Below are 288358 nucleotides of genomic sequence, written 5' to 3'. Positions count from 1 at the left end.
GCCTAGAAGTGGAATTACTGGATTATATGATAGTTCTATTGTTAATATATTGCAGAACCTCTACACTATTTTCCATAGTGATTGCACCAATTTACATTCCAACCAAAAGTGAGCAAGGGTTCCCTTTCCTCCACATCCTTGCCAACACTTGCTATTTCTTGTCTTTTTTATAATAGTCATTCTAACAAGCATGAGGTGATCTCATTTTGTTTTGATGGGCATTTCCCTGATGATTAGTGATGTTGAACATCTTTTTGTGTACCTGTTAGCTATATGAATGTCTTCTTTAGAAAAATACCTGTTCAGTTAATCTGCCCATTTTTTAAAAATCAGGTTGTTTGATTTTTGCTATTGAATTGTAGGAGTTCTTTATGTTTTGGGATATTAAGTCCTTTTCAGATACATGATTTACAGATATGTTCTCAAATTTAGTAGAGTGCCTTTGTTTTGTTGTTGATGATTTCCTTTGCTGTGCAGAAGCTTTTTAGTTGGTAGGCCCACTTGTTGATTTTTGCTTTTGAATTTGCTTTTGCTGTTAAATCCATAAAAAACATCAACAAGACCCATATAAAGGAATGTACTGCCTATGTTTTCTTCTAAGTGTTTTATGGTTTCAGGTCCTACATTCAAATCTTTAATATATTTGGCGTTCATTTTTTAAAAATTTGTTTAATGTTTATTCTTGAGAGAGAGACCCATACAGTGAGAATGGGGGAGGCACAGAATCTGAAGCAGGCTCCAGGCTCCCAGCTGTCAGCACAGAGCCCGATGTGGGGCTTGAACTCACGAACCGTGAGATCATGACCTGAGCCGAAGTCAGATGCTTAACCGACTGAGCCACCTATGGAATGAGATAAGAGTATAGTTTCATTATTTGCATGTGGCTGTGTAGTTTTCCCAACACAATTTATTAAATAGACTGTCCTTTCCCCATTATATATTCTTGCCTCCTTTGTCATAAATTGACCATATATGTGGGGGTTGATTTTATTGGCTCTTTATTCTTTTCCATGGATCTATGTGTCTGTTTTTACATGAATATCCTATTTTGATGGCTAAAATTTTGTAATATAATTTCAAGTCAGGGAGCATGATACCTCCAGCTGTGTTCTTTAAGCCTGCTTTGGCTACTTGGGATCTTAGGTGGTTCCATAAAAATTTTAGGGTTGTGTTCTATTTCTCTGGAAAAATGCCATTGGAATTTTGATAGATGTTGCATTGAACCTGGAGATTGCTTGAATAGTACAAACATTTTAACAATATTCTTCTAATTCATGAGCATGGAATATTTTTCCATTTTATTTGTCTTGTTTCAATGTACAGGTCTTTCACCTCCTTAAATTTATTTGTAGGTATTCTTTTTGATATAACTGTAAATGGAATTGTTTTCTCTTTCTGCTACTTTGTTATTAGTGTACAGATACCCAACAGATTTTTGTATGTTGATTTTGTATTCTGCAACTTTACTGAAGTTGTTTATTCTCCAGTTTTTTTGTGGTTTTTAGAATTTTCTATATATAAAACCATTTAACCCACAGATAGTGACAGTTTGCTTCCTTTCCAGTTTAGATGCCCTTTATTTTTCTTGCTTAATTGCTTTTGCTAGAATTTCCAACACCATGTTGAATAAAAGTGTTGAGAGAAAGCATTCTTGTCTTGTTTCTGATCTTAAAGGAAGAGCTTTCACCTTTTCACTGTTGAGAATGACGTTAGCTATGGGCTTCTTATATATGGCCTTTATTATGGTCAGGCATTTCCTTCTATACCCACTGTGTTGAGAGTTTTTATCATGTGGATGTTGAATTTGTCAAATGCTTTTTTGCATCTATTAAGATAATCATCTAATTTTTATCCTTAATTTTGTTAATGTGGTGTATCAAATAATTGAGTTGCAGGTGTTGAATCACACTTGCATTATTACAATAAGTACCACTTAATCATAGTGTATGATCCTTGTAATGTATTTTCGAAATCAATTTGCTAACATTTTGTTGAGGAATTTTGCATCTATGTTTATCAGGGATATTGGCCTATAATTTTCCTGTGACATCCTTGAGTGTTTTTTGATCAGGGTACAACTGGATTCATAAAAATGAGTTTTGAAACATTCCCTCCTCTTCAATGTTGTTGTTGTTATTGTTGTTTTGTTTTTGTTTTTTGGGGGGAGAGTTTGAGATGAATTGGTAATAATTCTTTTTTTTTTTTTTTTTTTTTTTTTTTTTTTTTTTTTTGAATGTCCGGTAGAATTCACTAGTGATACTGTCTGGTCTTGGACTTTTGTTTGTTTGAATCAGTAATCAAAAATCTTCCATCTCCTTACTACTATTTGGCCTTTTCAGATTTTTCTATTTCTTCCTGATTAAGTCTTCAGAGACTGTATGTGTCTAAAAATTTACCTGTTTCTTCTAGGTTGTCCAGTTTGTTGGCATATAATTCACATATGCTGATTATGATCCTTTGTATTTCTGTGGTATCAGTTGTAACATCTTTCATGTCTGATTGTATTTGAGTCCTTTTTCTTGGTGAGTCTAGCCAAAGATTTCTCAATTTTATTTATCTTTGTATGAACCAGCTTTAAATTTCATTAATGTTTTTTGTTGTCTTTATTTCATTTATTTCCTTTCTGGTCCTTGTTTTCTTTCCTTCTATTTTTGAACTACTCTTTTCTTTTCTAGTTCCTTGAAGTTTAAAGATAGGTCACTTATTTGATAATTTTTTGTTTCTTGAGGTAAGCCTTTATCATTGTGAACTTACCTATTAGAACTGCTTTTGCTGCATCACATAAATTTTGGTGTGTTGTATTTTCATTTGTCTCAAGGTTTTTTTTTTTCCTTTGATTTCCTTATTGATTTATGGGTGTTTGGTAGCATTTTGTTTAACCTCCATGTATATGTGAACTTTCTAGTTTTCTTTCTATTGATTTCTGATTTTATACTATTGTGATTGGAAAAGATGCTTGATATTCCAGTGTTAAATTTATTGAGACTTGTTTTGTGGACTAACATATGGTGTATCCTGGAGGAAGTTCCATGTGTACATGAGAAGAATATATATTCTCCGTTTAAATGAAATTTTCTGTATTTATCTGTTAATCTAGTCTAATATGTCCTTTAAAGCCAATGTTTCCTCATTTATTTTCTGTTGGGGAAAATCTATCCATTGATGTAAGTAGGGTATTAAAGTTCCCTATTATTACTATATTGCTGTCTATTTCTCCCTGTAGATTTGTTAATATTTGATTTATATATTTAGGTGCTCTATATTGGGAACATAAATATTTATAAGTTAAATCCTCTGGTTGGATTAATCCCTTTATTATTATGTAATGCTTTTCTTTATCCTTATTACAGTGTTTGTTTTAAAGTCTGTTTTGTCTGATATCTTACAGCTACCTCAGTTTTCTTTTGGTTTCTATTTTAATGGAAGGTCTTTTTCCTTCCCTTCACTTTTAGTCATGTGTGTCCTTAAATCTGAAGTGAGTCTCTTGTAGGCAGTATATAGATGGGTCTTGTTTTTAATCCATTCAGCCACTGTATGCCTTCTGATAGAAGAATTTAGTCCATTTACATTTAAAGTAATTATTGATACATACTTATTACCATTTTGTTAATTGTTTTTTGGCTGTTTTGTAGTTCATGTCTGTTCATTTCTTGTCCTCTTCCTTTGTAGTTTGATGCCTTTTCTTAGTGATATGCTTAGATTCTTAATAGCTTTTGTGTTTCTCCTATAGGTTTTTACTTTCTGGTTACCTTAAGGCTTGTGTGTAACAATTTATATTTATAACAGTCTAGTTTGAGTTGATAAGTTTGAATGCATTCTAAAACCTTACATATTACTCCCTTCCCCTTCCATTTTTTATGTTTTTGATGATACATTTTACATCTCCTTATCCTCTGTGTCCCTTTTCTGATAACTGTAGCTCTAGTTGTTTTCCTTACTTCTCCCTTTAACCTTCATACTAGCTTTATAATCCATCATCTTTACTAGATATTTACCTCTTCACTGATCTATACTTTAAAGTTTATTTTATTATTTTATTTATTTTATTTTTTATTTTTTTTTAAATTTTTTTCAATATATGAAATTTAATGTCAAATTGGTTTCCATATTTATTTATTTTAAAGAGAGAGAGAAAGATCATGAGCAGAGAAAGGGCATCAAGAGAGGGAGAGAGAGAGTCCTAAGCAGGCTCTGCACATTCATCACAGAGCCTGATGTGGGGCATGAACTCATGAACTGGGAGATTATGACCTAAGCCAAAACCAAGAGTTAGACACTTAACCGACTGAGACACCCAGGTGCCACTCATGTTTTCTTGTTACTAATTAGCACCTTTTCTTTTCAGCTTACAAAAGTCCCTTTAACATTATTATAAGACTGATGTAGTGACAATGATCTCTTTTAGCTTTTGCTTGTTGGAATCTTTTTAACTCTCAATTTTGAATACTAACTTTGCTTGGGTAAAGCATTCTTTGTTGGAAGTTCTTTTCTTTCAGCACTTTGAATATATCCTTCCACTCCCTTCTGGCCCGCAAAGTTTATGCTGAAAAATCTCATAGCACTACTGGTATTCTTGTGTATGTAACAAGTTATTTTTCTCTTGCCCCATTTAAGATTTACTCCTTTTTTTTCTCAACTTTGAACATTTTAGTTACAATGTGTCTTGGCACGAAGCTCTTAGATTTCACTTCTGGAATTCCTGAATTTGGATGTCTATTTTCTTTCCCAGGTTAGGAAACTTTTTAGCCATTATTTCCTCAAATAAATTTCCTGCTTTTCTCCCTCTTCTCCTTCTGGGACCCCCATAATCAAATGTTAGTCTGCTTGGTCTTGTCCCATATGTATATTAAACTGTCTTTATGTTTTTAATTTTTAATTTTTGATGTTCTGATTGCATGAGTTCCACTTCAAGATCACTGAATCTTTTACTGCATCTAGTCTGCTATTAAAATATCTCTAATTTATTTTTCAGTTGAGTTATTGGATTCTTCAGTTCTGGTGACTGTGTTGGGTACTTTATTATATTCTCTCTTTATTGAAGTTCTTACTGTGTTCATTCATTCTTATTCCAAGTTTGGTGAGCATCTTTATGACCAATACTTTGAACTTCCTATTAGGTAAATTACTTACCTCTGTTTCATTAATTTTTTTTAAGGTTTTATCTTGTCCTTTCATTTGGAACATATTTCTGTTTCTTTATGCTGTTTGTCTCTGTTTGTTTCTGTGTATTAGATGAAATAGCCACCTCTTCCAGTTTTAAAGGAGTAGCCTGATGTAAGAGATGAGTTATTCAAGCTTGCCCTAGCTCTTATTGTTCAAGCTTGCCCTAGCTCTTGATTGCACCTTGAACCTCTGTGATTGTCCAAGTAGCTTATTTTATTTTTGATAGCCTCCAGTTGTTGAGGCTGTGCCGTGATCTGTCAGTGTCCCAAAGCAGGGAGTCTCCATCAGCACCAAATTCAACATTGATTGGAAACTAAACCTTCAGGCAACAGTTTTTAAAGTGTGCAAGTATGGGGTACCTGGGTGGCTCAGTCAGTTAAGCATCCAACTTCAGCTCAGGTCATGATCTCATGGCTTATGAGTTTGAGTCCCACATTGGGCTCCATGCTGACCGCTCAGAGCCTGGAGGCTGCTTTGGATTCTGTGTCTCCCTCTCTCTCTCTGCCCCTTCCCCACTCATACTCTGTCTCTCTCAAAAATATGTAAACATCAACTAAATATAAAAGTGTGCAAATATATTCAGTCATGTAGAAATACAATTGGAAACCCCGCTAGCCTCCATACTAGATAATCTGGAGGTGTCCCTTGCGTGCCACTCACAAAAACTGGGGCTGTAAATGAGGGCGTAAGTTCCTTTCTGGGAGTACCAATGAGCTGGAGTGAGGCAGAGGGAGAAAACAAAGATGGTGTCCCCCAGCCCGCATTCCCTGAAAGCATGTGTGGGAAACCTAAAGCCTACCCCTCAGGCCTAAGCTCCAGGACAAGTAAATAGGCCTCTTGCACAGGTAGGCTGGGGGTATGGTTCAGTCTGCTGTCTATACGGTACCCTGGAGGTTGTAGTTTGCCAAAATTTGTTTCTCTCAAAGTTTCATGGTACACAGGAATGCAAGCCCCACCTGGCCACCAGAACTAGGCAGTCAAGGGATGTCGCCTGTGTGGTAACTGAAAAAAACAGGGAACCAGACATAAAACCTGGGGCACCAGATATGGGCGATAGGTCTGAGAGATACTGGTGCACTAGAGCATAGTAGAGGAAGAACACAAAGTGCCCATATTATGAGGTTTCTGGAAATGTTCATAGTCACCTCTTAGATGTGTGTTTAGCAATTTGCCTCTCAAGCTGCAGCTATGATAATAAGCTTATAGACTTTGTTCACAGAAAGACTGATCTCCTGGTTTTATTGCCTCTTTCTGTTCCCTAAGCATAGTAGCTGTTCAAGAACTCTTAATTCATTGGTTACAGTCCTGTGGGACTGGTGAATATAAGCTGTACTGGCCACCTGAGCCAGGTGATATAGTGGTATCCTTGGCAGCAGCTGCAAAAATTAGGGAATCAGACAAGGGTATTAGTTCCCCTCTAGAAGATACTAGCAAGCTGGTTTGAGGGAAAGGGAGAGCACAAAATTGTGTCCACTAGCCTCTTTTCCCTGGGAACACCTCTGTATGGTAGGCCAGACCAGAAACCTGTCCCTTAGGCCAAAGATCTTGGACACACAAAAAGGCCTCTAACTCAAAAAGACTGGGGTATATTTTAGTTGGCAATCCGTGCAGTTCTCTGAGGTTGGTACCCTTCCGTGAACTCTTCAAATTGTTATAGTCCCATGGGACCCAGGAACACATGTCCCCTGGTCTCCAAAGCCCAGCAACCAAAGGGTGTCTACTGGGCTGAAGCTACAAAAACTGGGGCACCAGACACATATAAAAGCTCCCCTCTAGGAGACAATGGCAACATGGAGCATGGCAGGGGGAGAGCATGAAGTATTATTTGCCAAGGGAAAAAAAATATATGGTGGTTGCCAGCTTTAGCAAGGCAGAGGGAGAGCTCAAAGATGGTCCTGATCTTTGGAGAGTAAAGATGGCACCAGCCAAGGGAAAAAACAAATGGCTTTAGCAAGGTAGAAGAAGAGTATAAATTGGTGCCCAATATCATTGGAGCCCAATGGTGAGAGAATATCTCAATAAGCCCCTTCCCCTCCAGCAGACACTTAAAGATTAGCAAATCGTCTTTGATCTCCTTCGAATCTCCTTCTCATAGAGTGTGGGTGCTTTTCAAACAGCTTTTTCTGTGAAGGGCCCTGTGGCAAGTGCATCTGTGTATGAGCTGTTGAAGCACATTTTCTCAGTTTGCTAGAGCTCCTTGGCTCTTAAGGGAGTGAGCCCCATTGTTTTTCAAGGCCAGATGTCTTAGGGGCTTTTGATTCAGCTGCAAGTATTAAAATGTGGGGTGCCCGTGTGAGGTAGGAACCATTTGCTTCTCAGAGAGAAGCTCTGGGTTTGTGAGATTCCCTCCTTGATTGTGGGTTGTTGCACCAGAGGTGGGGTTTATGGCAAGACTGCATCTCAGCCTCTTCTACTTGATTCCATGGGACTCCTTTCTCCTTTTCTGATGTGGAGGATCTGTTCAGCTAGTTTTCAGGTCTCTTGAAAGGGAGATTTTTCAGTGTGTGCATGGGAGGAGGTGAGTTCAGCACATCCCCAAGTCAGGTGGTCTTGGACCACCTCCACTACTTTGTTGTTGTTGTTTGTTGTTGTTGTTGTTGTTGTTGTTTCTTCTTCTTCTTCTTCTTCTTCTTCTTCTTCTTCTTCTTCTTCTTTTGCCTTCTTTTGGATTAGCTGACTATTTAATCCCCTTTTTTTGGCCTTTGAGCTAGAATTCTTTTTTTTTTAATGTTTATTTATTTATTTTGAGAGTCAGCACAGGGAAGGGGCAGAGAGAGAGGAAGAGAGAGAGAATAGCAAGCAGGCTCCATGCTGTCAGCACAGAGCCTAATGTGGGGAACAGTCTCACAAACTGAGAGACCGTGAGCTGAACTAAAATCAAGAGTTGGACACTTTACTGACTGAGCCACCTTGCTCCCCTTAGCTATAATTCATTATATTGTATAAAGAATTCTGTATATTATTATAGTGGTCACTTTAGGATTCATGGTGTACTTTTTTCAATGTCTACTTTTAAGTGATATGTTACGGCACATATACTATAGCAAATTTACAATAGTATAGTTCATCTTTCTCTGTTTGATTTATATGCTGTGATTGTCATAAAATTTATTTTTACATACATTGTAAAGCCCAAAGCACACTGTTACATACCAACTAACATACATGGCAGAAATAGTAGAATTTCAGAATCATGTGCCGCTAGTATAATGCAGTGGAAAGAAAATTACCTTGTTATATGGTGTTCGTGCTGCCAAAAAAATAAATTCCTCGTGTAATCATGAGGAAATAATCCTACAAACCCCGATTGTGGGATATTTTATAAGACAGAGAGTAAAGAGGTGGGGAGAGGAAGGAGAGGAAGGTGACAACGGATAGGTGGAATGAAAAAGCAAATGTGCCAGGATTTTGTGTTGAATCTAAATGAATAGTAGACAAGTGTTAATGTATGACTATTCTTTCAATTTGTATATGCTAATTTTTCTGAAATTAAGGTTGTTTTTTTTTAAGCGGGAGATAGTTCTGATTATATCTCTGCAAGAATGTTCTTAACTGTGAACATTACTCACCATGATGAATCTTGTAGTAGATAAAGGGCTGAGATTGCTTGCTTGAGGGTATAATATTATAATGAAGTGGAATCTGCATAATCCAGCAATTTCATATTTTTTCATTTCAGGTTTCACTAATTGCATGGAAAGCATGTTGATGTATACAGATTTTAATTGGCAACATCCACTGGAGGTCATTATATATACACGTTGTGAATCTCTATTTTCTCATCTGGGTTAACATCTATTTCACAAGACTATTGTGGTAATTAAAAGAAAGTATAAATCATTTAATGAAGTGCTTAACACATAGTAAGTACTTTATCAATAGTAGGTTTCCTTTCCCTTGGATACTTTAGGTCCAGGTTTAGGTTCATGTGGATATACCATCCTCTCTGGGGACTGTAGTATTCATTGATTAACTTGCAGCCTGAATTACCCCTTTACCTACCATGAACTTTTAACTCCCTTCCCTGCCTCCAGTTGGTCACTTATACAGCCTTTGTACATCTATGTGAGTAGCACAGCAGATCAGAATTATTTTCAGTTTATCCATCTTTGTAGTCCTCATGTGCGTAGACGGGTGTCTTTTAGTTAGCAAGAGGTCACTGAATATTTTAGACTAACTGAACTGTGAAATTTGGGGAAGTATCTCATCATCCTACCTTTCCCAACACTAGCAGATATTCTTGGAATACCTGAAAGTGCCATGATTTTTCACTCTATAATGAGTGTCTACAGAAGCCTGGAAAATCTTCTGACCTTAAGCATAGACCGTGAAAAGAAATGAAAGGGAAAGCAAAGAAAAGAAAGTCATTTATCAATATACTTGTCATCTTTTTCTAAGCCTTAATTAAAATTAATCTCTGTTTGGTGCTTTTAGGCTCTTTTTTTTTTTTTTAGTGTTTTCTCTTTGATGAAGAAAAATGTGCTCATGGATGTTCAGATAAAACCTCTCATTTCTTTTCTCCCAATCTGTTTTGGAAAACTTTTCTTCTGTTTTGAAGCCTTGCCACAGTAAACAATTACCACCTCTAATTTAGCACTTGGTATACATAAATTTCACCAAGGAGCTTTGGTGCACTGCCAGGTCAGGCAAAGGTAAATGAACTAAAAAAGAGAGATGGAAAAACAAAAATGTAAACTAACTTTCTGTCACAGAGTTTCACAGAGTAAGAAGACAAGTGCATAGCCCTCTACAAAATAAGTCCCCAACTTCAGGCTCAAGTTCTTTAAGCAGCTTACATTTAAGCAGAAACCAAAATCACACAAAAAGGAAATAAAAATCTAAATATTCTAGTTTTTTTTTTAAGGTTGAATTATCAGCATAGTACCACTTCCAGAAATGACCATAGCATTAGGTTGGAGACACAACTTGAGTAACGACATTCCAACTAATTTTTTCTGTATATTTTAGCTCTAAACAGCTGCAATAAACATTGTAATACCACATCACATTCAAACATGGCTTTATTTTACTGAGCAGAGAAGGAATTCTTCAGCACCTTTAGACCTAGTCTCAACTTCTTAAATACAGAAAAAGAAGCAATGACTAAGGGCTTTTTTTTTTTTTTTTTCTGCCCTTACCGGGACACAGCTGAAAAGTAATATTGATGAAAAATCAATGTATCCCATGTTGCCAGCGTGGGAATAAGAGTGCCAAGGGTATCCTTAACAGAACTGCCAAAGGAAACACTCTATTTAACTTTTTATTCCCATTCTACCAAGATTCAGAGCTTCACCAGGTAAGGTTCAATACCATCATTTTTCAACTTAATGACAACAAACTTGAATAGGAGGAATCTGTGCCTGCTGAGAGCTGGTAGTGAGTTGCTCCTTCCTTCATTGAACCCGCATTATTAATCCTGTCTCCCCACTTTTTCTATGTTGTCTTCCTCTTCAACAAGGAGATTTAGGTATAGGTAGTATAGACAACCAACTTCAAAGTCTGGTTGGCCTGCAGCCTGCTACTTAATATTTCTCAAACTGACTATTACTCGTTTTCTTTTCTCTTCTTTTTCTGGTTAAAATGCAGCTACCTTTGGAAGGAAATAATGGTTTAAGGAATTTAGGTCATTTATTATTAAGTGTGAATATGTTTCAGATGGTTTTCGATAGAAGATAGATGATATTGACAGGCATAAATATCTTTGGAAGTTAGCAATGAGGGAAATAGTATAAGATACAGGGGGGTGGAAAGCTGATGCCAAGATATCACTGAGGAAGTGAGAGGATAAAGAGTTTATGCTCTGATTTTTCCCACCGTTTGCCTCTGTTTTCCTAAAATGGGGTCTGATCCTTTGGTGGTGGTTTCAGTGGTATATGTTCAACGAGGAGTTATTCTCTCCCTTCATAAAAACTACATATATATTTTCATCTCTTTTACTTTCACAAAATAATAGCATTCTAGTTCAACCTGGGACCATACACTTACAGGCAAGGGTTTTTGCGGTATTTACTTTTGTATTCTCAGGGGACACATACTTCAGTGATTTCTGGTAAAGTGAACTAACGAACTTCAGTTAATTGTTATTTGCCAACATCTTTCACTGCTAGTTCCCACTATTCATATTTCCTAGGAAGATCTTTCTTGCATTGCTTGCTGATACCTAGAGCAGACATTTGTTATCTGAACTCATTTGATGGTGGCTGTGTTCTCCCCAGTATGCTCAAATCCATGAATCAGGGCATAATCTCCAGTTCTTTCAGACTGATTTTTTAAAAACTATTCAGAGGCATTCTTTCAAAAAACAATGAAGTCCAGAGAGGGGTCAAGTTAGATATTTTGCCTCCTAAATCATGAAATTAAGCTAAGCTTAATTTGTGAGTGGTTTTCTAATGCCATAGTTGAATGTTTCATGCATAAGTCCCTTTACATATCAAATATTGATATTTTGTACATTAACATCAAGGTGTTTTAGGATTTACCTTGTGAATGTGAATTCCTAATTGATAGGAGTTGTGAGAAGCAGCCAAGAGAAATTTTGGAGGCAAAATTGTTCAATGATTTGTGTGTTTGCCTTCAACTTTGTAGTACAGTTACTAAAATATTTGAGCTACAATAAGATAGCTGAACATTAAAGTCTTCTCAAAGATTTTTAAATTAACCTGACCTCTAGCTAATTTGTCAGATCATGAAATATTATCAGGAAAAAGTGGGCAAAAGGTAGTGGGGGGATTTTTTAATTGCTAAATAATGTTTTAAAGGAGGGTAATTGGGGTGCCTGGGTGGCTCAGTTGGCTAAGGGTCCAACTTAGGCTCAGGTCATGATCTCACAGCTCGTGAGTTCGAGCCCACGTTGGGCAGAACCTGAAGCCTGCTTCAGATTCCATGTCTTCCTCTTTCTACCCCTCCCCGACTCATACTCTGTCTCTCAAAAAATAAGTAAACATTAAAAAAAATTTTTAAATAAAATAAAGGAGGGTAATTCATACATTGATTAAAGAGCTTAATTGTGTAATATTAATGTGAAATCCAGGAATATGGTATCTTATGGACACCATATATAAATTAGAGTGCTCATCTGAATTTCTGTCAAGCATACAAGAGTTATGACAATTGTGATTTAAATAGAAAAGTACTTCCAAGGTATTACTTTCTACCTACTTAGTGGATAATGTTTTGGCAATAAGTACTACTATTCCCAATTTACTCTATCATTATGACTGTATAGCATGGATACTTAAAAATCTACTCAACTACTTGAATAAGACAACAACATAAATATGAACTGCAATAGAAAAGCATCCCATCATCACTAACAATCACACATGCTTAGGTAGCTGTGCCAGTTTGCATGGCAGAATGTTAGCTCTGGGGAAAAGACTGTATAATAGCGTCAGTGAATCCTTTATATTGTCTTATGCTAGCAAAGAAAAGGTGGGTGGGAGTTGTTGGTTATATAAAATCCTGTGGATAAAAGTTGAAAAAATTCAAAGGAGTATGAACAACCTAATCTTAGAGAATAAATAGCTGGAAAATAACCAAGTTATTATATACGATCGTTTACTCATCACACATACACACCCCCACGCACACATACACTCACACACACTATGAATAAGAAAAACTGTCCTACCTTGCAGTGATAGAAAAGTAGTTTTCTCTTTGATAGAAAAGATGTATACATAAAAGAGAGTACTGGATAAGAAAGCATAATTACCAAATAATACTACCAAATGCAACACAAGATTTCATAATGGGTTTGGTTTAAAGGATGGAAAGACAAAGACCAGAAAGAAGTCCTCCAAAAAGCAAGAACTTGAGCTAAGCTCGGATTGTTTTCACAAAAGCAGAGAGAAAAATATAAATAATGAGGTAAGAGGTTCAGAGAAAAGAGAATGGCTGGCATTGATTTAATTGAAAGAACAATGGCTTGGAAAAAATGTTTTATGGAAATATTGTACAAGTCACTCACAATTTGAATTTTGAGTAGGTTAGTATATGGGTAAAATAAAGTTTTGTATATGTATACAAATGGTTTTAGAAAATATTTCAAAATTGTTCACTAACTCAGAGAAAAGGAGGAGCAAGTGGGCACAATTCTAATCCCCCCCCAGTTTTATTAAATATTTGACATACATCACTGTATAAGGTTAAGGTGTACAATATGATGGTCTGATGTACAGATACTGGAAATGACCACCACAATAGTCTAGCTAACATTCATTATCTTGTATAGATAAAATAGAAAAATAATTTCCGCATATCCTAGAGCAGTGATAATTATACTCAATATATTGTATGTTGAATGACTAGTACCTATTTATTTTATAACCAGAAGTTTGTACCTTTTGACCCCCTTCCTTCAATTCCCCTTGCTCTCACCTGTAGCCACAAATCTGATCTTTTTCTATAAATTTGGTGGATTTTTTTTTAGATTCCACATACAAGTATTTATCTTTCTCTGACTTTTACACTTACCATAATGCCTTCAAGTTTCATCAATGTTGTCAAAAATGGTAGAATTTCCCTACTTTTTTTTTATGGCTGAATTATAGTCCATTTTGTGTGTGTGTGTGTGTGTGTGTGTGTGTGTGTGTGTATGCATGTATACACAAACGTACCACAACTTCGTTTTTTTTCAATATATGAAGTTTGTTGTCATATTGGTTTCCATACAACACCCAGTGCTCATCCTAAAAGGTGCCTTCCTCAATACCCATCACTCACCCTCCCCTCCCTCCCACCTCCCATCAACCCTCAGTTTGTTCTCAGTTTTTAAGAGTCTCTTATGCTTTGGCTCTCTTCCACTCTAACCTCTTTTTTTTTTTTTCCTTCCCCTCCCCCATGGGTTTCTGTTCAGTTTCTCAGGATCCACATAAGAGTGAAACCATATGGTATCTGTCTTTCCTTGTATGGCTTATTTACTTAGCATAACACTCTCCAGTTCCATCCATGTTGCTACAAAGGGCCATATTTCATTCTTTCTCATTGCCACATAGTACTCCATTGTGTATATAAACCACAATTTCTTTTTCCATTCATCAGTTCATGGACATTTAGGCTCTTTCCATAATTTAGCTATTGTTGAGAGTTTTGCTATAAACATTGGGGTACAAGTGCCCCTATGCATCAGTACTTCTGTATCCCTTGGATAAATTCCTAGCAGTGCTATTGCTGGGTCATAGGGTAGGTCTATTTTTAATTTTTTGAGGAACCTCCACACTGCTTTCCAGAGTGGCTGTACCAATTTGCATTCCCACCAACAGTGCAAGAGGGTTCTGGTTTCTCCACATCCTCGCCAGCGTCTAGAGTCTCCTGATTTGTTCATTTTGGCCACTCTGAATAGCGTGAGGTGATATCTGAGTGTGGTTTCGATTTGTATTTCCCTGATGAGGAGCGACGTTGAGCATCTTTTCATGTGCCTGTTGGCCATCAGGATGTCTTCTTTAGAGAAGTGTCTATTCATGTTTTCTGCCCATTTCTTCACTGGGTTATTTGTTTTACGGGTGTGGAGTTTGGTGAGCTCTTTATAGATTTTGGATACTAGCCCTTTGTCCGATATGTCGTTTGCAAATATCTTTTCCCATTCCGTTGGTTGCCTTTTAGTTTTGTTGGTTGTTTCCTTTGCTGTGCAGAAGCTTTTTATCTTCATAAGGTCCCAGTAGTTCATTTTTGCTTTTAATACCCTTGCCTTTGGGGATGTGTCAAGTAAGAAATTGCTATGGCTGAGGTCAGAGAGGTCTTTTCCTGCTTTCTCTCCTAGGGTTTTCATGGTATCCTGTCTCACATTCAGGTCCTTTATCCATTTGGAGTTTATTTTTGTGAATGGTGTGAGAAAGTGGTCTAGTTTCAACCTTCTGCATGTTGCTGTCCAGTTCTCCCAGCACCATTTGTTAAAGAGACTGTCTTTTTTCCATTGGATATTCTTTCCTGCTTTGTCAAAGATTAGTTGGCCATACGTTTGTGGGTCTAGTTCTGGGGTTTCCATTCTATTCCATTGGTCTATGTGTCTGTTTTTGTGCCAATACCATGCTGTCTTGACGATGACAGCTTTGTAGTAGAGGCTAAAGTCTGGGATTGTGATGCCTCCTGCTTTGGTCTTCTTCTTCAATATTACTTTGGCTATTCAGGGCCTTTTGTGGTTCCATATGAATTTTAGGATTGCTTGTTCCTGTTTCAGGAAGAATGCTGGTGAATTTTGATTGGGATTGCATTGAATGTGTAGATAGCTTTGGGTAGTATTGACATTTTGACAATATTTATTCTTCCAATCCATGAGCAGGGAATGTCTTTCCATTTCTTTATATCTTCTTCAATTTCCTTCATAAGCTTTCTATAGTTTTCAGCATACAGATCTTTTACATCTTTGGTTAGATTTATTCCTAGGTATTTTATGCTTCTTGATGCAATTGTGAATGGGATCAGTTTCTTTATTTGTCTTTCTGTTGCTTCATTATTAGTGTATAAGAATGCAACTGATTTCTATCCATTGATTTTGTATCCTGTAACTTTGCTAAAATCATGTATCAGTTCTAGCAGACTTCTGGTGGAGTCTTTCGGGTTTTCCATGTATAATATCATGTCATCTGCAAAAAGTGAAAGCTTAACTTCATCTTTGCCAATTTTGATGCCTTTGATTTCCTTTTGTTGTCTGATTGCTGATGCTAGCACTTCCAACACTATGTTAAACAACAGTGGTGAGAGTGGACATCCCTGTCGTGTTCCTGATCTCAGGGAAAAAGCTTAGTTTTTCCCCATTGAGGATGATGTTAGCTGTGGGCTTTTCATAAATGGCTTTTATGATCTTTAAGTATGTTCCTTCTATCCCGACTTTCTCAAGGGTTTTTATTAAGAAAGGGTGCTGGATTTTGTCAAAGGCCTTTTCTGCATCGATTGACAGGATCATATGGTTCTTATCTTTTCTTTTATTAATGTGATGTATCACATTGATTGATTTGCGAATGTTGAACCAGCCCTGCAGCCCAGGAATGAATCCCACTTGATCATGATGAATAATTCTTTTTATATGCTGTTGAATTTGATTTGCTAGTATCTTACTGAGAATTTTTGCATCCATATTCATCAGGGATATTGGCCTGTAGTTCTCTTTTTTTACTGGGTCTCTGTCTGGTTTAGGAATCAAAGTAATACTGGCTTCATAGAATGAGTCTGGAAGTTTTCCTTCCCTTTCTATTTTTTGGAATAGCTTGAGAAGGATAGGTATTATCTCTGCTTTAAACGTCTGGTAGAACTCCCCTGGGAAGCTATCTGGTCCTGGACTCTTATTTGTTGGGAGATTTTTGATGACTGATTCAATTTCTTCACTGGTTATGGGTCTGTTCAAGCATTCTATTTCCTCCTGATTGAGTTTTGGAAGAGTGTGGGTGTTTAGGAATTTGTCCATTTCTTCCAGGTTTTCCAGTTTGTTGGCATATAATTTTTTTTTCAACGTTTATTTATTTTTGGGACAGAGAGAGACAGAGCATGAACGGGGGAGGGGCAGAGAGAGAGGGAGACACAGAATCAGAAACAGGCTCTAGGCTCCGAGCCATCAGCCCAGAGCCTGACGCGGGGCTGGAACTCACGGACCGCGAGATCGTGACCTGGCTGAAGTCGGACGCTTAACCGACTGCGTCACCCAGGCGCCCCTGTTGGCATATAATTTTTCATAGTATTCCCTGATAATTGCTTGTATCTCTGAGGGATTGGTTGTAATAATTCCATTTTCATTCATGATTTTATCTATTTGGGTCACCTCCCTTTTCTTTTTGAGAAGCCTGGCTAGAGGTTTATCAATTTTGTTTATTTTTTCAAAAAAAACAACTCTTGGTTTCGTTGATCTGCTCTACAGTTTTTTTTAGATCCTGTATTGTTTATTTCTGCTCTGATCTTTATTATTTCTCTTCTTTTGCTGAGTTTAGGCTGCCTTTGCTATTCTGCTTCTATTTCCTTTAGGTGTGCTGTTAGATTTTGTATTTGGGATTTTTCTTGTTTCTTGAGATAGGCCTGGATTGCAATGTATTTTCCTCTCAGGACTGCCTTTGCCACATCCCAAAGTGTTTGGATTGTTGTATTTTCATTTTCGTTTGTTTCCATATATTGTTTAATTTCTTCTCTAATTGCCTGGTTGACCCATTCATTCTTTAGTAGGGTGTTCTTTAACCTCCATGCTTTTGGAGGTTTCCAGACTTTTTCCTGTGGTTGATTTCAAGCTTCATAGCGTTGTGGTCCGAAAGTATGCATGGTATTATATCAATTCTTGTATACTTAGGAAGGGCTGTTTTGTGACCCAGTATATGATCTATCTTGGAGAATGTTCCATGTGCACTCGAGAAGAAAGTATATTCTGTTGCTTTGGGATGCAGAGTTCTAAATATATCTGTCAAGTCCATCTGATCCAATGTATCATTCAGGGCCCTTGTTTCTTTATTAACCGTGTGTCTAGATGATCTATCCATTTCTGTAAGGGGAGTTTTAAAGTCCCCTGCAATTACCACATTCTTATCAATAAGGTTGCTTATGTTTGTGAGTAATTGTTTTATATATTTGGGGGCTCCTGTATTCGGTGCATAGACATTTATAATTGTTAGCTCTTCCTGATGGATAGACCCTATGATTATTTTATAATGCCCTTCTTCATCTCTTGTTACAGCCTTTAATTTAAAGTCTAGTTTGTCTGATATAAGTATGGCTACTCCAGCTTTCTTTTGACTTCCAGTGGCATGATAAATAGTTCTCCATCCCCTCACTCTCAATCTGAAGGTGTTCTCCGGTCTAAAATGAATCTCTTGTAGACAACAAATAGATGGGTCTTGTTTTTTATCCATTCTGATACCCTATGTCTTTTGGTTGGCGCATTTAGTCCATTTACATTCAGTGTTATTATAGAAAGATATGGGTTTAGAGTCATTGTGATGTCTGTAGGTTTCATGCTTGTAGTGATGTCTCTGGTACTTTGTCTCACAGGATCCTCCTTAGGATCTCTTGTAGGGCTGGATTAGTGGTGATGAATTCCTTCAGTTTTTGTTTGTTTGGGAAGACCTTTATCTCTCTTTCTATTCTAAATGACAGACGTGCTGGATAAAGGATTCTCGGCTGCATATTTTTTCTGTTCATCACATTGAAGATCTCCTGCCATTCCTTTCTGCCTGCCAAGTTTCAGTAGAGAGATCTGTCATGAGTCTTATCGTCTCCCTTTATATGTAAGAGCACGTTTATCTCTAGCTGCTTTCAGAATTTTCTCTTTATCCTTGTATTTTGCCAGTTTCACTATGATATGTCGTGCAGAAGATCGATTCAAGTTAGGTCTGAAGGGAGTTCTCTGTGCCTCTTGGATTTCAATGCCTTTTTCCTTCCCCAGATCAGGGAAGTTCTTGGCTATTATTTCTTCAAGTACACCTTCGGCACCTTTCCCTCTCTCTTCCTCCTCTGGAATACCAATTATGCATAGATTATTTCTCTTTAGTGCATCACTTAGTTCTCTAATTTTCCGCTCATATTCCTGGATTTTTTTATCTCTCTTTTTCTCAGCTGCTTCTTTTTCCATAATTTTATCTTCTAGTTCACCTATTCTCTCCTCTGCCTCTTCAATCCGAGCCGTGGTTGTCTCCATTTTATTTTGCAGTTCATTGATAGCATTTTTTAGCTTCTCCTGGCTGTTCCTTAGTCCCTGATCTCTGTAGCAAGAGATTCTCTGCTGTGCTTTATACTGTTTTCAAGCCTAGCGATTAATTTTATGACTATTATTCTAAATTCACTTTCTGTTATATTGTTTAAATCATTTTTGATCAGTTCGTTAGCTGTTGTTATTTCCTGGACGTTTTTCTGAGGGGAATTCTTCCCTTTCGTCATTTTGGATAGTCCCTGGAGTGGTGCAGGACTGCGGGGCACTTCCCCTGTGCCGTCTTGAATAACTTGCATTGGTGGGCGGGGCCACAGTCAGACTGGTGTGTGCCATCTCTTTCCCTCTCCTAGGGGCGGGATTCACTGTGGGATGGGGTGGCCCGTCTGGGCTACTTGCACACTGCCAGGCTTGTGGTGCTAGGGATCTGGCGTATTAGCTGGGGTGGATCGGCAAGGTGCACAGGGGCGGGAGGGACAGGCTCAGCTCGCTTTTCCTTAGGTGATCCGATTCGGGAGGGGCCCTGCGGCACCAGGAGGGAGTCAGATCTGCTGGAGGGATGGATCTGCAGAAGCACAGCGTTTGGTGTTTGCATGGTGCAAACAAGTTCTCTGGCAGGAACTGGTTTCCTTTGGGATTTTGGCTGGGGGATGGGCGAGGGAGATGGTGCTGGCAAGCACCTTTGTTCACTGCCAAGCTGAGCTCTGTTGTCTGGGGCTCAACAACTCTCCCTCCCGTTCTCCTCAAGCCCTCCCGTTCTCCTCAAGCCCTCCCGTTCTCCTCAAGCCCTCCCGTTCTCCTCAAGCCCTCCCGTTCTCCTCAAGCCCTCCCGTTCTCCTCAAGCCCTCCCGTTCTCCTCAAGCCCTCCCGTTCTCCTCAAGCCCTCCCGTTCTCCTCAAGCCCTCCCGTTCTCCTCAAGCCCTCCCGTTCTCCTCAAGCCCTCCCGTTCTCCTCAAGCCCTCCCGTTCTCCTCAAGCCCTCCCGTTCTCCTCAAGCCCTCCCGTTCTCCTCAAGCCCTCCCGTTCTCCTCAAGCCCTCCCGTTCTCCTCAAGCCCTCCCGTTCTCCTCAAGCCCTCCCGTTCTCCTCAAGCCCTCCCGTTCTCCTCAAGCCCTCCCGTTCTCCTCAAGCCCTCCCGTTCTCCTCAAGCCCTCCCGTTCTCCAAGCAGAGCTGTTAGCTTCTAACCTTCCATATGTCAAGTCCCACTTGCTGTTGGAACAAACTCCCTCCGGCCCCTCCACTTTTGCAAGCCAGACTCGGGGGCTCTGCTTGGCCGGCGGGCCACCCCTCCGCCCCGGCTCCCTCCCGCCAGTCCGTGGAGCGCGCACCACCTCGCCGCCCTTCCTACCCTCTTCCGTGGGCCTCTCGTCTGCGTTTGGCTCCGGCGACTCCGTTCCACTAATCCTCTGGCGGTTTTCTGGGTTATTTAGGCAGATGTAGGTGGAATCTAAGTGATCAGCAGGACGCGCGGTGAGCCCAGCGTCCTCCTACGCCGCCATCTTTCCAGGATCCGTACCACAACTTCTTTACCCATTTATCCACTGATGGATACATAGTTTGTTTCCATGTCTTGGTAATTGTAAATAATGCCATATCGGTGGTGGTAATACAGTGTCTTTTGAGTTGTTTTCATTTCCTTCGGATATATTCCCCGAAGTGAAATTTCTGGATCATATGCTAGTTCCATTGTTAACTTTTTCAGGAAACTCGCTACTGTTTTCTATAGTACCCACTATACTATACAGTGCACCAGTTGATAACCCTGATGCACTGTTCATGAGGTTCCCTTTCTTCCACATACATGCCAGCATTTGTTATTTCTTGTGTTTTGGATGAGGGCCATTCTAATAGGTATGAGGTGATAATTCATTTTGCTTTTAATTTGAATTTCTCTGAAGACTAGTTATGTTGAGCAATTTTTCTTGTACCTGTGCCCATTCCTATATCTTATTTAGAAAAAAAAAAGATTCACGTCCTTTGCCCCTTTTTAATTGGATTATTGTTGTTGTTGTTGTTGTTATTGAGTTGTATGTGTTCTTTATATACGTTAGATATTAAGCCACTATCAGATATATGGTTTGCAAATATTTTCTCCCACTTTTTGGTTGACTTTTCACTTTGTTGATGGTTTCCTTTGTTGTGCAGAAGCTTTTTAATTTGAGGTTATCGTACTTGTTTATTTCTGATTGTGTTGCTTGTGCTTTAGGTGTGATTTCCACAAAATCATTACCAAGACTCCTGTCAAGCTTTTCCCCTATGTTTTCTTTGAGGAGTTTTATGGATTCAGGTCTTATATATAAGTCTCTAATCCATTTCTATTTAACTTTTGTTAGTGGTGTAAGATAGTCCAGTTTTACTCTTTTGCATGTGAATATCCAATTTCTCTGGAACCATTTATTAAAGAGACTGTTCTCCATTGAATATTCTTGGCTCCCTGGTCAAATACTAAATGTCCATATATACTTTTATATCCTGTATATATTTTGTATCCTGTAACTCTACTGATTTTGTTGATTTAGTTCTAACACTATTTTGGTTGAGTCTTGGATTTGCTACATATTAAATCATGTTATCTGAAAATAGAGAAAAATTTTACTTCTTCCATTCCATTTCTGATGGCTTTTCTTTTTCTTAACCTGATTGCTCTAGCTAGGACTATGTTGAATGGGAATGTCACGAGTGGGCATCCTTGTTATATTCCTGATCTGAAGAGGAAAGTTTTCACCTTTTTACTATTTAGTATGATGTTTGCTGTGGGTTTGTCTTCTGTGGCCTTACTATATTGAGATATGTTCTTTCTATGCCTAAAGTGCTTTTATCTTGAATGGATGTTGATTTTTGTCAAATGCTTTTTCTGTATCTATTGAGATGATCATATGATTCTTTCATTCTGTTAATGTGATATATCCCATTGCTTGACTTGTTTATTTTGAACCATCCTTGCATCTCAGGAATAAATACCACTTGATTTTAGTGAATAATCCTTTTAATGTGTTGCTTAATTCAGTTTGCTGGTATTTCATTGAGAATATTTGCGCTCATATTCATTGGGGAATTTGGCCTATAGTTTTCTTTCTGGTAGTATCTTTACCTGGCTTTTGTTCAGGATAATCCTGGCAGTATAAAATGAGTTTGAGTGTGTTCCCTCCTCTTTGATTTTTTGGGAGAGTTTGAGAAGGTTTGATGTTAATTTCTTTTAAAATACTTCTTTTAAAATTGACCTGTGAAGCCATCTGGTCCTAGGCTTTTCTTTGAGTCAGTAGTAAAAAAATCATCCAATCTCCTTGCTAGTAATCAATCTATTCGGATTTTCTATTTCTTTTTGAGCCAATCTCCATAGATTGTATGTTTCTAATATTCCCACTTATTCTAGGCTGTCCGGTTTGTTGGTGTATAATTCATAGTAGTCTCTTTGATTCTTTGCATTTCTGGTATCATTTGTAAGGCCTCCTTTTTCATTTATAATTTTGTCGATTTGGTCATCTCTATTTTTGCCCTGGGCAGTCTTGCTAAAGGTTTGTCCATTTTGTTTATCCTTTCAGAAAACCAACTCCTAGTTTGATTACTCTTTTCTGTTGTTTTTCTGTTCTTATTTCATTTCTATTTCTGCTCTAACCTTTATTATTTCTGTCCTTCTGCTAACTTTAGGTTTGATTTGCTCCTCTTTCTTCAAGGTGTAGAGTTAGGTTGTTTATGTGGCTGTGGGGTTTGTTTGTTTGTTATTTTGGTTTTTTGTTTGTTTTTGTTGTATTTTGTTCTGTTTTGCTTTTTAATGTAGACATTTATTGCTTTTAACTTTTCTTTTCCCATAAGTTCTGATAAGTTATTTCCTGTTTCATTTGTCTCAGATTTTTTTTTAACTTTAATTTCTTCTTTGATTGATCTGATCCATTGGTTGTTCAGGAAAGTGTCATTTAATTTCCATGTGTCAAGATTTCTGGTCATATCATCATGGTCAAAGAAGATATGTGGTATGATTTCAGTTCTTGAACTTGCCAAGATTTGTTTTGTGGCCTAAAACATGGCCTTCTTAGAAAACGTTCCATATATGTTTAAAAAGAATGTATATTCTTCAGTTAAGCATCTGGCTCTTGATTTCAGCTCAGGTCACGATCTCATGGTTCATGGGTTCAGGCCTCGCATCAGGATCCATGCTGATGATGCAGAGCCTGCCAGGAAGTGTTCCATGTATGTTTAAAAACAATGTATATTCTTCAGTTAAGCATCTTGCTCTTGATTTCAGCTCTGGTTATGATCTCCTGGTTCGTGGGTTCAGGCCTCAAATTGGGCTCCATGCTGGTGATGCAAAGCCTACTTGGGGTTTTCTCTCTTCTCTCCTCTCTCTCTCTCTCTCTCTCTCTCTCTCTCTCTGTGTGTGTGTGTGTGTCTCTCTCTCTCTGTGTCTCTCTCTCTCTCCCCTCAACTGACTGCCTCTCTCAAGATACATAAATGAACTTAAAAACAAAGAATTTATATTCTGTTGCTGGATGGAATGTTTCATATATGTCTGTTAGGTCCATTTGTTCTATAGTTTCTTTATTCTCTGGGTGAATTAACCTTTTGAGAATTGACCCTTTATCATTCTATAATGGCCTTCTTTGTCTGTTTTTATTTTTTATTTTTCCTTTGAGAGAGAGCTAGCTAGCAAACATGAGTAGGGGAGAGGCAGAGAGAGCAGGAGAGAGCGAAATCCGAAGGAGGCTCTGCGCTGAGCCCAATGCAGGGCTCAAATCTACGGAACCATGAGATCATGACCTGAGCCAAAGCCAAGAGTCAGAATCTTAACCAACTGAGCCACCCATCCATCCCTCTTTTTTACCATTTTTAGTTGAAAGCCTACTTTGTCTAATGTAAGTATAACTATTGCTGTTTTTGTGGTTGTTCCTATTTGCATGAAATGTCTTTTTTTTAATCTGTTTACTTTCTATGTGCGTTGTTGAGGCTAAAATGAATCTCTTATAGGCAGTATATTATGGGATATTGTGTTTTTTTTAAATCCATTCAGCCATTCTGTATCTTTTGAGCATTTAATCTGTTTATGTTTAAAGTAATTGTTGTTAGGTAAGGACTTACTGTGGCCATTTTGTTAACTGTTTTCTGGTTGTTTTTCGGATCTATTGTGCTTTGTTTCTTATCCTGCTATCTTTTTCTCCTGTTTTGATGTCTTTTGACGTCAGTATTCCTTGACTTTGTCATGTTCATTTTTGTAATTGGTACAGGTTTTTCCTTGTTGTTACTATGGGGCTTACATAAAGTATCTTAAATTATTAATACCTCTTTAAGCTGATAACAACTTCAATGGAATTCCTAAACGTTCTACTTCTCCTCCTCCTCACATTTCATGTTATTGCTATTAAAGTTTATGTATTTTTAATACTGTGTAACTAATAACAGATTTTTGTAGTTTATTTTTACTCTGTTTATTCTTTAAAACTTTTAAACTGGAGTGGTAGGTGAATTATGAACCATCCCTACCATATTACAGATTCTAACTTTGATAGATGGTAACTTTTTATGTTTACCATTAACAGTGTGGTTTTGTGTGTGTGTGTGCGCTACATTTTAATGTTTTTATGATGTTAATTCGTGTCTTTTTTTTTTTCACTTAAAGAACTCCCTTTAGCATTTCATATAGGACAGGTCTAGTGGCAGTGTACTGCCTCAGCTTTTATTTATTGTTTTGCAAAGTCTTTATCTGTACTTCGTTTCTGAAGAGCAGCTTTGCTAGGTATAGAATTCTGGAATTAATTTTTTTCAGTCCTCTGAATATGTTATCACATTATCTCCCCATGTAAAAAGTTTATTGAGAAATCTGCCTATGTTCTTATGGGACTTCCCTTGTGTGAAACTTCTTTCATCTTGCTGCTTTTAAAATTGTTTGTCTTTGATAATTTATTTACAGTGTGTCATAGTGTAGCCCCATTCAGGCTATTCTCTTGTTGGATAGGACTGCTCGTTTGGTTTCCTACCCAAGTGGGTAGGATGGGCTCTGCAGTTGCCTGGATTTTTTGGTCAGGCCTATTACATTATCAAGTTTTGGGTACCGCAGATGTCCCTTTAACAACATAGATTTGAACTGCACAAACCTACATATATGTGGATTATATAAATACAGAACTGTAAATAGATTTTCTCTGCCTTATGATTTTTCTTAGTAGTTTTTCTCTAATTACTTTATCATAAGAATACAGTATATAATACATATAACATACAAACTATATGTTAGTTTACTTTGTTATCAGTTAGGCTTTCACTCAACAGTGGGCTATTAATAACTAAGTTTTGGGGGAGTCAAAGTTATACACAGATTTTCAACTGCTTGGGAGACTGGCACACCTAACGCCCATATTCAAGGGTAATGATAGATTCTGTAGTAGATCGGGCTGTGAATCTGGTTTCCTGCCCTGGTGGAGCAGCAGGACAGGACCCACGGCCATGCCTGGGGACCCAAATTAAGAGAGTGTGCACTGAATTCCCTGGTTAGGTGAGACTACCAGTTTTGCTGTGCAAATGGGAAAAGTTGTGGGCTATGTTGTCTTTTCAAGTGCCACCGTAAGCAGGGCTGTTGGATGGACTGTGCATCTTGGTATGTGCTTTGGTAAAGCTCCTTGGTCATTGAGGCTAAAGGCTGGATTCAGCAATGACTGGGGCTATGAATTATTTTCTCTGCCTGGGCCCAGTGAGAGAAGGACTTCTAAAGATGGTAAAGCACTTTGTTGTCTTAAACCAACCAATGCCCCAGGTTTCCCACTGAACAGGGCCACTGGCTTTGCACTGTGCATCTCTCAGCTTGAGCATTTATGGCTTATGCAGCTTCCAGCTATTTTCATCAGCCCTTCTGGTCAGATGGGTCTGGGAGGCACTCTCCACAGCAGGTGGGGCTGTCTCAGTGCCCTTGCCCAAGTAGGCTTTCTGGTCACAGTTGTCTGGGAGCCACCGTCAGCCATGGCTATGAATTAATCCCAATGCCCAGGCATACTGGAAGAATACTCCAAACCCAGTACCGACTTTATCCTAAGGGATAACAACTCTGCCTTGATAGTGTTCTTGAACAACCTTTCTAGTTAGATGGAAGAACAGCTTCTAGGTCTTCTTGCCAATACTTGTGGTCTGATAGAGCCAGAACCCTTGTTCTTGGCTATGAATTAATTCCCCTGCCTGGGCCTAGTTGGGGAACCTTTTATGCCTGGTACTGGCTTTGCTCTGATAGTGATAAGTTCTGCCTACCCACCCCTCAGCTTGAATGTTGCTAGGCTACACAGCTTCCATGTGCTTTGACCAGACCCCACTAGCATATAGGGCTGCGCCTCAGCTCCCTGCTTTGGTGTGGGCAAACCAGACTCTAGGGCCATAAAAGCTTGTTTGAGGACCTGATGGCATATCTGTACCCCATTGAATTCCCAGGTCAGAATGTGCTCCCTCCCACCCCACTTTGTTCTTCAGATGAACAAAATTTTGGTTGGGATTACTATTTGGGCACTCTAGGTATGAACTCAACCTGCCAATATCCATGTACTAGTTGTTGCAAGCCCCTTTCTTGCCTTCAGTCACAGTCTGATTCCCAATAGCTGGGCCCCACAGATTCTCCTTTGATCCACATCAGGCGAGACCAGAGTAGGGGCTCCAATAAAGCAACTCACTGTGCTGGAGGGTCTGATTGTCCCCTTTCCAGGCTTTCCTTTCTCATTGGAAGAACCAGAGATGCCCCTGCATGGTAATGCACTGGCCTGGTAATGGTGGGCCATGGTAATGATGGGGGGCGAGGTGGTCAGTATATAGCTACTCCTTTTACCTTTCTAGTGCAGTCTCTCTCGGTCTCTGTGATACAGGAGAGTTCTTTAGCTTCACCCCTATGTTACAGAATTCTCTCAGTTGTGTCTTGTTCATGGATAGTTGTTCTTGGGAAGGAAAGCAAAGTCAGGAACAACTTAAATCACCATCTTGGTGATGTCACTCTAGGTATCTGATTTTAGGAATAGGTGTCCAAGATAAGAAAAGCCCAAGGAAGTACTAAGAGAGTGGACCATGGATTCTTGCTATAGCAATGTTCTCAACAGCTTTATTATAAGTGATTGTATTGTATCACCTGTACTGAGTGACATGACCAGGTGATCTATTAGACTTATCTATGAGATGGAGGAAACTCAACTCCATCTATTTCAGAACCTTTGGGGTTAAGTATCCAGCCCAAGGAAAACACAGACTTCCTTCTGTTACACTCTATCACATAGGATATCTTATTCTAATAATTTAGGTGTTCTGTAAACCCAACTGTGGATCCCTGGAAATCTATACCTAGATTGGTATGAGTGTGTTTTGGAAGGTTTGGGGAAAGGAGTTCAACAAGCTTGAGATTCCAGAGCTGTAGAATATTACATAAAAATGGTATTACAAATTGTGATGAGTGCTATGAGAGTAAAGTATAATAAGATTGTGAAAAAGGAGTATCAGCTTTAGGAGAGGCATGGAAGTTCTTTTGAAGAAGGGGAATGTAAATCAAATCAAGAGTTAAGTAATCAAGAAAAGAGCCCTTTTGGCCTTGAGGCTCGTATGGATGAGAGTTCTGAGGTGGTAAATATCTAAGAAAAGTAGACAAGATGAAGCTGAAGAAATGTAAGTTTCAGATCATAGAGACCTTTATAGAGCAGGATGAAGATAAGAAATATTGTCCCCTCAAAAATGCCATTGAGAAGTTTAATCATTTTGGGTAGTTCTCATTATTTGTGATTCAAAAATATCACGTTGTCTTCTTTGCGGAGAAGAGTTTGGTGATGGGTAGAATTAAAAATGATGAGATGTGGGGCGCCTGGGTGGCTCAGTTTGGTGATGCATCTGACTTCAGCTCGGGTCATGATCTCACAGTTTGTGAGTTTGAGCCCCACATCAGGCTCTGTGCTGTCAGCCCAGAGCCTGGAACTTCTTCAGATTCTGTGTCTCTCAGTCTCTCTGTCCCTTCCCTGGTCACTCTCTGTCTCTCAACAATAAATAAATGTTAAAAAAAATAAAAATAAATAAAAATGATGAGAGGTGAGGAGGAGTTAGGAGACATTGCGTAATTCCAGGTAGGAGATAATGATGACTTTTACTAGAGTGATAAATGAGGGGGAAAAAAAGTAAGAAAGAATGTGGCCTCAATTATCTCCCAGTATCTGGCATGAGACATTGGAGAGATGAAGGTAACACTCAGATATTAGTCAAAACGGTTATTGCTTATCAGTCTCTGAAGAAGATTTGCTCTGTTTCAGCTTTACTTTTAAATTGTATCTCAGCATTCTATACATAGGCATTGAGATGGGTAGTATTTAAGATTTTTCCCGTTTTATGCACACAGATACGAACCCACACCTGAAAATACATATTATATAATTATATGAACAATGATAGCAATTTAAGATTTGGTTTCCTTTTGCCATCCCACATACTTCTTTTTGTACTTCGATCCACCTAAGTGCTAGCCTTAGGAAGATAATTTAGAGTTTTTAAAGGGCATATAATGTCCAAATCCAGTTTATGGTCTTGGAGAAATTACTAAGTTAAGGATCACAACCATCAGTAAGTAAAGCATGCCTTATTAGTAATTCCCATACATTGGGGACTTAGAATAGTATTATTATAAAACGGCATGAATAATTTGTAACCCTGATCTAGTAAGGTTCTTTTTAAGTTTGGCAATATTTAATCCAAAACTTAAGGAAAATTTCCTTATAAACGAGAGTAAATATTTTGGTATTTTTTACATGTTTAACTTGATAATGGTACATTTACAGACATTACCGCTCAAGAAAAGACATTTAATAATAAGAAAGCCAAACAAATTCCCTAACTGTCTTATGACATTGTCTAGTCATGTATTTTCTCCATTTTTTAAATCACTTATGCCAAAAACTAAATAACAAAGCTAACTGTAAAATCATAAGCATCTAATGAACAAAGTTATAACTTCCAGTGGTTCATGTAAGAATAGCACATGGGCTTTACCATTACATGAACTCAAAGACAGTCAAACTCCCTTTCTAAAGCATGACATGGAAATTTTTGAGGACATGTTCTGCCATACATGAGATTATCTAATCATGGAGAGGTCTGTAGGTAGAAGGGAGTAATGTCTCCTGTATAAACTGGAAGTATGATTTAGAGTTAAAAGTTTGTTTTTATTTTAGGGTAATTAAAAGCATCTCTCAATGTATGTTAGGATAGTCCATAACATGCCACAGTAACAAATTTGTCCTGAAAGTGTTCTAAAAAAAAAAACAATAACACTCAACAATTCATATCATTCATACTCCATCATATCCAACATAGTTTGCTGTTGGATGGGAGGCTGAAATCACATGGTCACACAGTGACCCAGGCTGACAGAAACCCTGTAATCTCCGCATGAAGTCTCCATTGGAAAAGCTAGAGGAATGCACCCCAATTTTTAAGTGCTTCAAACTGTGGCAAAGTTCAAGGCCAAGAACACCCTCAGAACAATGGAGATTGTCCTATGAGCAAGTAAAAAAAAAAAAAAAAAAAAAGACTCCTAGCTCTATGAGCTCAGCAAACTAAACTGTATGTCAGGTGTTTCACCAGAGACAATAGGGAAAGAGATACTTACCTGCCTCCTCTGAGGGTCAGAACAAATCTTAGAGTGGCCTGGAAAATTATGCTTGCAAAGAGGCCTGTGTTTAACTGGATCAGGATATGGAACAACTTATGTCCCTGGACATTGTCAAAAACGATACAGCAATTGGGTGGCAATTAGTGATTGGGTATGATACCGAATCAGGCAGATAGCTTAACAAAGATCACGGGAAAGAGAGAAGGGGACATCTGCTAAAAACATGGTCATTTAGAACACCTGTTCACAAGTCTAAAGCTCCACCATCAGATGAACAACTGTGCTGAGGAGAGGAATAGACTTCAGTAAAATGATACAGCCAAGTTACTAAACAAAAAGAAAAGTAGCACGTTGGAGAAATGCAATTTTAAAATGAAATTAATGAAATCTAAAATAGAAAAGCAATAGAGAAAACTTAAAAATTGGTTCAATAAAATTGGCAAATTTTAGTTAGATTGACAAAGCCAAAAAGAGATTAAAATTGTTAAAATAAAAGCAAGAGGAGGGGCACCCAGGTGGCTCAGGCAGTTAAGCATCCAACTCTTGATTTTGGCTCAGGTCAGGATCTCATAGTTCAAGAGATCAAGCCCTGTGTGGGGCTCTGCACTGACAGTGCGGAGCCGGCTTAGGATTGTTTCTCTGTTCTCTCTCCACCTCTATGGCTTGTTTGGTCTCTCTCAAAATAACTAAATAAACATTAAAAAAAAAAACAGGAGCTATTACTATTGAGCTTAAAATATCAAATGATTATAAAAATATATTGACAACTATGTGTTAGTAAATTCAGATAAAGGCATGATGGACAAATTCCTAAAAAGACATAAACTGCAGAAACTGAGTAGAGAAGAAATAAAAAAGCTGAATAAATCATAAAAAGGAAAGAAATTGAATTGGTAATAACTTTTAGAAAGCAACCATGAAGTCCAGCCCAACATGGCTTCACTGGTGACTTCTGAGTATTGAATGAAAAATTAATACCAATTCTTCCAAAACTTCTCCTAAAAAATATGAGAGGAAGGTATGTATTCCCTAGTCAGTTAAGCCTCTTACTCTTGATTTCAGCTCAGGTCATGATCTCATCATTGTGAGATTTTGCCTGCTTAAGAGTCTCATTCTCCTTCTCCCTCTGCCCTTCCCCTGCTAGTTCTAGAAATAAACAAATAAGAGGAACAAAAAAAATTAACAAAATGTTAGTAAGCAAGTTCAGCATCATATAAAAATGACTGTATACCATGATGAGGCAGCATTTTCCCATGTATGCAAGATTGATTTGACATCTGAACTAATGTAATAAACTCTACTAGTATAATGAAGGGCAAAAAACCATGTAATCATCTCAATAGATGAAGGAAAAAAATTGAAAACAAAAAGCAACTTTGCATTATAAAAATATTCAAAACCTGAAAGTTTAAAATTTCAAAGAAAGGAAAATGCCACAATCTGATAAAAGGCTCCTATAAAGAACCTCTAGTTACACCAGACGTATTTGTGAGATTATAGTCACATTGTGACAAGGAACAGGACTAAAATGTCTATTCTCACTATATCTTTTCGTCATTGCACTTGAGATAGCCAGGGCAATTATACAAATAATTCAATTAAAAGCCATTAATACTGGAAAGAGAAAAGTAAATCTATCTCTATTTGTAGATGATTATGTGTATGTATATATATTCCAACTGAATCCACTTAACATCTATTAAATAAAAGGACTATTAATAAAAGAGCACAACAACTTTTCAGTTTACAAGATCAATATCAAATATCAATAGTATTTCAATATATTTATACTGAAAATATTAAAAAAATGAAATTAACAAAATAATTATAATCAAAATATTAAATTGAAGGAAAAAATGCAAGCCTTACACACAGCATTATTGGAAAATTTAAAGAAGACTTTAATGGAAAGACATTCTTCGTTCATGAAATGAAAAACTTAACATTATATTTGTCAATATCGGGCGGTTAGGTGGTTTAGTTGGTTGAATGTCTGACTCTTGATTTCGGCTCAGGTCAGGGTGTTACAGTTCATGTTTGGATCCCCACCCCCTCCCCAGGCTCTGCACTGACAGTGTAGAGCTTGCTTGGGATTCTCTCTCTTTTCCTCTCTCTCTGCCCCTCCCTGCCTCTAAATAAATAAGTAAGTAAATAAGTAAATCAATCAATCTTAAAATCAATCACCTTAAAATCAATCAAGCATCTTAAAATCAATCAATATTAAAATATAAACAAATGAAAAAAATGTTAATACTCCATACATTGATCTATAGCTTCAAAGAAATCTGCCAACATCTCATCAGGTTTATTTGAAGAAATGGGCAAGGTATTTTGGAAATTCATATAGAAATTTATAAAGAGATTAAAACAATAGTCAAAACTATCCTGAAAATGAAGAAAAAGTTGTAGTTTTCACTTCCTTATTTCGAAATTTACTACAGAACTGCAGTGATCAAGATTGTGTGGTACAGGCATAAATATAGGCATATAGATCAATGGAATTGAATTGAGAGTTAAGAAATAAACCCATGCATCTAATGGTAAGTTAATTTTAAGCAGAGTGCCAAGATCATTCGTTGGGAAAATACCTGTCTTTGCAACATGTTGTGTTGGGACATTTGGAAAGCCACATGTAAAGGAACGAAATTGGATCCCATCTCATGTACAAAATTGATGAGTACACAAATATATGAGCTAAGACTACAAAGCTCTTAAAATAAGGATAAGTATTAATGGCTTACATTAAGCAAGGGGTTTTTAGATATGATTTCAAAAGTACAAATGACAAAAGATATGAACATTTTAAATTTTAATGAAGTTTGTATGTTTTATTTCCAAGGATACCATCAAGAGAGTGAAAAGACATTTCACAAAATGAGAGGAAATATTTGCAAATTATATATCTGGTAATAGGCTTATATCTGGAATATATGAATACCTCTTATAATTTGTTAATAAAAATACATGTCAATTGAAAAAGGCAAAGAATTTAAGTGGACATTTCTCTGAAGATCTGCAAGTGGCCAGTAAACACCTGAAAAAATGTTCACCATCGTAAGTCATTGGGGGAATACAAAGCAAAATCACTGAGATACCACCTGATACTAGAATGTCTATAATAAAAAATGCAGATAATAACAAGTGTTGGAGATGTTGAGAAATTGGAATCCTCATGCATTGCTGATAAGAATGTGAAGTGGTGTAGTCTCCTTGGAAAACAGTTTCGCTGTTCCTCTAAAGGTTAACATAAAAGTTACCATATGATCTAGCAGTTCTACTCCTAGATATAGACCTCAGAGAAATGTAAAATACATTGCCACACAAAAACTCTACATATATCTACATATATCTACATATATCTACACAGTGACGTTATTTATAAAAGCCTAAAAGTAGAAATAGCTTATACGTCTTTCTTTGGTTGCCTGGATAAACAAAATGTGAGATATGCACACAATGGAATATTATTCCATTGAACAGTTAAAATATTTTTCAAAAAAGTGTAGTAGTGATTCATGCTAGTACATAGATGAACCTTTGAACTGCGCTAAATGAAACAAGTCAGTCACAAAAGAACACATACTGTATCCATTTCTATGAAATATCCAGCGTATGCCTATCTGCAGAGAAAGAAAGTAGTAGTTGCCTAGGTCTGAAGGGGAGCTGGGGAGAACTGAGGAGTGATTGCTAATGAATGTAGATTTTATTTTGAGAAGGATAAAAATCTTTTAAATTGTGATGGATGTACAACTCTGAATATTAAAAAATTGAATTGTGTACTTTAAATGTGAATTATGTGAACTATAAAGCTATTACAAAATTAAAACTTTTGAGGAAATATGAGGTTGGATAAATCAACTTGGTAAAAACATTTTTTCAGGGGTGCCTGGTTGGCTTAATTAGTAGAGCATATGACTCTTGATCTTGGCATTGTGAGTCTGAGCCCCACATTGGGTGTAGAGATTACTTAAAAAAAATCTTTAAAAAAAACCCCACATTATTTTCTTAAGAAGTTACAACAGAACACTGTAATTAATTTGTGGTGGTTGCATGTTATAAGGAAAAAAGAGCACAGAATTCACAGAAAAGTGAATTTTAAGGTTTTTATCTTATTGAGGTTATGGGAAAACAAAGAAACATAAGATTTGGACATGAATAACAAAGATAATGAGTTTAAGATAATAAGATGTAAGTACTAGAAAAAAGTAAACATGGGAAATAATTAAAAATTTAAAAAATTAAATGGAAGGCAGGATGGTAGAACATAAGAGCAGCACATAGGTTGAAAGTAGAAAAAATAGAAAACAAAGGCAGAAAGAACTTCAAATATGAAATAATTTCAACAAATAAAAATACGTTCTCTTCATGATAAAAATATATAAAATTATAGATTCGAATGAAAAATAATATCCCGGAATATGTTATTTATAAGAGATCTGTATAAAAGGAAGTAATACAAAAATACCGAAAATATAAAAATCAGGTAAATATGGAGCAAAAATTTTAAAAATATCAGACAAAATATAATGTAAGGCATAAAAACAGAACTTCTCGGTAGCATAGTGTAGAATATATAAAACAACAACCAATACACCATAAAAGTGTTCTCCGCATTAGCTAGTATTTCCAGCATAGTGTTGAAAAGTAATAGAGCATACACCCTTTCGTTCTCACCATTAATTATGACATTAGCTGTAGATTTTTTTAAACCAAGTTGAAGAAGTTCACTTCGATTCCTACTTTACTGAATTTTTGTAATGACGGGGTGTTGGATTTTGTCAAGTTCTTTTTTCTGCATCTATTGATCATCATGTAATTTTTCTGCTTGAGCCTCTTGATCTGATGAATTCCAGAAAATGATTTTTGAATGTTGAGCCAGCCTTACCTTTTTATGATATAAACCCCTTAGTTCTGTATAAAGATTTTTATACATATTTAAATTCAATTGGCTAACATTTTATTGAGGTTTTTTTATCTATGTTAATGAGAGATACAGCTGTAGTTTTCTTGTAATATTTTTGTCTGATTTTGGTATTAGGGTTATGCTGCCTCATGGAATGAGTTAGGAAATTTTCTCTCATCTATCCTCTGAAAGAAACTGGCATAAATTCCTCCTTAAGTGTTTGGTAGAAAGCACCAGTGAACCCATCTGGGACTGGCGCTTTTTGTTTTAGGTTACTAATTACTGATTCAATTAGATATAGGCCTATTCAGATGGTCTATTTAGTCTTGTGTGAGTTTGGCAGATTTTGGCTTTGACGGTATTGATTCATTTTATCTACGATATCAAATTTGTGTCATAGTATTATTCATCGTTTTCCTTTATTTTCCTTTTCATGTCCATGAGATCTCTAGTGATGTTCCCTTTTTCATTTCCAATATTAGTAAAATGTATCTTCTCTCACTTTTTTAGTTTGGCTGGAGGCTTACACTTTATTCACCTTTTCAGAGAGTCAGCTTTTTGTTGATTTCTTTGCTCTATTGACTGATTTCCTGTTTTCAATTTCACTGGTTTCTGCTCTACTTGTTACTATTTCTTTTCTTCTGCTTGCTTTAGATTTAATTTATTCTTTTTCTAGTTTTCTAAGGTGTAAACTTAGATGATTGATGTTGCATCTTTCTTTTTTCTAATACATGCATTCAGTGTTATAAATTTCCCTCAGCACTGCTATCAGTGCATTCTATAAATTCTGGTAAGTTATATTTTCATTTTCATTTAGTTCAAAATGTTTTCTAACTTCACTAGAGTTCTTGTTTGACTTATGTGTTATATAGAAGTATGATGTCTAATTCCCCAAGTATTTTGGAATTTTACAGCTATTTTTGTGTTACTGATTTGCAGTTTAATCCACTGTGGTCTAAGAGCCAATGTTTTATGATTTCTATTCTTTTAAAATTGTGAAGGTGTTGGGGCACCTGGGTGGCCCAGTCAGTTGAGCGGCTCAGGTCAGGATCTCGCAGTTTGTGAGTTCCAGCCCTGCGTCGGACTCTGTGTTGACAGCTCAGAGCCTGGATCCTATTTTGGATTCTGTGTCTCCCTCTCTCTGCCCCTTCCCCACTCATGCTCTGTCTCTGTCTCTCAAAAATGAATAAACATTAAAGAAGAAAATTTAAAAAGCAATTGTGAAGGCGTTTTTAATGGTCCCAAATGTAGTTTTACTTGGTAAATATTCCATACAAACTTGAGAAGAACATGTATCTGCTGTTTTTAAAGTAGTCTGTAGATAAGCAATGCCATCAATCAACTGGATATAATGGTTATTGCAACTATGACCTTGATAATTTTCTGCCTACTGGATGTGTTTATTTCTAATTTTTTTAAATGTTTATTTATTTTTGAGAGACACAGAGAGAGAGAGAGTGAGCATGAGTTGGGGAGGGGCATAGAGAGAGGGAGACACAGAATCCTAAGCAGGCTCCAGGCTCTGAGCTGTCAGCACAGAACCCGGTGTGGGGCTAGAACTCACTGACTGTGAGATCATGACCTGAGCTGAATTTGGACACTTAACTAAGCCACCCAATGGCCCCTGGATCTATTTATTTCTGTTAGAGGGGTGTTGATCTCTCCAACTATCATAGTGGATTGATCTATTTCTTGTTGTAGTTCTATCAGTTTATATCTCATTTATTTTGATGCTCTGTTTTAAGTGCATACACGTTAAGATTGTTATGTTTTCTTGGAGAATTGATGCTTTTATCATTATGTAATGGCTCTCTTTGTCCCTAATAACCTTCCCTTGTCTGAAATGTTATGTCTGAAATTAATATAGCTTTTCCTGTTTTCTTTTGATTATTGTTAGCATGGTATATTTATTTCCATCCACTTTTAATCTTATATGTATTTATATTTAATGTGGGTTTCTCTGATCAGCATGTACTTGGGTATTACTTTTGATCTATTCTGACAATTTCTGTCTTTTAATTGGTATAGTCATACAATTAATGTTCAAGGTGATTATTTATACAGTGGAGTAATATCTACTGTGTTGGTTACTGTTTTTGTTGCCATTGTTCTTTTTTCCTATTTTTGTCTTTTAATCTTTTCTGTTTTGCTTTTTGTGGTTTTAATTGATTATTTCATACAATTACATTTTTTCTTTGTTAGTATATCAGTTTTTATTTGTTTGTTTTACTTTTTATAGTGGCTGCCCTAGAATTTTCAACATATGTTTACAACTAATCCAAATCCACTTTCCAATAACACCATATCATTTCACATGTAGCACGATTATTTTATATTGACAAAATAATCCTAATTCTGCCCTCATTTTTTGTATCATCGCTGCCATTCATTTCACAAATAGATAAATGTACACAATCAAATACATTGTTACTTTGAACAAACTGTTGTTAGAGTAATGAAGAATAGGGGTGCCTGAGTGGCTCAGCTGTTAAGCATCTGACTTAAGCCCAGGTCATGATCTCACAGTCTGAATGTTCAAGTCCCACATTGGGTGAGCTTGTGCCCTGCTTTGAGAACAAGCCCCACTTTGGGTGAAATCCATGTGTGTGTGTGTGTGTGTGTGTGTGTGTGTGTGTGTGTGTGTGTGTGTGTGTGTCTCTCTTTGTCTCTCTCTCTGCCCCTTGCTTGCTTGAGCCCTCTTTCTCTCAAAAACAAAATAAATAAGAATAAAATAATAGAAGTTTTTTCTTTTATCTTCACTTACTCCTTGTCTGTTTCTGCTTTCTTTATATAGATCTCAGGTTCTGATGCTTATCATTTTCCTCTCCAAAGAAGTTATTTTAACATTTCTTGCAAGGTAGATACAGTGGTAATGAATTATCAGTTTTTATTGGAGAAAATCCATTTGTCTTTCACTTTTGAAGGTTAATTTTTCAGTGAACAGAATTCTAGATTGGTGTTCCCCCCACCAACACTTTAAATATTGTATTAACTGCTTTCTTGCTTCCATGATCTGAGAAGTTGGATGTAAATCTTCTCTTTCTTTCTCTAGAGGTAATGTGTTCTCTTCCCTTCTCCCCTTCTGCCTTTTCCCTGGATTTTTTGGTTGATCTTTAGTGTGGAAATGATATGCCTAAGTGTGGGATTTTTTTTTTTTTAATCTCTGTGTTTTCTGAACTATGGGATCTATGGTTTAGTGTCTGACATTAATTTGTGGGAATTCTCATTTTTTTCATATATTTTTTTCTATGCTTTGTTTTTCTCCTTCTGAAATTCTCATTATAGGTATATTACAACTTTTGTAGTTGTTTTGTAGTTGCTGGATATTGTGTTCTAGTTTTTTCAGTCTTTTTTTCTTTATTCTTTTTAATTTGGTCAGTTTCTATTGAGATATCCTCAAGTTCAGAGACTCCTCAGCCATTTCCAGTGTACTAATAAGCATATCAAAGGCATTTTTTATTTCCATTATAATGTTTTTGATCTCTAGCATTAATGTTTTGTTCTGAGAATTTCCATCTCTCTGGGGCACCTAGGTGGTTCAGTGGGTTGAGCATCTGACTTCGACTCAGTTCATGATCTCATGGTTCATGAGTTCAAGCCCTGTGTCAGCTTCTGTGCTGACAGCTCAGAACCTGGAGCCTGCTTGGGATTCTGTGTCTCCCTCTCTCTCTACCCCTCCCCTGCTCATGCTCTGTCTCTCTCTGTCTCAAAAAGAAATAAAACATTATAAAAAAATAAAAAAGAATTTCCATCTCTCTGCTTACATTGTCCATCTGTTTTTGCCTGTGTCTACTTTACCTATTAGAGCCTTTAGCACTTTAATCATTGCTGTTTTAAATTTCTAGTGTGATTAATTTCAACATCACGGCCATATCTGAGTCTGGATCTGATACTTGCTCTGTGTGTTCCAACTGTGTTTGCCTTTTAGTATATATTATTGGTTTCTTGATAGCTGGAAATGTACTAAGTACATGGAATTGCTGTAAATAAGTGTTTAGTAATGTAGTCCTGAGGTTTGTGGGGAGAAGTATTTTATCATTTTATCTGTTGGTCTCAGAAGCTCAGCAGTCTTTTAATGAGCTTTTGTCCTTGGACTGTGAACTTAACTCATGCTCTCAGTCCCTCCCAGGAACCTTTCAGTCAGACAGGATAACTAGAGTGGGCTGGGATTGGGTACTTCCCTGCCCCCAGGTCAGTTAGTTTCTGATAAAACTCCCAAAAGTTAGGCTCTGCTGAAATACTTCTAAGGGCAAACCTTGTTAAGAAGAATAGAGTGCTCTGGCCTGTTTTAAAATGGTTCCTTTATCCATCTGCTTGCTGGACATGAGGGGGTTTTTCTCAGATATTCACCATGAGACCCTGGTTGAACTCCTGGATGTAAAACTGACAAAGTTTGAGGACTCCTGAAGACTGGGTCCTCCGGAGTTTTAACTCCCAGACTTGTCCACTCTGAGTCTCCACCAATTCATCAGTATTGCTCAGGTTTTTTTTTAACCCTGGCACTGGTTCTTGAAGAAGTTTGTGCCTGTGGTAAGTCACGATTCTCTGTATTTGCCTCTTGGTGTCCAAAATGGGGGCAACAGTTTGCCCTGTGACCTTATTTCTTTGATGGATCTTAGAGAAATTATTGATTTTTCAGTTTATTTAATTTTGCACTTGTTTGAAATGGAGTGTTGACTACTAGCTTCTTATGTGCCAGACTAGAAACTGGAAGTCAGTTCAAGGGCTTTTAATCTTGGGTGTGTATGTATATATGTATGTATGTATATATAATCCCTTCTAACTGGACTCTCTGGTTTCTGTTACCTAACCCTGTAAATTATTTGATTAAACTAGTGTTTCTCTAAGTCCATGCCACTTCTTATTAGACCTTGGTAAACTACAATGGATATCAGGTGAAATCAGACACATTTATCTTGTGTGTTCGATATCATTGCTCATGGGGTATTATTTTAGCAATCCACTCCTAGCTCAGAGTACTCTCTAGTGTTCATACAATGCCCCCACGTATAAGGTCTTTTTCCTTCTCAATAAAGTGTATCTTATTTTTTACTTGAGTTGTGTTTAATTATTCACTGGAATTTTTCTGTACTTGCTTCAGGGAATAATAGTCTTCTCTTTGTGGCTATTTATTTTCTACCTTTTCTCACTTTTTGTATATGTGTATTTGCATACGTGCGTGATTTAGCTCTATTTCCCCTCCTTTTTTCACACACACACACACACACACACACACACACACACACACATTTTATTGACACTGAAGTTTATGTATGAATGAGTATCTTTATAGCAATAGCTTTTAATCCTTTTTTACAAAAAAATAATTCTTGGATGACCTTTATTAAATTCAGCCAATATTTACTGAAGCTCTATTGTTTGCCTGACACTAAATTATACACTGAAAATACAGTGATGAGGAAATCATAGGCAGTATGTGTCCCAGAAGTTTATAGACTGGTAAGATTTGAAAAACTTCCCTATCTTATAAAATAATCTCTTTATAAGACAGATGTTATATGACTTGTCACTCTGCCCCAAGAGTGCCCCGGCCATAAATTTTATAAAGCATAGTTCTGAGCATCTAATTTTCTTAATTAAAAACTTCCACTCTCTCTCTCTGTGTTTTTGATGATTGAAGAATAAGCTGAGAAAAGTTTCAAGAGCATATTTGTAACTTACCTTTCTAGGTACACCTCACTGGCTGATGAATTTCCAGGCATATCTCATTAGACTATAGGTGCTATTAGTAAAATAATTCTATTGATGAAGTTTTGGGGTGATGGGGAGGTTCGTGGGGTCCGGAGCTGATGCCTAAGAAAGAATCTTGAAGACATCTTTGATACAAAAATGTGATTTTATTAAAGCATGGGGACAGGACCCATGGGCAGGCAGAGCTGCCTAGGGTCTTGATGGGTAACTCATTGTATACACTCAGGTTGGGAGGGAGTCAGGGATAGAGTAAATCTGTAAGGAATTTTGGAAGCAAGGTTTCCAGGACCTTCGGGGGCTAGCTGTTGCTAGGGAAACACCATTTATTACCGTTTAATAAAACCTCAGTCATGAGACCCTTCAGATGTATATCGGGGTTGGTGGGGGGCGGCATCAGCTTGGAGTATGATTGCCAGCATATATCTTGGAGGAGTTGAAATAAAGGAAGTAGACTTACAGGATCCTCGAGGTAGGGTAATGTTAAGGTAAGATTCTCTTTTGCTCCTAACAAAGTGTCATCATCAAGGCAGCTGAGGTCCTAAAGGGAGGTAAACTGCTGGTTTCAAAGACTTGTCAATGGGCTGTAGGCAGTAAGGGAATTTAATTTTTCATTTGTCTTAGTTTTCCGCATTACCATGGCAGTGCTTATACTCCTTTCCTTTGTTCTTGGGTAGCCAGGAGTGTTGGAGGAATATCACACATATTCCGCCGGGGGGGCTTGGGGGTGGTGTGCCTGCCTGTATTTTGCCCTCAGCTTGCCACATACTCCCTCATTACTATCACCCACGCCCCCCCCCTTTTTTTTTTGTGCTACATGGCTGGTGACCAGCTGCTTCCTGTATTTCTCCACATACTCTGATTTCTCCGTAATGTTTCTTCCTCCAATTGGAATACTACCTTCACCAAGTATCAACTTCTATCTGAGATGCCACCTCCTGTATAAACCATGTGTTGATCCCTGTATCAAACCAAAAGTAATACTTCTCTCACCTAAATCCTTATAATTGCCCTGTGTATTGCTATGTACCTTAGTTTCAGGTTCAGAGCTTTGCATTCTGAGGATCCGTAGAATAATTAGTCACAATGAATAGCACAATGATCCACAGCCAATAAATGTAACATTAGGCAGAGATTAGAAAACAAAACCAAAACAAACAAAATACCCCAAACCTTCCATAAATGCATTCCTACATATTTGATAAAAATGTTATTTTCGTGAACCTTTAGCTATTTACAGTTGAAACAGAACAAAAAATTAGTAGTGGTTCTGGGGTAATTTGAGCCTAATTCTGAGGCACATAATGAGGTCAAATTCCCCATGGAATTAATGACAGAACTGCATGAGTAAGAGCTTCAGAATCATTCTTAATTAAAATGACTGATTAGAAAATGCTATTTAGAAGACTCTTTTACAATGGTCCAAAAAAGGGCACTGTTAAAATGTAAACAGGACATTAGAGTTACCCTTGGAAAGGCCAAAATAAAGCTCATCCCTTCCTTCCTTCATCATTAGTAAATTTTAGTTCTCGTAATGGAAGATATCCCCAAGAACACCACCAATCAGTGAGGACAATGGAGAACTATACTATGGAAAGTTCCTGTACTTCCCCTGGAAACTTTCTATCCCTCTTCCCATGATTCATCATTCATGGTTCATCATTCCCATTCTGTGCCACCTTAGTGCCCCTGATTGGCTCCAGTTGATACACTTTTTAAAGGAAATTGTAATGTGTTTACTTACATTCATGTCACCTCCACTAACATGTGAATGGTTTGGTTTCTTTTCATGTCTTTAGTATTTAGCACAAAGTTGATCCTGGTGTTAAATATGTTCTTAAATACCTAGATGAATTAACAGAAGAATAAAGCTAGGTGGTTCAAGAAAGCAAACAGAGGAAGGGATATTTTAGTTGGTACAAGAGGCCTGAAGGTGTTGTGAGGAGAACATTTCATGAAAGAGAACCTTGTTTTTTCAGTGTCTAACAGACAGTTGGCCTACACCTGGCTGACAAAATAGGCACAGAACCTTGGGAAGAGCATCAAAGGACTTGAGTTCTAAATCCAGACCTACCACCATGTTACTGGGCCATCAGCTTAAAACCTTTAGTTTTTCTACCTCTAAATGCCTCTAAAGGTTGTATTTATGTTATAAAGCAAAATAAGATTATATAGATAAAGGGACTTGGTAAAATTACTGTTAGAATGAATTTATAAAGTGCCCTAAGTCACATTGTGTATAGAGTTAGCTGTTGACAAATTGGAGGCCTATGGTTATACACATTGAATTTAATGGCTTATTAGCTAAAAAGTCATTGTAGGTCTTAACTGGTTGGATGACTTATTTCTTCCCTTGGCATCTATTATGCACCTGGCTTTGAGTCATGGTTAAATATGTTTTCTCAAATAATTGAAATTCAGCTGACACTAAACCAAATCTCCATCTCAAGCTGAAGGTATTTTACTAAACACACTAACAAGAAATTTCTTATTTTGAAAATGAGGGAACAAGACCTATTTTGAAGGAGTTACTACATTCTTGAAGGAGGAAAATATTGCCTTATCATTTAATTAAGAGCTCAGAGATTATTTATCCCTAAGCAACTCTTAGCTGAACATCACCACTTAGCTGAAAAGACACTATCTACAAACAAAACAGGCAAACCCTTACTGGTGTAAAGAATTTTGTATGGAAGTTTTGTTTTACTTCGTGTTGTTTTAATTTTTTTTTTAATTTTGAGATGTTTTTAGAATTGCAGAGGAGTTGCAAAAATAGTACAGAGTTCTATCCCCTTCATTCTGACTCTCCGAATGTTAATATCTTATATAACCATAGTACAATTATCATGACTAAGACCTCGACATAGTTACAGTGCCATTAACTAAACCATACAGCTTATTCATATTTCACCCTGTTCCAGGATCTAATCTAAATGCGCATTGCATTTAATTTTCATGTCACCTTAGTCTCTTCCAGTCCTCAGTTTTTTCCCTGTCTTTCACGACCTTGAGAATTTTGAGGAATATTAGATGGTTATTCTGTAGAATATCCCTTGTAGGATTGTGTGCTTTCTCATGACTACATTGGAGTTAATGCATTATTACAAAGAGAACTACAGCGATGATGTACTTTTCTCAGTGTATTGTGTCAAGGGTACATAAGGTCAAATGAGGTAAAAATGGCTTATTTCTGGTGGTGTTAATCCTTAGTAAAAGTAGTGTCTGCCAGTTTCCCTACTGTAAAGTTACTATTTTTCACTTTGCCCTTAATAAATATTTAGAGTAGATTTTTGAGACTATGCAAATATCTTATTCCCCTCACACTTTGTCCACTAATTTCAACATATATCAGTGGTTCATGGCTGCAGCTACTATTGCTATTATGTTATCATGAGAACTTTCTATTTCCCCTGTTGCTTCTACATTTGTTTTTATCATTTGGACTCAAGGATATTTATTTTATGTTTAGGATTATAATCCAATACCATCATTATTTATTTTGTTGCTGAAATTGTTCCAGCTTAAAAGATACTGGGTACTTTGATTTTTGTTCTTTTTAATAAAATTTATTCTTATGAATAGTTTTATCTTTAAAACAAAGATAAGAATAATATATGGAGTCCCATATATCCCCTGCTTCCCCTATTATTAACATCCTAATCAGTATCATATATTTGTGACAATTAATGAATCAGTATTGATACATTATTATTAATCAACACATTTAGTTTATTCAGATTTCTTTAGTTTTTACCTACTGTCCTTTTCCTATCTCAGGATCCTATTAAGGACACCATACTGCAATAATTTGTTGTGTGTCCTAGCTTCCCTTGGATCTGATAGTTTCTGATGCTTTCCTTAGTTTTGATGACCTTGACATTTTTTGAGGAGCATTTGTCAGGTATTTTGTAGGATGTCCTTCTTTGGAATTTTCCTGAGGTGTTTTTCATAATTAGAGTGTAGTTCTGAGATTTGGCAAGAGGTAAAGTACAATTTGCACCACATCATATCAAGAATACATGTCATTAACATGATTTATCACTGTTGATGTTAACTTTGATTACCTGGCTGAGGTTGTGTTTGTCAGATTTCTCCTCTGTAAATCCACTGTTTTTGTTTTTTTAAATCCCTTTCTCTAGTTCAGTTTCTGGAGGGAAGTCACTATACACAGTACACACTTAAGGGGAGGAGAGCTATGCTTCTTGAGGGCAGAATATTTACATAAGTTATTTGGAATTCTGTGTGGGTGATTGTCTATCCTTCCGCAGTTATTTATATAAGTATCTGTGTCATTACAGAATCACAGGTAGTTGTTTTATATTTTGGGCTATATTACAGTACTACCTTACTATGCTCAAATTGGTTTGGCTGTGACCATTGGGAGCTTAGAAAGAAATGAAGCTAAAAGATGGCCCTTTGACATATTCTTTCAATGTGAGTTGTTTGTTTTTATTTTAGAACTTGCTGACTTTCTGGCACAATAAGATACTCTATAGTTAGATATTTCTTGCTCCAGTTCTAGAATCAGCCTTTTCTCCAAGGGGCAGTCCTGGTTCCTTTTAGAATAAATTATGACCTGGGTTATGTGCTTGTTGATGTGTTCATTGCTACTGGGGTTTCATTGCTTTTATTTAGTTATTTTTAAAGTTTTTATTTAAATTCCAGTTAATTAACATACAGTGTAATATTAGCCTCAGGAATTAAGGAATTCCATACAACACCCAGGGCTCATCCCAGCAGGTGCACTCCTTAATCCCATCACCTATTTCACCTACCTCCCTACCAACCTCCCCTCTGGTAGCCATCAGTTTGTTCTCTATAGTTAATAGTCTGTTTCTTGGTTTTCCCTCTTTCTCTTCTTTTCCCCTATGCTTGTTTTGTTTCCTCAATTCCACATATGAGTGAAATCATATGGTGTTTGTCTTTCTCTGACTGAATTATTTTGCTTAGCACAACACTCTGGCTCCATTCATGTCTTACAAATGGCAAGCTTTCATTCTTTTTTATGGCTGAGTAGTAATATTCTACTGTATTCTATTGTACCACATCTTCTTTATCCATTCATCACTTGATGGACACTTGTGCTGTTTCTACAATTTGGCTATTGTAGATAATGCTACTATAAATATCGGGGTGCAGGTATCTCTTTGAATTAGTATTTTTGTATTTTTTTTCAGTAAATAGCTAGTACTGCAATTGCTAGATTATAGGGTAGCAATTTTTTAACTTTTTTTAACTTTTTGAGGAACTTCCATCCTGTTTTCCAGAGTGGCTGTACCACTTTGCATTCCTACCAAGAGTGCAAGGGGCTTCCCTTTTCTCCACATCCTCACCAACACCTGTTGTTTCTTGTGTTGGTTATTTTAGCCATTCAGACAGGTATGATGTGATATCTCATTATAGTTTTGATTTGTATTTACCTGATGATGAGTGATGTTGAGCATCTTTTCATCGGTCTGTTGGCCATCTGGATGACTTGTTTGGAAAAATGTCTGTTCTTGTCTCCTGCCCATTTTTTTCATTGGATATTCATTTTGGGGGTATTGAGTTATATAAGTTCTTTACAGATTTTGGATAGAACACTTGTCAGATATGTCATTTGCAAATATCTTCTTCCATTCTGTAGGTTGCCTTTTAGTTTTGTTGATTGTTCACTGTGCAGAAGCTTCTTATTTTGGTGAAATCCCAATAGTTTATTTTTTCTTATGTTTAGTTTGCCTCAGGCTCAGGAGACATATCTAGAAAGAAGGTGGTATGGCCAATGTCAATGTTACTGATTGTGTTCTCCTCCGGGGTATTAATGTTTTCCTATCTCACAGGTCTTTCATCCATTTTGAATTTCTTTTTGTATATGGTGGAAGAAATTCCACTTTTATTCTTCTGCATATTGCTGTCCAGGTTCCTGACACCATTGTTGAAGAGACTGTCTTTTTCACATTGGATATTCTTTGCTGCTTTGTCAAAGATTAATTGGCCATATAGTTGTAGGCTTATTTCTGGGTTTCTATTCACTTCCATTGATCTATATGTCAGTTTTTGTGCCAGCACCATATTGTTTTGGTTACTACAGCTTTGTAATATAACTTGAAGTATGGAATTGTGATGGCCCTAGCTTTGCTTTTCTTTTTCATGATTGCTTTGGCTATTGGGGTCTTTTGTGGTTCCATACAAATTTTAGGATTGTTTTTTACAAGTTTTATGAAAAATGCTGTTGATATATTGATAGGGATTGCCTTAAATGTGTAGATTGCTTTGGGTAGTATAGACATTTTAATGATATCTGTTCTTCCAATCCATGAGTATGGAATGTCTTTCCATTTTTCTGTGTCATCTTCAATTTCTCTCATCAGTGTTTTATAGTTTCCAGAGTACAGGTCTTTCATCTCTTTGGTTAGGTTTATTCCTAGATATCTTACTGTTTCTGGTATGGTTGTAAATGGGGTTGTTTTCTGAATTTTTATTTCTGCTGCTTCATTATTGGTGTACAGAAATGCAGAAGATTTGCTTTGCATGATTTGGTATCCTGCAGCTTTACTGAACTTGTGTATCAGTTCTAGGAATTATGTGGTAAAGTCTTGGATTTTTTTTAAAATTTTTTTTCCAACGTTTATTTATTTTTGGGACAGAGAGAGACAGAGAATGAACGGGGGAGGGGCAGAGAGAGAGAGGGAGACACAGAATCGGAAACAGGCTCCAGGCTCTGAGCCATCAGCCCAGAGCCTGATGCGGGGCTCGAACTCCCGGTCTGCGAGATGGTGACCTGGCTCAAGTCAGACGCTTAACCGACTGCGCCACCCAGGAGCCCCTTGGATTTTTTATATAGAGTATCATGTCATCTGCAAATAGTGGAGTGTTACTTCTTCTGTGCTGATTTGGATGCCTTTTATTTCTTATTGTTGTCTGATTGCCCTGGTTAGGATTTCCAGTACTATGTTAAATAACAGTGGTAAGAGTGGAAATCCCGGTCTTCTTCCTAACTATAGAGGAAAAGCTGTCAGTTTTTTCCCCACTGAAGATGATAGTAGCTGTGGGTTTTTCATATATAGCCTTCATTATGTTGAAGTATGTTTCCTCTAAACCTATTTTGTTGAGGGAGTTTTCATTGGTTTTAGGACTGAATGGAGCATAAACATGTATCTGTGTAGTAAGCTGTATATATGCACATATCTATAAACATTTCTGTGTGTAGCCATCTGTATCTACTTTAAGCTAAATGGGAATTCGTACTCATGTCTTGAACACTATGACTACATATCATTTTAGCTTCCACCATTTATTTACTTATCTATAATCTCACACTTGTAGGGAGGAATCTGGCTCCCGTCATCCCTCACTCACTTGCTTACCTATTCAATTCCAGAATACGTAAGAGTTGTTAATACCCCACTGGAAACAACTATATCCACAAGAGTAGAGTGCTTATGTATAGTGCTTTTTTGCTTTAATTTACAGACTACTAATTTCCCACAGTAGATAGGTCATCACTATTTCTCCATACCCTTCAACAAGGTTGTTTCATACATTTCTACTGTAGTTAGATTCTTTGTCAGTCTTTATTCCTTCTTGGATCCCTTAAACTTCTATGTATTTTCTTTTTAGTTTGAATATATTAAGGCTTAGTATTAAGCTATAGAGTTCTATGAGCTTTGACAAATGTAAAATGTCATGTATCCATCATCAAAGCATCATATAGAGTTGTTTTACTGCTTGAAAAATTCCCTGTGATTCACCTATTTAATTCTTTATCCCTTTTCCCTCTTCCTGGCAATAGTTGATCTTTATACCAACTTTATAGTTTTGCCTTTCCCAGAATGTCATTAGCTGAAATCATAGAAAATATAGCGCTTTTTTTTTATCAGACTGGCTTTTTAACTTAGCAATATGTATTTAAATTTTCTATCTTTTTGTGTCTTGACAACTCATATTTTTATCACTGAATGATAATCCATTGTATAGAATTATTACAATTTATTATCATTAACCTATCGAAAGACTTTTGGGTAGCTTCCAGTTGTGGTGATTATTTATAAAATGGTGATAAACATTCACATGCACATTTTGTGTTGATGTACATTTTACAATTGGTTGGGTAAATACTTGGAGTGGGGTAGACCTATTCAGTGGTAAGACTATGTTGACTTTGTAAGACAGTGCCAAATTGTCTTCCAAAGTGGTTATACCCACCTCATTTTGCATTCCTGCTAGCAATAAACAGCCCTGTTGCACTGCATTCTCACCAGTGTTTGGTATTCAGGTTTTTGGGATTTTTTAATTTTAGCTTTTCTAGTAGTTCTGCAGCAGAGTCATGTTATTGTTTTATTTGCAATTTACTAATGAAAAATTATGAGACCATCTGTTCACATGCATTTTTTTTCACGTGTTGATTTTCTGTTCAGATCTTTTACCCATTTTTAAACTAGATTATGTTTTATTATTTCATCATAAGAGTGCTTTGTAGGTTTTGGCCACCAGGCTTTTATCAGATATGTGTTTCACAAATACTTTCTTCCAGTCTGGTTTCTTTTAGCAGTGTCTTTCTCAGGATTTCAGTTCTTAGTTTTAATGCAGTCCAACTTACCAATTTTCTGTCCTGTATTGTGCTTTAGGTGTTGTATCTAAAAACTCATTGCCAAACACAAGGTCATTGAGATTTTCTCCAAAGTTCTCCTGGAATTTTATATGTTTTGATTTTTTGGTTATGTCTGTAATTCATCTTGAGTTAATTTGTGTGAAAGATGTAAGGTCTGTGTCTTTTTTTTTAAATGTTTTTTTTTGAAAGAGAGGGAGACAGAGTACGAATGGCGGAGGGGGCGAGAGGGGGAGGGACACAGAATCTGAAGCAGGCTCTAGGCTCTGAGCTGTCAATACAGACCCTGATATGGGCTTGAACTCATGAACCACGAGATCATGACCCTCTGAGCCAAATTCGGAGGCTTAACAGACTGAGCCACCCAGGCACCCCAGGACTGTGTCTTAATTCATATTTTTGAATATGGAGATGCAATTATTCTAGCACCATTTGTTGGAAAAGACTATACTTTCTCCACTGAATTGCCTTTACTCCTTTTCAAAAGACCAGTTAAATATATTTGTGTGTGTTTATTTCTGGGCTATTTTGCTCCATTGATCTCTGTGTCTATATATTTACCAATAGTACATTGTCTTGATTACTCTGGCTTTATAATATTCTTGAAGTCAATTAGTATCAGTCCTCCAACTTTATTTTTCTTCAGTATCACGTTGATTATTCTGAGTCTTCTTACTTTCCATATATACTTTAGAATCAGTTTGTTGACTTCTACAAAAAAAGCTTGCTGGGATTTTGAATGGGATTACATTAAATTTACAGATCAAGTTGGGAACAAGTGACATCTTAAAAATGTTAAGCCTTCCAATTAGTGTACATAGAGTGTCTCTCTATTTATTTAGATCATCTTTGATTTCTTTCTTCAGAGTTTTGCAGTTTTCTGCATGATGATCTAGTACATATTTTGTCAGGTTTACACCTATTTTATTTTTGGTGTTACTGTATACATGGTACTTTGTTTTCAATGTCACATTACGATCGTTGGTTGCTGGCATATAGAAAAGCAGTTGACTTTTGTATATTAATCTTGTGTCCTATAATCTTGCTGTAATTGCTTGTTAGTTCCAAGAATATATTTGTTGATTCTTTGGGCTTTTCTGTATAGACAGTCATATCACCTGTCAACAAAGGCAGTTTTATTTCTTTCTTCCCAATCCATATACCTTCTATTTTCTTATCTTATTGTAGAACTTTCAGCATGGTGCTGAATAGTAGTGTGTTCCCATTACCTTGATCCCAGTTTTAAGGGAAAATGACCTATTTCTCAGCCTTAAGTATAATGTTAGCTCTAGAATTTTTTTTTAAAGGTATTCTTTATCAAGTTGAGGAAGTTATTTTTTAGTTGCTTTGTGGGATATGTTGTTCATCTTGCTTTTAGAAAAAAATAGTGTTGGGTAAAGTATCATTCCATCCCTGGAAATAAACAACTATAGGAAGCTTCTTAGAGGAACACTAGTAGATACTCCATTTTTATGAGAAGAAAAAAGTTTAAAAAATATCTCTTTTTTTATTTTTAAAAAAAATTTCCTTTAATGTTTGTTTATTTTTGAGAGAGAGAGAGTCAGAGCACCAGCAGGGGAGGAGCAGAGAGAGAGGGAGACACAGAATCCGAAACAGGCTCCAGGCTCTGAGCTGTCAGCACAGAGCCCGGCACAGGGATCAAACTCACAAACCGTGAGATCATGACCTGAACTGAAGCCGGACACTCAACTGACTGAGCCACCCAGGTGCCCTGAAAAAATGTATCTCTTAAGTCTTCCCTCACTACCCTCTTTCCTCATAAAGCTCTTCGTGAGATGACAGGCTGACTGGCTGACAGCCCCTCCAGTTTCTGTTAGATCTCAATCACGTCAGTTAGGGACCAGTTTTTCACTTTTCTCCATGAAGTAGCTCCACGAAGGCTGTCTTTTAGCTTCTTTATTCCCTTATGCAAACTCCAAAACCTTTATATAACAGAAAACATAAATCCAGTTACACTTTAGCTTCTTAAATATACCTTTCTTCCTTCCATTTCTCTGGAGACCCCAAAATAGTGAAACTTTGTATAAAAACCTGTTTTTTTTCTATTTTTTAAAAATGTTTTATTTATTTTTGAGAGGGAGACAGAGATAGCACAGAGGAGAGAGAGAGAGAGAGAGGGAGACAGAATCCAAAGAGGCCTCTGCACTGACAGCTGAGAGCCTGATGTGGGGCTCAAACTCACAAACTGTGAGATCATGATCTGAGCCAAGGTTAGACACATAACCAACTAAGCCACCTAGCCTTCTAAAAACCTGGTTTTAAAATCTGTTATAACACTTCCCAGCTACATAACATGGGCTATTTATTCTTTCTGATCTTCAACTTCCTAGGGCATACATATTCTCTTTCTGCCTTATTCTATTTTTACCTATTGCTACTTTTGAATATAAGGGGAAAATTGATATAAAAAAATCTCACACTTAGTAAGTTTTCAATAAATGTTAATTTTCCCCTCTATTTAAAGTAACACTTTAATCTGTCTGAATTCAATCAACAAGAAGTATAATGATGGAAATTTTAGATTATATGACAACTTATTGAGAAAGTCTCATCAGTGATTGACTATTTTTTTCTGATAGATAGGAGTATCTTTTATATAAAAAATATTTTTACTGAAAATAAGGTCATATTGTACAGAATAACTATAATAGAGTTTCAAAAACATATACTAAAGCAATGAGGTCAATGTATGGGACAAAGTAATTTTCGTACAGTGACTGAAGCACAGGAAAACAAAAGGGTCCTCTTTGATGTTAAAAATATGCACTTTATATATTGTGTAAAATATATGTATATGCATAGTATATATGCATATTCAAGCACATTATATATATATATATATATATATATATATATATATAATATATCCATGCATTGGTCTATAAAGTCATCTTAATGAGATTGTCACTGGGTCAGTGACACTAAAATAAAATGTAAAGAAAGGTAAAAAACATAGCTAAAAGAGAATGTGTTGGTCACCTGTGGAAGTGAGGGATTTGAGAATTCAGAGAGGACATTGGCAGAGTCCCTGAAAACTCTGCCCAAGGAGAGGTGTTGAACACAACAGTTTCACCTGTGACTTTTCATTGTGGAGAAGAACAAATCTGACCGAGTTGATCTAGGGACATTAGAGCCATCAATGTCCTAACACCATGTTCTAATCTCATACTGCTGAGACTACCTTCCAATTATAAACTGGCTCCCCAAGGATTCTACCTACAGAGATAAAATGTGCTGAATTGAAGAACTGAATTGGAAAGTTCCTTCAAAGGGGGGAAAAAGATTTTTGCATTCAACGTTTATTCATTAGTATCATGAGTTGTTTAATAATGAATGTGTCCTTAAGAGATGGAGATGGTCTTAGAATGCCAAGAGATAAGGGATTTTTTCTTTTTAAGTTCTTAAAGATTAGGCACTTTTTATGAAAACTCATTGAATTAAAGCTGTTCTTTGAGGTCTCTTGGATTATTTTCTTGAGGAGCTGTCCAGGAGGCAATGCTTTTCAGTTGGAAGGAGTTGATGAACAGTGTGAAACATGTTCAGGGTGTGCTGGCATTAATGGGCAAAGGAGTATGAGAGTTTAGATATACTGAGGTAAAACAGGGAAGAAGGAGTGGAGGAGTGAAGTTTTGAGAGAAAAGGAGGCTGGAAGGGTAAGTTGAGGCTGGAGAATAAATGCCTGTCAAGGAAAGGATTATAGACAACAGAGAAATCTTTCAGATCAGTTTATGCTGAGAAATGGTATGACCAATATTTGTTATCTATTGTTCGATAACAACAGCATTAAAATGTATGGGTTTCAAACAGTAACCAAAAATACCGGGAGATGTGATTTATTAAGATCATCAAAGTGTACCATTATGAGCAGTCTTGTGGTTTGGAAAAAAAAAAAATCTGGTTGTAGGATAGAATATATAGTGGATCTGAGACCTGAGAATAAAAGATCAGTTAAAAAACACATGTGGAGGGGTGCCTGGGTGGCTCAGTCAGTTAAGCATCTGACTTCAGCTCAGGTCATGATCTTGAGGTTTGTGGGTTCGAGCTCTGTGTCAGGCTCTGTGCTGACAACTCAAAGCCTAGAGTCTGCTTCAGATTCTGTATCTCCATCTCTCTGTCTGCCCCTACCCCCCCTCTCCAAAATCAATAAACATAAAAAAAAAAAAACCACATGTGGTACAGGCAGGAATCTACATAAAAATTCTAAACCTGCACTGACAACCATATTCCTCAGAGAATCTTATGAGATGAGGAAAGAAATAATAGGAATATATTTCTTTTGACCTTTAGTAATCAAAAGTCCCCCCTTTTCTAACCCTTAGAAGTATAGGGAATCAGGGTTATAAAGAGAACTAGATAAAACTGAACAATACATCTTACCAAAGGACTCTTAAAATTTTTCCAAAATACTGGTGGTTTCATTTATTGCTTATTTGCCACTTTGCTTCACCCTTGCCACATTTTTTTTCCTCCCTGTAGCCTAACCCACTAAGTTTTCTACCTCACTCCCACTTGAGCCAAGAGAGTACATTCTGACATCAAGTCTGAGAAATTCTTTAAAAGTAGACAGGAGGTATGAAGAATGATTACAATGGTATTTCCTTCAGCAGTTTCACAGCCAGTGTTACCTGTGAACCTTTTTTAGTAATCAATGACTATTCCTGGTGAAAATTAATTTATAGTCTTCTAAAGCTTTATGTGAAAGTTCTGCTAAGTCATGAGTGAGTAGAAAGTGCTCAGGACTGAACAAATTCAAACCCAGCTCTGCTAATAAGTAGCTTAGGAATTTGTGTCTGCTTACCTTCTCTGGCCAAGTAGTAGCTGTCTTCATCTACAGAATAAGTGGGTTGGACTTGATGATGTCTAAAATATCTTCCAGCTCTCTTATCTCTCATAAGTATTGACAGGCCTTGGACATCTAAGTACTATCTTGGCCACATGTTCATTTCATGTATTTTGATTCATTTTCCTTTTAATGTAAGATACTTAGTTTGTTGGTATTAGAATCAACAAAGTCCAGATTTCATAGGCTAATCAGGACAGAAACCAGAAATCAGAAAGAACTGAAAATCTCATAAGAAGCTCAGATTAATGTCAAAGATGCTGTGGTTACCCACAATCAAGGAAGATTTTGCATAAATACAGGAAAGGCCAAGATTTACAGAATTTGGAATCCTTGCCATTATCCCAAATACATTTTCCATAATAAATCTGTTGTATTAACGAATGATAACACTTTACATTTGTGTCATGTACAGTATGTTATAGATGTTACTTGCTTTAGAAGTTTAATTCACTTACGTTTACATATACTAGGAAAAAAATCAGAAGAGGTCTTAATATAGGTGTGGAGAGAACCAAGTTTTGACATGGATGAAACATAAGGTGTGTGATAAACAATATATGTATTCACATGTTCATTTATTCCTTCATTCATCACAAATCTTTGGAATGCTTACTATATGCCAGGCAGTGTGTTAAGTGCTATGAATAGGGAGATGATTCAGTTCCTGCCTTCACAGTAATAACATTTCAGAAAGAAAAACTGCCAAATCATATAACGTGTTATGAGATACCTAGATAAAGAACACCTAATTGGGACCTGGTATGTTGAGAAAGCTTCCTGGAAACATTACATCTCCCCTGAGGCAAACTGGTGTACAATACAGTGTTTCAGGCAGAGAAGAAATCATACAAAAGTCTAAAAGCCAAAGATAGGATAGGGAACTGGATAGATTTCAGCCTAAGCTGAGTATAGCGTAGAATGAGGGGATAGTTATGTAGAATTAGGCTGGAGATAGGAATACCCTGAAGGATATGGTTAGTCATGATAGGGACACTTAATTTCATCCTGAAGGCAATGAGAAGCCATTGGACGTAAATGGACATTGACCGGATTTAGAATATTTGCTGTTGCTGGGGTGTAGATTATAGAATGGAAATCAGATAATATTTGAAAGAGTCAGAGGCAACATTGTTAAAAAGGAAGGACTATAATAAGTTGAGGTGGTTCAATACAGGGTTGTGACAAGTAGTATTCAAAAGAAGTGAAAGAATTTGAGTCCTCAGAGGACCTAGGATTAACAGGATTTGGTGATGGATTTGATGTGGAGAGAAATAAAAAGTTGGCAGGTTGGATGTGCAATTCCTCATCTTAAGCACTTGGGTTGGTGGTAGTTAACATGAGCTATAGTTCTCAGAGAAAGGAGCAAAGTGGGACTGGTAGATGAGAACAGGGTAGTTTTTAGAAGTGTTAAGTCTTCAGAGTTTGTGTGACCCCTGAGAGGAAATATCGTCAGCTGGATGTGGTAGTTTTAGGAATCGGGGAGAGTTTTGAGCTGACAGAATAAAATTAGTAAGTCTCCAACATAAATACAATAATGAGAAGGGCACTGAGTGCTCATTTAGAACATATTATGACGTAGTAGCTATTTAAATACTTTACGCATACTAAGTCTGTAATTCTCACAATAACCCTTTCATGTAGATGCTAATTAATGTCATTCCCATTTTATAGATAAGAAACAAAGGCAAGGAGAGGACAGTAAGTGACAGAGCCAGGACTGAATCCAAACAGCTTGGTCCCAGTGTCAGCAGTCTTAACCACTAAGGTAACTGAAGACGTAGGAAGATTAATTAATATATGACTGAAGGAAAGTATGCAGTGATAATAGAAGCAGCCTCAGGACCCATCTCTCTCTCTCTCTCTCTCTCTCTCTCTCTCTCTCTCTCTCTCTCTCTCCCCACTATTACTAACATTTCAGGGATTTAAAGAAAAAGAACAAATAAATACAAAAGAGATTTTAAAAAGAAAGGGATAGAGGGAAATTCTGTCTGTGTTACACTGCAAAGAAAATATATTCTAAAAGTTATAAGGAGTGGTTAATCCTATCAAATTCTGTTCAGAAGTCAATGAGATCAGTCCTAAAATGCACGCATTGGGCTTGAAACATAATGAACCAAACTGAAAAATCTTAGATGTTATGCTAAAGGGTTTGGCTCTTGTTCTGTAGTCCAGTAATTGAGTTTTGTGCGTCAGGAATGAAGGCCAAACAATAGCTAAGAGATCTACATTGGTTAGTATTTTGGATAAACTCCTGAACTTGGACGGAGAGATGTAGCTCCTCTGAATTTCTCCTGCTGTTTACTTTCATGAGGAGGATTCTACCTTGTATATCTAGTCCCGGAAACGCTATTGTGTTTGCAATGTGAAAAAGCTTTTCATGGTGAGTTTAAAATGACTTAGTTTGGCAGTTAAGACGTTCAGTAAGAAACTAGCAACTCTGGCACACAGTTGGAAATAAAGAGCTTCCCTACACTATGTTGTATAGTTAGAAATAAGCTATTTTTTTCTATTGCTTAGAAATGATACTTTAAGATGTCTGTACTTCTAAAAGCATTGGACGAGGGGTTCCAATTGAAAGTGTTGGGTTTGTGTGTTTGTTTATTTATTTATTTTGAAGAATTACAAAGAAGAGAGGGGAAAAAGACATTGTTTTCTGTCTGCTGCTTTTCAAAAAGCCGTAATTGAGCACAGCTGTGATATGACACAGAACTAAAACAGGAAATGAGTGTTTCGATAATTCTACATTTCCAAAGCACTTCTTAAATGTCTTCGTGAAAATACCAACAACACTACCTTTTTGAGGTTAGCTGTGAAGGGATGAATTTAATTTACCAAACGATTTCAGAAGACCCCATTTTCAAAAAGACTGCGAAAAAGATCCCTTTTCTCTAAGCTGTCAGGATATACCAAACATGATAGTAAAAAGCAAGAGGATATGTGAGTGTATAAAATAGAGGAAAAGGCTGTTGTTCCAAGCGGAATTTTTCTCCCCTGCGTTATGGCTGCCAAGTACAATTTTGCATTTTTTTGATTTAAGAGCAATCGTCTCTAGACCATTTCTTCAGCGGGAATGTGGCCAGTGATGAAGCGCCTGGGCTCTTGGACACAGGTTTTTAAGCACTTTGCAATGATGCAGCTCAGGAAGAGATTTTTGTTTTGTTTTGTTTTTGTTTAGGACTTCGAATGTCAACAAATGTTAACGCTATTAAGCAGCACCATGTCTCACACATCCTCTCCCACCACTACCTCTAGTTGCCGTCAGGATTTATTTGGATTACTGACAGATAACTCCGGCCCAGTGGCCTTGTTGCTGGCAGCATAAGAAAACCCTTGCTCTATATCATTTGACTATAATAGTTTTGGATATCGATGTTTGGGTGAGCTGCAAAGCGTGCTCAAAGTGAGAATATTTGTAATTCCTTTTTTTTTTTTTTCCAAAAAGGTTTCATTGCGGAAAAAAACTAGGACCATTTTCACCTTATGTTTTTTCTTACGAAATTCATCAATCTCTTGGTTAAGTTTGAAAAGCACTTAGGGAGTCTCAAGCACTGTGCTATGTTGGTGACACAAGGATCTCCCCCCATTTGGTAATGGTTTAGTGCAAGAATCTGCCAACTTTTCTGCACATGGCCCAGCTATACGTATTTTAGACTTTGTGGGCCACATATAGTCTTTGCGTCATGTTCTCTCTTATTGTTTTACAATGATTTAAAGTGTAAAAACTATTCTAGGATCCATAAATCATACAAAAACAGATCCCTGGTTTAATGGGTAAATAATATATACAAGATGGTTTTACTTAAAAATGGAAAAACAATACTTTGGGCCATATGAAAGTGCCAATAGTTGACTGTTTTTTTTTTAAGGCAATTTCACATGATTCAACCTATGTGTTACATTTAATCTGTTACATAAGTTCTGCACAGTTGTATTTATTATCAATAAATAAACAAACAAATAAATAAAGTATTATAATGTTAAATATAAATGCTTAGGAAATAAATTAAAGCTACCAGGCAGTATCTAATCAGAAAGGTGAATTCTGGCTTACATTTTTTTAACCACTCCTATTGAGGTATAATTAACATACAACAGTTTGTTAGTTTCAGGCATACAACATAATGATTTTGTATTTGTATAATCTTTGAAATTTTCACCACGGTAAGTCTAGTTAACGTCCATTACCATGCAGAGTTACAATTTTTTTCTTGTGATGAGATCCTGTAAGATCTACTCTACCAACTTTCAAATGTGCAATGCAGTGTTATTAACTATAGTCACTCTGTTGTACATTACTTCCTCAGGACTTATTTATTTTATAACAGGAAGTGTGTACCTTTAGACTCCCCTACCCATTTTCCATACACCCTGCCTCCGGTAGTAACCAATAAGTTCTCTGTATCCAGGAGTTCATTCCCTTTTTTCTTTTCTTCCTCTTTCTTCTTTGGATTTCACATGTAAGTGACGTCATATGATATTTGTCTCTCTTTGTGTGACTTAGTTCACTTACCATTATGCCCTTAAGCTCTATCCATGTTCTTACAAATGGAAAAAATTTCATTCTTTTTGAGAATACCGATGTGTGTACATGTACATATATATTCATTTATCCATTTATCTGTGACTTAAGTTGTTACTATATCTTGGCTATAGTAAATAATGCTGCAATGAACATGGGAGCAAATATATATTTTTAAGTAAGTGTTTTTGTTTTCCTTGGATAAGTATCCAGAAGTAGAATTTCTGGATCATAGAGTAGTTCTTTTTTAATTTTTTGAGAAATCTCCACACTGTTTTCTGTAGTAGCTATACCAATTTACATTACGTACACTCCACAGGGTGCCCTTTTTTCCACATCCTTGTCAACATGTGTTATTTCTTGTATTTTTGATACTAGCTATTCCAATAAGTGAGATGATATCTCATTGTGGTTTTGATTTGCATTGCTCTGATGATTAGTGATGTTGAGCATCTTTTCATGTACCTGTTGGCCATCTCTATTTCTTCTTTGAAAAAATGTCTATTCAGATCCTCTGCCCAATTTATAATCAGATTGTTTTTCTGCTATTGAGTTGTAGAAGTTCCTTATATAGTTTGATATTAATCTCTAATATATAATTTGCAAATATCTTCTTCCATTCAGTAGGTTGCCTTTTCATTTTGTGATGGTATCCTTTGCTGTGCAGAAGCTTTTTAGCTTGGTGTAACCCCGTGTGTTTATTTTTGCTTTTGTTGCCTAATCTGCATTTTGATAAGCAGAGAAGAGAGGGGGAGGGGATGAAGAAAATTCAAGTAGGTAAAATATAATTATGCCAATAAATCCTCACAGTGGGGCTGAAGCACAAGGTAGATATGAAAAATGTACTTAGGTAAAAGTTGGATCAGTATCTGGGACTTTGTACCACTTAGACTATCTTAAAATAGGAATTTAAGGCCTAACTGGAGAAGTGGGACAACTCAATCAATGTTCTAGAAAGCCAATTTTATTCAGGGCCAATTATTCCATATGGCACTGGGTGCAAATTAGTAAAAACATTCCTTCCTTAAGTCCTTTCCTTCCATATATTGCAACAATTGTTTTTAATGTACTTATTTTGTTAGAACCAATAATTGCTGGAAATTTGCCGTAATAAATGTAAAAAATTATAATTTCTGCCATGTAAACAGTGCTTCTGAGTTATGGCATCTTTTGTAAGAGTTGTATACATGGCAGTCATATCTTGGCAATAAGTATAAGGATAATAGTGGTGAGGAGAAAAGAAACACTGAAGTAAACTAGGAAGCTTTTTTAATAATCCAGGTCCAAGAGAGGAGGTGATGAACTACTGGGAAGTGGAAGTGATGGATATTGTAAACACAGAAGCTATATGAGTTATTGAGTGTACAGATTAAAAAGAGGCATGACTCAAAGAATTATAAGACAACTGGCTGAAGAGCTTTGCCTTTGACTGTAAGTGGAAATGCATTGAGGAGTGTGCAGGTTTAGAGAGAATTTGGAGAGTTAAAATGTGGAGATATTAAGTATGAAGTAAGTGTGAAACACACAAACACTTTCTAATAGATGTCTAGCATTCAAGAGAAAGGCCAATTGTGAGAGGAGGAGCTAAGATGGCAGAGGAATAGGAGGATCCTAGGCTTGCCTTGTTCCTTGAACACAGCTAGATAAATACCAAATCATTCTGAATACCCAAGAAATCAATCTGAGAACTGACTGAACACATTGCATAGCTAGAGCAAGAGAGGAGGCCACATTGTAGAAGGTAGGAGGTACTGAGACATGGTTTGAGGAGAAATGGATCAGGAGTGGTATGGAAGGAAGGGGGACTGTCCTGGTTGTAGAGCAGAGACAGAGAGAGAGAGAGAGAGAGGAGTGCATAGGAGATAGCACAAGGAAAACACTTCCCCAAAGCCATTAACAGGGAAAACGAGAGGGGCCGATTTTCATGGGTATTGCAACATATGTAGCTCAAAAAATGGAGTTTTAGAGGTCTGTGGTATGGCTGGTATAGAGCCCTGAAGGTGCTTCAGTGCTCCTTTAGAGTCAGTAGGCAGGTAACACAGGGACAGAGGGTGCAATTTGTGTATCACCAGAGACACACTGGGAGAGATGGGTCCCCTTCCTTGGAGCACATTGAGAAAGGTGGCATTACCTCTCTGGGGACAAAGAATCTGGTGGGTGCCATTTCCCTCCCCCATCCCTCAGCATAGGCATGGCAACAACTGTTGAGGGCAGGTAACCTGGACTCTGGCTGTTTAGTGTGCTTTGCTCCAAACCCCACACTCCTATGATCTGGTGCAGCCACCCTTCTGGGTCAAACCTGCATCAGTCCCACCACAGCAAGACCCTCATCCGGAAGGACCAGTGCAGGTCCCCTCCACACCAGGCCCCTAAAGTTTAGAGTTTTAAAACTCAGTTGGTCTGGTTGGGATATTGCCCAAAGTGCACTGCACTGGTCCAGGCAGGCAATCCACCCGGATACAGACAGCGTGACTACAGTGATCTGAAAAACATCTACAGTACATGAGGGGAAATGCTTTGCTCTTCTGGGAGGGCTTCCATGATAGTAGCAAACATGAGATCCCCTCTCCATGGACAAAGGAGATGGCTAGTGCCATTTGCCTCCCCTGCCTCTTAGCATAAACTAATTTCAATAAACATCAAAGCACCAACACTGGTTGCCTAAATTGCTTACACCAAGCCCTGCCCCCCGTGCTCTGCTGGAAGTGTGCCTGAGAACCAGTGCAACAGGACCCTCCCCCAGAGAACCAGCACAAACCCCTGCACACATCATGTCTACTGACCATAGGGTTCTCAGCAAAGCTTCAGCTCTAGTGGAAATAGCATCAGGTTTCTTTTAACTAGCAGATCAAAGCACACCTAGTTAAAATCTGCCACATTTTGGCCAATGTCCAAGCACTCCCCACTGCAGACAAGGAGAAACTCTGCAGAGAACTGACCTGGATAAAGGATAAAGCAGCTAGAACACAGCAGCAGAGTGTGTATAGCACACACCTATATCCTGAAGTGACATCCTGAAGTGCCAGGCCCTGGTTATTATATTATGTCTTCTCCATAAAGCCATTACTCTCAGGAGTAAGAAACATAGCAGGCTTTCCTAACACAAAGACAGAGACCTAGATGAAATGTCAAGATGGAAGAATTCATCCCAAAAGAAAGAACAAGAAAAGGTCACAGCTAGGGATCTAATAGAAAAATATTTAATATGACTGATGCAGAATTTAAAACAACTATCACGAGGGTACTAGCTGGGCTTGAGTGAAGTATAGAAGACACCAGGGAGTCTCTTACCACAGAGATAAAATGGCTTAAAATTAGGCTGAAATGAAAAATGCAGCAACCACGATTTGAAACCAACTGGATGCAAAGACCACAAGGGCTGAAGAATCAGAGGAACCAATAAATGATACAGAAAATAGAATTATGGAAAATAATGAAGCTGATCAAAAGAGGGAAGGAAAAATCTTGGATTACAAAAGTAGACTTAGGGAACTCAGTGACTCCATGAAATGCACCATTTATATCCTAGAAGTGGCCAAAGAAGTGAGAAGAAGGTGCAGAAGGTTAATTTGAGGAAATTATAGCTGAAAACTTCCCTAATCTGGGTTAGGGAACAGACTTCCAAATCCAGGAAGCACAGAGAATTCCCATCAAAATCAACAAAATCAGGCCAGTGCCAAGACACATCATAGTTATATTTGCAAAATAAAAAATCCTAAGAGCAGCAAGACAAAAGACATCCCTAACTTACAAAGGAAGACAAATAAGGTAAGCAGCAGATCTCTCCTCAGAAGCCTGACAGGCCAGAAGTGAGTAGCATGGCATATTCAATGTGCTAAAGAGAAGAAAATATGCAGCCAAGAATACTCTATCCAGCAAGGATGCCATTCAGAATAGGAGACACAGAGATTCCAAGACAAACAAAAACTAAAGGAACTCATGACCATTAAACTAGTCCTGCAAGAAATAGTAAAGGTGACTCTTTCAGTGGGAAAAACTAAAAAGGAACAGAGAAATTATCCAGAAACAATGACAAAACAAGAAATAACATTGCACTAAATTCATATTTATCAATAATTACTCTGAATGTATATGGACTAAATGCTCCAAAAAAAAAAAAAAAAAAAAAAAAGACTTAGGTGTCAGGATGGATGAAAAAAAAAAAGCCCATCAGTATCCTGCCTACAAGAGATTCATTTTAGACCTAAAGACAGCTTCAGGTTCTGAGAGGATGGAGAACCATTTATTATGCTAATGAACATAAAAACTAGAGTAGCCATACTTAGACAAACTAGAGTTTAAACAAAAGACTGTAACAGGAGATAAAGAAGAGCACTATATCAAAAAAAAAGGAGTCTATCCAACAAGAGGATCTAATAATTGTAAATATTTATGTCCCCAACTTAGAAGAATCCAAATATATGAAACAATAAAAACATACAGGAACCCATTGATAATATACAGTAATAGGGGACTTTAATGCCCCAGTTACATGGATAGATCATCTAAGCAGAAAACCAGTAAGGAAACAATGGCTTTGAATGACACACTGCACCAGATGGGCTTAACAGATACATCCAGAACATTTCATTCTACTGCAGCAGAAAAATATTCTATTCAAGTGCACATGTAACATTGTCCAGAATAGATCACACAGTAGGTCACAAATCAGGTCTCAACAAGTACAAAAAGGTTGAGATCAAGTTATGCATATTTTCAGACCACAATGGTATGACTTGATGTCAACCACAAGAAAAAAATTGGAAAGAACACAAATACATAGATATTTAAAGAACATCCTACAAATGAGTGGGTCAACAAGGAAATTAAAGAAAAAAATTAAAAAGTATATGGAAACAAATGAAAATGAAAACACGATGGTCTAAAACCTTTGGGATATGGCAAAAGTGGTCATAAGAGGGAAGTATATAGCAATACAGGCCTACCTCAAGAAGCAAGAAAAATCTCAAATACATAACCTAACATTACACCTAAAAGAGCTAGAAATAGAGCAAAAGAAACATAAAGCCAACAGAAGGGAAATAATAAAAATTAGAGCACGAATAAATGATAAACAAACAAAAAACCCTAGTAGAACAGATCAATGAAACCATAGCTGGTTCTTTGAAAGAACTAATAAAATTTATAACCCCCTAGCCAAATTATCAAAAAGAAAAAAGACTCAAAGTCAGTAATGAGAATGGAGAAATAACAACCAATACTACAGAAATACAATTATAAGAATATTGTAAAAAATTATATGCCAACAAACTGGGCAATCTGGAAGAAATGGATAAATTTCTAGAAACATATAAACTACCAAAACTGAAATAGGAAGAAACAGAAAAATTGAACAGACTATCAGCAGACATTGAATCGCTAATCAAAAATCTCCCAACAAAAGTCCAGGGCCAGATGGCTTCCCAGGGGAATTCCACCAGGCATTTAAAGAAGATTAATACTGGGGCACCCGGGTGGCTCAGTCAGTTGAGCATCTGACTTCGGCTCAGGTCATGATCTCACAGTCCATGAGTTCGAGCCCCGTGTCGAGCTCTGTGCTGACAGCTCAGACCCTGGAGCCTGTTTCAGATTCTGTGTCTCCCTTTCTCTCTGACCCTCCCCCGTTCAAGCTCTGTCTCTCTCTGTCTCAAAAATAAATAAACGTTAAAAAAATTAAAAAAAAAAGATTAATACCTATTCTTAAACTATTCCAAAAAATAGAAATGGAAAGAAAACTTCCAAACTCATTCTGTGAGGCCAACATTACTTTGGTTCCAAACCCAAAGTCTCCACTGAAAAAGAGAACTATAGGCCAATAACCCTGATGAACATAGATGCAAAAATTTTCAACAACATATTACAAATAGAATCTAGGAGTACATAGAAGAATCATTCACCACCATCAAGTGGGATTTATTTCTGGTTGCAAGGGTGGTTCAATATTCACAAATCGATCAATGTGATACATCACATTAATGAGAGAAGAAGAGCCATATGATCCTCTCAATAGATGCAGAAAAAGTATTTGCCAAAGTAAAGCATCCATTCTTTACTACATATATGAAGGCCATATATGAAAAGCCCATAGCTAATAACGTGCTCAATGGGGAAAAACTGAGAGGTTTTCCTCTGTGGTCAGGAACAAGACTAGGATGTTCCATCTCACCACTGTTATTTATCAGAGTACTTGAAGTCCTAGCCACAGCAATCAAACAACAAAAAGAAATAAAAAACATCCAAATCAACAAGGAAGAAGTCAAAGTTTCACTATTTGCAAATGGCATGAAACTTACATAGAAAACCCAAAAGACTCCACCAAAAATAATCGGTAGAACTGATACATGAAGTGGGTAAAGTTGCGGGACACAGTGTCAACATACAGAGATCTATCGCATTTCTATATGCCAGTAATGAAGCAGCAGAAAGGGAAATCAAAGAATCAATCCCATTTACAATTGCCTTAAGATACCTAGGAATAAACCTAACCAAAAAGATGAGAGACCTGTACTCTGGAAACTGTAAAACACTGATGAAAGAAATTGAAGAGGACACAAAGAAATGGAAAAACATTTCATCCTCTTAGCTTGGAAGAACAAATATTGTTAAAATGTCTATACTACCCAAAGCAATCTACACATTTAGTTCAATCCCTATCAAAATACCACAAGCATTTCCTAAAGCTAGCACAATGAATCCTAAAATTTGTGTGGAAGCACAAAAGACCCCGAATAGATAATGCAGTCTTGAGAGAGAGAAAAGCAGAAGGCATCACAATTCTGTACTTCATGTTATATTACAAAGCTGTAGTGATCAAGACGGTGTGGTACAAAAAGAGACATAGATCAATGGAACATAATGGAAAAACCCAGAAATGGTCCCACAACTAAATGGTCAACTAATCTTTGACAAAACAGGAAACAACATCCAATGGCAAAAAGGCAGTCTCCTCAACAAATGGTGTTGGGAAAACTGGAGAGCAACATGCGAGAGAATGAAAGTGGATCACTTTCTTACATCACACCCACAAATAGATTCAAAATGGATGAAAAGCCTAAATGTGAGACAGGAAACCATAAAAATCCTAGAGGAGAGCACAGGAAGTAACCTCTTTGACATTGTAGCAACTTCTTACTAGCAAGGTCCCCTGAGGCAAGGGATTCAAAAACAAACATAAAATATTCAGACTCCATTAAGACAAAATGCCTCTGCACAGCGAAGGAAGCAATCAACAAAGCTAGAAGACATCTTACAGAATGGGAGAAGAGATTTGCAAATGACATATCTGATAAAGGGTTAGTATCCAAAATCTATAAAAAACTTGTTTATAAAATTGAACACGCAAAAACAACCCAGTTAAAATATGGGCAGAAGACATGAATAAGACATTTTTCCAAAGAGGACATCCAGATGGCTGACAGATGAAAAGAAGCTTACTATCACTGATCATCAGGGAAATACAAATCAGAACTACAATGAGATATCACTTTATACCCGTAAGTATTGCTAAAATTAACATAAGAAACAACAGATGTTCACAAGGATGTGGAGAAAGGGGAACCCTTTTATACTGTTGGTGGGAATGCAAACTGGTCCAGCCACTCTGGAAAACAGCATGGAGGTTCCTCAAAAAGTTAAAAATAGAAATACCCTATGAGCCAATAATTATACTAGTATTTACTCAGAGGATACAAAATTACTGATTTGAAGGGACACATGCACTCTGATGTTTATAGCAGGACTATCAACAATAGCCAAATTGTGGAAAGAGACCAATGCCCATCGACTGATGAATGGATAAAGAAGTGGTACATATATATACAATGGGATATTACCAGACTTAAAAAAAGAATGAAATCTTGCCATTTGCAAGGACATAGATGGAGCTGGGGAGTATTGTGTTAAGTAAAATGAGTCAGAAAAAGACAAATGCCCTATGATTTCACTTATATGTGGAATTTAAGAAACAAAACAGATGAACATGGGGAGAAAAAGAGCAAAGCAAACCCTAAAGCAGTCTCTTAACTATAGACAACCAATTGAAGTTTGCTGGAGGGGAGGTAGATGGGGCATTGGGCTAAATGGGTGATGGGTATTAAAGAGGGCATTTGTTGGGATGAGCACTGGGTATTGTATGGAGGTGATGAATCAATAAATCCTACACATGACACTAACAAAACACTGTATGTTAACTGACTGGAATTTAAATTTTTTTAAATGTTTTTATTTATTTTTGAGACAGAGACAGAGCATGAGCAGGGGAGGGGCAGAGAGAGAGGGAGACACAGAATCCGAAGCAGGCTCCAGGCTCCTCATTGTCAGCACAGAGCCCCACGCAGGGCTCAAACTCACGAGCCATGAGATCGTGACCTGAGCTCAAGTCGGACGCTTAACTGACTGAGCCACCCAGACGCCCTGTTAACTAACTGGAATTTAAATAAAAACTTGAAACTACAAAAAAAAAAAAAAAAAAAAGGCGCCAATGCCATGCATTTGATTTCTTAAAGTGTAAGAACATGAGAAAATCTGAAAGCAAAGTGGAAGGTAGGTAAGAGACAGAATGAGCACAGAACAAAATATATAAAGTCTGAATAATAATTCCAAAGGAAAGCCAGCTGAAGTGATACCACAGATTCCAAAGGGAGATGAAATATTGTAGAAGGTGTAAACATCAAAATAATATCCACCTTTCTGAGAGTAAGCCAAATGGTCAAAAATTAAGAGCTCAGTACCTTTGTAAGAATAGTTTGGACAATGTGGCAGATAGAATTCAGATTTCTGGATACTCAGGAAAGATGAAAAGTAATGATTTCAAGACAGTGAATATCAGATGCTTTTGCCACTATCATTTCAAAAATTCTGACTGCATAGTAAAGGGGAAAACATGAGTCAGTGTGAATGGAAATATGTGGATGTGTGTGTTTGTATTAGTAAGGATTGAAGGGAAACAAAAATAAAGTATTTAATATGCAATAAATAATTACATGCACATATAATATATGAAAGATGAGTGAGAAGGAAAAAAGATAGTGAACTAACCTTAAAGTAACTTTAAAAATCAAAAGAATGTGTGAAGGTACATAGCAGTCCATTGTTAAATAGGCAGCCTGGAAAAGAAGTGTTATGAATTTAGGTATTGTTAGAACTTGCTTCCGTTTCAGCATCTGAGCATCTCTTGATGCCTTACAAACAAGATTACGTTATTCGACACAACTTGGAATATTTGGAAGAGGTTGAATAATGACCTACTGTAATTTGACCATAAGAGAAGGAAAAATATCCGTGCTTCTTTTCAATTAGCTTACCTTGGATCTGAGAATTAAAGACAAACCTGGAAAAAAAAATCTCTCCTAATCTAAAAGCTCTTTTTCTACATAATTCTATAAGTCAGCCAGGTTGTTGAAAATGTAATGTCTTTAAAAAAAATTGTTGGTTCTCCTCTTCCTCCCTCCCTCCCCCCCCCCATGCCTGCATTAACATTGCAGTCATCAAGATCAATTTGGTATGTTTAGATTTTCCAAGGCAGTGGATTTGTTCTGAGTACAAGTGTGTAAGCACATTTGTCTCCATGATTAAAAGGAACCAGTACACCTCTGACACCCAAGAACACAAGCTTTATTTTTCTGAAAAGGATCAATAAGAATAATCTTCTGCATTAAGTGTCACTCCTGGCTACTCCTTATTTGTGCACAGACAGTAGTTTCCCTCTGAATCTCAAAGTGGATTACTACATACATTATTCCCTACAAATACAGCTGAATCATTTAGAGTTCACTTCAGCTCCGATTAGACACAATGATGCAGGAGGAACACATCAGAGACCAGAGAGCATATATCGTATGCTTTAATATATCATATTAAAGGTATTAAATATACCTTTAGAATTAGGGGCGCCTGAGTGGCTTAGTCGGGTAAGCATCTGACTTTGGCTCAGGTTATGATCTTGGGGTTTCTGATTTCAAGCCCTGCGTAGGGCTCTGTGTTGACAGCTCTGAGCATGGAACCTGCTTCGGAATCTGACTTCCTCTCTTTCTGCCCCACCCCACCTTATGCTCTGTCTCTGTGTCTCTTTCTCTCTCTCAAAAAATAAATAAATGTTAAAAAAAATTTTTTTAAGAATTAAATGGTATAATCTCTGACACTAGTGAAATGTTCCTTGGTCTTCCTTGTTTGTAAAGAGCCTGGCAGGAATATAGAAAAGTCAATGTATGCAGTGTGGACGTTCCTTAACTAGACAGGCAGGGTGGGAGAAGTGCTAAGTGTTGTTTTATTTTTGGTGAAGTGATATGAAGGGTTAGAACTACTCTTTGAAATTTCCAAAATCTATCTACTTGATTGAAGTTTAGAGCTGAAATTCACTGGTCTTTAGATTATTGAGTCTCAAGATCATGAACAAGAGACTTAGGAAACTAATTAATGCATAATTATGACATGATCTCAAAAACCATTAAACAGAAAGTAGTGTTAAGAAACTGTAACACGTTCAAGATGTTTGAGGGAACAAAGATGATGGAGTTGTAGATTTCAGGCAAAACAGTGTTTCTTACAACTTTATAATACAGATATTACAACTTTCTTAAGACTTCAAATTTGTCACAAAAGTAAATATTTTGAAACTTTCACTCCCAGCAAATTGGAAGTATTTGGTATGGTGAGAAGGTATCTGCATGTCTGTCTGCCTAGAAGGGATTGAGGCTTCTACTTTTACTCTGGAAGGATTGTGCTGTTGAGGGAAAGTTTGTGAAATCTGAATTGAGTTTACATTCCAGCTCTTACTTTTTCCCCAGAAAGGTTCCTGTTTTCCCCCACATCCTTGCCAACACTTGTTTCTTGTCTTCTGGATTTTATCCATTCTAACAAGTGTGAGGTGATAGCTTATTTTGGTTTTGTTTTGTATTTCCCTGATGATTAGTGACATTGACCATCTTTTCATGTGTTTATTGACTATCTGTATGTCTCCTTTGGAAAATATCTTTTGAGGACCTTTGCCCATTTTTTAATCAAATTATTTGGGATTTTGTTGGGTTGTTTGTTTCACATTGATTTGTATAAATTCTTCATAGATTTTCTTTTTTATTGTTTAAAAAAATTTTTTTAAAATTTATATCCAAGTTGGTTAGCATATAGTGCAACAATGATTTCAGTAGATCCCTTAATGTCCCTTACATATTGAGCCCATCCCCCCCTCCCACAACCCCTCCAGTAACCCTCTATTGGTTCTCCATATTTTTAAGAGTCTCTTATGTTTTGTCCCCCTCCCTGTTTTTATATTATTTTTGTTTCCCTTCCCTTACGTTCATCTGGTTTGTCTCTTAAAGTCCTCATATGAGTGAAGTCATATGATTTTTGTCTTTCTCTAATTTCACTTAGCACAATACCCTCCAGTTCCATCCACATAGTTGCAAATGGCAAGATTTCATTCTTTTTGATTGCCGAGTAATACTCCATTGTATATATATACCACATCTTCTTTATCCATTCATCCATCTATGTACATTTGGGCTCTTTCCATACTTTGGCTATTGTTGATAGTGCTGCTCTACACATTAGGGTACATGTGCCCCTTGGAAACATCATACCTGTATCCCTTGGACAAATACCTAGTAGTGCAATTGCTGGGTTGTAGGATAGTTCTATTTTTAACTTTTTGAGGAAACTGTGTACTATTTTCCAGAGTGGCTGCACCAGTTTGCATTCCCACCAGCAGTGCCAAAGAGATCCTCTTTCTCTGCATCGTCACCAACATCTGTTGTTGCCTGAGTTGTTAATGTTAGCCTTTCTGACAGGCGTGAGGTGGTATTTCATTGTGGTTTTGATTTGTATTTCCCTGATGATGAGTAATGTTGAGCATTTTTTCATGTGTCAGTTAGTCATCTGGATGTCTTCTTTGGAGAAGTGTCTATTCATGTCTTTTGCCCATTTCTTCACTGGATTATTTATTTTTGGGGTGTTGAGTTTGATAAGTTCTTTATAGATTTTGGATACTAACCCTTTATCTGATATATCATTTGCAAATATCTTCTCCCATTCTGCCAGTTGCTTTTTAGTTTTGCTGATTGTTTCTTTCGCTGTGCAGAAGCTTTTTATTTTGAGGAGGTCCCAATAGTTCATTTTTGCTTCTGTTTCCCTTGCCTCCAGAGAGGTGTTGAGTAAGAAGTTGCTGCGGCTGAGATCAAAGAGGTTTTTGCCTGCTTTCTCCTTGAGGATTTTGATGCCTTCCTGTCTTACATTTAGGTCTTTCATCCATTTTGAGTTTATTTTTGTGTACAGTGCAAGAAAGTGGTCCAGGTTCATTTTTCTGCATGTCACTGTCCAGTTTTCCCAGCACCATGTGCTGAAGAGACTGTCTTTACTCCACTAGATATTCTTTTCTGCTTTGTCAAACATTAGTTGGCCATATGTTTGCGGGTCCATTTCTGGGTTCTCTATTCTGTTCCAATGATCTGAGTGTCTGTTTTTGTGCCACTTCATAGGTTTTCAATACTAACCCCTTATTTTCTATACTATCATTTGTGAATATCTTCTCCCATTCAGCAGTTTGTCTTTTAGTATTGTTGATGGTTTCCTTGGGTATGCAAAAGCTGTTTCTTTTAATGTCGTCCCAATAGTTTATTTTTGCTTTTGTTTTTCTTGCCTTAGGAGACATATCTAGAAAAATATTGTTATGGCTAATGTCATAGAAAATATTACCTGTGTTCTGTTCCAGGATTTGTATGGTTTCAGGTCTCACACTTATGTGTGTAATCAATTTTGAATTTATTTTTGTGCATGGTGTTAGAAATTAGTCCCGTTTTATTCTTTTACAAGTATCTGCCCAGTTTTCCCAGCATCATTATTGAAAAGACTGGCTTTTCCACATTGTATATTCTTGTCTAGACCATGTAAATGTGTGTTTATTTGGGGGATCTCTATGCTGTTTTATTGATGTTGCTTTTTTATCCATTCCACCACTCTTTTGATCAGAATATTTATCAGTTACATTTAAAGTAATTTTTAATAGCTATGCACTTATTGCCATTTTTAAAATTTGTTTTCTTGTTTGTAGTTATTTCTTCTATTTTTGCTGTCATTGTGATTGATAAGTATAGTGTTTTGTTTGGCTTTCTTTCTCTTTTTTGTTTGCATCTAATAGAGATTTGGGGTTTGTGGTTACCATGATGTTCATATGTAAAACTCTAAGAAAATAGTAGTCCATATTAATTGGGTGGTAATTTAAGTTCAAACATTCAAAAAGAAGAAGAAAAAACTCTTTTTATTAATACTTTTCCTATTTCCAGTTATAGCAATTTCTTTTCCACTTAAAGCAGTCTCTAACATTTTTGTAAGGCTAGTTTAGTGGTGATAAACTCTATTTTTTGTCTGGGAAACTTTTTAATCTCTCCTTCAAATCTGAATGATAACCTTGTTGGATACAGTATTCTTAGTTGTAGGTTTCTCCTTTTAGTACTTGGAATATATCATGCCACTCGCTTCTGTCCTGCAAAGTTTCTGCTATAAAATTAGATGATAGTCTTGTGGGTTTTCCCTTGTAGGTAACTTTTTGTTTCTCTCTTGCTGCTGTTAAAATTCTCCTTCTTATCTTTAACAGTTGACATTTTGGTTATTATGTGCCATGGTGTGGACCTCCTTGGATTCTTCTTGTTTGGAATTCTCTGTGCTTCCTGGACTTGGATGTCTAATTTCTTCCCCAGATTAGAGAAGTTTTCATTATTATTTCTTCAAATAAGTTGTACATGTGTGTCTCTTTCTCTCCTTCTTCTTCTTCTGGGACCCCTATAATTTGAATGTTTGTTTCTTTAATTTTGTTCAAAAGATCTCTTAACCTGTCCTCATTTTTAAGTTTTTTCTCTTTGTTGTTCAGCTTGTGTGCTTTCCATTATCCTGTCTTCCACATCGCTGATATGTTCTTCTACATCCTCTAATCAATTGTTGATTCCCTCTAGTGTGTGTTTTATTTTGTTGTTGTTGATTTCCTCTAGTATGTCTGATTAGTTCTTTTCTAAAAAAAAAATTATTTATTTGTTTGAGAGAGAGAGAGAGAGAGAGAGAGAGCGAGCGAGCAAGTGTGGGGGAGGGGCAGAGAGAGAGAGAGAGAGAGAGAGAGAGAGAGAGAGAGAGAGAATCCCAAGTATCCCAAGAATCTATGCTGTCAGTGCACAGCTGACATGGGTCTTGAACTCATGACCCTGAGATCATGACCTGAGCCAATATCAAGAGTCAGACTCTTGACTGACTGAGCCACCCAGGTGCCCCTGATTAGTTCTTTTTAACATTTTATATCCTTATTGTAGGTCTCACTGAGTTCCTCCATTCTTTTCTCCAGCCCGTGGAGTATCTTTATGATTATTAGTGTAAATTCTTTATCAGGCATATGGCTTATCTGTTTTATTTAGTTCTTTTTCTAATATTTTTCTGGTTATTTGTTTTGGAGCATATCCTGTCTCCTCCTCCTGTTAAATTTTGTGTTTGTTCCTATGGGGTAGAAAACATAAAGGTTTCTCCTAAAGTTGAAGAAATGGTCTTGTGTATGGTGTCCCTTAGGCAGACTATATGTACTTGGTGATTTGCTGGCAGGCTGGAGCTCTGGCCATATTTACTAGTTACTCTTTTAAGCCATGGCTTTGTACAGAAAGAATAAAGCAAACAATAAGAAAAAAGAAAGGAAGAAAATGAAAAAAATTTAAAAAGAAATAAAAGGAGATAAAAAATTTTTTAAAGAGCACAAGATAGAAAAAAACAAGTCCTAAAAGAAAAAAAGAAGACATATTTTTAAAAGTAAAAAAAAAATATTATTTCAAAAATGCCCAGAAAACTGCATTTTGTTTCTTCTGCTCCAGCACCACAAATAAGGCAGCTGGTGTGGGCTTATGGAGCCTAGGCTTGCTGAAGTCACAAGCTCACCATGAAGCAGACCCTGCCCTCGTCTGGGATTTTATTCTAGAGTGGGAGAGAATGTTCTCACAATTCCTTAGCCCTTTTAAATCATAGTTCTTTTTCTGTGCCCCGGCATAACCAGGATTGGTGTGGGCTTGAGGACCATGGGTTTGCTGAGGTCAAAAGCTTTCTGTGGTAATCTGACCCACTTCCTACAATGGCCAGACCCTGTTTAAGTCTGGACTTTTAAGGTTGAGGTGGAGAGAGGTTTCCCATGGTTCCTTGACCCTGTTAAATTTGGCTTCTTTCTCTGTGACCCAGTATGACTAGGGCTGGTATAGGCTTCTGGATGCTGAGCTCACTGGTGTCAAGCTCACTGAGATGACTAGACCCACCCATTATGGTGTCTGAACCCTGCTCTTGCCTAAGTTTTCAAGGTGGGGTGGGAACATAAACTGACATTTTCCAGTCCCTCTGATCTGGAGAGCTTTCCCACAGCTCATACATTGCTAAACAGAGCTCTGGGGACGTCTCTTGCATATGCTAGTTGCTCTTTTTTAATTTAATTTAATTTAATTTAATTTAATTTAATTACAGTATAGTTAACATAGTGTTGTATTAGTCTTGGTGTAAAATATAGTGATTCAACGATTCTATACATCACCCAGTCCTCATCATGACAAGTGCAGTCCCATCACCTATTTTACCCATTTCCCCACCCACTTCCTTTCTAGTAACTATCAGTTCTCTATAGTTAAGAGTCTGTTTCTTGGTTTGTCTCTCTTTTTATTCTCCTTCACTTTCTTGTTTTGTTTGTTATATTTCACATATGAATGAAGTCATATGGTATTTGTCATTCTCTGACTGACTTACTCACTTAGCATTATACTCTCCAGCTCCATCCATGTAATTGCAAATGGCAAGATTTCATTCTTTTTGATGGATGAGTAATAGTCCATTGTATATCACTTCTTTTTTATCCATTCATCTATCGATGGACACTTGGCTGCTTCCATAATTTGTCTATTATAAATAATGCTGCAGTAAACATAAGGGTGTATGTATCCCTTCTTATTAGCACTTTTTTTTTTTTGGTAAATACCCAGTAGTTTGATCACTGGATCACAGGGTAGTGCTATTTTTAACTTTTTGAGGAAACTCCGTGCTGTTTTTCAGAATGGTTCCACCAGTTTGCATTCCCACTGATAGTGTAAAAGTGTTCCTTTATCCACATCCTTGCCTGTTGTTTCTTGTGGTTTTAATTTTACGCATTCTGACAGGTGTGAGGTGACATATCATTGTAGTTTTGATTTCCATTTCCCTGATGGTGGTTGATGTTGAGCGTCTTTTCATGTGTCTGTTGGCCATCTGTATGTTTTCTTCAAAGAAATGTCTTTTCATTTCTTCTCATTTTTAAACTGGATTATTCATTTTGGGATGTTGAGCTTTATAAGTTCTTTATATATTTTGGATACTAACCCTTCATTGGATATGTCATTTGCAAATATTATTTCCCATTCAGTTGATTGTCTTTTACTTTTGTTAATTGTATACTTTGCTGTGGAAAAGCCTTTTATTTTGATGTAGTCCCAATAATTTATTTTTGCTTATATTTTAGGAAACATATCTAGAGACATGTTGCTGTGGTCATTGTCAGAGAAATCATTCCCTGTGCTCTCTTCTAGGATGTTTATAGTTTTGATTCTCACATTTAGGTCTTTAATCCATTTTGAGTTTATTTTTGTGTATGGTGTAAGAAAGTGGTCCAGTTCCATCCTTTTTCATGTAGCTGACCAGTTTTCCCAACACCATTAGTTGAAGAGACTATCTTTTTCACATTTAATATTCTTTTCTGCTTTGTCAAAGATTAATTGACCATATAATTGTGGGTTCGTTTCTGGATTATCTATTCTATTCCATTGATCTATGTGTCTTTGTGCCAGTACCATACTATTTTAATTGCTACAGCTTTGTAATATAACATGAGGTCTGGAATTATTATACCTCCAGGTTTTCTTTCCTTTTTCTGGTGCGCTTTTGCTACTTGGGGTATTTTGTGGTTCCATTCAAAAATTAGGCTTATTCTAGTTCTGTGAAAAAACACTGGTGGTATTTTGATACAGATTGCATTAGATGTATAGATTGCTTTGGGTAGTATAGACATTTTAACTTTATTTGTTCTTCCAGTCTATGAACATAGAGTATCTTTCCATTTCTTCGTGTCATCTTTAATTTATTTCATCAATATTTTATAGTTTTCAGAGTACAAATCTTTCACCTCTTCAGTTAGGTTTATTCCTAGGTGTCTTGTTATTTTAGGTGCAATTGTAAATGAGGTTGTTTTTGTAATTTTTCTGTTGCTTTATTATTAGTATATAAAAATGCTATAGATTTCTGCACATTGCTTTTGTATCCTGTGACTTTACTGAATTCATTTATCAGTTCTAGTAGTTATTTGGTGGAGTCTTTAGGGTGTTCTACATATAGTATCATTTCATCTGAAAATAGTGAAAGTTTTACTTTTTCCTTACCAGTTTGGTTATTTCTTTTTGTTATCTAGTTGCTGTGGCTAGGACTTCCACTGCTATGTTTAATAAAAGTGGTTAGAATGGACTTTTTTGTCTTATTCTTGACCTTAGGGGAAAAGCTTTTAGTTTTTCCCCATTGAGCAAGATGTTTGCTATGGGTTTTTCATATATTGCCTATATTATGTTGAGGTATGTTCCCTCTAATCCTACTTTGTTGGGGGAGGGGGGATTATCATGAATGGTTCTGCATTGCCAAATTCTTTTTCTGTGGCCATTGAGATGATCATATGATTTTTATCCTTTCTCCTATTGATGTGATGTATCACATTGATCCAACCTTGCATCCTGGGAATAAAACCCACTTTATCATGGTGGATGAAATTTTTAGTGTATTGTTGGATTCTATTTGCAAGTAGTTTGTTGAGAATTTTTGCATCTATGCTCATCAGAGATACGGGTCTGTAGTTTTCTTTGTTTTTGTGTTGTTTTATCTGGTTTTTGGTACCAGAATGAAAGTGGCATCATAGAATGAATTGAGAAGTGTTCCTTCTATTTTTTGGAATAGTTTGAGTAGAGTAGTTATTAAAATGTTCTGCTTTAAATGTTTGGTAGAATTTTCCTGTGAAGCCCTCTGGTCCTGGACTTTTGTTTGTTTGGAGTTTTTTGACTACTGATTCAATCTTCTTGCTGGTAATTATCTGTTCAAGTTTTCTAATGCTTTCTGCTTCAGTTTTGGTAGGTTATATGTTTCTAGGAACTTAACCATTTCTTCTAGGTTGCCAAATCTTTTGGCATATAGTTTTTCATAATATTCTCTCACAGTTGTTTGTATTTCTTTGGTGTTGGTTATTTATCCTCTTTAATTGGTAATTTTGTGTATTCAAGTCCTTCCCCCTCCCAACACACACTGTGTCTCTTTGATGAATTTAGGTAGAAGTTTATAATTTTGTTGATTTTTTTCAAATAACTACCTCCTAGTTTCATTGATCTGCCATGTTGTTTTTTTAGTTTCTGTTTTTGAGCTTCTGTCGCTTTCTTTCATGATTTGCTCATTTTCTTTAGTGATACACTTGAATTCCTTACTCTTTATTTTTTTGCATATCTTTTACTGTTTTGTGATTTGTGGTTACCATTTGGTTTATATATAACTTCTTCTGCATAGAGCAGTCTATATTAAGCTTAATTTTGAACTCAATTTTCATTCTGCTCCCCTCTAAGTTTCAGATATTTGGTATCTCATATATATATATATATATATATTTTTTTTTTTTTTTGAGAGAGAGAGAGAGAGAGAGAGAGAGAGAGAGAGAGAGAGAGAGAGAGAGAGGTGGGGAGAGAGGGAGAAAACCAGCACAGAGTCCGATGTAGGGCTCGAACTCAAACTCATGAACCGTGAGATCATAAGCTGAGCCAAAATCAAGAGTTGGACACTTAAACAACTGAGCCATCCAGGCACCCTGGTATCATATTTTACATTCTTTAATTTTGTGCTTGTCTTGACTGATTTTTACAGATCTTCCTTTTTTTTTTTTTTTTTTTTTTTTGGCCTTCTTAACATTTCTCATAGGGCTTGTTTAGTGGTCATGAATTCTTTTAACTTTGGTTTGTCCAGGAAACTCTTTATTTCTCCTTCTATTCCAAATGATGGTCTTGATGCATCGAGTACTCTTGGCTGCAAATTTTACCCTTACAGCACTTTGACTATATCATTCCCATCCCTTCTGGCCTGCAAAGTTTCTGCTGAAATTCAGCTGACAGCCTTATGGGGTTCTTTTTGTATGCAACTGTCTTTTCTTTTGCAACCTTTAAAATTCTTTTTTTAATTTTTATTTTAAATGTTTTTTTTTTATTTTTGAGAGAGAGAGAGAGAGAGTGCGAGTGGGAAGGGGCGGAGAGAGAGGGGGACACAGAATCTGAAATAGGGTCAAGGCTCTCTGAGCTGTCTGCACAGAGACTGAAACAGGGCTCGCACTCACATGCTGTGAGATCACGACCTGAGCTGAAGTCAGAAGCTCAACTGACTGAGCCACCCAGGTGCCCCTAAAATTATTTTTAATCATTTTATTTTTGTTTTGTTATATTTTTGTTGTCATTTTAAGTACTCTGTGTCGTGTTGCAGACCTCCTTTGGTTGAATTTATTGGAGGGATCTCTGTGCCTTTTCAATCTGGATGTTTTCCTTGCTAGATTTGGGAAATGTTTAGCTATTATTTTATCAAATACATTTTCTGCCCTCCTTTCTTGCTCTTCTCTTCTGAGATCCCTGTAATGCAAATGCTATTATGCTTGATGGTGTCACTGAGTTCCCTGTTTTCATTGTTCAGTATTTATCTCTTACCTGTTCAGCTTGATTACTTTCCATTACTCTATGCTTCAGGTCACGGATATGTTCCTCTGCTACCTGTAGGCTATTCTTTATTTTACCGATTGTATTCTTAATTTCTTTTACTGAGTTAATCATCTCTGATGTTCTTTTTTATCTCTTTGTCAGCGGTCTCACTGCTATCCTCCACCCATTTCTGGAGTCCAGTGAGTATTTTTATGATCATTACTTTAAATTCTCGATCAGGCATCTTACTTAATTCTGTTATACTTAGGATGTATGACAGATTGGGCTGTGATTTGGACCTATTCTTTGATTTTGGATTTATTTCTCTGTCTCTTCATGTTGTCTACCTCTCTGGGTCTGTTTCTCTGTTTTAGGAAAGTCAGCTACATCTTTTGCTCTTGAAAGTAGTGGCTTTATGTAGAAGAGGCCCTGTAGTGCCCTGCAGTGCACTGTTCGCTATTCACCAGTGCTGGACGCTTCATGGGAGTCTCCTATGTGTATTGCTTGCCTAATGCTATTGTGTCTGAGTCGCTTTTCTTTGCAGTCCAGAGGTCTGAACTGACTTTCTACCTGTTGTGGCTATGTTTGCTGTCTGTGATGTTAGTGAGACCTAGGCAGGTCTGCTCTGAGGTGGCATGACGACAGAAGGGCGTGGGGATGGGGTGGCAGTGGTAGCAAAATTCGCACTGAGCCACTAGTCCTAGGCTGGATTCTTTGAAGCACGGTGGCAGCCAGGGGCATGGCAGCCAGGAGCACTCACTGTCTGTGTACAGGGTAGCTGGAAAGGGTATGCTTAGCATTAGCAAAATTTGCACTGAGTCACTAGTCTTAGGCCAGATCCCTGAAAGCATGGTGGTTGCCAGGGGCATGGTGTGTGTGGAAGGGTTGGCTGGATGGGGCATGTGTGCCATTAACAAAATTTGCACTGAGCCCAGGGCCTAGGCCAACAGGTTTGAGTAGGTCAGTCCTCAGGAGAACTTGTGGGTGGGGTACACTGCTAGCAAGTGTCTGCTCAGAGCCACCTCCTGCAGGTGGCTCTATATTTATGCTGGGGAGGGGGCATGGGAGAGGAAAATGGCATCTGCCAGCTCTTTGGTTCTAGAAGTTCTCCAATAGGCTCTGGAATCAGTATAAACAGATTTCCTTCCCCCTTTGCCCCAGGTGTTGTACAAACTATGGCTTCTATGTTGCCCCTCACCCAGTGCTGAGTCAGCTGGCCTTAAACCTCCAGGCTCTAACTGCCCCTGGTTTTACAAAACTCACAGAATCCTTCCCCTCATTTTCAAGGCCAGAAGTTCTGGGGATTTGTTTTCTCTGTGTGGGCTCCCTGGTGCTTCCCCCTCTCAGCACCCACGGCTCCCTCCCTCCTACAGGCAACATCCAACCATCCTTTCTGCCCTTCCTAACTTCTCTGATGTGGCTTCTTCTCTACACTTAAATGTGGAGTTTGTTCTGTCAGTCTTCAGATTGCTGTCTGGTTTATTTACTCAGATGTGAGTGATATATAGTTGTAAACATGCGCTGAGGTGAGATTAGGGTCCTCCTACTTCTGCCATCTTCCAAAATCTTTTGCTAGTTAATCTTTTAAACCATGGCAATTTTTCTGTGCCCAAAGACAGAGGAATCTGTTCCAAGTCCCTCAGTACTATCCTTCTCCACCACCATCCTCAGCATTGGAGGTAGGGGTTCCTTTTATTACCATCTCTCTCTCTCTCTTGCTTTTCTCTTGTTGTTTTCTGTCTTTGGTTGTTCAGTGGCTGTTCAGCCAGCCATAAGTTTTTTTTTCAGGAGCAATTCTTGTATTAATAGGTATAATTTGGTGTGTTCTGTGGAAAAGGTGAGTTCACAGTCTTCCTACATTGCCATCTTGACCCAGAACTGAGAATCAAGTTTTATTCTTTTACAGTGAATATCCAGTTTGCTAGCACCATTTCTAGGAGAGACCATCTTTAATACGTTGAATATTTTTGACTCTCTTGTCAAACATTAGTTGAGTATATACACTAGAGTTTATTTATGAACTCTCAATTCTGTTCCATTGATATATTTGCCTGTTTTTATGATAACACCATACTGATTTAATTACTATAGCTTTATATTATACTTTTTTAATGTTTATTTATTTTTGAGAGAGAGAAAGAGCGTGCATGAGTAGGGGAGAGGCAGAGAGAGACATAGTCACAGAATCTGAAGCAGGCTCCAGTCTTTGAGCTGTCAGCACAGAGCCCAATGCAGGGCTCTAACTCATGAGCTGTGAGATCATAACATGAGCTGAAGTCAGATGCTCAACCAACTGAGCCACCCAGGTACCCTTCTGTAGCCTGATATTATAGTTTGAAATCAACAAGTGTGATGCCTCCAGCTTTGTTCTTTTTTATTAGGATTTCTTTTGCTATTCAGTGTCTTTTGTGGTTCCATATAAATTTTAGAAGTGTTTTTTCTGTTTCTGTGAAAAATGTCATTGGTATCTTGATAGGGATTCCACTGACTCTCTAGATGGCTAGTGGTAGTATGGATATTTTAAGAATATTCTTCCAATCCATGAACATGAAATACCTTTCCATTTATTTGTGTTGTATTTGATTTATTTCATCATTGTCTTACACTTTTTAGAGTAGAGATCTTTCACCTCCTTGTCTAGGTTATTCCTCAGTATTTTATTGTTTTTGATGCCATTATAAATGAGGTCAGTTACTTTATTTCTTTTTCAAAAAATTGGTAGTGTACAGAAACATTACTGATTCTGTATGTTCATTTTGTACCCTGCAATTTTACTAACTTTGATTAGTTCTAAGTTTTCCGTTGAGTCTTTTGGATTTTCTATATATAAAATCATATCATTTGCAAATAGAGACAATTTTACTTCTTCTATTTCAACTCTGTCACCTTTTCTTTCTTTTTCTTGCCTAATTGCTACAACTAGGTCCTCAGGAACTGTGTTGAGTAGCAACAGTGAGAGTGGGCATCCTTCTTTTGTTCCCAACATTGAAGGAAAAGCTTTCAACCTTTTATCATGGAATATGATGATAGCCGTGTGTTTGTCATAGATTACCTTCATTATGTTGAAGTATGTTTCTTCTATGCCTAATTTAAGTGGTTTTTATTATGAATAGATATTAAATCTTGCCAACACCTTTTTCTGTGCCTTTGGGGATGATCAAATTATTTTTCATTTATTTTTATTAATGGAATGTATATCACATTTATTGATTTGCGTATGTTGAACCCTTCTTGCATCCCAGGGATAAATCCCACTAGATAATGGTAAATGATCCTTTGAATCATTTTGAATTTGCTGAGTCATGTTGAATTCACTTTATTAATATCTTGTTGAGAATGTTTATATTTATACTTATTTAGAGATCGAGGCCTATAGTTACTAGTAGTGTCTTCATCTGGCTTTCATATCAGGATAATGCTGGCCTCATAAAATGAGTTTGGGATGGCTCTCCCCTCTCGGATTGATTTTTAAGAGTTTCATAGGGGTGTCTAGGTGGCTCAGTCATTTGAGTGTCTGACTCTTGATTTCGGCTCAGATCATGATCTCATGGTTCATGGGTTTGAGTTCTGCATTGGGCTCTATGCTGACAGTGTGGAGCCTACTTGGGATTCTTTCTCCTCTCTTCTCCTTCCCCCTCCTCCAAATAAATAAATAAACTTAAAAAAAATAAAGAGTTTGAGAATAATTGGTGTTACATCTTTAAATGTTTGGCACAGTTCACCAGTAATTCCATCTTATATTGGGTATTTCTTCATTGGGAGACTTTTTACTACAGATTCCATTTCCTTATGTGTAATAGGTCTGAATCATGAATTATTTCTTCATGATTCATCTTCTGGTTTGTATATTTCCAAGAATTTTTCCATTTCTTCTTGGTTGTCCAGTTTGTTGTTTTATAGTTGCTCATAGTAGCCTCTTATGATTATTTGTATTTCTGTGGTATTATTTTTAATGTCTCCTTTTTCATTTATAATTTTCTTGATTTAGAGAATCTTTTTTTCTCTTCATTAGTACAGCTAATGCTTTGTCAATTTTGTTTGTTTTTTCAGTAAACCAACTCGTATTTATTTCTTTAAATTTACATCCAAGCTCATAGTACAACAATGATTTCAGGAGTATACTCCTTAATGCCCCTTACCCCTTTAGCCCATCCCCCTTCCCACAACCACTCCAGTAACCCTCTGTTTGTTCTCCATTTTTAAGAGTCTCTTATGTTTTGTCTCCTCCCTGTTTTTATATTATTTTTGCTTCCTTTCCCTTGTGTTCATCTTTTTTTATCTTAAAGTCCTCAGTAAACCAACTTTTGGGGTGTTTAATCTTTTCTATTGTTTTCCTGTTCTATATTTCAGTAATTTATGTTCTAATGTTTATTATTTACTTCACTTTGCTAATGTTGGACTCAGTTTCTTCTTTTTCTAATTCCTTAATGTATAGAGTTAGGCTATGCGGGATATTTCTTATTTCTTAATATAGGTGTTTATTACTGTGAATATCTCTTGTAGAACTGCTTTTGCTGTATTCCAAGAGTTTTGGTATATTGTGTTTCTATTTTCATTTGTCTCAAGAAACATATTTCCCCTTTAATTTGTTCTTGATTCATTTGCTATTCAGGAGAATGTTGTTTGATTTCCATGTATTCATGAATTTTCCAGTTTTCTTCTTGTTATTTCTAATTTCATCCATTGTATTCAGAGAATTGTACCTGATATTTTAGTCTTCTTGTTTTTGCTAACTCCTATTTTGTAATCTGACATGTGGTTTATTCTTTAAAAAGTTCCATGTGCATTTTACAAGAATCTGTACTCTGTCATTTGTCAGATAAAATGTTCTATATTTATCTATTAGGTCCACTTGGTCTATAGTGTTGAAATCCAGTCTTTCCTTACTGATTCTCTATTCAGATAGGCTGTCTATTGTTGAGAGCAGCGTAGTAAAGTCCCCAATTCTTACTGTATTATTGCTTGTTTCTCCTTTTAGCTTTGTTCACTTTGCTGTATATATTTAGGTCCTCTGATGTTGGACACATAGATATTTATAATTTTTATATATTCATAAACGATTCTTTGTCATATAATGACTTTGCCTATTTTTACCATTTTTAACCTAAAGTTCCATTTTGTCTGATATAAGTATAGCTAATTCTGCTTTTTGTTGTTGCTATCAATTTCTTGAAATATCTCTTTCCAGTTTTTCACTCTAAGTGTATCTTTAAGGCTTAGTTTTCTGTAGGTGGTATATCATTGGATCTTTTTATTTTATTTATTATATTCATTCACCCATTCTGTATCTTTTGATTAATAATTTAATACATTGATGTTTAAAGTAATTAGTGATAGGATTTATTATTGCCGTTATGTTAGTTAATTGATTTCTGGTTGTTTCCTAGATCCTTTGTTCCTTATTACTTATCTTGCTGCCTTTATGTTTTGATGTCTATCAGTAGGCATTGACTTCATCATCATGTTCGTTTGTGTAATTGCTTAGGTTTTTCCCTTGTGCTATGAAGCTTACATAAATTACCTTACAATTATAATACCCTGTTCTAAAATAATAACAACTTCAATAGAATTTCTAAACTTTATACTTGTATTTCTCCTCCATCTCACATTTCAGGTCTTTGCTGTTACAATTTACATATTTTATGTTGTGTAACTAATAACAGATTTTTTTAGTTATGGTTATTTTTCATATATTTGTTTTAACTTTAAACTAGAGTTGTAAGTGAATTATGCACCACCCCTACCATATTACAGAATTTAAGTTTAACAAAGTATTTAGCATTACCAATGAGTTTTGTGCTACCTTTTTAATGTTTTTATGATGTTAATTACCCCTGTCTTTTTACTTCCACTTAAAGAATTCCCTTTAGCATTTCTTATAAGGCATGTCTAAAGGTAATGAATTCCCTCAGCTCTTGATTTTTTTCAGGAAGTCTTTATCCTGCTCTCATTTCTGAAGGGCAGTTTCACCAAGTATGGAATTCTTAGTTGACAGATTTTTTTTTCTTCAATATTTTAAACATGTCAACCCATTCTGTTCTGGCCTGAAATGTCTCTGGTGACAAATCTGTCAACAGCATTAGGGGTTTTCCTTGCATGTAATTTTTCTCTTTCTGCATTCAAAATTCTTTGTCTTTTGACAATTATGTGTATTTCAGTGCAGCTTTATTCAGGCTCACCCTATTTAGGGTCCTTTGACTTTCATGGACATGGATCTGTATTTCTCTTCCCAGTTTTGGGAAGTTTTCAGGCCTTACTGTTTAAATACTCTTTATGTCACTTTCTCTTTTCTTTCTGGTATTTCCATCATGCAAATATTGCTTCTTCCCATGTGTCATATAAGCTCACAGGCTTTGAGTTTTTAATTTTTTTTTAATCTTCTGACGATTATTTCAAAAGTTTTATGCTCCAGTTTGCTGGTTCTTTCTTCTGTATTATCTAGTTTGCTTTTGAAACTCTAATGAATTCTTCAGTTCATTTACTGTATCTTATAAATCAGGATTTTTTTATGGTTTCTATTTTTTAATGGTTTTTACTTCTTTATTAAATGTTAATTTTTTTTCATGAAATTTTTTTTGAATTTCATTTAATTGTTAGTCTGTGTGTTCTTATTATTCACTAAACTTCCTAAGAGGATTATTCTAAACTCTTTAAATGACAGTTTAGAGATCTCCATTTCTTTAGGGTCAGCTAATATAGCTTTATTAGTTTTCCTTGGAGGTAATATATTTACCTGATTTTTCATTATCTTTGATTTTTTACATTGGTATCTGTGCAGTTGAGTAATCAGTCTCCTCTTCCAGACTTTACAAGTTTACTTTGGCAGAATAGATCTTAATCAGTCAGCTCAGTTAGATTTCTGGATGTGTCTACTATTAATGTCCTTGGTAAGGTAGGCCTATTATTATTGTCTATTTTGGGGGTGGCAACTGTCCCAGTTCTGCAGTCAGAGCTGGGTGGTGTGCCACTGGCTGAGAGAAGTTGGGTAGGAACCCTGGCTTGGTTTCTTATCCATGTCAAGCTGTAGAATGGGCTCCACAGTGGGCTAGATTCTCTGGTCAGGCTTACTAGATAGGTGGTACTGGGTATCAGATTTATTAGTAAATGGTCCCTCAGCTTCCTTGTTCTGGCAGGGCAGCAGGGACGGACCCAGACCCTACTTATTATTTGAGAATCTAACTCAGTCAAGAATGTTCACTTAAGTCCCTTGTCAGGTGAGGCCATCATTTTGCTGGGCAAGTGGGGGAAGCCATGGGTTGTGTTCTCCATTTAAGTACCACTGCTGGGGCGCCTGGGTGGCGCAGTCGGTTAAGCGTCCAATTTCGTCCAGGTCACGATCTCGCGGTCCTTGAGTTCGAGCCCCGTGTCGGGCTCTGGGCTGATGGCTCAGAGCCTGGAGCCTGTTTCCGATTCTGTGTCTCCCTCTCTCTCTGCCCCTCCCCCGTTCATGCTCTGTCTCTCTCTGTCTCAAAAATAAATAAACGTTGAAAAAAAAATTTTTTTAAGTACCCCTGTAAGAAGGGCTGTTGGAGCAGTGCAGATTTCTGTGTGCTATGATTAGACTTTTTGCTCAAATAGGCTAAAGGCTGTATTCAGCAGTGAGTGGGGCTATAAATTAGTTTGCATGCCTGGGCACAGTGGGAGAAGCAGCTCTAAAGGTGAAAAAGCTTTTTATCTTAACTCCAGTCAAACTACACCCCCATTTCCCTGGCTGAACAGAGAGACATTGGCTTTGCACTGCAGACTATCAGCTATCCCTGCTCAAGTTGCTCACTTACACAGCTTCCACGTGTCCTTACCTGAACTTCTGGACCAGAAAGGCCTAGGAGTCACAGCGGATGTGGTTATGTTTCAGCTTACTTGCCTGGTAACCAGACTTTCTACTACATCTTGTTCCTATATTACCAATGACTTTTCAAACCCTGAGGGTATCTGTGGATGTTTGCAAAGGCTAATGGTTTACTTGCTCTGACAATTTCAGAGTATTTACAAAGCACTACTTCTGTCTAGGGCTTCCCCCAGGCTGCCTAAACCCCTTTCTTTCTTGGAGCAAGTTAAAACTATTTGCTCAGTTGCATTCTTCCAAGAAGTGCAAAGGAAGGAGAAAGGAAACAAAAACTCTCCTTAGGTTGCATGACATTTGATCTGGAATGAGGTTTGGCAAGGGTAGGATTTGAAAATAGTCCAGTAAGTTTAGCACCAAAACTTACGTTTGGAGGTCTTTTCTCATCATGTGAAATGTTCAGAATTGGCTATCTTATTGAGATAAAAGGGACAAATCTGAACAAGATCATTTTTTGGATGGAGATGATTCAATTAAGATCCCAATGCAAAACTCTATTTTCCACTTGCTAGAAAGGCAGTGAACCAAGGAAGAAGAAAAAATAATGTATCTAAAATTGTGATTTTTGACCTGTTAGATTTTATCTAATGGATTTTAAGGGGCAAAATTACACATAAACAGAAAACTTTATTTTAGCAAGTGGCTTAAATGATCGCAAGAGCTGTTCTCTGAGGAGAGGTTTCAAAATATTATTAAAAAAAAACAAAATGTGAGAAAAAGTCTTAAATAATGGGACTGCAGTAAGGATTCAGTCTTGGCAATAAACATTGATATTCCCCAACTGACTTAAATTTGATTGTGCCGAATGAGTAATGCTCATGAATTAATGTAAATTATTTATTGAAATTCTTATACCTCCCCTTCAGCAGAACCTTGTCAGAGAAGAATAGATCCCCATAGAACTCTACCCTGAGCTTTCTGTCAGGAACACTTTAAATTACTCACATAATGATGCTTATGCATCTACTAATAGAAGTAGTTCGAGCCTCAAAATGCCCCTTAGTGAATAAATACCATGTGAGCAACTCTCTTTGACTCATTGCCTTCAGTGGACATTTGTCCTGGAAGGCAGGGAGTATAAGTCTTGGGGTGTGAGGTATGTTTCTGATTGTTTAGATTTGAACTAAGTTTCTTATTTATTCTAATTCTTTCTCTTGTTCTTCTCCCTCAACTTAGTTTTGTGTAAAAGGCTAACATCATGATCACCTGATTTTCTCACTGTGTATCATTTATGTTTAAGCAAACTGTGGAGTTTTTTGCAATTTTTTTAATATTTACTATAAGCGTCAACTGGATGGTGCCACTATTTGGTGTGACATAGAGGAATTTATGCATTGCTAGGTTAAGAAAACAAATTAACGAAAACAAAAATATATGTTAGGAGATGACTGATTTTTACCTTCTAAATATAAATGTCTGTATTTTAAATGATGAAAATAAGTTGGAAAATTTAACTTTAAAATATCAATACATATACATTGAAAAACCCAAACAGAAGGACAAAAGGAGCAATGACAAAAAATTTCCAAATATAATAAAGTGATACTTCTAGGAATTCAGTAAATCTTACTTTAGTTGCAAGTAAATTCTTCCTTTTTCAAAGCTCTAGTCCCATTTATCAATTTATTCTCAGGTTTTAAATTGCCAATTTCCACTTCAGTGGCTATATTAAATTTTTGCTAGTAATTTGCTAGAAGAACATCATACTTGTTCATGTACATTCACTTGGTCAGAGTTTTGTCTTATGTCACTTAGTACATTAGTACACTTAGTACTAAAGTGTCTCAATATATCCTGAAATCACCTTATCTTTGAGGTTATTCTGCCTTTTATGGTAGAAGCAGGTGATGGCATTGTGGCTGTTCTAGATTTCTCATTGTTTCCTGTGGACTTTCTCTGAGGCAAAGACTCAGCAACTTTTGTAAGAGTCAAGTTAACCTAAAGCCGGGGTGTCTTTATACTCACAGTGTTCTACATTATGAGCATAGGTTTGTTATTTGAAGAAGTGAGAGCCAAAGATTAAGTATCCTGAGATTTCCCCCTGCCACCTCTTTCTCTCTCTCCTTTCAACTTCTATGAATGCTATAAATAATGAATCTAAAGCAAGAACAATGCTGGGAGCAAGTAGCCACTCGGGATATTATTTAATTCATGTTTTTAGAGATTTAAAACGTCAGGATAACTAATAAATATATTTGAGGTGTTTAATGCATAGCTATATTGTATATATAATATACAACCTTGTATACATGGAGTTTGAGAAACATTTTCAGTATAATCGAAAGAAATTGGATAGACCTTTGAGACAGCTAACAGATGTTAAAATATCAGTTCTACTGTTAAGTAGTTTCGCAAACTTGGAAGATATTTTGCTCCTCTGAGGTTCAATGTCTTTATAGAAAAAGTTTTTAAGAAAATATAAAAATCTTAAAGAGTTATTGTAAATATTATATGAGAGTAACATAAACAGTATTTGGAATATAGTAAATTCTTAGTGAACATTACTCAGTTAAAGCTTCAGAAATGAACTGCTAAAACATTTCCTGAAAAATGCCTTCAAATGCCAAAATATATTTCAAAATACTAGTTTACATGATTTTAGTATGTAAATTTGTATCAGTGGGTCTTCTTTCCCTGGGACTGCCAGTTTGCTCTTGACATCAATGGATAGGTTAAGAGGAATTCAAAGTTTGGATGGAGGAGTTTGATACATTTTTTTTCTTAAAGTAACATTTATTGGGTCATATTGCATCATGATTTCAAATATTTTCAAAAATTACCTGTATTTTTTATACTTCTCATGCCTACGTCAGGAGTGTGTATGATTCCGCCCTAACAGATGAAGAAGCAGAAGGTCCAAGACAACTCAGTTTTAAGAAAAGCTCTGCTCCTCTTCAAGATCTGATATGCCATTTTAAAACTTATGATAATAAGAACAATTGATTTCGCTTCTTCTTCCCAAGTTTAAGAAAAGTGTAGAGTGATGACCTCATAACCTCCAAGTCCTGGCTGACTGTATTCAGGTGAAAACAGACACTCGTGGTAAATGTCCTCTAACCCAGGATCTGCCTTTTCTTGAGGCCTAAGTCTGTATAATTGACTTGATGTGATGCTTCTGGGCAAATAGTGAGGCTCCATGGTTATGTCTGGAGATTGGGGCTTTGCACCACCAAGTTTCAGAGGAGTTTCCTATCTTCTTGACAACATAACTATATGTGGTTAAATGTTAACTAAAAGATACATCACATTTTTAAAATTATTATTCTCCATGAGGTAGACTGGTTTTGATATATACATATTAGCTTCCTGTCTAAATAATTAAATGTATAATTCCCTCACTTCATTGCAAGTGGAACTGGATTGAGGATTGCTAAGTAAAACATGCTGAAATGATAGGACCAGTATCACTCATCATCTCTATGGTTATGTTAGTGAATTTATATGTTGGAAATGTCTGGTTCTCTTTGATCCCTCTCTGTAGGGAGGGTTCTTCAGTTATCAGGATGGAGGAGTCATTAAATCCTCCCTAATCACTTCCATGATGCTGTCTCTTCTCCGGAGAAGCTGAGTGGCAAGCTCTTAGATTGATCTGTCTGACTGCTTTGTAAGCGGCCACCTGGAGGGCTGGTCACAGGCTCATGTAGGAATCCATCTACTGCCAAGTGCAAGAAAAGGGAATCACCTCTAAAGATTCTCAAGTGCTAATGTAGAGGAATAGAGGTGGGAAAGGAAGGTTTATTTTTAATATTAATAGGTGTAAACCTGAAAAGCTACTGTGACCTACTATAATCAAGTAGCCTTCAAGGTGTAAGGAGTTTGGAATGATGTAGTATCTAGTGTTTTGGGGACATTATTTAAAATCTGTCTATAGATATTTCAGGGTCACATGTCCTTTGCTTATCTCATGCATTTGAAAAAAAAAGAATGAATTGCCATAATATCTCTTTGCCCAGTGATTTTTGCTGGACTCTAGTTTCTTAAATATAATAATTGAAAGGTAAGGAAGTTTATGTAACTATGAGGTGTAATACTTTTTAAAGGAACAGAAAGATTTTATATGGAATACTATCAGCGAAAAAAAGGAATAATCACTGTCAGAGACACAGCTACAACATTGATCATAGAGTTGGGGAAGATCACAAGAAACCAGGCTTAATTCCTACCTTGCCTACAGTGTAACTGTGACCACTTGAACAAGTCACTTGACCCGCTAAGACCAGTGCTGTCCAACCTAACTTCCAGCAACAAATTCAAGCTTTAGATGCAGTTTGCTTATGGAAAAATAGGAAAAAAAAATACCTTCTCACAAAAATTTCTTTTATACTTAAATAAGATAATATACATCTTAACATATTTAGAATGAAAATACACTAAACATAAAGGCCAAGCTAGTGGAGATGTTCTTGTAGTGGGGCAAATCTGTAACTATAGGACATAGCATCTTGCCAGTTAATAAAAATTAACATCTATCATTGGTTACCCTTTTCTTCTGGTGGCAGCCCCCTGGATTTTTCATTCATGCTTTTCCGTGAACAAGGAGTGCTATATGATCCAAACCCTGATCATCTACACCTGGAGTTTGAATTTAGGGAAGAAAGGTCCAGAAAGGAACATAGATGGAAGGATCTCATTCCAATGGAGCATTCCAGAAGAAACTATCCGTTTACGCCCACTGCCTGTTTCCCTGGACCATCACTGGTTGCTGTCCTTCCTGAGGCCTCGTGACTCAGTTTTTCCTTTGATTCTTCAAGAGTCCCTAGCTTCTCCATAAATTCCCCTCTTTGATTAGCAGAGTCAGTTTCTGCCAAACACTCTGGGCTAAAAACTGCACTTTTTTTTCAACTTTTTTGTTTTTTAAGTTTATTTATTCTCGAGAGATAGAGAGGAGGAGACACAGAATCTGAAGCAGGCTCCAGGCTCCGAGGTGTCAGCACAGAGCCCGACATGGACTCGAACTCACGAACTTCAAGACCATGACCTGAGCCAAAGCCAGAGGCTTAACCGACTGAGCCACCCAGGTGCCCCGTAAAAACTGCATTTCTAATCCCCACAAACTCTTTTGATTTGGACACATCTCCTGTCCTAATATCTATATCAATACTTTGGACAGATTGTTAAGCTACCTGGGAGATAAACATTCACTCACATTTTGTTTGGTATCTACTAGCAGGTTTTCTGATCTGTTGGTCTATGGTGTCTTGTAAGGTAACCACGTGCTAGCCACATGTAACTATTTACATTTAAATAGAAATTAAAGTTGCTTATTTGCACTAGCCAACTTTCAAGTGCCCAAGAGCTACATATGATCAGTGGCTCCGGTATTGGACAGCACAGAATTAGAATATTTCCATCATCTCAGCAAGTTCTATTGAACAGCAATTGGTCCAAGGCCTTTCCAAAACACTTGTTCAAAAATAGACTAAAGGTTGAGATACTTTCTTTTGAAGGTTGTTGAATAAAGACAAAATGAAGTTTGCAGTACAAAAAAGAATTATTTGAAGAATGGAGATTAAATATGTCTTCCATAAGAATAAAACTAAATTAAAAAATTATGGTGAGGATAATTACAATGCTTTGAGAAAGAGTGCATATAGATGCATATAGAGACTAATAGACATTCAGTATCTTAATTTTTCCTTTGATGATTAAGAGATCCTTTCCCACAGTGCTCTTCCTTTAGGACATTGAGGAATTAAATTATAGTGTTAGTTTCCTAAGTAATTTCAGGGGCTCTCGACTCATTCTCACTCATTTTAGAGCTAAGAGGATTGTCCAGAATACATAGGTCACTTTCTAGGTCACACAGCTCAACTACCTACAGAAACAACATGAGAACAACACACATCTCCTAAAGTCTTAATCTGAATAGTTGTTCTCTGTTGGACAAGGTATATTCAGGACATCTACCTCAAAATCTTTCCTTGAGTATTATCTCAACCAAAGATATTCAAATTAGAGCCTTCTGGGATTCAGCCTTTCCTGCCTCCAATGAAATGGGTAATTGTGTAACTGCCATTTAACATGTATCCGGATTTCTCTAAAGGCCAGAGAAAGGGAAATCAGCCCCCTAGAGTTAATAACTACGACTGACCCTGAACTGTCTGAATCTCCTCCTCTGAAATTTCAAGTCCCTATCCACTTTCCCAAGCATTTGAGGAAATTAAGTCATCTTTTGCTGGTGTATTTGTTCAGGTAAGTGTCTTCAGAGCTAAAATAATGGATTGCATAAGATGGAAAAATAAATATATTGGTAGAATTCTTTATGATGTATATTATAAGCAGGAACCAGAGAGAGCATTAACTATTTTATAGGAAAGGTTGTGGGTGAGGAAGAGCAAAATTGTCAAGTGTATAAACCTGCATTTAATTAGGTCAGTTTCTAAGAGTCACATTCATACGTATGTAAGTAAATATATATTTTTGTCCTTCAGGCCTAAATCTGCCAGGTCTTCAGTTCCGGGACTGACTCAGGACAGTCTTAAGTTTTACATTTCCTTAAGTGGTTTAGTATGGGCTTGGCCAAAATCTCCCTGCCTGCCTGCCAAGTCTCCCTGTCTGTTACACATTTGATGGCTTCCTTCTGGGGCTTGCTAACTTCTGCTGTCTGACAAATGAATTAACAACAGGATATCATCAGAGTGGTTCCTAGATAATTAATGTCCATTTGACATTTCAGGGAGTTTATGCATTGAAAGACATTTGCTTCTAATGTATACTTCTCAGCTGTGCTTGGAATTTTTTTCAGCTCCTTTTTACAACGTTTTTGGAATAATACTCGGGTTTCCTCTCCCAGGCTAAATCAAATTTCATGTACTTTGCTTACCTTCTTTCACGATTCCTCGTCTCCTTTCCCAATGCTCTCACTGATTCTAAAGTGGGTCATTACTGGCCTTTAAGACCTACTGCTCCACTCAATTTTATATGTTTTTTTTTTTTTAACTTTTTCCTGAGCAGGTTAAACCAGTGCTCTGTGCTTGAGATGGTCGGCAGTACTACACTCAGAGTGGAAGTCATTCCCTCTAGGAGACTGGAGATCTCAATTTTCAGAGAAAATCAGAATACAGGGATAGTTTACTTTCTGAGAAATGGTAGAACCAAACTGAAATTATTTTTTTTTATAAAGGATTTCTGATACTGTTTACCACCTTTTCAGAACAGAATCCAGGTAAGGTAATGCTTAAGTAACAAAAACTTATTTCCATACCCATCCTCTTTAATTCACCTGTAAACATGTTGTTTTCCAAACAAATGTAGATATTTATATCTTTGGGTCCCAAGCCTGGATTTTGAGATGTCTTTTGCTAATTTTCCTTAGCATCTCTTACATAGTCTTGGATACATCAGTCTATTTGCTGAAAATAAAGCTTTTCCTGCAAGTCCTTGAACTATACTATACATAGGAGAGGGGTAGACAGTGACAGTTACAAGCCCAGAATATTGATTTAGATTGCTTGGATCCTAATCTCCACTGTTACTTACTTATCTCTCCACTTCAGTTTTCTCATCTGTAAAATAGACATAATAATAGAACCTCCTTTATTGGATGTTAAGATTGAAAATGAAAATCTAAAGTGAGAGATTAGAAACATTAAATATTTTATTATAAAACTTAATAGTTTATTATCATAAATGTGAAGTCTGTCTTTAGTAGCCTTGTCCAATAACTGATGCAAGTGTTTTTTGTCTTCTAGGAAGCCTAGAGCATTCGAAGTCCACTTACAATTAATATTTCCCTCTTTGAAGACAAGATGAATTAGGTGATGTATGTGTTCCTAGAAGTTTAAACTCATGACTGTATGCAAAGCTATTCTTCTTAGTATTCCTTAGGATACTAGCTGAGCAGCTAAATCAAAGGCCCAGACAAAAGTGGTTAAAGTGGTTAAAAAGTGTTTCCCTTTCCTGTAACATTCCAACCTTAAGTAGTCCAGGTTTGATATGGTCATGCTATTCAGCTTTCACAAGCAGGAGCACATTTCAGCTGCAGAAATAAGAGAAAAGGACAGGGGAAGACCTACCCCTTTTCCTTAAGAGCATTAACTGAATGTTGAACTCATCATTTCTGTTCATATACCTTTAGTTAGAACTCATTTACATTGCCTTGCCACATCTATGCGCAAAGGTTGAAAGGTGTCTTTAGCTGGCAGGCCATGCTAAATCCACATGCCCTCTAACATTGAGGGGTTCTATTACTAAAGCTAGAACAACGGATATATATGCACAACTAGTTCTGCCTTCCACAGTCCACTCTCCTTATACCTATTATTACTTAATCCTCCCCAAAGGAGTCAAACTTCCATTTAATTATTGCTTTCATTGCAAGGCCCAAGGTGCTTAGGCTTGATAAAATACTTTCCTTCAGTTATGTGTATGGCCATTCTTTGTTTAGCACTCTAAAAGCTAAAATGAAAGTATTTTACTTCTATCTCAATCCCTACTATTCCCAATATAGAATGACGGAGAATGGAGTGAGCACAGAGTATCTACAACAAACACTTCTCTTTGGAGAAGACTTGGAATGGGGAACACAAAGTAGGTATTTCTTCATAACAGTTATTAAGTCTTGCCAGGCAAGGACTATCAACATTCTCAGTCTCCCCATGGATTGAGTTTCTAGTTTAGCACATCCAGTAGTTGTTACTTGGGAGTCTATTTTCTTCTGTGGGTCAGGGCTTTTCCTCTTAGAAGCTTTCCCTTTTATTTTAGCCATAATGTGCACTTCTGAAATGGGCATTGGGTAGAATTCCCCTCTGGAGGACTATGCAGCCTTGGGGTTGTCTGAGGTATTAAATAGCCACAGGCTTTGAAGGTCAGACTAGTGGTTGCTTTAACAGTGAAACACCCTCAAAAAACCTGGAAAGCTTCTGGTCTATTTGCTTTTAGTCAAATTTCTATATGCCAGAAAGATGGTCAACTATATGAAGTCAGTATACATGTTTCTATACTTGAAAATTTTTCTCCTTTATGTCCTAGCCTCAATGATCTGGCCATCTCCATTTTTTTTGACAAGAGGATCCATGAAATCCTATTGAAATAAAGCTTAGATGACCTCTTCAGTTGGATTCCTAGGAAATAAAACCTGAGACAAGTGTTCATGTGAAAATCATTCAATAGTAAGTATTATCAAGGAAAGCCAGGAAAAGAGTAGGAAAGTGGGACAGGATATCAAGGATGGCAAGCAATATGAGTGGAGGGTAATATTACCTCGGTTGTCCCAGGGGAGGACACAGCAGTGGCTATCACACCTTTAATATTCTAATCAAGTCACAATGAAGCTGGAGTGTTTATACTTCTGCATTCATTGGTCATTGCTTTGGGTAAATGAAAGAATTTATAGGCACTTCTGGATTTCTCCGTTTGAGGCATAACAATTCCGGCAGGCCAAGGGCAGCATGTCATAAAAGGATGCAGATGTTGGCTGCAGGGAGGGGAAGCAGTCCTGGAGTTCGTGTGCACTAAAAAGGTAAGGAGATCACAGTGAATATTGGCACAGCATTACTACATGGCCACATGATTCACTAAGAAGGCCAGTGTGGTCTACCAAGCTCGATGCGGTTTTAATTTGCATTTTCTTATTAATGAGTTTTTTTCACATGTTTAGCAGTGCTTTTTATTTCCTTTTCTATCAAATGACTAATAGATCTTCAGGCAATTGTAATTTTCCTTAGTTTTTTTTCTTCTAGATTTCCAGAAACTATAATTAGGGAGATTGGTCACTTTTCTATGGTGTGAGTTACAGATATTTCACCTTTTTCGAACAATTATTTCTTTAAAAAAAAATGGGCTATGTTGACATATTACTGGTAAGAGTTACTGCTATTGTTTGCATTTTTGAGGTATTTTGTGTGGTGCTGTGGGAGTACACTTTTCATGATCAATTATTGCATTAATTGGATTTTTCTGAACTTGAGACTTTCCCGTGATACTCGGTTTTGATTTTTAAATGATCCATAGTGATGTTTTCCTGGTTAATATTCTTCATTTGTGTTAGTATGATGGTCTTGTGCATATTTTTAAATATCTCTGCTGATGCTGTGTCAAACTCCTTTTAATTATTGTTTCCTGAAGTCTCCTGGAGTGTGGGGAGATGGCAGGAGGCTGCCAGAAACAACACAACTGAAAACCTTTTTTCTACTCTGCTGCCAAAGATTCAGACTGCTTCCCACAAATACAGCTTTTCTGTGTGATGCCTTGAGTCCATGTTGACAAATGGAAAACATGGCATTTGTATTTCAAAGAAATCTCCTTCCAAAAGGAACAATTTGCTCCCCTGCTCCCAGTACTTTCTAAGATCTGTGGTTGCTTGGTCCTTGGGCCATTACTGTGCTTTATCTCTTTACCTGTTTTGTGTAATTGACCGCTTCCTCAGCTGCCTTTATAGTCCTAAATTGAAGTTTATAGGGATTTTTCTTTTTTCCCCTTTTTGCATGTGTTTACTTTAGGTTTGGTGCTTATCGCCACAAATGTATTTAAAATAGAAGTTTTAGTCTTAGGGAAAATAATCTTGCCGAGAACTCTTATAAGTAGACAGCAACCACATTTCTGCAGAGATAGGAAAGAGTTGCAAAGATAGTTTTGAAAGAGCATGAAACACACTCATGGGAAGAGTAAGGGTTTGGAACTCAACAGGCTTGCATTCATATGGTACTCATCCACTTACTAGTTACATTATCAGAGAGGCAAATTACAACATTCTAAACTTGTTTCCCTCTTTTGTATAATAACAGTAATATTTTCTTAAGAAAATATTAAATATTTAATAATTATTTTGTTAATAGGATTAACTACAATATATTTTAAATCATCCAGCCATCTGTGTTGTTTTTTAATTACATTCAAAAAATAGTTAATATAGGCAGAGTACTAGACAGAAAAATGGCTGCAAATAGTTTTAAATTAATAGGTAGAAAAACTAATATAGACAGTTGTTAAAATTTGTGAAGGGACTTTTGTTTATTGATTTTGAAAAATGTTGAAACTTACTTTCACTTAAAATATCTTATAGAGGTTGATGGTTAATTTTATGTGTCACCTTGGCTAGGCTAGATACCCCCTTGTTGAATCAAATACCAGTCTAGATGCTGCTGTGATGGTATTTTTTAAATGTGATTAACAATCAGTAGACTTTTGGGAGGATAATCTGTTTTACTCACTGTCTGTGGGCTACATCCAATCAGTTGAAGGCCCTAAGAGCAAAGCTTCATGTCCCCGAAGAAGGAGGAATTCTGCCAGAGTTTCTAAATTTCAAGCTCAAGATCGTAACATTGTAGAAGAGGAAAAAACTTTTTCCCTTTACCCTAAATTCTTTGCTGAGGCCTCCTTCTAATAAAAAAAAGTGATTAATAGGAGAAAAACAGAAGTTTAATAACATGCATACCTCCTGTGTATATGTGAGATACCAGGTACCTCCCTGAAATGGCCCAAGCTACCACCTTAAATACCATCATCAGCTAAAGACAAAGGAAGCTGGGGTGGGGGGAGCCAGTTTGGGGAAGTTATCGGGTAAAACACGATAAATAAGAATAGGGTTGTTATGCAGATTTAAGTCTTTGCCTTCTTCAGTGGTGATGATTTCTGGAGATCTCCTGGTATAGAGACAGACACGCTTGGAAATGAAGAATTCCCTCATACATCTAAATGTCTCTTACAAAAAGTTGATTTCTACTTTGTTTTCAGAGCATTTACTATGTCTGCTGTATTGTAATTATCAGCTCAAAATAATTCTTATGCCACAGAGGCATATTTTTGGGTCATATATTTGGCTCCCCTTCAGTCCCACCTTTGAACCCTGAAGTAAGAGGATTCACAATCATTTCTTCCTATCTCATCAAACCAGTGTCTTCTTGGTCCTGAGGCCAATCCAGTTAAAGAGTAGTGTCCTTGCACTTTCAGATTTCAGCCTTTATAGTATGAGCAATCTTGTATTTAATACGAGGCATTGCAATAGAAACAAAAGAAGAATGAAGGGAAAGTGTTGGAGCAGACTATAACACCAGTCTGAGTCCTGAGGGCAACAACGGTCCAGAAGATTTCTAGATGCCTGGCTCAAAACATCTTTTGATGTTTCAGTGTCTCTGATGATGTCATCATGTGTTCAGGTAAACTCTGTGAGTGGCCCACACAGCAGTAGGCATGAGGATTGTATATACAAGCATTGCTGTGGTTATTTCTCTGATGTTTACATCAAGTTGTCCCCCTTCAGTTTGTAGGCATCAGGAAAAAATTACTAAGAACAAAAACTACACAAGTCACAAGGGTAGGAGATAATTGCAAACTTCAGTTTGGAAATTCATAGCCAGATTTTGAAGAAGCTAGAAGAATTCAGGATCCAGTCCATAAGTAGAAAATAAAACCTTAAAACCAATAGCACTAGAATCCAGTTATTTACAATGGTGTAAACATAATTTTTCTATGATCACCCAGATTTCTACTAAAAATAATCACAATAAAACTAATTTCTTTGCAAATTAAGTCTAGTTTGAATAAATTTGGTCTGATTATATAAGTGGAACAAGAATATAGCTATTGACCATATTGGATCTTTTTAAATATGCTTTGCTGGAACTTTTCATAAGGAATCTCGTTGAAACTTTTTTTTTGGAAGTATAGTTTTCATACAATGTTATATTATAACAGTTTCAGGTGTACAGCATATTGATTCAACAACTCTATGTTATGCTATGCTCACCACAAATGTAGCTACCATCTGTAACCATACAGTATTATTGACTATATTCCCTATGCTATGCTTTTTTCCTCGTCACTTATTTATTTTATAACTTAAAATTTGTACCTCTTAATCTCCTTCATCTATTTCACTCACCACCTCCCCCCAAAACTTGCCTCTGGGAACCACCAGTGTGTTTTGTATACTTAAGAGTCTCTTGGTTTGTTTTGTTTTGTTTTTTAGATTCCACATGTAAGTGAAATCACGGTGTTTGTTTTTCTCTGACTTATTTCATTTAGCATAATACCTGCTAGGTCTATCCATGCTGTGGCCAGTATAGGGTGAGTGTGGGTGTATATGTATAATACCTTTTTTGTCTATAAATGGACACTTGGGTTGCCTTCATATCTTGGCTAACATAAATAAGGATGGGATGAACATCAAGGTGTGTATATATTTTTGTTTTGGGGGGACAAATACTTAGTAGTGAAATTATTGGATCATAGGGTATTTATCTTTTTAATGCTTGGAGAAAACTCCTTACGGTTTTCCACAGTGGTTGCACCAATTCACATTTGCCACCAATAGTTCATGAGGGGTCCCATTTATTCACATCCTCACCAACACTTACTTCTTGTGTTTTTGATACTACCCATTCTGATTTCTAGGACATGATCCTTAACTGTGGTTTTGATTTGCATTTCCTGATAATTAATGATGTTGAGGATCTTTTCTGTATCTGTTGACCATCTGTATCTCTTTTTTAAAAAAATGTTTATTCAAATCCTCTAATTTTTTAATTATTTTTTTGGTGTTGACTTGTACAAGATATTTATATATTTTGGATATTGACCCCTTATTGGATATATATTTTACAAATATTTTCTCCCATTCATTATGTTGCCTTTTCATTTTGTTGATGGTTTTCTTTGCTGTGGTCCCAATAGTTTATTATTTATTCTGTTTGCCTTGTGTGGAGACATAGTCATAAGTCTAAGAGATTAGTGCCTGTTTTCTTTTAAGGGTTTTGTTGTTTAAGGTCTCACATTTAGGTATTTCATCCATTTTGAGTTTATTTTTGTGTAGAGTATAAGAAAGTGGTCCAGTTTCATTCACCTGTGTGTAGCTTTGCAGTTTTTCCAACACCATTTTTTTTTGAAAAAGCTGTCTTTTCCCCCATTGTATATTCTTGTCATAGATTGACCACTTAGGCATGAGTTTGTTCTAAGCTCTCTTTTCTGTTCCATCGATCTGTGTGTGTGTGTGTGTGTGTGTATATATATATATATATATACATATATATACACATATACATATATATACATATATATATACATGTGTGTGTGTATATATATATATACATATATATATGTATATATATATACATATATATATGTATATATATATGTGTATATATATATATATATATATATATATATATATTGATTATTGTGCCAGTACCATACTGTTTTGATTAGAACTTCAGAGTGTATCTTGAAATCTGGGATTGTCATACCTCTAGCAACTTCAGAGTGTATCTTGAAATCTGGGATTGTCATACCTCTAGCTTTGTTCCGATTGTCTTGGCTGTTCAAAGTCTTTTGTGATTCCATATAAATTTTAGGATTATTTGTTCTAGTTCTGCGAAAAATGCGGTTGGCATTTTGATAGGTATTGCATTGAATCTGTAGGTTGCTTTGGGTAGTATGGACATTTTAATAATAATTCTGGCAAGCCACAAGCATTGGAATGTATTTCCACTTGTTAGTGTCTTCTTCAGTTTCTTTCATCACTGTCTTACAGTTTTCAAATTATAAGTCTTTCACCTCTATGATTAAATTTATTTCCTAGAAATTTTATTCCTTTTGTTGAAATTGTAAATAGGATTATCTTCTTATTTTCTGTTTCTGCTTCTTCATTATTCATTTTTTTAAATTTTTTTATTGTTTTTAAATTTTTTTTAATGTTTTATTTATTTTTGAGACAGAGCATGAACAGGGGAGGGGCAGAGGGAGACACAGAATCCGAAGCAGGCTCTGAGCTGTCAGCACAGAGCCTGACAAGGGGCTCGAACTCACGAACCATGAGATCATGACCTGGCCGAAGTCAGACGCTTAACCGACTGAGCCACCCAGGTGCCCCCATTATTCGTTTTTTGATGAAGTCTTCAGGGTTTTCTATATATACTATCATGTTTTACTTTTTCCTTATTGATTTAGATGCCTTTTACTTCTTGTCTGATTACTATAGCTAGGACTTCCAGTACTGTGTTTAAATAAAAATGGTGAGAGTGGGCATCTTTGTCTTTTTTCCTGACCTTAGAGGTAAAGCTTTCAGTTTTTTACCATTGAATACCATGTTCACTGTGGGTTTTTCATATAAGGCCTTTCTTATTTTGAGGAAGGTTCTCTCTAAACCCACTTTGTTGAGGGTTTTTATCGTGAACAGATGTTGAGTTTTATTAAATGCTGTTTTTTGCACATATTGAGATGACTATATGGTTTTTATCCTTCCTCTTGTTAATGTGCTATATCACAAATACTAAATCACACTTGTATCTCTTGAATACATCCCCCTTAATCATGGTGAAAAACATTTTAATGTACTGTTATACTTGGTTTGCTAATATTTTGTTGAGGATTTTTGATCTTGGTCTGTAGTGTTTTTTTGTTTTTGTTTTTGTTTTTTTTCTCTGTGATGTATTTGTCTGGTTTTGGTATTAGGGTAATGCTGGCCTCATTGAATGACTTTGGAAGTTTGGAATAGTTTGAGGACAAAAGGTTTAGGAGAAGTAGCTGTATCAAGTATTCCTAAAAACAAATATGAATGGTCAAGCAAAATGAAGAGACAAGGGAGCACAACCTCAGAAAAAGAACTGAACGGAGATAAGCAATCTGTGTAATAAGGAATTCAAAGTAATGATCATAAACATAGTTACATGACTGAAATGAAGAGTGGATGAACTCCCTGAGATAAAATTAATAAAACTTTGGGAAGACCCAAATAAGAAATAGGAGAAATAACAACTGACATCACAGAAATACAAAGGATTACAAAAACAACTATGAAAAATTATATTCCAACAAGTTGGACAACCTAGAAGAAATGGATACATTCCTAGAAACACATTCTTCCAAAAATGAGTCAGAGAGAAATAGAAAATCTGAACAGATCAATTAATAGTAATGAAACTGAAGCAGAAAAAAACAACTCCCAACTAATAACAGTCTGGGACCAGATAGCTGCACAGGCAGATTCCACCACACATTGAAGGAGAAGTTAATACCTATTCCCCTCAAACTATTCCAAAAAAAAAATAGAAGTGGAAAAAGCTTCTAAATACATTCTTCAAGGTCAGCGTTACCCTGCTACCAAAACCAGATAAATAAACTACAAAAGATGACAACAGGCGAATATTCCCAATGAACATAGATGCAAAAATCCTTAACAAAATATTAGCAAACCTTATTCAATAAAAGGATCATTCACCAAATGTGATTTATTCTGGGGATGCCAAGGATGGCTCAAAATCTGCAAATCGATCAGTGTAACAAAATGAAGGATAAAAAAATCATGTGATGACCCCAATACATGCAGAAAATCACTTGATGAAATTCAACATACACATATAACATATGACAAATCCACAGCTAGCATCATAGTCAGTGGTGAAAAACTGAGACCTTTTCCTCTAAGATCAGGAACAAGAGAAGGTTGTCCACTCTCACCACTTTTATTCAACATTGTAATGGAAGTCCTAGCTTCAGCACTGTGACAAGAACAAAGAAAAGGCATTGAAATTGGTAAGGAAGAAGTTAAACTGTCACTATTTGCACATGACATGATGCTATACATAGAAAAGCCTATAGACTCCACCAAAAAAACCTAGAAGTAGTAATAAATTCAGTCAAGTGGCAGGATACAGGATATACAGACATCTGTTCCATTACTATACACTAATAATGACGTATGAGAAAGATGAAAAAGCAATTCCACTTATAGTTGCACCAAAGAGAATAAAATACTTGGGAACAAACCCTCTGAAAACTAAAATATTGATGAAAGAAAGACATTGAAGATGACACAAAGCAATGGAAAGAAATACCATGCTTACGGATAGAAAGAATTACTATTGTTAAAATTACTACTGTACTATCCCAAGCAATCTATGGATTCATTGCCATACCTATTAAAATACCAACAGCATTTTCCACAGAGCTTGAGCAAATAATCCTATTTGTATGGAATCACAAAACCTTAAATAGCCAAGGCAATCTTGAGCAATAAGAACAAAGCTAGAGGTACAAAAATCCCAGATTTCAAGATACACTACAAAGCTATAATAATCAAGACAGGATGGAGCTGGCATAAAAATAGACACATAGATCAATGAAACAGAATAGAGAGCTCATAAATAAACTTACACCTAGAGGGTCAATTAATCTATGACAGAGGAGGCAAGAATATAAAATGGAGAAAAGACAACATCTTCAATAAATCATTCTGGGAAAATTGAACAGCTACATGCAAAAGGTTGAAACTGAACCATGTTCTTACACCATGCACAAAAATAAATTTAAAATGGATTAATGACCCATATGTGAGACCCGAAACCATAAAACCCTAGAAGAGAGCACACAGAGTAATTTCTCTGACATCAGCCGTAGCAACAATAGGTCTCCTGAGTCAAAGGAAGCTAAAGAAAAAGTAAACTTAACTATTGGGACTACTCACAAAAACCAGGAGACATGAGACAAAGTCAACCATTATCCCAATCTATTTTTCTTGCTGCCACATTTTCTAACAGATAATATGAACTTACTGAACTAGTAAACCCAGATAAAAGTTCTATGTCTGCATTATATTTAATGCTAGTAACTATGAAGAGGTGCCTATTTTAATTAAAGCAACAAATTTTATTCACCAAAGATTATCTCAGATCATGTTAACTTGGAAAACACTTGGGTTATTTTCTACATTTTGGGGTTTAGAAATACTTAGCTTGATAAGTACTTATTTTTAAGCCAACCAAATACAGCTCTTTTACGAATTAATTTTTGCACTACCAGCCAGAAAAAAATAGCACATATCCATAACATACGTATGTAGATTCAAATATACATACAGACACAGAGACATTATAGCTGCAATTATAAAATTTCAACCATGAATCAGGTACTATGCTATAAAACTCAGTGGTTTATAAATAACAGTTGAATCCAAATTGTGTTTCTAGCAGTTTACCCACTCAGATGACTAAAAGCTTTTCTTCTAAGATTTGTCAAGAAGACACTTAAGAGTTTTCATTAGCTCAACTCCACATAGCATTTTTTTTTTCTTCCTGATGAGAACTATTCCCCTGAAGTTTGCATTTAAAAGAGCTAGCTCCTAAGTCCTGAAGAAGATGGGGGAGAGAATCCACACCAAAAGACACAGAGAAAATATCCAGGCTTTCTCCTGTACTTTTTTTTTTTTTGGAGGGAGTTGGGGGGAGGGACAATATATTTGCTTATTAATCCAAGATCTAGAGTAATTTCTATTTAAATTTTCCTTCTTTTTAAAAGTGTATGACAGTTCTGTTTCCAGTATCCTGATCCTTTATAATACCTACAAGCTTTGAGAAAAATAGAGGAGGGTTTAGAATAGGTGGGCTTTGAATTGCCTCTAGAGCCACATTACTAATTTTGTAATGATTGGTAAGACAAGACAATTACTTCTAATTTCTGAAATAATTGCTTTGCAGCCTGAATAATGTCAAAGGACTAACCGCCCATCCAGCTATGTTATCTTCAATTTGCTTCTTTATATCAAGGAGAAAACTTGTGACTAAAATAGAAATTTAAAAAGTTCTATGTTCTGGAGCATCAAGATCTAATGCGGTATGCCTTTGCAAAGTTTGCATAGAGTATTCAACAAAACTGTTTTAATGTTCTTTTACTGAGCGCACAGTTCAACAGTGGACTAATTTGCCTTAAAGGGATAAGCCTCTACTAATATTTTGCTCAGCCTCTGAACATTGGCATCCCGCTGATCCATTTCTTCCTCAACCCTAGGATAGCCCGGAAGAAATGCTGGTCACCTGTTTCCTCTGTGAGGGAGTTTGGCTCCTCAGAGGCCATTTGGCTTATCTGTTAACTACAGTACAATCATGGGTGGGAAGAACATTCCTTAGCAGCCAATCACGGTTCCTAAGAATGAGATTTGAAGGACTGCTCAGCTTTCTCACTCTTCTCTAAATTTGGTCGGATCTTCTTCCAGTGGAGACAAAAAGGACTTGTTAATTTCATCCTGTCAAGGGAGTCTCAGGCTAGCTGCCATACTCCTTTGTGTTCTCTTTTCAGTTACTCTTGCCATAGGTATCAATAACACAGTTTTTGAAAATTTGAGCTGGAATTTTTTTTTTCAAATACAGAAATGTTTCCATCTCAGAAGATTCATCATTTGGCCACTGACAAGAGGAACTTCCATTAATCCCAATGGCAATTTAAACCAGTAACCCTTGATTTATGACTGCAAGAAGCATCCCAAAAGGTACAACAGATGCACCCTTCACAAGATTCAGGATATTCACTTCCTGTATCAGCCTAAGAAAGTTAAGACCTTCAATGACCCAGGCAGCAAGAATGGTATAGAGAAAATGGTATCTCTGTTTTTCCCGTAGGAATGGGAGATGACTCCACTCATAGACCTGCTCATCTGTGACACTGGGCAGGCATTGTTGGATTGGGACTTTTCTAGCACTAACAGGACACAAATGTTGAGTCAACAAAAGCCCCTTATGGAAGTTGACCCCTTAAGATATGCTCCCCTCCAAGTTGGCATACTTAGAGGATGCTGCTTTTTGGATTCACAACCTATTCATCTGTCTGCCAGATGCATGCCAACACTAGCATATTCTGACTGGCAGAGACCCAGAGGGAATATTCTCACTGGTCACAAAGCCAAGTGCTTGAGACATAGTGTAAGATGAGAAGAAAACCCATCTGGCTTATTGTTTCCTCCTTATGACAACACAGAAGACCAAAGAACTCAATGGCTGTCTCCTAGAGGAAAAAGAATCAGTAGAAAATAAGAATATTCACTGAGCAGGGAAAGAATGGTAAGGAGGCAGGTAGGCAGAAGCTTGGATTTACTGCCGCTGCTCGTGGGACTGTGACACATGTGAGGCTCCTTAGGTAGAGGGGCCCAAGGATGGTGACAGAGAAATCTACTCAGAAATTGAAATTACCATAATAAAGTACCCATGTCTGAAGCCTTCAGGTGAGCTCACCATATAATTCAGCATGGCTGAGTTGCAGATGTGAGAAATTTACCGTTAGTCTACCTTTAGACGCCATAACCAGGGGAAGTTCACTGTTTTTGAATGAATTTTTTTTTTTACTTTTTAAAAAAAGTTTATTTATTTTTGAGAGAGAGAGAGAGGAGACAGAGATCCGAAACAGGCTCCAGGCTCTGAGTTTAATAACTCAGAACCCAGAGCCCAAGGTGAGGCTGGAACCCATGAACCATAGATTATGACCTGAACTGGAGTCAGATGCCCAACTGACTGAGCCACCCAGGTGCCCCAGAATGAAAATTTAAATTGAATATATTCTTAAAATAAATGTTTGTGACTGATTCCACTAAGATGGCATCTTAGTTCTTTTTGTGAGGGGAAAATAAAGTCAGGAATAATTCAGCAACTGCTGATAAACAATACACTACTAAGAGAATGCTGGGACAGGAGGGTGAGGCCAAGTTACACCTCTGTGTCACAAAGCCCAAGCCAGACTGCATTTGAAAGGTAAGAGGAGAAGGTACACACTGACCACATTTCCCCTCCCCGAGGCCATCACAGTACCATGCACAGAGATCTCCCATGAGCTTCTGATTCCTCTAGGGGGAAAAGAGAGCCCAGGGGAGACAAGCAGTCTTAACTTTGTGGGAGCCCCTACTCTGCTTTCATCCCACAGCAATTACAGATACAAAAATCCTCAACAAAGCATTAGCACAGCAAATCCAACAATGCATTTAAAAAATCATTCACCATGATCAAGTGGAGTTTATTCCTACGATGCAAAGGTGGTTCAGTATTCACAAATCAATCCATGTGATGCATTACATCAACAAGAGAAAGGATAAAAACCAAATGATCTTTTCAATAGATGTAGAAAAAAGCATTTGATGAAGTACAATATCCACTCATAAGAATCCTCAACATAAGTAGGATTAAAGGGAACATACCTCAACATAATAAGGCTATATATCACAGACCCACAGCTAACATTATACTCAGTGGTGAAAAATGAGTGCTCTTCTTCTAAGATCAGGAATAAGACAAGGATGCCCACTCTCTCCAGTTTTATTCAACATAGCAACAGAAATGTTAGCCATAGAAATCACACAGCAAAAAGAAATAAAAGGCATCCATATTGGTGAGGAAGAAGTAAAACTGTCACTATTTGTAGATGACTCCACCAAAAAAATATTAGAAGTGATAAATTCAGTGATGTCACAGGATACTAAATCAATATACAGAATTCCATTGAATTCCTGTACACTAATGAAGCAGAAGAAAGAAATTAAGAAAACAATTCTATTTACAACTGCACCGAAAATAATAAAATACCTAGGATCCTAAGGAGGTGAAAGACCTATATTCTGAAAACTGTAACACATAGATGAAAGAAATTGAAGATGACACTAACAAATGGAAAGGTATTCCTTGCTCATGGATTGGAAGAATATTATTAAAATGTCCACACTACCTAAAGCAATCTACAAATTTAATGCAATCCCTATCATAACACCAACAGCATCGTTCAGAGAACTAGAACAAATAATCCTAAAATTAGTATGGAACCCCAAACAACACACATAGCCAAAGCCACCTTGAAAAGGAACAACAAAACTGGAAGTATCGCAATCCCAGATTTTAAGATATGTTACATTGCTGTAGTCTCCAAATAATATAATACTGGTACGAAAATAGACACATAGATCAATAGAACAGAAAAGAAAACCCAGAAATAAACCCATGATTATATGGTCAATCTTTGACAAAGGAGGCAATAATATGCAGTGGGAAAAAGACAGTCAAATGGTGTTGACAAAACTGGACCACTTTCTTACACCATTGAAAAACAATAAATTTAAAATGGATGAAGGATCTAAATGTGAGACCTGATACTATAAAAATTCTAGCAAAGAGCACAGGCATTAATTTCTCTGACATTAGCCATAGCAGTATTTAAGGGAAGCAAAAGCAAAATAGACTATTGGGACTACATCAAAGTAAAAAGATTCTGCACAAGGTAAACAACCAACAAAACTGAAAGACAACCTACTGAATGGGAGAAGATCTTTGCAAATGACTTAACTGATAAAAGGTTAGTATCCAAAGTATATAAAGACCATACACAATTCAACATCAAGAAAAACCAATAATCCAATTCGAAATGTGAAGACTAGAATACACATTTCTCCAAAGACCAATAGTTCACCAACAGACACATGAAAAGATGTTCAACATCACTCATCATCAGGGAAATGCAGACCAAAACCACAGTAAGATATCACCTTACACCTGTGAGAGTGGCTATAATCAAAAACACAAGAAACAACAATTATTGATGACAATGTGGAACAACAGGAACCCTCATGCACAGCTAGCAGAAATCAAACTGGTGCAGCCACTGTGAAGTATGGAGGTTCCTCAAAAAACTAAAAATAGAAGTACCATATTATCCAATAATTCCATTAATGGAATATAAAAACATTAATTCAAAAAGATAGATGCACACCTTTGTTTATTGCAGCATTATTTACAATAGCCAAATTATTGAATCAGCCCAAGTATCCATCAATAGATTAATGGGTAAAGAAGAAGTGGTATGTATATATAATGAAATATTATTCAGCCATAAAAAAGAATGAAAAATCTTGCCATTTGCAATGGCATCGACGGATCTCGATAGTATCATCCTAAGCAAAATAAAGTCAGTTATAGAAAGACAAATACCATATGATTTCATTCATATGTGGAATCTAAGAAACAAACTAGCAAATAACAAAAAAAGAGACAAACCAAGAAAACAGATTCTTAACCATAAAGAACAAACTGACAGTTACCAGAGGGGAGGTGGGCGGGGTGGGGAGGTGGTTGGATAAAATAGTTAAAAGGGATTAGGAGTACACTTACACAATAAACCCTGAGTACAGAATTGTTGAATCACTATATTGTACACCTAAACCTATTATAACCTAACATAATAATGTTAACTATACTGGAATTAAATCACTTTCTGTGCTCATCCGTAAAAAACACTCCTCATCCATTCACTTTCTATCATGAAACTAAAGCAATTCAGTCCTATCTTCAGGCTCCACTTCTAATTCTAGTTCTCTTGCTGTTTCCACCACATCTGCAGTTACTTCCTCCACTGAAGTCTTGAACCCCTCAAAGTCATCCATGAGGGTTGAGATCAACTTTTTTCCAAACTTCTGTTAGTGTTGATATTTTGTTCTCTTACATCAAAAATCCTCTTAATGACCTCTCTAATGGTGAATCCTTTCCATAAGGCTTTCAATTTACTGATCCATCAAAACAATATCTATGGTAGCAATAGCCTTGCAAAAAGTAAGATGTTAAGTCAAAATGACTTCTCTGTTCATGTGCTGCAGAATGTATATTGTGTTAGCAGGTATGCAAGTAACATTAATCTTGTACATTTCTATCAGAGCTTTTGGATAACCAGATGAATTGGCAATAAACATTAATATTTTGAAATAAAGCTTTCATTCTGAGGTCTCAACAGTAGGCTTACAATATTTAGTAAACCATGTTATAAACAGATGTCCTGTAATCCAAGCTTTGTTCTTCCATTTATAGAGCACAGGCAGAGTAGATATGGCATCATTCTTAAAGCCCCTAGGATTTTTGAAATGGCCAATGAGCATTGGCCTCAACTTTAAGTCATTAGATTCATTAGTCTTCACCAAGAGAGTCAGCCTGTCCTTTGAGGCTTTGAAGCCAGGCATTAAGTTCTCCTCTCTAGCTATGAAGATCCTAGCTGCTGTCTTCTTCTAATAGCAGGCTATTTAATTTACATTTAAAATGTCTTTAGGGTAGCCATCTTCATTCATGATCTTAGCTACATCTTCTGATCACTTGCTGCTGCTTCTTGCTCTTTTATGTTCTGGAGGCAGCTTCTTTCTTTAAACCTCATGAGCCAACCTCTGCTAATTTCAAAGTTTTCCCAAACTCCTGCAGTTTCCTTACCTCTCTCAGCCTTCATAGAACTGAAGAGAGTTAGGGCCTTGCTCTGGATTAGGGTTTGGATTAAGGCAACTTTGTGGTTGGTTTGATCTTCTGTTCAGACCTTCAGGCTTTCTCCACATCAGTAATAAGGCTGTTTTACTTTCTCATCATTCATGTGTTAACTGGAGTAGCACTTTTAATTTCCTTCAAAAACCTTCCTTTGCATTCACAACTTGTTTGTTTGAGACAAGAGGCCTCGATTTCAGCCTGTCTTGACTTTTGACATACCTTCCTCATTAAACTTAATCATTTCTAGCATTTGATTTAAAGAGAGATGTGTGAGTCTTCCTTTCATTTGAACATGTAGAGGCTATTGTAGGATTAATATTTGGCCCAACTTCAATATTGCTGTATCTCAGGGAATAGGGAGGCCGGGAGAGCGAGGGAGAGCGAGGGAGAGCGAGGGAGAGCGAGGGAGAGCGAGGGAGAGCGAGGGAGAGCGAGGGAGAGCGAGGGAGAGCGAGGGAGAGCGAGGGAGAGCGAGGGAGAGCGAGGGAGAGCGAGGGAGAGCGAGGGAGAGCATGGCTGATGAGGGGAGCAGTCAGAACACATAAACATTTATCAAGTTTACAGTCCCAGGTGAGTATGGTTTGTAGTGCCCAAAACATTTACAAGAGTAACAAAGATCACTGATCACATGGGGTGCCTGGGTGGCTCAGTTGGTTGGGCGACCGACTTTGGCTCTGGTCATGATCTCTCAGTTTGTGAGTTAGAGCCCCGTGTCAGGCTCTGTGCTGACAGCTCAGAGCCTGGAGCCTGTTTCAGATTCTGTGTCTCCTCCTCTCTCTGCCCCTCCCCTGCTCACGCTCTGGGTCTGTCTCTCAATAATAAATAAACGTTTTAAAAAAATCACTGATCACAGATCACCATAACAAATGTAGTAATAAAAAAGTTTGAAATATTGTGAGATTACCAAAAATGACATAAACAAGCAAGTGAGCAAATGCTGTTGGGAAAATGAAGCCAACAGACTTGCTTAAACACTGAGTTTCCACAAACTACATTTGAAAAAAACTGCGGTATCTGCCAAGTGCAATACAGAAAAGCACAAAACAAAACAAAACAAAAAAACAAGTATGTCTGTGATAGCCAAGATTATAAGGAGCTTACATAAATCAATAGCAATAAAACAAATAATCCAAGTAAAACACTGGGCAAAGGACACAAACATTTTTTTCAAAGACAGTATATGAATGGCCAACACGCACATGAAAAGATGCTCAGTATCACTAGTTATTAGAGAAATGCAAATTAAAACCACAATATTTTATCACTTCATACTTGTTGGAATGGCTGTTATCAAAAAGACAAGAGATCACAAATGCTGGCATGGATGTGGAGAAAAGGGAGGCCTTGCACGCTCTTGACAGGATTGTAAATTGGCACAACCACTATGGGAAATGGTATGTAGATTCCTCAAGAAATTAAAAATAGAATTCACCACATGAACTAGCAATTCCATTCCTGGGAATATATCCAAAGGATATGAAAATGCTAACTAAAAGAGCAATCCGCACCATGTTCATACCAGCATTATTTACAATAGCCAACACCTGGAAACAACCTAAGTGTTTATTGATGCATGAATGGCTAAAGGAGTTGTTGTATACATATACAATGAAATGTTATCCAGCCATAAAAGAAAATGATAATATTTGTGATAGCATGGACAGACCCTGAAGGCAGGCTAAGCAAAGTAAGTCAGAGAAAGGCATGACTTCACTTTATGTGTAATTTTAAAACAAAACAGAACAAAACCCCTTAAACATATGGAAAAAGAGATCATAGTTTTGGTTGCCGGAAGTAGGGAGTGGGGAAAAGGAGAATTGGAAGTGGGTGGTCAAAAGTTATAAACTTCCAGTTTTAAGATAAATAACTACTAGTCCTGTAATGTACAGCATGATGAGTACAGCTATTACTGCTATCTAATATACAGAAAAGTTGAGTATATTCTAAGAGTTCTCATCACAAGGAGAATTCTTTCTTCTATTTTATCTATATGAGATGTTGGATAGTAACTAAACCTTTTGTGGTAATCATTTCAAAATATTTGTAAATGAAACAATTTTGCTGTGCATCTTATACACACAGTAATGTAGGTCAATTATTTCTCAGTAATACTGGGGGAAAGTGTGCCCATAATAAATCTTTACCAATGTCCCTATACCCAAGGCAATTGTTCACACAAATTGGTTCTCCCACTTGTAAGGGAAGGGACAAGTTTAAATTTTTACCTTCTGCTCTTGACTGGGCACTACAGTGTGAGATCCGGGAGAACGGATTTTGGTAATAATTCTTACCCTTTGCCAGCTTCTGCCAGTTTTCCAGGTTCCTGTCTGCAGGCTCTGAAGTGAGTACAGTGTCTTAGTAGGCTCCATCATGGGTCACTAAACTGTAGGTGAGGAAAACCAATTATCTCTTTACCCTTATAGGTTCTTGGCTGAGACCTCCTGTAGTAAAAGACATATAAATACTGGGAAAATAAATATAATAATATGTATTCTTCTCCTATACATGGGAAATATTAAATTCCCAGGAAAACTGAGTAACTCCCTGACTTGACCCAAGTGACTTCCTTAAATACCATCTTTAGTTAAGACAAAAGACGTGTGTGTGGAGTCTAGCTATGGAAAAGCACAGGAAACGAGGATACGATTGTTATGCAGATTTAAGTCCCTGCCGTCTCCACTGGTAAGAGTTTCCAGAAATTTTTAACTCCCCTTTTCCTGGTAGAGACAGGGAAACACCTTTACAAATGAAGGTTTCCCTCATAAATGTAAATGCCTCTTACAAAAAGGTAACTTCTATTTGATTTTCAGAGCTTTTCCTGTATCAGCAGTTTCTTAAAAATATCCAGCTTGAAAAGTCCTTATGCCAAAGAGGCACTTTTGGGTGTTAGATTTGCTCCCCTTCGATATCAACTCTTACCAAAACGTTCAGCCTTCTGGATGCCCAGATCCTAATTTTGGATCTGCCATCACCCACAATTGCGTAAGCCACATCTTTAAAATAAATCTCTCCTTCTCGTCTCCTATAATATCTATATCTGTATCTAATCTAATCTAATCTATATATATGAACGTATATATATCTATCTATAGGATATGTTTTATCTGTTAAATAAAAATTAAAATAGTGTTGGGGTGCCTGGGTGGCTCAGTCGGTTAAGCGGCCGACTTCGGCTCAGGTCATGATCTCACAGTCTGTGAGTTCGAGCCCCGCGTCAGGCTCTGTGCTGACAGCTCAGAGCCTGGAGCCTGCTTCAGATTCTGTGTCTCCCTCTCTCTCTGACCCTCCCTCGTTCATGCTCTGTCTCTCTCTGTCTCAAAAATAAATAAACATTAAAAAAAATTAAAAAAAAATTAAAATAGTGTTAACATTAGCTTATGTGTGATGAAATAGGAATTATGGTAGCATTAGCAATTGGAATGACATGTTCTTTAACATATTATAATGGCTGATAGCTCTTTTTCCTTAAGCAATTTGACAATGCATTACAAGTGTTACAAAAATGTTTGTATCTTCCAATCCTTCAGTAAAACTTCTAGACTCTCTTCTAAGAAGGTCATTCAAAATAGAAATATCAGTACACAAAATCTTAAGTTTTAACATTTATATTATTTTCAAATTTTCACTATTATAAATTATGGGGTAACAATTATGGTACCATCATGTACTGGGACATAATATAGAAATTAACATTAAATATAATTAACTAATATAACATTTTTAAACCCAACATAAACAGTCAGTCAAACTTTTACATATGGTCTTATCACCATTTGTATAAAATATACACGTATGACAAAAGACTTGAAAAATCATTTTAAACTGGTAATCTTAGCAGCAGCAAAACATTCAAATGAGCTTGGATATTTTTTGTTTTGGTCACTATTTTCTGAATTTTCTGTTCAGTAATTATTTTTTTTAAATTTTAATTCAAACAAGTTTTCTTTAAGCACGTTTTTAACAATTCTTCTTTAATTTCAGCTTATTTTTAGATTAAGAGTTCTAGGATATAGAAAATGTTGGGGTTTGGAGCTGATGGCCAAGAAAGAATTCTGAGAGCCACACATCTTCAGTGCAAACAGGTGGTCTTATTAAAACATGGAGACAGGACCGGTGGGCAGAAAGAGCTGCACTGGGGTTGTGTTGGGTGACTAATATACCTTATAATTATGTACCTTCAGGTTGGGAGGGGGCTAGGGATAGTGCAAGTCTCTAAGGTATTTTGGAAACAAGGTTTCCAGGACCTTGAGGTGCTAGCTGCTGTTAGGTAAAGGTCATTTATAATTGTTTAGTAAAAACTCAGTCATGAGACCCTTCAGATGTATATCAAGAGGCTGTAAGCTTAGAGTATGATTGCCAACATATATCTTGGGAAGGTAGATATAAAGGAAGTTTCCAAAGGAATTTTTATATGTTGAAGTAGACTTACAGGATCCTGGGGGTCAGGATAACCTTAAGCTAAGATTGCCTTTTGCCCCTAGCAAAGTGTAATCATCCAGGCAGCTGAGCTCCTAGAGGAATGTCACTCTGCCTGTCTCAAAGACTTGTCATCGGGCTGCAAGTTGTAAGGAAATCTAATTTTTCATTTACCTTTGTTTCCCATATACTATATTTGGAAAAATAACTTTCATTTTTATAAAAACCACTTCTGTAATTGATACCTACTTTTTAGTATACTAGGTCATAATCAAGCTACTGGAAAAAGGAACAAAAAAAACTTGAAAATTTTAACTGTAGATAAAATAAAAACTGGTAGAGAATTTCAAGTGATGAAAGTATGCAGTTAAAAAGTTAATGAAAAATAAACTATATGATGAACTACATAGATAGCAAAGGTAATTTTCTTCACACATATAACCTTGAATTTATTCCAATCTTTTTTTGAGAAAGTTTGCAATGTAAGCATATACTAATCAACCTCACTTGGGGTGATGGTGTTCCCTAAGTGGGCAACATAGTCAATTAATGCAAAAAAGAGATGAAGTCCGTACCAAGGTCAGAAATATATGAATCTCCACAGTGCAACCTAGGTTGGAGGCAGCTGAGGAATTAATTATACCTGAATTTGAGAAGAAGATGAAGGTCAATCACTATTTCAGTTATTTAACCTCAGAGAATTATCTCTATCTCAGATCATTCTGGAAACTCATTAACAGACCTAGAGGATTAGTCTCTTCTCTGAAACTTAGGTTGGAAATAATGGACTAACAAGCAGAAGCTATGACATGGCAAACTCTAATTAAAGGAATTATTTCTATGATGGGAACTAGAGAATTGATTTTGAAACTACTTGGTCTTATTAAACACAAGGAGGTGATGAAGTGTTTTGTTTTTTGGTTTCTTCCCCCCCCCCCCAACTGGAGAACTAGCCAATAATATTCTGGGAAGCTTTCAACATCTCTAAGAGGAGTGGATTCTAACATCAAAATACAGCTTTCCTTTTTGTGAAAATGATGAGCTTAAAATCAATGAAATATATAGTGCTTCTTGTAAAAGGCACTATATTAAACTCAATATAATTTTATTTATAAATATAAAATTTGGTAACTACATGTTTCTTAACAATTCCTATTCAAGAAGTAGAGCCAATGATCCATGAACTCTAGGATTAAACTCCCTTCTTTATACAGAAATAAAACTAAAGTACAAAAAAAATTCTGTTATTATTCCAGACAAAATAATATCTAGATAATATAGAACCAGAACCACCTGTAGCTCTATCAGAATTTAACCTTGCATACTTACACCTCCCTACTCTCCCCCCCCCCCCCCGGCCCAATACATATTACCATATTGTTAAGAAACCTACCTGGTTATAGTGACATCTTACTAAAAGAATATTCTATGGAATAATTACCAAGTATATAATCACTAGACATTTTTTCAGTGTTTTCAGTATTATGGGTAATAGATATATATTTGCAACAAAAATCTGAATGGCCCAGTTAGGCACCTATCTATCTCTGGTCCAATTGTCAATGACCAAGGGAACAGTCAATAGTGAAGACATGGTTTCTGGGCACCTGAGGGTCATTTCTAAATTCTAAATTTCTAAATTCCAGTCTCTCTGACATTCATGCTGAGAGTTGCTCAATTCAGTCTTGGAAAACATGAAATATGTAAATAGGGAGATGGTGAAAAAAAGAAGGCACAATGAAGTGAGAGGGGGGACATATTTCATGAAGAGTTTATGGGAAAGCAAAAGGAAAACATAGTTAATCAAAACTAAAAATGAATGTGTGTTTAAGTGTAATAATTGGATAAGAAGGGAGGAAACAGATTATGAAATTTACTGAATATTTTGACAATAATTTTGAGATGATAGAAACCACATGATGGAAAGTTTGAGTTTGTGAATCACCATTTGTGAAGGTCCTGCACTAAAGAGGTCACCCTAATAGACTTTGTATGACTGATAAAAAAAATATAGGATATATGATGCCTCTTAGATTTCTAATAAGTTCTCAGGAGACAATGATCCTGCTATTGAGAACACAATTTGAGAATCACTGGTTCAGGCAAACTAGAAAAATCAGGTATTTCTTGCAAAATGCAGTTCATTTCTGAATTAGAATGGTAACAAAAAAAATTAAAAGTGAAAATAACAAACATGATCAAAGAAGAAGTTAGGTATCTTATACAAATTTATATTATTTGGTGGCTAATTGCCAAAAAGCAAAGTATTTTTTATGTTGGATATTTTGAGCCTAGGTGACACTGAATGTTCATTCTTTTTGACTAGGTAGCTGTCATATGGCTTTTTTTTTCCTTTCCACTTTTGGAAAGTAATTTTACTGTCTCCAGTATTCTATCTTCAGTTCAGCCTATCTATCCATTAAAATTAATCATCCTTCTAAATTACAGTGACATTATCACCTCAGACTTCCCCCACACTTATTCAAGATGTCATTGTTTACTATCAGGAACAACCAAATCCATCTTGTTGCCCATACTGTTTTAACTCGTTTTCTTGCTTCTTTTTCCTTTAATACTTTATACTGACCAAGTAGGAACGTGAAGGAACAGTCACCTCTGCAGAAGATGTGAGAATCCCTGGAGCTCTAGTGCTTTTTTCCAGAAACTGAGAGGTGGCTGCTGCCTTAGCTTAAAGCAGAGCAAGTCCAGAAGACTCCAGTCTCTGCCAAGAAGGCACTGATTTCTCAACATGTGAGGGTCAGCCCTCTTTGTACAGTGACTCCTGACACTTGAATAGGCACTGGTTTTCCATCATTAATTATAATTATGGCTGTCTACATTGCTGACTCCTTGGATTAGAAGGTTGGAGGTGGTGAGCTGTGATGAGGGTTAATGGCTAAGTCAGCAGAAGTCATTCCAGATACAATCTTAACACTGGGATGAATGCAGTAGCTGTTTTTGAGCAAAGCAACTCCAGCTCTGAGAAAGGTCTTATCATGGTAAATGGCAAGTAGCTCTCTAAGGAAGTGAACTCTTGCACTCTGATCCAGATGTACCCTTCCATGTGTGTGGAACCACAAGCCACAAACCCTGTCTCTAGATCCCAGCTCTACAGACCCTTTGTGGAAAACAAGGACTTTCCCTGTAGAAGGATGAGCATCCTTCTGCAATCAAACACCACAGACACAGATTAGACCTCAACATAAATTAGAGGGCTGCTCCTTTTCCTACAAAGGTATGTTCCAGAGTCTTCAGAAGCTGTCCTTATCGAAATAAATCCAATAGAAGTTTTGGGTTGGTAAACACATGGAAATCTGGGGAGAGTGGCCCACTTAGAGCAGGGAAGCTCCATGTTCTTTCCCACATACCTTGCCTACATATCTCTTCCATCTGGCGGCTCCTGAGTTATATCCCTTTATAGTAAATCAGCAACATAGCTTCTAAATAAGAAAAATGACGTAGGAGTGGTATCACCAAGATAGTGACAGAAGTCATTCCTGATTTTGCTCCCCCCTGACAAGAAGCACTAACAAATATTCATGGACAAGACACCATTGAGAGAATTTTAGAATATGGAGGGGAGGCTGAAGCATCTCTCCTGCACCAGAGAGACTAAAAATTCCTTCATTTGAAGGGTAGGAGAAATAATAGATACACACTGTATTGTCCCCTGTCCAGGTCAGTGCAGCACTACATGGAGAGGTCTCCTATGAGCCTCCAGTTCCTGCGGTGGAAAAGCAGCCTGGGGGGCTTCCAATCCCCCAACATTTTGGGTTGCTTCATGGGAGCCCCAAATCTGGCCTTGATTGACAGAGATGGAAGGAAAATCTGCAGGTCTCACACACTAGGAATCTGACAGTGGCGGAGAATTATGAAGGCCTTGCAATAACTAGCATACAGATCTTCTTGGCAGATCAAATTCTTTCTTGCTATATCCTACTAGTAAAACCAACCAGTGGTTTTGCTTATTTACAGAACCAAGTTGGTGGTGCTATCTGGCCAGGAAATTTGTTGGGGTATGGATCTGCCCAATTCAGATGCTCAAATGAAAAGTTTTGCGGGTCCCAAAGCCTGGTTTGCCTATGCCCAGGCAAGGGGCTAAGTCATAGCCACCCCCACTAGGGACAGTGTCTCCTGGCTCCAGCTGGCCAGAGAGACTTGTGACAATACCTGGAAGCTATGTAACCAGTAAATCTTGAGCTGAGAGAGGAAAGAGATAATACCGTCCCCCCTACCCACCCCCCCAGTACCAGGCCTCCTCCTGTGTTCTGCTACACCCTGGCAACAGGATTAATTTATCATCAAGGCTGAGGGTACCCTCCTGGGCCAATCTGAACCAAAAGCCTTGAAAAAAACCTGAAAGTTGCCTACACTGACATCAGCCTAATACACTTACGCAAGAAAGCTGAAACATACCCACTAGGACTGTCAGGCCCCATCTGACCTAAAAAGTTCATAAGCCAGAAACACTGAAGCCAAGAGACAGGCAGGCAAAGCCAGTAGTTGTGTTCATCCAGAGAACCTGGGCCACACATGTCAGTTTGAGTTAAGATGAAAAGCATTACCAGCTTAAGACCTGCTTCACCCACTGTGCCCAGGCAGTAAAACTATTTATGGCCCCACTCATTACTGAATGCAGTCTTTAGCCCGCCTGAGAGGGGAATATAATCAGAGCACAGAGGAAGCTGCATAGTTCATCCAACAGCCCTGCTTACCAGGAGCACAGCCTATGGCTTTGCCCATCTGTAGAACACAACTTATTTCTTTACCTGACTGGGGAAGTCAGTGCACTTTTGCCCAGTTTCTGTCCCCAAAGATCTGTACAAACCCTGAGTCTCATCCTGCTTTCCTATCAGGGCAGAAAAGCTAATTTATAATCTCATCTACTACTGAATATAATAGTCCCAAATATCTAGTAAGCGTCAACAGAACAATTAAGGCCACTGGACAACTGCAGAGCCCATCTTAAAGCCTTACTTGGATAGGAAATGAAGCCAGCAGTCCTATCCAACTGTTCTTAACCAGTGGCACACTCCTCCATCCCCAAAATCAGAGTTCAAAGAGTTGCCTTGCTCAAAAACAGACCCTAATCATAGGCCCCAGCTGCTAAAGGACATTAGTAGCAAACATACCCAGAAACCCAAATTGACCTGGTGGGGATGAAGAACTATGTCTGCCAAAGCTAACCTATGAAGCCTAGAAAAGAAAACTACTTATTCAAATGAACAGATACCAACATAATGAATCAAGGATCACAAAAATCCAGTAAGTATGATGCCATCAAAGGAAATAAAGCTGTAACAACTAACTCTCAAGAAATAGAGATGTATGTATTGTCAATTCAAATAATCCTCCTAAAGAATTTTAGCTAACTATGAGAACACACAAATATTAAACAAAATTAGAAAAACAATGCATGGACAATATGGGTTCAACAAAGAAATAAAAGACATCACACACCCTTGCCCCACTAAATGAGAAAGACTTTCAGAAGCAGATTCAACCATGCAGAATAGCTAAAAACTTCCCAAACCTGTGAAACGAATAAACATCCAGATTAATGAAACACACATAAACCCAGTAAGTTGATTTACACTGGGGCACCTGGGTGACTCACTTGGTTAAGCATCTGACTTTTGTTGGCTTGATTTTGGCTCAGGTCATGATCTCATGGTTTTTTAGTTCAAGCCCCATGTCAGGCTCTGTGCTTACAGCCTGGAGCCTGCTTGGGATTCTCTCCTTTCTCTGCCCCTCCCCTGCTCATTCACATGTGCATTCTCCCAAACATAAACGTTTAAAAATTAAAATAGGACTGCACCAAGACCTATTATGATTAAACTGTCAAAAGTAAAAAACAATTATAAAAACATCAAGAGAAAAAAAGAGGTTGGAGACAAAGCAACTACTATTAGACAATTGGTGTATTTCTCAACAGAACTTTTGAGGTCAAGAAAAAAATGGAATGACATAGTTAAACTACTGAAAGAAAGAAAGAAAGAGCATAACCAATTGCTATACCCAGAAAAGATTTCCTTCAGAAACAAAGGAAGGATAAAGATTTCCCAAATAAGGTGAGGGAGTTCATTACCACTAGACTATTACCACTAGTTCATTACCACTAGACTGCCTTATAAGAAAATCAAAAGGGAATTCTTTGGTTAGAATAAAAAAGATGCTAATTAATATCATAAAAACATAAAGAAGTGTAAAACTCAATGGTAATGGCAAGTATGTAGTAAAAGATTCTATAATAGAGAAGAGATGGAAAAAGATACTTCAAGCACATAGTAACCAAAAAATAAGTAGAGGTGACTATACTTCTATCAGACAAAATAGACTTTAAAAATGATAGAGACAAAGAATGTCATTATATTATGTTAAACTTGTCAATACATCAAAAAAGTTGTAAATATATACGTGCCTGAGCATCTAAATACATAAAGCAAAAGCTAACAGAACTAAAAGGAGAAATACACAGCAATATAGTAATACCTGGGGACTTTAATACCCCACTCTCAACAATGGATAGATCATCTAGATGAAGAATCGATAAGGAAACAACAGATTTAAACCATACTGTAGCCCAAATGGACCTAACAGACATAGACACTCTAACAACCACAGGTTACACATTCCTCTCAAGTTCACATGGAACATATATTTTTAGGATAGATCATAGGTCTCAAAAGAAGTCTTAGCAAATTCAAGTAGATTAAAATCATACCAAGTCTCTTCTCTGACCACAGTGGCATGAAATTGGAAATAACAAAAGGAAAGCCTGGAATATTAAGAAATATATGGAAATTAACACCATCTAGAACAATCAAGGGATCAAAGGAGAAATTAAATGGAAAATAAGTTCCTTGAGACAAACAAAAATGAAACCATACATCCTTGAACTTAGGAATTTAGCAAAGGCAGTTCTAAGAGGGAAGTTCATACCAATAAACTCTTATATGAGGAGGTAAAGAAGATCGCAAACAACATAACTTTATGCTTTAAGGAACTAGAAAAAGAAGACCTGATCCCAAATTTAGCAAAAGGGAAAAAATTTAATACAGATTAGAGCAGAAATTAACGAATGAAAAGAAAACCAATAGAAAAGCTAAGAGTTATTTCTTTGAAAAGAAAAACAAAATTGACAAACTTTTACCTAGACTGACCAAGGAAAAAAGAGATAGAACCAAATTAACTAAAGTATATATGAAAAAGCAGCATTACGACTGATATTGCAGCAATACAAAGAATCATAAGATGCTAATATCAACAACTATACACCAAAACTGGACAACCTAGAAGAAATGGAAAGATTCGTAAAAATGCACCAACTACCAAGACTGAGTTAAGAAATAAAATCTGAGTAGATCAGTTTTACAAGTAAGGAGATTGATTCAGTAATAATAAATCCCAATGAAGAAAAGCCCAAGATCTGGTGGATTCACTGGTCAATTTGACCAATTAAAAAACTAATTTATACCCGTATTTCTCAAATTCATCCAAAAAACAAACAGGAGAGAACACTCCCAAACTCAGTTTTTAAAATGAAAATTATTCTGATATCAAAGCCAGATAAGGACAGTGCTGGAAAAGACTATAGACCAATATCTCTGATGAATATAGGTGCAAAAATTCTCAACTAAATATTAGCAAACCAAATTCATCAGCACACTGAAAGAACCATTCACTGTGATCAAGTCGGATTTATCCCTGGAATGCAATTATGGTCTCAAAATCAACGTGATACATCACATTAATAGAATGAAAGAAAAGAACTATATGATCACCTCAATAGATGCATTAGAGCATTTGACAAATTTAAGATCCATTAATGATAAAAACACAGCAAATGAGGCATAGAAGTAACATATCTCAACATAATAAAGGCCACATATGACAAGCATACAGCTCACATCATACTCAGTGGAAATGCTGACAACTTTTCACGTAAGATGAGGAACAAGACAAGGGTGCCGACTCTCACCACTCCTGTTTAACAGTGTACTGCAAGTCCATAGCTAGAGCAATCAAGTAATAAACAGAAATAAAACCATCAGAATTGGAATGGAAGAAGTAAAAATTGTATTTGCAGATGACATGATTTTACATATAGAAAATCCTAAAACTCAACCAAAAAACTGTTATGACTAATAGATCAATAATGCTGGAGGATGCAAAATTAACTTGCAAAATGAGTACCACCTCTATACACTAACAAGTTTTCTGAAAAGGAAATAAAACAATCTGACTTACAATACCATCAAAAGCAATAAAATACTTAGGAATACATTTAAATAGGGAGGTTAAAGATCTGTACTCCAGAAACCACAAGACACTGATGAGTGAAATTGAAAATGACTGAAATGCAAAGATATCTCATGCTCATTCATTGGCAACATTAATATTATTAAAATATCCATAATAGCAAAAGCCACCTATGAATGGAATGCAATCCCTATTGATATTCCAATAACATTTTTTACATAAATAGAGAAATAGAGCCCTAAAATTTATAAGGAACTAGAAAAGATCCTGAGCAGCCAAAATAATCCTGAGAAAGAACAAAGCAGGAGGCATCGCACTTCCTAATCATCACACTTTCAAACAATGCTATGAACTATACTAATTAAAAAAGTGTGACGCTGGCATGAAAGAAAATAGATCAAATGTAACAGAATTGAGAGCCTAGAAATAAACACAAGCACAAACAGACAACTATTTGACAAGTGACCCAAGAATATTTAGTGGATAAAACAGTCTTTTCAGCAAATGGTGCTGGGAGATTTGGATATTCACGTGTAAAAGAATGAAAACTGACCCCTACATTACACCATTTACAGAAATTAACTTGAAATGGATTAAAGACTTAAATGTAAGACCAGAAACCATGAAACTCCTAGAAAAAAAAGGTAGGAAAAAAGCTTCTTGACACGTGTCTTAGTAATGATTTTTAGAAATCATACCTAAAGCACAAGCAATAAAATAAAAATTAACAAGTGGGAGTACATCAAACTAAATATTATCTGCACAGCAAGAGGAACCATCAACAAAAAAAGAGACAATCTAAGAAATGGGAAACATTGTTCACAAACCATCTATCTGATAAAAGGCTGACATCCAAAATATATGAGGAACTGATACAACTCAATAGCAAAAACCCCCAAATAATCCAACTTTAAAAAGTGGGTGAAGGATCTGAATAGACATTTTTCCAAAGAAGATATATGAATGGCCAAGAAGTACATGAGAAGATGCTCAACATCTGTAGTCATTAGGAAAATGCAAATTAAAAGCATGATGAGATATCACCTCTCACCTGTTAGAATGGCCATCATCAAAAAAAAACAAAACAAAATAAAACCCAAAAACAAAAAACAAGAGATAACAAATGCTGGTGTGGATGTGGACAAGAGGTAACACTTGTGTACTGTTGGTGGGATTTTAAATTGGTGCAGGCACTATGGAACACAGTGTGGAGATTTCTTAACAAATAGAACTACCATATGATCCAGCAGTACTATTTCTGGGAATATATCCAAAGGAAAAAAAACACTATCTTGAAAAGATATTTGTACCCCATATTCATAGCAGCATTATTTACAATAGCCAAGATATAGAAACCATCTTTGTCCGTTAATGGATGAATGGACACAGAAGTTGTGGGGTATATGTATGTGTGTGTGTGTGTGTGTGTGTGTGTGTGTGTATCAGATTTGTGCTGTGTTCACCAGAGGCCAGGGGAATGAGGAGGGGAAATTGGAGGAAGGTGGTTAAAATGTTCAAACCATCTGTTACAAGAAAAATAGGTACTAAGGGTATAAGGTACAACATGATAACTATAATTAACACTGCTGTATGACATACAGGAAAGTTAATATTGTACCTATAAGAGATGATGGATGTTTAAGTCTATTGTAATCTGTGCACCACATACGTAAATCAAACCGTTATGGTATACACCTTAAACTTACACAGTGATGTATGTCAATTATTTTTTCAACAACATTGAAAAAAGAGTGATCTTCTGATCCAAGATGGCAACACAGGAAGACTGAATTCATCATCTCCACAGGCACACCAAGTCTATATGCAATTATACAGCAATTCCTCCTGAAAAAGAACTGAGGGCTGACTGAACAGCTTCTGCACAATGAAAGATAGGCCACATAGAGAATGGCAAGAGAGATGAAGAGGTGGTAACAAAGGGAACCCCCATTCCCTGATGCTGCAAACTGCAGAGGGGAAAGGTAGTACTAAGAGACTGTGAGCAGATTTGTCTGCCTTGGGCACAGAAAAAAAAAAACTGGTTTAAAAGGGCAACTAGAATATAAAGCAATCAGCCCTAGAACTCTGCTAAATGACTTGGAATTGCTCAAACTCTCACTGGGTTGCAGGGGCTTGCTGAGCACTATTCTTTGTATTCCACCTCCATCTTGAACGTGCAGATAGGAGCAGGGTCTGTTTGCCATAGCTGGGCCCCTAGTCTATACCAGCCCCAAATGCCCTGAGACACACCTACTAAAAGCCACAGTTTAAAATACCAACTAGAATGCAAAGGATCTAGCCCTAGAACCTCACCAAACACTGGGGGAGATACTGGATTCTCTCCAGGAAGGAGGGCCTGGCAAACACCACTGCCTATGTTCCCCCTTCCACCTTGACAGTGCAGATGAGAGCAGGGTCTGAGTGCCCTACCTGGCCTACTACCTCAGTGAGCCCTGGGCCCCTACTCCACACCAGCTATGGCCATCCCCATAAGGCAGCCCCAGTGTGGCACATACCTAGACAGCCTCATAGGTGCTCAGAAAGCTCCAGCTGTCTTCCCAAGGTGACACAGACGCAAATTACCCCCAGAACATTCCAGGCCTCCACCACTTCACTCAGATGAATTTCTAGGAAATCCTTGGTGCAAAGCACTCTGGGACCTCCTGTCTCATGCCTGACATGGCTCCAGGCACCTCACCAGGGTGGTCCCCTCCTGTGGAACACCCTGGGTCCATCACAGGCACCTAGTCTTAGTTTCTAGCTATCTTAATAGAGTATCCCCTGGGTGAAGCACCCCAGGATCACCTAGCCAGACCCTGCTTCAGCTGCTTTGTGAGGATGCTCGCTGCACTGAACACACTGGGGATACGCTGGTTGACACCCTGCTTTGTCACCAGCTGCCCCCCACCAGAGCAGCCGTGCACACAGGGCCCTGGGACCCCAAGCCCATACCCCACCTAGGCTCCAGCCACTAGGGTGCCTTGTACACTGAGCATCTGGGGACACCTTGACTTACACCCATTTCAGTGTCAGCTATCCTACCAGAATACCGTCTACGTGGAAAGTCCTAGGACCAACTTGCTTGCGTACACTTCAGTTCTGATTGCCCTACCAGGGTGCACTTTGTGCAGAGAGCCCCACGATACCTCAGCTTGCACCCATCTCAGCTTTAGCTCTTCTGGCAGGATACTCACTCATGGAGAACCTTGGGACATACCCAGCCTATACTTTCGCTCTGGCTATCCCAACAAGGTACCTCGAGCACAGAGTACCCAGGACCCCATGTGCACCCCAGCCATAGCTCCAGCCAGTCACCCAAAGTTACCAAGTACATACCGCCTACACAGGGAATTACCATACATAATATAATTCCTTCAAGTTTGAGAAGTAGCTGTACTGCCTAATTTATGGGGGGAAAAAAAAACATAGAACATCAAGCAAGATGAGGAAAGATAGGAATATGCTCCCAACAATAGAGCAAGACAAAACCACAGTGCATATAGTTATTTCTTATAACTATAAGAAATGGAGATAATCAGTGTACCTGATAGAGATTTCAAAGTAATGGTCATAAAGATGCTCATCAGACTAGAAAAAAAGATGAGCTTAGCAAGAATTTAAAACAGGAGATGGAAATATTAAAAAGAACCAATCACAGTGAAGAATATAATAACTCAAACGAAAAATACACTGAGGGAATCAACAGCAGAGTAGAGACTGCAGAAGAATGGATCAGCGATCTGGAAAACAAGATAATGAAAAGCAACCAAGCTGAACTGCAAAAAGATTTTAAACAAAGAAGATACGTTAAGAGATCTCATGGAAAACATCACACAAGCAAACATTCACATGATAGGGGTCCCAGGAGAAGTAGAGAGAGAAAGGGACAGAAAAATTATTTGAAGAAGTAATAGCTAAAATATTCCTTAATCTGGGGAAGGAAACAGACGTCCCAGTTCAAGAAGTAGAGATAATTTCAAAGATGATAAACCCAAGGATATCCACACCAGGACACATAATAATTAGAATGGGAAAGATAAAGAGAATTTAAAAGCAGTGAGAGAAGTAATTAGTCACGTATATGGGAAACCGCATAAGGTGTCACCCATTTTTTCAGCAGAAACTGCATGCCAGAAGAGAGTAGCATTATATATATTCAAAATGCTGAAAGGAAAAAACCTACAACCAATAATATTCTACCTGGCAAGGATATCAATAAGGATTGAAAAAGAATTAAAGAATTTTTCAGACAAACTAAAATCAAAGGAGTGTATTACCACTAAATTGGCCTTACAAGAAATGTTAAAGGGATTTAAGTAGAAAATAAAACGCCATACTTAGAAGAAAATTATGAATGACAATGCCATAGTTAAAATTTTATGAATGAAAATATTTCATAAATAAAAGGACGAGATGGACAAGCAAAAGTTAATGACCAGATGGATTCACAGGTGAATTCTATCAAACATTTAACAAAAGAGGGGCACCTGGGTGGCTCAGTCAGTTGAGCTTCTGACTTCGGCTCAGGTCATGATCTCACCGTCTGTGAGTTCGAGCTGTGCGTTGGGCTCTGTGTTGACAGCTCAGAGCCTGGAGCCTGCTTCAGATTCTGTGTCTGCTTCTCTCTGACCCTCCCCTATTCATGCCCTGCCTCTGTCTCAAAAATAAAATAAAATAAAAAACATTAAAAAAATTTAAAAAAAATTTAACAAAAGAGTTAATACCCATCCTTCTCAAACTATTCCAAAAATAGAAGAGGAAGGAAATCTTCCCCATACATTTTATGAGGCCAGCATTTCCCTGCTACCAAAAACAGACAAAAGCATTTCAAAAAAAGAACACTACAGGACAAGATCATTGATAATAATCCATACAAAAATCCTCAGAAAAATTATTAGTGAACCACATTAAATAACACGTTAAAAAAAATTCACCACAGTCAATCAAGAGGAAGTTGTTTTGGGGATTCAAGGATGGTTTAGTATTCACACACCAATCACTGTGATACCCCACATTGATAAAATTAAGGATAAAAACCTTATGATCTCAATAGATATAGAAAAAAAAATGTGACAATTCAACATCCATTTATGATAAAAACTCTCAACAAAGTGGGTTTAAAGGGAACATACCCCACATAATTAAGAGCATATATGTAAACTCACAGCTAACATCACATTCATTATGAAAAACTGAAAACTTTTCTCTAAGATGAGAAACAAGGCAAGAATGTCTATGCTTGCCACTTTTACTCAACATAGTACTGGAAGTTCTGGTAACAGCAATCATCCAAGAAAAAGAAAGGAGAGGCATACAAAATGGTAAGGAAGAAATTAAGTTGTCAGTATTTGCAAACAGCGTGATATTATACATAGAAAACCCTAAGACTCCACCAAAAAAAAAAAAAAAAAAAAAAAAAAAAAACTACTAGAAGGAATTAATGAAGTCAGTAAAGTTTCAAGATACAAATTAATATAAAGACTTTATTGAATTTCTACACACTAATAAGTAGCCAGAAGACAAGTAAACAATCCCATTTTCAATTGTACCAAAAAGAATAAAATACTTAAGTATAAACTTTCAAAAGGGGTGTGGAAGATCTGTACTCTGAAAACTATAAAACATTGATGAAAATTCAAAGACAACACAAATGAAAAGATACCACGCTCATAGATTAGAAGAATAATATTATTCAATGTCCTTACTACCCAAAGCAAGTATAGACTCAATGTAGTCTCTATCAATATATTAATAGCATGTTTCACAGAACCAGGACAAGTAATCTTAACATCTGTATGGAATCACAAAAGATCCTGAATAGCCAAAGTAATCTTGTGAAAGAAGAACAAAGCTGGAGGTATCACAATCCCAAATTTCAAGATAAATTACTAAGCTGTAGTAATCAAAATAGTATGGTACTGGCACAAAAATAGACACATGGATCAATGGAACAGAATAGAGAGCCCAGAAATAAACCCATGCTAACCCATGCTTTTATGGTAAGGGGAGATAAGACTATACAGTAGAGAAAAGATATTCTCTTCACTACAGGGTGCTGGGAGAAGTGGACAGGTATGCAAAAGAATGAGACTGGACCACTTTCTTATACCGTGCAAAAAAAAAAAAAAAATTCAAAATGTACCTACACATGAGATCTAATGAAAAATTATATGTCTAGGTGAAAATATAGAAAGTAATCTCTTGGATATCAGGCTTAGCAAAATTTTTCTAGGCATGTCTCCTCAGACAAGGAAACAAAAAACAAAAACAAATTTAAAAGGTTTTGCATAGCAGAAGGAAACACTAACAAAATGAAAAGGCAACCTACTAAATAGAAGATATTTTCAAATGATATATCCCTTAAGGGGTTGACACCCAAAATTATTATAAAGAACTCAGACAAGTCAACCCTAAACAATAACAATAAAATAATCCAATTGAAAAAAATGGGTAGAGGACCTAAATAGACATTTTCCCAAGACCACAGTTGCCCAACAGACACGGGAAAAGATGCTGAACGTGACTAATCATCCGGCAAATATAAATCAAAACTTTAAGGATTTGCATTTCCCTGATGATGAGTGATGTTGAACATTTTTTTCATGTGTTGGCCATCTGGATGTCTTTGGAGAAGTGTCTATTCGTGTCTTTTACCCATTTCTTCACTGGATTATTTGTTTTTTGGGTGTTGAGTTTGATAATTTCTTTATAGATTTTGGATACTAACCCTTTATCTGATACGTCCTTTGCAAATATCTTCTCCCATTCTGTCGGTTGCCTTTCAGTTTTGCTGATTGTTTCCTTTGCTGTGCAGAATAGATTAATGGATACAGAAGATGTGGTATATATATATTTTATATATATTTTATATAAATATATATATATACACACACACATACACCAAATATATATATATACATATATACATATATATACATATATACATAAATATATATATATACACACACACATACACCAAATATATATATATACATATATACATATATACATATATATACATATATACATATATACAAATATATATATATACATATATATATATATACATGTATACATATATATACATATATATACAAATATATATATACATATATATACATATATATACATATATATATACATATATACATATATATACAAATATATATATATACACACACACACCACACACACACACACACACACACACAATGGAGTATTACTCAGCAATTAAAAAGAATGAAATCTTGCCATTTGCAACTACTTGGATGGAACTGGAGGGTATTATGCTAAGTGAAGTTAGTCAGAGAAAGATAAAAATCATATGACTTCACTCATGAGGACTTTAAGAGAAAAAAACAGATAAGCATAAGGGAAGGGAAACAAAAATAATATAAAAACAGGGAGGGGGGCAAAACAGAAGAGACTCATAAATATGGAGAACTGAGGGTTACTAGAGGGGTTGTGGGGGGGGGGGATGGGCTAAACAGGTAAAGGGCACTAAGGAATCTACTCCTGAAATCATTGTTGCACTACATGCTAACTAATTTGGATGTAAACTTAAATAACAAATAAAACAAGTTAAAAATTAAAAAAGAAAAAAAAAACTTCAGGGAGATTTCACCTTATACTTGTAATGGATAGAATAAAAAAGACAAGAAGTAACAAGTTGGAGAGGAAGTGGAAAAAAACAAACCCTCATGCACTGTTGGTGGGAATGTAAATTGGTGAAACTATTTGGAAAATAGTATGGACGTGCCTCAAAAGTTGAAAATAGAAATATTATAGAATCCAGTAATTCTCTACTGAATATTTATCCAAAGAAAACAGAAACACTAATTCAAAATGACATATACATCCCTATGTTTATCATAGCATTATTTACAATAGCCAGTATATGGTAGCAACTTAAATGTCCAATGGTGAATGGATAAAGATTTGGTGTGTGTGTGTATACAGTGGAATATTACTTACCTGCCCCACCCTCCCACACACACACCAAAAATGAGGTCTTGCCAATTGCAACCCACATGGATGGACCTGAAGGATATTTTGTCAAATGAGGTAAATCAGACAAATACCATATAATTTCACTTATGTATGCAATCTAAAAAATAAAACAAATGGATGACAAAGCAAAGCAGAAAAAGACCCATAAATACAGAGAATCAACTGGTCATTACCAGAGGTAATAGGGTGGGAGGATAGGCAACATGGTTGAAGAGGAGTGGGAGGTACTGGCTTCCAGTTGTGGAATGAATAAGTCATGAGTACAGCATAGGGAATATAGCCCATAGTAGGTAATGTAAAACTAAAACTAGAAAAAAAAACTTAAAAAATTATCCAAATGACCTCTCTACCTGTGCATGTAACAGTCTACTAATTGCAGTGTTTCTAGGGGAAGATGTCCCCTTCCATTATCTAGGATGGAGTTCTTTCAATCCCTGACTTTTTTTTGTTGTGAAAGGAAAGAGCATTCAACCATGTTGAGCCGTTTTTATGAGTATTTTTTATAACCAAAGCAACAGCTAATGGCTGTTTCAAGGGGTATGTGGCTGGATTGCTGGCACTCTTAAGATAAATGGAGGACTTATGGTCTCATTTGCTCTAGAACCTTCCAGGTATTCATCAAAGAAGCATTCTGTTTTAGCTCTACCCTTGTTAGGTTACCCCACTAGTTTAAAGTCTTATCATCTCAGATTACAGATGCAAAATTTAGATGATAATTAGAAACACTTGGGAAATATTTTTGAAACTGTAGATTATACAAACCTATCCTGAGAAACTCTTATTCACAAAATCTAAAGTGGAGGTGGAGAACACACATTTAAGAAAAAATGTTCCTCCAATAAATCTGATCATTAGCCATATTTTAACAGCACTGATATAGGAGAAGCAGGGAGCAAGCAATAGGACAAATAATACCAGATGCCTTTTTAAGGCTCTTGGCCTTGAAAAGCATCCCTTGTACTCAAAGCCTCCATCAGCCAACCTCTTCTTGTGCTGCCACCAAATATCCAGATTGTCAAAGCTTGATAAGAAAGATGCATGCGTAATTAGTCCTAGACTGTCTTCCAAAGAAAATGACCGCGCAACACTAGCTCCAAACAGCAGACTATGTGCTCATTTTATTCAACCAGTATGTGAATAAGACAGAAGTACTTACATGGGGGAGAGGAGGGAAAGACAAAAAAATGGCAGAAAACTATAAAATTAATTCTCTTTGAGCAGTGCAGCTCCCTGCCTGGGATATTTCACCCTATGTTTTCATCAGCCAGATGAAATTATTTTGATATTCCCTTTTTGGCAATGCTAACCCAGAAAGAAAGGGAAATGTTTTTTTTTTTTTTTCTTTTCCCATAGTCTCCTTTGCCTGACTTTTATTCTTCCAGGTAAGGGTAGCCAGACCCATACACAGAATTTATCTTTCCAACTTTCCTGATAGCTGCATGTAATTTTAGGATCTCCTAATCTATAATAAAATAACATTTTCAGGTTCTACTCTCAAGGTCCTCTGGGATGTTCAGGACATACGTGTTTACACTCTACAACTGGGCCTTGAATCAGATGTAAGAAAGAATGTACTATTATTCCCGTACAGTACTGGGAGCAGACTGAGCCTCAGATCAAACATGTAATGATAAATAATTTTGTTTAGGTGCCCCTTCTCTACTGTTCCATATACCCTGGGTTCTACTCTCTAGAACTGTACCCACCAACCCTACAATTCCTTCCTGGCTAATAGCATCATGGCAGAAGACATTTAACAACTATTCATAAATCACACCTACAGACTTCAATTCCTATTCTAAGAGGCTAATGCTTGATTCTATGCCACTGTTGTTAATTCACTCAAGGGAAAAACTAGATGCTAGGTATGGTTAGTTGCTAGTAGGTTTGTGCTTTACCTCTTATAGTATATTCCAAGGCTCAGAGAAGCCATCCAATTCATGCTCACTGAATTAGGGAACATATTGCATTCAAGCTGAAGTCCTCTAGCAACTGCTTTAATCCTGGAGAATAACTGGTTATTCTTGAGGTTTTCATTTGACCCTATTTCAAATATGATTTCTTATACTGTTTATGTATGAGGTGGCTTTGAGAACCGGGACTGGAATAGAAAGAGTCAATTTTCAATAAAGTGGCAGGACATGGCTACATTCATCTCCATGTGCTATAGTCTCCATGAAACTGTCCCTAGAATGAAAGTAAGGGTGGGGAAAAAAGGTAGAGAAAGAACGCCAGAGTAAGTCTAAGATGATTAGAATTTGGGTCACAGTCAGTACAACTTTGGAGAATATTCTACACACTTTAATCACAAGAAAGTACTGAGAGCACCCATGAGAAAAACGTGTTCTTATGACCTTAAAAACAATTTCAAAGAAATTCTAGAGTAATTCTCCCCAAAATTATAGTTTTTAGGCACTCAGCAACTTAAGAACCCATTTTTACCTGCCTGTTAACAGGATCACATTACCTACCCAACTTTATCTCCAAGAAATTACTAACAAAGTAATATTCTTCACAGGTCACTGTTCTCTATACTACTATGCCTGATATATTTGATAATATTCTATTTCATGCACTGAATTGGTCCATCCCTTCCTCTGCTACTGATAGTTCATTCATTCTTTGGGACTGCAGCCCTATTCTCTTTCTAAATACATCCCCTTACTATTTTTTTTCACCTTCTGACTTTGTGTAATTCCTATCTTCGCCACTTAGGATAAGCTAATTTTTTATAACTTTTTCAAATGCATTTTAAATTATCAAGTAAGTTGAGAAAAATTTTGAGGGCAAGATTCCTGTCTTAAATATCACCATAGATAGCAAAGAAACATAATTGATGCTTAATAAATATTTATTTGAATAATATCAAATTCATCATTTCAAATCACAAACCTCATAACTGATCAAAATCATTGCAAAACCCATGTGTTAGGGTCATTTAGGGAGCAGGGAAGAGGACCATCACTCTTTTACAGGTCTCTGATTTTGGGCCTGTGTGATCACATCTTTTTCTGAGGTTCCAGGGGCTTCAGAGGACAGTCATGCACCCCTGAAAGAGAGAAAGAAAGAGAGAAAGAGATAAAGAGAGGAAGAAAGAGAGAAAGAGAAAGAGAAAGAGAAAGAGAAAGAGAAAGAGAAAGAGAAAGAAAAGAAAAGAAAAGAAAAGAAAAGAAAAGAAAAGAAAAGAAAAGAAAAGAAAAGAAAAGAAAAGGAAAGGAAAAGAAAAGAAAAGAAAAGAAAAAAAAAGAAAAGAAAAGAAGGAAAGAAAGAAAGAAAGAATGAATTCCAGTTTTAAGTCTATATAGTATACAACTCAGGTGACTGCTAGACCAAGCCAATTTACTCAAGTTTTTATTAGGAAAGGGGAATTTATACATTTTTAACCTTCAGATATCCCCTGAAAGGCTATGTGTGAATAAAATGTGTCCAATTATTCAATAAGTGTAGCCAAATATTATATATTGGCCTAAATTTTTTCCTAGAAGATATTAGTTCTTTCAAGTGGACAACACATATCATTTTGACTATTCTCCTCTGTAATTACTCACTCAAATGTTGGCCAATACAAGTTATCTGATCCACGAACAATTTCTTTTCATCAGAAACTGAGGAGTATTTGAGATCTGAGTAGTTTATACAAATGTACTAGCTCCTCTGCCAAGGATAAACCCCAGGAACATGTCCTCAATTGGATTTACCCAAGTTTACTATTTTCTTGAAAGGGTTGGGACACTTGATGACCTCCAAGGCTTTTCTGAAAAAGGGAGAGTGTTTTGCATCTTCTCCCCATCCATCATAATCAGAGCAAGTGAATTAAAAACATGGATTTGAGCTCCCTGTGACTGCAGGCTGAGAATTGCTCAGGGAGCTGCTCTGCTGCATTAGCCCATCAGCTGCACTTCATTAGGGGATGCATTCACCTTCCTAGAAGAGTTCAGGGCTGTGTGGCTTCGCCATAGGAGCCTGGCTTCCTGCCCAGCATTATTTAACCCTTCCGTGGAACTGAGATGTCCCTCACAGGAGGAGCAGGAGCATCTTCACTCAGACAACTGGTTGAAGGAAGGAGACTCAAAGAGAATTTTCAGCTTGATTTTTCCCTTTGCCAGCAATGTGCAGATGGAGGGGTGGGCAAGGAGTAAGGTGGGTGTATTCCTTGACAATAAATGGAGATGCTAATAAACACATTTGTTCCTGACTTCACTGAAGATTTGTGGTTGCCCAACTGACAGTTTAGCACCTGGTGGAGCACTGCATGGATCAACGGCAGATACCATGCACTAGTCCTAATAGGAAAAAATGGGTAGAAATCAGTAGAGATGCAATACATATAACTACTCCATTGGAGACTGTTTTGCAGTCTCCTGTAAATTTACTGTTACATTCAACTGCAAATTTGCTATCCTAGCTCACCTCTTTCACTTTGTTTCCAATTTTCTCCCCAAATTTTCTGCTGCCTGAGTTTAGGTTCCCATCAATGCCGCCCCCCCCCCCACCTTTTCCCTCAGCAGGCACTTAGAGGAAAGGCTAAATAAAATTATCTTGAAATGTGTCACTGTAATTTGGGGTTCTAAGGGTAAGAAGACAAGGTAGTTCTATCAGTTTGTTGTATGCACTATTTTTAGTTTACCCTTTTCACTTCAATCTCATAACTTCAAGTAGTGCTCAGCATCTACCTCATGTATGCCAATACATTTTGGCAGAAATTTAGGTTACAGTCAGTCTTTTTAAGGATAACTGCGTATGTTGAAAGAAGGCCCAAAGCTACAATGCTCAGCTATTTCCAAATATAGTGGCTCCCCCTTATTTGTAGTTTTCTACAGTTACCTAAAGTCAGCTGCGGTCTGGAAGCAAATGATTCTCCTTATGACTGTTGTCACATCATTAGTGGCCTAATGCTACATCACAATGCTTATGTTCTTCACCTCACTTCATTTCATCATGTAGGCATTTAATAATCTCACATCATCACAAGAAGGGTGAGTATAAGAAGGTATTTTGCAAGAGAGAGATGATCTTCACATAACTTCTATTACAGCATATGGTATAATTGTTCTATTTTATTATTGTTAACCTCTTACTGTGTCTAAGTTATGAATTCAACTTTATCATAGTTATACATGTATAGAAAAGAAACATTATATACAGGGTGTGTTACGATTTGCAATATTAGGTATCCACTGAGAGTCTTGAAATGTTATTTTCTATGGATAAGGGGGACTATTGCACATAGCAAGTTCTCAGTGTATGTTAGTTATTGTTCTCTCTCTCTTTTTTTTTCCCAGGGAAACTTAAGTTTAAGTTCCAGTAGCATCTTAAGAACTCTGTGACTTTGGGAAAGTCACCAGGCTTTTCTGGGCACCAATTTGCTTATCTGTTTTTAAAGTTGTGGTGTTGGAGGGTAGGTTGAAAAAGAGAATTTTCACTGCCCCTTTCCAATTTTATGCTTGTATGGGGAGAGAGAGACATCTTAAAGAACGCTAATTTGTGTCTGCGAATAGTCTTAAACCAAGTTTTTAAAAAATGGGATAAATATTAAAAATAGAGCTCTCAGAGGGGTTTTTTTCCCCTTGTTAATTGTTTGTTTTAAGCATCCAATTCAGGAAAAGTGAATGTTTGCTGAATTCATGAACATTTGTAAAGAATCATTAGTTTTTCAGGGCAATTGCATAAGCCCATGCTTTCATGCTTTCATGGAGCAATTGCAACAACTCCCAAACCCAATGACCTGCTTTCTTATGTTCATATTGGTATTCTTTCTTAAGAAGGTGACTCTTGAGCAAAATTTACGCCAAGAATTTTTCCTTAGAACACAAATTTTTACTCATTATGTATGCACTTATTTCCTTTACCAAACAGTCACAGAACACCAACTAAATATTGGGCTCTGAGAACTGCAAAAGTGAGTGAAATTTCCTGGTCATCAGTAATACTAAGGAAATGAAGAACCACACATTGGGAAACACAATCATCAAGAAAGTTATAAATCCCCTATTGGTCCTTTATTCTGTCTCTCTATTGATTACTCAGAAAAGGAATACTGAAAAAAAAAAGAGACTTGATTGAACATTCCCTTTTAAAATTCACGTGCTATGTTCAAGAAGATAGTATGGACTAAAATACAATAAGCAATCTGTGTTGAAACCATCTATCAGAGTATAAACAGCAAAGATATTAAAGGATGCTAGAGAAATCATCCATGTCTCCATTTAGCCATTCATTTATTCACAAATATTCATTGAATATCTATTAAGTGGCAAATATTGTACAATAAAGGAAGAAAACTGACAAGAGCTTGCATTTTAGAGGGGGATGATGACAGCAAATACTTAAGATAGAGAAAACTTTCTCCGGGGTGCCTGGGTGGCTCAGTCCGTTAAGCGGCTGACTTCGGCTCAGGTCATGAGTTCAAGCCCCGCGACGGGCTCTGTGCTGACAGCTCAGAGCCTGGAGCCTGTTTCAGATTCTTTGTCTCCCTCTCTCTGACCCTCCCCCGTTCATGCTCTGTCTCTCTCTGTCTCAAAAATAAACGTTAAAAAAAAAAAAAAGAAAACTTTCTCCAATGATGGATTGAGATTTAAGGGTACCAGGGTCATCTTCTTGGATAAAGAAACTTAATTCTGAGATCTACAATAAAAGTAGGAGTGTTCATGTAAAAAGCAGAGTGAGGAGTGAAGCAAAGGAGTGGGGGAGGGATTTGTGCCACCCAAAAGAAAGACCAAGCCCCAAGGTCAAGAAATAAGCGACAAGAGGAAATGGAATTCAGTTTTATCTAAGTGGTGACATCCAAAGAGAGAAGGAAATGACATGGAATGTGGCTAGATATATAAGCTGAGAAGATCTTACAGGTCCAGTAGAAGTTGTAGGCAGAAAAAGAATGGAATTAGATCTGTAAATTAAGACAGTCTCTTAAACTGCAATGTGGTTTAAGTGGAAAATATATTGAACACAGTGAGACCAAATAGGAAACTGATGCAGTAAGCAAGTGAGAGATGATGATAACTTCAACTTCCAGTGGGTTCTGGAAAGGGACAGCTTTGGGTGATCTTTAGTTAGCAGAGTAGACATGACTTGCTGATTAGATGCAGGAATGAAAGAGAGCTTTGATAAAGTTTCTGCCTGGATTATGATGGAATGTCATTCATTGGCTAAGATGCAGTAACTATGATGCAGGATAAAGATAGTTATTGAGAGGAGATAGGAGGACTTCCATTCTGAATGTTCTGAACTTTATATACACATGGTACATCCCAGTAAGGTTCTCCAGTGGGCAGTTTGTTTGGTTTGGATCCAAAGTTCAGCGAAAATAGAGGAATTGATTAGAGAATCATCATTTTAAAGAAAATAATTGTTGGCATGGGGATCCAGGGAGAGTAAATGAAATCATCCACTAGAAAAAAGACTTTGAATAATATTTAGTCTTAATATTTATGAGAAAGAAAAGTCTAGTAAGGAGATTGAGTGGAAGTGTTCATAGAGAAAAATATTTTCTGTACTGAATGTTACTAGAATGGTCAGATTTCATTTACCTATTTGTATTCAGCTCATTCTCATTCTGTGTGCTCAGCTGTGAATTACAGGGGAGTGAGCCACTCCAAACTACATTCCCCAGACTCTATAAGTTGACTTCCATTTCAGTTTAGGAAATGAGAGAGGCCTACTGGAAATTGGAAGCTGTAAGAAAGGGAGAAACTACTGAATTTTTCTGTCACTGTTTCTGATAATGTCTCTACCAGTGGTCACGTCTGGTGGGGACTGTGGGCTCTCCCAATGTCAAAGGTTCCCAAGCTGTAGTTTTAACAATAGCAACATTCATTTCCACCAGTGTCAGCTCCAAGTGTGCTCCTGAGCTGTGGCAGAACTATCTCCTGCTTTATTTACCCTACCCTAGGGATGGTTATTAAAGTTTCCTGTAGTTCCTTCCTGTACTAACTTGCTTTTTGTTCTTGCTCCCTAAGCTCTTCAAATACTCAAATTCCTAAACATGGCTTACAATACTACGTATCATCCTTCTATGAATAATTTTCCAACTTTATTTTGTGCCATTCTGTTTCCTCTTTTAAAATTAATACCCCAAACATATTTGAGATTTTAATTCTTCCATCTTTGTAACAGTTTCCTTGTATTAAATCTCCTCCATTTGAAATAACTGGCATGGCTCTTGTATTCCTGGTTGGAACTTAATTGATTCAGAATTCCTACTTAAGAAAAAAAGGATTGGTATTATATGTGGCAACAAAGAAGTTGTTAAGGACTTTAGCAAGAATCAGTTCAGTGTAAAAGTGGGGCAAAAGTCAGACTGCTGAAGTTGAAAATATTCAATGGTGAATTGAGTCCAGAAAGCAAGGATAGACATGTTCTAAAAGTCTGGCCATAAAAGTGAGGAAAGAGGGAACAGTTGGGAAATAAGTATTACCCTTGTGCTGTTAAATATGGTAGCCAGTAGACACATGTAGTTATTGAGCATTTGAATTTCTTTAGTTTGAATTGAGATGTGCTCTAAGTAAAAAACCAACTTACTGTATTTCAGATACATAGTATTAACATAAGAAATATTTCACTAATAATTTTTAATTGATTACCATTGAATCAGTAGGAATATGTTACACATATTAAATTTAATAAAAACACTACTTAATTTAACCAGTTTATTTGAAATGTTTTATATAGTTACTAGCACATTAAAATTACATTCACGGTTTGGACAGTGCTGTTCTAGACTAAGAATGAAATAGCCAATTGTGCCATAAGTCTTCTTTATGCAGTATGGCCTACATGGTACCTGCTTTAAAGAGTTAGGCATGGTAGCTTTAAAGAGTTAGGCAGGGCCTAAAACATACAACATGCACATGAAACAATGTTACATCAAAACAAACTTAGGTAATATAGAAAAATGCTCATTATTCCTAATCCCATTACAAAAAAAACCCCATAATTTTCTGTGCTCAGAAGACTCTTGAGAACAAATGGTTTTTGTAGGAGACATGCTCAGATTTGCACTAAGAACTATCATGGCGGTGTGCAAAGTAGAATTGAGAAAGGACATATTGAAGTCAAGAATATCAAAGGACATTAGCAAGAGTCCTGGAGAGAGGTGATGGAGTCCTGACTTAAGATGGTGTAGGTGGGAGAGAGAACAGAGGGTGGAATAATGGATATTATGGAAATAGAATTGTCAATGTTTGGATGATGAATAAATGTCGAGGTTTAGAGAGAAGACGCACCATCTATCAGCTGTGAAGCACACCATGAAGTTAGATTGAATACTCAGGTTTCAGATAGTTTTGCTTAGAAAGAGGAAATGTCATTGCTTTGGAAAATAAGCTTACTTATATTACTGGTTTTCCAAGGACCAGAGACATCAGCACATGCCCTGATGGTGCAACCAAAGCTCCTTATACCAAACATTCTCTTGAAGTCTATAAATAGCAATTCTGATGCTGATGACATATACAACCATCCCAGTTCTCACACTCGGTCAAGCATTTAATAGAAACATCAGCTGGTTACTAATATGATAATCATCCTCAAATGATGCTGAACAGCTACAGGCAGTGGAAACTACCCTGGTAAGGGTTCAAGGCTTTGAATCAGCTATGAAAGTAACTTTACCTAATGGAACCTCAATTCCTTCACCCATAAAATTAAGATAAACACATCTGGCACCAGATACTTTAAAATTGCACAAGGCCACGTAAGTGAATACACCTTATAAATGAGGAGATTTACACAGATATATGTATGGTACATTTTTATGGCTTCTATTTCAAGTTTACACACAGTTATTTTTTAGTGGAAATGTATTTCCACAAGTGAACTTTTAGTGATTAAGCTCTTACACCATGGAGCAAAGAAAATCTGAACCACAGTATCTATTAATAGTGATTCCAATACTCACCCACCTCCATAGTAAATGTGTTGGTATGTGTGAGCTTGTGTGGGGAGGGGTGTGTGGGTGTGTGTGTGTGTGTGTGTGTGTGTGTGCGCGCGCGCGCGCGCTTCAGAGTGGAGATGTTGAAAGAAAACATCACAGCTTGAAAAAGCTACACATGACTGTTCTGCAAAAACAGTTTCTACAATTAACCCTGCTGATCTGTTTATAAACCCAAAATAGTATAAACACACACAGTTGCTCTCATTAATTTTTGATATGCAATAAGGCTCACAAATATTTTACTTCCAAGCATATGTTATCTGCAGTTGGCTACAGTGGCAGGCATATGCTTTGACATACGATACTCCATCTTGTACCAATGCACATGACTCACATCTAAAACAATAGATGAACTACACGTGGGCATCTCATTGGCTGAGTGTTTGGCTCATTTATATTTAGGATTCTTTGAATCCAAGATTTTAAACCAGGGAAATATACAAATATCTAACTCTGGGACACTTTAAATTTTGTGAATGTATGTTGCCTTATCCATTCTTAAAACAGAAATATGTAATGTATATACGGTGTAATTTGAGTTTGTGTATTTTGTTTTCTCCTACAACATCCATTTGTCCTCAAATAACTGACAGAAATCTGACACACTCGGTCCTTTCCTGAAAATATAATTCTCAAAGTCATTCTTTTGTTTTAAGCATCCCAACCAAAATGGAAAACCTTTTACACATTTAGCAAAATATTTACTACAATGTTTTCTAAAAGCAGCAAAAGATCCAAATAACAACCTAGTAGGCAGAATGGAGAGTCGATATATTTATAAACAAAACAATTAAAAAGTCACCATTATATACAAACTTCTTTATTATTCAATGAAAACTAGTAGGTTCTATCATTAATCACTGTCAGACTTGAATCCTGGAAAACCTGAGGAGTTAAAGGAAGTGATAAGAGAGGATGTAACACAGAAATAATGACTGACTGACCTGAGGATAAACCATAGATAAGTTAAGAATGTCCAAAAAGAGGAAGAAGACATTCCTGTTGTGGACAAAACATGAACCATATATGAAGGTTTAAATCAATTTTTTGTGTCAATTGTAAAGGGAAACTGGTGTTAACAAGGCAGAAGCATTTGGGGGAAGAATTTGTCTGAAGTTAAAGGAATCTAGAGAGCAGGGTAGAGGAAGATGGTGGTGGAGTAGGAGGTCTCTAGGCCCCTGTGAACACAATTAGATAACTATCAAATCATCCTAAATACCCTAGAAGTAGACCTGAATAATGACAAAACAAACTCTACAATTAAAGGGAGAGAAAAGGCCACACTGAAAAAGGTAGGAAATGCACAAATGTGGTTTAGAGGAGAAAGAGATCACAGGTGGTACAGACAGGAGGGAGCCACAGTTGCAAAGAAGGGTGAGAAAGAGAGGCACACACATGGGAATGCACAAAAAAATTATTTCTCCAAAGCCATTGGCTTGGAAAATGAGAGGGGCTGAATTTTATGAGTTCTTGAAATCAGCAGGGCTTAAAGCCTGAAGCATTAAAGGTCAATGGTCTTGGCTGGGATAGAGCCTAGAGGGCAATGCACTTCTCCTAGAAAGAGGGAAGTCAAACAACTCAGGGGCAGAAAGCATGGAAACATTTATCTGAAGAGCACCTGGAGCATACAGGGGAAGATTATTCACTCTTCTCAGAGTGTGTCCCTGAGAGGAAGCATTCATGAAGACACCTCTCAAGGAACAAAGAAGTTGGTGAGCACCATTTCTCACCCCCCACCCCTCAGCATAAATACAGAGCAACCTGTGGGAATAGGCCAGCACCAACACTGGCTTCCTATCTTGCACACACCAAGCCCCACCCCCTTTCACTCGGTGCAACTACCCTTCTCAGTCACTATTGCTTCAGTCCCAGCACAGCGGGACCTACCCCAGAAGATAAGCAAAAACCACTGCCCACACCATGTCTCCCAACCAGTGAGTTCTGCATGGTCCCAGTTGCTGTAGAGGAGGTGACAAGTCTCATTTCACAAGCAGACCAGAGCACACCTACTTAAAAGTCATCACATTCAGGCCAGGGACCAAACATTTCCCACAGCAGGCAAGGAGAGCTTCTTTAGATAATTGGCCTGAAGGATAGAGCAGCCAGAACATAAAAGCAGAGTGCACACATCAGTGATAATCCCTGAAGTGCCAGGCCCTGGATACTACGTGACCTCTTTTTCATAAGGACATTACTTTCAGGAGCAAGAGATATAACTGGCTTTTCAAATACAGAGAAGGCAGAAACTCAGACAAAATGCAAAGATATAGGAATTTATCCCCAATGAAAGAAAAAGATAAGGCCATGCTACACACCTAAGTGAAACAGATAGAACTAACATGCCTGATGGAGAATACAAAACAATGATCATAAGAATACCCACTAGGCTGGGAAAAAGAACAGAAGACCTCAGTGAGACCCTTACCATAGAGATAGGAGTTAAAAAAAGAATCAATCAGAGATGAAGGGTGCAATAAACAAGATTAGATTCATAGGGGCACCTGGGTGCTCAGCCGGTTAAATGTATGACTTCGGCTTAGGTCATGATCTTGTAGTTCATGGGTTCAAGCCCCACATTGGGCTCTGGGCTGACAGCTCAGAGCCTGAAGCCTGCTTCGGATCCTGTGTCTCCTCTCTCTCTGTCCCCTCCTGCCCCACATACACATTCAGTTTCTCTCTCTGTGTCAAAAATAAACATCAAAAAAATAATTTAAAAAACAAGATTAGAATTACTCTTGACGCAATGAACAGTGGGCTGGAAGAAGCAGAGGAAAAAATTAATGACATAGAAGACAAAGTAATGAAAAGCAACATGAGAATAGACTTTGGGAACTCAGTGACTCCATCAAACATAGTAACATTCATATCATATGCATCCCAGAAGAAGAGAAAAGTGGGTAGAAAATTTATTTGAAGAAATAATAGCTGAAAACTTCCCTAATCTGAGAAAGGAACTAATATCCAGATCCAGAAGGTGCGGAGAACTCCCATCAAAATCAACTAAAGCAGGGCAACACCAAGAAGTATTTTAATTAAACTTGCAAGTTATAAAGAAAAAATCTTAAAAGCAGGAAGACAAAAAGAAGTACTTAACTTACAAGGGAAAACCCACAAGCCTAGCTAGAGATTTTTCAACAGAAACCACAAGCCAGAAGGCAGTGGCATGATATATTCAAAGTACTGCATGGGGAAAATCTGCAACCAAGAATCTCTATCCAGCAAGGTTATCATTTAGAATAGAAGGAAAGATAAAAGTTTTTCCAAGAAAAAAAAATTAAAATTAGAGCTCCTGACCACTAAATCATCCCTGCAAAGAATATTAAAAGGGCCTCTTTGAATGCAAAGGAGAAATAAAAAGTGAGAAAGAAAAAATGGGTCAGAGAAATCTCAAGAAACAACAAAACAAGTAATAAAATGGCAATAAATACATATCTATCTATAATTACTTTCAGTGTAAATGGACTAATGCTCCAATCAAAAGACATAGGATGTTAAAAATGGATTGGAAAAGAACAAAAAAAGAACGACCCATCTATATGCTGCCTCAAAGAGATTCATTTCAGACCTGAAGAAACCTGCAGATAAAAAGTGAAGAAATGGAGAAACATTTATCATGCAAATGGGTATCAAAAGAAAGCCAGAGTAGCAATACTTACATTGGACAAACTAGACTTTAAAACAAAAACTGTAACAAGAGACAAACAAGGGCACTATATAATAATAAAGGAGACAATCCAACAAGAAGCTATAAAAATTGGAAATATACATACACACCATGGGAGCATCCAAATACATAAAACAATTCATAACAAAGAATTTAATCAATAATAATATAATAATAATAGGGGATTTTAACAACCCATCTACATCAATGGAGAGACAATCCACAGAAAATCCACAACAAAAAAATGGCTTTGAATGACCTACTAGACCAGATGGACTTAAGAGACATATTAAGAACATTCCATCCTAAAACAGAAGAATACATGTTCTTTTCAAGCACATGTAAGACATTCTCCAGAAAAGATCACATATTGGGCCACAAAATTAAGATCAAAGCCATACTGTGCAACTTTTCTGACCACAATGTTATGAAAGTAGAAGTCAACCACAAGAAAACATTTGGAAAGAACATGAATATATGGAAGTTCAACAACATTCTACTAAACAATGAATGAGTCAATCAAGATATAAAAGAAGAAATTAAAAAAACATACATGGAAACAAATGAAAACACACAGTTCAAACAAACCTTTGGGATGCAGCAAAAGTAACCCTAAAAGGGAAGTATACAGTAATACAGGTCTACCTCAAGAAGCAAGAAAAATATGAAACTGCCTAACCTTAAACCTAAAGGATCCAGAAAAAGAAAAATGAAGCTTAAGGCCAGCAGAAGGAAGGAAATTATAAAGATCAGAGCAGAAATAAATGATATAGAAATATAAATATGAATTACTAATAAAACAAGGAGCTGGTTCTTTGAAAAAAATATATAAAATTGGTAAACCTCTAACCAGACTTATCAAAAAGAGAAAGGGCCAATTAAATAAAATCACAAATGAGAGGAAAATTAACAACAATACCACAGAAGTACCAACAATTATAAGAGAATATTATATTATGGGTGGCTCAGTCAGTTGAGCCTATGATTTCAGCTTGGTCATGATCTTGCAGTTCATGAGTTTGAGCCCCATATTAGGCTCTGTACAGACAGCTCAGAGCCTGCAGCCTGCTTCATATTCTGTGTCTCCCTCTCTCTTTGCCCCTCCCCTGCTCATGCTCTGTCTCTCTGTGTCTCAAAAAATAAGATGTTAAAAAAATAAAAAAGAAACTATTATGAAAATCTATATGCCAACAAAGTGGACAACCTAGAAGAAATAGGTACATTCCTAGAAACATAAACTATCCACATTTAAACTGGAAGAAATAGAAAATTTGAACTGATAACCAGTGAAGAAATTTAGTCAGCAAAGAAAAAAGTCCCAACAAACAAAAGTCCAAGGCCAGATGGCGTCACAGGCAAATTCTACCATTTTTTTAAAGATGTTTAATTATTTTGAGATAGAGTGAGCAAGGGAAGGAAACAGAGAGAGAGGGAGAGAAAGAGAATCCCAAAGAGGCTCTACATTGTCAGTACAGAGCCTGACATGGGGCTCGAACTCATGAACCATGGGATCATGACCTGAGTCAAAATCACAAGTTGGATGTTTAACTAACTGAGCCACCCACGTGCCTATACAAAGCATTAAAAAAAAAAAGTTAATACCTATTCTCAAAGAATTAGAAAAAAATGGAAAAGGAAGAAAACTTCTGAATTCATTCTGTGAGGCCATAATTAACCATGATGCCAAAACCAGATAAAGACACCACAAAAAGAACTACCGACCAATATCCCTGATGATCATAGATGCAAAAATCCCCAATAAAATACTAGTAAACCGAATCTGACAATACAGTAAAAAAAAACATTCACCACGATCAAGTAGGGTTTATCCTGGATTGCAAGAGTAATTTAATCTTTGCCAATCAGTTTGATCCATCACATTAATAAAAGAAAAGATAATAACCTTAGATCATTTCAACAGATGCAGAAAAAGCTTTTGACAAAGTTCAACTTCAATTTATGATCAAAGCCCTCAACAAAGTAGGTTCAGTGGCAACATGCCCCCACATAATGAAGGTCATACATGAAAAACCCACAACTATTATCACCCTCAGTGGGGAAAAACAGAGCTTTTTCCTCTACCGTCAGAAACAAGGCAGAGATGTCCATTCTCATCATTTTTATTTAACACGGTACTGGAAGTCCTAGCCACAGCAATGAGACAACAAAAACAAAAAGCATGGAAATCTGCAAGAAAGAAGTCAAACTTCTATTATTTTCAAGTTACATCATACCCTGTACAGAAAACCTGAGGGGCACCTGGGTGGCGCAGTTGGTTAAGCGTCCGACTTCAGCCAGGTCGCGATCTCGCGGTCCGGGAGTTCGAGCCCCGCATCAGGCTCTGGGCTGATGGCTCAGAGCCTGGAGCCTGTTTCCGATTCTGTGTCTCCCTCTCTCTCTGCCTCTCCCCCGTTCATGCTCTGCCTCTCTCTGTCCGAAAAATAAATAAACGTTGGAAAAAAAAAAAAAAAAAAGAAAACCTGAAAGATTCCACCAAAAAAACTGCTACCGCTGACACACAAGTTCAGTAAAGTTGCAGGATACAAAGTCAATGTACAAAAATCTGTTGGATTTCTATACACCAATAATAAAGCAGCAAAAAGAGAAATTAAAGCATCAATCCCATTTACAGTTACACACAAATCCATAAGATACTTAGCAATAAATCTAATCAAATAGGTGAAAGACCTCTACTCTGAAAAGTATAAAACATAAATGAAAGAAATTCAAGATGATACAAAGTAATGGAAAGCCATTCCATGCTCATGGATTGGAAAAACAAATATTGTTAAAACGTCCACACTACCCAAAGCAATCTACAGATTTAATGCAATCCTTATCAAAGTACCAACAGCATTTTTCACAGAACTAGAACAAACAATCCTAAAATTTATATGGAACCACAAAAACCCAGAATAATCAATGCCATCTTGAAAAAGAAAAGCAAAGCTGGAGGCATCACAATTCCAGACTTCAAGTTTTATGACAAAGCCATTGCAATCAAAACAGCATGGCCCTGGCAGAAAAATAGACATGTATGTCAATGGAATAGAATGGAAAACCCAGAAATGAACCTACAACTATAAGGTCAACTAACCTTTGACAAAGCATGAAAGAATATCCAATGGGAAAAGGACAGTCTTTTCAACAAATGGTGCTGGGAAACTGAACAGCAACATGAAGAAGAATGAAACTAGACCACTTCCTTGCACCATACATAAAAATAAACTTTAAATGGATTAATGACCTAAATGTGAGACTGGAAACCATAAAAATCCTAGAAGAGAATACAGGCAGTAATGTCTTTGACATTACCCTTAGCAACTTATTTCTCAATGTCTCCTGAGGCAATGGAAACAAAATATAAAATAAACTATTGGTACTATAACAAAATAAAAACCTTTGCACAGCAAAGTAAATAATCAACAAAACTGAAAGGTAACCTACTGAATGGGAGAAGATATTTTCAAATGACACATCTGACATAGGGTTAGTATTCAAAATATATAAAGAACTTACCAAACTCAACACTCGCAAGCCAAATAATACCATTAAAAATGGGCAGAAGACAGGAATAGACATTTCTCCAGAGAAGACATACAGATAGCCAAAAGACACATGAAAAGATGCTCAACATCGCTCATCATCAGGGAAATACAAATCAAAACTACAATGAAATATCACCTCATACGTGTCGGAATGGCTAATATCAACAACGCAATAAACAACAGGTTCTGGCAAGTAAGTGGAGAAAGGAGAAGACTCTTGCACTGTTGGTGGGAATGCAAACTGATGCAGCCATTTTGGAAAACAGTATATAAATTCCTCAAAAAGTTAAAAAAAAAAATAGGGGCAAGTGGGTGGCTCAGTTGGTTAAGCATCCAAGTCCTGATTTTGGCTCAGGTCATGATCTCACAATTTGCGAGTCAAGCCCCTGCTTGGAATTCTCTCTTCCTCTCTCTGCCCCTACCCCATTTGTGTTCTCTTTCCTCAAAATAAATAAACTTAAATTTTTTTAAAATTAAGATTAGATATATTCTACAATTGCTGTAGTAATTTCTGTAGTAGGTGGTTACCCGCAAACTACAAAAATACTAATTCAAAAGGATACATGCACCCTGATGTTTATAGCAGCGTTATTTACAATATCCAAATTATGGGAAAAGCCCACGTGTCCATCGACTGATGAATGAATAAAGAAGAGGTGGTATTTGTATTACTCAGCCATAAAAAAGAATGAAATCTTGCTATTTGCAAATTACATGGATGGAGCAAGAGAATATTATGCCAAGTGAAATAAGTCAGTAAGATAAAGACACATACCATATGACTTCACTCATATGTGGACTTTAAAAAACAAAACAAATGAGCAAGGAGAAAAGAGAGAGAGAGAGAGAGAGAGAGAGAGAGAGAGAGAGAGAGAGAGAGAGACAAACCAAGAAACAGACTCTTAACTATAGAGAACAAACTGATGGTTACCAGAAGGGATGTGGGTGAGGGGATGGGTTAAATGGATGATGAGGATTAAAGAGTATGTTTGCTGTGATGAAAACCATTTGTTGTATGGAAGTGCTGAACCACTGTATTGTATACCTGAAACTAATGTCACATGGTATGTTTATTAACTAGAATTTAAATAAAAACTGATAAAAAGTTATTTAGAGACCTACTTCTAAGGAATTTGGGTGATAGAAGTGATGAAAATTGATAGTAATAGAGTAGGAATAGGATCAGATTAGTCTGATGCAATATTCAATGAAGAATAAAGGCATAGAATAAAACCACCAAGATAATGATATAGGTTATTTATACCTTTGTTCCCCTCATGAGAAGAACTAACAACTATTCCTGGCAAGACACCACTGAAAGAATCCTAAAACAAGGCAGTGAGGCTGAAGCACCTTCATGCACCACAGAGACAAATACAGACTGCATTAGAAAGCTATGGAGAATAGCTACTCTCTGACCACACTGCCCAGACCAGTGCAGTATCACGTGGAGACGTCTCTCCTGAGACTATAGTTCCTGAGGTGGGGAAAGAGAGCCCATGGATGACATCTGGTACCTCCAGCATTGTGGGTTGCTTTGTGGGGACCCTACCTTGGTTTCGACCCATGAGACTTGCAGGGGAATCTACAGGTCTTAACCACTGGAAATCTGATTGCGATAGAAAAGCAAAGAGGAACTTCCAACAACCAGTACTTGGATTTTGGCAGGCCGAATTCCTACCTGCATTGTCCAAGTAGTAGTCTCAATCAGTGTCTTTGTTCACCTGCAGAACTAACTTGCACAGTTTGAGCAAAGAATATAGCAGGATGCAATTCTGCCTCATTTGGGTCCACAAATGAGGAGTTTCATTGTCCCTGGAGCCTGGTCTCCCTACACCTAGGCAGAATTGCTGAGTCACAACTCCACATGCTTTGGAAATGGTTCCCAGACTCTCCCAACCAGAAAGGCTGTGACAGAGTTACCTGAAAGTGAGGAAACTGAGTCACAATGCCACCTGCTATGAAGTATCTAAAAGGAAGGCTGGTGAGAATACCCAGAAGCTGCATAACATAGCACCTCTTGAGCTGAGAGGTAATTGGATAAATTGCCCCCAGAGCAAAGCCAGTGTCCCTATTCCACGAGGGCCTGTGAGCATGGGTTGACTTGAGTCATCACAAATAAAAGTAGCAGTGGCCCTGGAGATTCTTCTCCTTCCCCATGTCTGCACAGTCATAATAAATCATAGCCCTACTTATTCCTGAATACAGCCTGTGCAGTCAAAACACCTTTCTAGAGAACATGGGAAGCTGCATAGCCAATCTGACAGCCCTGTTTACAGTGGCACTTGAACAGAGAACACAACCTGTGGCTTTTCTTGTCTATAGAAACAAACAGTTCTTCACCTGACCAAAACACTCAGTACACACTCTTGTATGATTTGGGTTCCAAACAAAGAGATGTGTAGGTCTTGGGTTTTCTCCTACTGCCCTTCCAGGGCAGGGAGCTCATTCATAGCACCAACTAGAGCTGAGTATAGTATCCAGTACTAATCATTTAGTAAGCCTGGCCAGAGAATCCAGGCAACTCAGAAGCACATCCTATAGCCTTTGTTGGGCAAAGAAACAAGTCAGCAGTTCTATCCAGCTGTCATAAGTTAGCAGCACACGAACACCCCATTCCTTACCTCAGTGCTTAAATAGTTGCCTTGCTCCCAAATAGAATCTAATAGAAGTCGCACCTGCCCTAGAACATTGCCAGCAGACATGTCCAGAAATCCAAACTGAACTGACTGGTGAAAAACTGTGTCTGTCAGAGCAAATTTGTGAGGTCTTGAAGAGAAGACTACTTAATAAAATGGTCAAATGACAATGTAACAAATCAAGGATTATGAAAAATCAGGTAAATATGACACCACCAAAGGAAACTAATAAAACTGTAATATTTGACCTTAAATAAATGAAGATCTATAAATTGTCCAAGAATGCAGAATAACCCTCTTAAAGTAAGCAAAAAAAATATACATACACATATATATGTATGTATACATATATGTATATATATATATATGTATATATATATCAAGGGTAGCCTGCTATACTTGCATTAAACAAAACAGACTTTAAAAATGGCAAGAGACAAAGGCAATTATATAATGATAAAGGGGTTGATACATTAAGAAGATATAACAATTATAACAATTGTAAGTATTTATGCACTAACACCAGAGCACCTGAGTACATAAAGTAGAAACTAACAGAGATAAAAGGAGAAATAACAGTATAAGAATATTTGGAGACTTTACTACTCTACTCTCAACAATGGATAGATCTTAAAGACAGAGACTTAATAGGGAAACAGCAGATTTAACCAACACTGTAGACCAAATGGACCTAACATACACAGAACATTATATCTGACAAAGGAGAAGGCACACTCCTCTCAAGTGACATTTTCTAGGAGAGATCATATGTTAGTCCTCAAAACATGTCTTACAAAATTCAAGTAGACTGAATTCGTATGAAGTACCTCTCTGACAATACTGGCATAAAATTAGAAGCCAGTAATAAGTGGAAAACTGGAAAATTTATAAAGACATGGCAATTAAACAACATTCTCCTGAACAACCAATGGATCAAAGAAGAAATTAAAGGGGAAATAAAGTAGTTTCTGGGGACAAACAAAAATGGAAACCCATATACCAGAATTATGGGATGAAGCAAAAAAAGTTCTAAGAGGAAAGTTTATATTCATAAATGCCTACATTAATAAAAAAATATTAAATAAACAATCTAATTCTATGCCTTAATAAACCACTCAGAGAAGAACAAAATGAGTCCAAAGTTAGTAGAAGGAAGAAAATAATAAAGATTAAAGCAGAAATAAATTAGAGAACAGGAAAACAGTAGAAAAGATTAACCAAAATGAGTTGGTTCTTTGAAAAGATAAACAAAACTGACCAATCTTTAGCTGCACTAACCAAAGAAAAAAAGACAGAAGACCCACACCAAAAATTATGAGAAAGGAAATATTGCAACTGATATAACAGAAATACAAAAGGTCATGAGAGGCTATATTGAACAATTAAATGCCAACAAACTTAACAATTTAGACAAGTTGCAAAAAATCTTAGAAACTGCAAGAAATAAATATAAAGACAGAATAGACCAATTACTAGTAAGGACTTCGAATCAGTAATCAAAAATCTCTCAATGAAGAAAAAGCCCAGGACCAGGTGGCTTTACTGGTGAATTTACCAATTATTTAAAGAATAATTTACATCAATCTTCCTCAAACTCTTCCAAAAATCAGAGACAATACTCCCAAATTCATTTTATGAAGTCAACATTATCCTGACACGAAAGTCAGATAAGGAGACAACTAGAAAACTACAGTCCAATATCCATGATAAATACAGGGGCAAAAGTTTTTCAATACAATACTACCAAACCAAATTCAAAACAATCATTCACCATTATCAAATAGGATTTATCCCTGAGATGGAAGGATGATTCAACAGATGCTTATGAATCACTTTGATATATATTAATAAAATGTAAGAAAAGAATCATATGACTCAATGGATGCAGAAAAAGCATTTGACAAAATTCAACATATGTTCATAAGAAAAACACTTAACTAATTAGGCAAAATATCATATCTCAACATTATAAAGGCCATACATGAGAATCTTATAGTATCATTTTTTTTAATATCAGGAATGAGAAAATTGTGCCCACTCTCACAACTCCTATTCAATATAGTAATGGAAGTTCTAGCTAGAGCAATTAAGTAAGAAATAAAATACATCAAAAGTCAAAGGAAGAAGTAAAATTGTCTCTATTTGTAGATGACATGATTTTATAGGGAGAAAATTCTCCCGATTTAACCAAAAAGTGTTAGATCTAAACAAGTAATTCAGTAAAGTTGCAGGATACAAAAGTCTGTAGCATTTCTATACATTAACAATGAGTCATCTGAAAAAGAAATAAAGGAAATAATCCCATTTATAATAACATATAAAACAAATAGATGAGTGAGGGTTTGAAAATTATATTGGAAGGATACAAATAACTCTAGATCTACAGTCTTCAAAAACCTAGCATAATTATTTCATCTTTCAGTAGCAATTTGCTGCCATTTGTATTGGGCTGAATAAATTACTATTCTGGTATACTCATATCTTTTTAAAAAATATTTTCCTCTTTTAATTAATGTCCTTGGACATTATTGGGCCTGCAACATTCCCTTATACTGGCTTTCTTGTGTTATTATTACTTCAGGCTTCATTTTGCTTTAAAACAAGCTGAGCACACTATTAAACCATGATTTTTCAGGACCTTTGGTTTTGGACACTTTTATTTTTGGGTAGGGAGAGCTTACATAGGAGTATGGAATATGGTATAAATAAAAACACAAGCTAGTGCTTTGTCTCAGTAATTTTAAAAAATTTTAAAATATATTTAATTTTTCTTCTATTAAAAAGCCCTATGATTGCACATTTTGCATTCCTATAAGTAGGTTAACTGTGCTTTTAAATTGCTATAATTTCACATCCTTTTGAAATCTGCCCTAAAAATTTTGTTAGGCATAAACTCACTGTTGTAGGTGAAAGATTTCTAATCTGAAAACTACATATACTGTTGAAAAAAATCAAAGAAAACACAAACCAATATAAAGGTATCCCATGTTCATGAATTGGAAGAATCAATATTGTTAACATTTTCAGTGTCAAAAGCCAACTCTAAATTCAATGTTATCTCTGTCAAACTTCAATGGCACATTTTTAGAGAAATAGAAAAAAAAATCCTCAATTTGTATGGACTTCAAAAGATCACAAGTAGCCAAAGCAGTCCTGAGAAAGATGAAAAAGCAGGAGGTATCAAATTTTCTAGTTTCAAGCCACACTATAAAGCTATAGTAATCAAAACAGTATAGTACTGGCATAAAAAAGCAGACAATTTAAAAAAAAAAGGGAGGAGACTCAGAAAAGTGAATCAGAAATAGAATAACTGACACCCCAAAATTACAAAGGACTATGAGACTAAAAAAATTATACGCCAACAAATTGGAAAATCTAAAATAAAATAATAAATTCCCAGAAATATATGATCTTTCAAGACTGAACCAGGAAGAAATAGAAAATCTGAACAGACTAGTTACTAATTACAAAATTTTGTCAATAATTAAGAAAACTCCCAAGAAGCAAAAGTCAAGGACTAGACAACTTCACAGGTGAATTCTAACAAATATTCAAAGACTTAACACCTATTGTTATCAAACTACTCCAAAAATAAATAGAAGAGGCAGGAAATTTTCCAAATTAATTCAGCCAGATGAGCATTGGGGCGCCTGGGTGGCTCAGTGGGTTAAGTGTCCGACTTCAGCTCAGGTCATGATATCACGGCCCGTGAGTTCGAGCCCGGCGTCTGGCTCTGTGCTGACAGCTCAGAGCCTGGAGCCTGCTTCAGATTCTGTGTCTTCCACTCCCTCTCTGCCCCCCTCCACTGCTCACACCACATCTCTTTGTCTCTCAAAAATAATAAACATTAAAAAAAAATTTAAAAACAAGATGAGCATTACCCTGATAACCCAGACAAAAATATATAAAAAAGGTAAATTATAGAACAATATCCTTGATGAACATAGATGCAAAAATCCTTAAGAAAATTTAACAAACTAAAGTCAACAATACATTAAAAGGATTATTCACTATCGTCAAATGGAATTTATCCCAGGGATGCAAGGATAATTCACTATCCACAAATCAGTGCAGTACAACAGAGTAACAACATGAATAAAAAAAAAAAAGTATATGATCACTTCAGTAGTAGCAGAAAAAATATTTGACAAAATTCAACATCTATTCGTGAACAAACTCTCAACAAAGTAGGTATAGAGAGAACATACCTCATCATAATAAGGGCCATATATGACAAACCCACAGCTACCATATTTAATGGTGAAAAGCTGAAAGCTTTTCCTCTAATACCAGGAACAAGATGAGGATATCCTCTCTCACCACTTTTATTCAACATAGTGCTGGAACTCCTATCCAGAGCAGTCAGACAAAAAAATAAAATAAAATAAAAGTCATCAACTTGGTAATGAAAAATAACACTGTCAGTTTTCTCAGATGACATTATTATATCTATATGCTTAGAACTTCCTAAAAACTATTAGAAATAATAAATGAAATCGGCAAAGTTGCAAGATACAAAATTAATATACAGAAAGCTGTTGTATTTCTATACACTAATAATGAAATAGCAGAAAAAGAAATTAGAAAATAATTGCATTTAAAATTATACCAAAAACAGTATTTTGTAATAAATTTAACCAAAGAGAGGAAAGACCTGTATTTTGAAAACTGTAACATTGGTGAAAAAAACTGAAGATGACAGAAATAAATGGAAAGGTATACCATGCTCATTAATTCAAAGAATTACTATTGTTAAAATTTTCCTACCACCCAAGACAATCTATAGATTCAATTCAATCCCTTTCAAAATGCCACAATAGTATTTCTCACAAAACTAGAAAAATTTGTATAAAACTGAAAGAGCCCTGAATAGCCAAAACAATTTTGAGAAGGAAGAACAAAACTATAGGTATCACAATCCCAGATTTTAAACTATACTACAGAGCTATAGTAATTGAAATAATATGGCACTGGCACAAAACTAGACACTTGGGTTGTTAATTTTAGCCACTCTGACTGGTGTGAGGTGGTATCTCAATCTGGTTTTAGTTTGTATTTCCCTAATTATGAACAATGTTGAGCATCTTTTCATGTGCCTGTTGGCCATCTGGATGTCCACTTTGGAAAAGTCTCTATTCATTTTGTCTGCCCATTTCTTCACTGTATTATTGGTTTTTTGGGGTGTTGAATTTTGTAAATTCTTTATAGATTTTGGATACTAATATTTTATCCGATATGTCATTTGCAAATATCTTCTCCCATTCCATCGGTTGCTTTTTAGGTTTGTTGATGTTTTCTTTACTGTGGTCCCAATATTTCATTTTTGCTTTTATTTCTCTTGCCTTCAGAGATGTGTCGAGTAAGATGTTCCTGTGGGCAAGGTCAAAGAGGTTGTATCCTGTTTTCTCTTCTAGGGTTTTGATGGTTTCCTGTCTCACATTTAGGTCTTTTGTACGTTTTTAGTTTATTTTTGTGAATGGTGTAAGAAAGTGGTCCAGTTTCATTCTTCAGCATGTTGCTGTCCAGTTCTCCCAGCACCATTTGGTAAAGAGACTGTCTTTTTTCCATTGGATATTCTTTCCTGTTTTGTCAAAGATTAGCTGGCCATACATTTGTGGGTGCATATCTGAGTTCTCTATTCCATTCCATTGGTCTATGTGTCTGTTTTGTGCTAATATCATACTGTCTTGATGATTACAGCTTTGTAATACAGGGTGAAGTCAGTGATTGTGACCTCCTGCTTTGGTTTTCTTTTTCAACATAACTTTGCCTATTTGGGGTCTTTTGTGGTTCCAAACAAATTTTTAGAATTGTTTGTTCTAGGTCTGAGAAGAATGCTTGTGCAATTTTGATTAGGATTGCATTGAATGTGTAGATTGCTCTAGGTAGTCTTGACATTTTAAACATTTGTTCTTCCTATCCAGGAGCATGGAATGGTTTTCCATTTCTTTGGGTCTTCTTCAATTTCTTTAAGTTTTCTATAGTTTTAAGCATACAGATCTTTTACCTCTTTGGTTAGGTTTATTCCTGGTTTATGGTTCTTTGTGCAAATGTAAATGGGATGGATTCCTTGATTTCTATTTCTGTGGCTTCATTATCGGTGTAAAGAAATGCAACCAATTTCTGCACAATGGTTTTATATCCTGTGACATTGTTGAATTCATGTATCAGTTCTGGCAGTTTTTCGGTGAACTCTTTTGGGTTTTCCATGTAGAGTATCCTGTCATCTGTGAAAAGTGAAATTTTGACTTCCTCTTTGCCAATTTGGATGCCTTTTGTTTTTTTGTCTGATTACTGAGGCTAAGACGGGTGAAAGTGGACATCCCAGTTATGTTCCTGATCTTGGGTGGAAAGCTCTCAGTTTTCCCGCATTGAGGATTATATTAGTTGTGGGCCTTTCATATATGGCTTTTATGATGTTAAGATATGTTCCTTCTATCCTGATTTTCTTGAAGGTTTTTATTAAGAAAGGATGCTGTATTTTGTCAAGTTCTTTTTCTGCAATTATTGATAGGATCATATGGTTCTTATATTTTCTTCTATTAACGTGATATATCATATTGATTGATTTGTGAATATTGAACTAGCCCACGAATGAATCCCACCTGATCACAGTGAATAATTCTTTTAATATTCTGTTGAATTCTATTTGCTAGTATCTGGTTAAGAATTTTTGCAGCCATGTTCGTCAGGGATATTGGCCTGTAATCCTCCTTTTTAGTGGGGTCTTTGTCTGTTTTGGGAATCAAGGTAATACTGGCTTCATGGAATGAGTCTGGAAGCTGTTCCATTTCTACTTTTTGAAACAGCTTGAGAACAATAGATGTTAACTCTGCTTTAAATGTGTGGTCGAATTCCCCTAGGAAGCCATCTGGCCCAGGACTCTTATCTGTTGGGATATTTTTGATAACTGATTCAATTTCTTTGCTGGTTATGGACCTGTTAAAATTTTCTATTTCTTCCTGTTTGAGTTTTGGTAGTATATGGGTGTCTAGGAATTTGTCCATTTCTTTCATATTTTCCAGTTTGTTGGCATTTATTTTTTCATAGGATTCTCTAATAATTGTTTGTATTTCTGTGGTGTTGATTGTGATATCCCCTATTTCACTCATGATTTTATCCATTTGGGGTCTCTCTCTCTCTCTGATATAGAGGAAGGGGAACTCTCTTGCACTGTTGGTGGGAATGCAAACTGGTGTAGCCACTCTGGAAAACACTGTGGAGTTTCCTCAAAAAATTATAAATAGAAATACCCTATGACCCAGCAATAGCACTACTAGGAATTTATCCAAAGGATACAGGAGTGTTGATTCATAGGGGCTCATGTACCCCATTGTTTATAGCAGCACTTTCAACAATAGCCAAATCATGGAAAGAGACAAATGTCCATCAACTGATGAATGGATAAAGAAGATATGTATATATATGTATATATACACACACACATACACATGTGTATACGCACACACACACACACACACACACACACACACACAATAGAATACTACTTGGCATTGAGAAAGAATGAAATCTTCCCATTTGCAACAATGTGGATGTAATTGGAGAGTATTATGCTAAGTGAAATAAGTCAGAGAAAGACAAATATCATACGTTTTCACTCAAATGTGAAATTGAGAAACTTAACATAAGACTATGGGGGCAGGGAAGGGGAAAAATAGTTTCAAACAGAGAGGGAGGCAAACCATAAGAGACTCTTAAATACAGAGAACAAGCTGAGGGTTGATGGGGTAAGGTGTGGGGGGAAGGAGATATTGGGTGTTGGGCACTGGAGAAGGCACTTGTTGGGATGAGCACTGGGTGTTGTATGTTAGCATTGAATCATGGGAATCTACTCCCGAAGCCAAGAGCACACTGTATATACTATATGTTAGCTAACTTGACAATAAATTATATTTTAAAAAATAGACACTTAGAACAGGATAGAAAGCCCAGAAATAAAACCATGCTTACATGATCAATTAACCTATATCAAAAGAGGCAAGAATATAATAGGGAAAAGACAGTCTTTTCAACAGGCAACACTGGGAAAATTGGACAGCTATATGCAAAAGAATGAAACTGGACCCCTAACAATATACACAAAAATAAGCTCAAAATAGATTAAAAACCTAAATATGAGACCTGTAACCATAAACTCCTAGGAGAACATGTAGGCAATAATCTCTTTGACATTGACCTTAGCAACATTCTTCTAGATGTATCTCCTCATGCAAGAGAAATAAAAACAAAAAAAAAAAAACTCTTGAGTATACACACACACACACATTTTGCAGTGAAGGAAACCATCTATAAAATGAAAAGGCAATCTAATGAACGTGAGAAGATGTTTAAAAATGCTACATTCCATTGGGGTTAATATACGAGACATAGAAAGAATTTATACAACTCACTAAATTATTGAATAAATTATTCAATATTGATTTATTATTCAATAAATTATTCAATAAATAATAATTTAATTAAAAATGGGTAGAAGGCCTGAATAGCTATTTTTCTGAAAAAGATATATAGATGGCCAACAGAAACATAAAAAGATGCTGAACATCACTAACCATCATGAAAATTCCAATCAAAATCACAATAAGATATTACTTTATACCTGTCAGGGTGTCTAGACTCAAAAAGAAGCAACAAGCATTGGCATGAATTAGAAGGGAATGCTCATGAACTGTTGACAGGAATGTAAATTGTAAAGCCATTGTGGAAAACAGTATGGATGTTCCTCAAAAATTAAAAAACAAAAATACCATATGATCCAGTAATTCCATTACTGAGAATTTAATGAAAGAAAACAAACAAAAAGCAGTAATTCAAAAAGATGTATGCACCTCTATGTTTATTGCAGCATTATTTACAATAACCAAGATATGAGAACAACCCAAGTGTTCATCAGTAGATAAATAGATAAAAAGTACACACACACGCGCGCGCGCACACGCACACACACACACACACTGGAATATGAGTCATAATAAAGAATGGTATCTTGACATTTGCAACAACATGGATGGACCTAGAGTGTATTTTGCTAAGTGAAATAAATCAGAAAGGGAGAAATACCATATGATTACGTTTATATACAGAGATCTTTAGGTTTTATATATAAACAAATGAACAACCAAAACCAGAAACAAGCCCATAAATACTTGGAATAAACTAGTTGTGACAGGGGAGGAGACTGGGGAGATGAGCAAAGTGGGCTAATGGGAGTGACAGTTACAAATATCCAGTTATGAAATGTCTAAGTCACAATGATGTGAGATAAGGTACAAAAGAGGGAATATTGTGATAATGTTGCATGGTGACAGATGTTAGCCACACTTTGTGGTGAGCACAGCATAACATACAGAGTTGTCAAATGCCTATGTTTTACCATGAAAGTAATGTAACATTTTAGGTCTACTACAAAAAAATTAAAACTCAGAGAAATAGACCAATGGAACACAGCTGAATGTCCAGTTATAAACTTACGTAAAGACTGTCAACTAATATTTGATAAGGGAGTTGAGAATACTTGATAGAGAGAATATAGTCTCTATCACCAATAAATGGTGATCATAAAATTGTATGTTCATATGTAAAACAAATATAACTAGACACCTATATTTTACCACTCATGAAGATTAAATAAAAAATAGGTTAAAGACTTAAACTTAAGACCTGAAACCATAAAACTCCTAGAAGAAAACATGGAAAGAAAGCTTCTTGATATGGGTCTTGGTGTGAGTTTTTAGATAGGACACCTAAAACACAAGCAACAAAATAAAAAACAATCAAGTGATACTATATGAAATTAAAAAGCTTTGGCACAATAAAAAAAATCAAAGTGAAAAGACAACTTACAGAATGGAGTAAAATATTTGCAATTCATCTTTCTTCTAAGGGTTTAATATACAAAATATATGAAGAACTCATACGTTCAATAGCAAAAATGAAAACAATCCACTTAAAAATGGGCAGAAGACCTTTCTGACATTTCTCCAAAGAAGATATATGAAAGATATCTGAAAAGATTCTTAACATCACTAGTCATTAGGGAAATGCAAATCAAAACCACAATGAGATATCAAGTCTTACCTGTCGAAAAGACAAGGGATGAGGAGTTAAAATGGTGAAGTAGGGAGACCTTGAGCTTCCCTTGTCTTCAAACATAGCTGTATTGAGGTCAAATGACTTTGAACACCCAGGAAATAGATCTGCAGAGCATCAGAAGGGTCTCCACAGCTGGAAGGAGACAGCTTGGTAGATGTGAGGTATGTGGCTGTGTATTGGGAGAGAGAAAACAGTGAAGCTGCAGAAAGGAGAGAACCCTTTGGGTTGAGAGACAAAAAACAGACAAAAGGAATGGGGATGAGAAAGTGTGGCATCAAGTTAGCACAAGGGGAAAACCACTCTGAACCATGGACTGGAGAGCAAGAAGTACTGAGTGTCTCAGTTCTTTCTTGCAAACAGTTTTTGGAGCTCCAGTTCTGAGGTTTTGGAAGTGCATGAGTTTCTTAGTTCTCTTTTGCAAATAGCTTTTGGAGCTAAAGCTCCAAAGTTTTGGAATGAGGGACTTTGTTTGGAGCAGAGCTATGGCAAATGCTCCTGGGGAGGAGGCAGCTGGCCCCAGAGCACACAGTGTGCTGTGGACATCCCCGGGGTACACTGAGAGAGAACAGTCCTCTTCCTGGAGTACTGTTTGAAGAGGGTTTATGGCATCTCTAAGGTCAAAAGACCCTGCAAGTGCCAGCCAAAGGCCTTTCATCAGGGTGGAGAGGCTTCTACTCTGGAGGAGGGGAGGTCTGCACCATGCTAGGCTCTAAGACATTGGGTTTTGAATCCCACCTGTGGGTCAAGGAGAAGGCCCAGTATAGTTGTGGTGCAGGGTAAGCTGACTGCCCTTGCTATTCAGTGAGGGTGCCCTGAAAAAAGCAGGGGTTGAGATCCCTGGCCCAGCACAAGAGATTGGGTGGTGCCATTTCCCCCACAACATCCACACAGTGGGACTTCAGAGAGCAACACAGCAGCCCCCAGTGGAGGCAGGACTTGCTTATAGCAACCTTTACAAGAATGCAGCTTGGCAACTGCTTATTTACTGGGGCAAGACTGACTCAGACAACACAGCCAGCCTCTCCTCCAGACCAGCACAGCCACCAACCCCCAAGGCACCAACAGACAACTCTTTTTTTTTCCTCCTTCCTTATTTCTTTTGGAATCAGGTTCATAGTTTCTTATTTTTTTGTTGTTATTTTGTTTCATATTTTTATTTTTTTAATTAGGCTTTTTTTCTTTTTTCCTTCTTTTCTCTTCTTTTTCTTTAAAATCCGCCTTATAGTTTTTTATTCTCTGTTTAATTTGTTGTTGTTGTTGTTCCCTTTCCTTTTCTCTTCATATGGGATCAGGCTCTCCGCCCCACTTTTTCCCCAGGGTTAATGCAATAGTCCAAATCTTTTGGGATGCAGCAAAGGCAGTCCTAATAGGAAAGTATATTGTAATTCAGGCATATCTCAAAAAGCAAGAAAGATCCCAAATATGCAACCTAACATTACACACAAAAGAGCTAGAAAAGGAGCATCAAATAAACCCAAAGCCAACAGAAGAAGAGAAATAATATAGATTCGAGCAGAAATAAATGATATAGAAACGACAGCAACAACAACAAAAATCAGTAGAACAGATCAATGAAACTAAAAGCTGTTTTATTTAAATAAACAAAATTCATAAATACCTAGCCAGACTTCTGAAAAAGAGAGAACACCCAAATAAATAAAATCATGAACAAAAGAGATCGCAACCAACACCACAGAAATATGAATTGAAAAATTTGAAAATTTTGAAAAATTTGAAAAATTATATACCAACAAACTGGACAATCTAGAAGAAATGGACAAATTCCTAAGCGCTCACAACTACAAAAACTCAAACAAGATGAAATAGGAAATTTGAACAGACCCATAACTAGCAAAGAAATTGAATCAGTTATCAAAAATTTGCCAGGGGGACCTGGGTGGCTCAGTCAGTGAAGGGCCTGACTTTGGCTCAAGTAATGATCTCGTGGTCTGTGAGTTCGAGCCCCACATCAGGCTCTGTGCCAACACCTCAGAGCTTGGAGCCTGCTTCAGATTCTGTGTCTCCCTCTCTCTCTCCCCCCTTCCCAGTTCACACTCTGTCTCTCTTTCTCAAAAATAAACAAACATTAAAAAAAATATCTTCCAACAACCTAGAATCCTTGGCCAGATATCTTCACAGGGGGAATTCTACCAGACATTTTTAATAGAGTTAATACCTGTTCTTCTCAAACTGTTTCAAAAATTAAAAATTAAAAGAAAGCATCCAAACTCATTCTATGAAGCCAGCATTACCTTGATTCCCAAACCATAGAGAAACCCCACTAAAAAAGGAGAATTACAGACCAATATCCCTGATGAACATGGATGCAAAAATTCTCAACAAGATACTAGAATTCAACAATACATTAAGAGAATTGTTCACCATGATCAAGAGTGATTTATTTCTGGGCTGTGTGGTTGGTTCAATATTTGCAAATCAATCAACATTACACACCACATTACTAAAAGGGTAAGAACCACATGATTCTTTCAATAGATGTAGAAAAAGCATTTGACAAAATACAACATTGTTTCTTGATAAAACCCTCAAGAAAGTAGGGATAGAAGGAATATCACTTAACATCATAGAAGCCATTGATGAAAGGCCCACAGCTAATATCATCCTCAATGGGGACAAAATGACAGCTTTCCACCCGAGATCAGGAACACGACAGGGATGTCCAGTTTCACTACTGTTGTTCAATATAGTGTTGGAAGTCCTAGTCTCAGTAATCAGAGAATATAAATAAGTAAATAAATAAATAGATAGCAGCCAAACCAGCAAGAAGTCAGACTTTCACTTTTTGCAGATGATAGGATACTCTACATGGAAAATCTGAAAGACTCCACCAAAAAACTGCTAGAACTGATATGTCAATTCAGCAAAGTCACAGGATATAAGATCAATGTACAGAAAATGGTTGTACTGTTGTACAGCAATAATGAAGCAACAGAAAGAGAAGTCAAGGGATTGATCGCATTTGCAATTTCACTAAAAACCCTAAGATACCTAGGAATAAACCTAACCAAAGAGGTAAATGATCTGTATGCTGAAAACTATAAAAAGTGTTTGAAAGAAACGGAGAAAGACAAAGAAATGGAAAAACATTCCATGCTCATGGATTGGAAGAACAAATATTGTTAAAATCTCTATACAACCCAAAACAATCTCTATATTCAATGAAATCTCTATCAAAATAATGCCAGCATTCTTCACAGAGCTAGAACAATCCTAAAATTCGTGTAGAACCAGAAAAGACCCTGAAGAGCCAAAGCAATATTGAAAAAGAAAAGCAAAGCTGGAGGCATCACAAAGTTGTAATCATCAAGAGTGTAAGGTACTGGCACAAAAACAGACACATAGATCATTGGGACAGAATAGAAAACCCAGAAATGGACCCACAAACCTATGGTCCACTAATCTTTGACAAAGCAGGCAAGAGTATCCAATGGAAAAACCAAGTGAAAAGCAAAAACCTTTTCAGCAAATGGTGTTGGGAAAACTGGATAGTGACATGCAGAAGAATGAAACTGGACCACTTTCTTACACCACACACAAAAATAAACTGAAAAGGGATGAAAGACCTAAATGTAAGGCAGGAAGTCATCAAAATCCTAGACAAGAACACAAGCAACCATCTCTTTGATCTTGGCCATATCAGCTTCTACTAGATATGTCTCCAGAAGCAAGGGAAATGAGCAAAAATGAAGTACTGGGATAACTACCTTATCAAGGCAAAAAGCTTCTGCACAGTGAAGGAAACAATCAGCAAAACTAAAAGGCAACTGACAGAATGGGAAAAGATATTTGCAAATGACAAATTGTATAAAGGTTAGTATCCAAAATCTACAAAGAACTTACCAAACTTGAGGCCTAAAAAACAAATAATCCAGCTCAGAAATGGACTGAAGACATGAATAAGACAATTTTCCAAAGAAGACATCCAGATGGCCAGCAGATACATGAAAAAATGCTCAACATCACTCATCATCAGGGAAGTACAAATCAAAACCACAATGAGACACCACCTCACACCTCTCAGAATGGCTAAAATCAACAACTTGAGCAACAACAGATGTTTGTGAGGATGCAGAGAAAGGGGAACCCTCTTGCACGGTTGGTGGGAATGCAGACCGGTACAATTCTTATTTATATTGTAACTACAAGTTTGTACCTTTTGATGACCTTCCACTCTTGAAACCAATACTACACTGTATGTTAACTAACTTGAATTTAAATAAACACATACACACATACATAAATGACAAGAGATATCAAATGCTAGCAAGGATATGAAGACAATAAAACCTCTGTGTTCTGATGGCGGGATTGTACACTTCTACAGACACTATGGAAAACAATATGGGGACTCCTTAAGAAATTAAAAATGAAACTAGCACATCATCCAGCATTTCCAATTCCAGAAATATATCCAAAGGAAAACAAAACACTAACTCAAAAAAAACAACAACAACAACAAAAACCTGGTACCATTGTATTCACAGCAGCGGTTATTTACAACAGCCAACACATGGAAACAACTTGAGTGTTGTTCACTGATAGATGAGTGGATAAAGAAGTTGTGGCATACATGCATGCCTATATATGTGTGTGTGTGTGTGTGTGTGTGTGTGTGTGTGTGTGTATACACACACACACACACTGGAATATTATTCAGCCATAAGAAAAACAAGGAAATCCTACCACCTGTCACACCATGGAGGATCCTTGAAGGCATTATGCTAAGTGAAATAAGTCATACCAAAAGGACGCATAGTATATGATCTCATTTATATGTGGAATCTTAAAATAATTTAGAAATAATAGAAAAAGAGATCAAATTGTGGTTTACAGAGAGGTAGAAAGGGGCTGGGGGAATTGGAAGAAGGTCATCAAAAAGTACAAACTTGTAGTTACAATATAATTAATAAATCCATAATGCACATGAGGACTATAGTAAACAGTGCTGTATGTATATATTGTTAGAGTAAATCTTAAGAATTCTCGTAAAAATGATTTTTTTTTGCTTTCTCTTTTTATTATACTTATATGACATGATGGATGCTACCTAAATCTTCGATTATTCCTATCTTCTGTTTTATTTTCACATGTTTGTTTAAATTTAAAACTAAAATATGCACATTAAAAAAATCCTCAAGTACTATGAATGTTCATGGACTACAAGACAGATATCCTATTCACCACTATGACCCACCCCCAGCCAATTTCTATCCCCTCTGTGGAGGGAACTGATAATTAGTTTATAGTGTTTTTTTTCATTGGTGAAAGCAATCTTTCTCCCTTAAGAATTTACACTGCTTTGAATTCATCTTGATAGCTAAGTGGGATCTTGCCTTCTCGTTCCCCTTGGTGTGGGTAGAGGAGATGGAGGAGAGAACAGGGTACTCAAAAAATATGGCCTATGTAGTAGCATAAATATTCTTTCATTTTTTTATAAAGCTGTCTCTTTACTTCTCAAATTTAGGAAATAAAAAAAAAAACCAGATCCACCCTGTACGTTTACTTCAATTCAACAAATGCTTATTGAGAACTTACAGTGTTTCATGCACTGATGTTATAAACACATATAACAAGGCACCTATCTTTAAGATGTTCGTAGTCTAGTAAGTGAGACAAACATACAAAGCAATGAATATATGGAGTAGACACATGCAATAAAAGTCACCTGAAACCAGATCAATTGTATTATAGTTATTTATTGCTACATAACAAACCACCTCAAAACTCAGTGGCTTTAAACAATTTATCATTCTCTCTCATGCTTTTACAATTTGACTGCACTCGGTACTTCTTTGTTGGAGGCTTTTATTTGATTTCAGTCAGATAACAGCTGCATCTGAGGTCATCTGCAGAACTAGGCTGGTTATCAAAGATGGCTTCCTCACTCACACGCCTCATCCCTCAGTGCCCTTCTTGGTTATATCTGTGTCCACCAGAGTACCCTGGACTTTACATGCTGGTTCAAAACTGTGACAGGGAGGAAGTTGAACTGCCAGGCTAGTTTGGGTTATAAGATGTTATAAGAATTATAACATCATTTGTGCTATGTTCTATTGGTCAAAATAGTCATAGGGCCTGACCAGATTCAAGGGAGTAGACAAATAGATTACACCTTTTTAAAAATTTTATTATTATTTTTTTAACATTTATTCACCTTAGAGAGAGAGAGAGAGAGAGATAAAGTGAGCAGAGGAGGGGCAGAGAGAGAAGGAGACATAGACTCCAAAGCAGGCTCCAGGCTCTGAGCTGTCAGCACAAAGCCCGACATGGGGCTCGAACCCACAAACTGTGAGATTATGACCTGAGCCAAAGTCAGACATTTAACCAACTGAGCCACCCAGGCACCCCTAGATTTCACCTTTGGATGGGGGATTGACAATGACAATGTTCAAATACAGAATTGCTATTGGTGGTAGATATTGTCAAAGCTTCTCTGTGAAATACAATCTCTCACAAGCAGTAAAGGAATTGGAATAATAAAGTGTTTTGGGAAGAGACAGTATCATGGGAAAGGCAAAGTTGAATCAAGTTGTGAAAAATAAATCAAAATTTCATAGGTACATAGGTACATAGAGTATTAAATTGCATGCTGGGTGAGTTTAAGGGCATATATATTAAGGCAGAAGATTATAAAATATAAGGTCAGGTCTTTGACAAATGGGTCTGGAGACTTGGACATGGATCGAATAAAGATCCTGTCACCTATATTCAAGTGATCAAAATATTCTTTGAAGGGTTCCAAACAAATGAACAGTAGTGTTAGATCTTCTCTCAAGAAAGCTCCTAGTAGCAGTAGTGTAAATTAAGAGAGAGACAGAGACAGAGAGAGAGAGAGAGAGAGAGAGAGAGAGAGAGAGAGCGAGCGAAGAGTCAGATAAACCAATAGAATGTTATTTCACCAAAGGGCAAATGCCTACATTGGATTTGAATTCAGTCTATCTGGGTTTGAACCCTGGCACCAACATTTACTAACTTTGTGAGACTGTGCAGGTTACTTGGCCTCTCTGTGCTTCATTTTCTTTATCTGAAAAGTAGACTAATATACAACGGTGGTTAGCATTACATAGGCTAATCTACATGAAGCATTCAGAACAGTGCCTGGTGTATAGAAAACATATTTTATGGAATTCTCCTGAAGTTATATTTCACCAGCCTCTTGTAGCGGGAGCTCACCTTGTACCTACCGCAATTTCTCATTTAATATCTTTTAAAAATTTTTTTACATGTTTATTATTTTTGAGAGAGACAGAGCAAGAGAGAGAGAGCGAGAGAGAGAGCACACAAGCAGGGGAGGAGCAGAGAGAGAGGGAGACACAGAAACGAAAGCAGGCTCCAGGCTCTGAGCTGTCAGCACAGAGCCTATTGCGGGGCTTGAACTCACGAACCGTGAGATCATGACTTGAGCCGAAGTCAGATGCTTAACCGACTGAACCACCCAGCTGCCCCTCATTTAATATCTTAACAAAGCAGTGAGATAGATACCATTATCAGCCCCTTTGACAGATGAGGACACTGAGATATAGAGGACTATGTAACTTTCCCAAGGTCAGTCAACTGCAACACGGACCAAATTTAGCAAAGAGAATGAAATCAGAAAAATGCCGAAGCAGAATCAATTTCCCATTTTAGATTCTATGTTAACAAAAAAATAAATAAAAATGTGTATTTCCACTTAGAGTACCAAAAGAGTTATCTTCAATGATGATGATTGTTATTTTTAAGAACATCGTCTCTCAACCAATTATTTTAATTTTTGCCTAAGTAGAAGGCCTACCAGTTGCTAAAATTAAATTTATTAAAAACTACAAGTCACCATTTTCTTAGAGAGACCAATTAGACTTTTTATCTGTCAGCAGGAAAATAGCTGACAAGTTAACTTGCAGCAAGTGTCAAAGCTCAAGCTCGCCTTTGGTTAGCAGCCCTACAAAACTATTCTATGATTTGGCCTAGTAGCTTCTTGCATTCAACTCACTCTGATATACAGACAACTAACTCACCCAAAATATACAGCATGGAGTGTATGCATCAGAAATTGCAACCTGAATACAAAAGTAATAGGAGACTTGGACTTCCTTCAAAGTGATAAATTATTATTTCTTATTTCCCTGTTTCTCCAATGATAATTTTGTGTCTTCCATGATACATAAGACACTTTGGTGAGAACAGAAATAAAGCTTCAGGAGACCTCTCTAGTTAAAAAAAAATTAAAAAGAACAAGAAAAAAAAAAGAACACCAGATCTGGGCCAACAACTAGCATCCATGGAGTAAACACTTCTTTCTCTTTGAGACATGTTTTGTGGGACGAATTGAAATGACATAGTCAAAAACCTTTCTTGCTCACAACAGGGAGCTCTTGGCTATAGGGAGAATTCTTGTGAACTCCTTGGGCAGGCACTGTTTGAACACTTCCCTTAAATGCCTGGTTGCTTCTCCGTGTATTCATGCTCATTATCCATTGGAGAAGGAATCTGTGGGAAACTTGTTGCATTCTTTTCACTCAGACTCCAACTAACTGTTTCATGGGCTCTTTTATTGATCGATATTGCACCCACATGAGTTAGCTGGAAGGTTGATTTTCATTCGAAACAGCCTGGAAACCATGGGAATCACATTGGCTAAAACTCTTCTCTTGACTGGAAGGGAAAAAAAAAACTGTCTATTTCATTCTCTCCTTTTTCCTCTGGTTTTATTCTAACCAGATGGATTCAGTAACCAGAACTCCAAAAACTATAAAGTAAAATTACGCCTTTCTTCATGATGGGAAGTTCATTGCCAATACATGGAGGACGAGGCATTCTTTAGCTCTAATATTTGGGGTTCTAACTGGCCCCTTGGGAGAGAGCAGCCTTGTCTTCACCAGCAGCTACTTCTTGAGCAATTGGAGGGCAAGATGCAGGATGAAATGCCAAAGGCTTTTCTTGGCCACATTTCTTCTCTTTAAAAAGCTTGTTTTTCTATAAACGAGTCATGCAGGCCAAAAAAAGGAAACCGTTCTCCTCCTTTCCTGCAGTCAGGAAAATTGAATCACTTTAGGATTACTTAAAATTATTATCATCACTTCTATGGCCACTCAAACCATGAACCTGTATTTTTAGCAGTGTAATTGAATTCTCGGTTTTACTCTATTTTACACTGTGTTTTTCAAGTCATGCATAATGTTGGGATCTGTTTCTTAGGGGTTGGGGCAGTGCATATTGTGGAGTCTGTAACAAAAAGAGCCACAGAACAGATACCAAAACTAATTTGACTGCAACTCAGGGTGATGTTTTAAGCAGTGCTAAATATATTGGTTGTGTTTCCCACAAACAGGTTGAATGTCATCTTATGAAAGGTGAAATTACCTGTATTGATGCAAGACATACCAAAGCATGGTCTAGATCCAGGGCAGGGGAAGGAATTGGCAGGGGAAAAAAAAGGCCAGGGAGATAAGGTCTCATGTGACTATGCCTCAGTTCAGACAGATTACTGATGGAAAATTGAAGAGGTCATTGGAAATCAAAGCAGAAACCAGCTATCCCTATCAAGTGAAGTTTAAAGAAGGAGGCTGCACACCTGATAGGCCAGGTTCACTCCTATAACACACTCTGTAGAGACAATAAGATTTTCAAACCCCAGTGTATATTTGGGAGCTTTCACCAGATAGCTCATTGTCCCTGGACCTGAAGTGGCTAAACATGCAAATAGTCCGTGCAGGCAGGAAGTGACAGACACAGACATCTAATTTTTCTACAAGATTATTATGAAAACTCTGGCAACATACAGATTAGGGCACTGTTAACAACCCCTAGATTTAATGTTGGTAGATACATTTGGATCAAGAGACTGGTTTCAGAGCCAAAAGTATATCTTTTTTTGCTTTTCTAATTAATTCCAGTCTGACATTCTGTTGAGCAGAAATCAAAGCAGAAACATTTTAATTATTTTGCCTAGGCTTTTGGTCAAACATTGTCAATTTTTGTAACTGGTTTTAAGAGACCTACTCTAAAAGCAAACTTTGAGAATTTAGTTGGAAATCCTTACAGAGACCCAGTATGTGTAAGAAGAATGAGGAGGTGCTTCTGATGCATGGTGCTTTACATTGGAAAGTGCATCCTTTGCAATAAAGCTGTCTGCTTAAGTCAGGAGGAGCTGAAAACATGAGGCTAGTCAGAGACCCCATCAAGCCCTGTAAGTCACTGGAGTCAAGCACTCAGCCAGCTTATTCTCACAGCTTTGTAAGTAACTTCGCTTCTGATGTCGGATGAGCCCCAAAAGCTAGGCCTTCTGTGACCAGTCTATGTGGGTAGGGTAGCAGAGTGTCTTAAGATATTCCATAATAGAGAGCTGAAAGAAAGTCAACACAAGTGCAAGGAGGCATTGAAAATACTTTTTCTGTCAGTGGAAGCCTCTAATTGTCTCTTGGAAAACAACAGTTTCATGATGAGCAGCCTGGGGTGTAGTTCCTAGAAATGGATTGGGTGGGGGTGGGGGGGCTTATTTGGAAGCACAGGCTTTAAAATAAAGGTAAAGAGAAGAGTTCCAGTCCAAGATGGTGATGCAGGAAGACTGTGAACTCACCTCCTCCATGAATGGTTACCAAATCTGTAACCATTTATAGAGCAATTCCTCATAAAAAAAGAACCGAGGGCTGATGAAACAGCTTCTGCACAACGATAGATAGAGAAACCACATAGAGAATGAAAAGAGACAGAGATGGTGGGCAAGTCCCACCCCCAATGGTGCAAACTGCTGTGGAGAGGGATAGTACTGGAGTACTGTGAGCAGATTCATCTGCCCAGGGGCACATAAAAACAGCTGTGTTTAAAAAACAAAACAAAACAAAACAACTAATGTGCAAAAGATCCATCCTTAGGGCTCCAACAAATAGCAAGTGAGCTGCTAGAACTCTCTGCAGGTTACAGGGACTGGCAAGCACCATGATTTACAGTCATTCTCCATACTGACAGTATAGATAGAAGCAGAGTTCTGTGTATCAAAGCTGGTCTGACCCCTCAATGAGTCTGGGCCCCTAGCTCACACCAGCCCCATTTAGTGCAAGGTGCTCTCAGCATGGCACATATTGGGATACCTCTGGTAAGCACTTACCACAGCTCCAGCCATCACAACAAGATGACATAGGTAGAAAGCACCCCAGAACACTCAAGGATAGCACCATTCTGGATCCAGACAACTTGGTAAGGCATCCCAGTACAGAGCACTCAGACCCTCAGGCTCATACCTCCTTCAGCTCTATCTACCCTACCAAGGTGTCCCCTACAAAGAATACCGCAGGAACACCCAGCCCATGCTTCCCATGATTTCAGCCATGCTTCCAGGGTATTTCCAGTGTACAGCACTCTGAGACCCCTAGCTCACAGCCCACCTTGACTCCAGCTGCCTAGCAGGGGACCCCCTATGTGGAGTGTGCTGGGAAACCCTGGCCCACACCACCCTTGGCTCCAATAACTCCCACAAGGCAACCCCTGTGCTTAGCATGCCTGGACGTTCCAGCTTGCACCCATTTCAGCTTGAGCTGTCCTACCTGGGTTCCCCTTGTGCAGGACATATGGAGATACACAGGATCATGCCCTATCTTGGCTCCAGTCATCCAACCAGGATGCTCTTTACAAAGAACACATTGGGACACCCTAGCTAGCAGGTACACTACCAACATGGCCTCTATTTGAAGAGCCCTAGGCATCCCAGCTTGCTCCTACTTGGGCCTTAGCTATCCTGCCAGAGTTTCCTCTGTAAAAATAGCCCCCAAACCATGGTGGCCTATGCCCATTTCAGATCCAACCATCCCACCAGGGAGGCCTCAGCATGAAGTGCCTTCAAGACTTCCTGCCCACACCAAACAGCTCTAGCCAGGCAGAATCACTAAGTACACCTAGTATACACATGGGATGACCATACACAAGACCATTACCTCAAGTTTAGGAGAAGTAGTTGTTCTGCCTAATTCATAGAAACAAGTACAGAAAGTCAAGCAAAATGGGGAGACAGAAAATATGTTCCAAAGAACAAGATAAAACCTCAGAAAAAGAACTAAATGAAATATGGATATGCAATATGCCTCATAAAGAGTTTAAAGTAATGATCATAAAGATGCTCAGTGGACTAGAGAGAGAAGTGGAAGAATTCAGTGAGAACTTCAACAAAGAGAAAAATATTAAAAAGAATCAGTCATAGTTGAAGAATAAAATAACTGTAATGAAAAATACACTAAAGACAATCAACAGTATATTAAAGGATACAGAATGGATGAGTGATCTGGGAAGACACCCAAGGGTGTAATGGAAAACACCCAAGCTGACCAGAAAAAAAAATGAGGATAGTTTAAAGGATCTAGTGGACTACATCCAACAAAGTAACATTTGCATCATATGGTTCCCAGAAGAAGACAGACAGGAGTAGAAAACTCATTTAAATAATTAATAGCTAAAAATACCTATACACTAGGGAAAGAAGCAGATATCTGGTTTTAAGAATCATAGAGAGTTTCAAACAAAATGAACTCAAGGATGTCCACATGGAAACACATAATAATTAAAATATCAAAGTTTAAATATAAAGTTAGAATTTTAACAGCAGGAAGAAAGTAGGAAAAAGTTGTACACACAGGAAACCTTCTAAGTCTATTAGCTGAATTTTCAACACAAACTTTTCAGAACATAAGAGAGTGACATGATATATTCAAAAGAAAGAAAGAAAGAAAGAAAGAAAGAAAGAAAGAAAGAAAGAAAGAAAGAAAGAAAGAAAGAAAGAAAGAAAGACCTACAATTAAGAATACTCTACCTGGGGGCGCCTGGGTGGCGCAGTCGGTTAAGCGTCCGACTTCAGCCAGGTCACGATCTCACGGTCCATGAGTTCGAGCCCCGCGTCAGGCTCTGGGCTGATGGCTCAGAGCCTGGAGCATGTTTCCGATTCTGTGTCTCCCTCTCTCTCTGCCCCTCCCCCGTTCATGCTCTGTCTCTCTCTGTCCCAAAAATAAATAAAAACGTTGAAAAAAAAATTAAAAAAAAAAAAGAATACTCTACCTGGAAAGATTATAATTCAGATTGAAAGGAGAAATAAAGAGTCCCAATAATAGCTAAAGGAGTTCATTAACACTAAAAAAGTCTTACCAGGAATCTTAAAGGCACTCCTTTAAGTGGAAAAGAAAAGGTCATAATTAGAAGTAAGAAATTTTTAAGAAGATGTATGACAATATATACATAAAGTGTGGAGGATGTAGTATAAATGTTCTTTCAGAATCTGTTTGACTTAAATAGCCATCAAATTAACATAGACTGCTCTATCATTAGGATATTATATATGATCTCATGGTAACCACAAACTCAAATCTATAACAGATACAAAAAAATAAAGAGAAAGAAGGACAAAAATAACACTACAGAAAGTTAGCAACACAAGGAAAGAGAGCAAAAGAAGGACCAGACAGCTATAAAACCAACCAGACAACAATTAACAAAGTAAGAGTAAGTTCTTACTTAACATTACTTTAAATATAAATGAACAAAATACCCCAATCAAAAGACCTATGGTAGTGAAACGTTAGGAACAACAACAAAAGACTCATCTATATACTTCCTATGAAAAACTCATTTCAGACATAAAGACACATAGAGACTGAAAGTGAAAGGATAGAAAAATATATACCATGTAAATAGAAGCAATAATAGTAATAAGAATAAGAAGGAGGAAAAGGAGAAGGAAAAGGAGGAGGAGGAGAATAAAGAGGAAGAAAGAAAAGAAAAAGAAAAAAGAAAATCAGGTAGCAATACTTATACCAGAAAAAATTTTTAAAAAACAAGAAACAAAGAAAAACATTACATAATTATCAAACAGTCAATCTGACAAGAGGATCTAACAATTGTAAATATTTATGTACCTAATATGAAAGCACCTAAATACATAAAACAAATGTTACCTGACTTAAAGGGAGAAATTGACTTTAACATCCTGTTTACATCAATGGATTCAGACAGAAAACTAATAAGGCAAGTGTCTTTGATGACACATTAGACCAGATAAACTTAACAGATATATACAGAACATTTTATCCAAAACAACAGAATACACATTCTTTTCAATGTATATTGAACACGTGAAACATTCTCTAGGACAGACCACATTTTAGGCTACCAAACAAGTCTCAATACATTTAAGAAGATTGAAATCATATCATGCATCTTTTCTGAAAATAACAGTATCAAACTAAAAATCAATCACAAAAAAAAACTGAAAAAAAATAGAAACATGGAAGCTAAACAACATGCTACTCAACTGGGAATTGGTCAATGACGATGAAAGAGGCAATAAAAAAAAACATGAAGATAAATGAAAATCAAAACAAAACAGTTTAAAATATTTGGGATGCAGTGAAAGCAGTTCTAAGAGGGAAATTCATAGCAATATAAGCATACCTTAGAAAAATGGGAAAAAAATCTCAAATAATCTAACCTATTTCCAAGAGAACTAGAAAAAGAAGAAGCCCAAGATGAGCTTAAAAAAATATTAAAGATTAAAAAAAGACACGAATAAAATAGAGACTTTTTACAAAGGCAAAATAAAGATCAATGAAGAAAAGAGTAGGGCTTTTTGAAAAGTTGAACAAAAATGATAATCCTTTAACCAACTCATCAAGAAATAAAAAACAGGGAAGACACATAATAATTTCTAATAAGTAAAATTAGAAATTAAAGCAGAGAAGGAAAAACCGGCACCACAGAAATACAAATGTTTATGAGAAAATACTATAAAATAACTTATGCCAATAATTTGACAACCTAGAAGAAATGGATAAATTCCTATTTGAAAGAAATAGAAAATCTGAACACACCAATTACTAGTAATGAAATTGAATCTGTCATTTTAAAAACTCCCAACAAGAAAAACAATCAAGACCAGACAAACTTACAGATAAATTCTACCAGATATTTGAAGAGTTGATACCTATTCTCTTCAAACTTTCCAAAAAATAGAAGAGGAAGAAAAGCTTCCAAATACATTTTTATAAGGTCAGCTTTACTGATATCAAAACCAAAAGACACCATAGGCAGATATTCCTGATGAACCAAAGTGCAAAATTCTTCTAACAAAATATTAGCAAACCACATTCAACAATACATTAAAGAGATTATTCATGACAATCAACTCTGATTCCTTTTGGTGATGCAAGGATGGTTTGATATTCACACATCAATGTGATATACCAAATTAACAAAAGGAAGGATAAAAATTCCATGATCATCTCAATAGATACAGAAAAAGCACTTGACAAAATTCAACATCCATTTACAGTAAAAACTCTCAACAAAGTAGGTTTAGAGGAAACATCTAACATCATTCACAATGTGAAAAAAATTAATTTCATTTAAGATCATGAACAAGGCAAGGATATCCACTCTGAACACCTTTATTCAACACAGTACTAGAAGTCCTAGCCACAGCAATCAGACAACAAAAAGCAATAAAAGACATCCAAGTTGGTAAGGAAGATGTTAAACAGTATTTGCAGATGACAGGATGCTATACATAGAAGACGCTACACCAAAAAGACTACACCAAAAACTATTAGATGATATACACCAAAAACAGAAGAAATAAATGAATTCAGTAAAGTTGCAGGACACAAAAGTAACGCACAGAAATTGTTTGAGTTTCTATATACAAACAATGAAGTAGCAGAAAGAGAAATTAAGAAAACAATTACATTTACAGTTGTATCAACAAGAACAAAACACCTGGAATAACTTTAACTGAGGAGGTGAAAAACCTGTTCTCTGAAAACAATACAACACTGATGAAAGAAATTGAAGAGGACACCAACAGTGAAAATATATTCATACTCATGGATTGGAAGAATTAATGTTGTTGAAATGCTCACGCTACCCAAAGCAATCTACAGATTAAAAATTCAATCCCTACCAAAATACTAAAAGCATTTTTCACAGAACTATAACACATAATCCTAAAATATGCATGGAACCACAAAAGACTGAATAGCTGAAGTACTCTTGAGAAAAGAGAACAAAACAACAGGTATCACAATCCCAAATTTCAATATACAATACGAAGCTGTAGAAATCAAAACTATATGGTACTGGCACAAAAACAGACACAGAACAATGGAACAAATTAAAGAGCCCCAAAATAATCCATGCTAACATGGCCAATTAATCTACAATAAAGGAGGCAACAATATAAAACGGGGAAGAGATAGTCTTTTCAAAAAATGGTCCTGGGAAAACTATACTGCCATATGTGGAGGAATTAAACTGGAACATTTCCTTATATCAAACACGAAAATAAATCCAAAATGGATGAAAGATCTAAATGTAAGACGTGAAATCATAAAACTCCTAGAAGAAAATACAGGCAGTAGTCTCTTTGACATTGACCTTAGCAACATTTTTCTAGATATGACTCCTCAGGCAAGAGCAACAAAAGCATAAATAAACCACTGAGACTACATAAAAATAAAAAGCTTCTGCACAGTGCAAGAAATCAACAAAATAAAAAGTCAGCCTACTGAATGGGAGAAGATATCTGAAATGATGTATCTGATAAGGGGCTAATATCCAAAACACATAGAGAATTTCTACAACTCAACATAAAAAAAAATTATTCAATTAAATATAGGGACATGAATAGACATTTTTTGAAAGACCTATAGATCAAAGCCAAAATGAGATATCACCTTATACCTGTCAGAATGGATAGAAACAAAAAGATAAGAAATGACAAGCATTCATGACAATGTTGAGAGAAAAAAACAACAACCCTTATGCACTGTTAGTGGGAATGTAAATTGGTTCAGTCACTGGTAAATAGTATGGAGGTTCCTTAAAAAAAAAAAATTAAAGGGACACCTGAGCAGCTCAGTTGGTACTTTGATCTAGGCTCAGGTCATAATCTCATGGTTGTGAGATTAAGCCCTGCAACAGGCTTCTCACTGGGCATGGAACCTGCTTAAGATTCTCTTTCTTTCCTTTTGCCCCTCCCCCACTCATGCATGTGTGCTCTCTCTCAAAATAAACACACAATAAATATAGAAATACCATATGATTCAGTAATTCCTTTACTGGGTGTTTACCCAAAGAAAACAAAAATACTAATTTGAAAAGATATATGTGCCCCTAATGTTAACTGGAGCACTATTTATGATAGCAAAGATATATATGGAAGCAACACTCATGTATATCAGTAGATGAATGGATAAAGATGTCACACACACACACACACACACACACACACACACACACACACATGCAATGGAATATTGCCCACCATAAAAAAGATTGTGGTCTCACCTTATGTGACAATATGGATGGACCTTGAAGGTATTACACTAAGTGAAAAAAGGAAAAGACAAATACTGTGTCATTTAACTCATATGTGGAATCTAAAAACAACAAATGAATAACAAAAAGCAGAAATAGATTCATAAATATAGCAAATAGGTTAATGGTTGCCAGAGGGGAGGGGAATGGGACCATATACAAAATGGGTTAAGAGGAATCAGAGATAGAGGCTTCCAGATATGGAATAAATTATGGGGATTAAAGGTATAGCACAGGGAATATAGTCAGTGATATTGTAATAGCGTTGCATGGTGATAGATGGCAGCTACATTTGTGGTGGGCATAGCATATTGTATGGAGTTATTAAATCACCATGCTGTGTACCTGAAACTAATTTAACCCCATGTGTCAACTATACTTCAATAAAATTTAAAAATTAAAATCAAACAAGGTGAAGAGGCCATGGCCTAAAAGCTATCAGTCATGACAAATGGCCTCTGTCACAAGAGACTAAAAGACTTGGCAACCATCAACACATGTATGTTTGAGATCACAAGGAACTTACACACACACACACACACACACACACACACACACACACTTCCTGAACAATGTATTCATTTATTTAAAAGATATTTATTGGGCACTAATAATGAGCCTGGTTAAAGTAATGATAACTATGAAAGATGCAGAGTAATCAAGGTCAAATTAAGACAAAATAATTCCTCATTTCCTAATGTTTGACTGAGAATCCCAGCCTATTCCTTATATTTGCTTCTTTAAAGAGAACCATGAATAAAATTTTAACTTTTCTACAAGTTTAGAACTTGAATTACATCTTTTACAGACAATGTCACCACTATGTCAGTTACTTCAAGGAATATTCTTTGACTCCTCCCAAAATTAGTTATAATATGGACAATTTAAATATAATTTTTCATTATATTTTCAATAAAAGGAGTATTTTCTTGAATTTCTCACTCTCCTCCCTCTCTTCCAACTCTGAACACAATTTTTTATAAAATGCTTTATTGAGTACCCTCTATATGACTGGTGAAAATAGTTAAAACTATGTAAGATACAGAAGGAATCTAAACTCTAGAACTAATGTCTCATTTCTGACATATTTACGATTCCTTCTTTATATTCATAAAAATACTCCATAGATTATAAAATGCTTTAATACATCATATTATTATTTGTAAGGACTTAGTATGTATCAGACCCTGTCCTAATTATTTGTGTAAATTACTTCCCTAAAGCCAAATAACAACCCTTGAGGAGTTACTAATATTTCCCAATTTTCAAATGGAAATAAAAAATCTGAGATCCAGAAAAAGATTATAAAAGAACAGGACTTGAGGGCAGGGAAGCAAATCTAGCCTTCTTTTCAGTTTATTGCAGCTTCTGGGAAATTACTGATTTAAGATAAATCATGAAATTGATGCTTGCTCACTTGGGAGCTTTTCCAACACTAAGAGCTAAAGGAACCCTCATCTGGCTAAGAGCAAACTTCTATGAACATAAAGACAGGTATTGAAGATGAAAACCACTGCTTAACTATTGTGGTTGCCTGCCATTGGTTTCCTGAGCTCACCCAGAACATATTATTTCAATCACCCATTTAATGCCTACCATAGGATTACTTATTCATTAATACAGATAGCCCATATAATCAAATATATTTAAGCCATAGTCTTTTTGAGGTCAGAGACTATAACCAGATCCTAGCCACACAAACAGTGGGTGCTGATATCATTCATTCATACCTATATACATTCAACAAAAGAACCACCAAAATTTTCCTTACTGCTTTAACATTAAGTTCTTGTTTTGTTGTTGTTGTTGTTACTGTTATTATTATTATGAGTTCTTATTTTGTACCAGAAAATCTCCTATATTTTAGAGATCTAGGGGTAAAGAAGACAAAATTCTCATTTCACAAGAGAATTCCAGGCAAGGGTAACAGCAAACCCAAAATCCTGAGTTGGAAATAAGCTTTGTGTGGACAAAACAAAACAGAAAGCTGAGTGTAGAAACAGGGAAATGAATTAGGAGGTAGTTGCAGTAATTACAGAGAAACTAGTTGGCTTTAATTATGGCAAGAGAGATGTTGAGATTTGGGCATATTTTTTTCAGATCTAAAATCACCGTGATTGGCTGATAATTAGGGTGTAGAAGCTAGCCAGAAACTTTTGTCATTTGTTTGTAAGAGCAGGCTACGTGTGGAGTGGAGATAACCGAGTTTTCCGTGGGTCATGATAAGCAGAGATACCCATTAGAGGAGAAATGTCACGTGAACAATTGGATATATTAGTCTGGTGCCCAAAAGTAAACTCAGGGTTTGACTGTGCTACATGCTGAAGTCACAAAAATAAATAAGCATAATTTCTGATCTCAAGGTCCTCACAATGTTTTGGTTGGACATGATTTGGCTAATAGAAACTTAGCTCTTGTTTATTTCTTGAATAGTCCATTATCTTCGCAAGGACAGGGATGTTACTTCATCTATCTCTGAAACTCTATTCTTTACCACATATTAGATTCTCATTATATTTGTGTTAAGTTGGGCTGAACATCATCAGGCCAAGCTGAGAAGCACTGGACTAATACATCAATAAATGCAAGAACAGAATACGCTATAAAAGATGGATTCTGCTTCCATGAGCATAAACTTTAGATGAGGCCACAAAGTACTTTATGAAAACAGAAATTTGAAAGCACATATACTAGGTATCAAATGCATGTAAACAGAAATACTTAAAGAGTATGAGTAGAAACATATCTGAGTTTGGAGTGATCAAGGAAGCTGTTAGGAAGACATATACCTGGGTCCAAGCCTTGGGGGATATATAGGATTCAGAGAATTGATGATACGTTTTATAATAGCAGGTACCATCTTATATTCTTAGAGAATCATCTATGTCAGATATTAATTTGAATCAAAATATGGAATCTTTTTGAGGTCTTTAAATATTGGTTAGATACCTAGAACTTAGCATGTATACAGACCAATTAAATGGAGGCTCTCCCCAGGGTCTATGCAACTAGAAATTAGAGTCCACCAACTATCCCTCTCAACTTTTATAGAAAAAGCCTCTAATGATGCAGTAGTTCAACTGATGGCTGCTAAAATGCCAGGATTCAAGAGGACTTGGAAAATTACCTCATACCCAAAGTGCAATTCTATCACTTTTATCACCTGCCTCAGTGTAAGAAATGCCACCATTAAAGGATCATCCCTTTAAGCCAAGACAGCTCATTTGTCTTCCATTTAGGGTCTATATTCTAATGCATTTGGTGCTAATGCTTTAAGGGACCTAGGTTGATGGTGTGAAAATATCCAACATAAGATGGATAAGTGGGGTCCCCAAAGTGGAGAGGGATGTTAAAAGAGATGGCAAGATAACTTACAAGCTCCACTGTGCTCTGGGATGATTTTCTAGTCCTTTCCTCACAGTTTTATAGACACATTTTTTCACAATCAGAGAAGAAATCTGTTTTTTAAAAAACACCATACAACTATCCAAGTAAGGTCCGCATTATATTTTAAGAAGAAAACATTTCTATCATTTCATTTGTTTTTAAAGATATTTGGGGAAATACTGAGAAACAAAGAATAGATTTATTTCTGTACCAGAAAGAGCTAAAGTGTCCCCAGACAGTGGCTAGCCATATCAGAATGCTGGATGTTCTTCTCTTTCCCTTGACTAAGATTCCTTATCCATTTTCCTGTCACTACCTGCCTTTTGCTTCCACATCTCCTCCCTAGAGTATTCAGCCATAATTTTTTAATATTCACTAAGGGAACTTGCTGACTCTGCTCTTCACACCTGAAATGTCAGAACTAAAGCAAGAGAGCTTTTGAATATGAAACTGGAAGCACATGATGAATCGAGTGTGGGCCACCTCTTGTCCCCTAAAGCCATCTATTGTACGTGTCTCACAGCTGCCACACTATTGATCAAGTTCTAGTTCTGTTCTGATGTCAAAATGTCTAGTTGGCTAATAGAGAGTTCACTCAAAAAGGATGAAAATTGGGGGATCTGGGGAGCTGAATGAAGAACTCCACCTAATAAGAAAATTGGAAAAAATATCAGTTTCTGCTGGTTACTTTTCTTGGGGCTTGGCATATTCACAAAACATTTTAGCTGTACTAGATTACTTTACAGTAGCCTTCCCCCTTCCCCACCCATGGTGAAAACATTCCAAGAGCCCCAGTGGATGCCTGAAACCAAAGAGTAACAAACCCTATGTATCCCTTTTTTAAATTTTACCATTACATAGCTCTGATAAATTTTAATTTATAAATTAAGCATAATAAGAGATGAACAAATAAAACAATTATAACACTATACTATAATAAACATTATGTGAATATGGTCTCTCTCAAAATACCTTACTGTACTGTATTCACTCTTATTCATGTAATAATGTGAGATGATAAAATGCCTACATGATGAAATGAAGTGAGATGAACCATGTAGGCTTTGTGACATCGCATTAGTTACTACTATTGACCTTCTGATGATATGTCAGAAGAAAGATCATCTGCTTCCAGACTGTGACTTATTGTGGGTATCATTGTTGAGGAGTACAGACCACTTTTGGTACAATTGATACAAATATCCCTTCCATTCTGTTCTGCAAAGATATCAAGAGTTTGTTATGTGAGTTCACTGTATTTGGGATTATAGTGTAAGCACCTTTTTTTATTGTAATGCAAGTTCTTGACTTAAGCTTTTGATTGCTGAGGCATCTGCTTCAAAGTCAAATACACAGATTGTCAGCCATAGTGCTACATAAAGTGTGAGGCCATCCCACTCTCATCTCCCTACTCCCCCAAACCTTTCCTTCCCCAGGAAAGTTTCCTTTTCTTTTAGTGCTCTCTGGTTGACTTATATAAATGACCACTTGGCTGCTTATGTTTCCTTTCTTGTAATTTAATTCCTTCTCTTAAGTTTTAAATTCACCAATAAAGAGTGAACACATGAAATTCTATGTCTTCACCATTGACCTCAATAAAAGTAGACCCCCAGGCCTGTGCTCTCTATGCTCTCTTTTTCTCTCCTCCACCACCCCTATCCTCATATACTTGATGTGTGGCCCCAGGTGTGCCATGTATGCTTCCCAACATTCCCCCCCCCCCCAAATTTCCTGGTTATTGTGGAGGATATTATGCAATTATGATAAAAATCACAAGGGTCATTTTAGCCACAACATTGGTTCTGAAATGGGAAATGTCTTTGGAGAGTTTGCCATGAGCACAGGTAAGTGCCTCCAGGCATTTCTAGCCAGTAACATTACTATCAATAGGCCGAGACCAGCACAAAACAGAAATATAATCACTTTTTCCCCCCTTAGTACCCTGAAATTAATCCTTTCCAAATATTTGTCATACTGGTTTAGAGTGTTTATATGTTTGCATTCTTCACTAGACTAGAAATGTCCACAATGACAAGAAATGGGTTTTTCTTGCTTGCCACTTTTACTTAGCAACAAATATAATAGCTAACATTCATTCAGTGAGACTTTTTCTTACTGGATGCATGGAATGCATGAATGAATGCCTCCACAACCACCAAATAAGTAAGGCCTCATGCCTATTCTAACAAAGCATCTAGACTAGAGGAACAGACGGTCACTTATAAAGATAGTCTGACATTTTAGAGGCATTTTCCCTTTTTCCATTTTGAAAGCTTTGAATTCAACTAAGAGCTTCTTGTGTAACTGTATGGACTTCCTTAAATAGCAGGCTTTCTTGGTTTTAATGTTTGTCCTAGCCTAAAAATTACCTACTTTGGGGTGATGTCAGAAAGCTGACAGAATAGGAGGACTTAGGTCCCCATTACTCACAGAGGTATCATGTTAACAAAATGTGAATCAAATCCCTTTTATAAGAACTTTAAAAGCCAGTTAAGAGGTTGAAGCACCACAGGGTGAGCACAAAGTGAGCACAAAGACAAGAAGAGTCAGATCCAAGTGGGCAGGAAAGTATTTTGCATTTGCCCACCATAGTGTCTCCCCTTCTCTGGCAGTGTGATGTGATTAGATAAAATTCCCAATCTCCAGCCTTCCCCATGGTAGGGTAAGAAAGTAAAATATGCATCTACCATTCTGACTTTTCAAGGGGCTTCCTAAGGAACTGGTTTCTGTTTCACCTAATCTGGAGCACTGAAGGAAATGATGTTATAATTTGGATGCCAGACTGGGGACCTCAGAGAACAAAGGCAAACACTACCACTTGTTAGAGCACCAGAAAGACTGCAATACAACAGACAGTTACCAGAGGTAAAGAAGGCATTGCAGGCTCTTTAAAAGAAATGGAGAAACTACTTTAACTGGAAACTACACACACAGCCCAAGAGCAGACACATTCCCAGAAAAGGTTTCAAAGGTCCCAAGAATCTCTAGCTCACCTGAATGGTCACCCGCACAAAATTCAGACACTAAAGTTTAGGACAACTGTTTATTCAAATGTCCAAATATGAACTAAAGATAACAAGGCATGCAAAGAAATAAAGACATGGTCAATCAAAGGAACTAAATCTCTAGTAATCAATGATAAAAAAAATAAAGATCTATGAATTAGCTGATAAAGAATCCAAAAGAACCATTTTAAAGGCACTCAATGAACTAAAAGGGAACACAGCAACTACACAAAGTCAAGAAAACTATGTATGAACAAAATGTGGGTATCAAATTGGACACAGAAACTCTAAGAAAGAACTAAACAGAAATTCTGGAGATGAAAAGTATAACAATGGAATTGAAAAAAGTTACTAGAGGGGTTTGAAAGCAGACTTGATTAAGCAGATGGAAGAATCAGCGATTTTGAAGACAAGGTATTAAAATACAAGGATAAAGAAAGAAAAAGAATGAAGAAAAGTCAAAAGAGCCTACAGGACTTATAGGACATCATCAAACAGATCAATATACTCATTATGGGAATCCCAGACAGGAAATGAGATAGAACGTAACAGAGAGCCTATTTAAGAAATACTGGCTCCGGGCGCCTGGGTGGCGCAGTCGGTTAAGCGTCCGACTTCAGCCAGGTCACGATCTCGCGGTCTGTGAGTTCGAGCCCCGCGTCAGGCTCTGGGCTGATGGCTCAGAGCCTGGAGCCTGTTTCCGATTCTGTGTCTCCCTCTCTCTCTGCCCCTCCCCCGTTCATGCTCTGTCTCTCTCTGTCCCAAAAATAAATAAACGTTGAAAAAAAAATATTAAAAAAAAAAAAAAGAAATACTGGCTGACAATTTCTCAAATATGAGACAAGAAATGGACAAACGAGCTCAAGTAGCTCAATAAACTTCATAGAGACCCACTCTGTGACACATGACAATCAAACTGTCACAAGTCATGGACAAAGAGAGAATCTAGAAAGCAGGAAGAGAAAAGTGATTTCTCATATATAAGCAACCCCCCATAAGACTATCATTAAATTCTCAGCAAAAACCTTGCAGTTCAGAAGGGAATGGAAAGATATACTCCAACTGCAAAAACAAAACAAAACAACTTCTAACCAGGAATACTATGTCAGGAAAAGCTGCCGTTCAAAATTTCAGGAGAAATTAAGACTTTGCCAGATAAACAAAAGCTGAGGGAGTTCATTGCTACTATGTTTATTCTACAAAACAAAAAAACTGGAAACACAATAATAGCAACAACAACAAGAAAAAACAGCTACTAAAGGCCTTCCAAGTTTAAAAGGATGCTAGACATCAACGTGAAAACGTACAAAGTATTTTCTGATAAATATATAGACAAATACAGAATCCTATAGCATTGTAATGTTAGCGTGTAAATCTCTTGTAAGTCTAATATGGAATTTTAAATATAAAAAGAAAAAACTATAAAATAATGTTAATCAATACACAATGTAAAAATGTCATTTCTGACAATATAAATGGGAATAAAGATATAAATAAAGTCTGTTTATGTAATTGAAGTTGTTAGCAGTATAAAATAACTTGCTATAAGTTTAATATGTTTTACATAAGCTCCATGGAAACCACAAAGAAAATCCCTATTGAAGATATACGAATGAGAATGAGAAATGAATCAAAGCAAACTACTACCAAAAAAAAAAAAAGTCAACAAAACACAAAGAAAACTGCCAAGAGGAAAAAAAAAAGAGACAAAATGGCTGTAAGATATAGAGGAAGTTGTTATAACAAAATGGCAAAAGAAAGTCCTTCTCTGTCAGTGAATCATCCACACATAAGTGGAGTAAACTCCCCAACAAAAAGACATAAACCGGCTGAATGGATAAAATAACAAATCCCATGGAGATGCTATTTACAGGAGACTCACTTTAGATGTAGGGCACGCACTGTCTGAAAATTAAAGAATGGAAAAAGATATTCCATGTAAGTGGCAACCTAAAGAGAGCAAGTGTTGCCATACTTATATCACACAAAATGGACTTTGGTTAATAACTTATCACAAGAGACAAATGAGGACAATATATAAAAGGGCCAATTCACCAAGAAGATAAAACAATTATAAGTATACATTCACTTAACATTAGAACTCCCAAATATATGAAGTAAAAATTGACATAATTGGAGAGAAATAGCAACACAGTAATAGGATAATTAAATACCCCACTTTTAATACTGATACAACAAGCAAACACAAGATGAATTAAAAAAAAAATGAAGTAAATAATAGTATAGATAAATTAGATTATAAATAGTATAGATTTATACTATTTATACTATTTATACTATAAATAGTATAGTATATACTATACTATACTGTATACTATATATATACTATATAGTATATACTATACTATAGTATATACTATATAGTATATTATACTATATAGTATATACTATAGTATAGTATATAGTATATAGTATATTATACTATACTATAAATAGTATAGATTATAAATAGTATAGATTATAAATAGTATACATTATAAATAGTATAGATTATAAATAGTATAGATAAATTAGATTATAAATATAGATTATAACAGACATATACAGAACACTCCATGCAATAAGAGCATAATATACTTTTTCAAGTGCACATCCAGTATTTTCCAGGATACACGACGTGAGGCTACAAAACAAGACTTAACATATTAAAGATGATTGAAATCAAAATTAACTTCAACAATAAGGTATGAAAGTAGAAATAAATAGAAGGAAAAGTGGAAAAGAAATACAAGGAAATCAAAGGCTTAATCAATAGGTCAAAAAAAAAGAAATCACAAAGGAAATCAAAATGTATCAAGACAAATAAAAAAAACATAATATATGAAAACATACAGGATTCAGTGAAAGAAGTATTAAGAGAAAAGTTTATAGTGGTAAATGCCTGTATTAAAAAAGAGAAAATATCTTAAACAATTTAACATTATACCTCAATAACCCGGAGAAAGGAGAATAAACTAAATCCTGAAACCAAAATTGCACTGTATGTTAACTAATTAGAATTTAAATAAAAATTTGGAATAAAAAAATTAAATGTAAATGTAAATCATAAAAAGTAAAAAATAAAAACAAATTTTTAAATTTTTTTAAACGTTTATTTATTTTTGAGACAGAGAGAGACAGAGCATGAATGGGGGAGGGTCACAGAGAGAGGGAGACACAGAATCTGAAACAGGCTCCAGGCTCCAAGCCGTCAGCACAGAGCCCGACGCGGGGCTTGAATCCACGGACCGTGAGATCATGACCTGAGCCGAAGTCGGACACTTAACCAACCAAGCCACCCAGGTGCCCCCAAAATTTAAAACTCTTAGAAGACAACATAGAGAGAAGGCTTCATGATACTCATCTTGGCAATTATTTCAATGATTTTGTTGCACAGGCAACAAAAGTAAAATAGAGAAATGAGACTACAGGAAACTTTAAAACTTCTATGCATCAAAGGAAACAACAGAGTATAAAGACAACAGAAATAATAAGAAATAATATTTGCAAATCATCTTTTAAGAGATTAATATCCAAAACATATACAGAAGTCCTACAACTCAGTAACAAATATGCCAATTTAAAATACTTGAATAGATATTACTGCCAATAAGATATACAAATGTACAACAGCATATAATAAGAAGCTTAGTATCAGTAACCATTAGAGAAATGTACATCAAAACCACAATGGAGAGCAACTACCAAAACACATACCACTACCACCACCACCACCAACAGCAACAAGTGTGGCAAAGATTAGGAGAAACTGGAACCCTTGCAAATGTGCAAGGTTAGAGTGTGAAATGATGCAGCCACTATGGAAAACAATTGGGAGGCCACTCAAAAATTTGAACATAGATTTATCATAAAATCCAGTAAGCCTGCTTCTGGGTATATATCCAAAATAATTCAAAGCAGATATCAAAATAATTCAAAGAGATAGTTGCATACTCATGTTTATTACAGCATTATTCATAATAATCAAGAGGTGGAAGCATTCTAAATGGCCAGATAGACGAATGGATAAAGATAATGTAGCATAAACATATAGTGGAATAATAGCCTCACAAAAGAAGAAAATCATGTCACATGCTACAGCATAAACCTTGAGGACATTATGCTAATGACTGAAATAAGCCAGTAATAGAAAGACACTATGATTATACCTACATGAGGTATCTAAAATAGTCAAAGTCAGGGTTCCTGTGTGGCTCAGTCAGTTAAGCATCTAAGACTCAGGTCATGATGTCTCAGTTCATGAGTTCGAGCCCTGGATCCAGCTCTACGCTGACAGCTCAGAGCATAGAGCCTGCTTCAGATTCTGTGTCTCCCTCTCTCTGCCCCTCCCTTGCTCTCTCTCCCTTGCTCTCTCTCCCTTGCTCTCTCTCCCTCCCTCCCTCTTTCTCTCTCTCTCTCTCTCTCTCAAAAAAATAAATAAACATTAAAAAAATGGGGTGCCTGGGTGGCTCAGTTGGTTAACCATCCGACTTTGGCTCGGGTTATGATCTCACAGTCTGTGGGCCCAAGCCTCATGTCGGGCTCTGAGTAGAGCCCACTTTCAGTTCTGTGTCTCCCCCTCTCTCTCTGCCCCTCTCCCATTCATGCTCGGTCTCTGTCTCTCAAAAATAGACAAACACTAAAAAAAATTTAAAAAAAACATTAAAAAATTAAAATAGTCAAACTCACAGAAACAAAAAGTAGAATGATGGTTAGTAGGGCCTGGAAGGAGGGGGAAGGAAGTTTTTCCCAGGGGGTATATAGAGTTTTTGCAAGGAGTTCTAGAGATCTGTTGCACAACAGTGTAAATATAGACAACACTATTCAACTCAACGCTAACAATGATTACAATGGTCAATTTTATTGTCTTCTACCATGATTAAAACATATAAAGAGATAAAAATTACCTGCTTTCTGCTAGACTAGCCCCATTCTTCCTAGGCCTTCCCATTTAAACTAAAATTTCTGGACCTAACAAGCATAACAAGTCTCTGAAAGCTGGAAAGAAATAGGTAGACAGATTCGAGTCTACCACAGGAAACCACAGGATATTGAGCTCTGAGGTTTCCTTGCCACACAACTCTCTTGAACAGTGGACTGCAGAAGCATCCGTCTCAAAACTACTAACAGGCACAGGCCAAAAAAAGCTCCAAGGAAAGCCTGTTCCTTTTTACCAATACTACTACTGTAGTGGCCTTTCAGCAGACCACGCTAAGATTTTATTCCCATCTCTCACTCTTGTATACCATGAAAGCAGGTGGCATGCCCTGATGCTCCCAGCTGGTGGTGCCAGCAGGACTAGGTAGGGGTTGATCTTCATCCCCTTCCAGGTAGAACCAGGAGACGATGATGGCCCTGACTGGAGAGGGGTGACAGGGATCTGGTCTTTCATTCCCTGCCTCACGACAATGGGCAGTACTCTAGTTCCTCCACCAGAATAGTGTCAGTAGGGTCCAGAATTTTAAAAAAATTATCAAAGAACCAAATACTTTCAGAAGGTCAAAGGTGATGATTTAAAAAGACCCTGCATTCACATCCTTTATGGACACACAAATCTATACCTATTTATTATACTGGAATTCCTCCTGAAGAACTGAGGGCTGACAGAAAAAAAAGTGTGGTTTAAAAGGGCTACTAGAATATAAAGGAACCAGTCCTAGAACCCTGACAAATGCTGGATCGTTGGAACTCTCTCTGCTTCAGAGGAGCTGACCAGCAGCCCTGTTTACATTTTCCCTCCACCTTGATAGTTCAGGTAAGAGCAGGGTCTGGGTGCCTTAGCTGGCCTGCCACCTCAGTGAGCACCAGGCCCTTAGCTCATATTAGCCTTGGATGCACACACACACATACAACCCTGCAGTTTAAAAGAGCAACTAGAACACAAAGGATGCTGTCTCTGAGCTCTGCAAGCTGGCGGGGGAACTGCTGAAATACTCTCCACTCAGAGGGGCTGACAACACCATGGTTTATGTCCCCCACTCCACTTGAAAGCACAGATAGGAAAACAAGTCTCCTTAGCTTGGCTGTTGCCTCAGTGGGGCCCAGGCCCCTAGCCCACACCAACCCCAGCTGTCCCACAAAGGCTGTGCTAGTTCAGCACATACCAGGACAACCCTGGTCAGCACTTACTATAGCTACAGTCATCTTGACAAGGTAACAAGGTGCAAAGCACACCAGACCTGTCTAGGCCCAACCACTTCAGCTCCAGATGACTTGCCAGGGTGCCCCCTTCATGGCGTACCCTGGGACCACTGGCCCATGCCCGCATCACCTTCAGCCACCTTGCCATGGCACCCCTGTGCAAAGCTCCTTGAGAATCCCTGGTCTGCACTGCGTTGGCTCCAGCTACCCAACCAGAACACAACCCTGCCCCAGGATCCTCTGGCTTGCACTGACTTCAGCTTCAGCTCTCCTTTATCCTCTATGCAGACAACACGAACCCCCCTGGCTTACACCCACATTAGCTTCAGCAATCCTGCCAGGGAGCCCTCTACATGAAGAACCCTGGGACTGTCTATGCCCATTCTCATGTCAGCTTTGGCAGTCTCACTAGTGCAGCCCCAACACAGAGTGCCCCAGGACTCCCAGCTCATTACAGCCACAACTCCAGCTATTCCAACAAAGTCACCAGGCACACATAGTCCACACAGGGGATGATCATAAATAAGACCATTCCTTCACATTTAGAAGTACATGTTCTGTCCAATTCATAGAAATAAACACAGAAAGTCAACCAAATGAGGAGACAGAAGAATATGCTCCAAACAAAATGACAAGAGCAAATTTCTCAAAAATAGCTAAATAAAATAAAGACAAGCAATCTATCTGATAAAATGTTTAAAGTAATGGTCATAAAGATTCACACCAGACTCGAGAAAAAAATAGATGACTCAGTGAGAAATTCAGCAAAGAGATAGAAAATGTAAAAAAAGAGAACCACTCTTAGTTGAAGAATACAATAACAGAAATGAAAAATACAACAGAGGGAGCCAATAGAGAATAGAGAATGCAAAAGAATCTATCAATGATCAAGAAGACAGGGTAATGAAAAGCACCTAAGATGAACAACAAAAGGAAAAGAAAAATGAAATGAGGATCTCTTGAATAACATTAAATAAGTATTCACATTATAAAGGTCCAAGAAGGGGAAGAAAGAGAAAGGGGAAGAAAGCTTATTTGAATAAATAATAGCTGAAAAAAAATACCTAACTGGAGAAGGAAACAGGTACCCAGGTTCAGAAATCACAGCAAGTTCCAAACAAGATGAATGCAAAGAGGTCTACACCAAGACACCTAATAATTAAAATGTAAAAGATTGAAGATAATTTGAAAAGCAACAAGGGAGAAGCAACTAGTTACATATGAGGAAACTCCATCAGACTATCAGCTGATTTTTGAGCAGAAACTTTGCAGACCAGAGGGAGTAGCATGATATATTCAGCGTGCTGAGGGGGGATAAAAGCCTACAACCAAAAATACTCTACTTAGCAAGGTTATCTTTCAGAATTGAAGGAGAGAAAGAGTTTCTCAGAGAAACTAAAGATACAAGAGTTATCCTAAAGTGGTACTTAAGGAAATGTTAAAAGGGACTTCTTTAAATGGAAAAAAAAGCCATAATTAGAAATTAAAAAATTATGAAAGGAAAAAATTCATGAGTAAAAGCAAGTGTATAGTTAATGAGGAGGAATCACTTAAAAAGTTAATGTGAAGGTTGTAAGACAAACATAATAAAATTGCTTATGTCTAAAAATTAGTTAAGAGAGCTCACAAAATTAAATAAGTTAAATATGACAACATATACATAAAAAAATTGAGGGGAGTAAAAACGAAAGATTTTTAGAATGAGTTTTAACTTAAGTTATCATCAACTTAATATACACTGTTATATATTCGGAATGTTATATATAAACCTCATGGTAACCACAAAACAAAAACCTGTCATAGATACAGAAAAAAAAAATAAAGTCAGGCATAACACGAAAGAAAATCATTAGTCACAAGAGAACAAAAGAAGGAAAGAGCGACAAAAATAACAACAAAAATTAATATAATGGCAGTAAATGCATACCTCTTAATAGTTACTTTAAGGGTAAATGGACTAAACACACCAAAAGACATAGGGAGTGGAATGGAAAAAAAAAAAATCAAGATCCACTTATATGCTGCCTATAAGAGACTCAATTTAGACCTAAAGACCCACACAGACTGAAAGTGAAATGATGGAAAAAGATATTTCATGCAAATGGAAGCAAAAAATTGCTAAAGTAGAAATACAGACAAAATAGACTTTCAAACAAAGATTGTAGAAAGAGACAAAGAAGCACACTACATAATGATAAAGGGATCAGTCCAATAAAATAATATAGCAAGTAAATATCTGCACGCAATAAAGCAGCATGTAATACATACAGCAAATATTAAGAGACATACAGGGACATATTGACAGTAATACAGTAATAGGAAACTTTAATATCCCACCTATATCAATGGATAGATTGCCCAGGCAGACAATCAATAAGGAAAAACTATCTGAACAACACATTAGACTAGATGGAATAAACAGATATGTACAGAACATTTCATCCAAAACAAAATACACATTCTTTTCAAGTGCACATGAACACTTGTGAAACATTCTGCAGGATATACAACATGTGAGGCCACAAACAAGTCTCGATACATTTAAGAAGACTGATATCATATCAAGCATCTTTTCCAAACACAATGGTATAAAACTAGAAATCAATCAGAAGAAAAAATACAGAAGAAACATAAATATGTGGAGGCCAAATGACCACAGAACAGCAAATGTATCAATAAAGAAACTTAAGAAGAAATTAAATACATGCAGACAAGTGAAAATGAAACACAATGGTCCAAAATCTTTGGAATGTAGTGAAAACAGCTCTCAGAGGGAAATCTGTAGCAATACAGGCCCACCGGGGGGGGGGGGGGGGGGGGGGAGGGGGATCAAATAATCTGACTTTACACCAAAATAAACTAGAAAAATAAAAACAAGGCCCACAGTTAGTAGAAAAAAGAATTTGGTAAGTATCAAAGGAGAAATAAAATAAAGACTAAAGCCACAGAGATCAATGACCAAAATCTGTTTTTTAAAAAGATATACACAGTTGTTAGACCTTTAGCCAGACTCTTCAAGAAAAAATAAGAGAACCCAAGCAAGTAACATCAGAAATGAAAGAGGAGAAGTAACAAGCACCACAGAAATACAGAGGATTTTAAGAACAACTATAAAAAAGTGCATGCCAACAAACTGGACAATTTAAAGAAATAGGTAAATTCCTAGAAACATGCAATCTTCCAAAACTGAATCAGGAAGAAATAGAAAATCTGAACAGACCAATGACTAGAAATGAAATGGAAACTAATAAAAACAAAACAAAACAAAACAAAAAAACTCCCAGAGATGGATTCACAGGTAAATTCTACCACACATTTAAAGAAAAATTATATCAATTTCCTTCAAACTATTCCAAAAAAATAGAGGAGGAAAGAAAGCTTCCAAATACATTCTATAAAGCCAGCATTACCTTGGTTCCAAAACCAGACAAAGAAAATACAAAAAATAAAACTACAGGCTAATATTCTTGATGAACATAGATGTAAAAATCCTCAACAAAAAATTAGCAAACCACATTCAAGAACACATTAAAAGGATCAAGTGGGATCTGTTTTGGGGGATGCAAGGATTATTCAAAATCTGCAAATCAATCATGTGATACCCCAGTTTAATAAAACAAGGGATAAAATTATATGATCATCTCAGTAGATGCAGGGAGAAAATTTGACAATATTCAACATCAATTTATGATAAAAACTCTCAACAAAGTGGACTTAAAGGGAAAATACCTCAGCACAATAGAGGCCATATATGAAGAACCTACAGCTAACATCATACTCATTGGTGAGAAACAGAGAGCTTTTCCTCTAAGATCAGGAGCAAGACAAGGATGTCCACTTTCAACACGTTTAATCAATAGAGTATTGGAGTCCTCACAGAAAAAAATAAAATAAAAATAAAAAAGAGGAGAGAGAGAGAGACAGAGAGAATGAAAGGCATCCACATTGGTGAGGAAGAAGTAAAACTGTCACTATCTGAAATGACATGAAACTGTATATAGAAAACCCTCATGTGTCCACCAAAAAACTATTAGAATGAGTGCAGTAAAATTGCAGAATACAAAATTAAAACAGAATTCTGATGCAATTTTTATACACTATACACATTTTCTACAAAGTAGCAGAAAGAAATACTAAGAAAACTATTTCCAGGGGTGCCTGGGTGGCTCAGTCAGCTGAGCATCCAAGTCTTGATTTCAGCTCTGACCACAAGAGCATTAAACTAGAAATCTAGTTCTACATATGGGCACGGACACTGGGTAAGTGGCATCCGCACTTTCACAGAATGGGAGAGGGAATCTTCTCCTGGGAATGTGTCAGCTATAGTTACGTGCTTCCAAATCAGGGAAGGATGAAAAGGAAGCCATCATTTATTCACACTCTACTGCAACAGGCACAATTATAGACGACTTCCATATAGCGTCTCATTTCCCTCTCACTACAGGTAGCTAAATCCTAATTTACCTTATTTTATGATTTTAGGAGACTTCCTAAGTTCCCCGATTAACAGGAAAAGTTTATTATTATTTGCAAGGAAAGAAACTGAGGTAGGTAGCCAACAACCCCAAAGTAGAAGAAACCCTTTTAAAGAGAAAGTTCTCAAGGACCTTTAAAAATATGTCCTAAACTTTCTACTACCCCCAGCTTAAGAAAGGCTGACTTGAACAGAGAATGTCCAATTCTATTTAAAGTATCTTTCAATTGCAAATCATGACCTGCAAAGAAAGTATACCTTTCTAACTGGGAAGATATTTCTAAAGAATAGGATACTCTCAGTATTAAAACCAAAGTGTATTTTGGGGTGCCTGGGTGGCTCAGTCTGTTGGTTAAACGTCCGACTCTTGGTTTTGGATCAGGTCACGATCTCACAGTTTCCTGAGTTTGAGCCCCTCATCAGGCTCTGTGCTGACAGTGCGGAGCCTGCTTGAGACTCTCCCTCCCTCTCTCTCTCTAAAAATAAATAAATAAATGTAAAAAAAAAAATCAATGTATATTTTAATGAAAATCTTAAACATTCTCTTAGATCTTACAGACTTTCAAGTACTTTCCAGGCCCTCCTTCTACATACATTGCTGCTTAAGAAAGAGTTTACTCAAAATTTTGTTAGAAAATTGTACCTACACTGTTTTTTGAATGGTTGTCTTAGAGAAGCAGATAATCTACTCCTAAAAAGGCTGCATGGAAGAAAGGTGAGAGCACTTTAAGGCAACTAACAGAACTGTATTTCCCCTTTTGGTAGAACTGATGTTGATACCCACTCAAAACCTTTACGCAAGTGATTTTGAAGTGTTTTGATTACTTTCAGGTTATGAGGGATAGCTGCCAAAAATTCTAGAACTGCTACTTATTTTTCTAATTAGGTCCTAATTGGGGATGCAGTTATGCTGCTCCTTAACATGGAAAAAAGTCTGTTGCAGCTGTAAGGGTCTATGTTCACCATTCAAAACCTTTCTGGCCTGAAAGGGTGATAAACTCTTTAGTGCTTTCCCTGAAGAGGGTGATTGGTTTCCTGTTGGTAGTCTATTGTGCTGTTGGTAAATCCTACGTTTTTCTTTTATGTACATAAGTCAGAGGAGGAGGAATTTGCTTCTGGTTCAATCAGTATTTCTTCTGGAAGGTAGAAGGAGGCCCTGGAGAGCTGTTAATCCAGTCTGCTGGGGTAGCTTATGGCACAAGTGAAGAAGCAGGCTACTAAAACAATAGCCATGAGTGGTGGGACTCAATGATCTATAGACTTCACCTGCTCGGAAACCAAAGCCTATAATAAAGTTTACAGTTTATAAAACACAGTCTTAAAATATTTATGTGGCTCTGTAGGTGAATTGGATCTGTTTTTCAACTCTGTACGCAATCACACCATACAGAATGCACTGACCTTTATACAGGAAAATATAGAGCTTCTCTTAAGTTGCTCAATGAATTTGACGTTCTATTTGAATGGGGATGTCTAGTTTGGGGGAGAGTTGAGGGGTGAGTAGGGAAATGGAAAGAAAGGGGTTGGTTCTCTTAATAGACACCAATGGACATTTTGCATTTTCTTAAAATGATGAAAAGCCTTTAAAGTAACACTGTGTAACAGAATATCTTTCCATCATTGCAGAAAGTTCTATGTGTACTAGCCACATACAGCTACTGAGCACTTGAAATAGGGCTACTTTAACTAAAAAACTGAATTTTTGGTCTTTAATTTTCAATTAAATTTCAACTAATTTAAATTTAAGTAGCCACATGCGGCCAGTGCAGACCATATTCAATAGTTCCAAGCATTCATTTTAATGCCTGAGTTTATAGAATTTTTTATAAATGTGCTGAAAACTACGGACCCCTTTTATCTAGAAGAATGCTTAATGCAAACACTTTCCAAGTGTTCACAAGGTACTCTGAATCACATCTATGGATCTAGAGAGGTCTGTGAAACCCTGAGAACTTACATTCTGGAGTGAGATATTTTAGGTTTGCATTATAATCACAAAAAGTTGCATGACTCAAATTAGATAATATTTATAAAATGTGTCTTTAACCTGCCAAATGATCCTACTAGTGATACCTACTTCATAGACTTGGGAAGATTAAATAAAAACCTTCATTATCATGCTTAGGTTAATGTTTGAGTCTTTGAAAGAATTATGGAAACATTTTATGTTTTAACTGGGTGAACACTGGTCTGTTTCAGTCTGAGTTTGGTCAGGAGAATGGGACCCCTTAAAAGTATTATGGGAACAGGGTATACGTGACCCGAATTAGATCTTACACAAATGCAAGAGGAAGCAAAGAAGGGAAGATGTAGAAAGGGGAAACGGGAAGATTAAAAAAATAAACATTAATCATGTTCGCCTGAAACACCAAAGCATATGAACATGTTAGAGGTTGCAGGAAAATGCTACAAGCAAAGTACTTCTGGACATCTAAATAGGATCATAAAGGGAGTACTTGTGGGAAGGCCTGTAGTATCTGTCCCTTTTGAGGAAGTTAGTGCCTACGTATAACTGGTGTCTCCCTAGGCTTGTAGACAAGTGCCTGGTGGTGGGCTTGGTTTCACTGTTGGTTGATGGGACCAGCAATTAGAAACACAGATGAACTCAGACTGGGAGGAGAGTAAAAACAAACTCAAGTTTACTTCTGCTTTAATGTCCTGATACGCAATGGCTGAGTTTCTTCTCAGAGTAGTGGCTTTGGCATAATTTCTGCCTTCTGATGTTGTACTAGTTCCTTTCTTGACCTGCTCTATTCTGGAAACACCCCAGGAAGAGCATTCTGGAAAATACAGCTTCCAGTCTTAGCCAAGTTGATAAAACTTATTCAAGCACACAGTCTAGTCTCCTTATTTTATAAATAATTTTGATTTTCTCATTTATAAATAATTGTAAATGTTAAAAAAATTATTAAAGCTTATTATTTTGAGAGAGAGCATGAATGTGTGCATGCACATGAGCAGAAGAGGGGCAGAGAGAGAGAGAGAGAGAGAGAGAGAGAGAGAGAGAGAGAGAGAATCTTAAGCAGGCTTCCATGCTGTCAGTGTGGAGCCTGACATGGGGCTTGAACCCAAGAACCATGAGATCATGAGCCAAAATTCCAGAGTCGGACACTCAATGGACTGAGCCACCCAGGCACTCCCAGATATGTCAATTTAAAAATCATTTAAAGGGGCACCTGGGTGGCTCAGTCCATTGAGCGTCTGACTTCAGCTCAGGTCATGATCTCACAGATCGTGGGTTCAAGCCCCGTGTGGGCTCTATGCTGACAGCTGTGAGCCTGGAGCCTGCTTTGGATTCTGTTTCCCTCTCTCTCTGCCCACTCACAGAGTCTCTCACAAATGAGTCAACATTAAAAAAATGTTTTTAATTAAAAAAAATTTAAATTGACCTGATTCACCCTTATTTTGTAAATGGTTTTCAGAATGCTCTGTGACTGGCTCAAGAATGTTTAATAGGAGGTCACTATTAGAACACAGGTTGCCTGATCTTCCGAACAGGGAGGACTCTTTCTACCTGCACCCAGGCTAACAAGCCCTGGAGCAAATCTATTGCTCCTACTTTTATGCTGATGAGAGAAGCTAAAGGGCAAAATAACATCTAAGGTCAGTTTACATTTCTATTCAAAGACAGTGACTCAGGTGGCACTAGCCAAATGATCACTGGAGTACACAGAAAAAGCTCAAGGCCACGTTACTCATTGGGCTTTTTATGTCTCTTTTTTATGTCCCATTAGCCTTTGGCTAAAATTCAGGTGTATCTTTATAAAATAAAAGATTAGTATTACCTTCCAAGCAAAAAGAACTGAAGGAACGTATTGTGTTCACAGTTACCCGTTGTGCCAGCTAAGAAGATAAATTGATCTCCATTCTTTTGTGACAAACTTATAGAAATAATGGTGTGTAAGCAAATGAAATGCAAGGGAATTATTTATGTAATGGAGACATTTGTTCTCATAAATTGTCAAATTATAAATAGCTGCCCACCACCTGTTGGATTTTCCTAAGGCTGTGCTCTTTGCTTTTATCAACTTTATATATGATTTATGAAGGCAGATCCATCAGATTGAAAAACGGTAAGGAAATGTGACTTGCCTAAAAACATAATTCAGAGATAAGTTCATGAGCTTTAAAATGTACTGATTCAGAACACAGAATTTCATTGGTGTGATGACATAAAGTTTGCTTATTTTCATTAAAAAATTAAGAATTTTTATGTAAAATACCTGCTACTTAAGAATTAATCACAAAAACTTTGTGAAGTTGTTATTACAAAGCTCACTTTGTGTAAGAAATAATTGAGATTCAAGGAAATGTAGCAACTTGTTCACATCGTTGTCCAAGGTGAAGATGAATGGTAGTTTGCTTTGGTCCCAGGCTATAAATCTTTTTAGTCTTAAGTTAGTCTAAAAATATATCTAGACTCAAACTAGGCTATCACTTAGGAAATTCAAGTCCTGCCTTAGTCATGTACAGCTAAGTTCCATGTTTCCTTTCTACATAAAATTTAAGGAGAGTGTATTAAAAGGAACTCAAGGGGGCGCCTGGGTGGCGCAGTCGGTTAAGTGTCCCACTTCAGCCAGGTCACGATCTCGCAGTCCGGGAGTTCGAGCCCCGCGTCGGGCTCTGGGCTGATGGCTCAGAGCCTGGAGCCTGCTTCCAATTCTGTGTCTCCCTCTCTCTCTGCCCCTCCCCCGTTCATGCTCTGTCTCTCTCTGTCCCAAAAATAAATAAACGTTGAAAAAAAATTTAAAAAAAATAAAAAAATAAAAGGAACTCAAATTACAACAAAACTGGCTGAGGAAAGATCTGGTCAAGAACCACATGCTTCCAGGAATAAACATCATGGCACAAAGTACCATGATCACTCTTTATTAGGTACATGATACGGTTAGATTTTTCTATGACTAAGTTTCTCTATTAATATTTTCTATACTCTGTGAAATAAAAATTACATATATAATGTATAATGTATAGCGCACGCGCGCGCGCACACACACACACACACACACACACACACACACAGTCTGTCTCTGGTTCCTGGCATCGAGCTCCTAAAACCCTTGTACTTTCCTAACATCTTTTCTTCTAATATTTCATCTTTGACCCTGGTTTCTTATACAGAATTCCTAAATCCTTTCACCTTTCTAGGTAATAGTAGTGTCTTTTGTTCTCATGAGGGGACTCAGAGAGCTCCTGGATAGAGAGCCTGCCCCAGAAAGTCCAAGCCATGATTAGAAGCTTGGAACGTTCACCCCAACCCCATTCTTCAGAGAGGAAAAGGACTGGAAATGGAGATAATGATCAATCGTGCCTACGTGATGAAGCCTTCCTACAAATTCCAAAAGTCACAGGGTTTAGGGAACTTCTGTGTTGCTGAATACATGAAGGTGCAGGAGAGGGATGTTCCTGGAAAGGGCACGAAAGCCCTTTCTGTGCCCATTCCCACATACTTCACCCTATGCATCTTTTCTATTCATCTAATGATGTTATCATATCCTTTTACAATCAACTGGTCAAAAGTAAGCCATTTTCCTGGTTTTGTGAGGTGCTGTAGCAAATTAATAAAACCTAAGGAGGGATTTGTGGCAAACTGCAGTTTATAGCTAATTGGTCAAAAGAACAGGTGACAACTTGATTTATAATTGGCATCTTAAGTAGGGGGAGAGCAGTCTTGCCGGAACTGAGCCGTTAACCTGTGGGATCTGAGGCTATCCCCAGGTAAAGAAATGAGTTAAATTGCAGGACACCCAGTTGGTGTAGCAGAATTGCTTGGTATGGAAAAAATCCCCATACATCTGTTCTAGTGTTGTGAACGTGAAGTTGTGTAAGCATAAAGGAGAAACATAGGAGTAATGCATGTTTTCCATACAATATCCCTGCAGACAACCAACATAAGGAGGAACTATATCATCACCCTTATTTTTATTTCTTTAGCTCCAACTGTACCTTGAACAGATACACAATAAACATTTGTGGGGGGTTTGTTTGGTGCACACCTCTTTTGATCTTTAGACTCATTTCTAACTAACACCATCAACACCACCCTTGGATTAGTTCTGGACACAGAGAACATGGGGTGTCCCAAGCTCAAATTATCACTTATGAATCCTTCCTGCCAATCATTATCTTCTAATAGTCTCCAACTTTGTTAATCTACCCTCAATTACCCAATAACCCAAACTAGCAAACTGGGACATTGTATAATGTAGCCAAGGCCAGACAGCCTGCATTTGACTTTACCTTTGCATGAGTTAGGTAATTTTGCCTCTCAGTGACTCAGTTCCCTCACATGTGAGGAGAAAATAAAATGGTACCTATCTTCCAGGATTCTAGTGTAGATTAAATGTAGATAAATATACAGTATTTAAAATTCAATAAATCTATACCTTTGATTCCTCTCCTTTTATGTCTTACATTTCATTTATAACCTGATCATTTTATTTCCTCTTATAAAAATTTCTTGGCTCATTATTTCCTTTGTGTTTATTCAAGCCCTTATAACCTCTTACCTTCTAACTCATTTAACCTGTATCCAGGATCTACAGAATATCTCAACCTTCTATCTCCACTCCTCCTCTTTGACATATTTAATCCATTCTCTATTGTACTGTTACCAATTCACATGTATATGATCAAGCCACTCTCAAGAAAAATTTGCTATCTCTTCAGTACTCAAGACATACAAGAACTTTTAACATCTGCTAGAACGTACTTTTATCAACTATCTTCTGTTCTATCCAAGCTGAGAATCAGAACCATCTACACCAAAACATCTTACATTCTACATTAACATGACTTTATTATTCCACTTATCATTAATATAACCTTATAATTTCACGCCACTTTTGCCAGGCAAAATGAAAGTTGCAAATATCATTCATTCTAGTAACTACCTCACAGATACATCAACACTCCACTTGAAAGTTCAAATGATAGTTTATACCCTAAGACTCTGAACCCCCGTTTCAAAATCCTTGCCTTGCTGGTCTGTAACAATCCTAACTTAAATAATTTTTCAACCCTCACTTTTTAAAACCAGCTGTACACTTGATTTTAAAACCTCAATAAATATTGCAACTTTGCCCTTCACCCTCAGTCAATACTACTGCAGAGGGAGCTCTCTTACTGCAGTAAGAATTTTGTCTCATTGGCTGGCTGTTTAGCTTCTATTTTGGGGACGCCACATTTGGCACCACCTTGCCAATATCAGCTAATTTACAGTTCCCCAAATGTCTCATTCTCAATCACACCCTATTTCTTCCCTCAAGTCAGGGATGTTTTATACCATCCCCTGCCCCGTTTTTTTTCCCAACTGACACGCTTCAACTTCAACTTGAAGACCAATTTTGTTATGTGAAGTCTCCTTCAACAATTACAGTTAGAGACAATTAATTCCCTCTTGGTGCTACCAAAAGACTTTGCATGTGCCCAATTGTTACATATCCCATATATGCTTTTCATGTTCCATGAAAACATGCTCCCTGAAAACATGTTTCTTTCACCTCAGTATCCCAAAGCTATGTTTCTTTCACTTCAGTATCCCAAACAGCCAATCTAATGACTGACCCATTGCAGCAATACATTTGTTCTTTAAAAATTGAATGAATATACATAAACATGAGCCTTCTTAATATTAGATATTCATAAATTAAGTTATAGTTTTGTTTATGATATCAAATAGCTCAAATCAATAATTCAGCAAGGTAATGATGAATGAGAATGTAGAAAATGGCACCCAACTTCTCATTAGAAGAAGAATTTACCCTTTTTGGAGGTCAACAACAATGTGAGACTTCAAGTGGTGAAGGGTTATGGCCTAAGCCTCATGGCCTTTGGCAAAGTTCCTTTCCCTCTCCTTCAATTCATAGAACTGTTTTCTGCCTATTTTCCAATTTATTGGTAGTTAATTAGACTACTATGGGTTTCACTCTTATTTTTTTCAAGTTATGTCCAGTATTTCAGAGTTGATTCTCAAATCCAGAGAGTAGATACTGTGGCAAAACGGAAATGGATTCCAAGCAGAACAGGAGTGGTAGGATTTTATTCATTATAATAGGTATATTTCTTTTACATTCCCTATTTGCTGTAATATTTAAGCTCTTATTTCTTCTCCATTCAGTAAGGAGGATTTGTTCCTAAATTAAATATATATAATTTTCTACAATTGGAAAGAATAAGATTTAAAGCCAGAGAATCCACTGGGTGTCTAGGTGGTTCATTTGGTTAAGTGCCAGACTTCAGCTCCGGTCATGATCTCACGGTTCTTTGTGAATTGGAGCCCTGCACTGGGCTCTGTGCTGACAGCTCCAAGCCTGGAGCCTGCTTCGGATTCTGTGTCTCCCTCTCTCTCTACCCCTCCCCTGATCATGATCTGTCTCTCTCAGTCTCAAAAATAAATAAACACTAAAAAAATTTAAAGCTAGAGGACCCATATTTTAGCACTATATATATATACACCCATTTCTTTCTTTCTTTTTTAATAATAGCTTGCTGTGCTTTTTTTTTAAATGTCTATTTATTTTTGAGGTGAGGGGCACAAAGAGTGAGAGAATCCCAAGCAGCTCTGCACTGTCAACACAGAGCCCTACTCATGAACTGTGAGATCATGACCTGAGCTGAAATCAAAAGTCAGATGCTTAACTGACTGAGCCACCCATGCGTGCTCCCCCCCCCCCACATACCATTTTCTAAATGCAGTTTCTGACTAACACTCTTATTAATCTAGGATCTAAAATGGATGTGCCATTTTAGAGTTTTAATAAAACTCTAAGAATAAAAACTCTGAGAATTAAAAAAATGAATACTCAATCCACAGGATCATGTGGAAAATTTAATGTGATAAAAAGTGTTCTAGAAATGATAAAAATTGAGGCAAATGTGGCTATTGCTAGTCCCTTCTCAATTTGTCGAGAAAGGAATTCTTTTCTCTAAGCTAATTACGCCCATCATATCATGATGGTCTCTGTACCCAAAGCTTGACACATGGGCCATCTGCAGAAGTTTTGCCACATGTAAGAGTACATGTAATGTTCACCCAGCAATGACAGTTTCCTATCTGTACCATGACTATTCATGGTCTAGGACTATTGGTCCTACCAATCCTTTTATCCATAGTATCAAACAATTCCCTTTTGGAATCAGTTTTTACTACAAGTGCCAGTTCAATCACAAGCAAGGAATCAAATGGCAAGTTGGCAAGTAGAACTAATTCTGGGCCAATTTGTGAAAATTGGGAATGTATTTATTTGTTCCCTACTTTTTCCTGAACTTCTCAACCTTTTCAAGATCAAGTTCTAGCCTGCATCAAAGTAGCCACTTTGGACCTAAATACAAGTGGAAAAGCAAATTTGCCAATATAAAATTTTACCTAAATGCCAAACAATGAGAAATGAGTGAAATTCAATAGAAATCAGAAAAGAGTGGATGGATCAAGGTAGAAGGATTCATCTGTAAAGAAAGAGAATGGTAGAAGGGAGCTTCCTTCTCTTTCAAAACTGTAGAACCCCACAGTGGAGTTGAAGACGAATTGGATACCAGGGAACAATGGAATAGTTAAGAAAGATAAAAAGCAGAGATTTTATAATCAGAGAGTTATACAGGGATTTTGGATGAGGACAGGAAGACTTTTGAACTTCTGGGGCCTTGACTGTCCTTGCAGGTAAAAGCTCTGCTCAGCAGCAAATACTCCTCATAGGATTTCCTCTGTGCTCTATCTGTTGAGTCTTTCAGGAATCTTCTGAGCATAGAAAGTGAGTTTTAGGAACATGAGAAGCCCCAAGAGGGTTTGCCCCAATGCTGTACCAAGTCTGGTAAGTGCTGTCCCCTCCACTCTTATCTGCGTTACATTTAAGTGTGCTCTAAAGAAGTTCCTGAAGGGCACATGGCTTCCCGATTCCTCTGTCATTTAAGTTCCTGGGGTTTCTTTGAAGAATAATGAGAAATTGACAAGAGTACTGGGCTTGTCTGGATCTGAGTCACAATACTTACATTTACTAGTTTTGCAAAATTAGGAGAAGGACTAACATTTCTGAGATTTGGAACAAGCCAGGTATAAATTTGATTTTCTGCATTGTTGGAAGGAACATGATAATATAGAAGAGAATTTCTAAGTCTGTAAACAGATCAAAATTACCACATTCCCTTATCAACCTCTCAATAAATACTTGACATTTTCTGGTATAGGTCTCTGGTATAGAAGCCACAACGTGTGCATATATGAATATACTATAAATATTGTACATACACAGATACAAATTTGCTGCTGGTCAGAACTTGTAGGCCATCAAAAAGAAAACAGACAAAAAAGACACCCCGCACTCTGCCTGTGTTTTTTCCTTCTACTACTCACATACAGTACTTCTGACAGTAGAGGTGCAGGTTTTCCAATCCCCAAGTAATTTTCTGGCAACAGGTGAGTATCCTACTATGTAACTTAATTCTGACACTACCTGGAGTTAGCATGAGACCCCTTAAGGGCTCAGTTCCACAAGATTGACGACCCACATCAGATACCAATCACAAGTTCCAGGCTATCACTTGTATTTTGGTTGGCCAGTGATAAATTGGGGTTCCTACTATCTCCTGCTTGGGTTTGATCCTGAGCTCACAGAACTCAGGGAGACAGATTTACCAGTTTATTACACAGTAGAGAATATGATAAAAGGTACAGGTAAAAGCCATATGAAGAGACACATAGGATAAGGTCCAGAAGGAGTCCCTAGTATAGGATCTTTTGTCCCCAGGCAGTTGGGGTACACCACACTTTCAGTGTATGTAGAGGTATACACCAACCCAGAAGTTGTCTGAACCCCATATTTTTAGGATTTCTGCGGACCCTTCATCATGTATGCATGGTTGATCATTATCTCATCTTATAGCACTTCTCCCCTTTCTGGAAAATGAGGCCTGGGACTAAAGTTTCCAAGCTCCCAGTCATGACTTAGTCTTTCTGATAACTGGCCTCCATCCGGGAGCTCACCTAGAGTCATCTCATTAGAGCAAAAGACATTACTATAACCCAGCGAATTCCAAGGGATTTAGGAACTCTGTCAGAAACCAGGGTCAAAGACCAAATATTAAAACAGAAGATGCTCTTAGTACTGTATCACTTAGGAAACTGCAAGGGTTTGGGGAGCTCTGTGCCAGGAACTGGGGGCAGATAGATCTATCTTTACCTATTATTTCACAAAAGCAAACAGCACAACACAAGAGCCTCACTGGTAAGGTGAGGATACACACTCATAGTGTGTCTAATACCAAGTTAGATTAATGAACCCCCAAAGTCAGTTTAATCTGGTAGCACAGGATACATCCTAAGCCATTTGCTATTAGTGTACAGAGGAAAAACATGTATTAGTATTATCTTTTGAGATCCTTTGGCTTTTCTAATCATCCAGCATGTCCTGAACTCACTGGGTCTACCAAAATGTCTACGAGATATTACTCTATCTCCCCCAGTCAGTTCAATGCCTTTTAAAACCACCTTTCTTTTGAGCTGATTAAACTTCATTTTTTTTTCTTGGTCTCTTTCCTGTCAAAGTGGCTCACTGCAAGGCTCAGAAATAGTCTTCTTTCCTGGAAATGCCACTAATAATGTTAGTGCCTATTAATACTTGAACATTTAGTCTGTTACTGTATATGAAAACAGATGGCAACATCTAAACTACATCAAATAAATGCAACACATGTAGGTATATCTAAAGCCAAGTTACCATGGATTGCTTTTTTCTGTTCAGGTTGCAAAGTACTAAATTCAAAAATGTTATTAACAGCTGATTTTGACAACTATATAGTGAAGAAATGATTTGTAATATGGTTAAAAAAGGAATAGTGAAACTTCATAGTTAGAAATATGTTCCAAGATTACCTTTTACTCCAATGTATAATGCTTGTATATATGTTATGTGCCCTTTTGTAAATATCAATTGTTTAATAAATTTGCAATCAATCTGCACTTTAAATTTTAAGTATATCCAATTCATTAAGCAAATATGCTTATTTATTCAATGGTTACTATGATGCCAAAGTATATACTGTTACTTCAGGTAAGAAAGAGGGAACTTAATTCTATCTGATTCCTACTCTGAACCAGACACTCTGTATTTGTTATTTAATTTAATCTATGTAGTTCTCCCTTACACCATAGGTACCTAAAGATTATCATAAGGAATCTAAGGCTTCAGTACTTCAAGTAACTTGCCTAAGTTCTGGAGTTCAGAACCAGGCCTAGTTGACTTCAAATTTTACTTTCTTTCCACCTTTATCAAAATAAGCTCTGCCCAACGGGAGTTTATAGGCTAAATGAATAAGAGAATAAATACACATAAAAACAATTAATGAAAAAATAACATAGTAAGATTCACCTGTGTAGTACCACAATATGCATACAAAAAATTGCTAAGGGGAAAAAAAAGCCGTGAATATAGGAAAAAGGTTTGGTAATCCCAGATCTGGCACAAATGTAGGTTTACTTAGCTAAAAAAAATAAGCCTAGAACTGCTTACCTGTCAATCGATTGCAGTACTGCATTTGTTTCCTATGGCCATTGCAGCAAGATACAGCAAGTTGGGAGGCTTACAACAACAGAAATTCATTCATTCATAAATTCTGAGGTCAGAATTAGGGTGTTGGCAAGGCCATGCTCTGTCTGGAGATTCTGAGAGAGAATCCATTCCTTGCCCCTTCTAGCTTCTGGTGGCTTCAACATTTCAATCTGCCTCAGGGAACACACCTTCCGGTCAGTGTCTCTGGTCTGCTTCTGCCTCCCTCTTATAAGGTTACACGTGATTGCCTTAAAGGCCCACCTGGATAACTAAGCTCTTCTCCTCAAGAGTCTTAATCATAGCTGCAAAGATCCCTTTCTGGTTTGTTTGCCATAAATGGTACATTTCCAGATTCCAGGGATTAGGACATGGATATCGTTTTGGGGGAGGTGGTGGTGGTGGAGGTGCATTTTTTTTTTAGCCTACCTCAATTATTTTCTTGACAAATTGAAAAATCTTCAACAGATTAAATGGGAAGAAAAGTTTTGAACCTGCAGTACATTCTATTGGTTCTCGACTCAGAGCCCTTAGCCAGGCCCATGAACCATCCCAACTGCTATGAGGGTTGGGTAATAATTGCTCACAGCTGCCTTCCCTGGAGAATTGTCTGCTAATGGAAGATGCCTTAGTCCCAGCCTGCAGCCAATGACTGACTGATTCAGGGGTTCAAAAGGTCAACTCTACTGCCCCAATAAGAATTAAAAACTGTTAAACATATTACTCTAACTTAGCAAAATGTTTTGTGTAGGAACCAAAATCTGTACTTAGTAAATGAAAATATTGCAGCCCACCTTTTTTTCACTGATTGAAAATTTAAATACAAATAAAACTCCAAGTGGTCACAATGAATTATAAAATTGAAATAACTTAAGTTGTATTTCTTTATCTTTACTACCACTGGGCTATTATTGTTTATTTCCAATGTACTGTTTAAATAAATGCAAGACTACATATCCCCACAAGGACACACAATTCAATCAGAAAGCAAAGAATTCTATCCTTGCCAATTAGCTCTCACAATGAACACGTGTTCTGGGACACCTGGATGGTTCAGTCGGTTACGCCTATGACTTCGGCTCAGGTCAAGATCTCATGGTTCATGGGTCTGAGCCCCACATCGGGCTCTGTGCTGATGGTTCAGAGCCTGGAGCCTGCTTTGGATTCTGTGTCTCCCTTTCTCTCTGCCCCTCCCCTGCTCATGTTCTGTCACTCTCTCTCTCTCTCTCTCTCTCTCAAAAATAAACATTACAAAAATTCAAAATGAACACATGTAGCTTAATCTGCATATGTTGACAGCCATGATATAAATGGGAGAATGTCAAACTAATTTCCATGTAGAATATAACACTTACCAAAAAAGAATAAAAATGTGTAATTTGAAGCTTAAATATAAATTACTAGGACTCAATAGAGACTGAAAACAGTTTTCTAAATTTAGTATTCAGACTAACCAAAGATTTTGGTGCAGGGGGAGAACTACAAGCAAGAGAAGAGTGGTAATGACACTGATCTTTAGTTGGCTTTAATATTGCTTTCACATTCTTTTCAGAGAATATATCCCCTTATTACAGCCTGCACCCAGGACAGAACACTCTTCCCACCCTCGGTACTTGTTCAGTTGGGTAAATAGGACAAAGAGTTTTGCTTTAATTGTGGCTGATTTTGTTCAATGAAACATTAATTCTAATGGTTTTTAATTAAAATTCTATGAAAAATTCTGTGATCTGTTAGAGAATGAAAAAAAACCCCACAATTAAACAGTTCTTTTTACTATAAGATTTCTCAGATCTTTAACATGCAAAAATATATGATAAGCCTTCAAAGGCAAGTTTCAGACTTTTTTTTTTTAATTTTTAACATGGAATTCTTTGCTCCCAGAGCATCTGGAGAGATTAATGTTCAAAGGATAACACTTTGGAAAACACAGCTGTAGTAGAATTCCATCCAGCTTTTAAATAATACAATAAAGTTTGTTAGTGACATTACTATTTAATATTTTTCTGGAGGGTCTATTCAAAGTCAAAGGGAAAAAAAGGAAGAAGAAGAAAGAGCAAGTAACAAGACTTAAACTTACTGGAAATAATGGAACAAGATGATTGCAATGATGTCATCACATCCATTTTGTTTTTAAAGAATGTAGAGGATTAACTCCATTATGTTGTTATATTTTAAATAATAAAAAAATCCAGTAAAACCGCTAAATAAAAAAGCAATAAACTTCCTATGTATCAGTAAAGCCAGTTAAAACGTTTAATGCATCGAAGTTCCTTCAATAATGCGATGTAAATAAATAAAATATACAGAAATGATCAATTCTCATGGAAAATGGTTAGAATTCATATATGCAAAGCCACAACACTTTCTAAGAGCTATGATATTTAAATAAATGAGGAAACAGTATTTCCTTGGATAGAAATATTGAATACTGAAAAAGGTGTTATTTCTGTCCAAAATATTTCTCACATTGAGTGAAATCTCAACTGAAAATTATTTGCAATTTGATGAAATAATTTAAAGTTGTTTGGAAATATTTTGAGAAATTATTTTGAAAATGGGACTAAGGAACTTCCATCATTAGACATGTATATTTATTATAAAAGTACCATGGTTAAACAATTCATTGGTATAACATGGAATATATATATATCATATAATAATAATAGGCCTATCTATTATATACTATCTATTATTATGAGCTAACATAAGTAGTTCTAAAATAGACCAGAGAATATCTAAGAATGCAATATGTGATATGATATATGATATGTAAGTGAAACAGTAAGCATTCCAACTCCACACAGTAAAGAGTTAGAGATATTCCAATAAAGGCCAGAATCCTTGTGTGTCTATGAATTCTGATTAGCAGATAAATATTTATAAATGTTTATAACTTGTACAGTTACATTTATATACTTATATATGTTATAACTTATAACTTAAAAGAGGGATTTATGCTTAAGGTATTGTAGATGTCTTACTGAGAAGTCAGAAAAGGAAAATGTTAATTTATTAAAGCAGGCATAATATAGCTATCACTTTATAGACCAAAAAGTTATTTTATATGCTCTCTCCCCATCAATTTTAGAAAATACAGCACACTCACACACACACCCCCCCACACACACACATATACAACTTAGATGCTGAACAAATAAATACATCAAAATAAGCAATAAACTCAGGAATTAAAGCATTTATGAAAATAAATGAAAAGACTTGAAGAGAAAATGAAGGTAATATTTTAAGTGACTGCATCATGGGTAACTATTTTTTAAGAATATACTAAGTTCAAAATTTTATACTTGTCTACAGAATAATGAAATATATGTGGACAAAAGTAAACAATAAAATTGAAAAGATCTTAGAATTTGTATCTCTAAAAATAGACTACTATAAATCATTATTTTGAAAACAATGCTATCTAGAGATTTAGAAAGTCAATTCAAAGAAGGAAGAATATAAATGGCTAATTAACAAATGAGAAAGGTTATTCCCTCTTATAGATAGAAAAATGAAAATAATATGATAAACCAAAAAAGAGTGCACTTTTCATCTAGCAAATTGACACAGATTAGAAATAGTAATGATAATCAGAGCTGGCTAGATCAATGTAACAATGACACTGGTGGCAGCACAAATTGCCACGGGTGACCTGAAGGGCAATGTTACCATATGTATACAGAGCCTTGAACAGGTCTTATGCACCTTGATGTAGAAATTTCATTTCTATCAATCTTTAGTAAGAAAATAACATGTACAGATATAACTATATTATAAGGAGACTTATCCAGGGGTGGGGATTTTCCGTGTGTGTGTGTGTGTGTGTGTGTGTGTGTGTGTTGTAGAAGGGCAAAACTTTGGAAACATTCCATATGCTCAGAAAAAAAGAAAGAATTATTGAAAAATATATGATATATCTATGTGAAAAATCTTGTGCAGTTTTTCAAATTATGTTGTCAAAAGTGTTTTTGACATAGAATGATATAATAAAACATTACAAGAAAAAGCTCACCAAATTTATCCACGCACAGAGAAATAAAGAGAAACACAAAACTATATTAATATATTTTAATGCTCTTATACTTTTTTATAATTTAAGTTTTATAGACTGAGCATATAATCTTATAATCAGAAAAACAATTTTTTTAGGATAAATGCAAATTTGTCTATAATCATATAAAAGAATTTGAAAACCTAAACTCTGAAAGAATTCCCTGGATGATACATTATGTTTTCTGTCACCAGCTTCCTAACACTGGAATAACAAAACACAAAATTCCCCTTCCCCTCCAAAAGCAAGAACAAAGAGCTAACACAAAATCCAAAAAACAATCAAAAGTACCTCACTAAAGAGTGGCTTGAAAAACTAGATTATAATCAATTTATACATGAAACCTTCAACAGAACAATATTCTAGTTTCATGATTCAAATATCCCCTCAGAGATTCAGTTTCACATCTGGGGATTATTTTACAAATAGAAGCTTTGAGTTTTGTCAATCTGAATTTAAAATGTCATCTTCATTAGCATCACCTACAAACGTGTCATTTATTCCTGCCAAGGTTGGTAATGATATGCTAAACACTGATTGAGAAATATGATTGATGTCTTTTTTGTTGTTTTAATCCAAAACTGGTTCAAGGCAGCTAGGTGTGTGTATAAGCCTCTTTTTATATTTTAGCAATTACCTTTTTTCTGTATGTCTTACAAGAGTAAGACACTTCCTGACTAAAGCATTAGGTTTTTTGGAAACAAAAAAAGCAAGAATTTGACAAATTCCAAAAGGCACACTGTTTCATTGCTTAAAACATGCCCCTAATTTATTTCCATTGCAATAACTAAACCCTTCTTTACCCATAACCTTAATTACCACAATCATCCATTCTTTAACAGCTCTTATTTCCTTGACTTCTCTCCTTCCAGACTCCAATTTGTAATGTTGCCTCCTTGACGATTCATTATCTGGCATTCTACACCCTGGCAGAGGGGAATTCTCTCTTCAAGCTCCACTCTCTGAGCATTTATAAGTCACCCTTATAAGCATTTATAAGACCCTCTTGCCGGAAATATATTGTGGCAGTCCTGTCTTTATGAGGTGGCTAGTATCCATATGAAAAAACAACCACTTTCTATAAATAAGGGTTAAACCAAAGATATTCCTTTTTGCAATGAGATGTTGATTTTTCCATTAAAAATAGAATCTTTCATTTTAAATATTTTGATGTAGTGGTTCAGAACATAACCAATCCCCATAGTCATTATAGTTTGGGTTCTCCAAATCTAACATGCATGTTTACTGTACCATTAATTCAATTACTAACTGGAAATGTTTGTATTTCTTTTAATTTGCCATTCATATATTTCAAACTCTGACAGCCATCTAGACTTATCCCTAATGAAGCTAGGAGCAATTCCTATAGGATGGACCACCCAAATGTTGACCAGAACTATCCTCTCTCTTTTTGCTGTAAAAGTCCTGATACAAATCCCAACCTTCTAGTAGCCTATTACACTTTCCTGATACCATGATCTTCCTGCCCAAATGAATACATCTTCCTTTTTCAAAAATATATATCTGACCATATCATACCTGTATGAAAAATTCTCTAATGACCCTGTGCACTAATTAGGGTGAAGCTAGCTGCAGTGACAAAAAAAAAATTGACAATGCCAATGGGATAACAGAGTAAAAGTTAATCTCTCAGTTGTGCACGTGTCTAATGCAGGTGTTCTTGGTTAGCAGGGTGGGCATATGATTCATCAAGTCATTAAAAAGCCCAGGTTGGTTTTTTTGCGCCACTTTGACCTGGGAGAGACACATAACCCTGTGGCTTACGTTTAATTAGTGAACACTACTCACCATCTAGATTTGTCAGAGACTGGAACATGTCGTCCCTGGCCAAGAAGCCATATTTAACAGTAATTCTGTATTACAAAATGAGCCCCCAGATCTTTGGTGGTCAGTTTCCATTCTCCAACATCATTTCCATCACCAGCCTTCTCAGTAAGAAATGCAGAGATGATAATCTAGCCCTTTGCTAATGTGTCAGCCTCTTTTCCTGTGCTTTGCCTGGGCAGTCAGTCAGCTCAATGCCCTCTAACTGTGCTGACAGGGTTTCACTGTTAAGCCCCAGATCTCTGCTCAAGTTACTTTCTTGCCTGGATTTCTCCTTCTCTTGTTGATAGTTTCTTGAATCCCCAAAAGTAGAATTAGGAAGTTCTCAAGCTCTTTTTTATGGAGCAATTTATACATAGAATACATTTGATGTATGACTGTTACATGCCTGAGTCTCCTACTCCATAGTGAACTTTTGGAAATCAGGAGTCACTTTGTTATTGAAGGGATTCAGAATGTGCCACCCCAAAATATCCTGCTTTGGAACATTGATTGCTTTGAGCTAAAGGCATTTAAGAAAGAGTAGATACATGAAGGTCTCTCTGACCTTCCCCTTTCTACCTAAAAGCAAGCATAACATTCCCATGACAAAAGTGGCTTCCTTGTGGGGCACCTGGGTTGGTTAAGTAACTGAATCTTGATTTCACCTGAGATCATAATCTCACAGTTTGTGAGTTCCAACCCCACCTCGGGCTCTATACTAGCAGTGTAGAGCCTGCTTGGGATTCTTTCTCTCTCTCCCTCTCTCTCTCTCTCTAAAAATAAATAAACTTTTTAAAAAAGTGACTTCCTCATACTGAGAAGAACATTTTATCACCTGACTGGGAGTCAATGATAAAATGGATCTGTTCAAACAAACCCAGTAAAATAGCCCTTTTCTTCCGTTAGTTTCTCCCATGTATTTCCTAGTCACTTGCCCATAATTTACTACTCCTAGCCTAAGTACAGTTGACCTTTGAAGGTTTGAAGTGCTCTGGATCCACTAAAACACAAATTTTTAATTAAATAAATATAATACAGTGCTGTAAATATATTTTATTTTCCTTATGACTTAAAAAATGTTATGTTTATTTATTTTTGAAAGAGAGAGAGAGAGTGGAGGGGGAGGGGGAGAGACAGAGGGAGACACAGAATCCAAAGCAGGCTCCAGGCTCTGAGCTGTCAGCACAGAGCTCAAAGCAGGGCTCAAGCCCACAAGCCATGAGATCATGATCTGAGCTGAAGTCAGATGCTTAACCGACTGAGCCCCCAGTTGCCCCTATTTTCCTTATGATTTTAATAACATTTTCTTTTCTCTACCTTGCTTTATTGTAAGAGTATGGTATATAATACATATAATATACAAAATATATGTTAATTGACTGTTACTAGTAAGGTTTCTAGGCAACAATAGGCGATTAGTAGTTGAATTTTTGGGGAATCAAAAGCTACACAGATTTGTGACTGTGCAGGGAGCCAGCACTCCTTGTCCCTGCATTGTCAACTGCATAAGCTTTGGGACCTTACAGCTTCTTTGGGTCTTCATTTTCTTTTGGAAGACTCTCATGTACATTATACAAAATATTAAAGAAAATGTGTACACTTTTCTTCTGTTAATCTGCTTTTGTCAGTTTAATTCTTAAGCTAAGTCATAGATCCTAGAAAAATAAAAGGAAGTTCTTCTCCCTCTACATTAGTTTCTTTGGGGAAGGGTAAAAAATGTGTCCCAAATTTCTAACACATGTCTAGGCACCTAATAGAGTCTCAATAAATATTTGTTGAATAAGTAAATGTGCAAACCTTTGCATTATTAGTATCTATTAGTGTTGACAGTTGACTTAAGGAATATACAGCAAAGAAGAAAGTAAAAAGTAAAAAGTAAACGAGAGGATGGAGAGAAGGGAAACTTGCTAGGTTCTTTACCATAGCATCCTTTATTTCAAAGGTCATCTTCAATAATTTGGAGTTGGAAGTATACACTGTATACTATTATTTAAATAAAATATGTGATTCAACAAATAAGTTCACATCATACACAGATTTCTCCATGGATAGACAGGGCGATGACTTTCTCTAATGTAGGTTATTAAAGAGACTTCTCATTTACATACAATCCTAGCTAAATCTTCAATTTCTAAGTCTTAGTAAATATTATCTGGGGTGTGGGGGTGGTGGTGGTGGTGGTGGTGGTGGTGAGAATCAGAGAGTGTTATGGTTTAATGGCACCAGACAGATATGACAAAGAAGAGTTGAAACACAGAAATGTTCTTTTAGTCTGAAAATACACAAAATGAGAAACTTTTACAGCTATAGTTTGGAAAACATAAATATTGTATTGAATGAGGCTATAGAAATTCACTGGGGAGAGCTAAGAGCTCACAGAAAGCTCATAGTTACAGAACTTCTAGAAAGTACCTGATTGCTAAAATAAAACTCTTTGTAACAATTTATTTAGAGGTTTTTATCCCAATATTTGGAAAGATTCCATGAAATATCTCCAAAGTATAATTAATATGAAAGAATTTTGTTTTCTTCTTGGCTCCATGCTGGTTGTCCTGGGATGTGTTCAGCCAAGGGGCACTTAAGAAGTTCAGTGAATGACTTCATTATGTATAAAGGGTAATGAGCTTGAGTGTTCTACACTGGTAAAACCTGCAAGAGAAATTTCCTCACTTGCTCAAACTCATTTCCCTGTAGCAAACTAGAAGTCTTTGCTCCAATAGTCATCCAATGATCAAAGCCACAAAGGCAAAACATACTTTCCTTTGGGACTTTTATCTAATCATTGAACACTGAAGACTGCAAAGGAAAATGCTCTTTTTTTTTTTTCGTACAATCACTTAAATTCATATTCCTGATTTCTAGTTAATGTATTCAAGATCTGAATCCAATTATCTCTCATGGTAAGATTCCCTCATTTTATCTTATTCCTTTTGAGATGAAGGTCCTCTTAAATCTTATAAACTCAACCTCTCTTATTAACCCTATCATCTAGATGCAACTGTTGTTTTCATTTATTTAAGCCATTCAAGAAGTGTGTATCCAGACTAAAAAAACCAAAATAGCATTAATGTAGAATTAACTCTATGATCGCCACAAAATAATGACAAATTCCAGATCTAGAAGCAGTGCGGTGTTGCTGCAATTGATTTACCCGGGCAACAGTCTCTGAGATGAAGTTTAACATGCAGGAAATTTATCAGGGAGTGCTCTGGGGATGTAACCTATGGAAGAAAAAGCTATTAGGCAAAATGAGAAGTTGAACTGCAATGTGGCCTCAGTGTAAGTCACGGATGACCCAGCAGGGAATTGTAAAGAAGGGATACTTCTTCAACCTTCCCCAGTTTGGGGTTAGAAGCCAGGCCCTTTGACTTTTGGTTAGTTATTGGTTGCAGACTATCCCAGGAAGTAGAGATGAATTTGAGTGAGGCAGATCTCTACCCAAGGCAGTATCTGGAGGGGGCTGAAATCTGAGACACCAGCAACTGGAAGTTTAAATCCTTCATTCCTGTAGATAATTTGGGCAAGAGTCACAGCGTCTACCACAAGGTTGCAGCTACACTTGGGTAAAATAGCACAGAGAGCCTATACATTGCAGAAGGTAAGACAGGAATAAGTGGTTGAAATCTGTGTTAATAAGTAGTGGAGAATGGATGATATCAAGCAGTCACAAGGGAAATGCAACCAACAATCCCCACTGGGAACATTTGGAAATTTGGGGCCTACTACATCGCTTCACTTCTGTTTCCTCATCTAAAAACTTGAAATATTAATGCATTCTCCACAACGTTATTGGAAATATGTTTAAGACCCTTCCCTTGGGCCAATGAGCCATATATCCTCATTGATCTCAAGTACTGAGGGAAAAGAAGAGGGAGTTCTCTCAAAACAACAGCATGGGAACTCTGCAGACAACTCTCAGCAAGGTAGTCTCCATCTCAAATTGCTCTGATTAACAACTCATTGATAATGATTTCTCACTTGTTTCTATGCAACATTTTTCAGTTGGCACATACTGGCATTATCAACTACTGGGGCTCTGCTAAGACCCTGGGTTAACAGAGCAATGAAATTTCTATTTTCTAAATGGCATATGACCAAAAGGGTGGTTTGGTTGCCAAAAAGATGACCTAACCTGATTTCACACATTTTAATATTTATCTAATCACCCTTCTTATGATTACTTTTTCATAAAAGAATCAGAATCACCCCTTACATCTGTACCCTTGTTCAAATATAGGAAATGTTTGGCAAACTTATATGGTGATCTAACCAATAAAATTCCAGTCCACAAAACGTGTAATATATTACATACCTACTGAACTTGATATTCAAATCCAAAGACCAGGATAATTATTTTTTGTTATATAAACAAAAAGAAGTTTAGAAAAAGAGATGTACAACCAATATTTATTTAAATACGCAATAGAAGTCATTTGCAGCACAAAGTAGCTACAAAAGAACTCCAAATGGAATGTAAGTATTATATCATTAAAATTGTCCTGTGAATGACTTTAAGAATAGTAAAAATTCACTTCATAATCTGGACTCTATTAACAATAAATGCCCAGTTACACTATTGCACTTTTACTAATCCATTAAGCTGATGTTTTAAAATTACTTATAAGGAAATGTTAATATGGGATATAATAAAATACTATACTATAGCTATAACATGTTGCATTTTAATTACTATTCTTATAAAATATGAGTTAACATGGTGGAAATTCACTTGAAATCTAATTAACGTGCTTTAGCTATCTTGCTCAATGCCCACAATACGCAAATAATTTTTACAAAGTTATCATATTAATAAGAATATGATTATGCATTTTCCTTAATTTAATTTCTATTTAATTATGTTACTAAACTTGGTTTGTCTCCCAGTGAAGTATCAATTTTGTAAATAGTATCTGTAACAGTCACTTGATCAGAGCTTTTAAATACAAGCCAGTACCTTATTAATTCTGTATAAATTATTAAATGCATCTGTGCTTAATGCCCAATGCCCCAATTTTCTGCCACTCTGAACCAGTGCTGCTCTGATTCCTACACAGATTTCTCGTTAAGTGAAATAAACACTTTGTGGAGTTACAATCCCCATGCCCTAGGCATCTTCCCTGATAAAAAGAGTGAAATGGAAAAGATAGAAGGAGACTGGCAGGAATAAAGGGATGCCAGGGCAAGAGCAAAGTACCAAGGTCAACTTAACAGGTCATGTATAAAAAAAGATGTATATTATTTGTAAAACTTGACACTGCAGATTTTTAAAAATACTAATGTTATTCTGAGTTGCATTCATTAAAAAAATTTTTTTATTACGTTTCTTTATTTTTGAGAGGCAGAGACAGACAAAGCATGAGTGGGGGAGAGGCAGAGGGCGAGGGAGACACAGAATCTGAAGCAGGCTCCAGGCTCTGAGCTGCCAGCCCAGAGCCTGATGCGGGGCTCAAACCCATGAACCATGAGATCATGACCTGAGCCAAAGTCAGACGCTCAACCGATGGAGCCACCCAGGCACCCTGCATTCATTTTTATTTTTAATATTCATACAAAGCAGCTCAAATTTTCCTACTAATACAGGGAGGAATATATTATGTAGCAAAGAATTGGAAATCTACTATTACATTCATCAGCTAAACAGAGTTCCATCCTAGCTCTTTACTCCTTCATCACCTGGATCATAAAGAGAGCAGCTGGCACAAGTTCTAGGGCTTATTATTTTTCTTGTGGGACACCATATGTCATGGGAATGACCAATATTCTTTGCCTATCCAATTCTGAGAGATTTTCATAAGATACCAAATTATAATAACTTCTTAAGCCTCTGTGATCAATCTCTTCTAGTTCACATGCATGTGAGTGAAGGGAGGTGTTAGAAGGAGAGCAAAAGGAAACTTTCCAGGTGAACTGATCTGCACCACTTTTGCCCTATATCCTGTGAGATTTCTGATTCTATCTTGTGTGTGTGTGAACTTCTGGTATTTTATGATCTCTAACATCTGTCCAAAGAAGCCATGTTAACGCTTTATGCCAAACATCATAAGTCTCCAATTTATATCCCTTCCTCTAGCATTATTTACAGAGGCAACTAGAAATAGGCTAAGGTATGGAGTTAACGTTCTTCTTAACAGATTTTCATTCTATTAACTAAGAAGAAAAGGAAAAGAGAATGCAGATGTGGATTTCTGGCCATTCAGATCCATCTAGTCTGAAATGCATTTGGCAGATATTAGGGGAAAATGGTAGATTTAGTGCTTCTGGGGCAATCTCCACTATTTTAAAATTAATACCAGGAATTTGAGTGAGTATTCATATTACAATTCAATAGCACTACCTTTTCTAATTAGATGGGGTTATGATATGGGATAGATAAAAGATTTGTAATCAGAAAATCATCCCTGCTTTCCCATAGTAATTAGAAAAATTAGACCAAAGTATGGGTGAAAGTAGGTGGAGATAATAATCTTTAACATTTACATAGAGCCTTAGTATCTACTGACTAGTCTCATCAATACATCAATGCTAATTCATTTGAGCCCAACAAAATCCTTCAAAGAGATAGACACTATAATCTACATTTTACAGATGAGGAAACCAAGGCTCAGTGGGATTAAATGATTGGTCCAAGCATCTCTGGCAAGTCAGTAATACTTCTATGATTTGAACTCAGAGCTTTGAACTCTAAGCCTATAAATGCTAGAATATAGGTTATGTTTCATTTTTATTCTGCTAAATTTAGATCATGCATTCTTATGAGGAGTGGTATCAACTTCAAGGGTGTGAAAACTGGTTCTTAAGGGACAAAAAAGCCCTGAGCGTTCTAATGTGTAAAGCTCAGATACACATTTGGTACATTAACAGAGATGGCGTGTACCTGGAATATGATATTTCATGAGAGGTCATTTATGTAAACAAACGTCTAAACAGGTTCCTTCGTGGAGATATTGGAAAAAAAAAATATTGAGAAATAGTAATCTACATAAAGAACTTAAAAAATTTTAAACTAGGAGCACTTCGCTAGAACTCATCGGAGACTACGCTTTAAACACCACATAAAAGTTGTCAGTGCATCACCTCTCTTCCACCATGGTCATTTTTGTTACATCACTCTAGAAAAAAAGTGTCCACATTTTCTTATTCTTGTTCTGAAAGAGCATCTTGGTGGCCCTAAGCTTGGTCACATATGTTGTAGCAAAGTAGGATATGAAGGCTTTGGTAAAATCTTTTACTGTATGACTTTAAAATGAAACAGTATTGTGTACTGTGTGTCCCCCCATATTTCTCAGTCCCTTTCCAATTTGGTGGGGCCAGACAACTAGTGCTGGCCTATGGGCTCAAAGCAAAAGTAACAAGTCTCATTTCTAGGGTGAAGCATTTGAGAGCCAGAGGCCTGTGTCCCAGAAGGTGCAGCTGTAAATTACCAGAGCCTCCAAAGCCCTGGGTCCACATGGAAAAATGTGGAGGAATGGTTTCTGCCCATCTGAATGAGAAAAGCAGTCTGAGTGAGAAATCAACTCTGCTTGTGTTAAGTCACAGAAGTTTTAGGGTTAATCTGTTACAGGGTCATACTTTGGCCTATCTTGAAAACTACAGAGGTGATTGTTGGTTCTCAAATGTGAAGTTGGTACTGGGGTTCCAAATTGATTAACCCCTGCAGCAACTTTATAGCCTCTGTAAAATATACTCTTGTATAAAGCCCAGGTGTTGTGGACCAGATATAAATGTTTCATAAACTTCCTAATGGAAAGCCCACAGGTCTTCTTCAAAAGCAACATGTTCTCTTTTTTATTTCTTAAAGACTTCATTCAAGTGCCCTCAATGGTGAATCTTAATAATAGAGTCAACTCTCAAGGCGGGGTTCACAGGATTAAAAAGGAAAACATCATAAAGCAAATATTACCAATGCTTTGGGAATTATTTTTTATTTTTATTAAAATATGCTTGCCTCCAGCATTCCTTTCAAGCCCAGCCAAGTTCCTTTTAAATCCTGGGCCTGCGGGCCAGTGCTTATTTGCATGCTAATTACCAGCTAAAGGCATTTTATGCTGATCTAAGTTCTTTAACCAATTAATGAACCAAGAAAAGATGATCTTTCCTTAGAGGAGAATTGCTTACTTTCATCATCATTACCACTGAATTGCATTCATTGTACCCATTGCCTCATACTTCAGGCTCTTTCCTGAATATATAAGTAGAAAATTAAGTAGCCATGGTTGGATGCCACCGAGTATCTGATTGCATATATCTATACTTAGGAAACATGCCAGATACTGTAGATATGTAACTGACACTAAATGGACAAAAGGAAAGTCTAAACCAGTCTTCCTGCCATGCCACGCTTCTTAAGGAAGCAGTTACAGTCTGCCGAAGCTCTTAGATCTTTAGATGAGTCCCTATATAGCCCCATGATCAAATAATTTTTATTGTTGTATTTTGAGACACTGCAGACAAATAAATGGAGAGTCTAGTGAGAGTAAAAACTAAGAAAGCAGTATCAAACAGTAAATGGATGTCAAATGAAGTATGAAAACTGAGATGCTATTCACGATACTTAGGAAGAAGACCTAAGTGTTTGGTTTCCATATTTTATAAGAGGGTTCCACATAATTGTGAGAGTTTTTTGAAAACTATAGCTGCTTACAACTGCTGTTTCAATGACTTAGAATGTAGGGAAATACACATAAAGTCCTTAAAGCATGGCATTATCTAATTTCAATGACCAAAACAGTTTACCTATCCTGTTCTTTTCCCTGAGAGTTGATCTTTATAATTAGAGGCACAGTTCTAGTTCTCAGCCTAAAGGATCTTTTAAAAAATGCATCAGTACAAATACATAACAGTGGTCTATTATTTTTCCAAGCAATCCATTTCTTGATCTTGACCCTCTGAATTCTCCTAGGCTTACCAGTGTTGACAATGAGCAATGACAATACTCTACCTTAGGCACTTCTCATTCCCAGGAATAGGAACAATTCTGTTGTCCTCTAACAGAGATTCAAAATTAGTAGTATGTTGAGAAACACAGCTTTGCTTTTAGTTTTCTTAGAACTAATTGATATGATGCTCTGGAACACTCTCTAGTGCTGAGAGAAGGGAACCGAAATTTTTCTATCAGTTCAGTTCAGTGACTCAGACCAATTTAATAGCTTAGATTCTCTAAATAACTCAGTCTCTGGGCAGTTCAGTAGATACATCTTTCTTTCAGATTTAAGTCAACACTCCAACAAAACTCCTTTCTTCTATCACCAGTGCTACATAGGAACTGAGTGAGGCTGCTCTACCTCTGTCACTCAGAATAGTAATCAGCACAGAACAGGCACTCAATAAATATTTCTGAATGAGTAGATGAATAAATACACATGGTTCTCCTTCAAAAGCCCAAACTAGGGCAGGAGCACTTGGTATTCTCTTCACTATTACAATCTACTGAAGATTTAAAGCAAGGATACTAGAACATAATCTGAAGCCTTCCTTCTGTTACCATTTTTATCCACATTCTCTTCATTATTAGCAACCAGAAGGGGTCTTCTTCGAACTTTCTCTTCCTGACTGGATCACCTTTACATAAAACTTTTTGCTATTTCACCTACCAGGTATAGCTCTTGATCAGCAAAAGAAGTGATCATGGAACTCAGTGAATTCCCTCTTCCCCCACTCCTTGTTTTCTAATCCAGTGTTAGGCTAAACAGGCTAATATCAGCCCATTCCATCTTCTAATTTAGGAGGCAGGCCTCTAGACTCAGTCACAAAGAAAGAAGGCTGAATAAAAAGAGGTGTGAGGCAGAATAAATGTATATAGTTCATAGTGGCAAAATATTCGCTAGTGTTTTACTAGGAATTATAGGAGCATTTACAATCACTAATGAAATAAAGGTCAGAGTCATTTTGAATGGAAGTTCACAAGTCATTGGTAACTAACCGAGGGAAAAAAAAGCAACTGATGTACATTTGGTCAGGGACTGCATATCCACTGGTCATTTCACCTCCCTCCTGAGTATATATGCCAAAGACTAATGACAATGATTGGTTCAATGAGAAAAGGGAGTGGTGTTCATGGTTATGGGAATAATGAAACTGGAATACTCAATAGAGTCCACTAGCCAGGACCTTCTCTTTGCTTGCTTTGTATGCTGTCCCTGCTATTCCAAGTGTTCTTTTTAGTTATTAGTATTAAATATCCCCCATGTTTTCATGGGGTTTGGATAAAGACATACCCAAAACACCTGCTGAAGAAGAATGGGAGATAAGAAATGGCATGCTAGCTATTTTGCTTTTAGTTTCCCTGCCTCTGCTACAAGTTGATTAAATAATCTATGCTCCAATATTAACTATGATAAAGAAAGTGATTCAGATTAGTACTATGGATCCCACTATTGCCTGCACATGAGAATTTCCTAGGGAATTTCTAGAAAATATTGATTCTTGGGCCCTATCCTCAGATATTCTGATTTAATTTTTCTGGGCTGGGGCCTGGGCACTGATTTCTTCCCCTCCCCAACCCCTCCACCCCCAAATCCATAGGTTCTTGTAATAGAAAGTTCTGAAGGCACGAATTGGAACCACTGGATTCAGGGCCACTCTGTCACTAACTGCCTGATCCTAGGCAAGCCATCGCACTCTGTGTAGCTCAGGTTCCTCATTTTATTTTATCTATTTATTTTTTAATGTTTTATTTATTTTTGAGACAGAGAGAGACAGAGCATGAGCATGGGAGGGGCAGAGAGAGAGGGAGACACAGAATCCGAAGCAGGCTCCAGGCTCTGATCTGTCAGCACAGAGCCCAATGCGGGGCTCACTCACGAACTGCAAGATCATGACCTGAGCCAAAGTCGGACACTTAACCGACTGAGCCACCCAGGCGTCTCTCAGGTTCCTCATTTTAAAATGTAATGTAATAATGCTAACTTACAGAGTTATTTTAAAGAGTTATTTGATAGTGCATTTGTTATTTGATAGTGCAACAAAAAATGTTAGGAAACTCCAAAGTTTTATATAAATATTAACTATGCACCTGAAACTTAAATGATTACTCAGATTGCATTCAATTATTTGAATTACAAACACTTAAGAAAAATAATAGTAATAGTAATAATAACAGTAATAATAAACTACTCTGTCAACCCCAGGAGAAGGCCTTTGAAAATCTTTTATGGAATATGATGGTGCAACGGCAGTGAGGGAGTTATTTGTTTTAGTAGTCTATGAGTTTCTCTTGGGAGACCATTCCTAATAAAACTGAATTTTATCTCAAATTTGTTTTTACCTAGGTTATTCTTATTTCTTATTCTTATTCTCGTATTTCTTCCCCATCATACGTGTTTCCCGTATTCAGAATGGAGTTCTAAAATACTACAGATCCTCTGAGAGGGGTTTGCAGGTGAATGCACAATACATGTTGGTTATACCCATTGCTTGTTTATGAAGCTAAAGGACATCAGGGAGCCATTTGAACGTGCTGTTGTTTGCAATGATAAAGTGTAGGAACATGAAGAGGGAGAGAAATTACCTTAAAGTAGGGGAGGGCCAGAGGATAGGATACATTTGCTGCATAGCCTTCCAATAAAAATATCCTAAGTAGACTGCTGGAACTATTCCTGGATGGAAGGAGACAACATGACTGGCAAAAAAAGGAAAAAGACAGAACTAGCCAACAAATAGAGTGCCTTTGAATGTTACCGAGAGGTGACTTGATTCCTTCCTTAGTGAGGGCTTGGTAAACAGGCCGGAGATGTATAGTCTTTTAAATAGCAGCCCAGGAAACACCTGCATCGCATGGAATGATTTCTGGCTACTCTTTCTGAGTTGGCTTTGCCTTCAAATCAAGGAGCTCTAAACTGGCTCAAATTCTTACCTAAGGCCACAGAAATAAAACTGAACCATGGGCTGAGCCCAGAGGATTCCTGGGCAGATATTTGCCAGATAACCAAAATGGAAGACTTCCAGTGGTGGAGACAAAGATGCTGCGCTTAACTCTCCATGAAGTTGAAAGACATTCTTAACATATCCATCCTTTCCAATGAATCTTTGGCCTGGGAGTTGTGTTCCACATAATCTCTGACTCATATCAACAATCAAGAAAAAAATATCATTCTTGGTGACATCATGTTAAAAGCATCAATCATTACTACAACAATCTTCCGTGTTTGAAACTTGACATTCCAATGCTCAGGAAATGAACTCCTCTCCCCCTATCTTTTTATTTTACTTTTTGAGGGAATGTTAGGCTATTTCGGGGCCAGTAAAATATATTTACGTATGAACGACCATAGAAGAAAACGGGCATGTAATCTTTAAACTATGTATGCAATAAATAGCCTCCTTAAATGAATCATCCCAGGAAATAGAGTGTTATTTCTATCCCAGCCTTTGCTGATCTACACTTGCTTTAAGCTACATATTTCAACACTGCTGACATCTAGAAATGCAGTGCATAAGCTGTAGCTCCTACATCTGCCTCGTCTCACTTTCCCCCTGTGCCTCAATTCTAAGGCATGCCATACATTTCACTCCAAACGTTTCCCAGGTTCTTTTGATTATCTTATGGTCAGATGATGACCAAACTTGGTGTCAGAGAAGGCATTTCAGAAACCTCAATAAATAGGCTTTCAAAAGGAATACCAATGTTAGGAAATGATGAAGAAAAGACGTGACTTCCCGCCAAGCTCCAGAGAGTTGAAATCCTTTCTGAAAAGATGATGAAGAACAGGTCCTTCTGTCTCTCTCAGGGCTGCTCTAGTGCCAGCCAGATGCTTCCAGAGCCAGGCTGTTAGCACGTGCCTTGCCAGGGAATGTTAGAGAGAAACATGAGAAACAGCACATCAAGACCTTGCTCCAAAATGATGTCCTTTGGGGGGAAAAAATTAGCAAAATCCTCTTGATGCTCAAATAGCGTGGATTTTATGCACAGCCTAAATTAATAAAATGATGGCAATACACACAGATTTCACTCTTTATTTATACCCCAAGTGTTCCAGGATGTTTTTCAAAGCAATTGGACAAACAGAGCTCAGATGCCAGCCTTCCACTTATTTATTGACATGAGAATGGAGACAGTGTAGATAATTAAATCCACTTACAGGGTCAGACACAGGAAAGGCTAAAAATAAGTGACATCTCTTCTCAACAGTTTTTCTGTACCTGAGAAGGCTTAGGTTTTAGTTCTAGCTCTGTTAATACCTAAATAAATGGCCCTGGTCAAGTTGTCCTACTTCATAGGGGTTAGGCCAGCTTAATTGTATTTCTCCCCAATCTCTCTATAATATTCAATGATTTTTTTTTTTTTTTTGCTTTTCCTTCAATTCCATCCTTCAAGTTCACCTTCTGCTAAAATATCTGGGGCAGGTGCTCATCCCAACTCAGGCTTTTCCTTTTCTTGGCCAGTGGTTCTCAAAGTATAGTCTAGCAGCATCAGGTCACCTGGTAACTTGGAGAAACACAGATTCTCAGGCCTCACCCTAAAGCTGTGGATCAGAAACTCTGGGGATAGGCCCAGCACTCTGTACTTTATCAAACACTCGAAGGTGGCTCTGATACAAGCTAAAGTTGAGAACCACTGCTATAAACGATGCACCACAATCTCCATCATGGTCTGTTTATTAAAGCTCTTGGAGTCAAGGTGTAAATACATGAGAATAACTTACTTACAAAGTAACAGAGAGTCACAAGTAAAACTTGGAGCCAGGAGAACTGGGAATGGAATATTGGCTTTGCCACGCTGTGTGACTTGGCCCGAGCCATCATTTTCCCTTTCCTCATCTATAAAATGGTAATAAGAAGACTGCCTCCTTCAAGGGGTTGTTGTAAGAATTATGTGATACTATTTGTTTCTGAAAAATAGTAAGCACTCAGCAAATGGGAGCTATTATTCTCGAGTTACTTAGGTATTTTTAGTATTATTTATTGTTTTACCAAAAAAAAATTAAATACAGCAATGTGAGAATTTGGGATTCATTGAGTGTGCTAACCAGACTCCTCAAAGATATCCATGCCCTGATACCCCAGAATCTGTGAGTATGTTACTTCACTTGGCAGAAGGGATGTTGCAGATATGACTTAGGGTAGAGACCTTGAGATGAAGAAATTACTCTAGCTTATTTTGGTGGGCCAATTTAACACATGAGTGGAGAACCTCTCTCAGCTATGATCAGAGCAAGATATAACGATGGAAGGAAGATCAGAGAGACGGTACCTGCTGATTTAAAGAAGGAGGAAGGAGGTCAAGAACCAAAAGATGCAGCTAGTATCTAGCAACTGGAAAAAAAAGAAAATAGATTCTCCCCTACAAGTTCCAGTAAAGAATGTAGACCTGCTTAGACTTTGATTTTAGCTCAGTGAGACCCATGTCAGACTTCTGAAAGAAAGAGGAACTAATGAGCCTTGAATTAATGACAGGAGAAGCAAAAGAGTTGGATAATCCATAAAATGGATAAGCAGCCACTGGATAATTAGCTGCAATTTAACTGTAGTTAGAGCTTCTTATCTAAAACAAAGATATAGTATATTCTAGGGTACTTAAATCTGTATAGCAATAAGCTCTTCCTCTAATTTCTGCTTGGAAGTCTTTGGGAAAGACACCTGGGGCACACTATAATGTCCATGTAATTTGTAGAATATAACATACTACTTCTACTGATGATTAGCATCATCATGATGATCATATTTATCATAAAATAGCGTTTTAAGAGTTCTGATGACTAGGGAACTAAGAAAAATCAATGTAAAATTTATGTAGAGAAGCTCTTTCAACTGTTTTTTTTTTAAATAAAAATGAGAAATAATGCACTGGCATACATATACAGGCTTTTGGTACGTATTAGTTTCCTGTGATGCTGTTAAGTCAAAAAAAAAAAAGGAAAATGTTTTGGAACTATCTTTATTTTTAATGTTTATTGATTTGTTTAGAAAGAAAGAGAGAGAGAGAGAGAGAGCACAAGCGGGGAATGGGCAGGAGAGAAGATTCCAAGCAGGCTCCACTCTGTCAGCACAGAGCCTGACACGGGGCTCTATCTCATAAACTGTGAGATCATGACCTGAGCCGAAATCAAGAGTCAGATGCTTAACTAACTGAGCCACCCAGGTGCCCCAGAAATATCTCTAGCTTACAGATTTCTGAGTATAATTCTCTACAAACAAAACAAACAGCTACAACAGGGATTGATATACAACAAAAGTTTTAACAAATGATTAGTGTACACTCTAACATTAGGGTTTTATGTACTGAATGTAGGCCTCTGCGGTGCAATTCAGGATGTGTGAAATTCAAACTTTTTAAAAAATTTGATTACATTTTCTTTCAGTGACAAACTCTAATAACTTAATGACTAACTTAGGCAAACAAATGAAAAATCACAACCAAAGCGGATTCTGTTCATCAGTTCTATTAATTCATATATTAGTAATCATTTTTCCCTTTCAGTAGTATCTAAACTTTTTGTAGGGTTGTTGTTTATGCTTTTTTGGATACTTATTTTGCGTGTCTTACTTTTGTATATATGTTATATAGTGTTTAAACCATCTACCACAACCAGGTCATGGTGACAGATATAAACAACTTGATATTGCTTCTCATCTTCGTATTGTATGCAACTGCACTTACTGAACGCATTTGGAAATCATGTATTTCAAGCACACAACATGTAACATCATGTGGTAGAAATAAATCGATCAATAAATACTGGCATTGCCCTCTCTTTGTTTCCAGGAAGTCACTATGATTACTCTGATTTACCATATTGAATTCCTTGAGCCATAATGTCCAAATCACCCATCTATTACTCTGGGCTACTTTGAATCCACACAGAATGTGACCTGGGCAAACAGTAGAGATCTAAACATTCTAACCAAAACACTGATTATTTTATAACCATTTTTTTTTAATCTCAGAAGAAATATTCTGTTTCATTCTACTTACATCCATCAAATAAATTGTTTTACTCTATTCTTTGAGTCTAAATCCAAATTTTGCATGCAAGATTTCATCGTGGGGAAAGTAGATTTGTTGGGTCATATGTAGTTGATATAAGGATTCTGGGGTGGAGAACGTTTTACATGTGACATATTTAGTAACAAGTTAAATATTGTGCTTATTTAATTTTGAAGGCAGCCTGAAATTTTCAACAAACCTGTATCCTCTTAATCTTCTGCCTAATTATTCAACATGCAGTGGGTGGTTGTTGCTTCTAAAATAAAGCAGTTAAACATATACAGTCGTATGCTCCCAGACAGTTTGTAATGTATAGGAAGGAGTTTTCTAGATTTACATAGAAATAGAAAAAGCAAAAACAACTAGCTTGAAGCAGAAGTCCCAAAGGGGACTCCACACACTGGTTTCGGGTTTACTTATTCAGATCTGCTGCTATTACTCTAAAATACCTCAAAGAGTGATAAGAAATAAATAGTGTCTTTTAAGCATGTACATGCTGGAGTTGCACTAGCCAGCCATGTTGAAACTTCCCACCTTGCTGAAAAGCTTTGGCTTCAAATACATGTGAATTATAGCCAGTTACCTAAATAACTGAATAAAATGGATAGTGTTGGTAACTCACAATCCAAGGAGGTTTTAAGAAAAAGATTCTTTCTGTATATATGTTATTACTTTCTCCTTTGTTACTCCTTACCTTACTCTATTTGTAGATCTTCTATTTTAGCAATTTAATGAAGGGACTCTGGTTTCGTGTTGCCTGGTGAATTGTGCCTGAATGAAAATATCTTCAGTTCATTAATCAAAGATGTCACATTGGGTTATTTTTTATTATTGTTCATTGCCAAGTCTGCATATGCAGAGTCATGATAAAAGGTCAAATACTATTCGTTGACAAGAATATAATGAATGGAATAGGATAAACCATAGAGAAGTGCAAATCTTCTGGACTTCTTATAGAAGTGGAAACTCTCTTGATATTCATGCACAGTCTGATTGCACTACATAGCTCACGGAAGTGCCAAATTGCTGACTTCCAATGCATTCATATATTCAATGAGTATATATTGACTATCTACCACGATACTTATGCATTCTGTTTCATAAGAGGATGCAACAGTAAACAAACAGGTAAATTCCCTAGGTCAGTAAATAAATTAAATAAATAAATAAATAAATAAATAAATAAAATATTATATATATATATTAATACTATATATATACACACACTAACTGGGGGTGAGGGACTTTGACCAAAATAGCTAACTAACACATACAGCCTGCTAGAGTGTTATAAATGATGTATAAATAATACATGATAATAATAAAGCAGGGTAAAATAAAAATAAATATGAGGGATAAAGGCTAAAATTTAATATTTCTACTAGTATAAACATAAACATCAAAGCTCATTAACTCAGATGCAATATTCAGAGGGAAAAAAAAGATGCTTACCCTGGTGGAGTTAACATTATATACTATGCAGTATGTTATAAGATGAGGAATGTTCAAAGATAGAAACGGAAGGATAGGGGTTTTAGGAATGCCAGGGGTAAATACAGAGTTGGGTTGCAAATTAAATATGGTAGTCAGGGTAGACTTCACTGAAAAAGTAAAAGTAAGCAAAGAGTTGATGGAAATGAGGAAGAAATTATGTAGACATTTAGAAAGAACATTTTAGACAGAGGAAATAGCCCATGTAAAGAACACATAAATGGATTGTGCCAGTTTGCTCAAAGAACATCAATGAGGTCAGAGTGTTTGGGATGGAGTAAGAATTGGGAAGAACAGTAGGAGCTGAAGTCTGAGAGACAATGGAGGCCAAGGTGTGCATGGCTCAGGGGACACTGTTGTGTTTGCTCTAAGGAAAAAGGAATGAATTGCCAAGTTTACTTAGAGAAATTACATAATCTGACATATTTCCTCTGGTTGCTCTGTTCAGGATAGAACATAGAGCAGCACAGGCAGAAGGAAGCAGAGGATTCTAGGGCCGTTAAAGTAACCCACAGACAAAGAGATGGTGCTCAGAAGAAGATAGCAGTCATGGAGATGGGAAGTAATGGTTGTGTTCTGTGTCTGTCAATGCAGTAAGTCCAGAGATGACTAAGATTAGGGTAAAATGAAGAAAAGAAAGTCCAAAGGGCAAGTTCCATATGGTGTTTTATTTAGCCATTTGTTCTATTCATTATTTGCATTATCTGGACACTTGAGGAACTCCAACACATAATTCCATTGCCCTGGAATCCCCACCCAAAAGTAGTTAAACAGTATATGTCCTAATTGAATGATAAATCATGATTTTTTATTTCAGTTACAGACTTTGCCCCCTTTCATCATTGTCTTAAGAGAAATGAAATTATAAAAAAAAATTGCAAAGTTCCATTCCAAGGTGGTGATGTAGGAAGACCCTGAACTCACCTTCTCCACAGACACACCAATCTGTACCTATTTATAAAGCAATTCCTTCTGAAGAAGAAATGTGGTTAACTGAACAGATCTATACAATAAAAGATAGAGAGACAACATAGAGAATGGCAAGAGGGATAGAGACATGGTAATGAAGGCAATTCCCCACCAGACTCAAAGTGAAGAAGGGAGGGATAGTACTGAAGAACTATGAGCAGATTTGTCTGCCTCAGAGGGACAGAGAAAAGCTGTGGTTTCAAAGGACAACTAGAATATAAAGGAACCAACATAAGAACCCTGCTAAGTAGGGGACGGGGGAGCTGCTGGAACTATCTCCGAGTTGGAGCGCTTGGCAAGAGTCACAGTTTATGTTATGTCTCTACCTTGCAGTTGGGAAGTGTTCAGGTGCCATAGCTACCCTGCCACCTCAGTGAGTCCTGGGCCCCAGATGCCCTAGAGCACAGAAAAAAAAAAAGCCTTAATTTAAAAGAGCAACTAGAATATAAAGTATCCAAATGTAGAATTTCACCAAATGTCAGGAGAACTGCTAAAACTCTCTCTGGGTCAGAGGAGCTGACAAAACCATGGTTTACACGCCCCCCCCCCACCTTGATGGCATAGACAGGAACAGGCTCCAGCCTACCACCTCAGTGAACCTGGGGTCCCTTGCTCATACCAGCCCCAACCATCCCATCAAGGCAGCCTCCGTGTGGCACACACTGGGACACCCCTGGTTAGCACTCACTGCGGGTCCAGCCATCTCACCAAGGTAACAGGTGCAAATCACAGGGCAGTGTAAGCCCACTCTGCTTTGGCTCTAGCCACACTTGCAGGGTGTCCTCTGCACAGAGCACCCTGGGAACTACTGTCTCATCCCTGCCTTGGTTTTAGCCACACCCTAGGGTGCTTCCTGTGAAGGGTACCCCAGGACACTTTGGCTTGTACCCACTTCAGGTTTAACTGTCCTCCCAGGATGACTTCTATGTGGAGAGCCTGATGTCTTTCTCACTTGTATCAATTCACCTTTAACTGTATAGCCAGGGTGCCCTCTGTGCAGAGACATCTAGGACTGCCCTGGCCTGAACCCACTTTATCTCTAGCCATCCTACCAGGATGTCCCCAACACAGAGTACCTTGGGACCCCCAATTTGTGACAGCCACAGCACCAGCCAGCCAGTTAGCCAAAGTTACCAGGTACATACAGACCACACAGGTGATGACCAAACACAACATCATCACTTCAAGTGTAGGTGAAATAGCTATTCCACTTAATTCACAATACAAATACAGAAAATCAAGCAAAGTGAAGAACAGAGGAATAGTTTCTAAAGGAAAGAACAAGACAAAACCCTAGAAAAAGAACTAAAGGAAACAAAAATAAGCAATCTACATGGTAAAGAGTTTAAAGTAACGATCATAAAGATGCTCCCCAGACTGGAGACAAGAGTGATGAATTCAGTAAGAACTTCAACAAAGAGAATATATTTTAAAAAATCAGAGATGAAGACTTCAATAACTAAAGTGAAGAATATACTAGAGGCAATCAACAGTAGATTACAGTCTGCAGGGGGCGCCTGGGTGGCTCAGTTGGTTAAGTGTCCCACTTCAGTTCAGGTCATGATCTCAGGGTGAGTTCCAGCCCCATGTTGGGCTCTGCTCTGCTCTGGCAGCTCAGAGCCTGAGCCTGTTTTGGATTCATGTCTCCCTCTCTCTCTGTCCCTCCACTGCTCGCTCGCTCGCTCTCTCTCTCTCTCTCTCTCTCTCTCTCTCTGTCTCTCAAAAATAAATAAACATTAAAAAATTAAAAAAAAAGATTATAGGCTGCAAAAGAATGGATCAATGATCTGGGAGCCAGGCTAATGGAAAACATCCATGATAAATAGCAAAAGGAAAAACAATTAAAAAAAATAGGGCAAGTTAAGGAATCTCTTGGACAACATCAAGTGAACAAACATTAGTATCATTAGGGTCCAAGAAGTGAAAGAGCAAGAGAAAAGAACAGAAAATTAATCTGAAGAAATAATAGTGGAAAACTTCCCTAACCGAGGGAAGGGAACACACATCCAGGTTCAGGTAAAACAGTAAGTCCCAAGTAAGATGAACCCAAGGAAGCCCAACTAAAACACATAATAATTAAAATGTCAAAGATTAAAGATACAGAGAATTTTGAAAGCAGTAAGAGAAAAGCCCATCAGGCTATCAGCTAATTTTTCAGCAAAAAACTTTGTAGGCCAGGGGAACCTTGGTGGCTCAGTCAGTTAAGCGTCTGAGTTTGACTCAGGTCATGATCTTACCGTTCATGGGTTAGAGCCCTGTGTTAGGCTCTGTGCTGACAGTTCAGAGCCTGGAGCCTGTTTCAGATTCTGTGTCTCCCTCTATCCCTCTTCCCCTCCCCAACTCTTTTTATCTGAAAAATAAATAATAAACATAAAAAAATTAAAAACTTTGCATGTCAGAGGGAGTGGCATGATATATTCAAACAGCAGAAGGAAAAAAATTACAACCAAGAATACTTTACCTGATCAGATTATGGCTGAGAAATTGAAAGATAGCTAAAGAGTTTCCCAGACTAATGTTAAAGGAGTTTGTCACCACTAAACTTATAAGAAATCTTAAAGAGATGTTTAAAAAATAGTGTTTATTTACCTTTGAGAGGCAGAGACACAAAGTGTGAGCAGGGGAGGGGCAGAGAGACAGGGAGACACAGAATCTGAAGCAGGCTCCAAACTCTGAGCTGTCAGCACAGACCCCGACATGGGGCTCAAACTCATGAGCCGTGAGATCATGGCCTGAGCCAAAGTCAGACACCTAACTGACTGAGCCACCCAGATGCCCCTTAAAGGAACTTTTTAAAATAGAAAATTAAAAGCCATAATTGAAAGAAAATTATAAAAGAAAAAAATCATGACTAAAAGTAGACAGATAATAAAGACAGTAGAGCAATCACTTATAAAGGTAGTATGAAGGTTAAAAGACAAAAGTAGTAAAATCAGTTATATCTAAAAAATAGTTAAGGGGAATTCACAAAATAAAAATATGTAAAATATGACAACATATACATAAAACCTTTAGGGGGTAAGTAAAAATGAAGTTCTTTCAGAATGTGTTCAAACTTAAGTGACCATCAACTGATGGTATATATGAGCTCAAATGGTATATATGAGCCTTATGGTTTCACATGGTAACCACAAAACAAAAAACTATAATAGATACCCAAAGAATAAAGAGAATGGAACCCAAGCACAACAGTAAAGTCATCCATCACAAGGAAAGAGAGCTAGAGAAGAAAGGAACCAAGAACTACAAAAACAATGAGAAAACAATGAACAAAATGGCAATAAGTACATACTTATAAATAAACTTTAAACATAAATGCTCCAAATGTTCCAACTAAAGGCACAGGATGACAGAATGGATGAGATGAAACAAAGCAAAACAAACAAAAGAAAACAAAACAAGACCCATCTATATGCTGCCTATATGAGACTCAGTTTAGACCTAAGGGCACGTACAGACTGAAAGTGAAGGGATGGAAAAAGATACTCCAGGCAAATGGAAGAAGAAGAAAAAGCCAGGTAGCAATACTTATATTAGACAAAATAGACTTTAGAACAAAGACTGTAACAAGAGACAAAGAAGAGTATTACATCTTGATAAAGGCATCAATCCAAAGACAATCTCAACATTGTAATATCTGCACTCAACAGAGGAGTGCCTAAATACATAAGGGAAATATTAACAGACATAAAGATAGAAACTGACAGTAATATAATAATACTAGGGAATTTTAACACCACATTTACATTAATGAATAGATCCTTCAAACAGAAAATCAATAAGAAAACAATGTCTGTAAATGACACGTTAGACCAGATGGACATAACACATACATAGAATGTTCCGTCCAAAACAAAAGAATGCACATTTTTTCAAGTGTATATAAAACATTCCCTAGGATAGATGAGATGTTAGGCCACAGAACAAGTTTCAATAAATTTAAGAAGATTGAAACTGGAGCCCCTGGGTGGTTCAGTCAGTTGAGTGTCTGACTTTGGCTCAGGTGATGATCTGGCGATTTGTGAGTTAGAGCCCCACATAGGGCTCTGTGCTGACAGCTCAGAGCCTGGAGCCTGCTTCGGATTCTGTGTCTCACCCTCTCTCTGTCCCTCCCCTGCTCATGCCCTGGCTGACACACACACACACACACACACACACCACACACACTCTCTCTCTCTCTCTCTCTCTCTCTCTCTCTCTCTCTCTCTCTCTCACAAAAACAAAAAAAAATAATTAAAAAAGAAGATTGAAACAAATATCATGCATCTTTTCCAACTGTACTGGTATTCAGCTAGAATTAATTACAAGAAAAAGACAGGAGAAAACTCCAGATACATATGGAGGTTAAACAATATACTACTAAAAAAACCAAAGAGTCAATGAAGAAAACAAAGATTAAATTTAAAAAAAAAATCCATGGAGAAAAGTAAAAATGAAAGAAACAACAGTCCAAAATTTGGGGGATGCAGCAAAAGCAGTTCAAAGATGGAAATTTATAGCAATATAGGCCTACTTCAAGAAACAAGAAAAATCTCACATAAACAATCTTAACCTTACCTAAAAGAAATAGGAAGAGAAAAAACAAAGCCCAAGGTTAGTAGAAGGTAAGAATTAATAAGCTAAAGTAGAAATAAGTAAAATAGAGACTTTATTTTTTTATTTATTTTTATTTTTATTTTTTTAAATAGAGACTTTAAAAAACAATAGATTGGGACGCCTGGGTGGCTCAGTTGGTTTAGCATCCAACTTTGGCTCATGTCATGATCTCATGGTTTCTGAGTTTGAGTCCCACCTTGGGCTCTGTGCTGACAGCTCAGAGCCTGGATCCTGCTTCAGATTCTGTGTCTCCCTCTCTGCCTCTTCCCCACTTGTGCTCTGTCTCTGTCTCTGTCTCTGTCTGTCTCTCTCTCTCAATAAACATTAAAAATTTTTTTTAAAAAAAGAAAAAAGAAAAATATAAATAAAAAACAATAGATCAAATAACCCAAAAGCTAGTTCTTCAAAAATATAAGCAAATGTGATAAACCTTTAGCCAGACTCACCAGTAAAAAAGAGGAAGAATCCAAACAAAATGAGAAATGAAAGAGAAGTAATATATGACAACACAGAAATACAAAGGATTATAATAGAATACTACAAAAAATTATGTGCCAACAAATTTGTCAACCTAGAAGAAAAGGATAAATCCCTAGTAATACATAATCTTCCAAAATTGAATTAGGAAGAATTAAAAAATATGAACAAACTTATTACTAGTAATGAAATTGAATTGGTAATCAAATAAGCTATAAACAAATAACATTTTAGGACCAGATGGATTCACAAATGAATTCTACCCAATATTTAAACAAGAGTTAATACCTATTCTCAAAGTATTCCAAAAAAGAGAGAAGGAAGAAAAGTTTCCAATTATATTTTACAAGGCCAGCATTACCCTGATACAAAAATCAGACAAAGACACTACCAAAAAAAAAAAAAAAAAAAAAAAAAAAAGCTACTGGGACTACATCAAACCAAAAATCTCTTGCATAACAAAGGAAACTATAAACAAAATTAAAAGGCAATCTGTTGAATGAGAGAAGATATTTGCAAATGATATATCTGACAAGTGGTCAACATTCAAAATATACAAAGAATGTATTCAATTTAACACCAACTAAATCTGATTTAAAATTGGGAAAATGGCCTGAATATATTTTTCCAAAGACCTACAGACAGCTGCAGACACATTCAAGGATGCTTAACATCACTAATCATCAAGGAAATGCCAATCAAAACAGCAATGACATATCACCTTATGCCTATCAGAATGACTAGTATCAAAAAGACAAGAAATAACAAGTGCTGGCAAGGATAAGGAGAAAAAAAAGAACCCATGTACACTGTTGGTGGAAACGTAATATAAACTGATGTTGCCAGTGTGGAACACAGTATAGAGGTTTCTCAAAAAATTATAAATAGAAATACCATATGATCCAGTAATTCCACGACTGGGTATGTACCCCAAAAAACAAAAACACTAATTTGAAAAGATATATGCAACCTCATATTTATTAAGGCATTATTCGCAATAGCCAAGATATGGAAGCAACCAAGGTGTTCATAAACAGAGAATGGATAAAGAATTGGTGTGTATGTATGTACATATATATAAAATGGAATACTGCTCATCCATGTAAAAGAATGAGATCTTGCCATCTGCAACAACGTGGATGGACCTAGAGGGTATTATACTAAGTGAAGTAAGTCAAACAGAGAAAGACAGATACCATGTTATTTCATTTATATATGGAATCTAAAAAATAAAACAAATGAATAAACAAAGAGCAGAAACAGACCTATCATACAGAAAACAAACTGGTGGTTTGTAGAGAGGAAAGTGTTAGAATGATGGGCAAAATGGGTTAGGGGAGTGGGAGGTACAATCTTCCAGTTATGGAATGAATAAGTCATGGGAATGGAAAGTACTCCATAAGGAATACAGTCAATGATATTGTAATAGTGTTGTATGGTAACAGATGGTTGCTACATTGTGGTTAAGCATAGCATAACATATAAACTTGTCAAATCACTATATTATACACCTGAAACTAATATAACATTGTGTCAACTATATTTCAGTTGAAGAAAAAAAGCAAGTGCAAAAAATATTCAAGAGCATATCCTTTTCTTCTTGATTAATGTGATCTATTATTACATCACTACTACAGAACTATTGCAAAATGTTGCAGTTTGTTCTTGATTTTCCACACAATTACAGACAAATTTTAGTTCACAAAAAGGAATAAAGACCTGATGAAGAAATAAACCAACCTTGAATATGCAATTGTATATTACTATTAAAAAGTCCATTCTAATCTACAGATTAATCTAGCAGCATAAATATATGAAGATTTTAGGCATGCCAAGGAAATAGGGTGGCTGTAATCACTACATGAAATCTTTTTGAATAAAGAAAACATTTGCTATTTATTCTGTAAGCTGCACAGTCCAATAGGAGAGCCACTAGGCAATGGCTAGTGAGCAGTTGAAATGTGGCTAGTCTGAAGTGAATGCATTGCAAATGTAAAATATATACCAGATTTCAAAGACTTAGTACAGGAAAAAAATGTAAAATATCTAATATTCTATGTTAAAACAATAAATCATTAAATGTATTAGGCTAAATAAAATGTATTATTAATATTTAATCGATTTTAGTTTTTTTTAATATAGCTACTGGAAAATTTAAAATTACACACATTGGTTATATTTATAGGTCACATTATATTTCTACTGGACATTTCTTCTCTAAGGTAATAAAATAAGGATAATATTTTAAATATTTTCTTTTATCCTATGTCCCTTTTAAAAGCTTGCTTAAGGGGCGCCTGGGTGGCTCAGTTGGTTGAGAGTCGAATGCAATGAGAAAATGTAGGATATATTTTTAAGGATGTATATTCCTAACTCCCCTTTTTAAAGCAGGTAATTCCTAACAATAATGAAACAAATTTCCACATGTCAGAGATAATGTGTTCATATGAGCACTTAAATTCTAACTATAGCCTTCAGCTTCAGACTTAGAAAAAAATTAATTTTGTTGTAGTTTAACTTATTGGTCACTGACATTAAAAAAAAAAACTTCCCTCCAAAATATTGTTCACTCCTAGTTTCTGTACCTGGGCAGAGACCACACTGTCAAAATATTTACTGCCATGCAGAATCCAAAAGAAAATTCTCAATTGTCCAAATCATTAATTCCCTTATTAATTCCCTAAATAAACCTTAAATCAGTATTGTATACCATTGTGTAGCTTACCAATATTATTGTAATTTTTTATTTGTTGTATGATATTTACTACCTGAATTAAATATTCTTTTTAGAAAACATTGTTTATTTATTTATTTTTGAGAGACAGAGAGAGAGAGAGAGAGAGAGAGAGAGAGAGAGAGAGACATAGAATCTGAAGCAGGCTCCAGCCTCTGAGCTGTCAATGCAGAGACAGACACAGGGCTCAAACTCACAAAATATGAGATTGTGACCTGAGCCAAAGTCGGACGCTTAACCCACTGAGCCACCCAGGCACTCCTTAAACATTCTTTATGTAGTTCTTACCTTTGGATAAGCATTGCAAACCCCTATAATCCAAGATTAAAGATGCAATTAAAAATATTTATTATACCCCTATAATCTAAGACTAAAAATGCAATTAAAAATATTTATTATAGTTTCTATTGTTCTATAGGTAGATTTCTATTTTACACTTTATGTGCATGATTCATCTTGGTTAATTTATCTGTGTACAAAGTGTGAGATTTAGATCTTGCAGCAGTGGATTAAGCCCCACTTGGTCATAGTGTATAATTATTTTAATATATTTCTGAGTTCTATATCCTAACTTTTTAAAAGGATTTTGCATCTTTGTTTTTGCTTGTTTGTTTTTTAGTAGGCTCCAAGTCCAGTGTGGAGACTAACAAGGGGTTTGAACCCATGTCCCTAAGATCAAGACTCAGAGCTTAATTGACTGAGCCACCCAGGCACCCCTGACTCTTTGTTTTTGAGGTGTTTTAGTTTTCCATTTTGTGTTGTCTTTGTCTGGTTTTGGAATAATGGTAATACTAATTTAATACTATGCATAGAGAAATGTTCCCTCCATTTCTATTTTCCAAAAAATTATGTTTAGAGTTGATACTAATTCCTTTTTAAATATATAGTTTATGTATTTATTTTAAGAGAGAGAGAGAACAAGTGGGGAAAAGGAAGAGAAAGAAAGAGAGAGAAAAAAAATCCCAAGCAGGCTCCATGCTATCAGCTGATAGCATGGAGCCTGACATGGGACTCATGGAGCCTGCTTGGGACTTGATCCCACAAATTGTGAGTCATGACCTGAGCCAAGATCAAGAGTTGTACACTTAACTGACTGAGCCACCCAGGCGCCCCTAGAATTGATGCTAATTCTTTTTTTTTTTTTTTTTTTTAATTTTTTTTTTTTTTCAACGTTTATTTTTTTTGGGACAGAGAGAGACAGAGCATGAACGGGGGAGGGGCAGAGAGAGAGGGAGACACAGAATCGGAAACAGGCTCCAGGCTCTGAGCCATCAGCCCAGAGCCCGACGCGGGGCTCGAACTCACGGACCGCGAGATCGTGACCTGGCTGAAGTCGGACGCTTAACCGACTGCGCCACCCAGGCGCCCCTGATGCTAATTCTTTAAAAGGTTGGTAGAATTCTCCAGTGAAACCATCTGGGCTTGGAGACTTTTCTTTTGGAGTTTTTAAATGATGAATTCAATTTCGTTAATAGGTATAGGCCTATTCAGGTTATCTATTTCATACTGGGTGTGTTTGCTAGTGGTATTTTTCAAGGAAGTGATCCATTTTGTCTCAGTTATTAACTCCGCCAATGTAGAGTTGTCTGTAGTATTCCATCATCATCACCATCATCACCATCATCATCATTTATGTCCATAGTGTCTCCAATTATATCTTATTTTTAGTATTGATAATGCATGTCTTTTTTTTTTGGTCATTATTACTAGAAGTTTGCAATTTTATTTCTGTTTTAAAAGAACCAACTAGTTGTATCATTTTCTCTAGTTTTTTGCTAGAAAAAATCCACTTATTTCTACTTTACTATTTCCTTATTTCTGCTTGTTTTGAGTTTATTTTGCTTTTTTTTTTTTTTGCTAAGTTTTTGAAGTGGAAGCTTAGGTTTTGGGTTTGAGACTTTCCCCTTATATAATGTATGTATTTAGTACTATAAATTTTCCTCTTAGCACTGCTTTGTTACATCCCACAGATTTTGATAGGTTTTGTTTTCATTTGTATCAAGTTCAATGTAACTTAACATTTTTTTTCTTGGGTCTTGCTCTTTGGCCATGTGTCATTTGGAAGTTTCTTGGGGCATGTGGGTGGCTAAGTGGGTTAAGCATCCAACTCTTGATTCTGGCTCAAGTCACGATCTCAAGGTCTGTGGGATCGAGCCCCACATCCCTGCTTGGGATTCTCTCTCTACCTCTCTCTCAATAAATATTTTTTTAAAAGAAGTGTGTTTCTTAGTTTCCTAGTGTTTAGAAATTCTGTTATATTTCTGTTATTGTTTCTATCTAACTCTACTTTTTTCTAAAAACATATTGTAAATTATTTCAATTTAAAAATTTTAAGGATTGTTTTATGGACAAGGATATGGTCTTAGTATACATTTTCCATGGGAACTTTAAAAGAATGCATATTCTGCTCTTTTTAGGTAGAGTTTTCTTTAACTGTCCATTCGATTCTGTTGATCGATGATATTGTTGAATCATATATACTTTCTGATTTTTTTTCTCTTGTTGTTCTATCGATTGTTTAGATAGGGCATTGAAGTCTCTATAATTGTGAATTATTCTCCTTTTAACTCTCAGTTCTTGTTTCACATACTTGGTAGCTCTCTTGTATATGTACAGTCTTGGTAGATTAACCCTTTGCCATGGATAATTCATTCTCTGTCTCTGGTACTGTTCTTTGCTCTGAAATCCACCTTATCTAATATTACTATAGTTACTGCTGCTTTCTATTAATTTTTGCATTACATACCTTTCTTTATCCTTTCACATTTTACCTGCCTACATCAATGTAAGTTTCTTGTACCACATTTTTAACCCACTCTACCACTGTTATAATTTGTATATTTAGACTGTTTACATTTAATGTAAGTATTCACACATTAGGTCTTCATTCTATCAATGTGTTTTTTGTTTTCTGTTTGTTCTTTTGTTTTTCCATTTTCCTGTTTTCTACAGATTATTTGTAATCATGTTTAGAATAAAATTTTCTTAATTTTTTAAAATGTTTATTGGGGCGCCTGGGTGGCTCAGTCGGTTAAGCGTGCGACTTCGGCTCAGGTCACGATCTCGCGATCCATGGGTTCGAGCCCCGCGTCGGGCTCTGGGCTGATGGCCCAGAGCCTGGAGCCTGCTTCCGATTCTGTGTCTCCCTCTCTCTCTGCCCCTCCCTTGTTCATGCTCTGTCTCTCTGTCTCAAAAATAAATAAATGTTAAAAAAATTTTTTTTAAATGTTTATTTATTTTCGACAGAGAGAGAGACAGAGACAAAGACAGATTGCAAGCAGGGGAGGGGCAGAGAGAGAGGGAGACACAGAATCTGAAGCAGGCTTCAGGTTCCAAGCTGCCAACACAGAGGCTGTCGTGGGGCTCAAACCCATGAATTGTGAGATCATGACCTGAGAGCTGAAGTTGGATGCTTAACCGAACTACCCAGGAGGCCCTTGAATAACATTTTGATTTGTCTATATACTTTTTGTTGTGTTTGTTGTTGTTGTTGTTGTTTTTTAAACGTAATTTATTGTTAAATTATTTTCCATACAACACCCAGTGCTCATCCCAACAGGTGCCCTCCTCAATACCCATCACCCACCCTCCCCTCCTTCCCACCCCCCATCAACCCTCAGTTATTATCAGGATTTAAGTCTCTTATGGTTGGCCTCCTTCCCTCTCTGTAACTCCCCCCCCCCTTATCCTCTCCCTTGGTCTTCTGTTGAGTTTCTCAGGATCCACATATAACTGAAAACATATGGTATCTGTCTTTCTCTGTCTGACTTATTTCACCTAGCATAACACTCTCCAGTTCCATCCATATTATTGCTACAAATGGCCAGATTTCATTCTTTCTCATTGTCACGTAGTACTCGATTGTGTATATAAACCACAATTTCTTTATCCATTCATCAGTTGATGGACATTTAGGCTCTTTCCATAATTTGGCTATTGTTGAGAGTGCTGCTATAAACATTGGGGTACAAGTGCCCTATGAATCAGCACTCCTGTATCCCTTGGGTAAATTCCTAGCAGTGCTATTGCTGGGTCATAGAGTAGATCTATTTTCAATTTTTTGAGGAACCTCCACACTGTTTTCCAGAGTGGCTGCACCAGTTTGCATTCCCACCAACAGTGCAAGAGGGTTCCCGTTTCTCCACATCCTCTCCAGCATCTATAGTCCCCTGAGTTGTTCATTTTAGCCACTCCAACTGGCATGAGGTGGTATCTGAGTATGGTTTTGATTTGTATTCCCGGATGAGGAACGACGTTGAGCATCTTTTCATGTGCCTGTTGGGCATCCGGATGTCTTCTTTAGAGAAGTGTCTATTCATGTCTTCTGCCCATTTCTTCACTGGATTATTTATTTTTCAGGTGTAGAGTTTGGTGAGCTCTTTATAGATTTTGGATATGAGCCCTTTGTCCGATATGTCATTTGCAAATATCTTTTCCCATTCCGTTGGTTGACTTTTAGTTTTGTTGATTGTTTCCTTTGCAGTGCAGAAGCTTTTTATCTTCATGAGGTCCCAATACTTCATTTTGCTTTTAATTCCCTTGCCTTTGGAGATGTGTCCAGTAAGAAATTGCTGCCGCTGAGGTCAGAGGGGTTTTTTCCTGCTTTCTCCTCTAGGGTTTTGATGGTTTCCTGTCTCACATTCAGGTCCTTTATCCATTTTGAGTTTATCTTTGTGAATGCTGTAAGAAAGTGGTCTAATTTCATTCTTCTGTTAAAGTTTCTGTTAAAGTTTTGTTAAAGAGACTGTCTTTTTTCCATTGGATATTCTTTCCAGCTTTGTCAATAATTAGTTGGCCATACATTTGTGGGTCCAATTCTGGAGTCTCTATTCTATTCCATTGGTCTATGTGTCTGTTTTTGTGCCAATACCATGCTGTCTTGATGATTACAGTTTTGTAGTAGAGGCTAAAGTCTGGGATTGTGATGCCTCCTGCTTTGGTCTTCTTCTTCAATATTACTTTGGCTATTTGGGGTCTTTTGTGGTTCCACACAAATTTTAGGATTGCTTGTTCTAGCCTCGAGAAGAATGCTGGTGCAATTTTGATTCGGATTGCATTGAATGTGTAGATTGCTTTGGGTAGTATTGACATTTTAACAATATTCTTCCAATCCATGGGCATGGAATGTTTTTCCATTTCTTTATATCTTCTTCAATTTCCTTCATAAGCTTTCTATAGTTTTCAGCATACAGATCTTGTACATCTTTGGTTAGGTTTATTCCTAGGTATTTTATGAATCTTGGTGCAATTATGAATGGGATCAGTTTGTTTATTTGTCTTTCTGTTGCTTCATTATCAGTGTATGAGAATGCAACTGATTTCTGTACATTTTGTATCCTGTGACTTTGCTGAATTCATGTATCAGTTCTAGCAGACTTTTGTTAGAGTCTGTCGAGTTTTCCATGTATAGTATCATGTCATCTGCAAAAAGTGAAAGCTGGACTTCATCTTTGCCAATTTTGATGCCTTTGATTTCCTTTTGTTGTCTGACTGCTGATTCTAGCACTTCCAACACTATGTTAAACAACAGCGGTGAGAGTGGACATCACTGTTTTGATCGTGATCTCAGGGGGAAAGCTCAGTTTTTGAGCTTGATGGTCAAGCATTTTTGAGGATGATATTAGCTGTGGGCTTTACATAAATGGCTTTTATGATGTTTAAGTATGTTCCTTCTATCCCAACTTTCTTGAGGGTTTTGTGAAGAAAAGATGTTGAATTTTGTCAAATGCTTTTTCTGCATTGATTGACAGGATCATATGGTTCTTTCCTTTTTCTTTCACTAATGTGATGTATCACACTGATTGATTTGTGAATATTGAACCAGCCCTGCAGCCCAGGAATAAATCCCACTTGATCATGGTGTATAATTCTTTTTATATGCTGTTGAATTCGATTTGCTAGTATCTTGTCGAAAATTTTTGCATCCATATTCATCAGGGATATTGGCCTGTAGTTCTTTTCTTTTTTTGCTGGGTGTCTGGTTTGGGAGCCAAAGTAATGCTGGTTACATAGAATGAGTCTGGAAGCTTTCCTTCCCTTTCTATTTTTTGGAACAGCTTGAGAAGGATAGGTATTATCTCTGCTTTAAATTCTGGGTAGAATTCCCCAGGGAAGCTATCTGGTCCTAGACTCTTATTTGTTGGGAGATTTTTGATAACTGGTTGAATTTCTTTGCTGGTTATGGGTCTGTTCAACTTTTCTATTTCTCCCTGTTTGAGTTTTGGAAGTGTGTGGGTGCTTAGGAATTTGTCCATTTCTTCCAGGTTGTCCAGTTTGTTGGCATATAATTTTTCATAGTATTCCCTGATAATTGCTTGTATTTCTGAGGGATTGGTGTAATAACTCCATTTTCATTCATAATGTTATCTATCTGGGTCCTCTCCCTTTTCTTTTTGAGAAGCCTGGCTAGAGGTTTATCAATTTTGTTTATTTTTTTCAAAAAACCAACTCTTGGTTTCATTGATCTGCTCCTCAGTTTTGTAAGATTATATTGTTTATTTCTGCTCTGATCTTTATTATTTCTCTTCTTCTGCTGGGTTTGGGGTGTCTTTGCTGTTCTGCTTCTATTTCCTTTAGGTTTGCTGTTAGATTTTGTATTTGGGATTTTTCTTGTTTCTTAAGATAGGCCTGGATTGCAATGTATTTTCCTCTCAGGACTGCCTTTGCTGCATCCCAAAGCGTTTGGATTGTTGTATTTTCATTTTCATTTGTTTCCATATATTGTTTAATTTCTTCTCTAATTGCCTGGTTGACCCATTCATTCTTTAGTAGGGTGTTCTTTAACCTCCATGCTTTTGGAGGTTTTCCAGACTTTTTCCTGTGGTTGATTTCAAGCTTCATAGCATTGTGGTCCAAAAGTATGCATGGTATGATCTCAATTCTTTTATACTTATGAAGGCCTGTTTTGTGACCCAGTATATGATCTGTCTTGGAGAATGTTCCATGTGCACTCGAGAAGAAAGTATATTCTGTTGCTCTGGGATGCAGAGTTCTAAATATATCTGTCAAGTCCATCTGATCCAATGTATCATTCAGGGACCTTGTTTGTTTATTGATCCTATGTCTAGATGATCTATCCATTGTTGTAAGTGGAGTATTAAAGTCCCCTGCAATTACCACATTCTTATCAATAAGGTTGCTTATGTTTGTGAGTAATTATTTCATAAATTTGGGGCTCCTGTATTCTGCACATAGACATTTATAATGGTTAGCTCTTCCTGATGGATAGTCCCTGTAATTACTATATAATGCCTTTCTTCATCTCTTGTTACAGCCTTTAATTTAAAGTCTAGTTTGTCTGACATAAGTATGGCTACTCCAGCTTTCTTTTGACTTCCATTAGCATGATAGATAGTTCTCCATCCCGTCACTTTAAATCTGAAGGTGTCCTCAGGTCTAATATGAGTCTCTTGTAGACAGCAAATAGATGGGTCTTGTTTTTTATCCATTCTGATACCCTAAGTCCTTTGGTTGGAGCATTTAGTCCATTTACATTCAGTGTTATTATTGAAAGATACGTGTTTAGAGTCATTGTGATGTCTGTAGGTTTCATGCTTGTAGTGATGTCTCTGGTACTTTGTGGTCCTTGCAACATTTCACTCACAGAATCCCCCTTAGGATCTCCTGTAGGGCTGGTTTAGTGGTGATGAATTCCTTCAGTTTTTGTTTGTTTGGGAAGACCTTTATCTCTCCTTCTATTCTGACTGCTGGGTAAAGATTCTCGACTGCATATTTTTTCTGTTGATCACATTGAAGATTTCCTGCCATTGCTTTCTGGCCTGCCAAGTTTCAGTAGCTAGGTCTGCCACTAGTCTTATGGGTCTCCCTTTGTAGGTTAGACCTATTTATCCCTAGATGCTTTCAGAATTTTCTCTTTGTCCTTGTATTTTGCCAGTTTCACTATGATATGTCATGCAGAAGACCAATTCAAGTTATGTCTGAAAGGAGTTCTCTGTGCCTCTTGGATTTCAATGCCTTTTTACTTCCCCAGATCAGGGAAGTTCTCAGCTATGATTTGTTCAAGTACACCTTCAGTCCCTTTCTCTTCTTCTGAAATTCCTGTGATACGGATATTGTTCTATTTGATTGCATCACTTAGTTCTCTATTTCTTCCCTCATACTCCTGTATATTTTTATCTCTCTTTTCCTCAGCTTCCTCTTTTTCCATAATTTTATCTTCTAATTCACCTATTCTCTCCTCTGTCTCTTCAATCCAAGCTGTGGTCGCCTCCATTCTATTTTGCACCTCATTTATAGCATTTTTAGCTCCTCCTGTTTCTTAGTCCCTTGATCTCTGTAGCAATAGATTCTCTCCTGTCCTCTATACTTTTTTTCAAGCCCAGTAATTTTATGACTATTATTCTATATTCTTATTCCATTATATTGCTTAAATCATTTTTGATCAATTCATTACCTGTCGCTACTTCCTGGAGTTTCTTTTGAGGAGAATTCTTCCGTTTTGTCATTTTGGATAGTCCCTGGGGTGGCTCCCAACTGCAGGGCACTTCCCCTGTACTGTTGAGTAACTTGTGTTGGTGGGCGGGGCCACAGCCAGACCTGATGTCTGCCCCCAGCCCACTGCTGGGGCCACAGTCAGACTGGTTTGTGCCTTATCTTCCCCTCTCCCAGGGGCAGGACTCACTGTAGTGGTATGGCCCCTGTCTGGACTATTTGCACACTGCCATGCTTGTGGTGCTGCTTGGATGGGATCTGGTGTATTAGCCTGGGTGGATCTGCAAGGCGCACAGGGGCGGGAGGGGCAGGCTCAGCTCGTTTTGCCATCAGTGGTCTCCTGCTGGAGGTGCCCTGCAGCACCGGGAGGGAGGCTGACCAGTCGGAGGGATGGATCTACAGGAGCACAGCGTTGGGCATTTGCCCAGTGCAAGCAAGTTCCCTGATGGGAACTGGTTCCCTTTGGGATTTCAGCTGGGGGATGGTGAGGGAGATGGCTCTGGCGAGCGCCTTTGTTCCCCGCCGAGCTGACCTCTGTCTTCCAGGGCTGAACAACTCTCCCTCCCGGTGTCCTCTTGCCCTCCCAGCTGAGAGCAGAGCTGTTCACTTTTAACACTCCAGGTGTTAAGTCCCGTTGGCTGTCAGAACTCACCGTGTCCAGCCCCTCTGCTTTTGCAAGCCAGACTCGGGGGCTCTGCCTTGCTGGGTGGGCTGGCTGCCCCTCCACCGCCCTGGCTCCCTCCCGCCAGTCCGTGTAGCACACACCACCTCTCTGCCCTTCCTACCCTCTTCCATGGACCTCTCGTCTACACTTGGCTCTGGAGAGTCTGTTCTGCTAGTCTTCTGGAAGTATTCTGGGTTATTTAGGCAGGTGTGGGTGGAATCTAAGTGATCAGCAGGATGAGGTGAGCCCAGCGTCTTCCTACCCGCCATCTTCCGAGAAGTGTCTATATACTTTTTGAAAGTATCTCTTTCAAGTAAAGTTTTTTAGTGGTTGTTCTGGGCATCACATTATAGATACATAATTTATTACAGTCTATGGGTATTGTCAATCCACCATCTGTATGAAGTATAGAAACTTTACCTCCCTTTATGTTCTCTTACCTTCCCTATTTACAATATACTTTCCTTAAATATTTCTTCCATATACATTTAGAATCACTACGTGCAAGGATACTTTTATTATTTTTTACTTTAAAGGAGAACATCATTAGAAAATAGGAGAAAGAAAAACTGTTGCATTACCAACATTTTTGCTTAGTGTATACTTTATCTTTTTTTATGTTCCAAGCAAGTTTCCTTATTTTTTTTTAACTCTGTTTAGGAAATTCTTCTAGCCATTCTTCACTTGTTCTTGGCCAAAAGGCCAAGAAGCAATCTTCTAGCCATTCTTTTAAGGTAGACCTGCCAACAATAAATTCTCTTTGTTTTCCTTTGTCTGAAATGTTATGATTTCCTTTTCATTATTGAAGAGTAATTTCTCTGGATATGGGATTGTATTAATAGTTTCCTTATTCAAGTACTTGAAAAATCTTGTGGTGCTTCCTTCTGGCCTTCATGATTTCTGACAAAAAGCTACTCTTATCCAAATAATTTTTTGCATCTAGGTAAGGTGTTTTTTATCTTGCTGCTTTCAAGAATTTTTTGTTTTTAGTTCTCCTAAGTTTGACTATGATTTATTTGTGTGTGGAATTCTTTGGGTTGATACTGTTTGGAGTTTACTAAGATTCCTGAATCTGTGGTTTCATATCTTTTACCAAACTTAGGAAGTCATCATTTATTTCTCCAAGTACTTTTTCCTCTTTCTCTTCTACTTGCTAAACTTTAATGACATCAATGTTAGACTTTTGTTATAGCCTCACAGTGCCCTGATTGTTCATTTTTGGTTTTTACCTTATTTTGTCTTTGTTGTTCAGGTTGTTTTTTTTCTGTTGCTATAATTCTTCTTTCTTTCTGTTCCTCCATTTAGTCATCCATTGATATTTTTATCTTGGTTCTTGTATTTTTCAGTTTTAAAATTTCCATTTTGTTCTTCTTTATATTTTCCCTTTCTTTGCTGAAGCTTTCTATTTATTTGTTGCAAGTGTTTGAAAATTATCAACTAAGAATTTTTACGATGACTACATTAAAATTTTGGCACTAATTTTAACATTTCTGTTATCTTGAAATTGGCGTCTATGACCTATCATTTTCTCAATCAGTTTGAGATATTCTTAGTTCTTGGTATGATGACGTATTTTTTGTTTGTTTATTAAAAGCTGGACATTTTGAATGTTAAGCTTCAATTTTAGCCTGTTTCCTCTGACACAGTATAGAAGGGGTTGGAAGGAATGTGCCACCTTGTCACTGCCAGATGAGAATTCATGTTAAGTTTCCCAACTCAACTTCCATTCACACTCAGGTAGACAAGAGGTTTAGTCATTACTGAATGGGTGTTCATGTCTCCTACTAAGTCTCCATTAACACCTTTCTGGTTGGGAAAAGTAGGGATGTCTTGTTATTCTTCCCTATGAGGCCTCTACTGACATCATGGAAAAAAATTCGTCATCACTGGTGGTAAATATCCTCATTCTCCATTAGACCTCTACAGACACCACCCAAGCTGGGCTGTAAGTTGTGCTTTACTATTGCCAGATATATTTGGAAATCCAAGTTTTTCTACATGGTCTTTAACTCCACAAGGGGAGGTTATCACCTAGTGGTGATGAAATTCTTGGCTTTTTAGTTTTGCCTCTCTGAAATCATTCTGGCAAAGGTGGAAGTGTAGACTACCCACTCAGTCTTATCTTAAGTGGTTGGGGGTGAGGGTCACAATCTTTTTCTGTGGTATTTGGATTAGGTAGAGAGGTATTGTCTAAAGTTTCTGTCTTCCCACATTGTCCTTTTTCTGGTTCTTTGGATAGTAAAATCCAACTTTTATTGGGGATATTTTATTCATTGGCTTTTCTGGTGGTCATCTTCTTTAGTTCCAAGTCTGGAATATATTAAGCAAAAAGAAAACTCAGAAAACACAATATCTTATCCATCTTTGTGCCTCAAGACCCCTAACCAATCTACTTTCTTCTACCTTAGTTTCTCATATATATAATATCCAAGATCTTTAGTTGTACCTAGTGGGAGGAATAGAGAAAAGTATATTTATTGCATCTTTTCAAATTTTGTTACTCTTCCCCATGCAGCCCAGCAAGGAGAGAAGTACCTTGAGGTTATATGTCTTGGCCTCGACTCTGCTGATGGCCAAGTGTGGGTGCTTCCACATGAAGACTCAAGGGCAGATGTGAAATTTAAAGAATCTCCAGTTTCTTCCTAGCTTCTATCTTACGCACTTTGCCACCTTCTAAAATGAGATGCTCAAGACACTTGATTAGAGGGGCACAGAGAAATACAGGTATATAAGTCTGTTTCTTGACAACGTGCATCAGTTGGAGGGAGTTATTTAGTTTTTTCCTCCTGCAGGACTTCTAATTATCATGAAGAACCACAAATTACCATGAATCATTTGAGATACAAGGTCAGCCAGCCCATCCACCTGCACTGTGGGAGGCCTGATTTTATTAGTACTAACCATGCTTGATAGATGGATGTCAAGGCTGTCTTGAATTCCTTTCACAGAAGAATCTGCGTAACATTACTTAGCAGGACACTCATTTATTCTGGCTGAGTTGTCACTGGATTTGACTTTCAGTGAAGCCAGCTAATAGAGACAATAGTAAAAAAAGTAAAAACCAAAACCCAAGCAACAACAACAAAACCCCCAAAAAACAAACAAGAAGGCGGCATAGAGTCTGTCATTCAAAGGGGACTTGAGGGGAAAAAATAGTCCCCTATTTATTTTCCTAAAGGTGGGAAAGGAATGAATAGAACGTACTAGGTCACACTCATTCTACACTTCAGTATCCTCATTCATTAGCATTCTCTAATTTGCAATCATAGTGTTTACCCTCCTTACCTCTAAGGGTTTCTGCGAGGCTAAAATGAGGTATAATATCACTCCTCCAATGATAAGTGAGTACAAATCCCTAATTATTGGCAAATTTGCATAGTCAATGCCTCCTCTGTGTTCTTTTTGCTTTCTTATATTCTTCTTACAGTTCCATTCAGGATTTAAGAAGGAAGTGGAGAAGGAAATTCCAGGATCCATGAGGTATAATGAAATAGGTCTTGTGATGCCAATTGTATTTTTTCATCATAAGCCTTGCTGGCATGAGGAGCAGAAGAAGATGGGAAGATGTAATGGAAAGAAGAAAGAGAGGTTAAGTCAGGAACTTGCATCTACTCATGAAGTATGTGTTAGTCCCTCAGGATACCCCAGGCACTAAGCCAGACAGTGGAATTAAAAGTCCATGTGGCCCAGTCCTCCACTGGATTCCCATATAGAGGGATAGACAATAAAACCAATAATAATCATACAATGTCAATATTGTCAAGGATAATGATTTATGCAACTGTCTTTAAATACCTTTAAATACCTAGCATTCTTAACTCTGCCTATATGCTCAGGGAAGCAAATTTTCACTGAGATGATCATATTCGAGCTAAGTCTTATAAAGGATAAGGAGCTAAGAAAAGAGGGGTAAGTGAACACTGGAGAAAAGTTTGCTGCAGCAACAATTTGAAGTGACAATAGAAGGGCTACAATTTACCAGCAAGGAAATTGTTTAAAAAATAATAAAGTACCAAAAAAACAAAAAAAACCAAAAGAACAAAAAAAAAACAGATACAGCAAATGCAATTTGAAAGCAAGGTAAAGTTGAATGCATTTCAGGTTAGCATAAGAAAACTTGGTCTTCAGCAGTTTCTTTTTAAGTTAGCAACATTTTATTTCGGAACAAGAATTCCCCCAACTTGCCTCTGTTCTTAAAACATCAGAAGCTTCATGTCTGAGAAAGGAGAATAAAAACCTCTTTTTCTCTTAATTCCTTCACACATATAAGCCATATGAGGCACTTGATGCCCTGGTGACTCACTCACCTATTCCCTTATTGAATTTGATAGGCCACAAGCTCTGGAATTCTCTTAAGGGTATAAAAAAGAGGACATGGAAAGATCAAGAAGCTATTGTTGAAAGTAGATGGCATTGAAGAAGTAGCATTTATTTTTGCATTTTACATGTTTAAATCCACTAGGATCTTTGTCCAAAATCTCGAATCACTGATCACAAATTCAAGGGCCACTTCTGTATACACAAGGTGTATTTATTTTGTCCACATAGCTTTTTAAGAATCTTGAAATTCATGAATAGACACTTCTCTAAAGAAGACATCCGGATGGCCAACGGGCACATGAAAAGATGCTCAACGTCGCTCCTCATCAGGGAAATACAAATCAAAACCACACTCAGATATCACCTCACGCCAGTCAGAGTGGCCAAAATGAACAAATCAGGAGACTATAGATGCTGGGGAGGATGTGGAGAAACTAGAACCCTCTTGCACTGTTGGTGGGAATGCAAATTGGTGCAGCCACTCTGGAAAACAGTGTGGAGGTTCCTCAAAAAATTAAAAATAGACCTACCCTATGACCCAGCAATAGCACTGCTAGGAATTTACCCAAGGGATACAGGAGTACTGATGCATAGGGGCACTTGTACCCCAATGTTTATAGCAGCACTCTCAACAATAGCCAAATTATGGAAAGAGCCTGAATGTCCATCAACCGATGAATGGATAAAGAAATTGTGGTTTATATACACAATGGAGTACTACATGGCAATGAGAAAGAATGAAATATGGCCCTTTGTAGAAACATGGATGGAACTAGAGAGTGTGATGCTAAGTGAAATAAGCCATACAGAGAAAGACAGATACCATATGGTTTCACTCTTATGTGGATCCTGAGAAACTTAACAGAAACCCATGGGGGAGGGGAAGGAAAAAAAAAGAGGTTAGAGTAGAAGAGAGCCAAAGCATAAAAGACTCTTAAAAACTGAGAACAAACTGAGGGTTGATGGGGGGAGGGAGGGAGGGGAGGGTGGGTGATGGGTGTTGAGGAGGGCACCATTTGGGATGAGCACTGGGTGTTGTATGGAAACCAATTTGACAATAAACTTCATATATTGAAAAAAATAAATAAAAAATAAAAATCTTGAAATTTAATTATATGTATTATTAGAATCAATTGCTTCTCTGTAAAAATCACAATACCTGGCTGTCTAGACCCAAATTTTTGTGTAACAAATGAACAGACAGTGAGGAACTACCATCTCCTGTAGATAAAGCCTGTGCTCTTCAGTTTACCATGTCTCCATTCTACTCTGTTTCCTTATACCTGGCCAGATTCACTCAATTTGTTTTTTCAATGCAGTAGACTCAGAATTTATGAATCCATATATAAATAAAGCAATTTAAAATGTATCTCACTTGATTTTAATGATGTGCCCTATCTTCAGTTTTCACAAATGCAAAACCAAAGACATAGATTTGGATACAGGTAGTTTATTTGGAAGGTGAGCCCAAGAAGCTATATTGGAGAGGGAGCAGGGAAGGGAAGGAAGATTGCCAAGAAAGAGAGGGTAAATTGTCAACTTTCTGCATGAAATATATGTGACCTTCTGAAACATAATTTAGAATGTCTCAGGGAGGCAAGAAAACTGGAGCATTCATCCACTACATTAATGCTTTCATTGGTTGATAGTCATACTTGGGAGGTATTAACTCTCCTATATGTCCAGCTTCTACCAGGTTGCTTGAGCATAGGAGGAGTGCTTGTATTTGGGAGTTGCAAGTGCTCATGAGAAGTTTCCACTACAGTTGCAGACAGCCTCAAATTGGTCCAAGTAATATGGATGAGGTAACAATAGTTCTTGCTAGATAGTGATACTCCCGAAATGGAATGTTAGTCCAGGTCCCTCAAGAGGCAGACAAGAAGATGGAGATAAGCATGCAGGAATTTAATTAGGGGAAATACCTATGAAAGAAAATGAGAAAGACTGGGAAAGCCATGAGAACTCAATGCAGGTCTGTCGTTAAGTGAGGGAGACAGGACTCAGAGATAAGGCAGCAGTGACTCATATGGCCAAGGGGCTTAAGAAAAGGTTTGGCAAAGCCATGGTGAAGTATGTGAGTCAAAGTCTGTCCTTAGAGGCATTTCAAGTCTTCCAGGAATAGGCTTGCCTTAGCATCCCTGCCATCTTGCCACTGGCTGGGTGTCATCCTAAGAGGTATGTCCTCTGCTCAAATATGATGGTTCTGGAGCATGGCTGCTGATTAACTGCCATCCTTGTAGTCAAAGGTCTTCTAAGTGCATAGTGGTGGCCACCGCAAATAGAAATAGATATATGGCATGGCATACAACATCCAATAATGTGCAAGCGTCAGGCCATGCTGGCCTGTGTATCTCCTTCAATTCTTGTTCAGTGACTCCTTGGCAACATGAAATTGGCCATGATGGGAATCTTTGCAACACAGATACTGACAAATGCTGCAAATCACGACTTTTTCTCCACTCCAGAGACTGTTGTTAAACATCTACCAGTGCCCCACGAAAAACATCTCTACTAAATGTGTCACAATGTAATAGAATAAAACCCTCTGAATATTCTTCCATTTTCAACCTTACTGAGATTGCACTTCTTTAGAATGATTCCATATTGTTTCCTCTGAAATAATGTCACTCGCTTATTTTTACCACCCAAAGAGACTTCGTTCCTTTATCTGTCACACAAGAATGTCATACAAGTGCTCTTTCAAAAAAGAAACACATGACATTTTTATATCAGTGTTTTATTGTCTCTCTAGTCTGAAGACTCAAGAAAAAAATTACATTGAAAAGCAAAATTGGGGCCCGGGTAGCTCAGTCAGTTAAGCTCTTACTCTCAATTTCGGCTCAGGTCATGATCTCACAGTTGTGAGACTGAGCCCACATCCAGTTCTGTGCTGAGCATGGAGTCTGCTTAGGATTCTCTCTCTCTCCCTCTCTCTCTCTCTCTCTCTCTCTGCCTCCCCCCTCCTTATGCTCAGTCTCTCTCTCTCCCTCTCAAAATCAATAAATCAGCATTAAAAAAAGAAAAGCAAAACTGTATTGTTATTACAATATTATATGCGGCATTAAAAATAAGAACACCTTTTTTGGTGAACATACCATCTCTAGATGCAATAATAGAGTTAAAGTTTAACCATCAATGAATGAAATAAGGTACACTCAACTTAGCAAAAGGGTGAGAGTCAATTCAGACGCCTGAATTCTAATATCATGTGTGTTACTCGCTCTTGAATTTCAGGGCACTGAATCGGTCTCCCTTCTATAGCCTAATTCAACAAATGAATAGGTAGTATTGCCCCCTACTTACTGCAAAGAGAGACATATATATCGTAGAATAACACCAGTAAAGCAATTTAGGTTTCTGAGAAGAAAGGTCCTTTATAAATAGGAAGCATTATTATTCATATTCAGGAATTTTAAACAACTCCCACAGCTTCCCTTATGATTATCTGCCATTTCCAATAAGTAACACTTCAACATTTGATGTTATCATGCAATCATAATAAAAGAATATTAAACTAGAAAAAAAAAGAAAACCAAACACACGGAAATGTCTATACATCGTATTGTATCATATCATGTAATTTAAAATTCATAAAGTCTACCAGACTGGTATAATTTGAGCCTATTCAAGTATATGCTGTCATTTTGGAATAAACATTGTTTCTCATAAAAATTAGACATTTTTATGAGGGTGTGACATTTTAAATAAATACCCTGCTCAAAAGAGAATAGAAAGTTAATGTTTAGATTAGGTGGTACCCACCTGTCAGAGATGCTGTGCTAAAAGTGGATATAGTCACTCTCTTGAGAGTACTGGGATTTGAATCGTGTATGAGGGGGTAAGAGCAAGGACGGTAAAAATTGATGTGCCTACTAGTGAAAATACGTGTTGGGGACAAAGTGGGATTTTGCTCAAAACCACATTCTTGAACTGTGCCAGGGATTTCGCTTAAAAAGGTATATAAGAATTGCAAGAATTGCACATTTGCAGAAGCCTATGTTTATCATCCTAGCCAATAGGTCTATGCGGAAGATAAAAAGACCGCTCAGTCCCCCAAATGACTTCCTATCTTCTCCTCATTAGAGATTCATTATGTTGGATCTTTAAGATTCTTTTTATCTTCAAGTATTGTCTTTTCAATTAAATATATCCTTGAGTTAGAGTCATTCTTTAAGAAAGTCTCAGTAAATATTTTATTGATAAATGAGCACCTTAATTTCTAGTTAAGAATGAAAGACCAGGGCCTTTTTGGTAGCTGTCTAGAGAGAGGAATAGAGTCACAGACGACACATCTTGGGGCAAGGATATGAAAACCAAGGGAGAAAAGAGGTGTGAAATAAAATAAATAAAATAGAGTAGGGAAATGTACAGCCTGGCCCTGTGTTTCTCAAATTATGCCATTCAAGCAGTTTTGCTGATTTCTGGGTTAATACAGTTCCTTTATATATAATGGAGGTTCTATCTTCATAGCTATGTGTTGGCTGTTTATTTTTATACACACACATGCACACACACACACACACATGCACACACGCACACACACACACACACACACACAAATGTGTGTCCTTTGCAATGAGGAACATACAAAATACATTATATATGATGCCTAATTTGGTTTTGTTAACCATTGTATGTAGTATATACAATTCATTATATCTTACAGATGAGATCACAATAGCTCAGATATGTCAAGTCCTTGGCCCCATACAAGATATTTGAATGAAGAACTGTCAGACACGAATACCCTTTACTAACCATTATGCTACAACATCTTCCTCCTAGCAACTTGTTCAAGAGATGGTTTATTAAGAAAAGTTGTTCTGTGATTCAGTATGTTTGGAAAATGTTACGTATTATAAAATCTTGGATGATCAGAAATAACATTAACATATAAAAGGCTAAAGAAATATCATATTTATCTAAAATAAAACACCTTTGTGTATCAGGTCATGATTTCACAGCTCATAAGACCCAGCCCTACATCAGACTTTGCTCTTACAGCATGGAGCTTGCTTGGGATTCTCTCTTGCTCTTTCTTTGCCCTTCCCCCACTCAAGGACATGGGTGCTCTCTCTCTCTCTCTCTCTCTCTCAAAATAAATAAACATTTTTAAAATTAAAAATAAATAAATAAGAAATAAAATCCCTTCTTGATTGTTCATGAAGACTTTAAGTTCAGTATAGAATCCTGAATGGAATTTAGAGAGATGATTCCTTAATGCCAAGTCATTTGTGTGAAACCTGATTAACTGCTGGAATTGTAAATCACTAGTAATTTTCAGGTATGTTTCTCCTAGGGAATAAATTTGGATTTTGGCTCACCAAGTGCGTATTATTAGAGGTGTTTTTTTTTTCTAGTTCTTACTAGATAATAAGCTCCAGGAGGGCAGGGAGTAAGTTTTTCATTCATTATCATATATTGGCAGTATAATTCGTGGGCCATTAAGAGCTACTGAACAGACATTTGTTGAATAAAGATTATCAATGAGGGGCGCCTGGGGTGCCCAGTCGGTTAAGCATCCGACTTTGGCTCAGGTCATGATCTCATGGTTTGGGAGTTCGAGTCCCACATTGGGCTCTGTGCTGACAGCTCAGAGTCTGGAGCCTGCTTCAGATTTTGTGTCTCCCTCTCTTTCTGCCCCTCCCCCCCACTTGTGCTCTGTCTCTTAAAAATAAATACACATTAAAAAATAAAAAAAATATTATCAATGATTAAACAGTAGAAAAGTGACTTAAAACTCAACATATTCTCCACACTAATGTCTGACATTAAAATCCAGGATAAGGGTTGTCCGTGGAATGAGGGTAAGAGGTGGTGATTGGAAGGGACACAAATGGGGCCTTCTGGAATTTTCACAGTATTTGTTCCTGATCCTTGTGATGGTTATACGAGTGTGCTCAGTGTTTGAAAATTCATCAACCTGTGCTTCTTCCCGTGTTTACTGTATTTCAATAGTGCTAGGGAAATATGCGAGATTTAAAAGTGATCTATGTTTTCATCCATTTCATCAATACCTTCTGAGTATGTCAGAGCTCATAGATACACGGAGATCGAGAATTCACTACTAACTACTGATAGACAGTTGGGTATGGTTAAAATCTCACAGTGGTAACCTTCCCTAGATGGACTTGGCCTAGGCCTCTGGACCTTTCTATGATGTTTTGGAGATTTCAGATTGTAGTTCTGTGAATGCTGGGGCTATAGTAGAGAAGGCAAGTTACATATTTTGTGTTTGGAGTTGTACTCTGTAGTTTACTTGCATCACCTAATTCAGTCCTTCCAATAATTCTACGTTGAATATTATTCTCTCCCTTTTATAGATGGAGAGAGATACCGAGGCCCAACGGGCTAACCTAACTGGTCCGAAGTTGTAGGTCAAGTACAAGGTTTGAACTCAGATTCTCTAGTCTCGAAGACCCAGACTTTTCTAAATACCATGCTCCATGAAACCAGTTCTCCTCTAATGAGAAGGAACTCTCTGTCTTGGATAAAACAGAACAAAAGAAAACAAATCAAAACAAAGAAAAAACCCCACAATTCATCAGAAATTAGACTCCAAAACCACCACGGATCTGAGATTTCAATTTACTTTCAACTCCAATGTTTGACATAAGTGAATTCCAATGATTTGCCTTTTTTTTTTTACTGTGTTAAGAATCCTTAATAAAAATATACTTCGTATGTGCTTCTCTTTTTACAAGTACTATTTCTGCACATAAGTGTAAAATATAAATGAAATATCCATAATTATCAGTTAATAAGCATGCATTCTGCTAAATTTTTTACGTATCTAATTGGCTTTATTAAAGTGTTCATGAATCAGCATCCCATCCAGCAAGTGGAAAGGAGGTTCATGTTCTTTTCATTTTTTTAAACTATGTTTAACCTTCCAGATTAGACATACTCACAAAGTTGAATGATACCCTGAATCCCATTCTGTTTACAAATAACATGTGTTAGATTTAAAATTTAATTTTGTTGAGGCGCCTGGGTGGCTAAGTCAGTTAAGTGTCCAACTTCGGCTCAGGTCATGATCTCATGGTTTGCGAGTTTGAGCCCTACGTCGGGCTCTGTGCTGACAACTCAGAGCCTAGAGCCTGCTTTGGATTCTCCGTCTCTCTCTGCTCCTCCCCTACTTGTGTGCTCTTTGTCTCTCCCTTTCCCTCCCCCCCTCTCTCTCTCCCTCTCTCTCTCCAAAATAAACAAACATTTAAAAAAATAAATAAAATTGTATATCTGTCCACAAATTCCATCTGTGGTTTGAACGGTACAATAAGTTTGGAAGGGGCGTCAGTTGGATAAAAAACAGCTTATTCACATTTGGCTCAATCAGCACATGGAACAATAAGAATAAAAGAAACAATTAAATTGCCTTTTAAATGTATTTTGACAAGGCCTTACAAAAGCAAGAGTTTTATCAGGTAAATTCTGGAAACAACTTTATTTAGGTTGTGCATTTTCTGCTTTAGTAGGGATCAGAAATTAGAATCTTGGAGAGAGTTTTCTTCTTTTACTTTAAAATAAATTGCCATTCAGATGCTGGGTAAAATCATAAAAATTGGGAGAAATCAGTCAACTCCAAAAGGTTCATTTAGTTTCTGACAATATTTCTCACACTTGCAGTGAACTCTGCAGAAAGAGACAGGTGATTAGCAAGTGTCATTAATCATGTAGGTAAAAGAGAGTGGGGGTGGGGGGGGGCTTTCATTTTCAGTGAGCAGAAACTCAGGGGCTAATGAAGGCAAAAGTCAACGGATGATGCGTAGTTTATTTATCTCATAGAATAAAGTCTGATTTGGAAAAAAAATATTGTGATTCCAGCAGCATTCTTTTATGATTATTGAAGTCATTTATTCTCCATGGCACACGAATATATCATTTGTCGAAACATATTGGCTTTTTAAAATTTATCTTTTTCTATTTATTTTCACTGTTCAAAGAGAACATGTAGCTTTCTGATCTAAAAGCATATTCAGTAAAAACTGTGGATTATTCTGCCTTCTGAGTGACTCTTCAAAGGTAATTTCCCTGCCACCAAAGGTCAGAACAAAGAGTTACAGTCTTTGTGTAACAGGTGCATAACCTGTTCACGTAAAGGTAAAAGAAAACAGATACTATTCAAACAGAATTCTAGGGTAGCCTTTGACTAGGGGAGATTAGAATACACAAGTGGAGATAGGTCAGGTAGTTCTTGAAAAATTTTGTAGGGCACTCATCAGCAGAAGAGGCTTGATCTTTCTATCAGTCAGGCTTCAGCCAGGAAATAGAGATCATACAATAAATCGAATAGGGTTAATTTAATAGAAAGAATTATTAAATAACAACAGATTAACGGCAAAGGAATAAAGAGAATGCTAAAGAATTCCAGAATAGGGCATTTTAGAAGCAGCCACTACCTCTAGGGATAAGACAGAGCACCTAAAGAAGGAACACATTAGAAGATGTTCCCTATCCCCTACAAAGGTTGAGATTCAGACTTCGTTGTAAAAAGGTAGCTTTAGCAGCCCTAATGGCAGAGAAATTTGCTGGGATGCTGCCAGATAGGGCTGGAAGGCAGGAAAGTACCAAGTACCGTGCTGGTGAGAACGACTGAAAAGCTGCTTCTAGAGGCACCACTACAATACTCTGGGAAACTACCCTCTGGGCAACCGCTGAAATTCATTTGCAGGGGAGTGTAAACGAGTGTTTTGCATGTCCGCCAAGGGCTGCAAGAGCAGGGGAAAGTACACTAGAAGAAAAGAAGTCACTTCCTCCTGTAGTGTTCCTCCAGTGCCATCAACTTACAAAGCTTAATCTTGTTCCAGCTGCAAAGAAGAAATGTTTCCAGGGTCCAGCTATAGTATCACAAAGCAGGGCAACAAAGAGTGGATTTGTTACTGAGAGGAAATACAGCGGTAAGTGGCACAACCATCAAGCATATGTCTGGGCGCACAGGCAAACAAGCACACCCTGTGGACTGCATACAAAAGTATTTCAAGATAATAAAATTATTAAGATTGGAAATTCCAGCTAGATGAGATCACATTGGCTCCAAAACTTTAATCTCATTTCTTTAGCAAACTTTCACTGAGCGAAATATATATTTAGTCCAAGTTATCTGAGCTATAAGAGGAAAAAATCCTTTCCTAAACCAACTTTAGTGTTTCCTTTTTCTACAAATGGTTCTGACATCCACTAAGTTGGACAAGGAATAAACTAGCAATAATTCTTTTTTTTTTTAATGTGTATTTATTTTTGAGAGACAGCACGCATGAGCGGGATAGGGGCAGAGAGAGAAGGGGTCAGAGGATCCGAATCATGGAGCTCGAACCCATGAACCATGAGATCATGGTCTGAGCTGAAGTGGTTCACTCAAACAACTGAGCCACCCAGGCGCCCAAACTAGGAATCAAGTTTGAAAACTCGTTTCATTCGATCACAATGTTAAGTTGTGGACCCAACAAACACTGTTAATTGAAAGGAATGCACTTTACAAATCTCTCTAGTCAATGATTCTTTTCTGTCTCTACCCAGACAGGACACCACCATCTCTTCCCTAAACGACTCCAATAGTTGTCAGGGGATTTTTGCATCCAAATAGCATCTGACTTCCGTGCATTTTTAAAAAGGAATTTTAAAAATGTGCAATATGTCTCACGAGAGTGTATACAATGGATATACTACCAAGAATAGACATCAAAGTATCCTCCGTGCATTAGACCATTACCAACACCAGTGAAAATCTGAGTCATTTCCCAGTCTTGCCCTCTACCTCTCCCATCAACAGGGTTCTGTTTTCTGAGTGTTGTGCTAATGATTCACTCTTAATAGTTTTCTGTACATATATGCATCTTTGAATAAATTCCCTAGTTGCATTTTTTTTAACTTTACATAAATAGAATAATGGCATCATCCTCTATAACAACTGTTTTTTATTTGTTTGCTGATAAAGTAGCTGCCTATGATTGAGTTTCATTATGGTATTCTCTTTGTGACTATCCCATGCTTTCTATACCCATTTTACTGTCGAACGATTTCTAGGTGTTTTTTCTTCCTCTTGTTATGAACAGCAATGTTACAGATTCTTATACATATCTCCTGGTGTCTCTGTGGAATAGCTTCTTTTTGACAGATGCTAGACTAGAAATTGAGCAAATTTTCAATCGATAAGATATAGGACTTCCCATTGCTCTACATGCTCGCCGACACTAATTATTCCAGAATTTTTAGCTTTTGCTAATTTTGCGTCTGTGACATGGTCATTTATTGTGGATTTTCCTGTATTGTTCTAATTACCAAAGAGGTCACACATCTTTCCAGATATTTAATGGTAACTTGTATTTGTTCTTTTCTAAAGAGCTTGTTCAAGTCTTATGCACATTGAAAGAAATTATTTCTACATGTTCCTACTGATTTGTAGTGATTGTAAATTTTGTCAGTTAATATGTTGCAAATGTCTTCTCCCATTAAATGGGTTTCCTTTATATTCTTTAAATACTGTACTCTAATGAGCAGACATTCATAATTTTATTATCATCAATTTTCTCAATATTTCTCTTTGTGTCCTTTATGCCTTGTCATATATTGTTTAGTAAGTCCTATAACATTCAGAGTTGAACAACAATTATCCTATATTTTATTCTAAAGGTTTAAAAAATTTGCCTTTTTAAGTTTGTCTTTGATTAAGCTGAAATTATTTTTTGCATATAATATTAGGAATATATTTTAATTTTTCTGCCATACAAATAATACAGCGCTTTTAATTTATAACAATTTTGTAACAAATTTGTTATTAATAATACCATACAATTTCACTTATATGTAGAATTTAAAAGGCAAAAGAAATAAAACAAAACAGAAACAGATGCATAGATAACAGACAGCAATCTGGTAGTTGCCAGGAAAGGGAGGCGAAATAGGGTAAGGGGGTTAAAAGGTGTAAAATTCCAGTTATAAAATAAATAAGACACGGATGCAATGTACAGCATAGAGACTACGGTTAATAATAGTCAAACCATTTTGTATGGTGTTCGATTGTAGCTAGATTTATTGTGGTGACCACTTTGTTGTGTGTATAAACGTTGAATCACTTTGTTGTATGCCTGAAACTAATACAATATTCTATGTCAACTACACTCCAACTAAAAAAAAAAAAAATTGTTCCAGCACTATGCTTTGAATATTTTAACATTTTATCACTGATTTTCATTACTAGCCACATCATAAAATAGGTTTCCATGTTTGAGTCTGTTTCTGGTTTCTCTCTGTCCCTTTGATCAATTCTGTGCCGATACCACACTGTTTTAATTACTGTTACAAATCTTACCTGATCATTCTTCTTCATCAGTGTCTTGACTTTTCTTAGCTCTTTTCTATTCCATAAATCCAGAATAAGTTTGTCAAATTCTTTGAAATATACTAGTGAGAGCTTGCTTTGCAATTTTATCAAATCTATAGATCAATTTGAAAAAAAAATTGACAATTTTACTATATTGGGTTTGTCTACTGTAAAACATTACTTTTAAATATCTCAGGAAAATTATGCAAATTTTAGCTAATGGTCTCACATATATTTTGTTATGTTCATTCTTACAAGCTTTCATTTTTCTTATGCCATTGTAAATGACATTTTTGAGTTTCAAATTTACAACAAACCAATACCATATGTCACAGATAATGGCAGGGATCATATCATGAGTAAGACAAGATAGTAATGAAGAGAAGAAGGAATTGGGCCATGAATAGAATTTGAGATTTCACAGTGCGTAATTAAACACTATGAAGACACAACTTGGTCCAGTGGCTGTCTCTGGTGGTCTATGATTGGGGTGTAGGGGGGCACAAATAATTTTATATATTTAATTTTCCAAATTATTTCAGTATGTATTTTAACATCGTTCTCCAGAAAATATTACACTCTGCCTAAACTACCTTTATATGTGTGTGTGTACACGCATATGTATATATGTGTTTTTATTTTTGTTTTAACTCTGAAACAAGGTTCTCTGATCTCTCTAGTGGATGTGTTCTATTGTCTCGCATGTTTTGGTCAGAAGGTGCTTATTCAATTCATGAAAATTCTTCTATGGGTAACGGTAAAACCATTTTATCCTTAGTAGAAATGAAGAATAATCCTTCAATATTAATAAACTATTTCTATATGTCATAAAGCTGTGATAGAGAGGAATCATATATTTCAATACTGCATTTTTCTTTTTTGAGTCAGGAAATCTCAATTCCTATATCTTGTCTTCCTGTGGTTAGTTCAGTCCAACAAATACCTCTTGAGGACTTTTTCTGTACGAGGTAGACTGTTACTTGCTGCAGAAAAACACATAAGTTATGGTCTCTGTCTTAAGTGAGATAAATAGTTTCAACAACAGATGTACGAACAGAGCCCCAGATTGTAAGAAATATAACTTGGTTTCCTGCAAGAAGGAGGGCAGGTGGTCATGGAAATTTCAGAGTCATATTAGCAAATAATTTAATTATGTACATGGTTCTTTACGCATTGATTCAGATTCAAGTTCTTAATAACTTTCATATCCTAAAGATGTGAGTACAGTCCTGTTGCTACCTTTCACACTTACGACTTGTTGCAGCAAGATGACTAATGAAAAGAGACTCCATATCTGCCTCCGTCTAGTTTGGAAGGTACACAATATATATTTGGAACAATGGCTGAGTTAGTGCTATATAATATTATTACAGGTCAGTCACTGTGGAATTGTGGTCTCAGAATTATTTTTGTCGTTATCTCTCATTCTTTTTAATACTCTAAAGGCAGAACAGAATGATCGAATGTTCTTTGACTGAATGAGAGAAAAAATGCACCCCGAACATGTGAAAAAATGCACTGTGATGAAAATAAACATATTTAAATTTGAAGTGAATTATTAAAAGAACAAATAGAATTAGAACATATCGGCACTGCATGGAGGTCAGGGAAATGGGGAGTGTACGGACATTTTATTTAGGTCCAGAAATGAGAGAACCAACTACTTAACATGCTCTACGTCACTCGGGGGTCTTTTACTTCTCACCAAAAGCTGCAGTGGAGCATTATTTCTAAAGGAGCCATGCTAATAATTAGAAACATTACAAAGCATGCCAAGGTTGTGTTCTTAGCAGGGAAAAAAAAACGTCGAGATTCAAACCCAGGACTGTCTAGTCCCCCAAGGGTGTGCTCTCTCTTATAGCCTGCAATACTTCCCAGTTATCAGAACTGTGAAATAAAAGCATCACGGGAACCATACAGAGTGGGGTTGGCACACGGTGAGTGCTTAACAAACGCTAAATGTTGTCTGTTTCTGTTTTTATATTTTGCTACCATGTAATTAGAATCTTCTAGGGAAAAATAACCAACAGTCAGAGGGATCACCATCCCTACTTGGTTTGTATAGCCAGCATTTCTCACAGTGTGCTGTGTACCTGAAGCGCTGGAATCATCTGGGAATTTTCTTACAATGTACATTCTGATAATGAAAGTTTAGGGAGGACCCCAAGATACTACATTTCTAATAAGGCTTGCAGATGATGCTGATGTTGCTGGTCCAAGGACTGCACTTTGGGCAGCAAAAGTTTACAAATCTGTCTCTGAGTCACCTGGTACATTTATTTAAAATGTACTGTCCCATAGTTACCGTCCCATAGTTACTTACTTAGAATACTTGAATGTAAGCCTTGGGAATATGAATTTTCCACACATCTCCTGGCACTTTTGCACACTAAAATTTAAGAACTATTTGTGTGTTCTGGGGTGCCTGGTGGCTCAGTGAGTTGAGTGTCCAATTCTTGATTTTGTCTCAGGTCACGACCTCATGGTTTGTGGGTTCGGGCCCTACGTTGGCTTTGCACTGGCAATGCAGATCCTGCTTGAACTTTTCCCTGCTCCCTCATATTTTACCCTTTTCCTTCAGGGAGATAATTTCACAAAGAGATGAATCTGGATGAACAGTTCTTCCAGATTTCTTCCCTGAGGTGAGTCTTCAGCCTAGAGTTTCTGGTGTGTGTGTGCACGTGCGTGTGTGTGTGTGTGTTACATTTCGGGATTAGGCTGATGAACCAGCCACCCATGTTTAGAGGGCAATGGCCGTGTGGCTGTCCCTGAGAGTCACAAAGGAAATACAAACCAGGATATCTAAGAAGTTCAAGAGAAACATACAAACCCAGAGAACCTCAGACAAAAGTCACCGAAAGGACAGAATATAGAAGGATGTTCATGAGTGCTAAGAGGTTGGTTTTGTGTATCAAAACAGGATTCTTGGAGAAACTATCTTAAACAGCAGTCTGACAATGTTTAATTCATCTAATACTTACTGGAAGATATTACATGTGTCATGTGCTGGATAAAAGGATATAATCCTTTTCCTCATGGTAATTGAAATCTAGCAGAAGAAGATAGCTTAATAAGGAGAGGTTAAACCTGAGTTCCTGGTGGGAAGAAAGTCAAAGAGCAAAGTAACTTTTCCGGTCATTTTTTTAATTCAGTGAGAAAAACCTATGTCCACAAAGGTTTTTAATAATCTAAAATAACTGGAAAAATCCAAATATCCATCAACAGATGAATGAATAAAGAAATTGTGCTATATTCACACAATGGACCACTCCTCAGCCATAAACAAAATGAACAAATGATGTATGTAAAACATGAGTGTATCTCAAAAGCATTAAGAGAAAGAAGTCAGATATAAAACAATGTACATTCTGACTCAACCTACATAAAATTCAGTAGAAGGTAAAACTAATAATTATTAGCTAATATTAACACTGAGGTTGACAGTAATAAGGATTTCCACACCATGAATACCTACATTAGAAAGATTATTACATAATAATGTAAAACATATACACGCATCTATATACCATGGTACATAGGTATATGTGTATGTATACATCAATATATACATATTGTTCAGGAAAAGGCAGGTAGGGTTTATCTTGCAGAAGATCAAACAATTTATACGTGGAGCTATTAATATAGCCAATATAGAATGGTGGGGTTAATTTGTTTGTGAAGAAATTGAAAGGCCAGGTCATGGAATTTTCGTTTGATTTGAGAGGCAGTTGAAACTATTATTTCAGAGAAGTAGATTAAGGCAACAGTGTCTAAGGACTATGGTTCTGATTGTGTAAGGTATTTTTCTTATTGTTCTTATAGAGTGAGACCTGGTGTGTTACAGACAGGAGGATGATTGATGTCAAGGAAGGACCTACAAGGAAAAGAAGGCACTTAACAAAAATATCTGAAATTAAAAATGCTTCCCTTTTAGTGTAGGTCTGAAAAAGCAGCTACTTTTCTGTGAAATGTACTGGGTCAGAAATGGCAGGAGTTGATAGTAAAAAAAACATGAAACACCCAAAAGGAGGGAGAAGGCCAACTTTCTTGTCAGACGGGGGTTTTGTCAACAGTGGAAATGTTTAAAAGGAACAGCACTTTGGCAGAGAGGAAAAGGAAGTCAATATGGAAAATGTTTTGTTTTATGTTATAAAAAGACACAGAAGTGCAACCTCCAGGTGCAGAGGCATTGAGGTTCAGACAGAAAAGAAGTGCAGGAAGTGTAGGTCTGCTGGGCTGCATTTCAGCCAGATTTGTGTTTGATGAATTCTCCAAATCTCACCTAAGGGAAGGAAAATGGAATAAACCGTGAAAGGCAACCATAGAGCTTCTAATGGGATTTAGCGTAATTTTAATTGTGCATTATCACAATACTCCCATAGGGGGACTTCTCTCTGGAATATTCCAGGTCAGGGAATCTCCATCGAAAGGACACAGGATTTGGAGTCAGATCGTCCTTGGGGTAAAGCCAAGCTTGAGTAATTGCTTTACTTCTTTTAACTTCGATTTCCTCATAGACAAAATGGGATAATAACGGCATCCTAATAAGACTTGTGTTGAAGATTAAATGAGTTGATGGGTGTGAGGTGCCAGGTTGGGTATCTCCTACATAATTTTCTCTCAAATATTGATCGTTACAAGTCAATATGATAGAGGATGTGAATGTCCTTTTAGTTTCAACACGTCTGTTATTCCCAGTATGTAAAATAGCACACCCCATTCTTCTCTCCTTCAATCGAATGTCGGCGTCCCCTCCTTTCAGTTGTATATATTCCCATTCTGAAACTTATTATTTTTAAAAAGTGCCAAGTTAATTGGCAGCAGTGATGCATGGTAAGATAGCATTCACTGCAATTTGTTAAAAGATCCGTGAAATGTAATCAACGGCCATCAAGTGATTCTTTCGTTTTTAATGAAAGAGCTAGATGTGTCATGGAGTGTTTTTCTTTCTTGGCCTTTGCCTGAAAATTTGCCCTGTTAACATATCATGCCTTGTTGTGACATTACAAGTTTTCTTTGAAAAAATCCCTTTCTCTCTGGGGCACCTGGGTGGCTCCGTCGGTTAAGCTTCTGACTTTGGCTCAGGTCTTGAACTTGCAGTTCATGAGTTGGAGTTCCGTGTCGGGCTCTTGTGCTGACAACCCAGAGCCTGGAGCCTGATCTGTGCCTCCCTCTCTCTGTTCCTCCCCTGCTCACAGTCTGTCTCTCTCTCTCTCTCAAAAATAAAGATTTAAAAAAAAATCAAAAATCCCTTTCTCTTCAAATGAAAACCAGCCAAGCAAAGTAAAAAGTATAATTTCCATGCACAAAAAGAACAAAAATCTCTGGGATTTATTTGTTTTTAGCTTCCAAACAAAATCCCCTTTGAAATATCTTGATGTATTGTGAATGTAGTAGTCCTCAAATTTATATCTGAATCAAATGTCTGTGTTTGCTAATCTCTTCACTGTTTTCTAAAGGTTGCCTTCCTTTCTGCTGAAATAATAAATGGGTAAATAGTCATATGTGAGATGCTTGCATCTTTAATATGCCAACACCTTCTGTCTTAGAGGCATATTGTGCCAGATGGAACATTTCACAAACACTATAACAGACAAATTACATTAGATACCCTGGCCAGCACAGTGACACACAGCACCTTGATATAACTCAATTTTGTCTTTGCCTACATCTCAACCGTTGCATTTTAAATCAGCAGTGGGGTAGTATAAACGATCATCGCTGAATAGAATGATAAATCCATCCACTATGTTTATAAAGCATTCAGCTTCTATTAATTTTTTTCATAGCAATATTTATGCTAATAGCCAAACCTCAGAATGGCAAAGCAAGATTGTTTTTCCCACAAAACCATTCTCAAAAGACAGTACCTCTTTCTAAGAGTATTGTAAGGACTATGAGATGAAACAATTGAAATACATTTGAATCCTTGTTTTGGCATTTGCAGCTGAGCAAATGACTTAATGTAAACATTTTTTAAGTTCTTTTTTTAAAGAAATTAGTAGCTTGAAGGTTGACGATAAATAATTCCCATTACACAAAATATTATGACTTTTTGGTATTTAAAGAAGGAATAGGCTTTTTCCCCCCAATATATAAATGGGGAAAGTAAGAGAACACTCAGAAGTAAAATAGCAACTAGACAGATGGATAGATAGATAGATAGGTGGACAAATAGAAAGAGCTCATCTAATCCTGGGAAGTCAAGAATAGAATTTATTTTTCCAGTTTGAATAATAAAATAGTTTCTTGCATACTCTAAGTGCTTAATTTAAATAAGTAACTCTAGCTTAAAGGCTTTCGTGTAGGTATTGTTTTAGACAGGAACTGATATCAGAAGTTGCAAGCATTTAAAGATAGAATTAAACATTCTTAAAAAAATTATTTACGACAAAGATGGAATTTTGACAGCCCCTTTTCTTCACAAAGACCTGTCTGTTCTCTGTTGCCTGCCCTATGAACTTTCAGGGCGCTTATCTGGGGGCCTGACTTTGCAGGCCAAGGATTCACAGCAGGCCCTCCCCACTTCCCATCATAAGGAGCTTTTACACGAAAATGTTTCCATTCTCAAGACAAGGCGATAATGATTTTTCTTCATGATGTGGCTTGCCTTTACAATCTAGTTTCTTATGCAATTTAGTAGAAACTAAGGAAAGCTTAGGAAATGCCTCATGAATTCATGGATTAAAATCATTGCCATAATTGGACACTCCTTAATCTCATGAAGGAGACAATGAAATTTATAGCTGCATGACTAAGTGCAGAAATTGACAACTTTTTTCAATTAGTGGTCTAAAATATAATTTCAATGTGCTAGTGATGGTGAGTTAATTAAAACATAAAGCACCGGTAAACCACATAAATCAGAAATTGCATAAATCATAATAAAAATTCCTAAAATTTTATTCCTTTAAAAAAATAATTTTTCAGTAAGCATATTTGGAAATGTGTGATCAAATAAAATATGTTATACAAACAAATCTGGTCAGTGATTTAGCAAAGTGTGTTTTTTTAAAAAAATCTTTTGATACATCAGAACTGTTCTTTTTGCTGAATTAACTATTTGAGAAAGAAAAAATATATACATGATTAACTAAAACATTCATTATCATAATTTAATATGACCACCATTTAGAATAAAGAATCTGATTTGATAGTGGATCTCTTTTTTAAATGTTTTCCATTATAAAATTAACATAACACATTTTTAGAAACTACTGAAACAAAAAGGAAATATACCCATAATCTTAACACACCCATAATCTTAATACACATTTCGTTGTAGATTTTTAGTTTTACTTCCTATTCATTTTTTTTATTATGCTGTCAGCCAGCTTATACAGCAATGTTCTTTTTCTTATTTTCTGTTGTATAGTCAGCATTTTGAGTCTATTAGTCTTTATAATACTCAATTTTAGTAGTTGAAGAATATCCCATTCTGTAATTTTAAACCATCCCTTTATTATTGCACATGGGCATTTTCTTATCTGTAGTTTTACTGTAATTTGAATAGAATTGCCACTTTAAAAATGGTTGGAAGAGGTAGAATTGCTAGCTTGAAGCACATGAACTTGAAATTTTTCTTTGGCTATGCTTGCTTATTTCTTATTAGACTTTGAACAAAAGATACTTCGTACACAATTTAAAAACATATAAGTGAATGGATAGTATCGTGAAAGTGTTCTTTCCATCTAAAAGTATTCCCCCAAAACTTATGAAGACTACGGAATCATGGGGAACTGAACTGGACTGCTCCTACTTCCATGTGACCCAAGGCAAACCACTTAACATTTTCTTGGCCCCAGTGTTTCCAAGTGTACAAAAGTACAGTATTGGTATCTACCTCTGGGGTGTTTTGCTTGAGTATTAAACAAGAAAATACACGAAAAGTACTTAATATGATATCAAGCAAATTGTAGGTCTCAGCAGTATTCCTTAATTCCTTAAAAATCAATGCTGGTATTGACAATAATATATACTCAGGCCCTTGCTAAATAAATTCATTAAATAGCATGTCTAAAAAAGTTTAGCTAACAATGCATGATTATTAAATTAATACTAGTAACTAAAATGTCCTGAAAAGTCTCAGATGGGCTGGGCTTCCCCCCCCCCCCCCCGGAATTGGCCAGCAGTTTGGGCATCATATAAACTCTCTGGATCAGATATCTGTACGATTGATTGAATTGGCCAGCTAGTCGATCTGAATTGGCTCTTGAGACAGTATTTATCAAATAGATGTGTCTCTGAGTGACGTGGATGGCTATAGGCATTCACGTCTCACACTTCCACAATGACATGAGGATGTAATGTGTTCCTCTCAAGCTTTAATTTGGCAAGGAATCTCTGCCTCTGAAAGCAAGGATGTGACAGCTGTCTGAGGAGGCACACAATGTAAGGGAGGAATTACACAGCTGCAAAGACAGGGCGCTGCTCTGTCATTACCATCATCATCATTTAATATTTATCAAGGTGTCCACCATGTGCCTTGTGCTTTCCAGGCTGCAGGCATCCCTACGCCTCAGGAGAGAGAAGCAGATGAAAGTCAGCACATGCCAAACATAAAACAAACACCCACCCTTCATCAGATGTACCTGCAATATTTAGAAAGATGCTACTTATTTCTGAATGCTGAGCTTGTACGTGCTGGTGGGCAGCTTCCCAGCCAGCAATAACAGGCCTTCAAAAGGAGAAGAAGCAAAGGTGAGATTGGGGAATCTTTTTAAGCAACGATCCTGATGCAAAAATAAGGTTGAACACTATTTTGAAGGTACGTTCTTCCTCTTTGTCTCTGTTGCCCCAGACGTGAGGTAAAGAAAGTGGGTGGGACATCTTGTTTTTCAAGTGTCACATTTAAGATGTTAAATCACTCAGAGAAACCATTCATTTCTGGGAGGTTACTGTAGAGTAATGGTCAACGGTCTGTACCAAAGTGAGGGTTTACATTTTTTTTTTTAATTTTTTTTTTCAACATTTATTTATTTTTGGGACAGAGAGAGACAGAGCATGAACGGGGGAGGGGCAGAGAGAGAGGGAGACACAGAATCGGAAACAGGCTCCAGGCTCTGAGCCATCAGCCCAGAGCCTGACGCGGGGCTCGAACTCACGGACCGCGAGATCGTGACCTGGGACGCTTAACCGACTGTGCCACCCAGGCGTCCCGAGGGTTTACATTTTGATATAAGACAATACTATCTGCAATTTTTAATGGTATACTTTTGCTCGGTTTATTAATGTTTTTGACTGTAGGAGAAACTAAGGAAAAAATAAAAATATATACAAAGAATATAATAAAAATTAATTCCTTAAATCTACCATGGTTAACATTTGTGTACTGCATTTCTGTTTAGGCATTTCTCCATTTAGGAAAGACTTTCCTTCTGAAACTTAATTTTCATCATTAAAATCTAAGTAATTTCTCATTAAAAATTTAATTATTTTTATTATTCTTTTAAATAGTTAATTAGCAAGAAATGCTTTATGACAAATAACTAGAAATTCTATTTCCTGGGACAAAAAGTCATGCCCATTTTAAATTTCAGTGGATACTAACCAGTCTTTAAAAACACGCATATAGCAGAAGAAGTAAAGATGAAAGAGAATTAGGGGGACTAGAATTTCCCTTGTCCCTCAAACACAGCTATATTGAGGTCAGAACACTTGGAATACCAAGAATACAGGCTGCAGAGTGACAGAAAAATCTCCGCAGGTGGAAAGAGACAGCTTGGTGGGACAGCTGGGTGCATATATGCGAACTGGGAGAGAAAATGGGCGGTATAGACATGGGAGGGGTGGCAACGGGGAGGAACCCCTGTGGTGCAGAGACAAAAGGAGGAGAAAGAGAAGCTGTGGAAGTGTGGTACTGTATTTGTTGTTTTTTTTTTAATGTAATTTATTGTCAAATTAGTTTCCATACAACACCCAGTGCTCATCCCAACAGGTGCCCTCCTCAATACCCATCACCCACCCTCAGTTTTTCTCAGGATTTAAGAGTCTCTTATGGTTTGCCTGCTTCCCTCTCTGTAACTTTTTCCCCCCTTATCCTCCCCTCTGGTCTTCTGTTGAGTTTCTCAGCACCCACATATAAGTGAAAACGTATGGTATCTGTCTTTCTCTGTCTGACTTATTTCACCTAGCATAACACTCTCCAGTTCCATCCATGTTGCTACAAATGGCCAGATTTCATTCTTTCTCATTGCCAAGTAGTATTCCATTATATATATAATCCACATCTTCTTTATCCATTCATCAGTTGATGGACATTTACGCTCTTTCCATAATTTGGCTATTGTTGAGAGTGCTGCTATAAACATTGGGGTACAAGTGCCCCTGTGCATCAGCACTCCTGTATCCCTTGGGTAAATTCCTAGCAGTGCTATTGCTGGGTTATAGGGTAGATCTATTTTCAATTTTTTGAGGAACCTCCACACTGTTTTCCAGAGTGGCTGCACCAGTTTGCATTCCCACCAACAGTGCCAGAGGGTTCCTGTTTCTCCACATCCTCTCCAGCATCTATAGTCCCCTGAGTTGTTCATTTTAGCCACTCTGACTGGCGTGAGGTGATATCTGAGTGTGGTTTTGATTTGTATTTCCCTGATGAGGAGTGACGTTGAGCATCTTCTCATGTGCCTGTTGGCCATCTGGATGTCTTCTTTAGAGAAGTGTCTGTTCATGTCTTCTGCCCATTTCTTCACTGGATTATTTGTTTTTCGGGTGTAGAGTTTGGTGAGTTCTTTATAGATTTATAGATTTTATACTAGCCCTTTGTCTAATATGCCATTTGCAAATATCTTTTCCCATTCCATCGGTTGCCTTTTAGTTTTGTTGATTGTTTCCTTTGCTGTGCAGAAGCTTTTTATCTTCATGAGGTCCCAATAGTTCATTTTTTGCTTTTAATTCCCTTGCCTTTGGAGATGTGTCCAGTAAGAAATTGCTGCCGCTGAGGTCAGAGGGGTTTTTTCCTACTTTCTCCTCTAGGGTTTTGATGGTTTCCTGTCTCACATTCAGGTCCTTTATCCATTTTGAGTTTATCTTTGTGAATGGTGTAAGAAAGTGGTCTAGTTTCATTCTTCTGCATGTTGCTGTCTAGTTCTCCCAGCACCATTTGTTAAAGAAACCGTCTTTTTTTCCATTGGATATTCTTTCTTGCTTTGTCAAAGATTAGTTGGCCATACATTTGTGGGTCCAATTCTGGAGTCTCTATTCTTATCCATTGGTCTATGTGTCTGTTTTTGTGCCAAAACCATGCTGTCTTGATAATTACAGCTTTGTAGTAGAGGCTAAAGTCTGGGACTGTGATGCCTCCTGCTTTGGTCTTCTTCTTCAAAGTTACTTTGGCCATTCGGGGCCTTTCGTGGTTCCATACAAATTTTAGGATTGCTTGCTCTAGCTTTGAGAATAATGCTGGTGCAATTTTGATTGGGGTGGCATGGAATGTGCAGATTGCTTTGGGTAGTATTGACATTTCAAAAATATTTATTCTTCCAATCTATGGGCACGGAATGTTTTTCCAATTCTTTGTATCTTCTTCAATTTCCTTCATAAGCTTTCTATAGTTTTCAGCATACAGATCTTTTACATCTTTGGTTAGGTTTATTCCTAGGTATTTTATGATTCTTGGTGCAATTGTGAATGGGATCAGTTTGTTTATTTGTCTTTCTGTTGCTTCATTATTAGTGTATAAGAATGCAACTGATTCCTGTACATTAATTTTGTATCCTGCAACTTTGCTGAATTTATTTATCAGTTCTAGCAGACTTTTGGTGGAGTCTATTGGGTTTTCCATCTATTTGTGGTGTACAAGAGACTCATTTTAGACATGAGGATACCTTCAGATGTATTTGGACAAGAGAAAAACCTCTCCGGACCACAGACTGGGGATGAGAAATACAGAGGGAGCCAGTCGCTACTTTGCAAACAGCCTCAACAGCTAAGGATTGTTTTCAGGGTTGCAAGACTTTGTCCAGACCAAAGCTTTCCAAGTGTGTGCACCAGCTCCAGGGCTGGGTAGTCATCTTGGAGGTGCACAGGGAGAGAATAGACCCCCTCCCTTGAGTACTGTGTGAAGAGGGTATATTGTCCCCCAAGGACAAAAGACCCTGCAGGTGCCAGCCAAAGGCCCCTTGTCAGCTGGGTGGAGTGGTGCTACCCCAGAACTGGGTTTGTGTGGTGTGGGATCCTTTAAGACGGTGCATTTTGCATCCCAGCCAAGGGCCTAGGTGGTGAGGGAGAAGGGCAAGCTGACCACCTGCACTACTCTGTGAGGACTGCCTGAACAGCTGGTTTGAAACACCAAGTCTGGGGAGGAGAAATTGGAGTGTCACCATTTTCCTCCCCAACACCAACACGGTGGGGTTTCAGAGAACAGAACAGCGGCCCCCAGTGGAGGTGGGACCCACTTACACCAAACCCTGCCCGTCTATTCCTGGTAATTTACACTGAGCAAGCCAGATGGCCTCGCCTCCTCCAGACCAGCACAGCCACCAGTCCCAGGCACCAACAGACAACTGTCTGAGGTTTTGTATGTTTATATTATTTGGTTTTGCTTTTTATTTCTTCTTTCTGTTCTCTTTTCCCTTCTGTTTCTTTCTACCCTCCTCTTCCCCCCCAACCTTTGGAATCAGGCTCATAGTTTCTGATTTGATTTTTGATCAATTCTTATTGTATTTCTATATCTGTATCTATATATCTATATCTATATACACACACACTGTATATATATATATATATATACACACACATATATACATGTATCTATATATAAATATCTATATATCAATATATAAGTTTATATAGATATCTACATATAAGGCTATATCTATTTATCTATATATACATTTATATATATATATATATATGTCATATATATATATATTTTTTTCTTTCTCTGTTCTGGTTGTTTATTTAATCAGGGATTTTTATTCTTTTAACACCTTTTCTGTATCTTTCTTCTTTATTTCTCTCTCTCTCTCTCTCTCTCTCTCTCTCTCTCTCTCTGGCTTAAGCCTTATAGTTTCTTTGATTCTCTGTCTGGTCTTTTTTTTTCCACCCCTTTCATCTTTCTCTTTGTATGGGATAATGTTCCCTCCCCCCTTTCTTTTTTTCCGTGGTTATTTCAATGAACAAATCAAATCACACCTGGTGGAAGGTACAAACAATCCACCATTACGAGTACGGAGGAGATTTGCAGAGGACTGACCAGTGGGAGAAGGCAGCCAAATATGCAAAAACAGAGTGCATGCAACACACTCCAAAAACACTTCCTGAAGTGCCAGGTCCTGGTAGGTGTATGGCCCCTTTTTAATATAGTAGTTCTCACAGGTGCAGGATACATAGCAAGCTATTAAAACACATAAAAGACATAAACCTGGCCAAAATGACAAAATGGAAGAATTCTCTTCAAAAGAAATTCCAGGAAGAAATGACAGAATTGCTCAAAACAGATATAAACAATATATCTGAACAATTTAGAATAATAATCTTAAGACTAATAGCTGGATTTGAAAAAAGCGTAGAAGACAGCAGAGACTCTATTGCTGTGGAGATCAAAGACCTAAGAAATAATCATGATGAATTAAGAAATGTTGTAAATAAGTGTAAAATAAACTAGGTGCAGCGACAGCAAGGATGGAAGAAGCAGAGGAAAGAATAGGTGAAATAGAAGATAAAATTATGGAAAATGATGAAGCTGAAAAAGAAAAAAAAGAAGGAAAGGAAATTACTAGACCTCGAGGGGAGAATTAGAGACCTAAGTGATTCAATGAAATGAAATAATATCCATATCATAGGTATTCCAGAAAAAGAAGACAGAATGAGCCAGAAGGTTTATTTGAACAAATTATAGCTGAGAGCTTTCCTAATCTGGGGAAGGAAAGAGACATCCAAGTCTAAGAGGCATACAGAACTCCTTTCAAAATCAACAAAAACAGGTAAACACCATGACATATCATAGTGAAACTGGCAAAATACAAAGATCAAGAGAGAATTCTGAGAGCAGCTAGGGACAAAAAGGTCTTGACTTACAAGGGTAGATACATAAGGGTAGTAGCAGACCTGTCCACTGAAACTTTACAGGCCAGAAGAGACTGGCAGGAAATATTCAATGTGCTGAATAGGAAAAATATGCAGCCAAGAGTCCTTTATCCCACAAGGGTGTCGTTCAGAATAGAAGGAGAGATAAAGTCTTTCCCAGACAAACTGAAGCTAAAGGAGTTCATGACCACTAAACCAGCCCTGCAGGAGATCCTCTGCTTCCTTCTGCTCTGTGAGTGGAAAGCAGCAAAGACTACAAAGGACCAGAGACATTGCCACAAACACAAAACCTACAGATAACACAGTGAAACTAAGTTTGTATCTTTCAATAATCACTCTGAATGTAAATGAACTAAATGGCCCAATCAAAAGACAGGGTATCAGAATAGATTAAAAACAAAAACAAAAAACAAGATCCATCTACATGCTATCTACAAGAGACTCATTTTAGACCTGAGGATACCTGCAGATTGAAAGTGAAGGGGTGGAGAACCATTTATCATGCTGTTGGATGCTAAAACACACACATATACACTAAAAATCTACTCCTACAAGTAATTTATGAGAATTTCCATCTGTTTATGCCCTTGCCAAGCCTGGATACTGGCTAAAGTTTGACATTTTATTATTGTTATATTTGCTTTTTTTATATAAAAATTGGTTAAAGAATTATTTCATATGTTTATTGACCATTTTAGATTTTTCTTATGTGAATATATTATTTATTTCACCACTGAAAACTTGGCTATCTTTTTTTCTTTTTCCCCTGACCTGTGCTAGCTCTTTACATTTTCTGGTGTCAAAGCAAAAATTGCACCAGACAAAAATAAACACACAAGGAAGACTTTATTCAAGGCCATTTCAATAGGGTAGAGGCCAGAACTCTGAATGAACTCAACTCTGTGGAATTGAAGGGCAGGGAAGTTCTAAGTATGGGGGTGAGACAGAGAACACAGGTCATCTGTGTTTACTAACTAGCTTTACCCAGGAGAAAGCAAACTTTCTCATAGAGCTCTGACAGGAGGGAGACTCATACCTTCCCAAAGAAACTGGAGATACACGTGGGGTTCTGTCTCGCTTGAAGATTGCATTTCGAAGAAGTAGCTCCTGGGTCCTTGAGAAAGGTATTCTTGGGTCATAAAGCTGTCAAGAGATGTTTTAAAATTTTTACAGAGAAGATTATAGGAAGATGGCAGAGCAGGAAGCACCAGGCATCTATCTCACCAGCTAGACAATAACTGCACTGGCACAATCTATCTGTGTAACTGCTTCAGAAATTTAGAGCCTACTAATTGCTTGACACTTCTAGGGGAAGATATGATTGGTAAATCAAGGTTTATTTTGCTTAATCCCATCTCTTATCACTGCAGCAGCTACCTAGCCCTAGCCCTACTCATGGCACACAGCTATGCACCCACTCCATACACACAGCTTGTGGGGACCAGAATGTACAAAATGCACCCTATTCTCCAAATAGTTGGATCTATCCTTTAATTGCGGGCTGCAGCTTCCAGTTACAAAGGTACAGACAAAAAAAAAGCTGCGGCCATTGTTGCATTTCAGCCATTATTATGACCCGCTCCCCCACCCCCGCCCCACCCCAACTGAACTTCTGGGAGATTTAAAGGGCCAGTGCCCTTCTTCCTCATCATCTTTACCTGTCCCCCATTTGGGGAGCCAGACATTAAAGACTGGAACATTCAAAACCAGTTGCATTTATGGGGAAAGTTAGAAAGTGACCATGTATTCTCAGGGAGAGGCAGTATGGTGGTGCCTCAAAAAGTTAACAATAGAATTACATCTGGTTCAAAATCCCACTTCTGGGTATATACCCAAAAGAATTGAAATCAGGTTCTCGAAGAGATATTTGCACACTCATGTTCACAGCAGCATTATTCACGATGGCGAAAGTGTGGAAGCAGCCCAAGTGTCCATCAAGAGTTGAAAGGATGAGCAAGATGTGTACAGACATACAATGGAATTTTATTCAGCTTTAAAAAGTAAGGACACTCTGACATATGTTGTAACATGGATAAAACCTGATGACATTATGCTAAGTACAAGTGAGTCACAAAAAGACAAATTCTGTACGTTCCCACTTATGTGAGGTACTCAGCGTAGTCAAAATCCTAGAGAAAAAAGTAGAATGGTGGTTGTCAGTGTCTGGGGTGCAGAGTTTCATCTTCACAAGATTAAAAGGGTTGGATATGATGATGATGATGATGATGGTTGCACAACATCATGAATATATTTAATAGCACTTCATCGTACACTTAAAATAGTAAAGATGGCAAATTTGATGTTCTGTGTATTTTACCACCATAAAAAAATACTGGAAAAAAAAGATTTACATGTATTTCAAAGGGGCACAGAAAGCACTTACAAGCTTTCTAAAGAAAATGCTCTAAAACAAGTAAGTCAGGGCCTAGAATCAGGAAGAAGCTGAGGGGAACATTAAGAAAGGTTGTTGAATTCTATGTTACAAATATTTTCTCCAGGTCTGCCACTGACATTTTAACTTCTATGCTTTTTTTGTAAAAGGATTTTAATTTTTATACAGTAATTAAGGATTTTAGGATTTGTATTGGTTTCAGAAGATTCTAAGTTTAAAAATATATTTTTCCGTTCTCTAATGTGTGTATTTTGGATATTGGTATTAATTCATCTGAACTTATTTTTAGAAACTAATATTTTTCTCCAAATTCTATGGCTAAATATCCTACTACCACTTATTTACCGGTCCATCCTCTCCTGTCAGTGTTAATGCCAACTTTATTTTATACCACGTGGTGTCAATCATGGGGCTACTACTGATTGCACTCTAGTCTGCCTATGTATCTGTTTAGAATTCATGAATGAGGAGAAACAGACTATGTAAAGAACAGTGAAAGAGAGTGTTTGGGGCTGAGAAAACAGAAAACGTAGAAGTTCCGAGATGGGAAGGATCTCGTTTTTTTAAGAAGGAACAGGAGGTTGGTATGTCTAGAGTGCAGTAGGTCAAGAGGAGAAGGGCTCAAGATCAAGTTTAAAATATGAGGGGGGCCGATCACACGTGGTTGGTGGTGCTTCTGCCTAGTGAAACTCACAAGGAGTGTGGGTGGACACATTTGTGGTCACTGCTTTTCTGGAGAAAATTAGAGACAGGCAAGGTCTGTCTCTTCTCCAGACCTCCCTGGACCTCTGTCCTCCTCAGACCAGTTACAGAAGAACCTCCATTGGATGGTTAGGGAAATCTCAGAAAAGTACAGTGTGGAGATTATGTGGAAGTTCAATCTAAATTACTTGCTCCCTTAGATTATGCAGAAGCTCTTCCAGACTTAGCTGTTGAAACGAGTGTCCTATATAACTTTCTCTCTCTAGACCCCAGGGCCCACTCAGTCCCATCTTCCCCCCACAGCCCTTTTAAATTTTCCCCAGGTCCACACCTTTAGATATTCCGTAAAAAAACACACTGGTCTTTCAGGGATAAGGAGCTTCATCCTCTTCAGCACCTTACAAAGTTGTGAGCCGGTGGGATTTACTTATATGCCAGATTATCTTACCATAAAGATGCCTGAGGAGAAAGAGGAGACAGAAATCATCAGGTTCCATTAAAGTGTTACCTTTGGTTTCCTAAACTTTCAATATCCAATGACATCTCTATGTTATAGTGTTTTCCTTCTTTTTAATGGCTTTTAATGTTAATATAATACGTGGATATTTAAAGATCTATACTGGTATCATGGATTGCAAGCAAATATCTGAAGAATAATAGAAAACCTCAGAGCCTTTGGTATTTTCGGAGTGGATGGGTGGGTACTGGTCATGTATCCTCATAGGCAAAGTCTTAAAAATTTGATGATGATGGTGACAAAACCTGCACTTAAATAATGTATACACGTATGATCACATATACTATCCTATTTGAGTCTCACAACATCCTTAGAGATAGGTTTAATTATTATTTTCGCCACCTTACAGCTAAGAAACAAGTTCAGTAGGAAGAAATTGCTTTATTAATAACATATATGCACACAGAAGATGGATCTGGAGCCCAGTTTCTCTAACTTTGTAGCCATTCTGTCCTTATTCTACTAAAAATTTTTTTTAACGTTTATTTATTTTGGAAGGAGACAGAGACAGAGTGTGAGGGGGCAGGTGCAGAGAGAGAGGGAGACACAGAATTCAAAGCAGGCTCCAGGCTCCGAGCTGTCAGCACAGAGCCTGATGCGGGGCTCAAACCCACAAATGGCGAGATCATGACCTGAGCCAAAGTCGGATGCTCAACCGACTGAGCCACCCAGGTGCCCCCGTCCTTATTCTATTTAACTAGGGGGGCAGCAATATTGTCACTCTACTGTTTACATTTTTTTAAGGGCTACTATTAGGAAAACGAACAATTAACTCACTATTAGAAAACCAAAAAACATTGTTACTTCTTAGTCATGAAGGCAGAAAGATTATGGGAACAGAAACTTGAACTAATGAGTAACCTTTTATCATGAATTATAATGTAATACCTGTAACATTTAGCTGTAACAATATTTTACTTTTGTGAAGCTTTCTGTAGTACTGTTGGCACACTTATATGAAAATCAAGCAGAAAGAAATATTGAAAGAATCTTAATGGGAGCCATTACACAGATAACCTGCATCCTCAGAATATTTATAAGTCAAAGAAAAACTATTCCATTTCTCCATTTGAGAAATGAACGAACTTTGGCCTGAGGGAAACTTGAGAAGCCACTGATAGCTTTACTTGGACATATTTTTGGAATCCCTATGTTCATCTCCTCCTTTTCTTGTGATTCTTCTTCACCATTTCTCCTACCTCACCCGGGGTGTTTTCATGACAGTGTTCATTCAGATACATAAACGTTCTCCAGCAATATGCATTTTAGAGTGGCCCTTACTGTATTTTGAAGATGGTTTTAGCTCTTCAGGGAAAACAAAATAAAGACAAGTCTTTAATTATAAGCTGAATTTCCAGGCAACAAGCGCTATTTCTACTGTGTCATTTAGTCATAGACATTCTTTTATGTAGACACTGGGTAGTGTATGTGGAATAGTGATCGTTTCTCTTGAGTATTATAATTTAAGAGCTGCTGGGGTGCACTGGAGATGATAACGTGCTCCCTTTGTTATAGTAAGAGGCTATCACACCGGTCAGAGTGGCTAAAAGGAACAAATTAGGAAACTACAGATGCTGGCAAGGATGTGGAGAAATGGAAACCCTCTTGCACTGCTGGTGGGAATGCGGACTGTTGCAGCCATTCTGGAAGACAGTGTGGAGGTTCCTCAAAAAATTAAAAATAGACCTACCCTGTGACCCAGCAATAGCAATACTAGGAATTTACCCAAGGGATACAGGAGTGCTGATGCACAGGGGCACATGTACCCCAATGTTTATAGCAGTGCTTTCAACAATAGCCCAATTATGGAAAGAGTCTAAATGTCCATCAACTGATGAATGGATAAAGATGCGGTTTATAGATTCAATGGAATACTATTTGGCAGAGAGGAAGAATGAAATCCTGCCATTTGCAGCAACATGTAGAGAACTGGAAGGTATTATGCTGAATGAAAGAAGTCAGTCAGAGAAGGACAGACATTCTATGTTTCCACTCATATGTGGATCCTGAGAAACTGAACAGAACACCATGCGGGAAGGGAAGGGGAAAAATAGATTCAAACAGAGATGGAGGGAGGAAAGCCACAAGAGACTATGAAATACAGAGGACAAACTGAGGGTGGATGGGGCCTGGGGGAGAGGGAAAATGGGTAATGGGCATCGAGGAGGGCACTTGTTGGGATGAGCACTGGGTGTTGTATGTAAGCCAATCTGACAATAAATTATACTCATTAAAAAAGAGGCTAGGGGCGCCTGGGTGGCGCAGTCAGTTGAGCGTCCGACTTCAGCCAGGTCACGATCTCGCGGTCCGTGAGTTCGAGCCCTGCGTCGGGCTCTGGGCTGATGGCTCAGAGCCTGGAGCCTGTTTCCGATTCTGTGTCTCCCTCTCTCTCTGCCCCTCCCCCATTCATGCTCTGTCTCTCTCTGTCCCAAAAATAAATAAATAAACGTTGAAAAAAATTAAAAAAAAAAAGAGGCTAGACTTTATATTCTTAATTCATAGTCGCTTCCTTTTATCGAAAACTCTTCAAAAACATAGGCCATTTGATTGTCTTGCAGCTAAAATTTAGGGAGAATAATACTTGGCATATAGTTAATAATGCATAGGGATACCAAACACGTATTTGTGAGAGAAAACACTCTTTCTGAGTTGAACGGATAATTTGCAACCTGCAAAAACACTCTGACAAACTGAGCCGGGCAAATTGGCCATTTCAGGTCAGCCTGGCTGTTCTTGATGTATTCAATGCTGAACAATGTCATAACAACACTGCATTTTATTTCTACAATCTCCATGCACTATAAAGGAAGTCCCCTAGGTGCTAAATAAGACTAAGAGCAGTGAAAAGTTGTTGTACAATAAACTCACAAATAATTTAGCCATTCCAAGTGGATTTATAATACACCTTTTGTGTCGAAATGACACAACACAAGAAAACAAATCTCAAATTAGTGTGTGTGTGTATAAAATTAAAATTATGTATTACACGTAAATATACAATTTAAAAGCCAAGAAAAGAACATTGGAGAAGAAAAAGAAAAAGAAAAAGGAAAAGGAAGTTGACTGGAATAGCGGATTGTCTCCTCAGAGCCAGAGGGTCCCATTTCTCTTTAGCAACAGGACAGATAGAGTCCTCTTGATTGATTTTTTTTTTTCTGTGGTTTGAGCTCTGGTTCTGAGGCTCTTTGTTGAGCATTCATAGCTAGATTAGGAGTCCAGATAAACTACGGTCCCTGTTTTAATTAAGACCAGGAGGCAGCCATAGGAGTTCTTTTGAAATAAATTACAGTGTATTTTCTCCATGAAGAGAATCAGGAAGCTAGAGCACAATAAGAGAATGAAAAGTAAAGGAAATGGGAAAATGCATTGGATGGTACCACTGATTGTTACCAAAAATTAATTTGTTCTTTTTTGTGAACCTTTTCATCAGGAGAGTCTCCATCAAGTGCAACATGATGTTTCCAATGAATGTCCTCAAGGCAATAGAAGTAAAAATTCACCCTGTGTTGCAGCAAATGCTCACCCTGAAATTGAACAGAAGCGATCAATTCAAGTCCAAACAATAACATTTAAACAAATAATAAGAAAGACTCCAGATCAGGGGATGATATAATTAAAAGGCAGCCTCTTGAGAACTGAAAAGGTTTGGGGTTTAAAAAAATCCAATTTCAATAAAAAGAAACCTGTTGAAAAATGTAATCATATTTCAAAATAATTCACTTTTAGAGGAAAATACTTTTTTTTTACATATTCAATTTAGAATGGAATATTGAACCTGAGTATACAGAGGATAGCAAGGGCTGCTTTAAAGTGTTTTCATTATAATTGCTTTGATTTTCTTTGTTACGATTGCTTGCAAGATCTCAGAGGGCAAATGATTATTATCTCTATTTTTTTCAGAGAAAGAAATGGACACAGAGACATCCAATGATATATATCCAAGTGGTAGAGACAGAAACATTGGTTTTGTGAGTCCTCGTCACCAATGTGTTCCTATAAAACAAGCATTTTTTAAAAAGCAAATGACAACAATATTTTTATGAAACAGTTTCTGATTTAATATCAAAGTTTAATTTATATAATATATGATTTCTTAACTTTGGTCCTTAGTTTTGAGATTTGGAGCTGCCATGTTTCTGATTAATGAATGTAAGGATCACCATGAGTGAATATGCCTGTGGTATTTTAGAAGTTTTTGGGTTTTTTTTTTTTTGTAATTTTGAAATAATTTTAGACTTTAAGAGAATTGAGGGCACCTGGGTGGCTCAGTCAGTTAAGCATTCAACTCCTGATTTCAGCTCAGGTCATGATCTCACAGTTCGTGAATTCAAGCCCTGAATCCGGCTCTGTGCTGACAGAGCCTGGTTGGGATTCACTCTCTTCTCTCTCTCTCTCTCTCTCTCTCTCTCTCTCTCTCTCTCTGCCCCTCCCCCAGCTTTCACGTGCATACACACATGCTCTCTCTCTCTCAAAATAAACACACATTAAAAAAAAAAATTGTAAAACTAGCATAAAGAATCCCTTATACCCTTTACCTAGATTCCTCAAAATATAACTAGAATTAATAATTAAAATCAGGAAATTAATCTTGATAACAATATTAATATTTAGATCTACAGACTGGTTTTGCCAACTGACCCACCAATGTTCTTGTACTGACCCAGGCTCTAATGTAAGATGAGGATTCATTTTGTTGTCCTGGATTCCTATTTTCCTTTAATCTGGAAAGGTTCTTTCATTGACCTTTGTCTTTCATAACCTTGATATTTCTCCAGAGTACTGGAGTGTTAATTTGTAAAGTACTCCGTGCTTTAGTCTGATGTTTTCTCAGGACTATGTATTCGTGCCAAGAGTGCCACAAAAATTCTGCTGTGCCTTCTTGTGACATCATGCTTATCTCACACCCATGATGCCCATAGGTCTTATTACTGGTGAAGCTAAGGTGATATCTGCCAGATTTCTACACTGTAAGTTATTATTTTTCTTTTTGTATTTAGTATCATGTGGGGAGATGCTTTGGAATTATGTAAATATTTTATTTCTCATCACGCTTTTGCCTAGCATCCATAAATGATTCCTTACTGAAGCGACTGTTGTATTTTGTATATTCTAAATTTATTAGTTGCAATTCTGCTTTCAGCAGAACCATACATTACCTACCATTTATTCATTCTTTCAATTTTTTAATCAGTATGAACTCGTGGCTTCTTATTTTAATGTATGGGTAATAATCTAGTACTATCATTATTTATTGATTTTTTTCCCGGGGACATTTTATAAATCAATCTGTTGGAAGTGTCAGAAAAACAGGTTATAAAGGTGAATTGGTATGAGCTGGTAAGATCCCTTTTAGGGCTAAAGTTCTATGCTCTGGATGTTCCCCCATATTGGAATGTGTCTGAGGTGCAATTTGCTACCACGCCTTCCTTTGCTGGAAATATATTTATGAACCTAGAGACCATTACTGGGTTTCAAAAGTGTTTTTTCTGCGCTGAAGTCTGATGGTCTGCCCGTAGGCTAATCCTTGGGCTCAGCCAGACACTGCCTTGCTCTATTTCTAACCCTGCCTCAGGCTATCACCCAGATCCCTTCACTTATCCATTCCTTCTGCACCCCGGAAAGCCCCAAACACTAAAAGTTCTTCAGCTTTATGTTTCTAATTTATCAAAATAATAACATCATCATTCCCCACTCAGGTGGCTCTTTGCAATGTGTAGGCTGTCATTTGGGTTCTCCTTATTAGCGATCCTGAGACCAGGATTCATTTGTCAGTAGTATGCTTGAGCAGTTCAGATAACACAGGTGGAGACATGATAAAAGGCATGGAAAGCAGCCAGTGGAAGGTGTGCTATTAAGCCAGCTGCATAGCATACAAGTTGAGCTAAATCCTACTTGGACTCTGGAAATTGATACAAAACACAGACGTCATAATTAGGCAATCAAGTATAAGGCAACTAGAGTATTTATATATTAATTCTAGAGAGCCAACGGTTGAGAGTTGCTCCTGGAGCTGTTAGTTCCTCAGTATTCTCCCTGTTCTGTGTACGCACACACATGAGCACATAGATAGTGAGGTTTTCCATGGTTTCCGGGGGGAAAAAAAAAGAAGCCAGTGTTTTCAGAGTTTCAGATACGGGAAGTTTGTTATTGGCTAGAGACACTGAAAGATGCTAGAGTTATGGGTGAGGCAATGATAAGGTCCGCTACCCAAGTCCTTTTGTGTATTTTATTTAAGGCTCTAAAAGAATCATGCTCAAGTAGGGAGGATAGATGTCATTTTCATTGTATAAATTAAATAGCTGAGGTGTGGAGACATGAGTGGCAAGCTTAAGGTCACATACTGTAATGTATGTACATAAAGGATAGGGCTAGACAACTGCAGCGAATAAGGGAAAAAAAATACAATGTCTTCACTTCCCTTTTTTAGAGTATGGAGTTGCTGGTATTAGGTTGACCCTTACAGGGAAGAGATTTGCTCCTTAGCTTTCTAAAGTGGACCCTGGGACCTCTCAGCCACAGGAAGTCCTCAGACATACTCCAAAGTGCAAAATGGCACGAACCATCCCCATTTCTCGGTGATTTACATTTTGCTGCTCTGCTCAATTGATACCACTGAGTAATGACCTATATTTCATTTCTTGCTGACTTTACCTGCACATTAGGCAGTTTCTATTAAAGTCCTAATGTACCAAAGCAAATGGCTGATCAGGAGATGGGCACATACAGCCCCAAAGTTTCCTTAGAGTCATCCACCATGAGACCCAGTCAAGCTAATGCCTGGAATCTAAAAACTAGGAAATGCCTGAGCTAATTCAGCACTAAAAATAAAGGAAGTGCTCCGTATTTTTACTAGACATAAATGCAATTATAGATCTAAGAAGAACAGAATTACTGAATAGTCAAAATTATATC

General features: G+C 37.0%; 4 long non-coding RNA genes across 12 annotated transcripts; 2 read left to right on the top strand and 2 right to left on the bottom strand.

The window, feature by feature from the left end:
* Nucleotides 1–51501: 51501 nt before the first annotated feature.
* Nucleotides 51502–105659, top strand: LOC123380144. Of its 3 annotated transcripts, XR_006585537.1 has the most exons (8): nt 51502–53982; nt 55115–55208; nt 88346–93289; nt 93982–94061; nt 94503–94642; nt 94892–94992; nt 97422–97627; nt 103940–105659. It is a non-coding gene; the product is annotated as an uncharacterized LOC123380144 (long non-coding RNA). The 3 variants fall into 3 exon arrangements; XR_006585538.1 differs by having other exon boundaries at nt 51502–55208; nt 93224–93289; XR_006585536.1 differs by having other exon boundaries at nt 51502–55208.
* On the bottom strand, nt 94763–287421 carry LOC102899771. Of its 7 annotated transcripts, none has more exons than XR_006585532.1 (8): nt 286107–287421; nt 284866–284970; nt 281261–281388; nt 278872–278978; nt 263796–263920; nt 251453–251697; nt 251069–251197; nt 250414–250477 (listed from the first exon to the last, which is right to left on the bottom strand). It is a non-coding gene; the product is annotated as an uncharacterized LOC102899771 (long non-coding RNA). The 7 variants fall into 7 exon arrangements; XR_441178.4 differs by having other exon boundaries at nt 251453–251701; nt 286107–287094; XR_006585531.1 differs by lacking the exons at nt 250414–250477; nt 251069–251197; nt 251453–251697 and adding exons at nt 94763–94984; nt 111796–111887 and having other exon boundaries at nt 286107–287062.
* LOC123380146 lies at nt 168619–207383 on the bottom strand. The gene is made up of 2 exons (XR_006585540.1): nt 206947–207383; nt 168619–169113 (listed from the first exon to the last, which is right to left on the bottom strand). It is a non-coding gene; the product is annotated as an uncharacterized LOC123380146 (long non-coding RNA).
* LOC123380145 lies at nt 279462–285140 on the top strand. Its single transcript, XR_006585539.1, has 2 exons — nt 279462–279835; nt 284877–285140. It is a non-coding gene; the product is annotated as an uncharacterized LOC123380145 (long non-coding RNA).
* Nucleotides 287422–288358: the final 937 nt, after the last annotated feature.

This window comes from Felis catus, chromosome C2, assembly GCF_018350175.1.
Source record: "Felis catus isolate Fca126 chromosome C2, F.catus_Fca126_mat1.0, whole genome shotgun sequence".
In the NCBI taxonomy this organism is placed as follows: domain Eukaryota; kingdom Metazoa; phylum Chordata; class Mammalia; order Carnivora; family Felidae; genus Felis; species Felis catus.
Note: the sequence above shows the minus strand (reverse complement) of the source record. Positions and strands in the feature narration are given on the sequence as shown.